The 284,213-nt window shown below is 50.5% G+C and overlaps 3 protein-coding genes and 1 long non-coding RNA gene across 12 annotated transcripts in view; 3 read left to right on the top strand and 1 right to left on the bottom strand.

The window, feature by feature from the left end:
- The window catches only part of SYT13 (synaptotagmin 13), a 184,593-nt gene extending 100,392 nt beyond the window's left edge, over positions 1 to 84,201 (top strand). The window contains exon 7 of the transcript XR_010302500.1: positions 84,191 to 84,201. The gene's annotated coding sequence lies outside the window, so the exon portion shown is untranslated. The remainder of the gene's footprint in view (positions 1 to 84,190) is intronic.
- Positions 84,202 to 92,970: 8,769 nt separating this feature from the next.
- Positions 92,971 to 125,004, top strand: TP53I11 (tumor protein p53 inducible protein 11). 4 transcript variants are annotated; one of them, XR_010302492.1, is made up of 8 exons: positions 92,971 to 93,087; positions 112,185 to 112,559; positions 114,028 to 114,086; positions 114,556 to 114,604; positions 115,313 to 115,409; positions 116,506 to 116,607; positions 118,190 to 119,667; positions 122,352 to 125,004. XR_010302492.1 is itself a non-coding variant. In XM_064144294.1 (7 exons), the coding sequence occupies exons 2-7, from the start codon at positions 112,431 to 112,433 to the stop codon at positions 118,321 to 118,323; spliced, it is 570 nt and encodes a 189-aa protein (XP_064000364.1). In that variant the 5' UTR covers positions 92,971 to 93,087; positions 112,185 to 112,430; the 3' UTR covers positions 118,324 to 121,642. The 4 variants fall into 4 exon arrangements, 2 of the variants coding, with proteins under 2 accessions (XP_064000364.1, XP_064000373.1); XR_010302491.1 differs by lacking the exon at positions 122,352 to 125,004 and adding an exon at positions 119,905 to 121,642; XM_064144294.1 differs by lacking the exon at positions 122,352 to 125,004 and having other exon boundaries at positions 118,190 to 121,642.
- On the top strand, positions 96,993 to 100,272 carry LOC135180655 (uncharacterized). The gene is made up of 2 exons (XR_010304529.1): positions 96,993 to 97,442; positions 100,039 to 100,272. It is a non-coding gene; the product is annotated as an uncharacterized LOC135180655 (long non-coding RNA).
- On the bottom strand, positions 121,903 to 281,450 carry TSPAN18 (tetraspanin 18). Of its 6 annotated transcripts, XM_064144254.1 has the most exons (13): positions 281,279 to 281,450; positions 252,149 to 252,213; positions 192,032 to 192,165; positions 188,142 to 188,231; positions 187,604 to 187,670; positions 156,081 to 156,170; positions 153,202 to 153,294; positions 151,199 to 151,393; positions 144,282 to 144,356; positions 133,191 to 133,289; positions 129,660 to 129,839; positions 125,994 to 126,077; positions 121,903 to 125,145 (listed from the first exon to the last, which is right to left on the bottom strand). In XM_064144254.1, the coding sequence occupies exons 7-13, from the start codon at positions 153,262 to 153,264 to the stop codon at positions 125,098 to 125,100; spliced, it is 744 nt and encodes a 247-aa protein (XP_064000324.1). In that variant the 5' UTR covers positions 153,265 to 153,294; positions 156,081 to 156,170; positions 187,604 to 187,670; positions 188,142 to 188,231; positions 192,032 to 192,165; positions 252,149 to 252,213; positions 281,279 to 281,450; the 3' UTR covers positions 121,903 to 125,097. The 6 variants fall into 6 exon arrangements, with proteins under 6 accessions (XP_064000324.1, XP_064000332.1, XP_064000308.1 ...); XM_064144262.1 differs by lacking the exon at positions 188,142 to 188,231; XM_064144238.1 differs by lacking the exons at positions 187,604 to 187,670; positions 188,142 to 188,231.
- Positions 281,451 to 284,213: the final 2,763 nt, after the last annotated feature.

Genomic DNA, 284,213 nt, shown 5'->3' with positions numbered 1-284,213 from the left:
GCACACTCATGGGAAGGTATTTCTTCCTAAAGTCTCACCTAAATCTGGTGTCTTCCAGTCTGAAACCATCACCCCTCGTCCTCCAGACATGAAACTTCCTGAGCTAGCAGTTTCAGAGGGCTGGTGTGGCTCCATTATGGGAATGAAAGACAGGTATCCTGAGACCAACATCTCAATCAGCAAAGGCCAGCATGAGGAGAGGTATATGCAATATCTTTGTCTCCAGCAGAGTGACTCATTCAACCGTGGCTGCCAGATGGGACTCATTAATTGCTGTAGATATCGAGGGGGCAGAGCAATCTGAGATCTGCTGAGGAAATATTAATTGCATAAGAAGTTAATGATGGAGGAGCAATTCAGCTTGGGAAATGACACAGGGCTGAGAAGGTGGCAGTTCTAGTGCTGGGGCAAGTGGATAATGCAGGCAGCGTTGCGTGTTGCGGTACACTGAGCAATTGAACACACGCTCCTGCCTGAGCTGTGCGCACAAACTGAGCAGCCTCTGAATCACTGGCCCCGGGCACGCTTCACGCTGCGTCTCCCTGACATCTTCACTGCCACATCACCCCTGCAGCAGGGATGATTTGGCTTTCAAGCAGAATTAGGGCTCTCCAGACATGCTCTGGGGAGCTGCCAGGGTGAGGTGGACATGTCTCTGGGCCAGGAGATTGCCCCCCCCCACCTCAGGCTGCAGGAGCACAGAGTGGTGTCCGACAGACATATGACCCTGCTCCTGTGCACACAGGCTCTTGCCATGGCCATTAGTGGGCAAGTCCCACCCAGTACCCCTGAAATGGTTGCAAATGCCTGGCTGGGATGTGCTGGCTGACTGGAGGACTGTGAAGGTCTCTCAGTGGAAGCCTCTGCAGACGTGCTCCCATCTTAGCAGGAGAATTTGAGACCCATGGCTGATGTGAGGCTCTTAGGGTGAAGGGGAGAGAGTCATAGAATCAACGAGGTTGGAAGAGACCTCCAAGGTCATCCAGTCCAACCTATCCCCCAGCCCTATCCAGTCAACTAGACCATGGCACTAAGTGCCTCATCCAGTCAATAACATTTAGTGCAGTGCAGCCAAGGCTTGTTGCCATTTGAGCTTTTTCCACAGTCTGTGTAGAAAAAAAAACAAAGCAGAGAATTAAAGCAGTCCCTGCTGTGAAACCAGACATCCATGTCCCCTTCACCCAGTACTGAGAATCACAGAATCACAGAGTACTAGAGGTTGGAGGAGACCTCCGGAGATCATTGAGTCCAGCCCCCCCGCCAAAGCAGGATCAAAGTGCTCTGTGCATCCAGGATCTTGTCTTACCAGCAGTGGCTGAGAGCAATCCATCAGGGTGCATACAAAGACCTCTGCTAACTGCCTGTGTGCAGCTGTGCCAGTTTTCAGAACTGCTCTTCCCTGTATAGAGCCAGAATGGTTTCCTGAAGCAATCTGGCAGCAGAGGATGCAGTCAGGAGGCTGTAGGCAGGGGAGCTGCTAATGCAAGATACAAATAAGAATGCTTCCTGAATTATCTCCCAAGTTAGTCCTGGTTAGTCCCTTTCTCATAGTCTTCTGTCCCTCCACTTGTTATCCTCCATGTCTCTTGCCCATCAGCAGATGTCCCTGCCAGCACAACAGCGTCTCTCCAAGCAGCCAAAAATGGTAAGGGGTCCACACAAGATGTTCTCTCCTGCAGAGTGAGAAGCAAAGCAACTCACCACTTAGATCTTCCAGGGTGACATTTACCATCTTGGTTGTGAACATCCACCGTAGGACAACACAGCTTTGGGGAGAGCACCAAAGATTGCTCTGGAATTGTTATGTTTTGTATTGCAGGAGCACTCCCATGTGCTTCAAGGCTGGCCATGGTAGCCACAAGACCAGCCCTGAGGGCTTTGCACCAGGAGTGACAAAGGGGCAGAACTGCAATGAAGTGAAGTGACTTTGGGGCGGCCTAGTAGGTGAAGCCATTGTTGGCTGGTGGCAGAATCCAGATTTCCTAAAGCCCACTCTAGCACCACAGCCTTTGTCACCCCCTTGGGTTTTGTTACGTGAAAAACCTTCTCCTTGCCTATGGAAGATAGAGAGTGTGAAGCTGAATAGGAGCTGATTCAGATGAGAATGTCCCAGCAGAACAATTGGTGCTATTTATAAAGAATGCACTCGTTGCAGTGTGTAATTAGAGGCTTTGCCTTCCACACACCAATTGGAGATAATGACTCTGAAAGAAAGTGAAGGGAATCCAAACAGAACAATTTCTACCCTCAAACTCACTTGCTAAGAACTCCTCCAGCTCTTCACCAAGGTCTCACATGGGGAGCATCTGTTCTCCATGTCCCAGCCACGACCACAGGTGGAGAAGCATCATAGGATGTCACTGAAGCATTTTTAGTCAAGAAGGAAGCTCCAGCAGTTAGAAATAAAACCTGTGGGAATTGGAGTGCCTCATTTATGTTTGTCACAAGGATTGGAAGGGATCTCTGGGGATCATCTAGTCCAACCCCCCTACTAAGGCAGGGGCACCCACAGCAGGCTGCTCAGGATCACTATATCTAGATTGGTTTGGAATCACTCCGGGCAAGAAGACTCCACAACCTCTCAAGCAGCCTGCTCCAGGGCTCCAGCAGCCTCACACTAAAGAAGTTTCTCTTCATGTTCAGATGGAACCTCCTGGGCTCAAATTTGTGCCCACTGGCCCTTGTTTTGTTGCTGGTTACCACTGACATGAGCCTGGCCCCATCCTCTTGTCCCTCTACCCTCTTACTCCTGCGGAGCATTGCTCAGATCCCCTCTCAGGCTGCTCTTCTCCAGGCTCAACAGCCCCAGGGCTCTTAGCCTTTCCTCCTCACTGAGATATTCCAGGCCCCCTCAGCACCTTTATAGTCTCTGCTGGACTCTCTCCAGTAGTTCCCTGTCTCTCTTGAGCTGTAGAGCTCAGAACTGGCCCCAGCTATGGCTTCACTAGGGCAGAGCTGAAGGGAAGGAGAACATCCCTTAACCTGCTGGCCACACTCTCCTTCATGCACCCTCTCATGATCACAGATCATGATGACAGATCAGATTCTGACCCCAGATTTTAATGCACCCTCTGATGCTCACAGATCATTTCTGAAAGCCTCACCTGTTGACGACCAAGGGCTGAATGCAGAGCTGCCTGGAACAGTGAAAGCTCTTCTAGCTGGTGATCTGAACTTCTAAGCTGTAGCAAAAGATGCCTTCCAAATTTATTGCGCACTGTTAAATCTCATCAATAGCTTAAGCTGCTTGGAAAGGCAGCAAAGTAGTTCACAAACCTAAAACCAAAATGAAAGCAGAAAGTTGCTTATGAAACCCTTTTGTTCAACATCTTTCTTCAGCTGACATGAAGAATTCCCACAAGATGCCTCAGTTTTCATGAGGCAGCATTGTCTGATGCTGTTCTGGTGCTTGTCCATCCACAGCTCAGCAGGAAGCCTGGCTGGTACTGCCATCCTTGCTGTGGGTGAAGAACCTCCTCAGCAGTTCCTCAGACCACTGGGCCAGGGTAAAAAATGAAGGCCAAAATGCCCTCTGCAGCAAGCCCTGACACCAGCACTGCAGCCTGGGCTGGTGCTGGCAGGCTGGCGACAGCCACCCTGATGTGCAGAAGCAGCTTTTAATTAAACCCTGGCAGGTGGCAAAACTCTTGGAGTCCAAACATCAGCTGCTTCTGCACCGAGGCAGAGAGCAGCCCTTCAGAGGGTGTGAGAATTCAGGTGCGCATGTGGGAGGTCCTGGCTGTATTTACTTGCCCTGTGGGCTCTCTCTTTAATGAAGTATACTTCAATAATAACCACACCATTTCCGTACAGATGTCATTGTTCAAAACTGATCAAGAATGGCTTTAAAAGCAGCAGAGGCAACACTGGTAGTACCCACACAAAACAGCTCTTTTTCAGTCCTGTTTTGCAGAGAGGTCAAATGAGCTGTTGATGAGCAGAAGTATCTGGCTTGGAGATCAGACAAATAGCTGGGTGCGGCGGCTAGAAATAGACACCAAGGAACTAATTTTTCACTCTGTGTGCCACAATGTCATTCATTCTGCTTCTGTGTGAGACAGAAGTGACAAAATTGCCATGGGAGCATTGTGAGTTTTTAGTGGTGTGATGCTTTGGAAGACTGGAAGGAGCAAAGTCTTCTTTCCCCATGCTCAGCTCTGTGCTGGCTGCCATCTCTGCTGACCACACTGAGGAGTAACCACCCCCAGTCTCTTGTCCTGAAGAAGTGTGTTGTTGGGGAAGGCTGAGGTTCTCGATGGCAACGACCCCAAGCAGTGCTACAGGCTGAGAGCAGAGCGGCTGGAGAGCAGCCAGGCAGAAAGGAGCTGGGGATGCTGGCAGATAGAATCATTGAATCAACCATGTTGGAAGAGACCTTCAGGACCATCCAGCCCAACCTATCACCCAGCCCTAGCCAATCAACTAGACCATGGCACTAAGTGCCTCATCCAGGCATTGCTTGAACCTCTGAGCTGCTCTCTTCCCCAGCCAGGCTCCGGCGCCGCCGCTCCTCGTTTAAACCGCCCGCGCCAGGCACCGCCGCTGCGGCGGCACGCCCGAGCCTGCCCCAGGGCCTGCCCCAGGGCCTGCCCCAGAGCCTGCCGCTGCCTGCCCCTTCTGGGTTGCTCCGATCGGGAGAGCCCCAGAGTAAAGGAAAAAACACTTCGAAAGGGCTTCGAAAAGGCGTCGACAGCAGCGCGTTCCAGCGGAGCTAGCCGCGGTACTGCTCTCTTCCCCGAGCCCCAGTAGCAGCTGCAGAGGAGCCAGCAGTGTGCCCAGGTGGGCAGCAGAGCCAATGGCATCCTGGGCTGGCTCAGGAGCAGTGTGGGCAGCAGGACAAGGGAGGTTCTTCTGCCCTTGTGCTCAGCGCTGCTCAGGCCACCCCTTGAGTGCTGTGTCCAGTTCTGGGCTCCTCAATCCAAGAGAGATGTTGAGGTGCTGGAAGGTGTCCAGAGAAGGGCAGCAAGGCTGGGGAGGGGCCTGGAGCAGAGCCCTGTGAGGAGAGGCTGAGGGAGCTGGGGGTGTGCAGCCTGCAGAAGAGGAGGCTCAGGGCAGAGCTCATTGCTGTCTACAACTCCCTGAAGGGAGGCTGTAGCCAGGTGGGGTTGGGCTCTGCTGCCAGACACCCAACAATGACAAGGCCACAACATTTACAGACAAGGAACAAGCAGCTGACATCATCTACCTGGACCTGAGCAAGGCCTTTGACACTGTCCCACACCATATCCTGGTCTCCAAACTGGTAAATTGTGGATCTGATGGATGGACAGCTCAGGGCTGAGGGGCTTGTTAGGGTGTCAAGTAGTGATAGGACTGGGGGGAATAGAGCAAAACTAAAAGTGGGTAGATTCAGGTTGGATGTCAGGAAGAAGTTCTTCACCGTGAGGGTGCTGAGACATTGGCACAGGTTGCCCAGGTTGGTGGTGGAAGCCTCATCCCTGGAGGTCTTTAAGACCAGGCTGGATGTGGCCCTGAGCAACCTGATCTGGCGTGAGGTGTCCCTGCCCATGGCAGGGTGGTTGGACCTAGATAATTGTGGAGATCACTTCCAGCCCTGACGATTCTATGATTTTATGATTTCTAACTCTTGCTGGGTGCCACAAGCCCCTGGCAAGCACAGGGCTGCCTGTAATGGGCCTTTCAAGGATCCCTTGGGTGGGTGGAGAATCCGTTCTGTGTGCACCGCAGCAGGCTGGGCTCTTCTGCTGTGCTGATGTTCCCATTCCTTTCTGGCTTTGGTTGCCCACCAGCTGGAGACACTGTGCTGAGCAAAGCAGTGGCACTTCCTCTCCCTGTAGCTTCCTCTGAAATGATAATATACTCCACTGCTTGGAAATGTGTTTACTCCTGATCCTTCAGTCACAAATGGATTTTCTGTGCTCTGTGCCTCATTGCTAGTCATTGGTTTCTCAAACTTCATTTCTTCCTCCTCTGCTTGCTCCAAGAACCTGGTTAGGATTGAGTGATAAATGCTTACAAAGTGCTTCCAACAGTGTGGGCTGAAATTTGGCAGGCTAAATCCTGTCCAGAAGAGATAAGGGCTAAAATGGCAGGACTGGGAATAGGAACCTAAGCAGGAGGCACCAACTCTGCAGCCTACTGATGCCTAATACACAGTAAGGAAGTTGCTAGGTGGACCTCAACAACATCTCAACCTCTGATTCTGTAGGTCCCACTTCGAGCCTGGGAACTTCTTTGCTGCATGCTCATTTGACTCGAAGGAAGAAGCTGTGGGAAGGACTGAGTTGTAACTCATAACCTTTGGCACAACTTCACTGGTTCAGCCTAGGTGGGATTATTCACAGAATCAGAAAGGCTCAAGCTGGAGAAGACCTTTAAGATCACAGAGTCATAGAATCATGTTCTCTGGGCTGGAAGGGATCTCCAAAACTCATCTAGTCCAACCCACTCCCCAATCAGTAGGGACATCCTCAACTAGATCAGGCTGTCCAGAGCCTTGTCACACCTCACCTTGAATATTTCCAGGGATGGGGCCTCAACCATGTCCCTGGGCAATCTGTTGCAGTGTTCCACCACCCTCATAGTAAAGAACCTGTTTGTAACATCCAATTTAATTTGAAACCATTGCCCTCATCCTGTCACTGCAGGCTTTTGTAAACAGTCTGTCTCCATCCTCCTTGCAGTCCCCTTCAGCTACTGGAAGGCTGCTATTAGGTCTCACTGCAGCCTTCTCTTCTTCAGCTCTCTCAGCCTTTCCTTGTAGCAGAGTTGCTCCAATCCTCTGATCATTTTCCTGTCCCTCCTCTGGACCCACTCCATCTGGTTCATATCCTTCCTGTGTTGAAGGCTCATCAAGTCCATCCATTAATTCCAGCTGGTGGTGGATGGGACCTGCTTGCAGTTGGGCCCCCAAAAGCAGTTCCCTTCTCAAAGCAACACAGTCATGAAGCAGAACAGGCAGTGAAAGATCCCGAAGCAGAGCTTCTTTTTCTCTCCCTGGTAATTGCAAGGCTCATGTTCCACAGAAACACCCAGCAGCTGCTTGTTTGTGTGTGTGTGGTTTTGAAAGCCTGGCTGAAACACAAGAGAGGGTACAGCTGGGAGTCAAAAAAGCTTTCAGAGGAGATAAGGCACTTTGCTACCAGCACTCCATGGGAGGGGCCTTCTGACAGCAGCACCATTTCCAAGTGTACAGAGTCTAAAGTCCTTCTAGAATTAAAATATTTATTAAATGGAGATACCAGAGGCAGCCTCACACAATCCCAGCATGGTGGGGGTTGGAGGGGCCCTCTGGAGATCATCTAAAGCAGGTTGCACGGCATCAGGTTTAGGAGAGCCCCTGAGCTGAGCTGTAAGTACCCGTGGTATTTGATACTCTCCAGTTGCAGAGTGGGAGAAAACAGCTAAGCACAGGACCAAAAGGCACAAAGCTCTGCAGTAAGCTGGGCAGTAATTGCCTGTTGCCAGAAGGACAGAGCAGAGGGTCCCTTCTTCCCTTCTCTTTAGTATTCATCATTAGCTTTTCCCTGGGATCCACAGCCATCAGGGCTCTGGACACAGAGCCACCCTCTGCGAAGCTACCAGAGGGTGACATTTTAAAGGGGAAAGGGATCCAGGATAGCCTCTGAGATGCAGGATCTCTGCTTCTCAGCCAGTTTCTCTGATATCCTCATGCAAATGTATGGATAAATATCCCATTATCTGCCTTTGACAGACAGCCGTGTCTGGATGAATAGAAACATGCAGCTGCCTGCTCGTCCCCGGCACCCGGAGCTTGCAGGCTGTCTCCTGCCTCAAGAAAGTTGACATTCAAGGGGAGAGACCATCTTAACCCCTAGATGTGAGCTGGAAAGGCACAGAGGTTCAGAGCAACCATCTCATGGAAACAGGTATGGAGAATATTTAGATTCAGATTGGATGTTAGGACACAGTTCTTCACCATGAGGGTGGTGAGACACTGGAACAGGCTACCCAGGGAGGTGGTGGAAGACTCATCCCTGGAGGTCTTTAAGGCCAAGTTGGATGTGGCTCTTAGCAACCCGATGTAGCATGAGGTGTCCCTGCCCACTGCAGGGGAACTGGACCTAGATGATCCACTTCCAGCCCCTGGATCTATGATTCTATGAGATGACCTGAGAGTTGACTTCAGGGAGACCTTAGAGCAGCCTTCCAGTTCCTGAAGGAGGCCTGCAAGAAAGCTGGGAAGGGACTTCTGACAAGGGGAAGGATGAGAGGAGGGCAGATTTAGACTGGAAATTAGGAGGAAATTCTTTCCAGTGAGGGTGGGGAGACACTGGAACAGGTAGCCCAGGGAGGCTGTAGATGCCTCTTCCCTGGAGGTGTTCAAGGTTAGGTTGGATAAGGCCTTGAGCAACTCGGTCTATGTAAGGTGTCCCTACCCATGGCACGAGGGTTGAAACTAAAGGATCTTAAAGGTTCCTTGGAATTTAAATCATTCTGTCCTGTGAAACCATGAATACACCAAGGAGCAGTGGGCTGTGGGTGGGAGCTGGTGAGTTCATGTGCTGCTTCATTGGGGATTGATGTGAGAGAGGCTACCTGGCTGCCTGGTGAAACCAAGACAGCAAAGTGAAAGTATTCACCAGTAGAGATTAAGTCAGGGACCTTTCCTTGCTGAGGGAGAAAGTCTTACCTCAATTAAGCTCAGGGACTAGGCTTTAGGAAGGGATCAGATGAGACCCTCTGCAGGTAGGTGTGTCAGAGGAAGCCAGCCTCAGCGTGGGACCCCTTTGTACACACAATACTGGACTCCAGGTGAGTTGTGTTCCTGCCTCTTGCCTTAGTCTAAGTAAGGTGAAGAGTGTGTCTGGTGGTGCTTGGGTCTCTTGACATTTTCTGACTGAAAGTCCTGACTCATCTCTGTCTCTCACCCTCAGCATTAGTCTGTCACCTAAATTCCACTTAGCTTAGCTAACGCAAGGATGAGGTAAAGTGCCTGTCGTAATTACTCACTCATGGCAAGCCACTACTCATACTCACAGAGTCTTCCATTCCTGGGGATGGTAAACATTTTCCTCTGCAATACAGGGCTATGATTGACTGGCTTTAGACCTTCTAAATGAGGTAAAATTAAACAAATGGCCAACACATGAGACATGGAACATGCTGAACCACCAGCACTGGTGCCAGGGCAAAGGAACATTCACAATGAAATGAAGCAGGGTGGAGGGAGCTTCCCACCAGCCATGTCCAAGCAAGGTCTGCTGGTTTGAGGCTAACTGGGATATTTTAATGAGAGGAATTAGATTGTTGGTTGTGAAAGAATAATAATGACAGAGTCTATAACATTCATTGGTTTGCTGAAAGGGATAAAAAGTCAAAATCTAAACAATTTGTCTTTTTTTTTTGCCTTCTTCGCTCCTACACATTGCATCTATTCACTTCCCCTTCACTCTGCTTTTAGTATCTTCCACTAACAGAAAACAAGTAAGCTTTGCTGATTGTTTTGTCTGTCTGGGAGAGAGTGAGGCTTCTGGGCAGTTTCATTTTTCTAGGAGAGAGTTTGGATTTCTGTATTATTTCTGTTTCCTATATACTTGTAAACACTTTTAAATATTGTGTATATATGCTTGTAAATGTTGCTTTGCTGTAAATAGAACTTCCTCTTACTTCCAAGCCATCTGAGCTGGTCTGGGAAATTTCACATAGTGTATGTGTGGGAAAGTTCCTAACCCACCACACAGGGTTTTGCTCTCTGGTCATGAGCCCCTGGCAGAGCTTCCTTCCACTGTTCCTCAGTGCTTCCTTCCATGCGCCCTAGAGAGCCGTGTTGAAGGCTTCCCTTGACAGCAAGGTGCTGCTGCCCTATTCCAGTGTGGAGGGCCAGAGGTGGAGATGTGAGGAGGCAGTGTGTTTTCAAGTGATCTTAGTTTGAGGGCAAGCACAGTGCCTCTGGACTTTGCATTCAGGATCACAGAATCATAGAATGCTGTGGGTTTGAAGGGACCTCCAAAGATGGTTGAGTCTGATTCCCTGCCAAAGGGGGACCACTTAGGGCAGGCCACACAGGAATGCACCCAGACAGGTTTTGAAGATCTGTAGAGAAGAAGACTCCACAGCCTCTCTGGACAGCCTGCTCCAGAGCTCCAGGACCCTCACAGAAGTTTTTTTTTCATGTTGAGATGCAGTTTCCTGTAAGTTTCTGTCCATTGCCTCTCATCCTATCACTGGGTATCACTGAAAATCAACGGGCTCCATACTCCTGGCAACCACTCTTCAGATTTTTGTAGATGTTGATGAGGTCTCCACTCATCCTTCTCTTCTCCAGGCTGAACACCCCCAGCTCCCTCAGCCTGTCCTTGCAGCAGAGGTGCTTCAGCCCTTTGATCACTTTTGTGGCCCTCCTCTGGACCTTCTCATCAGATCCACGTACTTGCGGTGTCAAGGGCTCCAGACCATGGGCTGTCTCCAGCTGTGCTGATTACTGACCATTAGATATCACCCCGTGGGAGTGCTGCTGTTTTCCTTCCCAGGCAGGCTTGATGTCCATATCACTCATTGTCACCCCCACCCCACCCCCAAGGCTCTTGGGGTAGCACAGATAGACACAGGACAGTTTTCTCTGGCCCAGCTTTTCTTTATATGCTTTCTTCACGTATTTGTGGGCAAAAAACATGTCAGGAATGCCAGGGTGGGGAATTAACTCTTTCCAGAGGAGAACTCTTTTCAGAGGCAGGATAAGAAAGCTGGTTTCGCCAGTGTTCCTCTATCACCAGGGAAGAAAAGCTCATTGAAGAGAGATGTTAGCTGCTTTATCCTTCATGACTAGTCTCTTTGCTGGACATTCATTGGCAGGAGCTCCTTACTGTTGCCCTACACCAAAGGAGCAGGCAGGCTTTATTCTTTCTAACTGCAGTGAGGGCAGTGCCTGAAAGATTTCATTCACATCAAGCATGGCAGTTGCTGAACATGGGGGCTATGCAGAGGTTACTCTTCTGAGCTCTCCAGCTGAGGCAGGACCAACATTGTTCTCCTCCAGCCTACAGGCTTATGCCCAGCCAGTAGCACTTTTTGTCAAGCTCCTTGGCACAGGGACAGCTGGTGGCAGTCCCTGCTGGGTTGCCAGGATCCCACCAAGACAGGAGTCTGTTCTGCTGTGGTGCTGTGCTCCACAGGGTTCTAGGTCAGTGGTGGAGGGTGCAGGGCTCCTGTGACTTAACAGGAGCCAAAAGGTCTAATGAGAAGATGATGCTGGCATCAGAAAGAAACCTATAGAGAAGACTGTCTCTCATATCAGCCTCCTAGACAAGTTTAGGAAGTGTGGGTTAGATGAATGGGCAGTAAGGTGAGTTGAGGACTGGCTGATGGACAGAGCACAGAGGCTTGTGATGAGTGGTGCACGGTCTGGTTGGAGGCCTGTGGCCAGTGATCAGTCTTGTTCAACATCTTTGTCAAGCAGCTGTATGAAGGGACAGCCAAATTGTTGCCTAGGTACCAAACTAGGAGTAGAGGCTGGCACCCCATCAGCCTGTGCTGCCATTAAGCCAGATCTGGGCAGGCTGGAGAGTTGGGAACCTCATGAAGTACAGTGGGGGCAGGTGTAGGGTCCTGCACCTGGAAAGTAATCACCCCCTGCACCAGTACAGGTAAGGAATTGATCTACTGGGAAGCAGCTCTGTGGAGAATGACTTGGGGGTGCTGGTGAGCAACAAGTTCCCCAAGAGCCACCAATGTGCCTTTGTGGCCAAGAAGGGCAGTGGGATCCTGGGGTGCACTAAGAAGAGTGTGGTCAGCAGGTTAAAGAAGGTTCTTCTGCACCTCTACTCTGCCCTAGAGAGGACTTGTCTGGAATATTGTATCCAGTTCTGGGGTCCCCAGGTTTCAAGAGAGACAGAGAACTCCTGGAGAGAGTCCAGCAGAGGCTACAAAGATGGTTAGAGGACTGGACCATCTCTCCTCCTGAGAGCCCTGGGGCTGTTCAGTCTGGAAAAGAGCAGACTGAGAGGAGAACTTATGAAAGCATGTAAATATCTAAAGGGTGGGTGTCATGAGCATGGGGCTGAGCTCTTCTTGGTGGTGGCTGGTGATAGGACAGTGGGTACAAACTAGAACGCAGGAGGTTTCACCTGAACTTAAGGGGAAACTTCTTTGCTCTGAGGGTGGTTATGGAGGCTTCTTCTCTGCAGACTTTCAAAACATACCTGGATATGTTTCTGTGCAGCCTGCTGGAGGTGGCTCTGCTTTAGCAGAGGGGTTGGACTAACTGATGTCCAGAGGTCCCTTCCAACCCCCTCCATGCTGGGATTCTGTGTTACAGCACAAAAATACCTCAGGCAATCTCATGGAAACAAAGATCACCAAAATACCCCCAAGCCCATGTGGGGAAGGGAATGAACCAGAAGCAGTCTCTCTTGGTGTGTTTTGAAAGGAAGAGGGAGGATGAGTCTCCAGGGTAGGCTGGAGCTGCCTTTCTCCAGGGAGAAGCTTTGCTGTCTTCTGAAGCTGCCAGATCTGAGTCTGCTGCCCACCCACCCGTGGCTCTGTGTGGGTGAAGAAATTCCTCCTCCTGTTCTTAACTCCTGGGGCTGAGCAGGAGACAGCCTGTGTCGGGGAACTTGGTCATTAGATGGGAGATTTCATTCAAGAAGCCCTCCCAGCATAGGTACAAGCAGCCCAGCATGCAGAGGAGAAGCTTGGCTGCCACGGGCTGTGTGTGGGAAGGGACTGCAGCCCTGCTGAGCTGAGATCCGCTGGCTGTAGCCAAGCAAAAGAGAACAGAAATACATCTCCAATTCCTTCAGGTTTTCCTTCTCCAAACAAACTGCATGTAGGAGGCTTCTCTGCCCTTGCAGTGTGAGGGGTGAGTGCTGACCAAGGCAGTGTGAGGGATGAGTGCTGACCAAGGCAGTGTGAGGGATGAGTGCTGACCTTCCAAGGCAGCATGGCCACCTATCCTGATCTGTGTGGTGAAGTCCTTTGGGAGGAAATAGACTGAACAGTGCACAGATGAGCCAGAGGAGGCCAAAGTAAATGACCTGCACTGCTGAGAATGCAAGGGGGAAATGGAAGAGGCAAAAAGAGCAATTCTGAGCTCAGCTGCTGGATTCCTCCTGGGAATTCCTCACCTCCCCAGGAGAGCTGGGCCATAAAAATGCTTTGCTTTTGTCTCTCCCAGAAGGTCCTGGTTTGCCAGCAGGAAGGCAGCCTCCCGGCTCATCCCGCAGGCTAGGTTGGCACAGGGAGTGGAAGCCCAGCTGGGCGGTTTCCCTTTTCAGCAGATTTCTTTGGCACATGGCTATTTTTTCACCACTCTCATCACTGCTGAGCAAGTGACAGATCTGCTGGAGAGCACTGCAGACAGTTTGGATTCGCTCAGGGCCCATCTCTGTTTCCCAGGGACAGAACACTCCATTTTCTCCATCTGCCAGGCACAGAAGGACTCCTTTTGCACCCAACTGCATAGTTTTCCAACATCTAATTGCTTTGTTTTATAAGCCTGGTGCGACGAGGCTGTCCCTGCACCCCTGTGGTCTGCTGGTAACATCTCAGACACATCTGGCTTTGCCTAGCCCTAATGTTTCTGACTTTGGGGAAGTTCCTCAGCCACGTGTTTGTGCCTCTTCACCTGGTGCTGCTGCCATCAAGTGCCCTGCTAACACTTTGATGTTATATGTCTAATTTTTCTGTGCTCACTCAGATTTCAAAGTGTTTCTGGACTCAGATATGAGACCCACATGTGGGTTGCTGAAATAAGTGCATATCTTACCTCCTCCATAAACATTTTCTTCTCCATGTCCCACCTTCAGTTCCAAGAAGAGGAAGGTGCCAGCCCTATCTTGTAGGTGGTGAAGCAGCTACATAAAGATGCCAAAAATCTTCTGCTGAAACCACACTGCCAGCTCCCAAAGCAGTCTGAGCCCTTGACAGCCTGTGGCCATGCTCTGTCCATCTGACCCCTCTCCAAGCTTTGGGGATGTTCTCATGGCTTGTGCTAGGCTTCTGTGCTCCTCTGTCTCCTCTCTCCCTGACCAAGGATGCTGATCTCTGGTACTCCCCTGGCCCATGTCATGCACAGGTCTGTCCCAGCACCAAGCCTGCTGTTTGTACAGGCCATTCATTAGGGATAAGTAGAGCAGAGAGCAATGAATGTTGCTAATTGCATATAATTATCCCAGTTCTCATGCTGTATGTGTGTGTCTGTTTACAGGGCAATTATACAGCAAAGAGGATGCAATTAGACTGATCTGTGCTGAAGGGCTGCACTCGTCACTGAGTGCTGAAATGGATGAACTCCAAATGGGGATGCCCTCTCCTTTCAGTGGAGTTCCCCCACAATCGAGCTCTTGTCAGCTTCTTCACTTGAGGCCTAACCATCAAAGGGCATTTTTATAGAAGAACTATAAAATGGTTTGGGCTGGAAGGGACCTTAGAAATCATCTACTTCCAAATCCCCTGCCATGGGCAGAGGCACCTCCCACTAGCCCAGATTGCTCAAGTCATCATCCAGCCTGGCCTTGAACACCTCCAGGGAAGGGCTACCACAACCTCCCTGGGCAACCTGTTGCAATGTCTCGCCACACTCACTGTCAAGAATATTTTCCTCATCTCCAGTCTAAATCTCCCTTCTTCCAGCTTTAATCCATTGCCTCTCATCCTATTACTCCAAGCTCTTGTGAAAAACTCTCCACAGTCTACCTCCAGCTGAGGTCTCATGAGAGCAGAGTGGAAGGGCAGGATCATCTCCTCCATCCTGCTGGGCATACTTCTTTTGATGCAGCCCAGGACACAGTTGACCTTATGGGCTGCAAGTAGCTCATGTGGAGTTTTTCTGTTTTGTCTTGTTCTGCTGCTCCTGAGGCAAGCAGGTGTGTCCCAGTGATGTGCTGCCTCTACTAACCATCCCCTTGTCTTAGCTTTCCTTCTCCTGCCATTCCTTCTCTCTTGTCTGAAGCACATGTTCTGCTCAGAAACATGTGTCACATCTTTAGGTTGGGGTCCTGCTGACACAGGATTTTGATGACAGCCTAAGTAGGTGGTGAGTGATTATCTGATGCCAGATGTTCACACTGTTCTTTGCATGAAATGAGTCTGCAGGACAGAAAAAGCCCACTGGATGTGTCTGCAGCTATGCTGGGAGTCTCAGGGGAGTGAAAGGTGCTCTCTGCTCCTGCTCCCTGGAATGGAAGAGCTTGTTTATTTTTACAGTGCTTCAGCAGAGGGAATAGAAACTGTTTGGAGCTCTTTGCTAGCAACACAGCCTGGGGGGTGAGGAGATAGAAAACAGTCCTGCAGAAAAGGGCTTGGGGGTGCTGGTGGATGAGAAGCTGGGCATGAGCAGGCAGTGTGAGCTTGCAGACCAGAAGGCCAATGGCAGCTGGGCTGCATCTGAAGATGTGTTGCCACCAGATCCAGAGAGGTGATTCTGCCACTCTCTCTGATCTGGTGAGACTCCACCTGGAGTGCTGTGTCCAGTTCTGGAGCCCTCAACACAGAAAGGACATGGACCTGATGGAGCAGGTCCAGATGGAAAGCCATGAAAATTATCAGTGGTTTGGAACACCTCTGCTACCGAGACAGACTGAGGGAGCTGGGGCTGTTCAGCCTGGAGAAGAGAAGGTTCTTCAGGCCACTAGCTGAAAGGGGCTACAAGAAGGCTGCAGAGGGACTGTTTGCAAAAGCCTGCAGTGATAGGATGAGGGGCAATGGCTGCAAACTAGAGTAGAGCAGATTTAGATTGGACATTAGGAACCAGTTCTGCACCGTGAGGGTGGTGGAACACTGCAACAGGCTGCCCTGGGAGGTGGTGGAGGCCCCATCCCTGGAGAGAGGTGAAGCTTGACAGGGCTCTGAGCAACCTGACCTAGTGAAGGATGTCCCTGGTGACTGCAAGGGATTTGGAATAAATGAGCTTTGGAGGTCCCTTCCAACCCAGACCATTTTATGATTCTATGAACAGGGCTTCAGTAGGACTGTTAGATAAGAAGAATGAGGGTGGCAGGAGGTGCTGGGGAGGAGGCACTCCCTACTGCTGTCTTTCCTCTCAGTGCAGCGAATAAACAAGCCTCCCCAAGCCCCCACAGTTGTCAGCCCAGCACTTCTAACCAGAGCTGACATCTCAAGAGCAGAGATGATGTTGGATCAATAAAGTCTCTGCCAAGAATAGCTGTACAAACATCACCGTGAGCTTTCTCTAACATTTACCTGCCAGCTCCTCACACCCAAGCTACAGAGGTGGCTCAAACAGGCACATCCTTCAGTACAAGCAATATTTTTTCTGCCCATAGATGCAAAACATGGATTCAGGTGAGACTTTGGATGCATCAGAAAAACTCTGGCCATGAAACCTTTCTGTCTTCTCCTGAGGTTGGAGAAAAACACACTGCAGTCCAATGGGTCTTTGTTCTCCACTCTGAGCTATTACTGTAGAAATAGTGATCACATTTTAGTTGCTAGCACAGAGATGCTACTGCTAGCAAAGTGAATGACACAGAGATTGGGAAAGCCACCTACAACAGAAAATAAACCATGAGAGCTTCATGGTTGTCACCCACAGGCTCATGGTTTCACAGAGCATTTTTGGGTTGTTCAGTGCAGTCAGTCTAGGACTGCTTGGCACAAATTGGTCTTCCATCATCCATGTGAAGCAGGTCAGGAGGAGTCCCCAGTTCATAACATCCCTTGAGTCAAAACTAAAAGTCATGCAAAGGAAAGGGCAGAGATTTAGGCAGGCCTATCTCTTACCTCCTTGTGAGGGCTTTTGTGGAAGGTGGAAGTCACAACAGCATGAGGCAGAGCATGGGAGAGGTGTAGGTGTTGCTGCTTCTTGAGTGCATCTATGCACAGCAGGCAAAATGAATGACAGTTTCCAGGCTTTTCAGCTTCATACCTTTAAATATTGGGCAATTTTTAGGCTTTTCAGCTTCTTACCTTTAAATGTAAGGTTTGACCTGAGCCAAATCAGACACACCAGCTTGTCATCTGACATTTTTAAGCCCTCCATCAAAAGCCAGCAGCTGCAGCAAGCAAGACTCTTCTTTAAGTCACAAGTATACATTGAAGTGGCTCATGATGAACAGTTTTTTGAAGCTCACATATATGAGGACTGGGTTTAACCAAGCACATCTGAGGGTTGCAGATGGGATGAGTGTTTTGCCGAACTTCAGGAGACCTTAAGAACTTGGCTGAAAGAACAGAAGGAGTAACCATTTCAGGGGCTTTTGCAAAACAGCACCACCACCAAGAAGCAATTTCCCTTGTTCTCTCCAGAGCTGCATGTGTCTCAAAGCAAGTGAAGCACAAGGCTGCCCTGTAGATCCTAACGACATACAGCAGGAAGGTTGATTAAACAGAACAGGGAGGAGGTGCCCCTGGGGGGACAGCCTCTATAGTCAGCCGTGAGGAGGCCACAGCTTGACTACTGTGTTCAGTTCTGTGTGCCACAGTAAAAGAAAGACATTGAGATCCTGGAGCATGTCCAGAGAAGAGCAATGAGGCTGGTGAGGGTTTTGAAGGACATATCATACAAGAAGCAGCTGAGGGAACTGGGGCTGTTTAGTCTGGAGAAGGGGAGACCTCATTGCTCTCTACAGCTCCCTAGAAGGAAGCTGTGTTAGTCTCTTCTCCTAAGTAACTGGTGATAGGATGAATGGAAATGGGCTTAAGCTGTGCCAGAGAAGGATTAGGTTGATATTAGTACAGATTTCTTTACTGAAAGAGTGGTGAGGTGTTGGAATAGGCTGCCCAGCAAGGTGGTGGAGTCCCCATCCCTGGAAACATTGAAGAATTGTGTAGATGTGGCACTTTAGGATATAGTTTAGTGGTCATGGTAGTTGAATTACTGTTGGACTCAAGGATCTTAAAGGTCTTTTCCAAACTGGATGATTCTATGATTTTTAAACTTGAGCAAACCAGGTGTGATGAAGCAGCTCCTTATATGTCCAGGAAGAAGCAGCAGCCAAGCAAGGGATAAACGAGGCCCCAGGTGACAGTGATGAATCTGCTGCCAAGGGTGGGAAGGGACACATCTTGGGAAACTGGGAGAGAATTGCAGGGAGGCAGCCTCAAAATTCAGCACCATTTGTTCAGCTTTGGCCATTCCTCCATGTTTGGGTTGCTCTGAGCATGGACAGGGAAAGTGCCTTAGATCAAGATCAAAGAACTTTTACTGTTGAAACTGCTTCTTGATTTAAAAATGAGAATAAATGCCAGAGTAGTACATAGCAGCAGTGTCTGCAAGCAGCTTGTTTCTCACACTCCTTGGAGGGGAGCAGTAACAAAGACCAGTGAGCTGGGGACACTGAAGAACAGGTGAAAGAAGTTAACAGAATATTACATCGATCTGGAGGACAGCAGAGGGAGAAGTGTATCACGGCAGAGGCACAGGGCGTGAAGAGCTGGGAGGGAGAGCAAGCTGACCGAAGCGGCACAACGTGAAGGCGATGGGAGAACCATGGCAACAGAAGCAGATTCAGGTGACAAAGCAAGAAATCCCTCCCAGGGTGAGGTCTCTCAGTGCAGGGAGATGATTGAGCAAGGATGAACCAAGCCTAGGCAAAGAAAACCTGTCTGGAGTCGTCTGGCACATGCTGCAGAGAGCAGAACAGTGGAGGTCAAGCAGTCTCTTACCTCAGACAGACCCTGACTGTGGTTTGTGTTTCAGAGCTGGAGCTCTTTTTAGGCTCAGCACAAGTTCTGGCAGCAACAATAACTGCCACACTTGGCTCCAGCCCCACCTGAACACATCATTTTCTGCAAGACGTTGGTCCTGCTTGCCTGTGGCATGCTGTTGTCCAGTGTCTCATCCAACTAATCTGATTAGACTGTGGCAGATAAGATATGCAAAGAATTGTTTTGCTGCCAGGATAATCAATTTTATCCTATGATTTTGGAATAATTCATGCACTGTTTTCTCCTCTATAAACATAGACTCCAAGCTTTTAAACTCAGAAGGCCCAGGGCAATTCAGCCTGTTAAAGCAGGCTGGGCAGACTGTCTGACCAACAATTTGAGTTTCAGACCAGCCACGTGTTTGATACTTGTTCCTAGTTGCTCTCTTTCTTCTCAGAGTCCATTGCAAGGACTGTTCCAACACTCAGGAGCAGGTTAGGGCATATTCGAGCTGTCAGCATAGGGTGAGGTTTAACAGTACTGCAGAGTCTCTCTGCTGGTGACTCTGCTGGTTCCTACCAGGTCTGCTTTCCACTGTCATAGAAGCATAGAATCAATTCAGTTGAAAGACATCTTTAAGATCATTAAGTCCAACCATTGTGTAGCTCTGCTATGTCTGGTGTCATCCCAGCCAAGGACTTGGCATAGGTGTAGTCAGAATTGCAGTAGCACACTGCCCATCCAGCACTGTTACTGTGAGGTGGGTTTCTATTAGGAATGCTTCAACATATTGTCCTCATGATTGTGGTCAGACAACACTTTTGGCTGGAGGATGAAGGTGGTAGTGGTAATGGCAGAGGTGTCTTCCACTTTCTGCCATGAAGGTTGACACAAACTCTCCATTCCCACCTCCATGTCCAAAAAGAGAGAGTTTGCAGTTTGCAGATGACACAAAGTTAGGAGCAGGTGTGGATCTGTCTGAGGGTAAGAGAGCCCTGCAGAGGGACTGTGACAGGCTGAATGGGTGGGCAGAGGCCAATGGGATGAGATTTAACAAGGCCACGTGCAGAGTTCTACACTTTGGCCACAACAACCCCAAGCAGTGCTACAAGCTGGGGAAAGAGTGGCTGGAGAACAGTCAGGCAGAAAGGGAACTGAGGGTGCTGCTTGATAGTAGCTGAAGATGAGGCAGCAGTGTGCCCAGGTGGCCAAGAGAGCCAATGGCATCCTGGCCTGGGTCAAGAACAGTGTGGCCAGCAGGACAAGGGAGGTTATTCTTCCCCTGTACTCAGCATTGGTCAGGGTACAGCTTGAGTGCTGTGTCCAGTTCTGGGCCCCTCAATTCAAGAGAGATGTTGAGGTGCTGGAACATGTCCAGAGAAGTGTGACAAAGCTGGTGAGAGGCCTGGAGCAGAGCCCTGCGAGGAGAGGCTGAGGAAGCTGGGGGTGTGAAGCCTGCAGAAGAGGAGGCTCAGGGGTGAGCTCATTGCTCTCTACAACTACCTGAAGGGAGGTTGTAATCAGGTGGGGGGTGGCCTCTTCTCCCAGGCAACCAGCAATAGAGCAAGTGACACGAGTCTGAAGTTGTGCCAGGGGAGGTCTGTGCTGGATGTTAGAGGAAGTTCTTTCCAGAGAGAGTGATTGGCATTGGAATGGGCTGCCCAGGGATGTGGTGGAGTTGCCATCCCTGGGGGTGTTCAAGAAAAGCCTGGATGAGGCACTTAGTGACATGGTCTAGTTGATTGGACAGGGCTGGGTGCTAGGTTGGACTGGATGCTCTTGGAGGTCTCTTCCAACCTGGTTGATTCTATGATTCTATGAAAACAATGAAGTATTTGGGTCTGGCAAGAGGGCTGCAAGAACTAAATCACTGAAGTTTCTGAAAGGTTGATCCATGGTAGCAACAAACACATCCATCCACCCATTCACCCACCCCTCCATCCATCCATCCACCCACTCACCCACCCATCCATCCATCCATCCATCCATCCATCCATCCATCTTCCCATGCATCCATCAGGAATCTGAAAAGATGGGTTGTAATTTTGGTCAGTCCCTCTGAATACAGGGGCAAAACTACTCCATGACTTCAGTGGATCCAAGTTTCCCTCTTTGGCGTAAGTGAGCTACACAACCTGTAGCTTCAGCCAGTGGTATGTGTGGCTCCTGGGGCTGCTGGCTGTACCCCCTGTCTGTGTTAGGAAGCAGAGCCTGGGCTACCAGTGGATAGTAATGAGCAGGATGCTCACAAGCTGCAGCTATGTTTGCCCCCTGCCACCAGCAGCCTTCACCCCTTGATGGGAAATGAGATGTTGCTAATTCTGTTGCTCTGCAATCCTTCTCCAGCCGTGGGCTGGCACTGGAGTGGCAAACACTGCTTGTAACTTTTCCTGACAGCTCACAGCCACCACCAAGCTCTGGCTTTTCTTTAGTTCCTTTCTTTAATGAGAAATTAGCCCACACAATGGTGGACCTAGGGTGAGGATAATTTTGGGGTGGTTGTCTGTGCTGCAGCATTCACTGACTACAAAAGCTGCAATAATCTTGTTCAATGATTGGGAAATACTTCCTGGAGGCAGCTCCTCTGGAAAGGGGAGTTTCTCCTGGCTCACAAGAAGCGTGCAGGTCCTCCCTGAAGAAATATCACTGGCTGGCTCTGCTGAACCTCTTAGATAGATCTCAAGCTGGAAATGTGGCCAGCATGAAAAAATGCCTCAGCACTTGATTCCAGGGCTTGTACCTCTGGGAAATGGTCCTAGGCAGTAGCCCCCTGAATGTTGGTTGCCTTCATATTCATGTAAAAGTGAGTCAGGTCTGAGTCCTGATCTTGCTTTGACCATGTGGAAGACAGAGATGATACCAAAGTGGAAGGAGTGGCTGGCATCCCATCAGGCTGTGCTGCCATTTAGCCAGACCTGGGCAGGCTGGAGAGTTGGGCAGAGAGGACCCTCATGAAGTTCAACAAGGGCAAGTGTAGCGTCCTGCACCTAGGGTGGAATCAGTCCTTGCACCAGCACAGGTGAGAAGTTGACCTGCTGGGAAGCAGCTCTGTGGGGAAGAACCTGGGAGTGCCCACCAAGTTCCCCATGAGCCAGCAATGTGCCTCCTGGCCAAGAAGGCCAAAGGAATCCTGAGGTGCATTCAGAAGAGTGTGACCAGCAGGTCAAGGGACATTCTCCTGCCCCTCTACAGAGGCCTCATCTGGAGTACTGTGTTCAGTTCTGGAGCCTCCAGTTCAGGAGAGACAGAGAACTACTGGAGAGAGTCCAGCAGAGGTTACAAAGATGCTGAGAGGCCTGGAGCAGCTCTCTGAGGAGGAAAGACTGAGACCCTCCAGGCTATTGAGCTTGGAGAATAGCAGCCTGACAGGGGATCTGATCAGGGCTCAGCAAGAGCTAAAGGGTGGGGGGAAAAAGGATGGCGTTAGGCTCTGTCGGTGGTGCCCAGTGACAGGACAAGGAGCAATGGGCACAAACTGGAACCCCAGAGGCTTCACCTAAATATGAAGGAGAACTTCTTTGTTGTGAGGGTGCTGGAGCCCTAGAGCAGGCTGCCTAGAGAGGTTATGGTCTCCTTGTCTGGAGAGATTCCAAACTCACCTGGACAGCACCATCCTATTTCTGTGAGCTTTGAGAGACATGCATCTGATCTCTTATACACTTAAAATACTACCAGAAAGCCTAAGAGACATTAATGTGAAGACTGATGGCAGATCTGCAGTGTGATATCAACAGTGCCTTGTCATCCACCATCTGGGCAAACTATCATGTAATAGAAATGTAAGTTTAAGCCAAAAATCTGTTTAAATGATTGCAGATTTGCCTCTCCAGTTCTTACAGACAAGCTTTAAGGCATCAACATGTATGGACCAGTTTCATGTTCCTCTCCATCACCAGAGTGCACTGGGGTGCTCCAGAGACAATTCATCAAGTGTCCTACATTTAAAAACCTGTGGAAACTCAGCTCAGGGAAGCTGATAACCCTCCAGTGTCCTGTTCTGTTCCCAGATGCATTGTGAGGGTGAGTTTAGCTGCTGGTTTTGATACAAAGGCATTGTGCCCAATTCCAGCTTTGAAGGTCCTTCAGCAGCTTCAGTTAGCAGGGAAGGAAGAGGTTGTCCCATGCTACAGACACAAAGCATCATCTCCTCCTCTCCCAGAAGTGGTGGCTGCCCCAGTGCTTGTAGGTGCAGTTCAGTAGCTCACCCTGAGATCTCAGCTTTACTTGTAACAGCACTGGCATGAGGGCTGCAGGCTGCTGAGCTTGAAGTGAGTGCTGGTCCCTGGGGAGTTTCCTCCCTCAGACCTTGTGCTTAGCTAAAAATAGAGAACAATGCAAACCATGCTTAATTTACTGGGCATTTCCGTGGTTGCTCAGCTGGATGCCTTCTGCGTGGACAGCTGAGGACCACCCAGGATTAGTTCAGAATTTTAAGCAATGTTTGTTTTTATTTCTTCCTTGTGCTGGATGCCTGGGCTGTGCTAGACATGCTGCAGTGGTGGGCACCAAATCCATATGGAGACAGGCTGAGAGAATTGGGGCTGTTCAGTCTGGAGAAGGCTCTGAGGAGATCTTATTGTGGCCTTCCAGTGTCTGAAGGGGGCTAGAAGAAAGCTGGGGAGGGACTTTTTAGGGTGTCAGGCAGTGATAGAACTGGGGGGAACAGAGCAAAACTGGAAGTGGGTAGATCCAGATTTGATGTTAAGAAGAAGTTCTTCATCGTGAGAGTGCTGAAACACTGGAACAGGTTGGAAGCCTCATCCCTGGAGGTTTTTAAGGCCAGACTGGATGTGGCTCTGTGAGATGTCTCTGCCCATGGCAGGGGGGTTGGACCTAGATGATCCTCGAGGTCCCTTCCAGCCCTGACGGTTCTGTGACTCTATGATTCTGTGATCCTGCAGCTAAATTCTTTCCTGCTTTTGTGTGAGATGGGCTGGGCTGGGCTGGCTGTAGATGCCATCAAAGCAAGCTTAGTCTGAGCCCTCAGAAGCATCCAACTTTAATCCTACTGTTCATCTCCAGTAATGCCATTAGCTGCTTTCCAGTCTCTGGTTGAGGAGAAAGGTGATCTGCATGAGGTTGTTTAGACCAGGAGAGGTCTAGGTCCTGAAACAGGTTGCCCAGGGCAGTGGCAGAGTCCCCATCCCTCAGAGGGATTGAAAAGCTGTGTAGGTGTGGTGCCAAGGGCAATGATTTCATGATGGACTTAGCAGTGATGGGTTAATGATCTTTAAAGTCTCTTCCAACCAAAATCATTCTGTAATGCTATGATTTTATGATGATGTGTCTTTTGAAACAGCTGTGAATGTTCCCAGTGCATGCTGAGCACAATGTTTGAACACAGGCACCCAAATTTACACTGCTAACCTTCAGATACATTAAAGGTGACCCTCCAACAGATCAACACCTGCTCTTAGCTTGGTGTCATCTACAAACTTACTGATGATGGACTCAATCCCCTGATTTAGATCATCAATAAAGTTACTGAACAGGATCAGGCCCAGCATTGATCCCTGGGGACACCACTAGTGACAGCTGCCGACTGGATGTGGCACCATTCAACACCATTCTCTGGGCCCAGCCCTCCAGCCAGTTCTTGACCCATAGCACAGTGAATCTGTCCAAGCCACGAGCTGCCAGCTTTGCCAGGAGATAGTTGTGGTGGACAGTGTCCATTCTTTGATCCATTCTTCTGGATTTTTCCTTGAAACTCAGTAGTGAAGAAATCCCATTTACCTGCTAGAGCTGACCAGAAGAAAAGGCTTTCCACAAAGGATCAAGTGCAGAGTCCTTCATAGATTCAAAAGAGCTGAACCCCACAACACCACACCCTCCCCCAGACCCAGGACTTCCAAACCCCACAGTAGTATCCAAACTGCCCTATGCTCCCTGTGCTCATCTCAGGCAAGGGCAAGGCAGGGTTAAGACCTTCACTCCTTCTGGTTCATTGTACGGGCAAGGGTTTCAGTTATATTTGTTTTGGCATGGGTTGGACTGAGTGCAACTGGAGATCTGATGTCTGCTGTGAGATCAGGGTCTGAAGGACAGCTGGAGGAAAAAGCCAGCTTTGTGCAGCCCTCGTCTGTAAGCTTGTAAGAGGCATAGCTGCAATGGAATGACAGCTCTGAGCCCCTAACCTAAGAGCTGAAGAAAGCTCCGTCACACTGGCAAAGCTTCAGGCTCCCTGAGACCAGCAAGTGCACTGCCCAGCAGAACCTTATCAGCTGTGTTGGGTGCCCTCTCCAAACAAGTTTCCAGTGGAAAGGAAACATTTAAATCAATTTTTATTTGTGTATTTTCAAGGGAAGGTCCTACATTTTAGGGCTACATCAATGATGGGAGGGTTGGAACCTCTCTGCTGCAGCACCAGGCTGAGAGAGTTGGGGTTGTTCAGCCTGGAGAAGAGAAGGCTCCAGGGAGACCTGGTGGCCTTGCAGTGCTTCAAGGGCTGAATCAGAAATCTAGGGACAGACTTTTTAGCAGGGTCTGTTGTGATAGGACAAGGGGTGATGTTTGAACTCAAAGAGGGAGGTTCAGACTAGAGAGAAGGAAGAAATCTTTTACGCCTCTGCCACGTTCCCAGAGAGGTGGTAGAAGCTCCATCCCTGGAAGTATTCCAGGTCAGGTTGTTTGGAGCTGTGAGCAACCTGCTCTAATTGCAGACATCCCTGCTGACTGAAAGGGGACTTGGACTAGATGAGCTTTAAAGGTCAATTCCTACCCAAATCTCTCTGTGGTTTTTCCTCTGGGTCAGACTTTTGATGCTCTTTCTGTCTCTGCTGCAGGCTGCAAGGCTGCAGAGTCTGTTTTCTGCTGGGGAAGTGAAGCAGGGGCTGTCACCAGCAGGTTACACACACACAGCAAGTCCTCCCTTAATTCACTGGTGGATTAAAGCGTAGTCTATGTGTCCCACCTTGCCAGGACTCACTTTTGGAGCAGCTGCAAATGGAGCAGGACAAACATGGTCCTTCCTTTGTAGGCTGAAGAGCTCTTTGTGAAACAAAATTCTGCAAGAGCATCGTTTGAGAGCCTGCAAGAGTGTTGCTCCTCTCACAGAGCTGAATTCTTCACAAATAGCAGAGTCATCAACAAACCCATCACCAACCCTTCACTGTTTAGTGAAGCCAGAAGAGAAAATTGGCAGGGGAAAAAAAAGACATGTTCTTTTCATACCTCTAAAGGAGCGTGGCAGGCAATAGGGAGCAAGCAGCAATATTCCAGGCTAATAACAGTGCATCTTGAGGGCTCCTTTGCAGTAATAAATATGTTCTTAATAAGCATATTTCCTCATTTGGGGAGCTCTGGGTTTGTCTGCAGATATAATTTCATATGCAAAGTGTGGCTGTGAGGATGTGTCAGAGATGCCTGGGGATTGTGCAGGAGGGGAGGGCTGGGGGTACAGAGGAATGGTCTCCCATTAGAGATTCATAGGATGGTTTGGGTTGGAAGGGATCTTAAAGATCACCTAGTTCCAATCCACCCCCCTCCTTACACTAGACCAGATTGTTCAGGGGCCCATCCAACATCTTTGAACACCTCCAGGGAAGGGGCATCCATGACCTCCCTGGGCAACCTGTGCCAGTGTCTCACTGCTCTTGCTGTAAATTCAAAGAGATGGAGTCTGAATTCTCTCTCAAAGAGGCGAAAAGCTGGCCATGTCTCAGCTGCCTCCACATTCCCTGCCTCCCTCCTCATGCTTCTGTGAGTGGCACCCAGGAGTGTGTGAGAGCCAGTCCCTCAGCACCAGCATCCAGGCTGTGCCTGCTGGGTCATGGACTGTGGAGCCTCTGCCTCTGCATTGCTCCTTTCTCATGGATCTCTAATAAGATTAATAGCAAGCTGCTGCATAGTGGGGCGAGGGAGAGGGTAGGGAGGGGGAAGCAGACCTGAGGTGTGATTATCTTGTCTGCCCCTGCTTTTTTTGCTTTTTAGTAAACAAACCTAGTAAGATGCTGAGCAGCAAGTCAATCTGTCACACTTCGCATGTTGGCATAATTCAGCCAGAAATAGCAAAGCGTTCAGCCCCCCTTGGAGGCAGCACCCCAAGAGCAGGCTGCTTTCTCTGGCCATGGCCCTCTCATTTACTTCACATCAATTATGCACTGCCAACAGAAGCAGCTCCGTGCCAAGCTGTGATCTGCAGTTCCCCAGGAGACATCCCTACCCTTTTACTTCTTTGCAGGCTGATTGTCGGCAGGTCCCTGTCGACAGAAGCATCTGAAACATGCGAAGGAGGTATGGCACTGTGCTCTTGGCATAAGGTCCTGGGTCTGCTCTTCCCAGAGGCCTTTCCTCTCTGTGTGAGGAATGCTGCTTTTGCCTGTCTTTGTTCTGATCATCTCTGAGCATGGACAGTGTGTTGGGAGCTGCCACCCTGTGCCCACCGGACCTTGACCCTCACACCTTGGCAGTCAGAGGTGACAGAGAGAGAGGCAGGAGTGCTGACAACGTGCTCCGAATCACCATGGTGGAAGCCAACATTTGTGTTCGCTGCACATCCACATGCATCAGTTCATAAATTCATAGAACTCTTTGGGCTGGAAGGGACCTTAAAGATCAGTTGGTTCCAACCTCCTGCCATAGGTGGGAGCACCTCCCACTAGACCAGGTTGCTCAAGCCTGGCCTTCAACATCTTCAGGGAGGGAGCATCCACAGCTTCCCTGGGCAACCTGTTCCCATGTTTCCCCACCCTCACTGTAAAGGATTTCTTCCTAACATGTGCTTTTGATGCTGGATGGTAAGCTGTTCTGAAGAAAGATGCCCTCTCTGATTTGTCAGGCTGCTCCCACACCTCTGCTTCTGTTGCTGCACTGTCACAGTGCTGTGTCTGCTCCCAACCAGCAGCAATTCTTCTTTTGTGATTGCTGAATGAATTCTTCAGGCCAAGTTCCATATTGCTTTGCTCCTCATACTGCTGCAAGCAAAAAAGGTGAAACGTTTCATTCCTAAATGACATCTTGCTGGAAAGGCACAGGGAAAAGAATTCAATAAGAGTGTGACCAGCAGCTGGGGAAGGTTCTCCTGCCTTTCTGCTCTGCCCTAGGGGTGCCACAGCTGGAGGACTGGGTCCGGTTCTGAGGTCTGCAGCTCAAGACAGGCAGAGAACTACTGGAGAGAGTCTAGTGGAGGCTGCAAAGATGCAGAGGGGCCTGGAGCGTGGCTGTGAGGAGGAAAGGCTGAGAGCCCTGGGGTGTTGAGCCTGGAGAAGAGCAACCTGTGAGGGGATCTGAGCAGCACTCAGCAAGAGCTAAAGGGTGGGGTCAAGAGGATGGGGCCAGGCTTGGTCAGTGGTGCCCAGTGTCAGGACAAGGGGCAACAGGCACACACTGGAGCCCAGGAGGTTCCACCTGAACATGAGGAGAAACTTTTTTTTTGTGAGAGTGCTGGAGCCCTGGATCAGGCTTCCCAGAGAGGTTGTGGAGTCTCCTTACCTGGAGAGATTCCAACCCCACCTGACCACTGTGGTCCTGGGCAAGGTGTTGTGAGTGACCCTGCTGTAGCAGGAAGTTTGGGCTGACTGTTCTCCAGAGGTCCCTTCCAACCTCACCATGCTGGGATTCTGTGAAAAGCTTGGCAGTTGATCTCATCGCCCAGATTTGCCAGCAGTGCTGATCTGATGTTCCTGCAAAACAGAGGTGAAGCACTCCAAATGAACCAGCCCTGTCCCCAGCTCACTGTCCAGCATGATGTGATCTGTCCTTCCCCAGCTCCCATCTCATGGCATACCTTTTGTAGCCAAGTTTTCATGGGCCGGACTTGGAATGCACAACCTGTGCCACAAACTGTTCAGTTCATGCTATTCCAAGTGCAGCTGAACAGGACATGATTTTGAACTTTTTTGTGTCTGGGAGTTTTACATCCAAGCCCAGCTTGTAAAGCCCATGATGAGCCATGATAAGCCATGATAACAGCCAGAGGTGAGCTACAACATCCCTGCATACCTCTGTGTGTATGTGTGTGTGTGTGTATCATAGAATCAGAGTTGTTTGGGTTGGAACATCATGCAGTCCACCATCAACCTAACACAACCATGGGTGTTAGGCCATGTCCCAAGGTACCATGACCATGGGCTTCTTGAACACCTCTAGGGATGATGACTCTACCACTCCAATGCCTGACACATCTATATCTATATCTATATCTATATCTATATCTATATCTATATCTGTTGTTGTTCTGTGTATTACCTGAAACTTTGTTTCCAAGCATTTATTTTCAGACCAAACCTTCCAAATTTTCTGGGTTTGTAGGAGATAAGCTAGCTCAGACCAGCTCTGTTAGTGCTAGAGCTAGCTATGTTAATGCTGTTGTTACACTCAGGCTGAAACACTGTGAGGTCTGCTTTGGAGCCCTGTCCTAATACCCTGCAGGAACTGCTGAAGTTCCCTGTGAAGTAGGTTTTCTTGTGTTTTGATGCCTATTTTGCATAGAGAAGCTCTTTGCCACCTCCAAATGCACTCACAGAGTCATATTCCTCCTTCCCTATCTTCTTTGTTCCACGTGCTGGAGAAATTGAGGAGACTTGGCTGTCCTGTAACTAAAGAGCAAATTCATGTTGTACAGCCCTTCCCTGAAGGTTTTCATGATGGGGGATGGAGTAAAACAATGTCCCCAGAGGGATTCTAGGCTCCAGCAGACTGGGAATTACAAGCATGACCTGGGGATCTGGGTCTCCTTCCTGCCTCCAGAATGGGCTCACAGCATGTCTGGAAGTCTCGCACAGGCTTCCTGTGTCCCTGTCCCCATGCAAAGGCAGTGCTGGAACAAAGCCCCATCAGAGAAGTAGACAGAGACAAGTAGTGAGAACTTATGCTGATGAGGAACACCGAGCTCAGGTGCTCCCGGGGATAATAAAGCTGTGGGCAAGGACACACATCACTGGCCAGGACACGGCAGCCCAGGCTTGGCTTACCCCACAAGAGCTACAGGCACAGAGCCTAGAAACTGGGCAACATTACCCTTAACTCACTTCAAACCAGAGGAAGGCACAGGTCCCTCATGTATGTGTCTAGGGAAAGAGGTAAAGGCTCCTGCTGACCCGAAATACCCTGTCCCTGACTGTGTGACTGTAAACACAACCTGATCATCACAGAGTGCTTCCTGAAGTGGGAAGGCAGCGATTTCTTCCTGATGCAGATGGAGATCAGCCTCTCCTGGAAGCACAATGCTGGCCTTATCTCATCGTTATTTCCTAATGAGTATCATTTCAGATGCAAATCCTCTCCCCATACAAGACTCTAATCCTTTTAACAAATGGTGATGAGTGGCAGGGTCTGTAATTTCCTGCGGCGATGGCAATGTGCAGTGTCATCAGGCAGCGCGGTGGTTTCAGCACCCGCTGCTCTCATTTGCCTCCTCACTGCAGGAAGCACCTCCAGCATGATGAGAGCATCCTATGTGTCTTCCTAGTCCAGACTGGGCCTTCCCAGAGGAAAAAAATGTTTATAGCCCTCACTGATGGCAGTCCCCATCCTTATCTAGCATCTTCTCAGAGAATTATTTGGGATGCTTTGGGTAGACCTGGTATCCCTCAATTATTTTTGTGTCACTGAGAAGGGAGGGAAAAAGAAACCCAAAGATGTGAAGTTGAGTAGGAACAATGATTGCTGCAGGATTCCAGATGGAAGTTCCCAGCTGGTAGTACCCTGTGGGGTGGTTCCCCTGGGTGGTCTGCTGAGGAGAAGCAGGGAAAGGCACTCTTCAGGGAAAGGCACTCTTCAAGGAGTTGTCTGCAGTTTTCTGTCCACTGTCAAGGGGATTGATTGGAGAAACTGGAATTAATCTTTAAATAGGTTTGGTATTTAGACAGAAACCCACCAAACTCCTCTTCCTGAAATATTCTCATGTGATGAATCACAGAACTCTTTTGATTGGAAGAGAATCCTAAGACCATCAAGTCCAACCATCAACCCATCACTGCCAGGTCACCGCCATGTTCCTCAGCACCACATCTACACCAATGAGCACCAACTGCCTCCTGATCCCCCTGATGCTTTGTACAGCTCACAACTGCACCCTGAGCTCATGGTGAAAAAAAAGGGAGAGGACTTCTGGCTTCTCCTAGACTGGGAGCCTGCCCAGTGTCTGCAGCTCTCAGCTGAGATGTAGCAGCATCAAATTCTTCAGTACTACTGTGCTTTCTCATGGTTATATTACAAATGGTACAAGTTTGGGTATTGCAAGACAGAAATCTCATCTCTGCCTTTCTAAATGAAGGAGCCCATCCTGCAAAGGCTTCATAGTGACAAACCATAGGATGACAACAGAGAGTATCTGGGATTGCAGGAAAGGAATGCAAAAATCAAAGCACAGAGGACAGGGCAGGAAGCAGAAAAGCCAGGAGGCAACTTGATTTGAGAGACTCAAGGTGCCCCAGGATGGTTGCCTTCTTGCAGGGCGTTGTGACTGCAGGAGTAAATGCCAGGGTAGAGAGCAGGCTCTTGAGCCAGCTGCTGCTGAAGAAACCTTCGCCCACCAGGGGATCTGAGAGAAGGGAATATCTCAGCTCACTTGGAGCCAGACCCCAAATCTGTAGGCCATCTGTAACCTGGGGGAAAGCTTAAAACTCTTCCAGCTGGCAGGAGGTGGCAAAGCAGGCTTCCCTACAGGGAAATTCTGGGGTTGCTGCCAGCTGACCCTTGCAGACCTGTTGCCTTCTAGAGTTAAGGCATGATTGAGCTATGCTTGCTGTGGCACATCACCTGGATTGCTGTTGAAGAGCTATATTGAAAGGCCAAAGCATAAAGCTGATTCCTTCCAAAGCAGTCCAGAAGTAGTAACAGCAATAAATGTGGTGTCAGAGACCTGTGTGCTAAGTCTGCATAGGAACGAGTTTGTGGCCAGCAGTTCAACCCTTAATGGGTCTGCTGGCAGTGCAGGGACGTATATTGCCTTGGCAGACCTGATCAGGCATTTCTGGGGGGTCCAGTGAGAGAAGGCAGAAGGGTTTTCTTCAAGGCAGATCCATCTTCCCCATATGTTATGCTGCCAATAGACTTCTTTTTGAGGGCTGCTGCCAGGCTGCCTTTTCTCTCACTGCCCTTCTCTCTCCCTTGTCCTTGTTTCTGAATGACATTCCCACCCCATGGGCCTCAGCATGTGGGCACCATTCCTTGGTGTGGAAAGCAGAGTAAAAGAGGTAAATGTGATTATTCTCCCACTCCCTGGCCACGTGGGTATGATTTCTGTATTCTCCTCAAATCCCTCCCCAGAGAACCAACACTTCTCAGAGGGTGCACATTAAGGAGGAGCACAACTGCATGGCAGGTGCTGCTGAAAGCTATTTTTGTGTTGGGGTTAAAAACATGAAAGGAGCTTAAATTTGCTATTTTTTTGCTTGTTGCAATCCTTCAGGAAGAATGATAATTTTACCCAGACAAAGGAGAGGAAGAAAGCCTGGGAAATGCAGCTGTGATCTTTGCATATATGAATGAAGGGTGAACCCAGAGATCTCTGCATCTAGGAATAAGGGTGAATCCAGACCCTGGGGATATTCCACAAGGGCACCCTGACATCCTAGGAAGGAGATAATCAATATGGAAACATTTAATCACACCCTGTACTGGATACTGATCACTTTACAACCTAGAGATGCTTTGTGATGACCTTGCCATAGAGTTAATGTCTCCAGAAGTGGTCTGGCTGCTTTGTGGAAGAGCAGCTGAAGGCTCCTGGGAAGCTCTGGTCTTGCACTGAGAGTTGAGCATTATCCCAGCAGGAAGGAAGATGATGGTTTGTCAGTCCTCCAAACCACTCTTAGCAATAGGCAAGCATCAAGCGACATAAATCTCAGTGACTTGACTGCAGTGCAAGGACTAATGAACTAAGTGACTGTATTTGGAGCCAGACTCCTATGGCTGTCGACTTCTGCTCCTCAGCTATGCAGCTCATTGCTCCAACTCAAAAAGCTTCAGAGCAAAGCCTCTTCTTCCAATAGATTCCCAAAGCTGAGTCCTGTTCCTAGACCAAGCTTTTTCTACTTGCTCACCCTCTCCTGAAGTGCTGGTTGTGCTTTGTGAATTTAGCCCCTGAAGGTTCTCCAGCAGGCTTTCTGCTGAGTGTATTCCTACTCTTGGGGCTTGCTGCCAGCCCTGGACCTGGTAACAGAACTACTTAGGCCTTCTGCTCAGCTAAAGGTGTTCTGGCTGACACCATTCTGCATTTTCTGGTCAAAACAAGGCTTGACCCAGGTGGAGAGAGCTCAGGAAATCTTGCGTCCTCATGGGTTCATGAAACCTGCTTGCTCCCAGCAAACACATGGGTGGCAGCAAATTCAGCATCTCTAAATGGAGCAGAGCTTCTCTTCTCCTCAGGTGTTAGTCTGCTTGGGAACAACCACATACGTGAAGAGGGTGGACATCGAGTGTCTGACACAGATATGGTGGCATCTTGACACCTTCACACAAAGAAAAGTGGGGCCAGCAGTTCAAGGGAGAGTCTCCTTCCTTTCTACTCTGCCCAAGTGAGGCTACGGCAGGAATGCTGGGGCCAGTTCTGGGCTCCCCACTTTGAGACACAGGGAACTCCTAGAGAGAGTGCAGTGGAGGCTACAAAGATGAGAGGGGATCCCTTCAATGCTCAGCAAGAGATAGAGGGTGGGTGCAAGAGGATGGGGCCAGACTCTGAATTGTCAGGCTGCTCCCACACCTCTGCTTCTGTTGCTGCACTGTCACAGTGCTGTGTCTGCTCCCAACCAGCAGCAATTCTTCTTTTGTGATTGCTGAATGAATTCTTCAGGCCAAGTTCCATATTGCTTTGCTCCTCATACTGCTGCAAGCAAAAAAGGTGAAACGTTTCATTCCTAAATGACATCTTGCTGGAAAGGCACAGGGAAAAGAATTCAATAAGAGTGTGACCAGCAGCTGGGGAAGGTTCTCCTGCCTTTCTGCTCTGCCCTAGGGGTGCCACACTGGAGGACTGGGTCCGGTTCTGAGGTCTGCAGCTCAAGACAGGCAGAGAACTACTGGAGAGAGTCTAGTGGAGGCTGCAAAGATGCAGAGGGGCCTGGAGCGTGGCTGTGAGGAGGAAAGGCTGAGAGCCCTGGGGTGTTGAGCCTGGAGAAGAGCAACCTGTGAGGGGATCTGAGCAGCACTCAGCAAGAGCTAAAGGGTGGGGTCAAGAGGATGGGGCCAGGCTTTGTCAGTGGTGCCCAGTGTCAGGACAAGGGGCAACAGGCACACACTGGAGCCCAGGAGGTTCCACCTGAACATGAGGAGAAACTTTTTTTTTTGTGAGAGTGCTGGAGCCCTGGATCAGGCTTCCCAGAGAGGTTGTGGAGTCTCCTTACCTGGAGAGATTCCAACCCCACCTGACCACTGTGGTCCTGGGCAAGGTGTTGTGAGTGACCCTGGTTTAGCCAGGGAGTTGGACTAGGAGATCTCCACCTGCTGTAGCAGGCAGTTTGGGCTGACTGTTCTCCAGAGGTCCCTTCCAACCTCACCATGCTGGGATTCTGTGACACATATCTGAGGCTGTTAAGAATAGAAAGTTCCTAAAAAGAACATTCCAGAACTCCAGCTAAAATACACATTCAAGGGATGGAGATGGATACATCTACTCTGCCTTGAAATACTGATTTAACTGAAATTGTATAACTGAGCCCAACTAACAACACTGCTGTGTCCACTCCACTTTGCCAGCAGGCAGCAAAATCCAACCAGTTTCTGCAGAGGTTAATTTGAGGCTAGATTTGGGGGTCATTCTGACACTCTTTGGGTGCAAGTAAGCATCAAAACCTCAGACAACTCTGGGAAGGGCATGCTGCAGAGATGTGGAGGTACAGGTGCCTGAACCCACCTCTTTGTCATTTAGCCCTGATTGTTTTAGCTGCTGCTGTGATGTGATTTGATTGTTTTCAGTTTCAATAATTACAGCACTCGCTGTATTTCCATTGTTCCCAGTGCTGCCTTGAGGAGAGATGATGCTTGTGAGCGGCACAATTTGTTCTCCCATGACAAATCTCCATCAAAGAAAGAAAAAAGAAAGAAAAAGCTAAATATAGCTTGCCTGATGGATCTTAAACAAGCTGGTGCTGTCCCTTGCTGTGGTGGAAGAAGTTGTATGCTGTTCCCACAGAATTCTTGGGGCCACTCTGATGCTCATGAATCGGGTGAGCACAGCTCTGCTGCATAAGGCACTGCTGGATGAAAGGGCCCAAAGGGTGCTGGTCAATGGAATCTAATCCAGCTGGCAGCTGGTCACAAGTGGTGTCCCACCAGTGCTGGAACCACTTCTGCTTAACATCTTTATTGATGACCCCGATGAAGACAGAGTGTGTCAGCAGTAAGTTCACAGATGACACCAAGTTGGGTGGCAGTGTTGATCTGCAGGAGGGTAGGGGGGCTTGCAGAGGGATTTGGATAGATTGGATGGATGGGCCAATGTTAATGGGATGAGCTTCAGTAAGGCCAAATGTCAGCTCCTGCACTTGGGCCACAACAACCCCAAGCAACACTACAGGCCTGAGACAGTGTGGCTGGAAAGCTGCCTGGCTGAAAGGGACCTGAAGGTTGTAGTGGACAAGCAGCTGAGTAAAAGCCAGCAGTGTGCCCAGGTGGCAAAGAAAGCCAATGTCATCCTGGCTGGGATTAGAAATGCTGTGTCCAGCAGGGGCAGAGAGCTGATTGTCCCCTTGTCCTCTGCTCTGGTGAGGCCACACCTCGAGTGTTGTGTTCAGTTTGGGGCACCTCATTACAAGAGCACTGTGGAGGTGCTGGAGAGAATGCAGAGGGTAACAAAGCTGAGGAAGAGACTGGAGAATAAATCTTAGGAAGAGTGACTGAAGGAGCTGGGGGTTGTTAGTTCAGAGAAGAGGAGGCTGAGGGGAGACCTCGCGGTTGTCTACAGCTACCCAAAAGGAGGTTGTGGAGAGGTTGGTGCTGGTCTCTTCTCACAAGTAAATTGTGATAGAACAAGAGGGATTGGCCTCAAGCTGCAGCTGGGTAGGTTTAGACTGGACATTAGGAAACATTTTTCCCCAGCAAGAGTGGTCAGGCATTGGAATGAGCTGCCCAGGGAGGTGGTGGAGTCACCAACCCTGGATGTGTTTAAAAGTCATTTGTATGTGGTGCTTGGGGTATGGTTTAAGGGTGGACTTTGTAGAGCAGGAGTAATGGTTGGACTTGGTGATCATGGGGGTCTTTTCCAACCTGAATGTTTCTGTGATTCTGCATGTGGGACACTCAGATGCACTGTTTCAGTCCATTCACCACTGCAATATAGCATGGATTGGAGCAGGTGAAGTAATTTAATTGGTGAGTGTCTGACAAACTGTGTGAAACAGATGGGAAAGAGCAAAAGCACAGAATGGTAAGGGTTGGAAGAGACCTCCTGGAGATATCCAGTCCAGCCACTCTGCTAAAGCAGGGTCACCCACAGCACCTTGCCTAGGATTACAGCAGCCAGGTGGGGTTGGAATCTCTCCAGACAAGAAGACTCCACAACCTCTCTGGGCAGCCTGCTCTAGGGCTTCAGCACCCTCACAACAAAGAAATTTCTCCTCATGTTCAGATGGAACCTCCTGAGTTCCAATTTGTGCCCATTGTCCCTTGTACTGTAGTTGGCCACCACTGAAAATAGCCTGGCTCCATCCTCTTGCCCCTCGCCCTTTAGCTGTTGCTGAGCATTGCTCAGATCCCCTCTCAGGTTGCTCTTCTCCAGGCTCAGCAGCTCCAGGCCTCTCAGCTTTTTCTCCTCATAGCCATGCTCCAGCCCCCTCAGCACCTTTGTAGCCTCTGCTGGACTCTCTCCAGTAGTTCCCTGCCTGTCTTGAGCTGGAGATCCCAGAACTGGCCCTAGTCCTCTAGCTTTGGCCACTCTAGGGCAGAGTAGAAGGGTCGGAGAACCTCTCCACCTGCTGGTCATTCTCACATACACACATCTTGCCCTAGGCTGCACAGAGGTACCACCTCTGGTTGCAAAACATTGGCGTGAGACAGTGGTAAAATATTTCTCTAACCTGTCCTAGAAGGGCACATCTGCCCACAAGAGCATCGCAGGCACAGGACATCTCCTCCCTGTCGCTGTGCTGAGTGAGGACATCAGTTCAGCAGAACCTCTCTAGCTTGCTTCTAATGCACCCATTTGATTTTTCTTACTCCATTAAGTTGTCAGCTGTGTTTCCCTTATCTGAGATCCTTGAAGGAAATTAGTTTCACCCTCCATAAAATGCCAGGTTAATTACCAGTAGGATGAAATATGATATGCACTTACTGCCTCCCTTCCTATCCCTCACCAGACAGCAGGGTTGCACTCTGCACAGCTCAGAGGTTTGCTTTAGAGAAGCATCTCAGACCCTGCAGAGCCATGATCACTAGAGAAGCTTGTTGGAACATGGTTAAACTCTGATCCTTGGCAGTACAGACTGTAGGTCTTGTGGTCTCGGTCTCACTTGCCACCTAAAGATGACTCTTGGAGATGCCACATGGGAATGTTATTCCTGACTTTTCAGTAGTCTGCTTCAAACTAAACTGGGAGTACCAGAAGTGCAGGCCCCAGAGTACCATTCAGTACTCTTCTGTCCTTGCTAGCAAGGTCACCTTCATCTTTTGCCATGAATGACTTCAGGGACTGACACATTCATATTCATAGCCTCAGCAGGGAAAGGGAGACTGTGGGAACTCTGCAGCCACAGGTCATGCCCTGTCAACCTGGTGACAACAGCCTGCTCTGACATACAACCTGTCAACAAAGCCTGCTCCCACATAGATCCCATCACCCCTTCACTCCCAGATCACATCCTAAGGTCAGAGCCTGGGTATGTCCAACTCACCAGGTCAGGAACAAAGGGCATTTGTCAGCATCTCCTTTCCTGAGGGAGCTTTTCATGTGGGAGAATCTCTCAGTTTTGACTTCATGCATTCATACACTTGATGGGAAGCAATCTCCTGCTGTGCCACACATCTCCATCTCCCCAGGTGACCCATTGGCAGGCTGTGACTCCCTCCCAGCCATCCCACCACAGCAGGAGGAGAAGATGACTCTCAAAAAATCACATCTGTGTTGCAGTAGGTGCCATGGAGACAACAAACACCAGTGCCTGTTTGGAAGCCAGTGGGATTCAGAGATCCACAGAGTGGTTTGGAAGGACGCTCAAAGATCATCTAGTTCCAACCCCACTGCCATGTTCAGGGGGCACCTTCCACTAGACCAGGCTGCCACATCCAACCTGACTTTGAACATCTCCAGGGAGAGGTCATCCACAGGCGTCTCCCCACCCTCACTGGAAAGAATTTCTTCCTAATCTCCAGTCTGTGTGACCTACTGGGCAGGGCTGCTGTGCTACCAGTCTAGATCCTGACTGTTAGGCAGACAGCTGCGAACAGAGCTGATGGAGCCCTGCAGCTTCCCCCTCTGCAGTACCAGGGTTTGGTGCTGTTGTTGCAAAGCACAGTGTGCTGGTTTGAGTGGTTTGCTCATCCACTGCTCGGTGCAAACCTGGATCTTGTCCTCTTTGCATGGCAATTTTTGTTTGACTCAAAGAGTCTTGCTGTAAGATAAATTTCTTGCTGGCAGGTCTGTCTGTATGGCTGGAACTCATGAGCTTTCTCACCACCTCTCAGGGCAGAAGAGGAGACACAGGGCTAACTTAATTAGTCATCAATTAAGGACGAATAAACACAGCTCATAATGAGCAACAGCTCCTCCAGGCACCTCTGCCTCCCTTGCCTGCAAACTGCAGGGGAAAGAGGTTAAATTTGCCATCCCTCAGCTTCTTGATCTGGGAAATATCAGATGTATCTTCATCTGATGCTGTCACAACATTGCCAAATGTGAGGAGCAATAGCAGTGGAGGAACCTTTTGTGTGTGCTGCAAATGTTTGGAAATGGGGTTGGTCTCCTTGCCAGATAGGAGTTACAAGGGATCAAACATCTCTTGTCAGGCCAGCTCATGGAGACCATAGAGGTGGGATGTGGGTATGGGGTCAGCAGAGAGCTGCTGTTGCTCAGCATGGGAAAGGGGACCTGATACATGTTCTCAAAGACAGAGAGATGGAAATACAGCTTATAGAATTCCAGAATCCCAGCATGGTGGGGGTTGGAAGAGACCTCTGGAGGTCAGCTAGTCTAACTTCCCTGATAAAGAAAGGTCCCTCACTGGAGCCTGCTCCAAGGCATCAGCACCCTCACAAAAAAAAAAGTTTCTCCTCATGTTCAGATGGAACCTTCAGGGTTCCAGATTGTGCCTGTTGCCCCTTGTCCTGTGGCTGGTCACCACTGGAAAGAGCCTGGCCCCATACTCTTGCCCCCCACCCTCTAGCTCTTGCTGAGCAGTGCTCAGATCTGCTCTCAGGCTGCTCTTCTCCAGGCTAAACAGCCCCAGGACTCTCAGCCTTTCATCCTCACAAAGATGCTGCAGTCCCTTCAGCATCTTTGTAGCCTCTGCTGGACTCTCTTAGAATCAGTGTCCTTCTTAGAATCATCAAAGAATCATAGAATCAACCAGGTTGGAAGAGACCTCCAAGATCATCCAGTCCAACTTATCCCCCAGCCCTATCCAGTCAACCAGACCATGGCACTAAGTGCCTCATCCAGGCTTTTCTGGAACACCTCCAGGGACAGTGACTCCACCGCCTCCCTGGGCAGCCCATCCCAATGCAAATTACTCTCTTTGTGAAAAACTTCCTCCAGGCACAACTTGAGACTGCGTCCCCTTGTTCTGTTGCTGGTTGCTCTTCAAGAGTTCCCTCTCTCTCTCGAACTGGGGAGCTCAAAGCTGTCCCCATTTCTCCAGATGTAGCTTCACTAGGGCAGACTAGAGGCACAGGAGAACCTCCCATGACCTGCTGGCTGTGTTTTCCTCCATGCATTCCAGAGACCATTGATGGTTTTGGCCACTAGGGCACATTGCTGGCTCATGGTGAACTTGTCCACCAGCACTCCCAGCTCCTTCTCTGCAGAGCTGCTTTCTAGCAGGTCACCTCTCACCTCTACTGTTGCAGGGAGTGATTCCTCCCCAGGTGCAGGACTCTACACTCATTCTTGTTGAATTTCATGGGCTTCCACTCCACCCAACTCCCCAACCAGCCCAGGTCTCTCTGGAAGGCAGCACAGCCTGGTGGTGTGTCAGGAGGCAGTCTGTGTGAACAGCAGGCAAGGATTGCTGTGACAAAAGGTTGGCAAGATCCAGGAACAGTATCAAGTGATTCAGTGCTGTGGAGTTTTGGAGTGCTTCAGGACCTCTCACAATGACCTTCTCCAATGCCAGCTACAAATGCTGTCCTACAGAGGAGCTGTCTTGTCCTGCCTGCAGTCACCCTATGTGGCCACAGTTTGTGTATAAATAGAGCAAACAAAGCAGGGAAATGCAAGCCTAGCCAGCAGGAAATCCTCTGATGGATCACAGGAAGTGGCCAGACCATCCCTGCATTCTAACCCAGCATCCAAGGCAAAATATCACCCAAAGGTCACACACAGCAGGGAAAGGACAATGACATCCTTCTGACAGCACAACTGATGAGGACATAGAGACGGGACAGCACAAGCACAACCAGTGCTTGGCTTTCCCCTCAGAACCTCAATGGCTTCCATGCACCACTGACACATTTTACTGCCTTCTCCTTATTTGGGGAAGGACACACCTTACCTATCAAGCATGATGAGTGGTCTGGATAAGCCTTCAGAGAATTTGCCTCTCCTTGCTCATGGCTACACCCACAGCACTCAATGGAGGCATTTTTCTGGACTGTAATCCAAGCACTGAGGAGCAGCTCTTCAGGCAAAGATGTCCAGGAGCACAAAGATCAAAGGGAAACATTGCAAGTTTCTTCTCACTCATTTGCTCTGCAGAATTTACCCACACCCAGGTGTTCTCTGCAGAAAACCAGCTTTACTGTAAGGGTGATGAAACCCTGGAGCAGGCTGCCCAGAGAGGTTGTGGACTCATCTGGATGCAGCCTGCCCTAGGTGATCCTGCTTTGGCAGAGGAATTGGACTTGATAATTCCAGAGGTCCCTTCCAAACACTGCCATTCTATGATTCTGTGATACTGTGATACCTTCTAGCGCTGTCAAAAATAGCATAGCCTAGGATCATCCCTGAAAGAGGGCAAACTTTGACTCACAGAATCACAGAGTACCTGGTTGAAGGGAACTTTCAGGATCATCCATTCCATCCTTTCTTGGGAAACTTGTCCTGACCCTACAATTCCCTGGGGAGGCTTTCAGGTAGATGGCAGAAGGTGGACACAGGTCTTTGGACACATCTCAGGTGCTCCAGACAACAGTTCTTACACAGTGGCACAGATCTTGGCTCTGGCCAGCCTGATGTAGGGTGGGGTGTCCCTGTCCATGGCAGGTGGGTGGAACTAGATGATCCTTGTGGTCTCTTCCAACCCTAACTGATTCTTTGATTCTATGATCTCCATGTGCCACAGGGACTCTCTTGCCATTGCCAATCGGACAAACAGAGCCAGAGGGGCAGGTTCTCACCCTGCATCCTTCTCCTGCCACCTTTTGTCAGATGAGCTTTCAAATCAGGGGGTGTGTGAAGAGCTCTGCCCACATAACAGGAGACATTGTCTGGCTGTCCGGATCCACTGCAGGTTCTGCTCTGGGCTTCCTAGTTCAAGAGAGACAGAGGTTGGCTATGAAGCTGATGAAGGGGCTGGAGCACTGCCCTGTGAGAGGAGGCTGAGGGGCCTGGGGCTGTTTGGTCTGGTGAAGAGCAGACTTATAGGAAATCTAGTCAATGTTTGTAAATATCTGAGGGCTAGGGGCCAAGACAGAGGGGGCAAACTCTTCTCAGTTGTGCCCTGGAATGGGACAAGGGGTAATGGAAGTAAGCTACAGCACAGCAAGTTCCACCTCAACACGAGGAATAACTTCTTTACTGTAAGGGTCATAAAGCACAGACACAGGCTGCCCAGAGAGGTTGTGGAGTCTCCTTCTCTAGAGACTTTCAAGCCCTGTCTGGGTGTGTTCCTGTGTGACCTTCACTATATTCTCTGGTCCTGCTCTGGCAGGGGAAGTGGACTGGAAGATCTCCAAAGGTCCCTTCCAACCCCTAACATCCTGTGATCCTGTGAAGGGCACTGTCAGGGTGCTGTAATGTGTGAGGAAAGGTTCACGTGTGTGTATGGCTGTGTGTGAGGAAAAGCATTCTGCCCTGTAAGAGTGGTCATGCACTGTGAGAGGTGCCCAAGGGGCCTGCAGTACCTCCACACTTGGAGATACTCAAAGCTCATCTGGACACAGCCCTGAGCAGCCTGATCTAACTTGGAAGACAGATGGACCTTGACAAGGATATCAGCTCAGACAGCCTTCTAAGGTCTCTGCCAACAAAAAACATCCTGTGAGATCCACTGGAGCAAAGAAAGACAACAGAATCACAGAAACATTCTGATTGAAAAGCCCCTCATGATCACCAAGTCAAACTGAGAACCCTGCTCTACAATGCTCACCCCAAACCATATCCCCAAGCACCACATCCAGATGACTTTTAAATGCATCCAGGGTTGGTGACTCCACCACCTCCCTGGGCAGCTCATTCCAATGCCTGACCACTCTTGCTTGGCAAAAATGTTTCCTAATGTCCAGTCGAAACCTGCCCTAATGCAGCTTGAGGCCATTCCCTCTTGTTCCATCACAGTTTACCTGAGAGAAGAGACCAGCACCAACCTCTCCACAACCTCCTTTCAGGTAGCTGTAGACAGCCATGAGGTCTCCCCTCAGCTTCATCTGTTTCGCACTAACCAGGCTCAGCTCTCTCAGTCCCTTCTCATCAGATTTATTCTCCAGCCCCTTTCCCAGCTTCCTTGTCCTCCTCTGCACTCTCTCCAGCACCTCTACATCCCTCTGGATATCTAGACTGGAGTGAAACCTTGAGGGCACAAACTCCATCTTCTAATTAATCTAGGCTAATTAGCAAACTAAGTTCACCAGCAAAATAATCTCAAATCCAAACTAGTTAAAAGACAAACCCTCAGGAGACACTAACAGAAGACATGACAACATCCTTTCACCATCTTCATAATCCTCTCTCAGATCCTTGTTGCCTTTATGATAAATCATTTGCAGAGCTTCACCTCAGATCAACTCTGAAGGGACAGTCAGGAGAAGAGGGAAGGATCTTGTCCTGCTTTGTGCAGGAAGCCTAAAACTCTGTGTTGCTTATGGAACATATTTGACAAAATATTTCTCAGCCAAATGCCTCTCATTTCTTCAGCACAATGAAAGGAAACGGAAGAGGCAGGCTTGACTTGATCAAAACAGGCAGCAGATGCTGGAGGAGAAGAATGGGAAGGTTTGTCATCTGGAGCGGAGGGGAGAGAATAGCTTCTCATGGGTGGGCACAGCTGGAGAAGTCCACAGGTGACTGAGTTACACAATCACAGAATCATTTTGGCTTGAAGAGACCTTTAAGATCATTGAGTCCAACCCTTAAACCAGCACTGCCAGGTGACCACTACACCATATGCCTCAGCACCACATGTACACAGCTTTGACACCCTCCAAGGATGGGGTCTGCACCACTGCCCTGGGCAGCCTGGGCCAGGACTCGACGACCCTTAAGGGGAATTAGTTGTTTCTGTGAATGTGGACAGCTCACAGGTAGCTCTTGCAGAAGGGAAAAACAATTTCTAAGCCCCAGGAACGAAAGGGATAAACCCTGAAGTGAACCAACTGCTCCCTAGAAGAGACCTCAGTGTATCCAGGACCTCTTCTTGCAATTTCACCACCCAGCCGCAATGTGGCCATGGAGGAGTTCTCCTCTGGGTTGGTTTCTTACTGATTATCATTTTTTCTGCAGGCATTTAAGATATTCTGTGCAAGGGCAGGGGATGCCAGGTCTTGACCTAAATGTCTTGTGGTCTAACTGCATGAAATAAAGGATAGGGGGTGAAATTTTGGGGCCCTCAGTACAAGAAGGATGTTGAGGTCCTGGATTGCATGCAGAGAAGGGCAATGAAGCTGGTTAAGGGCCTGGAGAGTCTGGTGACGAGTGGCTTAGGAAGCTGAGGTTATTAACTAGGAGAAAAGAAGGCTGAAGGAGGAACTTCTGGCTGTCTGCAGATCTCTGAAAGGAGGTTGGAGTGAGTCTCCCTAGTAAGAAATTATAGGACAGGAGGAAATGGCCTCAAGCTGCACCAGGGGAGGTTTAGATTGGACACTAGAAGAATCTTCTTGCCTGGGAGGGTTCTCAAACTTTGGGACAGGTTAAGTCCCCATCCCTGGAGGTGTTTAAAAGAGCCAGAGATGTGGTGCTGAGGGACATGGCCTAGCAGCAAGCTCATCAGAGCTAGAGAATGATTAGACTCAGTGATCTGAAAGGGCTTTTCCAACCAAAATGATTCTGTGGTTCTGTGAAATAGTTTGATGAACAAACATCACATAACCAGGTAGGTAGGCACAGAAGAGCCACAGTGCAAATCCATTCACCCCAAAATAGGTCACCCTACACCAGGCTTCCTCTGGCAAAGACAGCTGTGAGAGGGAAAGTGCTTTTGTCCCCAGCAACACCCCAGCTTAGACAAGGTTGTCAAAAACCCACCCCAAGCTGATGTTGATGACTTTTCTAATTCCTCAAGGTTTGTCATGGCCATGGCTGAAAGCAGGGAGGGAGAGAGGCAATCAAGCATTCTTCCTCCTGCTGCTCATTCAAAGAAGATAAGTCAATGAATAATTCCTCTGCCAGTAGCATGAGCGAGAGAGGAATAAGCTCTTAGGGAATGTCCTTTGTTAAAACTCGAGCAGCAATCTCACATCACAGGAAATAAATAACATCAAACTGCAGGGAGGAGAAATTTTTCTTCTAACAAAGACCAAAAAAAAGAAAGAAAGGAAAAAAAAGATGCCTCAGATGTCTTCTTTTCTGGCTTACCAGACTGACTTCATTTTCATGGAGATTAGTCCAAAGCACAGATATTCCCAGCATCCCCTCACTCTCACTCTGACAGGTTGTAAACGCTGTGTTTTCACACCAGCAGCTGCTGGAGGCAGCTCTGATTTCCCATTCTGCACTTCCAGCAAAGCCACAGAGAGATGCTTTGTGCATCGCTTTCCTTATGAGCAGGGCACAAAGCCCTGAGGAGCCCACAAAGACAGGCTGGCAGCATGGTGCTGGTGCCAGCATATTCTCTTCTGCACTCCATGAGGGTGATGGGGCTGCAGGCCTCTGACCCAGCCTGCTCCCAACACCTTTGCCAACACCCAGTGTCAGGTCTGTGCTGGTGCGAACAACTTCAGGGCACAGATGAGCATCATCACGTTGCAGCTCCCTGCCAAGCTGTGGGGCCGAGGTGTGCACCAGCAAGGACATCCCCCACATAATCAAAAGCACAGCTGATCTCTGCAGTTTTTAACTCACAGCCCAGCCCCATTCATGTCCTGGTCTGATCTCCAGCAGCATGGGCAGCAGAAGGGCAGAAAGGGGATTCTGCCCCTCTGCTCTGCTGAGGCCCCACCGGCAGTGCTGGGACCAGCTCTGGAGTCCTCAGCACAGCACAGGCATGGACCTGTTGGAGCAGGGCCACAGGAGACCACAGCAATGCTGGGAGGGCTGAAAGCCCTCTGCTGGGAGGGCAGGCTGAGAGAGTTCAGATCATTCAGCCTGGACAAGAGAAGGCTTCAGGGAGACCTGGTGGCTTTGCAGTGCTTCAAGGAGCTGATCAGAAAGCCACGCACAGACCTTTTATTTGGCCTGTTTTGACAGGACAAGGGCTCATGGGTTTAAACTCAGAGACAGATTTAGACCAGAAGGAAGGGAGAAATTTCTTCACAGTGAGGGTGGTGAGACCCTGTCCCAGGTTGCTCCCTGGAACCATTGCAGGTCAGGTTGCTTGGGGCTCTGAGCAACCTGCTCTAGTTGCAGATGCTCCTGCTTATTGCAGGGAAGTCAGACTAGATGACCTTTAAAGGTGTCTTTCAACCCAAACCACTCTGTAATTCTAAGGTTCAAAGTTCCTGCAGCCCAATGATCCCCAAAATCCTCTCACAAGCTGCTTTATTGAGTTGCACTTGGCACAACCCTTTCTAAAAACCTGGAGTCTGTGTAGAGGTCTTGATATTTTTGGAGGAGAAGAGCTAACTTTTTATCTAGGAAAGCAGAGACAGCCCCTTCAGCAAGGGACAAGATCTTTTGGGGTCTCTAATGACCATCCATTTGGACCTCCAGCAGCATCCTGTGTCTCTGTGGTAGGTTGTGTAATTGAATGTGTTTCTCAGCCCCTGAAAAAATCAGCTGCAAACCAGCTTTCAGCCTTCCTGAGGATGAAGCCTTTTCCTGCTGTGATGGAGAGCAATGGAAGAGAGGGATATAAAAAAGGTGGTTACAGGCATGGGAAACCTTCCATGGGAAGACAGATTGTGAAGAGACCAACAAGACAGATGCTGCCTGGTTTGCAAAGGGAATAAGTATGAAGGATATGCTGCAACTGCATGAGATATAAACAGGCTTGAAACAGTACATCCTGACTGCTTTCTCCTCCTAGAAAAATAAGAAGGCTTTCAGAGGAGCTGATGCTCAGTAAATGCTAGCAGGGGGGAAATGTGGTTTTCAGGCAGTACACAGTTAGCTTAAATGCCAGGAGAGTTATCTGGCATATAAGTCAGGAGCTCAGGAGGACTCAAGGAGGTAGAACATATTTTATAGAGGAAAGCAAAGCCTAAAAACACAGCTGGGCATCTACAAGAATGTGAAAGAGACACAAGATCATAGAATGGCTTAGAGTGAAAGAGACCTTAAAGATCATCTACTCCAACCTCCCTGCCATGGGCAGGGGCAGCTCTCAACTGGACTTGGTTGCTCAAGGCTTCATCCAACCTGGACAACCTATTCCAGAGTCTCATCACCCTCTTTCTGAAGAACTTCTTCCTAAAATCCAGTCTAACTCTGCTCTCCTTCAGCTTCTAACCATTCCCCCTTCATCCTGGACACTCTTATGAAAAGTCCCTCTGCAGCCTTCCTGTAGGATCCCTTCAGGTATTGGAAGGCAGCTGCACAGTCCCCCCAGACTCTCCTTCTCTCCAGGCTGATGTCGTGTACCAGGACATAAGACAGACACTAGTCAAAATATTCATCTGGGGGCAGACATTTTACAGCAGTTTGCTGTGAGTTGTCCTATGAAACGTTGCTGAGAGCAGGAACCAGCTTGAGCTACACCTCAGCCAACTGTAGTTATGGTCTCCCAAGGCAGTAGGTTGTGATTGCCTATGGTATCCATACACACGGTCCTGGGTGTGGGAACATGCACATAGTCACCATCCCTGCTGCCAGTCTTGGGGGCTGAACTTTTGATAGAAGAAAAGACAGTTCTCTCTCCTGCTCCAGGGCCTCTGCCACAGGCACCAAACTCTGCTCCAACATTGCCCAAAAGCAAAGAGGCCAGACAGGTGTCAGCAGCTCCCAAGAGAGACCCATCCTGTTGGGCAGGTGGGAGACAAGTGGAATGTGCAGCTGCAAAATGACAGACCTGACCTCTGATGGGACAAGAGGAAATGGCCTCAAGTTGTGCCAGAGAAGGTTCAGGCTGGACCTGAGGAATTTTTTTTCCCCAAAAGGGCTGTCAAGCCCTGGCCCAGGCTGCCCAGGGCAGTGGTGGAGTCCTCATCCCCAGAGAGGTTTAAAAGCTGCGTAGATGTGGTACTGAGGGACAGGGTTTCACAGTGTTCTGGCGAAGCTAGGTTAAGGGTTCAACTGGATGATCCTAAGGTCTTCCAACCAAAGTAATTTCATGATTCTCAGATCCAGTGGGATTAAAATGAAGGTAATGTTAGGATCTCTACCTTTTTACCCTTGCTGAGCTTGACCTTTCAAACCACAGGAGGTGATAGGCTTGCATTCATTTATGACAGCAGCGAGTGCAGCAGCTCCTGCTCAAGACACTTATTTGGAACCCACCAGCTTTCCTCTGATTCCCTTTTCTCCTTTTGGCTGCCTGCTTGTGGTTAATTGCCTGTGCTGCCTCTATGCCAGGGAGGTACTCCTGTGAGCCAGAAGGCTCCTTGTGAACAAAGCTCTCACTAATGTATCATGATGCCAGCAATAAATCTGATCCAACAGCTCCTTCACACCTCAGCCAGAAACTGTGTACGCTTGCAGCACAGCCTCAGTCACAAGATGATGCTGTTTCTTGCTCTTAATATAGGGTTTTAATCTATTAGGAGCACCATGGCTAATATTAACTAATGATAAGGCAATTAATCCAAATTTAGACATCGAGGTAATTTCATTTTTGTGTCTGAAAGCTTTCAAGCTTCATCCAGGCTCTGTGGGATATGTGCTGAGCTCTAGTTAAATATTGCAGCCTGCTGCTCCTCGTCCCCAACAGAAACACCCCCATTATTAACCACTGATGGTATTTGGTGCAGGGAGAAGCTTTGGTGGTTGTCTGTTCCTGCCAGTCATGGCAAGCAGCTTAATTCCTTCTCCATCTTCATTTAACAGTGACTTCTGACATGAAGTCCAGCCATGGTGATCGGTTTTCACTTGCATGGAACCAGGCTGGCCTTGCAAACGTTTCTTCCTGGCTTATGGGGGGTAGACAGGACTAAGCTTTAATGCAATCAGATCACAGATCTTCATACTTTGTCTTTCATTATTTTGCAAGAGGTCTCCATGGGACAGTGGAAATTTGGCATTTTGGGAGTTCATAGGATAGGTTAAGTTGGAAGGGACCTTAAAGGTCCTTTAGTCCTAACACCCCTGCCATGGGCAGAGACACCTTCCACTAGCCCAGGCTGCTCAAGACCTCATCCAGCCTTTATTGAACACCTCCAGGGAGGGGACATTAACAACCTCCCTGGGGAACCTGTTCAGGTCTGGGGCTTGAACTTTCTCAGGCAGGTCTTCACAAGAATGAATCATCATTGCTTAACACTCACAATCTAACATCAGACTTGGACAGGTCTAATGGCCATGGTGGTGTGAGGTCAGCAGTTGGACTCAATGATCTGAAAGGTCTTTTCCAACGGAAGCCATTCTATAATTCTATGATTCTACTCCAGATGGTCCCCTCTGCCCAGCCACTGCTCTCCCCAGCACCATGCTTGTTTGCAGATCTCTGTGCCTGACACCTCAGGCTCTCAGCCAATTTTGGTAATGTCTCTGAAGCACGTAGGAGGAAAAAGCATAATTTCTGAACGTGGTCACTGTAGGTGATCCTGTAATCACAAATGTAAGGTGGAGCTGACCCAGCTGTGGCCTCCTAATTTCCTTTGAGTTTCTCTGCAAGTCCAGCGAGCCTTTTCTCCCCCAGCTTTACCTAAAGATTTTTTTCTTCTCTGGAGAAAGTGAGGCTGAGGAGACACCTTCTTGCTCTCTCCCTGAAAGGAGGCTGGAGCCAGGTGGGGGTCAGTCTCTTTTACCTAGTGCCAAGTGATAGGACAGATTGGATGTTAGGAAGAAGTTCTTCACTATGAGCATGGTGAAAAATTTGAACAGGTTGCCCAGGGAGGTGGTGGGAGCCCCATCCCTGGAGGCCTTTAAGACCAGGCTGGATGTGGCTCTAAGCACACTGATCTACTGTGAGGTGTCCTTGCCCATGGCAGGGACACCTAGCCCATGGAGCTAGATGATCCTGAAGATCCCTTCCAGCCATGACAATTTTGTGATTCTATGACAAGAGGAAATTGCCTCAGGCTGCACCAGGCAAGGTTTAGATTGGACACTAGAAGAAACTTCTTCACTGGAAGGGTTGTCAAACCCTGCAACAGGCTGCCCAGGGAGGTGGTTGAATCCCCATCCCTGGAGCTGTTTCAAAGAGGCAGAGATGTGGTGCTGAGGGACATGGTCTAGCACCAGCCTGGATAGAGTTAGAGAACAGTTGGACTCAATGACCTTAAAGGTGTTTTCCAACCAAAACAATTTTGTGAATCTGATTTTAAAGCCTCTCAGGACCTTTGGTGGCTTTTTAGAGCCTCTGTTCACCCCAGCCTTGGTAGGAACAGCAGAGCTGGCAACCCACTGAGGCTGACCCCTCTGTGAGAAGGGCACATACCAGGCACCCACTGAGTGATCCTCAGGGGTGCTTATGTTATGCCCTTGATGTAAAGTTTGATTCAGTCCATTTCTGTGAGGCTCTGTCAGCTCCAGGTAAGACAGAACAGACTTTTTTAGGGCAGCTCTTCTGAATTTTTTCTCATGCTGAAGTTCTCAGTCTCTGGGAGGGCTGTCAGGAGAAAACAGCTCTGGGCCCTGAGCCATCTCAGCAATGCTCTGCAGCTACAGCTTTCTGAGCATCCACACCTGCCTCTGTGCTACCATCTTCTGCACTGCCATCCAAAGTGGAAATAGCAGGGGGAGGAAGAGTTGGTGGGAGCAGGCAGAAGATGGCCATGGGCTGGGACAGGTTGCCTTGCCTGTTCTTAGCCATGGCAATGATCTCAGATTCCCATCTGGCTCAGCTGAAGCAGGGAAATTAATATTTCTGCTGATTTTGCCTGCCCTGCCAAAGGATATTTCATGCATGAAAACGTGAGATAAGTTTCTCTCCAGTGCTTAGGGACAATTGCCTGAGACCTGTGCTTACATTAGAGAGCTCTCACGAAGGATAAAGCCATGCAAGGAATGAAGGCAGTGCAGCCGGGTAAGAGGTGCACTTTGATGATGCCGTTGCAGCAGAGCACATTTCATTTCTTCTGCTGATCAGCTCAGCCAGAGGAGAAGGCAGACAGGTCTCTCTGTACTTCCCCCATGTCCCTGCACACCAGGAAATAATCCAAAAGCATGTGAAAATATGCCACGTTGCCCAGCACTGATGAATAGCATGGAGCAGCTCCAACACCCAGGTCATGTAATATCCATCAAGCTGACAGAAAGCAGGTTTCATGCCCTAGACTAATTATTTTTGCACAGTTGGACATGTCATCCCTGGGACGATCTATTCCTGGTATCTAGTTGGTCTTTTATGTATACAAAAGCTCAGCAAAGTCCTTACAAAAGAATCTGGAATTCATTGTTCATAACAAACCCAGTTATGATCTATGGGACAGGCTGCATTCCTGCATCCCTGTCCAAAACCCAGGAAGTGTCCTGTCCAAATAGGTCTCTGCCTCACAAAAAAGGCAGCAGTTACCCTCAGCCTCTGAGTCTTTCTCGTGTGCATCCCTCTTCTACATCACTCTTGAGCCCCTCACTCCAAGAAGGACATTGAGTGCTGGAGCAGGTCCAGGGAAGGGCACCCAAGCTGGTGAAGAGTTTGGAGAACAGGGCTGGTGAGGAGCAGCTGAGGGAACTGAGAGTGTTTAGTCTGGAGAAGAGGAAGCTGAGGGGAGACCTCATTGCTCTCTACACATCCCTGAAAGGAGGTTGGAGTGAGGTGGAGTTGGTCTCTTGTCCCCAGTATGAGGTGACAGAACAAGAGGAAATGGCCTGAAATTGTGCCAGGAGAGGTTTAGGTTGGAAATGAGGAGCAAGAGCAGTCAAGCATTGGAACAGGCTGCCCAGGGAGGTGATGGAGTCACCATCCTTGGAGGTGTTCAAGAAACCCGGGGACATGGTTTAATGGCCATGGTGGTGTTGGGTTCATAGAATCATAGAATCAACCAGGTTGGAAGAGACCTCCAAGATCATCGAGTCCAACCTATCACCCAGCCCTAGCCAGTCAACTAGACCATGGCACTGAGTGCCTCATCCAGGCTTTGCTTGAAGACCCCCAGGGACGGTGCCTCCACCACCTCCCTGGGCAGCCCATTCCAATGGGAAATCACTCTCTCTGTGAAGAACTTCTTCCTAACATCCAGCCTATACCTACCCTGGCACAACTTGAGACTGTGTCCCCTTGTTCTATTGCTGGTTACCTGGGAGAAGAGGCCAACCCCCACCTGGCTACAATGCCCCTTCAGGTAGTTGTAGACAGTAATAAGATCACCCCTGAGCCTCCTCTTCTCCAGGCTAAACAGGCCCAGCTCCCTCAACCTCTCCTCATAGGATTTGTGTTCCAGGCCCCTCACCAGCTTCGTTGCCCTTCTCTGGACATGTTCCAGCATCTCAACATCTCTCTTGAATTGAGGGGCCCAGAACTGGACACAGTACTCAAGGTGTGGCCTGACCAGTGCTGAGTACAGGGGAAGAATAACCTCCCTCGTCCTACTGGCCACACTGTTCCTGATGCAGGCCAGGATGCCATTGGCTCTCTTGGCCACCTGGGCACACTGCTGCCTCATCTTCAGCTTACTATCTATCAGTACCCCCAGGTCCCTTTCCTCCTGGCTGCTCTCCAGCCACTCAGTCCCCAGCCTATAGCTCTGCTTGGGGTTATTGTGGCCGAAGTGCAGAACCCTGCACTTGGCCTTGTTAAATCTCATCCCATTGGCCTCTGCCCACCCATCCAGCCTGTCCAGGTCCCTCTGCAGGGCTCTCCTACCTTCCAACAGATCAACACCTGCTCCTAGCTTGGTGTCATCTGCAAACTTACTGATGCTGGACTCAATGCCCTCGTCCAGATCATCAATAAAGATATTGAACAGGACTGGGCCCAGCACTGATCCTTGGGGAACACCACTTGTGACTGGCTGCCAACTGGATGTGGCACCATTCACCACCACTCTCTGAGCTCTGCCATCCAGCCAGTTCTTGATCCAGCACAGAGTGAATCTGTTCAAACCATGAGCTGCCAGCTTGGCTAGGAGCTTCTTGTGGCAGACAGTGTCAAAGGCTTTGCTGAAGTCCAAGTAGACTACATCCACAGCCTTCCCCACATTCACCAGGCAGGTAACCTGATCACAAAAGGAGATCAGGTTGGTGAGGCAGGACCTGCCCTTCCTAAACCCATGCTGGCTGGGCCTGATCCCTTGGCTATCCTGTAGGTGCTTTGTGATGGCACCCAAGATGACCTGTTCCATGACCTTGCCTGGCACTGAGGTCAGGCTCACAGGTCTGTAGTTTTCTGGCTCCTCCTTACGACCCTTCTTGTGTATGGGAATCACATTGGCCAGCTTCCAGTCTTCAGGGACCTCTCCAGTGAGCCAGGACTGCTGATAAATGATGGAGAGTGGCTTGGCCAGCTCAGCTGCCAGCTCTCTCAGCACCCTAGGGTGGATCCCATCCGGTCCCATGGACTTGTGAGGATCCAAGTGACTTAGCAGATCCCTTACTGCTTCCTCATGGATTAGAGGGGGACTGTACTGGTCCCTGACTCCATCCACCACTTCAGGAGTCCAGCTGTCCTGGAGACAACCTGTCCCACTAGTGAAGATTGAGGCAAAGAAGGTGTTAAGCACCTCTGCCTTTTCCTCATCCTTTGTCACTATGTTCCCATCTCTATCTAGTAAGGACTGGAGGTTGTCCTTGGCCCTTCTCTTGCCATTCATATATTTAAAGAAACACTTTTTATTTTCCTTGGCAGCCGTGGCCAGCCTGAGCTCCAAGTGGGCTTTTGCCTCTCTAATTTTTCCTCTACAAGACCTAGCAACCTCCTTGAACTTCTCCTTGGACACCTCCCCTCTTTTCCAAAGGTGATACACTCTCTTTTTAATCTTTAATTCCTTCAGCAGCTCCCTGCCCATCCAGCCTGGCTGCCTCCCTCGTCGGCTCATCTTCCGGCTCAGTGGCACTGCCTGCTCCTGTGCCTTCAGGAGTTCTTTCTTGAAATAGGTCCAACCTTCCTGGACCCCTTTGTTTCTAAGGGCTATTTCCCAAGGAACTTTCTGAATTAGTTCCTTAAATAGGCTGAAGTCTGCCCTTCGGAAGTCCAGTGTGGAGGTTCTGTTGATGCCCCTCCTGGTTTCTCCATGGATTGAAAACTCTCTAATTTCATGGTCACTGGACCCCAGGCAGCCTCCAACCACCACATCCCCTACCAGCCCCTCTCTATTTGTGAGCAGCAGGTCAAGCAGGGCTGCCCCCCTGGTAGGCTCACGTAACAGCTGGGATAGGAAGTTGTCTTCCACACATTGCAGAAACCTTCTAGACTGCTTCTTCTCTGCAGTGTTTAAGTCCCAGCAGATGTCTGGTAGGTTAAAGTCGCCCACCAGAACAAGGGCAGGTGATCTTGAGGCAGCCTCCAGTTGCTTAAAGAGTAATAAATCAACCTCTTCTTCCTGGTTGGGTGGTCTGTAACAGATTCCAACCAGGATATCAGCCTTGTTTGCCTTTGCCTTAAGTCTCACCCATAATGACTCAACTTGATCATCCTTGATTTCTACCTCCACGACATCCAGAGCATCCCTAATATACAGAGCCACTCCCCCGCCCTTTCTCCCTTGCCTGTCTCTCCTGAAGAGTCTGTAGCCATTGATCACAGCACGCCAATCATGTGAGCCATCCCACCACGTTTCAGTGATGGCGACAATATCATAGTTTTCCTCCAGCACCAGAGCTTCCAGCTCCTCTTGTTTGTTACCCATACTGCGTGCATTAGTGTACATGCACTTCAGCTGGGCTGCTGCTTTTACTCCTAGCTCTAGCCTACCATCCTCAATTCCCTTTGATTTGTCTCTGGTGCTGTCATGTTTAACCCCCTCCCCCTTCCATTCTAGTTTAAAGCCCTCTCAACAAGCCCAGCCAGCTTATGTGCCAGGGTCCTTCTCCCCTTCTGTGATAGTTGTGTCCCATCTGCTGATTGCAGACCTGTGGCAAGATGAAGTTCCCCAATATCAAAGAATCCAAAGTTATGTTGGATGCACCAACCTCTGAGCCACTTGTTCATCAAATATGCTTTCCTATTCTTCTCTGTATTCCAGCCTGTGACTAAGGGTATAGATGAAAAGATTACCTGTGCCCCTGCTCCCTCAACTGCTTTCCCCAGTGTCTTAAAGTCCCTTTTGATAGCTTTTAGCCCTCTGTTATTAATCTCATCATTCCCTGCCTGTATAACTAATAAGGGTTGATGGTTGGACCCAGTGATCTTAGAGGTCTTTTCCAACTGAGACAATTCTGTTACTCTATGACCTGATGATGATGGAGGTCTGCTGGTGGCACCACGTGGAACTCCCTGCCTGGGGACTTGGCAGTGTCTCTGCTCATTCATTCTGTCCTGGATGTGCACAGTGTAACCTGATGATAATGAGTTCACTGCGTAGGTGCTTTAGCAGCATGACAAACACCTTTGATTGTGGTGTGACAGAGGCCTGGATCTGCTTTCCCAAACACTTGATTTCAGAAATTATCTATTTACCTTCTTGTCAAGATGGGGGAGGGGAGGGGAAGAAAAAAGAAAAGACTTTATTTTCCTGCAGGGTTTCTGAAGCATTATTCTGATCCCTCTGTGCCCTCCCAAAATCAGTGAGGTTCCAGGAGTCCTTTGCTTGTGTTATTACACATTTCCTGTCCCCTTTTAACCTCAATCTCTGTGTGGTCATGTGTGGGGTCAGATCAGCTCTTCAGCTGTCATAGACAACTTTCTTCCATGAAATAAGTTTAAAATCCATGAATCCAATCTGTTGTTTGTGGTTCACCAGGCAAAGGAGGGCAGCAGTTTCTCTTCTTGTTCAGTTTGGTCACTAAGGTATTTCCAGGAGATGGAACCATAGAATCATACAATTGTTTTGGTCAGAAAAGACCTCTAAGACCTTAAAGCAGCCTATCAGTACCTGAAGGGGAGGTACCAGAAAACCAGAAAAGGACTTTTGACAAGGGCTTGTAGTTATCGGATGAGAGGGAATGGATTGTATCTTGAGGAGGGCAGATTTTGATTGGAGATTATTAAGAAATTCTTTCCAGTGAGGGTAGGGAGACACTGGAATAGGTTGCCCCAGGGAGGTTGTGGATGCCCCCTCTCTGGAGGTGTTCAAGGCCAGGTTGGATGAAGTCTTAGGCAGCCTGGTCTAGTGGAAGATGTCCCTGACAATGCCAGTGAGGTTGGAACTAGATGACCTTTAATGTCCCTTCCAACCCAACCCATTTTATGAACCTGTAAATCAACTCCAACATTTCCACGCCATAAAACATGGCCTGCATGGTCCCTTATTGCCAAGTCTGCATAGTAGCACTCATCACTAACTTCTGAGGTTGGAGCTGAGTCTGTGAACATAATTCCACAGTCTTTTTTTGACAGGGGCAGCTGAGGCAGTGATCTTAAAGCCCAGGGAGGTGGTTGGGGCCCCATCCCTGGAGATAATTAAGGTGAGGCTCAGCAGGGCTCTGGGCAACCTGATCTGGTAGAGGATGCCCCTGCTGACTGCAGAGGGGGTGGGACTAGATGAGCTTGGAGGTCCCTTCCAACCCAGACCATTCTATGATTCTATTATTCTATGACTCTTTCTGTAGCATCTGCAGCAAGAAAAGCTCTTCTTGACACCAGCAGTGCCTTGCTGTTCACTGGGCACAGTGTGTGGATGCTGTGCTTTGCCCAAAATACCTCGTGCCATGCTGGATCTGGCACCATATCTACATCTTGGTTGTCATCTCTGCCAAAGGGACTTGGACCTGAGCCCTGCTGCAGAGAGGGCAGGGCTGGGGCTGTGTGGGCAGATAATAAGCAGTTTATTGTCCTCACATTCCTCTAATGCATGTGCTTACTTGGAAAGCCCTGCAAAAAGCTCTCTGTGTTTGCAGATCTGCTGATTCCAGATGCTTGCACACAAAAGAACTTGATACCTGTGTGGGACAAGCCACAGCCACTTCCCTGAGGTGGGGAAACACTTTTGGGAGGGATACAAGCCCTGTGAGGAGAGGCTGAGGGAGCTGGGGGAGTGAAGCCTGCAGAAGAGGAGGCTCAGGGCAGACCTAATTGCTGTTTGCAACTACCTGAAGGAAGGCTGTAGCCAGGTGGGGTTGGTCTCTTCTGCCAGGCACCCAGCAACAGAACAAAGGGACACAGTCTCAAGTTGTGCCAGGGCAGGTCTAGGCTGGATGTTAGGAGGAAGTTGTTGTCAGAGAGAGTGATTGGCATTGGAATGGGCTGCCCAGGGAGGTGGTGGAGTCACTGTCCCTGGAGGTGTTCAAGAAAAGCCTGGCTGGGGCACTTAGTGCCATGGTGTACTTGATTGGACAGGGCTGGTTGATAGGTTGGATTGGATGATCTTGGAGGTCTCTTCCAGCCTGTTTGATTCTATTTCTGTGACACAGCTCCAGAAATCAGACTGCCCAATGTGTGTGAACACGATGTCTGCAGGAGGTCAGACCCAGCATGCTTCACTCCAAAGCCGCTCCAAAGTGGCTCCAACATCTAGATGCAAACAATAGTGCCTGGCTAAGAGCAGCACTCACTCACCAGGAGCCCACATCAGAGCTAGGTATCCATCAGATCCATGGTGAAATCCTAACCTTGGCTCCACTGCACTCATAGGCTTTGCTCTTGGAGCTTGCTAGCCTGCCAGAGAGGTGCTGGGTCCAGACAGTGATAATGGAGGTGTCCAAGGAGCCCTTCACAGTCAAGGAAAACCAAGGGAATGGTCTGCATCAGTTTTTCTTGCAGAGGAGCTCAGGAAGGCTTCTGCAGTCAAGTTACTTTGTGCAGGGGCTGGGTCAAATCCTCTCAGATTGAAATGTAGGGGAATTTAGGAACAAATTAATCCAACAGACAGTAACAAGTCACCAGAAGCAGCCTTCACCCACATCTTAAGGGAAGTCTAAATAAGAACTACAGGTGAATGACCCATTTTGGGATCTTAGCTGCTGCTCAAACTACTGTTGATGCCAGAAGACCTGAGTTTGTTTGGAACCATTTCAGAACTCAAGGAGTGGTCTGCCAAACCACAAACCAGCATTTCTGCTCCTCTACTCTCTCAGGCATAAATGGTACAGAAGGGAGGCACCAACATGCCTTCTGTAGAGGAAAGCCAAACTGAACTTACCTGTGGGAACTCCTGGAAGTGGTTCCCACTCTGAGGGCTGTGCAAAGCTTATGTGGACCCAAGCAGTCCCACATACACTGGTCCAAGCTGTTCCTGCTCTCACTGGCAGACTGGGCTGGACAATCTGCACATCTGAACTATTGGATTCTGTGCTCACCATGATGAGGAAAAAGCAGAGTTCAATGCACAGGAGACAATTATGGTCAAGTAGAAATGATTTTAAAGACACAAACCATATTAACTGTGGGAGTCTACTTTTGGTGGGCATGAAAAGCTGGGCATGAACTGGCACCATGCACTTCTAACTCAGATTCAGCCATGTCCTGGGCTGATCCCCAACAGTGTGGGCAGCAGGGGCAGGGAGGGGACTCTCCCTTCTGCTCTGTTCTGCCGAGAGTCCACCTGCAGTGCTGGGGCCAGCTCTGGAGTCCTCAGCACAGCACAGACAGGGACCTGTTGGAGTGGGGCCAGAAGAGGCCACAGCAATGACGGGAGGGCTGGAAGCCAGGTTGAGAGAGTTAGTTTTCAGCCTGAAGAAGAGAAGGCTCTGGTGGCCTTTCTGTGCTTCAAGGGGCTGATCAGAAAGCTGAGGACAGATTTTTTAGCAGAGCCTGTTGTGACAGACCAAGTGGTGATTGTTTGAACTTAAAAAAAAAAGGAGACTCAGACTGGAGAGAAGGAAACCACTGCAGGTCAGATGTGGGGCTCTGAGCAGCCTGCTCTAGTTGGAGATATACCTGCACACTGCAGGGGATTTGGACTAAATGACCTTTAAAGGTCTTTTCCTACCTGTGCCATGTAATAATTCCATGGTTCCAGGATTAAAAGGACTTTAATTCCATCAAGGGTAGCTGCCCTTATGCCCCAGACTGGTGGAATAAAGTGTCTGATGCATGCAGGGCTGCAGGGAGAGAAGCAAAGCAGCAACAAGCCCAGTGTGAGGCACTGCATTTGGCAGCTAATTGTCTTCAATTAGCCTTTCACCTTTGATTAAAGCCAGACTGGTGCTGCCAAAAATTGCCTCCTGAATATTCATTTAAATTAACTTGCCTTGGTCCTGGCATTAAGGCAGGACAGCTCCTTTGGGAGGGAGGACTGTGAAAGGGGATGCCAGAGCTCTGTGCCCAGCTGGCTGCCAACAAGAGCCTTTGGGTTTGTTGCCACCATGTGTGTGTCTGAAGCACCATGCTGGTGCAGTGAGACCTGTTTGGAACTGCCTCAGTAAGAAGACTTGACTTGCAAGGAGCTGTTAGTAGCCCAAAAGGAGTGTGAAAAATGAAAGCTGTGAATGCTGTTTGATGGCTAAAAGCAAACAAAGTGAAAGGGTACATGAAAATGTATGATCAAGGGAGAAAACACTAAAGCAGTTCCTCATTCATTACAAATCTGTGTCATTCTCAGCACCTATCACACTCTTTGGAAAGCAGGAGGCTGTGTAGTGGCCAAAATGTGGTGTCTCACACTTCTCAAGCTCCTGCATCCACTTCTTTGCTGTCTCCTCTTGTCCACCTGATTAGATGAGAGGGAATGTCTGTAAACTGGACAAGGGCAGATTTTGACTGAAGATTAGGAAGAAATTCTTTTTTGCAGTGAGGGTGATGAAACAGTGGAACAGGTTGCTCAGGGAGGTCATTGGTGCACCCTTCCCAGAGGTGTTCAAGGTCTGTCTGGACAGAGGCTTGAGTAACCTAGGCTAGAGTAAGGTGTCCCTGTCCTTCACAGGGAGTTGGATTGGATGATCTTTAAGGTCCCTTCCAACCCAAACCATTCTGTGATTCTATGGCTCTTGAAGAGCCCTACAGACAGTCTGAGTTGGCTTGTGTGGGTCAGCAGTGCTGGTTAACATAGAGAGAGTGGTCCCCAGAGCTGAGAGACACTGATTTACTGAATAGCATTGGAATCCCTCTGCTTCAAATGCTCAGATTCAACATTTTTCCTTCCCTGTGGTGTCAGGCTGCTCCACTCCAAATCAGCTGGAGTCATAAAGCCCTGTGTAGCTTTCCTTGAAAGGCAAAGCTCAAAGAGGCTGATGTAGTGAGTTGACCCTGGATGGACAGAAGGTACCAAGCCCTCCAAGCCCCTGCCCAAGTGGTACCAGTTAAACTTGACTGCCCCTTCATGTGCAGCATTCAATAACTCGCCTTGACAGCTCCCAAGTGATTGGAAACCCACATATCTATTTCAGGCACATTCTGTTCCTCCACAAATCATCCACACATTTCCTTTCCTCCATAAACGCTGTGATAACAGCTGAAAAGTGAGAGAAAAATAAAGCTGTGTGAGATATACGGAATGCAGAATGGGCCCTCTGTCCTGGCACCGTTTGTGCACCCATTGTGCCCCACCAGCCACAAAAAGGAGAGTCATCAGCAGAACAAGACAAGGGCTGTAAAGGAGGGTGGAGCCTTCTCTTAGATGAACTGCTACTGTAGGTCAGAACTGTGCCAGCAGATTCATTTAGCTGTGATTCTGTTGAAATCCCAACCTTGGAAGATGCATCTCAGATATTCAGAGGGTGCCCTCTGCTCAGAATAGCCATCAAAAAGTGCTGCACAAGGCTACAACTGCTCCTTTGAGGTGAAACATCTCCTGGACAGAAGGGTGACCAATGAATTTCAAGGAGCTGTTATTAAGGACTTTTCCAGTGAGGTCAGCCAGGTGAAAGGACAACACTTCTCACAAACAGGAGCGCTAGGTGTCCATTTAGAAACATAGAATCAGTCAGGGTTGGAAGGGACCACAAGGATCAGCCAGTTCCAATCCCCCTGCCATGGGCAGGGCCACCCTACCCTAGGTCAGGCTGCCCAGAGCCTCTTCCAGCCTGGCCTTAAACACCTCCAGGAATGGGGCCTCAACCACCTCCCTGGGCAACCCAGTCCAGCCTCTCACCACCCTCATGCTGAACAACTTCCTCCTCACCTCCAGCTTTGCTCCATTCCCCCTAGTCCTGTCACTCCCTGATAGCCTAAAACCTCTGAATTTCTGATTCTGTTTACCCTGGAGAAGGCTGAGATCAAGGGATCTTATCCATGCTTAAAGAGATCTAAAGTGCAGGTGGCCAGACTCTTTTTGGTGGTGGCCTGCCACAGGACAAGGGGCAATGGGCACTAACTGAAACCCCTGTGAACATGAGGGGGAAACTTCATTGAAAGTGGGATGATGGAATTGAGAGGAGCCCTGCAGAAAAGAACTTGGGGGTGCTGGTGGATGAGAAGCAGGATGTGAGCCAGCAATGGGCACTTGCAGCTCAGGAGGCTAATGGCAGCCTGGGCTGCATCGAAAGAAGTGTGGCCAGCAGATCAAGAGAGGTGATTCTGCCACTCTGCTCTGCTCTGCTCTGGTGAGCCTTCACCTGGAGTGCTGGGCTCTCTACACAAGAGGGGCATGGACCTGCTGGAGTGGGTCCAGAGGAAGGCCAACGAGATGATCAGAGGGCTGGAGCACCTCTCTGACGAGGACAGGCTCAAAGAATTGGAGCTGTTCAGCCCAGAGAGGAGAAGGCATTGGGAAGACCTCATAACATGCAACAGCATGGGATAAGGAGCTGTAGGCTTACATTCCTTATTTGCCATAAGCAGATATGAAAGTCTCCTTGTTGCATTCCCAGTCTGTAGAGTGGATAATCTTCCTCCATCCATCTGAAGATCCATCTACTTAATTGGAATGGCATCTCTCCCAGGAATACTCCTCATCTGGTCAGTATTGTCCATTCCAAACTCCCTTGTGGATAAAAGTTCATTTGTACTGGGATAGGAAAGAAATCTGTGCTGTGCACAGAGTAAGTAACATCAGATCTGGCTGTCAGGTCTCTAACACAGGACTTCAAGTAATGATGATGATAATTAATGATAGAACACATTGCACATTGTCTTTGGTCCAACTGAAATAGTCCCCAGCCTCCCCTGCCGTGCTCTGTGGCCTCAGCCAGAGCTGAGATGCTTTGCTTGGGGCAAAGATGATCACAGTGCCTTCAGTGGACCACAGCAGGACTGATCTCATTAGCATGCTGAGAAAACCCCCATCCTAAGCTGGAAAGCACCACAGAAGGCTCATTTGGCTGCTCCAGAGCTGAACAAGACTGCAAACAAAAAAATCTATCATTATCTGGGCACATCTTGTAATTGTCATTCGAGCGTTTTGCATAATTTGCTGCTACTTTCAGCTCCTCTGTTCCCCATGTGGGAATGTCTGACAAAGGGGAAACAGCAAGATCTCAACTCCAGAAGCATTTCCCCACTGCTTCATTGTCAGATGGCTTGGGGCAGACTCTGATTCAAAGGAGATATGAAAAAAGCCCCACATGGAATCAGGTGTATGAATAGGAGTGTCCAGTGGAAATCAATACACTGCCTAGTAAAGGGTCAGTAAATGGTTTGTTGCTTCTCACACATAGAGATTTAGGAGTGGGGAAGGAGTCTTTGCATGAAAGAGGATGCAAAGCTCAGCCTCATTAGATACAGCTTGAGCACACATTTGCCTCATCAACTGTGAGCAAAGAGCAAGGAAACACATGAAAAATGCCTTCTCCTTCCCAGGCTTGGTAGGTAATAGGATGTATCTGATGCAGCAACATCTCAAACTGCCGCTTAACACCGCTTAGGACTTATCCCAGGATACATATCTCTGCTCTGAAGTCTCAGAGAGTTTTGTTGCTCCCAAGAGCAGCACTGGACGTGCTGGAAACGCAAGGCCCCTGTTCCTGCTTGCAGACCTGCCTGTCTTCTCCTGTGAGTGTTTGTGGGGCTGAGCCACTCTTTGGCAGTCCAGTGTAAAGGCTCCCACATTTGCCAGGGGTAAATGTATCCCATTTGGTGGGTATGGCAGACAGAATTTGGTCCTCCTTTCAGATGATGGAGAGAGTGGATCCATTTTCATAAGCAATCAGTGACATTGGTGCCGGTTGGAAAAGAGAAAGTGACCTTTTATCTCCCCTCCAAACAAAAAGCAAACCTCAGGCACAAATATTTACACTGGAACACTAAAACATTTGTTCCTGGGAGTCGGTAATGGACTCATTCCAACCAAAACCACATCACAGCAGCCTCATCCTTGTTCCTCAGCTGGATCAGATTGCGTCTTCTGCATGTGTGCTATAAATGCTCACAGGAGCATGCTGGGGGGCACTGAGACTGCCTGGCCTCCTGGCCTGGCAGACGCTTGTTTGCAGATGTTGCTGAGGCACTTTGCTGGTGTTTTGTGTTAGTGGGCAGTGTGGCACCTGCCAGCAGCTCTGCAGGTAGAGCTGCTCAGGCTGCTGATGGATTTGTTTGTGGCTGGTAGGGTCATAGAGACACAGAATGGCTTGGGTTGGAAAAGACTTCTAAGAACATCAGGTCCAGCCACTATCTAAATCTACCAAGACTGCACCACATCTCTACTGCTGTTAAACACCTCCAGGGATGAGAATTCAGCCACCTCCCTGGGCAGCCTGCTCCAGAGGTTGAGAACCCTTTCAGTCGAGAAGTTTTGTCTAATATTCAACCTAAACCTCATCTGGTGCAACTTGAGGCCATTTCCTCTTGTTCTATCACTTGTTCCTTGGGAGTAGACACTCACCTCACCCCAACCCCCTTCCAGGGAGTTGCAGAGAAGTCTTCTGTCAGCCTCCTTTTCTCCAGACTAAACAACCCCAACTCCCTCAGCTGCTCCTCACCAGCCCTGCTCTCCAGACCCTTCCCCATCGTTGTTGCCCTTTTCTTGACACGCTCTGGCACTTCAATGTACATTTTGGAGTGAGTGCCTCAAAACTGAACCCAGTAGTTAAGATGTTCACAGGATCACAGGATATTAGAGGATGGAAGGGACCCAAGGAGATCATCAGCTCAGAGCAGGACCACACAATCTAGCACAGATCACAGACGAACACACCCAGACAGGCCTTGAAAGTCTCCAGAGAAGGAGGCTTCATGACCTCCCTGGGAAGCCTGTGCCAGTGCTCTGTGACCCTTACATAAAGAAGTTCCCTCTTGTGTTGAGCTGGAACCTCCTGTGCTGTTACTTACACACATTGCTCCTTGTCCTATCCCAGGGAGCAGTGAGCAGAGCCTGTCCCCCTCTCCTGACCCTCAGCCCTCAGGTGTTTATAAGCATTTATTAAATGCCTTCTCAGTCTTCTCTTCACCAGACTGAAAAGCCCCAGGTCCCTCAGCCTCTCCTCATCAGCCGTGCCCTCCAGTCCCTAAGCATCCTCATAGTCCTCCCCTGGACCTTCTCCAGCAAATCCCTGTCCCTCTTACACTGGGGACCCCAAAGCTCTGATGTTGTCTCACCAGTTCTGAGTACAGGGGGACAATCACTTTTCTGGTCTTGCTTATCACTCTATGGCTGATAATGGTTGTCTTGGCCTCCAAATACACCTGGCCAGGCTGAGACAAAACCCTCATGTAGTGCTGAAGAGGTGACGGCTGGAGTGATCTTCTCTGGGCAGAGAGCCTGGGGAGCAGCATAGCACTGCTTTAGATGCTATAGCAGTAAATAACAAGTGTCTAAGTCCACCTGCTGAGTGTGTCCAAGTGGTCCCTTAGCTCTGTATTGCCTCAATTGAAGGCAGATAATCTCCTTTATCTCTCTTTACCCTTGTCTGAGCACAGGTTTATTGGGATGGAAGCAGCTCTGCCTGCCACGCAGAATGCAATTACAGGAAGATTGTCCCCATGCCTCCCGAGGCTCCCCATCACAAACTGAGCTGCACACTCCCAGAGCTGCTAGAGCACAGACAGCTGCTGCACCACCGAGCTGCTGAGCCCTGCACACCTCTGGCAGGCTGGGGAGGAGGGCTCAGGTCATGCTGCCCTGCTCCCGGGCAGCCCTTATCTGGTGGCAGAGAGCTGCAAACTCAAACCTTTCTCAGCATCAGCTCTTGGTTTTTGCTTTGCTGTCTTCTGTGGGTGTCACTAATTCCCTCCCTCACCACTGCTACTGTGAAATGTTTTGGGGTCTCCTTCAAAATTTGTTCCTGCGTGATCTGCCCTAGGTGATCCTACGTTGGCAAGGGGGCTGGGCTGGATGATCTCCAGAGGTCACTTCCAACCCAACCATTCCACAATTCTGTGGTTGCCTATCAAGTGTTTCCTCACTCTGTACAATCCCCCCACAATACAAAACCCAGATTTTGCTTGTCTAGATTTCTCCTCTCATTCTTCTACTTCTCTTTCTTCCTTGCTAATTCATTTTCTCTTTGCCCTTCTTAGCATTTCTCATCGATTTTTTTTGCACTCTTTTGTGAAGTAACACAAATGGAAAAGCAGTATCAGAGGGCATCCTTGCTGCAACAGTTCCACCTTGCTGTCCATCATCTTCATCTTTGAGCAGCTCTGATACAGTCTCTATACTCCTGCTGTCCACCATCTTCATCCTTGAGTAGCTCTGATACGGTCTCTATACTCCTGCTGTCCATCATCTTCAACCTTAAGCAGCTCTGATATGGTCTCTATTCTCCTGCTGTCTATCATCTTCAACCTTGAGCAGCTCTGATATGGTCTCTATTCTCCTGCTGTCCATCATCTTCATCCTTGAGTAGCTCTGATATGGTCTCTATTCTCCTGCTGTCCATCATCTTCATCCTTGAGTAGCTGTGATACAGTCTCTGTACTCCTGCTGTCCATCATCTTCGTCCTTGAGCAGCTGTGATATGGTCTCTATACTCCTACTGTCCATCATCTTCATCCTTGAGCTGCTGTGATATGGCCTCTATATTTCTGTCCATCATCTTCATCCTTGAGCAGCTGTGATATGTTCTCTATACTCCTACTGTCCATCATCTTCATCCTTGAGCAGCTGTGATATGGTCTCTATACTCCTGCTGACCATCATCTTCATCCTTGAGCAGCTGTGATATGGCCTCTATACTCCTGCTGTCCATCATCTTCATCCTTGAGCAGCTCTGATATGGCCTCTATATTTCTGTCCATCACGCTAATCCTTGAGCAGTTCTGATATGGTCTTCCTACTCCCACTGTGGGCTCTGTGGTGTGCATAGATGACCTCCAAGCACCTCTAACTAGAACTTCTTGCTGTGAACTCAAGAACATTCATTTTTATCGCTCTGCACTTGGGTCTAAGCTAGACAAAGCACATGTGACTTCTGTCAGGGACATCTGTGTCAGTTATTCTAATTGCTCAGCTTTCACACACCAGATCTACCAGAGGAGTTGTGTTAGCTCTGGGCTTTGGTGATATTTATCTGCTAATTTATTCTGTGGAATGAGACCAACACACAACAAAATTGCTTCCAAAGAAGGATTTCAAATTCCATTACAGATTTCAAGTCTGTAATGGAATAGATAGTGACAACTGTGAAGAAGGACTGAAGATGGGCAGACCTGACCCAAACTGGAGGTGATACTCCACCTGTAAGCCATGACAGGTGGATAAGCAGTGAATTAACACAAATAACTGAAGGAAGTGAGGATGGTAAGCATAATTATCACTGCTGGTATCAGCTTTATGCCAAAGAAAAACTGGAAAGACAGGGACAGCCAAGAACTAATAAAGGAACAGTATGGAAGGACTGCACATGGAGCCACGGAAGCAGCTGATGGGGTCAGTTTCTGCTGAGGCTGGGTGTCTGCTTAGACTTGTCTGCAGCAAAGTTCAACAGTATCTCAAGGGTGACAGTGGTGGGCAAGAGATTCTGATGTCCTCACAGAACCCCAGCGTGGTGAGGGTTGTAAGGGACTTCTGGAGATCAGCTTGCTAAACCAGGGTCATCCACATCAACTTGCTCAGAATCACAGTGCCCAGCTGGGTTCGGAATCTCTCCAGACAAGGAGACTCCACAACCTATTTGGGCAGCCTGCTCCAGGGCTCCAGCACCCTCACAATAAAGAAGTTTCTCCTCGTGTTCAGATGGAACCTCCTGAGTTCCAATTTGTGCCTGTTGCCCCTCCTCCTGTCACTTGACACTACTGAAAAGAGTCTGGCCCCATCCTCTTGCCCCCCACCCTTTAGCTCTTGCTGAACATTGATCAGATTCCCTCTCAGGCTGCTCTTCTCCGAGCCCAGGGCTCTCAGCCTTTCCTCCTCACAGAGATGCTCCAGGTCCCTCAGCATCTTTGTAGTCTCTGCTGGACTCTCTCCAGTAGTTCCCTGTCTCTCTTGAACTGAGGAGCCCAGAACTGGACTCAGTAGTCCAGCTGTGGCCTCACTAGGGCTGAGTAGAGGGAGAAGAGAATCTCCCTTGACCTGCTGGCCATGTTCTTCTTCGCACATCCCAGGAGACCTTTGCCTTTTTGGCCGCAAGGGCACGTTGAAACAGGCTTGATGGGATTCAGGCCAGCGAGCACAAGCACAGTGAACCAATAGACAAGGTTTGTGTCAGGAGCGTCTTTGCTTTCTCCTTTCCTGGCTCTGAATGAGATTTGCTGAAGCCAGGACACCAGATGCAGCTCTTGGCTTAGGGATGGGCTAGAGTCTCATTCAGTCATCTTTTTACCTTTTACCACATTCCTCAAGCCAGAGAGGGAACAAAATGCAGGGTCATGTCTGACAGCCAGGTGGGATCTTGCATGTCCTACTTACTCATCTACAACCCTTTTAATGTGCTGTTTTGTGTGCAATCAACAGGCCTGTTCTCCTGACCCACTCAGCTTGCCCCTGTCTGATGGTACACTTTGGCTTTGCATCATAGGAATAGCAAACAAGTGGGAAATGATCCCATTTACTGAAGAGGTGCCTGAAATAATGCTCCTGAACAAACGAGAGGGCTGACACCAGCTTCTGAGCAAGGCAGCAAAGCCTGAAATCAGCTTTGCCTAAACTAATTTGAATTCCTGTGTGGCTGTTGAAGGAAAAACCTCCTCACCTCTAGCTGTGTTCTTTCAAGAGGGTGAAGGCACAGCAAACATTTTGTGTGCAGGCCACCAGAAATAGCAACAATTATCCTGCCCTGGCCAGTTCTCTAGATAAAAACCCTGATGCTCAGCCGCTCTTGCAAGAGTATTAGGGTACCAAGGGATGATTGTTCTCTGCAATAAAACCCCAAAGGTTAATACAAAAAATAAAAGGACAAGGAAATGTCAGGAAGAGCCAGCCAAGTGGTAACAACATTCAGAAGTTTTGACTGCAATTTTCAAGAGGAAGCCAAGAAAATGAGATTAATTTGCCAAAGATGCTCTCAGCACTGTGAACTCAGGGTCTGCTGGTTCCCAGACTCTGGGGCTTCCTTCCTGCAGGCATGACTAAGGGGGGTGGTTGGTCATTAGCTGGACTGACGACAAGAGCAGGATCCAGCTTCAGTTCTTACTGGGTTATTATCTCCTCTTAATTAAAATACCCTACAGCATTACTTCTCCTTTGGAAGAAAGAGCATCTAAAAGCTGTTCAGCCTCCAGGCCAAGCAGAACTTCCATCTCCCCAGAACCTGAGGCAGAGGAAGGATGGTTAGTCCAAATTAGAGAAGCAAACCCAGGAGTCTGTTTGCTGACTGATTCCAGAAAGGAAATCTTTATCCTCGAGACGAAGCCAATTAGTGAGACTCATGACAGCCTGCTCCACAAAGGGCATTTTGTGGGAGGAGATGGAAAAAAAGGCCAGATTTTGAATAGGAGACAAATTTCTTTCTTCATTTCATACTGTAGGCAGGGCAAAGCCTTCTTCCAGTGGTCACACTAGCCCCAGACTGCTGCTCTTTTAGGCAGCATGCAAAACCCAGGTCTTCCTCTCCACCAGGCATAACCCAAGCACAGTTACTGTAACTTACTGGTCTCCACAGCCCTGGCTTGGATGGTTGCCAGTGACTTGACTGCTTGCTCTGACTCATATTCCATCTCTTGTTTATAAACTCATCATCTTTGCTTCCCACTTCTGCACCAGGCATGGCTCATGTCATGAAAGCAAAATAAGAGACAGACTTGTCAGAGACCAAATATACTCTGCGGTTTGACTCAGCGGTGTTTATGTGGAGCTACCCAGACATGATGTGGTTCAGCACACAGAGTGACACCAGAAGGGGCTGGTTAGAATAACTTCCCAGTTTTTACCTCCCTCTGACCCTCCCCAACCCCCCCCACAAAAAAAAAAACCCAATCCACAGAAATTAATCGGCATGCCCAGACATCTTCATGAATCATAGACACAGAAACACGGGGACATGGCTGGAGCTCTGGGTTCACAAACTCCCAGCAAGGCTCATTGGTTTCTCCCAGTTGTAGGAGTGATGCTCGTGACAGGTACTACCTCTCCCCTCCCCCCGACCAAACACTCTTGCTCATTGCTTCACGTTGTAAAATCATCCCACTGTCACACTTCAGATGCCTGCAAAAGGCTGAATCATCTCTATCTCTGGCTCTGGATGGCTTGTTGTAAGCTCTCAGGCAGGTGTGGATGGATGGAAGGGCCAGGAGTGGAGTTTCCCCACACCTGTGGTGGTCGCCATGCCCAAGCAGGGGCTGAGTGACTGCATTAATTGCCACACATGTCCATGTTTCCAGGGAGTGGCAGGTGGATAGCAGCTGTACCAAGCTGTTTCCCAAAGCTCCCTGAAGCTCTGCAGGGACCTGGCAGAGGAGATTTGCATAGCCAACAGGAACAGGCACTGAAGGCCAACTCAGTGTCGGGCCAAGCCAGTGCCAGACCAACTCAGTGCCAGGTGAACTCAATGCCTAGCCAGTTCAGTGCCATTAAGTGTAATAGGGGTGGTGAGACACTGTCCCAGGTTGCCCAGAGAGGTTGTAGAAGCCCCCTCCCTGGAACCATTCCAGGTCAGGTTGTTTGGAGCTCTGAGCAGTCTGTTCTAGCTAAAGATGTCCCTGCTCATTGTGAAAAGATTGGACTAGATGACCTTTAAAAGTCTCTTCTAACCCAAATCATTCTACAATTCCATGCCCATGGAAGCTGAAGGATGTGGCTGGGAAATATCTGAGCAATTCTTTGTAATTCAGCTCCACTGCTGTGGTTTTCCCCATTTCCAATACGAGCATCAGCCCTTCTCATCATACTCAGCTGTGTAATTTCATTCCCCACATCCAAGAGAACACAATAATCACAGAATCACAGAATATCAGGGTTTGAAAGGGACCTCAAAAGCTCATCCTGTCCAACCCCACTGCCAGAGCAGGATCTATACCAGATCACACAGAAATGCATCCAGGCAGGTCTTGAATATCTCCAGAGAAGAGTCTCCACAACTCCCCTGGGCAGCCTGTTCCAGGGTTCTGTCACCCTCACAGGGGAAAAAAATTCCTCCTCATGTTTCCATGAAACTTCCTATGCCTCAGCTCCCACCCATTGTCCCTTGTGCTGTCATTGGGCATCATCAAGCAGAGCCTGACTCCATTCTCCAGTTGCTTGTCCTTTACATATTTATAACCATGAATGAGGTCACCCCTCAAGCTCCTCTTCTCCAAGCTCAAGAGCCTCAGCTCCCTCGGTCTCTCTTCATAAGGAACTCTCATGGAGGCCAAGTTTGCTGTCTCAGACCAGGAATTCTTATGTGGGGGTTGGTCTCTTCTCCCAGGCAAGCAGCAACAGAACAAGGGGACACAGTCTCAAGTTGTGCCAGGGCAGGTACAGGCTGGATGTTAGGAGAAAGTTCTTCACAGAGAGAGTGATTGCCACTGGAATGGGCTGCCCAGGAAGGTATAGAATCATAGAATCATAGAATCAACCAGGTTGGAAGAGACCTCCAAGATCATCCAGACCAACCTATCACCCAGTAGTGGAGTCACTGTCCCTGGAAGTGTTCAGGAAAAGACTTGGATAGGGCACTTAGTGCCATGGTCTAGTTGATTGGACAGGGCTGGGTGCTAGGTTGGCCTGGATGATCTTGGAGGTCTCTTTCAACCCAATTGATTCTATGATTTGCTGCTCCAGTTGCAGCTCAGAGCCTGCACAGACAAATGGGAAATGCTCTGAGCAACTCATAGTCCAGAAGAACCTGTTGGGCAGCGACCAGCCAAGATACAGGCTGAGGGGCAGGCAGGGGAGACACAGCATCTCAGCTGCTGGACAACTCTGCATTTCAGCCTTGTCACCTTACACTGACTTGTGTAACTTCTCCCTAAAGGGAATAAAATGGAAAACAGTTAGGGTCTGACCAAAACATTGGGTGCATAATTCAAGTAAGAGTTAAGTGCAGGTCTGATCCTTCATCACATTTGGTCTCTTCCCTTTCCTCTCTCTTGCATGTCTCCCAGCCACTCACTGGGAAGCTAAAACTGCTTCATGGAGGAGGAGGGAGGGTTGCTATTCCCTAAAACGATCTTTTTTTTTTTCTTCACAGCTGCTTGGGTCTGGATCCCTTCCTGCTCTTACAATTAGCAAATGTTAAGGACTGCAGCTCTCAATATTTACCTATTTTTAACCCTGACTCACTCTGTTTGTTTCCATAATGCATGCCTTGCTCCACTTTACTTCCCCGCACCTCTATTCATGTCTTCAAACCACAGAAGATCCTAATTTATTTTCATTTATAAGCACTTCTGCCATTTCTAGTTTTAGTTCAGTTTATAATTCATTTTCTTCTTGCCCAGTTCTTGAGGTGGTTTTTTTTCTGTTCTGGGAAGTGGGAGGGTCTTCTCCAACCCAGGATCTCACATCTCACATCTACAGGAGCTGGAACCCGACAGACACATTCACCTCGCTCACACTTTCCCCTGCAGAAATACCAGGGTCCACTGATTTCATGTGATGAGCATTGCATCTCATCCCCCATTGTATGGCAGAGATGTGGCTGACAGCATCAGGAGATAAATCACCTCCACTGCTCAGCTTAGCTCTCAGCAAAAGCTAATCAAAACCACGACGTTAAAGGCAGATCCGCCGGCAACAGAGAGAAGCCTCTTCCTACCCCACTGCTGGTAATGAGACTGATTTCCCATTCAGCTGGTCCCAGTCCTCCTGTCTTGGAAAGATAATTTAGGGAGGCAGTGGGAGCTGGCCATGCAGCATCACGTCCCCATCCCCCAGTGAGGCAGATGCTGGAGTGACCATCACCTCCCCATCTCCCAGTGAGGCAGATGCTGGGATGAGCATCACCTCCCCATCCCCCAGTGAGGCAGATGCTGGGATGAGCATCACCTCCCCATCCCCCAGTGAGGCAGATGCTGGGGTAAGCATCACCACCTCCCCATCCCCCAATGAGACAGATGCTGGTGTGATTTGGGGGCTATTGGCTCCTCTGACCCATGTAGGAAGCTGCATGGTGCTGAGGTCACTGCGACCTCATCTGAGGAGCCCCTCTGGGAGCAGCTGCAAGCCTGCAGACAAAGCAGTGGGCAGAAGGGTTAATGCTGCTCGATAAGCCATGCAGCATCCAACAAGGGAGGCTCGGACCTTTCTTCCCCTGTGGTATCATCTGTCGGCTGCTGGGAGACTCCCTGCTTTGAACTGGGGCCCTTCTTACAGGCGCACCAGGGCTGGTGCTGCTTGCACAGCTGCAGCCTTCATTTCCAGTTTGGGGGTTATTTTCTCCTCCTTTGTGTCATCCCAGAATGAAAAAAAAAAGGGGGGGGGGGTGGAAGTAAAAATCCCTTCTGTGCCGAATATGACACTGAGAGACCATTGTGTGGGGCTCAGCCCCCTCCTCCATCCCCTCCTCCACTCTCACCACCCTCTGGAGACAAGGCTCTCATTAACTGGACTTTTCATACAGAGGCTGTTGCCTAACTTCATTTGGAAGCATTTATTGGGTCTGATTCATATCAACTTAACAGAGCATTAGCTGAGTGCAGAAAATCCATTCCTCACCCAGCAGTTACTGCAAGCTTGGTGAGGAGTGACCTCCTCCAGCACACACCCCCATAGGGCTCAGCAGTGCTGGCCCCCTAGGGTGAGCAGCACTGGAAGGATTAACTCAAAGGTATCGCAAAGGTTTGGCTCCAAAGGACATAATTTCTGTCCCCCTATCTTTCCTGCCTCCCTACATCTGCTGGTCTCTCACCTCCAGCTCCTGCTTCTCAGCACAGGATTGACTCCCAGCTTTGCCCAGTCTTGCACCTTGCCAAACTTATCCTTGTGCCCATTCTGCCTCTCCAAACCCAGCCTTTCTTTCCAGCTTCACTGCTGGCATATCCATTTACCATCCTGTGCCCAGACTTCCCAAACAGGACCACTTTTATGTATCCCAGTGTGATACAAGACCTTGCTACCTAGTGAAGAGCAGGTCTCAAGCCATATAGTACCCCTGCTCTGCACCCCAATTGTGGCCCTTGCTCCCTGCCAGGACTGTGAAGGAAGAGGAAGACCTGTGCTGCAGAGTGCTTTTGAATAAGGCAATCCCTTCTTTTATCCACTCACAAATGACTTATGCCAAACCAAAGATACCCATCGAAAAGAGCTGGAGAAGTGCCCATTCCTATGTTTTCAGCCACCTGGTCCCACCTGTGTGCTCCACAGCTCTGGCAGTGTTTCCTTTTCCATGGCTGTTGGGTGGGAAAGCCCTGAGCCATGCTCCTCTGGTCATACGGATGGGCACAGCAGCAGAGATGCTGAGCAGAAAGTCTATGCTGGCACCTTCATCCTGCCATGCCACCTGTGCCAGGGAACAGGAGACTTTGCTCTGCTCCTGGAGGATTATCCCTTGTGGCCTGGCAGTCGAGTCCACAGCAGCAAATCTTTTTCACTCCTCACTTTATCAGGCTGGGGAGGGGTTAAAAGAAGAGGCTGAGCTCTCCATCTGCCAGAAGCTTTTCAGCGTCTCAGGCCAGAGCTGCTCAGCTGCCTGTGGCCTGACTGTGCTGACTGATAAAGGCTGTCTGGACCATTGTTCATAGGCACTATTGACTCTGCCTGCTAAAGCTCCTCATGGAAACTGGTTTTCTTCAAGGCACATCTAGCATGAAGACAGTTTCAGACTGAGCGTGCTCACAGCAGGCTGACCTCTCCACTCTGCACGTCTGCCACCCTTCCCTGCTGTTCCTCTCCTCCCATAATACAGTAATTTTAGAGGTTTGACCATACAATCATAGAATCATGCAGTGATTGGGGTTGGAAGGGGCCTTTAAAGATTATTTGGTACACCCCCTGCTGTAGTCAGGAGAGACATCTTCAACTTCAGCATGTCGCTGATAGGGAGATGTGCTGTGATGTAGCTACTTCCTGCTCCACTGCCATGCCAACTTGCTTATGTCAGGCTGTGTTTGAAGGATATCAACTATCAACAGCCACTACTGAAGGTTAAACCCCTGTTGAAGGGTTACTTGCATCACACTGAAGTTTGCTCCAGGTCATGGTCACTGTGGGCACCTGTCTCGGGGCTGTCAAGTTTGGTACTCTACTTCTGTGTGTCTGCATGATGGATTTGTGAGGCTGCTTCTGGGCACCCAAACTGAGCACAGGCATCATCACTGTGATGCCCGTGTGAGGCTTCTTCTGAGCACCCAAACTGAGCACAGGCACCATCACTGTGATGCCCGTGTGAGGCTTCTTCTGGGCACCCAAACTGAGCACAGGCATCATCACTGTGATGCTTGTGTGAGGCTGCTTCTGGGCACCCAAACTGAGCACAGGCACCATCACTGTGATGCCCGTGTGAGGCTTCTTCTGGGCACCCAAACTGAGCACAGGCATCATCACTGTGATGCTTGTGTGAGGCTGCTTCTGGGCACCCAAACTGAGCACAGGCACTATCACTGTGATGCCCGTGTGAGGCTGCTTCTGGGCACTCAAACTGAGCATAGGCATCATCATGATGCTCTTGTGAGGCTGCTTCTGGACATCCAGGCCAAGCATGGAAATCACCATGATGGTAAAATTATATCTGACTCCACCAAAATGAGGAGGTGCAAGCCACATGTAAACCTTTTGACCTGAAGAGGCAGAGTGGGGGTGTGAAGAGACTCTACCTTTTTCACAGTTTCCAACACTAACATGTACTCTGCTTCCACTGCCAATTAAAATGCATCCGGGAGTGGGAGGATGGGTGGGAGCAGAGAGATTTCCTTTCACAAGTGCCTGAAGCCCTCTGACCCTTTATATGAAAAATTAGCATCACAACACTCAGCGGTGTCATGGTGCCGTTAATTCCTCTCCCATTGTCCTCCTGAAAGATGCAACCAAATGGCATCCCCCAGTACTAATTCTCAGCATCGGAGCTCTCCTCGGCAGAAGCTAACTGGTAAGAGCTGTGCTGGAATCAGCCCAATGGCCTTCTGCTGAACCTGAGTGCAGCTGGTAAATGGCTCACGCTCATGGCATGGTGGTGGGTCAACGAGTGGGCTCTGTGCGTTTGCAGCAGTGCATCTCTAACCTCTGTCAGAGCAGTAGGCACTACCTGGTGCTCAGAGCAGAGGGAAGAAGTTCTCCTGGTCTAGTAGTGTTAAAGACATGGAGTGCAGAAGCAGCATCTGCCCTGGGTTCCGTAGTCCTTTGTGCGGATGGGGAAGAGATTTCTCAAGGACCCAAGGAAAACACTAACTGATTTTTCAAAGGCCCCAAGGAAATGCTGACCTAAAGCTACTCTGAAGATTATGTGGAAAGCATTTGCAAATCCTGCCCTCCAGGCAGAGAAAAAGCCTCTCATGTAAATAAAGGGAGTGGGATGGAAAATTATGGAGCCATGAGCTGAACTCCTTCCTCTGCAAAACAGCCCTGGGTCAAATAATCGAACCATCTATTTGCAAGCACCGCCATGGTAAGGCTGAGAGAAGTTGGAGCTAATAGGAATATGTCAAGATTAAATTGTGTCAACACAATCCAATTCCTTTCCTGACAGGATAATAGGGTTTGAGGATGAGGCAGGAACAGTCAATGCTGTGTGTCTTCACTTCAAGGTGGTTTATGACACCGGTTGGAGGTGACATAAACAAGTGAAGGAAGCGTGGCCTGAAGGCAGCTTCCATAGACTTGAGCACAAGAGCAGCTTAAAACTGCTCCAATTTGATTGTCAGGTTGGAGTGATTCATCAGCAGAGATTCTGCAGTGATCATTCCTGTGGCAGACATTATCCAATGTTTTCCTTAATGTCTCAGACGATGGAATGAGACCCTTCTTATTAAACGTGCAGGTGGCATCAATCTGCAAGGGACTGTGGGCACGCCGGGGAGGATCAGACTTCCAGATGGGCTCCAGGAGTTAAAGAGACAGCCTGAGAAGGAGAAGAGGCATTTCAGTAAAGTCAAGGAATTACTCCTGAGGTAGGAATAAACAAACTCTTCAAGAGAAGATCACAGAATCATAGAAGGGTTTGGTTTGGAAGGCACCTTCGAGACCATCTAATTCTAACCCCTCTGCCATGGATACCTTCCACTAGGCCATGTTGCTCAAAGGCCTGTCCAACATGGCCTCAAACACCTCCAGAGAGGGGGCATGCACAACACTCCTGGGCAACCTAGGATATCAGAGAGTGACAGGACTAGGGGGAATGGAGCAAAGCTGGAGGTGGGGAGGTTCAGACTGGAGGTGAGGAGGAAGTTGTTCAGCATGAGAGTGGTGAGAGGCTGGAATGGGTTACCCAGGGAGGTGGTTGAGGCCTCATTCCTGGAGGTGTTTAAGGCCAGGCTGGAAGAGGCTGTGGCCAGACTGATCTAGGGTAGGGTGGCCCTGCCCATGGCAAGGGGTTTGAACTAGATGATCCTTGTGGTCCCTTCCAACTCTGACTGATTTTATGGTTCTAACCTCATCCAGTGTCTCCCCACCCTCACTGTGAAAGAATTTCTTCCTTCACAGTGGAGATGTCAGGACAGGCAGCAGGCCTGCTGGAGGAAAAGGGCTCATAAAGCAGCACGTATGGGGACTTTAGACCACAGTTACAAATTGATGGGTAAAATCAAACCCACATTTGGTGTCTGAATGCAGTGTGTAAGACACATGAGGAGAGTCTGCACTGCTGGAGCAAGATCCTGCTGCGCAGAGGTGGCTCATAGCCCACCTAGGTACCCGAGATGGTCTGCAAACAGCTTTAGAAGAGATGGATGAGGACAGTAGGAGGACTTTAACCAACTGCTACATGTTGGAAAATATCCCAAGGGTAAAGGTCCCCAGCAGCCTACTCTGAGCAAATCCAGGGTTGCCTTCCTGCCCACCCCACATCTACAGCCAGCAGTCAGCCCCTCATGCACAGACGATGGGGCAACCACAGCAGACAAGGTGCCAGCCCTGCAAGTACACGTTTCCTGCTCAGGCTGCCAGCAGCAGCTGAACTGACTTGCAATCAATACACCTTCTTTATACCTTTAATGGGGTAACATTTTGAGCAGCCCATCTCTCTGTCCCCACTTTACCCAGTCCCACTGACCACTAACTCTAGCAGCACTGGCTTAGCTGTTGGCATCACGAGGCACAGAAAGCTGAATTTCACAATCCTCCTACTCCCGAGCAGGGATCTTTGCCAGCTGCTCATTGCTGCCTAAGTCCAATTAGAAGCTTGCCTGCTTTTCCTTGGGGACCCTCTGACCAGTGATACAGTGGCAGTGTCTCCCTGAAACAGGCTTGTTTGTTTTCCTTCTCTGCTCGCTTCCATTTGCTAATAAACAGCCTACATGCATATTTAGCCCCAGCTAATCTTATGCTTCACTACAAGTGGAATTAAATTGTTTTTTCTCATATTACAGGGGAAAAAAAACAAACTAGATACAACCTACATTATTTCTAAAAGTCAAGGACCTGCTGCAACTCCAGATGGGTTTTATTGTTTTTCCAGTCTCCCACTCTTTTGATTTTCTGAGGGGAGAAGCAGGTTCTCTTCTTCCCTCCTCCCAGAACAAACATTCTGGAGCATGGAGTGGATTGGAGCTGGGTTTTGCCACAAGCAACACTTTCTTCAGGAGAGAGTTCCAGGCACAATGGAGCAAATCTAACTTTTCACCACCCTGAGAAGGGAGTCTCTGTTTGCTCCTCTTCCATGTCCCTTCTCCCCTTCTTCCTGCCCTGACCCCAGAGACATGGTCTTGCTCAGTTTGACCCCCAGCTGTTGGATGCGCTGGAGTCATCCAGCCCATCCAATGGCTCTTTATCCTTGGATTAGTTTGAGTAAGGCTGGAGCCATCCCACCCATCCAATGGCTCTGTATCCTTTAGTTTGTGTAGGGCTGGAGCCATCCTGCTCATCCAATGGCTCTTTATCCTTGGATTAGTTTGAGTAGGGCTGGAGCCATCCTGCTCATCCAATGGCTCTTTATCCTTGGATTTGTTTGAGTAGGGCTGGGGCCATCCCACCCATCCAATGGCTCTGTATCCTTCAGTTTGTGCAGGGCTGGAGCCATCCTGCTCATCCAATGGCTCTTTATCCTTGGATTAGTTTGAGTAGGGCTGGGGCCATCCTGCTCATCCAATGGCTCTGTATCCTTTAGTTTGTGTAGGGCTGGAGCCATCCCACCCATCCAATGGCTCTGTATCCTTTAGTTTGTGTAGGGCTGGAGCCATCCTGCTCATCCAATGGCTCTTTATCCTTGGATTAGTTTGAGTAGGGCTGGGGCCATCCTGCTCATCCAATGGCTCTTTATCCTTGGATTTGTTTGAGTAGGGCTGGGGGCATCCCACCCATCCAATGGCTCTGTATCCTTCAGTTTGTGCAGGGCTGGAGCCATCCTGCTCATCCAATGGCTCTTTATCCTTGGATTAGAGTAGGGCTGGGGCCATCCAGACTATCCAATGGCTCTGTATCCTTTAGTTTGTGTAGGGCTGGGGCCATCCAGACTATCCAATGGCTCTGTATCCTTTAGTTTGTGTAGGGCTGGAGCCATCCTGCTCATCCAATGGCTCTTTATCCTTGGATTTGTTTGTGTAGGGCTGGGGCCATCCGACTATCCAATGGCTCTGTATCCTTTAGTTTGTGTAGGGCTGGAGCCATCCAGACTATCCAATGGCTCTGTATCCTTTAGTTTGAGCATGGCTGGAGCCATCCAGCCCATCCAATGGCTCTTTATCCCTGGCTAAGTTTGAGTAAGAAGGCTCTTTTTGGTGGTCTGGTCTAGGGGACAACCCCACAGCCTGTCTTACCAGTGTGGTGGCAGTGGGCAGCTGTGGTGCTGGGGTACCACATCACCAAGAGCAACACACTGTGGTGAGTTTAGATTTCACTAAACTCCCCCAAATCTCATTTGATAGGATGAAAGCAGGTAGGCTTTAAGGAATTATGTGTCCTTCTCCTGGCTGTTCCTTCACAAGCCTAGCAGCTGCTTGGCCCAGCAAGTTTAGGTCAGCCCCAATGAGCTCACAGGTCTGCACAACATGACTTGGCTGTTTGTGCTGGGCAGAGGCATGTGACTGAGCAAGGCTCCCAAGGCCAGTTCAAAGCATTCTTCTGTCACCCGAAGGTATACACTGCCTAAGACAGCTCAGAGTGCCATGGTGACTGCAGCTGCTTGCAGTCTGGACAAAGGCTCTCCCGAGTGCCCAGAGGCTGTTTAAGCCAATTAAAATTGGACCTTTGACAACCAGAGAGGTCATTTGGCTGGTACAAGGCCACCTCACAGCTCATTTGCAGGTAGCAAAAACGCCACTAAAAGAGGAGAGGAAAAAAAAACCTGGATGTGATGTGCTGGGAGTGGAACATGGCCTTCTATGCCCTCTGCCTGCACTTGGACTCTTCTCTCAAACCATCCTTCATGTCTTACAGGAGTAAGGGTTAGTGTTAGGGTTAGGATCAGGAGCCTCAGTGTCAGTGCTGTTGCTGGGCTCCTGCTTCCCAGAGCAGGTGCTCTCTGGTTTCAACACCCTGAGGTGAGGAGCAGTTTGCACAACTATCTGCAGCCTTGCCCTGCTCAGGATGGGCTGGAGATAGCTGTGACCTCTGGATAGGGGCTTTTATTGTCTGGGTTTGGTGGGTTTGTTTTCTGTTTGCTTTGGGTTTGGGCTTTTCCTTTGTTTTGGGTTTTCTCAGGTTTTGTTGGTTTGGTTTGGGTTTTGCTTGATGTTTTTCCCATTTGTTTGTTTGGCTAGGAGTGGTTTATAGCTGTTTGACTGGCTCTTGCCACAGAGGGGAACCACAGCTTTGGGCCAGAGCTACAAAGAACCATTTCACTCACTGTTTCCATGTGCTGCTTCAGAGGTTTCTCAGGTCCTTACAGCTAGGGACAGAAGGACAAGACAAAGCCTGTGTCACTCCAAAATGAAGAACCTTCTAGGTGCTTCCTGTCAGCATTAACTCCTGAGCTCCTTCCTCTCCAGCTGCTTCTCCCCATATCTCCCCCTGGCTTTGAACCTTATTTTTGAGGGGTCTGTTTCCTTTCACCCACACTTCTGAGAAGTGTTGCTATTTTCTCCTTGCTCCCCAAGAGGAGGTTGGACCCAGGGAATGTCTGCACCAGGAACTGGCCCAAATTTTTGGCATGAGGGTGGCTGTCTGATTGCCCAGAGACATGAAGAGGCCAGATGCAGGAAGCTTTTTATTTACTCTAATGGGACTGAAAACATGTTGAGTAGATTGGCAAAGGATGCTGAGAACAGAACTCAGCATGCTGGAAAAACGTTTGGCAAAGGCACTCATGGCATTAAGAGTCTACCCGAAAAGGTGCCAAGCTCTATATTTGTACAGCTGGCAGGCACTGGAACATTTCCATCCTGCTACATGCTCACCAAGGCCCTGCTCTCCAAGGGAATGTTCTCCTCAGGATCCAGCCATCAGCTTCTGAGTGTCTGCAGCTTAATGCATCCATGTCCAAGAGATCAGGCAGGATGCCCCATGGATGGCAGGCCAGCAGCTACCTCCTGATGACAGGAAAAAGTAATGTCCCTCCTGGCTGGCTGGCAGTGAAAGAGGCAGAAGGGGCTGAAGAATTGTTGGTTTCCCCAACACAAGAAGGACATCACACTGTTGCAGCAGGTCCAGAGGAGGGCCACAAAGATGGAGCTGGAACACCTCCTCTGTGGGGACAGGCTGGGAGAGTTGGAGCTGTTCAGTCTGGAGAAGACTCCAGAGAGACCTTAGAGAAGCCTTCCAGTACCTGAAAAGGGCTACAGGGGACCTGAGGAGGGACTTTTGACAAAGACTTATAGTAACAGGATGAGGGGCAATGGCTTTGAGCTGGAAGAGAGGAGACTTAAACTGGAGATTAGAAAGAAATTCTTTCCAGTGAAGGTGGTGAGACACTGGCACAGGTTGCCCAGGGAGGTTGTGGCTGCCCCCTCCCTGGAGGTGTTCAAGGCCTTGAGCAGCCTGTGCTGGTGGGAGGTGTCCCTGCCCATGCCAGGAAGATTTGAACTAGGTGATCTTCAGGGTCCTTTCCAACCCAAACCATTCCATGATGCTATAAGGAGCAAGAGACTGCCTGAGCAACACAATCTAGTTGAAGCTGTCCCTGCTCACTGCAGGACTGTTGGCCTGGATGACCTTTCCATTTCCCTTCCAACTCAAACCACTCTGTGATTCTGTGGCTGAGTGCTGCTTTGGTGTGTAGATCAGCCCCAACCTCTCACCAAGGGCAGCGTCATCAACCAAGGGTTGAAAGTTTGACTTTAGCCCTTCCCTGTCACCAGGCCAAATCTGCAGAAACCTTTTGTCTCTGTTTTGCAGTATCCCTCACTGACACTGCCTGAGCTCATACCATTTGCCCACCCTTACTTTGGTGAACTCCATGTGCTCAGCAGTGCTGCAACTGCTGTTGTGTTGGAGACTCCCAGGCAGCAGGGAAAGAAGGAGCTGGCAAGGCTCAGCTCTGCCTGACCTCAGCCTGGGGCAAAACAAAGGTGTGGGACCCTGCAAATTCCAACAGCTGGTTGTGGGCAGCAGGTCACCTCACAAAGGGCTCATTATGCATTGTCACACTTTGTCCCCATCCTTTATCCTGCATCGGCAGGCTCTCAGGTTGGTGCTGCACAAGACTGGCCCTGGAACCTGCTGACCCTAGGCAGCCACCTGCTAGCTCCTGGCTTCCTTATCAAGTGCTTCTCCTCTCTTTTGGTTCTTCCAACATCAGAAGCTACTCCTAGTCAGGGTCCTGTGGGCACCTGCAGCTCCTCACAGCTCCACTCACACAGACCCAGCAGGGCATGGTGGGGTGCAGGGCAGAGTCAGAAGAGTGGAATCAGGAGGCTTCTGTGCTTTCCTGCTGATACCACAGGCAGCTGCAGCGTCACCTATTCCTCACAAGTACCATGTGGCTTACGGTGAGGGTCTCCAGTACACTGCAGCCACCAAGGGACACCAAACACACAGTTGTTGATGTAAATCTTGGCTCCCAGTGAGCAAAGCTGATTCTTCCCCACAGTGAATCACAGAATGTCAGGGGCTGGAAGGGACCTCAAAAGCTTGTCCTGTCCAGCCCTATGCCAGATCACACAGGAATGTGTCCAGGCAGGTTTTGAATATCTCCAGTGAGGGAGACTCCACAACCCGCCCTGGGCAGCCTGTTCCAGGGTTCTGTCACCCTCACAGGGGAAAATTTCCTCCTCCTGTTTACATGGAACTTCTTATGCCTCAGCTTCCACCCATTGCCCCTTGTCCTGTCGTTGGGCATCACCACCAGGGCCTGGCTCCATGCTCCTGGTGCTCACCCTGCACATCTTTATAAACATTGATGAGGTCACCCCTCAGGCTCCTCTTCTCCAAGCTAAAGAGCACCCCCTCAGGCTCTCCATGTGAGAGGGTTGTTCCACTCCCTTCATCATCTTTGTGGCTCTGTGCTGGACCCTCTCAAGCAGTTCTATGTCCCTCTTGAACTGGGGGGCCCAGAAATGGACACAGTACTCCAGGTGTGGCCTCACAAGGGCAGAGTAGAGGGGCACGACAATCTCTCTTGACCTACTCACCACAGCCCTTCTAATACACCCCAGAATGACATTGCCCCTCCTGGCCACAAGAGCACACTGCTGGCTAATGGTCACCCTCCCATCCATCAGGACCCCCAGGTCCTTTTTCCTTTCGCTGCCTTCCAGCAGGTCAGTTCCCAACTGATCCCTGGGGCTGTTCTTTCCCAAATGCAAGACTCTACACTTGCTGAAGGGTTTGGTTCATCATTTATGACTTTTTGGGGGGTGTCTCTGTCCAACAAATCATTCCCATCAGGAGGAAATCTGTTGCTGATGGCTGTGTGCATCCTGGTTTCATCAGGCAGGCAGGCTGATTGCTCTTGGGGATGGTGGTGAGATGGGAACTGGGAGGGGTCACCTGGGCATCTCAGAGCAAACAGCTTTGGGCCAGCAGCTCATAGGCTGTGTTTCTCTCAGGGGGTACCAAACAGCAGTGCCAGCTGAGGAAGGGACACCCACTTCTGACAAGGGCTGCTCCTCTGAGATCTGCTGAAGCAGCAAAGATGAGGCAGAGACCATGGTGGATGCTGCAAGGAAGACTGGAGGGGTACTCCACTGAAACCTTCAGTGTCACCAGTGGAAAGCCCTGACTCTGAGCTTTCAAGCTGAGGAGGCCAGGTGGGTAGGCTCTGGGGGAGGGACTGAAAGCCCCACGGTGGCTGCAGTGACACAGAGGCTGGGAGCAATGAGAGGCAAACAGCAACTCTCCACTTCTCACGACCAACCAAAAAACTCCAATCAACTCCAACTGCTCTGCTTGGCAGCAGCTCTGCATGTTGTAGATCACAGCCCATGAAACAAGCTCCTCTGAGAAGGGTCCAGCTGTTCATGGGTGAAGTTACAACTTGCAGCAAATCACCAGACCCAACTCTAGTGAGGGTCCTGTTTTGTATAATTCACCTTCATGGTCTTGCTTTGAAGGTTGTCTGGTTGGCCCACACAGCTGTGGCACTAAAAGCATCACACTGGCAAAGAATCATAGTCATTAAAGTTGGATGAGACCTTTAAGATCAAGTCCCACCATCGACTCAACACCATCATGGCCACTAAAGAGCCACATCTACATATTTCCTTAAACATTGTCCAGAGATGGTGATTCCACCGGTTTCAGGGGCAGGAAGTTTGTGGCAGACGCTTCTCTCCTCATCCTTCTGGAGCCTTCTAGCTCTTGGCAGCTGCTTCACACAGGGGCTGAAGCAGTTAACTACAGAGGTAGCTGAAATGTTGAAGTAGGTGGCCTATATCTGCCAAGAAATGTCTCTTTGATGTTCAGTGTAATCTGCAGTCCGTGGTGTAAGCGCACTCAGCTGTGTGCCCCGCATGACTTTACTAGGAAGCCCTCCTCATGCACGCAGGGCAGAGCAGGCAGCACTGCAGTCCTTTAAGGTCACAGCAGGAAATCCTGCCACCAGGCTCTTCCACCATGGTTTGCCTCCCTGCTCTTCAGGAGCCTGCCGTGGAGATCAGGGCTTGTCCAACCAGAGAGCAGCGCTTTGAGCAGGTTCCCCTCCTGTGCACGCACATTTCTCCCTCCATCCTTATCACCCCTTCAGCAAGAGGTACTGAGCCCCTTCCTCAGTCACCACCACAGAATCACAGAATGACTGGGACTGGATATCATCCAGTCCAACTGCCCCACCAGAGCAGGTGTACCTAGAGCATCCAGGCAGGTTTTGAAAGTCTCCAGAGATGGAGACTCCCCCACCTCTCTGGGCTCTGTCACCCTCAAAGTAAAGAAGTTTCTCCTCATGTTTAGGTGGAACTTCCTGTCTTCAGGTTTGTGCCCACTACCCTTTGTTCTGTCACTGGGCACCGCTGAAGAAAGACTGGTCTCATCCTCCTGACACCCACCCTTTAAGTATTTATAGCACTTTTGAGATCCCCTCTCAGCCTTCTCCAGGCTAAAAAAATCCAATTCCCTCACCCTTTCTTCCTAAGAGAGATGTTCCAGTCCCCTAATCACCTTGGTAGCCCTTTGCTGTATCCTCTCAAGCAGCTCCCTGTCCCTCTCCAACTGGGGAGCCCAGAACTGGACACAGTACTTTAGATGAAGCCTCACCAGGACAGAGTAGAGGGAAAGGAGAATCTCCCTCGACTTGCTTGCCACACTCTTCTTGAGGCACCCCAGGCTGCCATTGGCTTTGTTGGCCATAAGGGCATAGAGCTGGGAAGATTTAGAGCTGAGACAAATTCTTGTTCTGGATGTGGGAGATGCCCTTGTTCTTTGGCAAGAGGATGAAAGGAAAGCTGGGAAAAAAACAACCCCAAGGATCAGTATAGGTTGAGGACTGACCTGCTGGAGAGCAGTGAAAGGGAAAAGGAGTCCTGCAGGGTCCTAGTGGATCGAGAGGTTGACCATGAGCCAGCAATGTGCTCTTGTGGCCATGAAGGCCAAGGGCATCCTGGAGTGCATTAGAAGGGCTCTGGGGAGTAGGTCGAGAGAGGTTCTCCTGCCCCTCTACTGTGACTTCATGAGGCCACATCTGGAATACTGTGTCCAGTTCAGGGCCCTTCAGTTCAAGAAGGACCTCAGGGAACTGCTTGAGAGGGTCCAGTGCAGAGCCACAAGGATCACAGTATCACAGTATCATCAGGGTTGGAAGAGACCTCACAGATCATCAAGTCCAACCCTTTACCACAGAGCTCAAGGCTAGACCATGGCACCAAGTGAGGATGATTAAGGGAGTGGAACATCTTTCTTACGAGGCAAGGCTGAGAGCCCTGGGGCTGTTTGGGGAAGACTGAGAGGAGATCTGATTAATGTTTACAAATACCTGAAGGGTGGGTGTCAAGAAGATGGGACCAGTCTCTTTTCAGCAGTGCCCAGTGGCAGGATGAGGGGCAAAGGACAGAAACAGGAACCCAGGAATTTCCACCTCAACATGAGGAAAAGCTTCTGCACTGCAAGGGTTCTGGAGCCCAGGAGCAGGCTGCCCAGAGAGGTTGTGGAGTCCCCTTCTCTGGAGACTTTCAAGACCGATCTGGATGTGTTCCTGTGTGACCTGCCCTAGGTGACCCTGATTTGGCAGGGGGGTTGGACTGGGTGATGTCCCTTCCAACCCCTGCCATTCTGAGGCTGCACGATGCCATGACACTCCTGGCAGCACAGGGGGAGGACTGGGCAGCCGTGACTGGAGCGCCCAGCACAGCTGCCCTTGGAAGTGAGGGCTCCGAGGGAGGCTTATTCATTAATTTTCCAGCTGAAAGGAAGGAGGACGGGACTGGGAGGAGCTCTATCCCTCTTTCTATACCTTATTCATCTGCTTCCACAGCTCCTATTGTTGCAGCCCCAGCAGCTTCATTCAGAGCCTGCCAGATGGGCAGGAGCATTACCAGAGCCCAGCGTGGTGCCTGGCTTTGAGGGAAACCCCACCTCACCCCATCATCTCTGCAGCATTGCTCTCCACAGCTCGTTCCCTCCTTTCCCAATGCTCTGTCCCTCCTAGTTTTGACTGGGAGGGCATAAACTAGGGTTGCCCTCAGCTACCTGAGGATGAGCAGCCTGCCTGCATCTCCTGCCTCTGCTTGCACCTGCAAATCAAAGCCCAGGTAGATCTTCTCTCAGCAGCTCTCCATCAGCTTTGCTTTCCACAAGGAAGCACCACGGAAGGTGTGAAGCTCTTGGAGGGGCTGTGGTGTCCTTGCCTTGGTGCTGCTCTGTCCCTCCCTGCTGCCATTTTTTCTTCTAGGAAGAGAGGACGACCACTGCCTTCTCTCCTCTTTCATGGCTGCTGCCATCTGAAGGAAACCATTGTGGTTTCCAACTGTGGGTGAGGAGCTGGTGGCTTGAGGATGCTGGAACTACAAGAATCAGGGGTCAGGAGCCATGGAACTTCACCAGCACAACCCACTGCCCACCTGCCCATCATCATAGGGCAGGTGAAATGCAGCATGAGGTAAAACCATAGAGCATTTGGGACAATCTGTGCTGCCTCTTCACACTGCCCTGCTTTGGCAGTTAAATCTCCACAAATACCTTTCCATTCAGATTTGTGCTCTTCTCACATCCTGTACATGTTTCCTTCCTTCTCCTTATGGACAACCAGGTTTGCTGAGCACCAAGGAGGGCTTGGGGGATTGCTGACCTTAGGTGGAAAGGTGGAGAGAAAGGCAAAGTGTCAACCCAGGAGGTGACCCTGCAGAGTCCCGTTTCCTAACAGGAGGTGCTCCCTGTATGCTCCCAGAGCAGCCCTTCTGAAGACTGAATGGAAGACCTTTACATGGAGAAGCCTCAAAGCTGCTACACCTAGAGCTTAGGAGGAGCCTTGCCCAGTTCCAAAACCAGATCTTCAGCAGGGAAAAAAAAATCTTGTGGAGAAACTTTGAGTTGCCATCACTTCAAATTCTGCCTCATCCAGCACAACTGCTCCTCAAGTCTCTCCACCACTGCAAGCCCAGCACCACTGAGGAGAGCACGTGGCATGTCCCTTATGGGCATGGTGGTCACAAGAAATGGATGGCAAGCCAACTCCTGTGAGAAACTAGATGTGTTTTGATCAAAATCCTACCACGAGACTGATTAAACATCACCACATGTTGCCAGAATGGGAGAGGAACTCCACTGTACATCCCACCTGGCTATCCTACCCAGAGGGTGGCTGTTGCTCACCTCACCTGGGTATCTTACCCAGAGGGTGGCTGATGCCCATCCCACCTGGCTATCCTACCCAGAGGGTGGCTGCTGCCCATTCCACCTGGCTATTTTATCCAGAGGGTGGCTGATGCCCATCCCACCTGGCTATCCTACCCAGAGGGTGACTGATGCCCATTCCACCTGGCTATCTTACCCAGAAGGTGGCTGATGCTCACCCTGTGGACTTGCTGTTAGCTTCAAGCTGCTACTTAAAGGATGTGCACAACAGGATGGCTTCTGCCCCTGCCACCCAGACATGGCCTGTGGAAGGCTATGTGGGGCAAGGCAAGGTGACCTGTGGGTTGAGAGACAGGGTCAAACCCTTCTGGTTTGTGCCTTGGTGTCAGCTGGGGGCCTTCAGCATGCAGGGAGGTAAGTTCTGCGAAGCAGCTGTATGGTTAGAGCTAGCCCTGGCTGCCTGCCTAGCACGTATGTGAAGGAGAAGCAAAGGTTGTCAAACCCAGTGCAGCTCTGCCTAGATGAAGTTCAAGAGGCTGTGATGGGTAGAGGAGTCTGGGCTGCACAACCTGATCATCTCTTCTGACCTTACCCCTTGGGGATGTACCACTCAACACATCCTCTGCAGTGAATTTCAGAGGCAATGCCAAGAAATATTTCTCCTAGTGTGAGAAAATGACAATGCTAAGGGTGAAAATTGAAGTCAGCAAGTATCTCAAGATGCTGCAGGGACAAGAAGACAATTTCAGGTACAGAGAGGAAAGGATGACAAAGAGGACACGCATGGATGCCTGGGGAGGCTCAGAGCTGATGGGATGAGCAGGCAGTGAGAGAAGCAGCACAAAAAAAGGCATGACAGGATTTTGAAAGCAAGGATGGTGATCCAAAGAGGCATGGGACGCTGCTGAGGGACAAGAAAAAGAGGTAACAACTTATTGCTCTGTCTGAATGTGACCTTCTTTTACAGTGGCTGGAGGCCATACCCATCCTGCTGAGACAACAAAGTTCCTGCAGGAGCCTGTTGCAGGTCCTGGAGCCTCTTTCAGTGACTCCTGCCTTCATACAGACTCCTTCCAACTCCTTCCTCTTGGAAGAGCTTCTTAACTTGCATTTCTTTCTATGTGTTTAGGTGGGTTTGTTGGTCTTAAAAATGTCATTTCAGCAGAAACATTGAGCATGTCTTATGCTGCTCCCAAGGAACATTTGGATTGCTTGCAAAGCTCTCCTTCTAAAGGCACTTAATTTTTCTGCTTCATTTCGTGTACACCAAGCTCTTTAGAAAGCACAGATCCACACACAGCACTTTGCATGCCTGGAATCAAAAGGCCTTGACCTGAAACAACATTTTTTGGGGGGTTTCCATGGAAGAAGAACACAAAGTTCACTCCAATCTGGAACCTACTTCCCCCTCTTTCTAGGCTGCTTTCACAGAAGGCACCGTTTTCTCAATAGCTTTCCCCCACCCCTGCAGCATCAGTTCATCTGAAAGCAGCACCCTCAGAAGAAGGACACAGACCCTGCAGCACATCTGTGTTCTCCTCCCCAGACAGACAGAAAGGCCACTCTGCTGTTAAAGCAGGTTGGGACTTGTTCCTGGTGAAGATACTGCCCCCATCATCATTGTCACCTCAGGGGGCAGGATCAGGTCCCACCATGAGAAGCAATTCTAGCCCAGACATCATCTCACAGGACCTGTGGGGCTGGGCTCATGCTCTGGGCACACAAGGGGTCAGATGGCCAGAGCTGTTAGAGGGGCTAATAAAAAAAGCCAGGCTCATCTGCAGAGTATTGCTTAGCTCTGTCACTTTACTGCTGTGAGCAGCTTCCCCAGGCTGAGAAGGACATCCTGCCCTCCCCAACCAAGCCCCTGCTTCAGAACCATTTTATCCTTCCATCCAACATCTCACCAATGAGACTGGATAGAGCAGTCCTGCACCCATGGGTGCTGTGCAGGCAGGGGGCTGGCTTGGGCACTTTACAGTCTCTTGGGCAGAAACTCCTCCACCCCACAGAGAGGACATCTCAGGAAGCAGCACATCTCACCACCAGCTCCAGCCCCTTGCAGAGTCACAGATGTTTTGGGTTGGAAGGGACCTTAAAGATAATCTTGTCCCAACCTCCCCTACCTTGAGCATCTTCAACTAGCCCAGGTTGCTTAGAGCCCCATCCAAGCTGGCTTTGGTGATGTCACACTCAACACCTCAGAAACAATTTACTGTGTGGAGATCTGTTCCTAAGAATATGTCGGCTCTACAACTCTCACAGTGCCTCTTCATACCTTGCCCCTGGTTTTCCAGAGGCTGGTTGCACTCCTCACATCCCTCACACCCCTCAGATGTGGTTCTGTGTAGGAAGGTGACACAAGGGCCCAACACTCCAGGGCAGAGCAGGAGGCTGTGGCATCCCTGGGCTTTACCTACCCCTTCTATCTTCACAGCTGGCCCTGGAGAAAAGTGAGGACTCAGCAATCCCTAAGGAAAAAAGCTGAACCCTCCCTGTCAGCATCTTGAAGGCTTGTACACACAGCCTGACAGATAGGTGGATCTCTTGCCTCTTCTCCTCAGCACATATTTTAATGCCCTTGGTGCTGCCTTGGCACATCTCAGAGGCATGGTGCTGAGCAGGTTGTCCCATTTGGAGATGCAGGAGGCAGCCTGGTGTTCCTGCATGCAGCCCCATGGCTGCACAGAGCTCAGCTCTGCCTGTGTGATCCGGGGCTGCATCAAAGCCTTTCTCCCCACAATGGAGGAACTGCAAGACCTTTCTCCTTTGCAGGTGCTCCTCTAACAAGATGCTCAGGGGGCAGCTCTGGAGACACCCTGGCCTACCTTTTCCCTTTCTCGCTGCTCCCACATGACTTCAGAGCCCCCATCCTTCTATGTCCTGCTGTCTGGGTCACTGGATTTCTCCACAGACTCTCCTCCAAGTGCAGGACATTCCTTAGGGACAGATCCATCGATTTTTCCTTTTCCTTCTCATCCAAGCACCAGGCTCCAGCTGAGTCATGTGGATGCAGTTGCAAGCATAGCCCTCTCCTGCTCCCCTCCTCCCTGCCTTTGCTTGCAATACCTCCATCCCGATCTTCCTCCAGACCCACACTTGAACTTTGCCTTCCATCCTTCCTTTCACCACCTAAATGCCTCAGCAGAAGCTCCTAGGGGGGTCACGAGCTAGTGACATTGAGCTCTCAGCCCTGACATACAACACAGTGTGAACATTAGCTCCAAGCCTCTGGTGCCTGCTTGAGATGCTGCAGTGAAGGTTTGATTGTGCAGGTACCAAAGCTGAGATGAAGGGAACTGCAGATTGTTTGGGTTGCAGAGCGGTGCAGGCAACAACCTCCCTTTGTCCCAAGGGCTGCTGCTTGCTCCTGCCAGCTGTGTCACAGCCCATGCCTGTGTCCTGGGAAGCTGGAAAGGCAGGGGAAAGCCCAAAGGTGCTCATCAAAGTCTGGTCACTCAGAGCAGTGCTGATGGTGTGGTCATCTGCCCTGATGATCACAGAATCATAGAACTGTTTCAGCTGGAGAAGACCTTTGTGATCATCAAGTCCAACCATGGCTGTCAAGACCACCATGGCCATTAAACCATGTCCCAAAGTGCCATGGCCACAGGTTTCTTGCACACCTCCAGGGATGGGCACTCCACCACCTCCCTGGGCAGCCTGTTCCAATCCCTGACCACTCTTGCAGCAAAGATTTTATCTCCTAATCTCCAACCTAACCCTCCCCTGGAACAATTTCAGACCCTTTCCTCTTGTTCTGTCATCTGATAGAGGGGAGAAGACATCAACCCCACCTCACGGCAACCCACTTTTGGGGAGGTTGAGTAATGAGGTCTCCCTGCAGCTGCCTCTTCTCCAGACTAAGCAATCCCGATTTCTTCACCCTCTCCTCATAAGACCTGTACTCCAGATCCTTCACCAGCTTTGTGATGCTGGTGAAGGGTCTGGTCTGCTTGGATGCAGCACCAGAGAGGAGCAGAGCAGAGAGTATGCTTTGTGGTGGTTGTTCTGCCATTGAAACACTCAGCATGAGTGACAGACAAAGGCTCTTCCCAGGCCTCTGTGTGAGGAAGAGGTGAGTGGGTGGGAGCTCTGGGAGGTCTCCCATAGAGCCCTTGCTACAGAGGAGCTCTTTTATGGATGCAAATCCTGTCCGAGGGCGTTCTAAGGCACATTTTTAGGTCCCAGAAACAACCCCAGAGCTCCTTGTGACCCTGGATGACACAAACCTTTGAATCCCTGTGAAAAATGACGTTTGCAGCTTCTGAACCCCTCCCCCATAGTGAGCTACCCAGGGAAGACTGCCTGCTCCTGGCTGCTGCCAGACAGTTCCGGGAGACCTCCCCAAATGCAAATGTCTTCTGCAAAAAGCCAGTGTGACATATTTTGACTTCCCTTGTTTGACAATACCGTAGCTACTTCATGTCACTCCTGTCCAACGTGACTGTTTCAGCCCTGCTTTGCTGTGCCATTATCATATTTCCACACCAGCAAGCCCAGATGGAGCATGTGGAATATTTCATCTCCCCGACATCTTCTGGCACAATCACTCTGGAAATTCTGCACTTCAGCACAAGGAAAACGTTTCCTTAGCTCCAAGTCAGGACTGGATGTGGCTTGGGACTTTGTATTTGTTTGTGAGGTATCAAATCTCTAGTTCTTTTTGTTGTTGTTGTTCCCCTTTCATGCAGCAAGCTCAGCTTATGGAAATGTCAGCTATTCCCTCTGCAGAAATGTTCTGCTTCCCCAAGATTCATTATTGCCTGCTGGGAAGTGGGAGATTTGAGCCCAGTTCCCAGGGGATGACCCTTCAGTTTCTCAAAGGACACCCTTGTGTTTGCAGTGACCTCATCGCACCCGACAACTCCCCACCAGGGTTTGTTCACGGGGTCAAAGCGAGTTCAGAGGTTCCCACCCCATCCCGCCTTTCAGTGCTTCCCTCTCCCTGTTCCTCCCCTGGGTGCTCTGCATTTCTCCTCTTTCCCTGCTCCCCTCTAAACTGGATCAGTGAAATAAGCTGGGTCGAGCAAACAGACCAGAAGCTGCTCTCAGAAACCCAAGGAGTAGCCTCAGGATGGAGTCAGAGCTGCCCCTGCTTCACAGCCACCCCTCCGTGTCCTGATTGCTCTGATGTTTGCTGCTCACTAGGTTGTTCTCCTTCACTACAGACACATCTGGTCTAACCTACCCTGTCCCTTTTTTTGCCCTTGGAGCATCCCTTTGGAGTGACCTCATGAAGGGACCACATGTCCAGGTCAGGCTCTGGCTGAGGCTGCTTTTCCAGCAGCCTGTGCAGCAGCAGAGCCAGAATTTTCCCCAGCATGAACTGGGGAAACAAGCAGGTGTGTTCCTCCGGGCTCACATTCATTCTCTTCTGCCTTTTACAGGGAATTGTGTAGCAGCCCACAAAGGCATGTCCCTACCACCAGAATGCCCATTTGTACTGCAGAAGATCGTGGCAATCCTGCTGGCTCTGACCCTCTGAACATGCCCTCTGGCAGCTTCCCAAAGGGATGGAATCGTGGAATCACAAAACCATGGAATCACTCAGGTTAGAAGAGATCTGTAAGATCATCTGAGCTCTCCAGTTGAAGAGAGACAGGGACTACTGGGGAGAGTTCAGCAGAGGCTACAAAGATGCAGAGAGGCCTGGAGCATGTCTGTGAGGAGGAAAGGCTGAGAGCCCTGGGGCTGCTGAGCTTGGAGAAGAGCAGCCTGAAAGGGGATCTGAGCAATGCTCAGCAACAGCTAAAGGGTGGGGGGCAAGAGGATGGGGCCAGACTCTTTCCAGTAGCACCCAGCGACAGAACAAGGGGCAGTGGGCACAAAATGGAACCCAGGAGGTTGCATCTGAACATGAGGAGACTTCTTCGGTGTGAAGTTGCTGGAACCCTGGAGTGGGCTGCTCAGAGAGGTTGTGAAGGTTCCTTGTCCGGCCGTTGTGATCCGGAGCAAGCTGCTGCGGGTGCCCCTGCTTTAGCAGGGGGCTTGGACTAGATATCTCCAAAGGTCCCTTGAGCCTCCACCCTGCTGAGGTTCCGGGCTTCTCAGATCTTCCAGCCTAATCATTAACCCAACACCTAACACCTGTAACCCCTGCAGGGCCCTTCTCTGATCTTCGAGCCTCATTAACCCAACACATAACACCTGTAACCCCTGCAGGGACGGCGCCTGGGTGGGGCTAGGAAGCCTTTTGCTGCTCCCAGTTACCAGATTACTTCCATACCCCCACGCCCCCTGCTCTCCGCGGCCAGGAGCCGGCCCCCGGACACTGCTTTTTGTTCTTTCCCCCACGCGTAACCTGCGTGTAACCCACGCACGGCGCTGGCCGGGACAGGCAGCCGGAGTGGGCTGGGTGCCGCGGGTCTGCCGGGGCGCTGCCGGAGGCGGGGGGAGGCAGAGCCGCCCCGTCGGGCGGGCGGTGGCGGCAGCCGAGCGGTGGCAGCTGCGCGTCCCGCCCGCGGGGGGCCGGCCCGGGCGGGGCGGGCGGGCCCGGTAAAGGCGGCGCCGGGCGGGGGCCGCGCTCAGTCTGGGCGCTGCGGGCTGCCGCCGCCGGTCGGTGCTTTCTCCAGCGCTTTTCACAGCCCTTCTGCTTCGGTTCCTCCATGGGGCAGCCGCGCCGAAGCCTCGGGACTCCTCCGCGCCGCCACCGGGACCTGTGTTAGGGCGGTGAGTAGCGGGGATGTCCCAGCCGCCATCTCCCGGTACCGGCTGGGGCAATCGTTTGTCTGGAGGTCCGGGGGCGGTGGGGCGATACAGAGCCCGCCGTGGCCGGGACCGCTCCGCGGGAGTCTGCTGTGGGTAGCCGCCGGCCTGTCCCCGCTCCTGGGAGTCTTTTCAGTGGCTTCCCGGAGCGAGGTGGGTGTGCGAGCGGGTGGACGGACTGGGGAGGGAGCAGCCCTTGCTGCTGTGGTGGGACCGGCTCCGTGCGTGGTCTGGGTAGAAGGGATGGAGAAGGTGGTACTGGAACACTTGCAGCCTGGTGAGATAGTGGCAGGTTGCCTATAGACATGAAGGGGACGGGAGCTATGCCCTGGTGGCGCTTAGGTGGGTCCGTAAGTGGTGAGGGCTTTGTCCTGGCTGTCGCTCAAAGGCTAGAGGAGTCCTGCGGGGCTTCCACCCTGGAAGTGCCCACACTGTTCTGCGTGCTTGGGAAAAGTCACAGGAGCACCACGGTCCTCAAATGATCTCCTCAGCTGCCTGAAAGAGGAGCATGTGTCCTCACCTGGGCTGTGGTCAGCCTCAGTGCCTCGGATTGGAGAGAGGGAGGCTGTCTCAGCTCTGCTCCCGTGGGATTCCGCTCTGGATATGCGCTGGGCAGCTCGGGCTGCAGGGGGGGCTTGGTAGTGGGTGACTGGATGATGCTTGGACTGGGGTTGGAAGGAGAGGGGTGGGGTGAGAGAGTTTAGCAGAGGAAAGGAGATGGGACAGAGCTGCTGCCATCATGGAAGGGAATCAGGGAGATGAGCCAACCCTCGGTGGGCTCTGCATGTCTGCCTAGGCGCTTGTGTGTCCCTGCCTGCTGAGACATCTGCTGAGCTTAGCAGTGCGCTGCTCTAGGTCAGCAGCTCTTGGATCCTTTCAGGTGAGCAAAGCAGGCTGAGCAGTAATTAACACTTTATCCGGCACCTGCTCCTTGTTTTGCTCCAGCACTGCTTGGGCTTGCAGTTCGCCCAAGCCTTTCCCTCACCTGAGCAATGTCCCCGTCCCTCTTGCGGCTCCCTGAGAGATGGGGCCAGCAAAGCCCGGGCTGCGAGGGATTAGCTGGGTACCATTTAATCCATCTCCTCTGCCTGCCAGAGGCTGTGAGCTATGAATGCCAGCAGCAACCAATGCCTTGTTGACTTTAGGGCTCCCACCAGCCCAGCTGAGCCCTGAGAAATTACAGGCTCCAGCAGAGACCTGGCTATTCCGGACTTGGCATAAACACTGTGCTCAGTCACTGTGTCTGCAGAGGCCACTGAATAATGACGTTCAGGGCCCGCGGGTGAGGAAAGAGGTTTCCAGGCAAATAAATCGTAGCTGCACAGCAGGCAGGGGAGTCCTTGCTCGCCGGGAGGAAGTTTGCTTAGAAAGGTTTTGTCACAAACCAAAAATAAACTGGGTCCTAAGACTGGGAATGGAGTTGTCTCAACTAGCTGTATCTCAGCTGGGTTCCATAAATGCGACTCAGGGTTTTGCAAGGGGTGGTTTGGACCTGGGTGTTTGGATGCCCTCAAGCAGAGAGAGGATAGATACTAATAGCGGCCAGGAAAAGTGAGACTTGGTTGCTTTTGGAGGTGTCCATGTGGTTTCATTCTTGGTCTGCTGTGTGGAGCAAGGCAAAGAGTTCTTCTCTGGGTAGATGGTTTGTCACAACCTGGGGGATGGAGAGGTGATGTCTGTTGTGTAGTCTCAAGGGAAGCTTATCCCTTCTGCTTGCAAAAGGATTTAATGTAGCAATATGGGCAGAAGAGCATCTCCAGGGACTTGCACTGCAGAGGGGCTGGGGCAGCCATTGATCTGTGGGAGCATCAACAGCAGAAATGCTCAGCATGGAGAGTTTCTGCCCATTTGGAGCTGCTCAGGGACTGGGGCCTGATCCAAAGAGAGCTGTTCTGCTATTGTCCTCGATGCGCAGCGAGTGCTGAAGCGTGCAGAATGCTCAGGGTACCTCTGCAGCTGGCGTTCGCTTGTCACACAGCTCGCTGGAGGTCAAAGTGTTTAACAGGCATGGGTGGGACTGGGAGGGATGGCTCCACGTGCCAGCTACAAGCATCACTTAGAGCTGCTTGCGTCCTGAGCTGTTCCTTGCTGCCTGTGTGTTTGGTAATGCCCAAGGAATACTCACATTTTGAAGAGGAAGTGTGACATTCTCATCCAACAGAAGGACCTGCTGGTGCCTGCCATGCCACCAGCTACCCAGGGGGCTGCATGAAGACCTGGGGGCTCACCTGAGCTGCCAAAAGTGAGAGGAGACCACCAAGTCTATGAAGTTGAGGTGCCTGTCTGCCTGGTGCCGTGTGATTTGGTTTCAAGGCTTCCCTTGGCACAGGAGGAAAAAACCAAAACCAAGCAGCACACGTGCAGCAGAAAGATGTTGAGATTGTTTATGTTCTGCTTCTGGACAGGGGCCAGGGGAGCAGCTTGACGACCTTGGCACTGCTGGGACAGTATTTATAGAAAGCAGGTCTGCTGGGGTTTGTGTTTTCTGACGTAGGAATGTGCAAACAAGTCATGGCAGGAAGAGACCCAAATGCTGGTCCCCAAACGCCTTGGGACTTTCTCCAGAGCAGGAAAAGCAACACTTAAGAGGTGGTGACCAGGTGTTTGTGCTGTTTCCTGCCTTCCTTTGGAAAACATGGCTTTGGGTCTGGAGATCACAGGCCAGCATGTGTTCACTCTGTGTCTGAAGAACTCTTGCTTGGCATGCTAAAAGATGTTCACAAAGACCAGCCCAGCTATCACCAGAGACAGTTTGATGGCTCAGACACGAAGGGAGATGATAAATGACGCTCTGGTCGTCTTGGGTTTCTTGTGATTGTGAAGCTCTTTGCCATCTGGAAGGGTTAATGGGTTTCAGGGTGTTTCAGTGCCCATCTGTGGTGACAGATGGAGAGAATGAGGCTGGGAGATACACTGGGTCTTTGCTGGGCAACCCACCATACAGCAGCCTGTGCTCTTCCCACAGCCCTAGCTCTCGGGGCTCTGATAAAAGCCCCGTGGCAAACTTTCCCCTGGAGTCTTGCCTCGTGGCTGCATTTCTCATCCTCCCCCTGAGAGGGAGGTTAGGTAAATCCAGGATTGACTTTTGGTCCCTCTGTGCAAAACAGACTTTCACTGAGTGTGTTTGTGCACTGGTTTTGATGGGGAAGTCCTCACCCAGGCTCTCCCTGACTCATCTACACCAGATCTTGTGTAGTCTGCTTTACCCAGCTCATCTAGTGGGGTAAAGCTGAGGACCCTAAGGGATGCCCAAAGTCACCAATGGAGTTGGTAAGGAAGCTCTAAACCAGGTTCATGCCAACCACCACTATGGTTGTGGGGAAGGATGTAGGAGACATCTGCCATCAGAAAGTGGGAAATGGTCAAAAAGATTGTGGCTGGGTTTAGTGTTGGTGCTGAGAGGCTTCTGCTGGTGGTCATCTTCTGAACCTGTGAGGCCAAAATCAGGGCACAGGGACAGGGAGGAGGCTACAGTCCTGCAGGGCTTCCTAGAAGTTTTGGGTTGGGATTTGGATGGAGATAATATAAATCAAAGGCACCGAGAAGAGCGTGAGGAGAAAGCTGGTTAGAAATGAAGCAAATGGTGGTTTGGTAGTCCTGGCCTCCTGGAGAGGGCTATGAGCAGGATGAGCTAATGTTGAGCGAGGTGCATACTGGAGTGTCAGCCTGATCTGAGCACTGGCAACCCAAAGCTTTGTTTGATGGGATTCTGTGTTTTACAGGGAGATTAATTCCCTGTTGCAGCTGCCTGCTGCTGCCCACAGCACAGAAATCCTGTCTTTTCTCATTAAAATCAGGCAGCACATCAACTGCCTGGCCTGAGGGGCAGGAGTGGGCAGCTGCAGGCAGAGCAGCACCCAGAACCTTACAGCCCTTTCATTTTTACCAGTGTCTTGCCTGGGCTGAGAAAGTAAACGGTCTGAGGCTGTGTCAGCAGCTGAGCAGGAGACCCATAGAGAAAAGCCACAAGTCTTCAGGAAGCTGTGAATGACTCAGCCAGTGGTGCTGGCTACCTACACCTTCGTTCAGTACCCCATGACGGCAGCAGAGGTGCTCCTCTGCAGCCAGTCCATCTTAGGAGTGAAGTGCAAACCTCTGGCTGCTGGTTCTCGGTGGTCATGGGAAGACTGGAGAAGCTTTTCCAGATGTCAGCGTTTATTTGAGCCCTAAAGCCACTCCATCTCTTGTTGGGTGCTGCAGTCTCTTTCTGGGCTCACCACTGGAGGAGCAGATGGCTGTGACAAAGAGCAGGTGGCTTCCCAAGGGGGTCAGCCTGTGCACATCGTGCTTTCTGCACCATCTCCCTTATGGCCAAGAAGGTGCTTGTAATTCACTGTCCTGGCTGTCTCACTGTGGCTTGCTATGCAGGGCATCCTCCCATCAAGGGTGGTCCCCTGCATGGTGTGGCTGCAAAACTGGGGGAGGTCACAGGATGTCAGGGGTTGGAAGGGACCCAAGGCATCATCGAGTCCAGCCCCATGCCAGAGCAGGACAACACAATCTAGCTCAGGTCACAGATGAATGCACCCAGACAGGCCTCCAGGGGAGAAAATTCCATGGCCTTTCTGGGCAGCCTGTTCCAATGCTCTGGGACCCTTACAGTAAAGAAGTTCCCCCTTGTGTTGAGGCAGAACCTCCTGTGCTGCAGCTCCCATCCATTGCTCCTTGTCCTATCACAGGGAGCAGTGAGCAGAGCCTGTCCCCCTCTCCTGACCCTCAGCCTTCAGATATTTGTAAACATTTATTAAATCCCCTTTCAGTCTTCTCCAGACTAAAAAGCCCCAAGTTCATCAGCCTCTCCTCATAAAGCATGCCTGCTGGTCCCATAATCATCCTTGTAGCCCTCCCCAGTTTGAGAGAGGCAGGGATCTACTGGAGAGAGTCTGATGGAGAGGTACAAGGACAATTGGAGGGTCTTGGAATGTCTCTGCTGTTTAGTCTGGAGAAAGGGCTGAGAGGGGATCTGATCAACTGCTATATGTATCTGAGGGGTGGCTGTCAAGATGAAGGTGCCAGGCTTTTTTCAGTGGTGCCCAGTGATAGGACAAAGAATAGTGGGTACAGGCTGGACCACAGGAATTTCTACCTCAACATGAGGAGAAACTTCTTTATGGTGAGGATGCTCAAGCCCTGGAACAGGCTGCCCAGAGAGGTTGTGGAGTGTCCTTCTCTGGAGACTTTCAAAACCCATCTAGATATGTTCCTGTGTGCCCTGCCTTAGGTGTTCCTGCTTTGGCAGAGCACTTGGACTTGATCTCTGGAGGTATCTTCCAACCCTTAACATTCTATGACTCTGAATCTTTAGGTGCCTGGCACATCATTCTGGGTATATGGTTGGTGTGTTCTAATATGTGAGCTACCTCCTCACAGAGAGGGAAGAGAAGCTCCAAAGCCACAGCACTGAGTCCAGACAAGCTGTCTGGTGGAGTTTGGTTTGTGTTCTAGGAAAAGAAAAAATAACTTACACTAGAAGCTGCTTCATAGCAATGAAGAGCATCCAAACTTTGCTCTGCAGTGAGCGGTAGTGGAGCCTCCACAACTGCTCTGGGCAACCTGTTCCAGCATCTTACCACCTATGTGGGGAAGATTTTTCTTCCTAATGTCTAATCTAAATTCATCTTCTTCCAGTTTGAAGCCATCATTCCTTATCTTGTCACTCCATGCCTTTGTAAGCAGTTCCTCTCCAACTCTCCTGTAGCCCCCTTCAAATACTGGAGGATTGTTAAATGGCCTCCCCAGAGCTTCCACTTCTCCAGGCTGAATGACTCCAGGCTACTCAGAAGGGGTGCTCCAGCCCTCAATCATCTTCGTGGCCCTCCTAAATAAAGCACCTGAGTGCATCTCCCCCTCCAGCCAGTTAATTCCCTGCTCTACCTTGCTGTGCAAACCAAGCATGCTTCATGAATGCCTGCAGAGAGTGTCAGGGAGAAGAGCCCAGCCTGCAATCCCCAGAGCCATGGGTGACATTACAGGTCAGGGAATGGGGGCAGGGTTGACTAAAACCTGGCACTTTGGTGTCCTGAGCAGGGTGCTGTGCTCTAGACTAGCTGGTAGAGCTGTGTGTGCACCCCTACAGCTGGTGTTGCTGGAGCTTGTTGCATTCAGCTGTCTGAGACTTGTGATTGCAGAAGGTTGTGAAGCAGCCCCTGATGGCAAGGGTGAGACATAGAATTGTAGAATGTCAGGGGCTGGAAGGGACCTTGAAAGATCATCTGGTCCAGAGCAGGATCACCTAGAGCAGATCATGCTGGAACGCCTCCAGACGGCTCTTGACTATCTCCAGAGAGGGAGACTCCACAGCCTCCCTGGGCAGCCTATTCCAGTGGCATCTGGCAACCTGAAACCTTGATGTGCCAATGCTGGTGCCACTAGCACTTGGCTTGCTGGGCATCCCCGTTGCTGCCTCCTCCCTGGATGCAGGAACCTGGCAAAGGTCCCAGAGTGTGATTTGGTGAGGAGGACTACTCAGTAGCACCTTTATCCTTTCTTTCCTACAGCTTGCACCAAGTGAGGTGGGGAGAAAGAGGTCCTTGGCTCTGTGGCCTCCCAGTGTTTCTGCTATTCCCCATCTGATCAAAGGCCATTGATGCCACATGCTGATGTCCACGCCTTGGTCTTCTCTCTGCTCTAAAGAGAGAACTCTTGCTTAACCTCTCAGGCTGATGTGTGTCCTCTGGGGGCCATGACTAAGAGGAGCAGGCCTGTAGGATGCAGCTTCTCTGTGCCCAGCAGAAGAAAAGGGGACCCCTTTGCTTGCAAGTTGGTGTCTTGCTAGTTTATAATCCCCAGGGCAGACTCCGTGCTGTGTGGTGGACAAAAGGGATCCATCACTTGGGTTGGGGAGCTAAGTGCTAGGATTTGGTCTTGCCCATCCATACAAAAACAACTTAAACCATGGCCTTGTTCACATTCTAGGCTGCTCCTGTGGGAAGAACTAAACTGTCACAGGAGATTGACTCATAGAATCAGTAAGGTTGGAAAAGACCTTTAAGATTGACTCCAACTGTACCCCAGCTACCACCACCACTAAACTGTGTCCTGAAGCACCGTATCTACATGTGTACATGACTCCAGCACCTGCCTGGGCAGCCTCTTCCAATGTTTGACCACTCCTGCAGGAAATAAACTTTTCCTAATGTCCAAACTAAACCTCCCCTGGCTCAGCTTAATCCTGTTTCCTCTCCTATTGCTGCTTACTTGGGTAAGGAGACCAGCACCAGCCTCACTGCAACCTGCTTTCAGGGAGTTGTAGAGGGCAGTGAGGTCTCCCTTTAGCCTTCTCTTGTGCAGACTAAACAACCCCAGTTTCTTCAGCCACTCCTTGTATGACATGTCCTCCAAACCCCTCACCAGCCTTGTTGTCATTCTCTGGGCACCCTCCAGAATCTCCATAATGTATCCTGTCCTGAAACTGGCATCTCTGGGGTATGACTGCCAAAAAGAGGGAGCTGTGGAGAATGGTGGTTTGGGTTACACTTGGTACTGCTCTCTTCAGCTGTGAAATGCTCATGCTGCACTGGGGACAGACTATCTCTGCATCTGGTCCTCCCTGTGCCCGTGATGGCAACCAGCAGACCTCTCACCCATCAGAGGCACTGTCTTTGTCAGTCTCCTTGATAACATTTCCTTCCTTTGTGAGTAAAGCTTTCTGAAGGGTGCTTGTGTGCCAGCTGCTGATAGAGCACGTTAGAAAGCCCTGGAGGAAGGTCAAGATGAAATGTCACACTCTCTCTGCAGCCAGGGAAGGGAGCAAGCCTTGGTGATCTGGGCAGGGTTCAGGCTTGACAGCTCATGCATAAACCACTCTGCATGCTGCTGCATGCACCGACTCTTCTTCCCCGGGCTTAGCAGTGAAGAGAAGCAAAGTTGGGCTGGTGTTGGCTCCTGGGGAGCATGTGATGGAAACCTGTATGTTCTTTTAGGGCTATTTGACCCAAAAAACACATCAGTGAGTCACAGAATTGTTTTGGTTGGAAAAGACCTTTAAGATCATCAAGTCCGACCATCAACCTAACATCACCATGGCCATTAAATCATGTCATAGAATCAACCAGGCTGGAAGAGACCTCCAAACTCATCCAGTCCAACCTACCACCCAGCCCTGTCCAATCAACTAGACAAGTGCCTCATCCAGGCTTTTCTTGAACACCTCCAGGGATGGCGACTCCACCACCTCCCTGGGCAGCCCATTCCAATGCCAATCACTCTCTCTGCCAACAACTTCCTCCTAACATCCAGCCTAGACCTCCCCCAGCACAACTTGAGACTGTGTCCCTTTGTTCTGTGGTTGGTTGCCTGGCAGAAGAGATCAACCCCACCTGGCTACAGTCTCCCTTCAAGTAATTGTAGACTGCAATGAGATCTGCCCTGAGCTGCCTCTTCTGCAGGCTAGACAACCCCAGCTCCAAAGGTGCTGTGTCCACACACATGTCCACCTGTTTCTTGAACACCTCTAGATGACTCCATGACCTCCCTGGGTAACTTATGCCAATACTTGACCACTCTTTCCGTAAAGAAATTCCCCTCTGCCTCCCTCTCTGTGTGACAGCAGGCTGGGCTGAGCTGCATTGGTGTAAGCTGACCAGGGAGCATCTTACAGGCTCACAGGATGTTGGGGATTGGAAGGGACCCAAGGACAATACTATCTAACACAGATCATGGAGGAACACATCCAGACATGCCTTGAAAGTCTACAGGGAAGGAGACATCACAACCTCTTTGGGGAGACTGTTCCAGTGCTCTGTGACCATTCCAGTAAAGAAGTTCCCCCTTGTGCCGAGGTGGAACCTCCTGTGCTGCAACTTCCACCCATTGTTCCTTGTCTTCTCCCAGGGAACAAGTGAGCAGAGCCTGAGCTTTCTCCTGCTAGGAGGCTGTGACCATGGATGGGAAAAAATAACATCATCACAGAATCCCAGCACAGTGGGGGTTGGAAAGACCTCTGTGGATTATCCAGTCTAATCCCTCTGCTCAAGCAGGGGCACTAACAGCAGCTTGTCCAGGATCATGATGGCCAAGGGAGTCATTGTAGAGATGGAGGCTCCACAACCTCTCTGGGCAGCCTGCTTCAAGGCTCCAGCACCCTCACAACAAAGTTTTTTCCTCCTGTTCAGCTGGAAGCTCCTGGGTTCTAGTTTGTGCCTGTTGTTACTGGGCACCGCTGAGGAGATCCTGGCCTCACCCTCTTGCTTTCTACTCTTTAGGTCTTGCTGAGCATTGCTCAGATCCCCTCTCAGGCTGCTCTTCTGCAGGCTCAACAGCCCCAGGGCTCTCAGCCTTCTCATGCTTCAGGCCCTTCAGCATCATTGTGGTCTCTGCTGAACTCTTTCCAGTAGTTCCACATCGCTCTTAAACTGGGGAGCCCAGGACTGGCCCCAGTGCTCCAGCTGTGGTGTTGCATGGGCAGAGTAGAGAGAGACTGTCCCTCGACCCTACTGCTCACACTTGTCTTTGTGCACCCCAAGAGACCCTGCCACGATGAGCTGGTTGTTGCTCAGGCCAAGAAGAGCATTTCTACCTCCTACACACCATATGTAACGATCTGAATGCTGCTCAGGGTCCATAGCTTCCCTCAGCAGCATGGGAGCATCACAGGCAGGAGTTGGGCTGGCTTTGGCAGGCTCTGGAGCTTGGGCAGTCGGTTTGCTAATTGTGTAGAGCTGAGAGCATGGAGGTGTGAGAGGTTAAATAGCTTGGTCCTGCCCGTACAGAGCAGCAGCAGCGCCACCAAACCTGTCATCTCCTGTTTTGGCTTCCAGGCATGATGCTCTGCTGCTGGAGTCTAGTTCTGAGCCTGGGGGCAGCAGGGTTCACCTCCCGGTGCTTCACTGCGTGAGAGAAGGATGCTTGTGGCTCCTCCTCCTTCTGAGGCTGCTACAGTTCACTTCTTGGGGGGGATACTGCAGTTTTGGGAGTGTTGCAGTTCAGTTCTGAGGAGGATGCTGCAGTTCAGTTCGTGGCAGATGCTGTAGTTCCAGGCCTGCTGCAGTTTATTTTTTTGGGGGGAAGCTCTTGTCCTGGGGCTGCTGCAGTTATGGGGGGTGTGTGGTGTCTGTGCTGTGTTTCTGAGGGTGCTGCAGTTCATTTCTGAGGGAGATGCTGTGGCTCCAGGCCCTGTTGTAGTTCGTTTTTTATGGGGAGTAGTTGTCCTGAAGTTGCTGCAGCTCCATTTTGAGGGGAATGTTGCAGTTCTGGAGGTGCTGCAGGTAAGTTTTGGGGGAAATGGTGCAGTCCTAAGGGTGCTACAGGTCAGTTATGAGGGAGATGCTGCAGTTTTTGGGGGGGTGAGGTGGTTCTTAGAGTGCTGAGGTTCAGTTCTAGGGAGATGCTGTAGTTCCAGGGGATGCTGCAGCTCAGCTTTTGGATGATGCTGTCATTTTGTGGGTGCTGCAGTTCAGTTCTTAGGGGGAAGCTGCAGTTTTGGTGGGGGATGCTGTGTTCTGGGGCTGCTCCAGTTCAGTTTCTGGGGGGAGGTGCTGTCATTGTGGGTGTGCTGCAGGTCAGCTTGGTGGTGTTGCTGTTGTTCTGGAGGCTGCTCCAGTTCAGTTTTTTGGAGGAGGTGCTGTCATTGTGGGGGTGCTGCAGGTCAGCTTGGGGAGGGCATTGTTGTTCTGGGGGCTGCTACAGTTCAGCTGGGGGTGGGGGAGATGCTGTCATTGTGGGGGTGCTGCAGGCTGATGCTCCACAGTCAGCCTCCCCTGAGCTGCCCCACGAGTCAATTGCTGGGAATTTTTTTTCCCAGGTGATGTGGCCCTGATGTGTGAATCAGCAAAGCTCCACCAGCAGCTCTTTAGAAGTTTCACTCTTCTAAATCTGTCTCCTGGCTCCTGTTGGTCCAACAGGGGGAATGTTGCATCTCACATTTTTAGCTTTAACCTGTTGCTATGGAAACCACAAAAGGTGCCAGAGGGGGGAGGGTTTGGGTTTTGGGTTTGTTTTTTTTTTTGCCACTTGAGGATAGACTCTACCAAGTAGTGGAAGTATATGTTTTGTTGGGAAGCCTTCTGCTAAGCAGCTGCTCCAAGCCCCTCTGCATGGCTGGGCTGATTTCCAGTTGAAGGAGCCACCAGGGAGTGGTGAAGCTGGAGCTGTAATTGTGTGTGCGAAGGAGCAGGGCTCAAAACTGACGAAGTGGAGGAAGGATGCATTACCAAGCTGCTGACCTGGGGCTGAGTGATGTGCAGGGAGGTTGTCCAGGTCCTGCAGGGAGAGTCAAGGTGGCAGCAGTGTATTCCACGAGAAATGGTTAACCTTCAAGCAGGGAGTCTGGGACAGAATGCTCCCCTCTTCCCTGAGACTGATAGGAATGCCAAAAGGCTGCTCTAGTCTGGCAGCCTGAGCTGTCTGGATTCACTAGAGATTGTCAGGACCCAAAGCAAGCCCATGGAAATCAAACCCCAGCTGTGATTTGTCTATTTATAGAAAAATAATATACATGGGAATTATTAATCAAGGAAGGGAGGTTCTCCTCCTTCTACTCTGCCCTAGGGAAGATACAGCTGCAGCACTGGGGCCAGTTCTGGGCTCCCCAGTTCAAGAGAGACAGGAAACTACTGGAGAGAGTCCAGCAGAGGCTGCAAAGATGCTGAGGGGCCTGGAGCATCTCTGTGAGGAGAAAAGGCTGAGAGCCCTGGAGCTGTTGAACCTAGAGAAGAGCAGCCTGAGAGGGGATCTCAGCAAAAGCTAAAGGACCTATGGGGGACAAGAATATGGGGCCAAGAGCTTTTCAGTGTGCCCAGCCCCAGGAGAAGGGGTGCAAATTGGACCCTCACCATGCTGGAGTTCTGTGGCAATCTAATTTATTTCAGTTCTAAATCATGTATGCAAGCAACATTCTGTCCCAGGATGTGGCTGTGACCACGTGCTGTGGGCACTACTCTGGGACATGGTCTTGCTGTCAACCCAGCTGTTGACTGATGGTGACTGCAGCCATTTCATACCAGTCCTGATTTACATCTCTGTCGTAGAAGCAAGTTCTGTTGCTTGCAAGAGGAGTGAGTCCTGCGATCTTGGGACTTGGGAAACATCCTGCCTAGAGCAAGAGGCAATCTCCCTGCTTAATGCAAATGCATTCGTCTGCCCTTTCTGCCCTCCCTGTGCGTGCCCAGACTGCACATCTGGTCACACCATGACAGGCTACAGGAGAAGAGGAACCCTTTGTTTTCTACAAAAATGGAAGGAAAACAAATGTGGTGGTGCTTGAGGCTTCCTGCAGCAGCTGTCTCAGGCTGGGGCTGCAAATCCACCCATGAAATGGGTCAGGAGCCTGACTTTGGGGTGCTGGGATGGCCTCATTTGTTTCCTCTTCCATTTGGTAGCAGTGAAGATGGTGGTGGTTTATAAAGTTGCAGTGGTTGTCTGATTGCTGATCAGGAAATGTGCTGGCTGGAAATGCATTTTGTCCTCTTTTGGAGGAAGATCCATCATTTGAAGTCCCCCCCCCTTGGCAGTGGAATGCAGAGGGACGTCCCCTGTGTGGCTGAGGGGGCCAAATCTCCCAAACTGTACTTCCTTGTAGTTTTGTTTTGGAGTTCTGGAAAGGGATGGAGCTGGAGAATTGTTGATGTGAAGAAAATCTGGCATAGGTTTGAGGTTCTTGAGGGGGGGGGAAGAAATAATAAGAATCCACATTTTTGTCATGATGATCCAGGATTCAGCCTGGAGAAGTAAAGGCTCCAGGGAAACCTAATAGCAGACTGCCAGTAGCTGAAGTGGGCTGCAAGAAGGCTGCAGAGGGACTGGTTGCAGTGACAGGATGAGGGCAATGGTTTGAAATGAGAGAGAAGCAGATTTAGATTGGCTGTTAGGAACAAGTTTTGCAGCATGAGGGTGGTGGAACACTGCAACAGGTTGCCCAGGGAGGTATTTGAGGCCCCATCCCTGGAGATATCCAAGGTGAGGCTCAACAGGGCTCTGGGCAATCTGATTGAGGGTGCCTCTGCTGACTGCAGGAGAAGTTGGACTAGGTGACTTTTGGGGGTCCTTTCCAACCATTTTGGGGTGACTTCCCAAGTTGCTTCTTGGAGCCTGTGTCATTCCTCAGGTGTGAGGCAGATGAGATGCTGAGCTGCGGCAGCTTTTCTGCAGCTCAGCCGTTGTTACCCTGTGTGGCTGCAGAGCTCTCCTGGCTTTTCCAGGCTGCTCTTTTCCAGTAGCAAGCTTGGGCTTTGATGATTTTCTACGGGGTCTGTGTGCACATATGAGTTTTATATTTCCTCCTAATGTTTCCCTGTAGACATCATCTGCAGGACAGATGGCCTGCTCAGCTTCTGGGACTGTCTCCCACAGACACCTCTCTGAGGCAGCTGAGAAATCAAACAGGAGTTCTTCTCTTTTATTACCCTTAAAGGAACACAGCACCTCACCCTGACACAACTCATTTTCATCTCCCTCTGCCCTCCCAGCTCCCTGGGAGACCTGGATGTTTGGTGCTGGCAATCTGAGGTGGGTGCTGGCTAAGACTGGGACATGACTGCTTGAGTCACTGGGGAGAACGAGGACAGCTTTGGGGTGATGGATTGCTGCAGCTGGCCAGGCTGACAGCCTTTGTGGTGGGAGGAGGATGGAGGCATGGACTTGGACCCCAGTAGTAGAATCACAGAATAGTTTTGGGTGGAAGAGGTTGTTAAGATTCTAAAGTCCAATCTAGCACTGCCAGGCCACCGCTAAGCCATGTACCTCAGCACCACATCTCTGTGGCTTTGAAAGCCTTCCAGGTGTGGGGACTCTACAATACAGTCCTGGGCAGCCCATTCCAGATCTTGACAACCCTTTGAGGGGAGCAAGTGTTCCAAATACTCGACCTAAAGCTCAAATGGTACAACTTGAGGCTGTTTCCTCTCTCCCTGTCAGTTGTTCCTTGGGAGAAGAGTCCAACCTTCTTTCAGGGAGCTGTAGAGAGCAATGAGGTCCCCCCTGAGCCATGCTATTGCTGATACAGGCCAGGATGCTGCAGTCCTTGGCCAGCTGGACACAGGCTGGTTCATGTTCATCCATGGGTAAATGATATATAATACAGATGGGAGCTGCTGAAGCAGCAGATTGTAACTTGTGGCCTTTGTATCTGCAGCCGTGACACTGCTCAGCACAAGGGATGGGCTACTTGAGAAACCTACAGAACATGTCCTGTGCCATAGAGAAAAACTTCCCTGTGAAAGGACATCTGAAACCACTGAGCAATCAAATCCTTCAGCTGTGCTGTACCTTCCACCTGCTGTGGCTTGGCCCCAGGTCATGGTGCAGGATGGTTATCATAGAATCAACCAGGTTGGAAGAGCCAACCTAGTACCCAGCCCTATCCAGTCAACCACACCATGGCACTTAGTGCCCCATCTAGGCTTTTCTTGAACGCCTCCAGGGACAGCGACTCCACCACCTCCCTGGGCAGCCCATTCCAATGCCAATCACTCTTTCTGTCAACAACTTCCTCCTAACATCCAGCCTAAACCTCCCCTGGCACAGCTTGAGACTGTGTCCCCTTGTTCTGTTGCTGGGTGCCTGGGAGAAGAGACCAACCCCACCTGGCTACAGCCTCCCTTCAGGTAGTTGCAGACAGCAATGAGGTCCCCCCTGAGCCTCCTCTTCTCTGTTATGTGTGCACAGAGAGCTTGAGAGAGTGGGGCTGCAGGAGAAGACCCCATCAAGGAGGGTGCAGCCCTAAGGCAGGCAGAGAGGAGAGTTCAGGTTGTGTGAGCAAGGCTTCAGTTGTCCTTTCCTGCAGTGGAAACAGGGTGAGCTATGGAAATTGGCTCTGACCAGGTTTTCCTCTGCTTAGTGATGCTGCTGGTCACATCCATCTAATTTGTAGTTGCTGGAGCCACGTTAGGGGCAGGGTTTCACTGCACGTGGTGGCCAGCTCTGCTCACAAACAGTGCTGGAGGGCATCTGACCCAAACCAGGGTGTTCTGCCATAGAAATGGCCAAAGCTCACCCTGTGGGTTGCACGTGCCCTAGGCAAGGCAATACTGGTTTGGGTTTCAAGGTTCCATTGTCTGTTGGAGATGACCTGGAGGCAGACAGTGAAGATGCCTTTTGACATTTTGCTTTGCATGTTCAGCACCTGTAGAGGCAGGGAGTCTACTGCCAGAGTGCTTGGGTTTGCTCTAGGGAGGACACAGTGTCCCTGTGCCTGTTGGTGTTGCTGAAGTAAGCAGCAAGGCTGTGCCAGAGATGGGAACGAACCTCTGCGAGGTGATGTTTCCTGATGGTGGTTCAAAGAGCCTTCCATGCTGGTGTTTGGGTGAAAGGGTTGTCCTGCTCGTTGCAGGTGAGGAACCTGAAGCATCCTTCTTGCTGAAGTGTGCAGATGGTGCCAGGCAGAGCAGGAGCAGCAGCCGCAGTGGTTCGGTGCTAATTGTTTTTACTGCCTGAGCATCAGATTATTTTTGTCTTGATCAGGTTTCATTCCCTGCAAGTCTGGGGCTTCCTGACCTGCAGAAATTGCTCTGGGAGAGTTTCTCTTCTCTAGGGTGGAGAACTTAGAGCCTTCATCCAGCACACGGGTTGCAGAGCCTTCATCCAGTGCATGGGTTGCAGTATATTCCTTCTGGCAAAAAAAACCCTGAAAGTGAGTTATTCTGTGGTTGTTTGGAGAGTAGTTGCTCAAGCAGACCTGCAAAGCTGCCTGCTGCAGCTGACAAGGAAGAAATCCACCAGGATATGGGAATAGTGATGGATTGCTGCAACTGTCCTGAGGGCCTGGTCATCCAGATCTCTGTTCTGGATAGAAATCAAAGCAGGGAGGTAGTTCAGTCACCACAGTTTTGGGATGTGCAGTTGCAGAAACAGAGAATCACAGATTGGTTTAGTTTGGAAGGGACCTTTCAAGTCCATCTAGTCCAACTTCCCTGCAGTCAGCAGGGACATCTCCAACTAGAGCAAGTTGCTCAAAGCCCTGAACAAGCTGACCTGGAGTGGCTCCAGGGATGGGGTTTCTACCACCTCTATAGGCAACCTGGGCCAGGGTCTCGCCACTCTCTCTGCAAAACATTTCTCTGTTCAGTTTGAATCTCCACCTTTGAGTTCAAACCATCACCTCTTATTCTGTCCTAAAAGACTCTGCTCAAAAGCCTGTCCCCAGCTTTTGGATCAGCCTCCTGATGCACTGCAAGCCCACCAGAAGGTCCCCCTGAAGCTTTCTCTTCAATCTCAACAATCCCAGCTCTCTCAGCCATGCTTACCTCATCCTTAAGTCTTTGGCCTAACAGTGGGCTCAAGATGTTGTCTCGGGGACATTGGCCAGAGCCTGACAGGATAGCAGGAGTCCTCTCCTTGGCCTGGGCACAATGGAAGCTGAACAAACTTGTGGCCAGCTTAAGTGTATAACATTTTCCCTCCTTGTCCTGGCTCCTCGACTCTGTTTCATTTCCTCATCCTCTGCCTGCAACTTGGAAGTGCCCTCAAACTCTTGGAGGCTTTATTTCAGGTAAAAAGCTGCACCATGAGGAGAGGCTGAGGGAGCTGGGGGTGTGCCGCATGGAGAAGAGGAGGCTCAGGGTTGAGCTCATTGCTCTCTACAACTACCTGAAGGGAGGCTGTACCCAGGTGGGGTTGGGCTCTTCTCCCAGGCAGCCAGCATCAGAACAAGGGGACACAGTCTCAAGTTGTGCCAGGGGAGGTGTACGCTGGATGTTAGGAGGAAGTTGTTGTCAGAGAGAGTGATTGGCACTGGAATGGGCTGCCCAGGGAGGTGCTGGAGTTGCCGTTCCTGGAGGTGTTCAGGAAAAGCCTGGATGAGGCACTTAGTGCCATGGTCTGGTTGATTGGACAGGGCTGGGTGCTAGGTTGGCCTGGATGGTCTTTTCCAACCTGGTTGATTCTATGACCATGGATTGCAGTGCCACCAGAACAAGAGCCAGGTAAACAAGCAATATTCCTGTCCCCAAGGCGCCACATCCGCAGCAGTGGGCAGGGTAGCACCCATGGGCAGCAGCTTGCTGCAGCTGCAGGCAGTCAACTTCAGGTGCTTTCAGAGAACAGGATCTGGGTGCCCTCCTGCACCTCTCTTGATGGGTGTGGCGCGCTGGGCGCTGCAGCAGCATCACATACGTGGTGGAGTCTTCCCTCTCCTGTGCTGCAGAGCTGCGCTTCCCTCTAGGCACTGGGAGGAGAGTGGAGGTGCAGGGGGAAAGAGCTGTGGAGGTGGGGAGAGATGGAGCTGTCATTAGCGTGCCACCAAGGAGGTTTCTTTGCACCATCGAGCAGTAGCTCTCCAAACAGAGTGCTGTGTGCTGAACTCCTGAGAGAGGGGAGCAGGCACTGCAATGAAAAAGGATCTGGAGGAAAGGAAGAAATCCCCACTCCAGCTGCAGAGAGCCAAGGGTAGGAGCTGCCTGCTTATGGTGATTGATCTGCATGGCCCCTGGGATGCTCAGAGAACGGATTAAGGAGAAAAGAACCGCGGGAGGAGGAGGAGGAGGTGGAGGTTCCTCTTTGAAAATGCTCGGGCTGATGGAAAACATCCTCTAGATTGTCAGTGTGTCAGGATCCATCAGTGTAAGTACAACATCTCCGGGTCCTTGGCATCCGCTGTCTGAGCGTCCCTGCATTAGCACTAATGCGTTTGTTAGCTGTTGCTCGTTAGCATCCAGCCTTTCCTAGGCTCTTGCTCTGGGAGATGGGGATGGTGAGATGTGGGACTGGCTGGTATGGACCAGAATGGGCTTCTGTGGTTGTTCCGTGGGGACTCGCATCTGGCCCACGTTGTCCCAGCTCCTGGCCCGCGGTTCACCGCGGAGCCGTGGAAATGCGTAGCGGGAAAGCAGTGCCGCTGGTGGTGTGGATCGACTGCCACCACCTCCTGTCCTGAGAGCAGCTGGCGAGACAAGCGAGGAAGCGAAATGTTCATCTTGCAGCCTGTGGTCAGTTGCAGAACTGCCTGGTAATGAGAGAGCTCTTCAGGGCTGTATTCACTGATGAGTCACAGAGGCCTTCCTTTAACCCCCAGCACCTTCCTTTGCTTCTTGCCCTCAGAGCAGACTCTCCTGCTATGAAGATGCTTATGAAGATACTGGCTTTGGGTTTGTGACTCCTTTTGTATCCCACTGCCCCTTCAGTTTTTTCCCCTCTCTTTTTTTTTATCCCTAGTCCTATCTTCCCATCCTCTAACATTCCATGTAAACTCAGCATGGTGAGGGTTGGAAGGGACCCCTGGAGATCATCCACTCCAACCCCCTGCTAAAGCAGGGGCACCCACAACAGCTTGCCCAGGATTGCAATGCCCAGGGGGGTTTGGAATCTCTCCAGGGAAGGAGACTCCACAGCCTCTCTGGGCAGCCTGCCCCAGGGCTCCAGCATCCTCACAACAAAGAAGTTTCTCTTCGTGTTCAGATGGAACTCCTGAGTTCCACTTTGTGCCCATTGCCCCTTCTGCTGTCAATGGACACCACTGGCAAGAGTCTGGTCATGGCAGAAGGGTTGGAACTAGATGATCCTTGTGGTCCCTTCCAACCCTGGTTGATTCTATGATTCTGTGGTCCCATCCTCTTGCCCCTCGTAGGTCCTTTAGCTCTTGCTGAGCACTGCAGCCCTCTCAGGCTGTTCTTCTCCAGGCTCACCATCCCCAGGGCTCTCAGCCCTTCCTCCTCACAGAAGTGCTCCAGCTCCCTCAGCATCTTTGTAGCCTCTGCTGGACTTTCTCTGGTAGTTTCCTGCCTCTTGAACTGGGGAGCCCAGAACTGGCCCCAGCCCTCCATTTGTGTCTTCCCTAAGGCAAAGTCTTATCTCAGCCTTCTTGGTTTTGAGAGGCACGAGATGTGGGCTGCACCATCTGGGGAGGGGACAGACAGATAAGTGCCTGGGAGTTATGTGGCTTTTGGTGTGGAGGGGCAGCCTGAAGGGTGTAATGCCTGGAGAGGGAGAGGAGGAAAGGCAAAGCCTCACTTAATGACTTTCATTCCCCAGCCTGGAGAGTGTTTAATTCCTCCCGAGCTGGGAGGCAGCCAGGAGGGGCTGTGCCTCAGGCTGGGCTAAGCCAAGCTCTGGTTTGTAGGTCAGAAGCTTTTAAAGCTAAATGCCCACACTGAAGCCATGCTGCTCTGATTTCCTTCTCCCTTCCTCAGCAGATCCTGGCGACGGCAGGACCACCCTGAGATGAGCCACCCCTAGGCAAGGTGGCCCCACTGCCAGGGCTCCCTGTCCCTCGACGATGAGGACCCACCCGCTGGCCTAAGGAGAAGATCCTGGTGGTGCTGGTGCTTGCTTTCTTCTTTCCCCCGGGGGGGGGAAATTCCATGTGAGGGCTCAGCTACTTCTTACCCCCTCCTTGTGCCCCCCGGCAGCCAAGGGCCGGGGGCTGGAGAGCCCCCAGCATGGCGGCGAAGCAGCCCCCCCCGCTGATGAAGAAGCACAGCCAGACCGACCTGGTGAGCAGGCTGAAGACGCGCAAGATCCTGGGCGTCGGAGGGGAGGACGACGACGGAGAGGTCCATCGCTCCAAGGTGAGGGAGCCCCGCACGGGGGCAGTGGCAGCTGAGGTGGTGCTGGCTGCCAGCAGCGAACTTTTGCAGCCTCCTCGGGAGAAGCAGCCCCGTGGGGCTGTGCAGGCAGGAGAGCAGAAGGCTGGGAGGGCGTCAGTGTGTTTCAGTGGCTGGGGGTCAGGAAGGGAGGGACAGGGACAGCCTCTGCTCACTTATGCCCTGGGGTAGGACAAGGGGCAAGGGATAGAAGCTACAGCACAGCAAGTTCCACCTCAGTGTGAGGAAGAACTTCCTTACTGTAAGGGTCACGGAGCACTGGCACAGGCTGCCCAGGTGGGTTGTGGAGTCTCCTTCTCTGGAGACATTCCAGCCCTGTCTGGATGTGTTCCTGGTGACCTGTGCTAGATTCTGTGGTCCTGCTCTGGCAGGGGGGTTGGATGGGAAGACCTCCAGCAGTCGCTTCCAGCACCTAACATCCTGTGATGTGAGTGTAGAGCAGAAGTCTTCTGAGGAGCAGCTGAGGGAACTGGGGTTGTTTAGTCTGGAGGAGGCTGAGGGGAGACCTTGTTGCTCTCTACAACCCCCTGAAAGGAGGCCGAAGGGAAGCGGAGGTTGGTCTCTTCTCCCAAGGAATAAGTGATAGGACAAGAGGAAACTCAAGCTGCAACAGGGGAAGTTTAGGTTGGACATGGAGAATAATTTCTTCCCTGAAAGAGTTGCTCCCAAAAAGGAGGAGATGCTGCCCAGGGCAGTGGTGGAGTCCCTACCCCTGGAGGGATTGAAAAGCTGTGCAGTTGTGATGCTGAAGGACATGGTTTAGTGGTGACCTGGCAGCACTGGGTTAATGGTTGGACTTGATGGTCTTAAAGGTCTTTTCCAACCTAAATGATTCTGTGATGCTTTGGAGGCTGTGGTGGCACAAGCAGTGCTGTCTTTGAGCAGCCATGGACCATGCAGCCTGCTTGGTGCAGAGGAGCTGCCCAGAATGGCTTTTTGTGGTAATGGGGTGAGCTCTGCCCTCAGCCTGCTTTAATCCACTCTTGAAATCGTGGAAACACCTGTGAGCCAGCACCCATAAGAGCATGGTGCCACCACTGCCCACCAGCTGCTGCCTGGATGCTGCTGCAGCAGCAGTGTTGCCCCTCAGAAGAGGTATTGCAAAGAACCTGTTTAATGAGGGCTTCAGTGGCTTGTGGCATGCAAGTGATGTGTGGGACAAGAGGATGAGATGCTGGTAAGAGGAGAAAAAAGTTGATATTGACCCTTTCCCAGCCCCACACTGCAGGTGGCTGGACCTTGGAGCTGCAGAGGCTGCAGCTTCTGATGGAAATCGAGGTAGGGATGGGAGCCAAGTGGTCACAGACTGAATCCCTTGCCTTGATTTTCCTGCCAGCTCTCTTGGAGGGGTGGGGGATGTGTGCATAGGATGAGGTGTGCAGGCTGGGGAAGGGTCTGCTCGGTCACCTGGTGTCTTCCATTTGCATTTCAGATCAGCCAAGTGCTGGGAAATGAGATCAAGTTTGCTGTGCGGGAGCCACTGGGGCTGAGGTAAGAAGATGCCAAGGCCCCCCTGGAGCTGGCTTGTCTCAGGGCCCTCTGCTGCAGCGTGGCTAATGCCAGTGCTGCTGCTGCACCGCTGCTACCTGCAGGGGCTTCTCAGGGCCTGTGGAACCAAACCAGATCTGCTTTCTTTCCCCTTGAGGTTCAGGGCTGGTGACAGGGTGGTGGGACTCTCCTCTGCACCATCCTCTTGGCAGGGTCAGTTCTCCCCTTGCTTGGTCGAGAGGGATTCTGGCTCTGTCTTGGCCATCGAGGCTGCTCTGGGTGGTGAGGCTGGAGAGGGCAAGGTGTGTGGGCAGCTGAGTCCCCACGTAGCAGGCTCCTGGCTGCCTCGGCTGTGCGAGGAGGGAGGGTGGAAGCTGATGACCAAGCACTGGCCAGGACTGCTTTGTGAAGTGTGGGTGATGAGGTCACCACTGTGCTCATGCCAGCTCCTCTCTTCCCTCTTCTCATGCAGGGTCTGGCAGCTGGTGTCTGCTGTCATGTTTTCCGGGGTGGCCATCATGGTAAGTGAGGGAAGTGCTCCTGGACACCACCAGCTCCATGCTGCCAAAGGAGTGCCCAGTGTGGCTCCTCAGCCCCCGGCATTTATCCCCCTCCCTGCCTCCTCTATCTGCTTTCTCTGTTGAAGCCTTTGCCCTCACTGAAGCTCAGTGATGCACTGTGCCAGCAGTGTCCTTTGGTGGCTTGTTCCCACCACCAAAGCCTGCTTTCACGATCAGAGTCAGAGGCACACAGCCACAGAAGGCAGCCCTGAAGGCAGTAGCTGACACACTGATGTTTCTGGAGAGGAGGGGGCTGTGGGGACACCTAAAGGGGGCAACAAGAGGGATGGAGAGACTGTTTGCAAAGGCCTGCAGTGGCTTCAAACTAGAGAAGAGCAGACTCAGATTAGATGTTAGGAACAAGTTCTGCACTATGAGGGTGGTGGAACACTGCAACAGGTTGCCCAGGAAGGTGGTTGAGGGCCTGTCCCTGGAGATATTCAAGGTGAGGCTGGAGAGGGCTCTGGCCACCTGCTCTAGTGGAGGGTGCCCCTGCTGGCTGCAGGACTGGATGAGCTGTGGAGGTCCCTTCCAGCCCAAACCATGCTGTGATTCTTGTACCTCCTTCGTTCCTGCCCCGTGGCTCTAGTCTCATAGAGGCCTGATGTGGGCATGTTTTGCTGTCCCTGGCTGGTGCAGGCTGCTGAGTCTCTGCCTTGCCTTTGCCAGGCCCTGGCTTTCCCTGACCAGCTCTACGATGCCGTCTTTGACGAGGAACCGGTGAGCAGCAAGACCCCAATCCGGCTCTACGGAGGAGCCCTCCTCAGTGAGTGCCTGCCCCATGGAATCAGGGGATGAGAGGACAAAAGGGCAGGAGTGAGGGCAAAGCCTGTGCCCAGCTAGGCAGCTGCAGCTATACTGCAGAACATCAAGCTCTAAGTACCTGGCAGGGGACCCCAAGTGTCCCAGCAAAGGGAGGCTGGAGATGGGCTGGAAGATGGAGCAGCTGATGGAACTGGGGTGGTTTAGTCTGGAGAAGAGGAGGCTTGGGGGGACTTTCTGGCTCAGCACAACTCCCTGAATGGGGGTTGGAGTGAGGTGGAGGTCAGTCTCTTCTCCCAAGGAACAAGAGAAAATGGCCTCTAGTTACACCAGGGGAGGTTTAGGTTGGATATGAGGAACAATTTCTCCTTGTCAAGCCCTGAAACAGGCTGCCCAGAGCAGCGGAGTTGTCCCCATCCCTGTGAGGCTTTCAAAGCCACAGCGATGATGTGTTGAGGTATGTGGCTTAGTAATGACCTGGCACTGCTGGTGACTGGTTGGGCTCAGTGATCTTAAAGGTCTTTTCCAACCAGAAGGATTCTATGGCATGCTGGACTACCAGACCCTCCTCCATGGGAGTTGGGAGGAGAGGAGGGGCAGGCGGTGGCATCCCAGGAGGGGCCCAGGCAGTTACAGCAAAGGAAGAGAAGGTGAGAGGAGCCTGAAGAAATGGTCTGGGAAAGCAAATGAAGGACAGAATGAGACTCCCAGGGTCTGTGTAGGTCTGGACACTGTGCTGCAGCCACAGGCACTGCACCTCCCGGGTGCCCAGACGGGTTCCTCTCTGGGGCTGGGTGCTGCAGAGGGTGCTGGCCAGCAGCGGAGGGCAGGCAGATGCTGGCAAGAGATGGAGGACTTTTGGAGAGGGGCTTGTAGGGGCTGAGAGCAGGCGGCTGGTGGTCTGCCCTGGCCAAGGCTCCTTCCTGTGGCCTGCAGCAGCACCTCGCGGGGATGCTGGGTGGTGCAGCCTTCCCTCGGATGCAGAGCTCCATCCCGTGGAATGCCCAAGTGGGCCACCCGGGAGCAGGCAGGTGGGCTGCCCCATCGGGCCGGTCCTTGGGCGGCTGTGCTCTGCTGTCCTTTCCTGCCTGTCTCTGCAGGTATCTCCCTCATCATGTGGAATGCCCTCTATACAGCTGAGAAAGTCATCATCCGCTGGAGCCTGCTGACTGAAGCCTGCTACTTTGCTGTGCAGTTCCTGGGTGAGTGTCTGCAGCCTCTTGGAGGGAGGAGGAGAGTGAAGAGATGGAAGCGGGCAGGACAAATGGGCTGAGCTGTGAGATCCAGCGCAGAGCAGGAGCAGCACCTCAGGGTCTGATGGTGCAGCCTGCGGGCTGGAGGAGTTGTGAGAGTCGTAATGGACTCAAGGTGCTGTCTCTGCCACCTGCCCGTCACAGCCACAGGGACACTTGGCCCCTGGGTGTCCCTGTGCTGTGCCTGGCTTGTGCTGGAGATGGCTTCTTTGCTCTGCAGGACTGGCAAAGATTACCTGGTCCCAGGAGCATATTTCCTGCTCCCCCTCTCCATTCCCCCTGAAGCTGCCTCTGCCCTGGGCTGCTTGCTGTAGGTTGCCCAGGCACAGGGGAAACCTGCTCCTCTGGCTAGTGGGTTTTTTTCTCCCTAAAAGCACCCTGGCATCATAGCCTGCACAGGTCATCTCCTGGAGTGGGCTGCTGGGGTACTAGGGCTAAAAAGAGAAGACAGCATCAAGACACACCACAAAGTGGGGTGCCCACTTGTACCCAAACACAGCAGTGGCCTAGCTAAGTCAGGGCAGCTCTTGAGATCAGTGCATGCTGGGGATGATGAGATTGAGAGCAGCTCTGCAGAAAGGGACTTGGGGATGCTGGTGGATAAGAAGCTGGACATGAGCCAACAACGGGCACTTGCAGCCCAAAAGGGCAATGGCAGCCTGGGCTGCAGCAAAAGAAGTGTGGCCAGCAGGTCGAGAGAAGTGATTCTGCCACTCTGCTCTGCTCTGGTGAGACCTTACCTGGAGTGCTGTGTCCAGCTCTGGAGCCCTCAACACAGGAGGGATGTGGATCTGCTGGAGCAGGTCGAGAGCAGGCCACTGAGATGATCAGAGGGCTGGAGCACCTCTGCTGTGAAGGCAGGCTGAAAGAATTGGGGCTGTTCAGCCTGGAGAAGAGAAGGCTCCAGGGAGACCTCATAACAACATTATACTATCTGAAGGAGACCTACAGGAAGGTTGGGGAGGGACTGTTTAGAAGGGCTTGTGGGGATAGGATGAAGGCAATGGTTTGAAACTGGAGCAGGGCAGATTGAGGCTGGGCATCAGGAGGAAGCTCTGCACAATGAGAGTGGGGAAACACTGGAGCAGGCTGCTCAGGGCAGTGATGCAGTCACCATCTCTGGAGAGGTTTTAAAGCCATGGAGACGTGGTGCTGAGGGGCATGGTTTGGTGGTGACCTGGCAGTGCTGGCTGACTGGTTGGACTGGATAAGCTTAAAGGTCTTTTCCAACCAGAATGCTGCTGTGGTGCTCTCTGCTCCAGTGACCGTATAGAGCTGGGGCTGCCCAAGCATGGGGGGTGCCTTTACAGCAGGGGTTCCGGGAGTTGAGAGCTCAGCAGCCTGTGTGGCTGTCGTCCAGGCCAGGGGCTGCTCCCTGTGTGTCTGAGCCTGTGTTGAAGGCTTCTACCTTCACCAGGCTCTGCAGTCTTGCTCAGGCACTGCGTTAGAGGGCAGCAGCAAACAGCTTTTTGGTGCTCTTTTGGCTGCATCGGTGCTTTCCTCACCCAACTTCTCCCTCCTTCTCCTCCAGTTACCACTGTCTCCCTGGTGGAGAGCAGCCGGATAGCCACGGGTGCCGCCCTCCTCCTCGTCAGCCGAGCCCTCTTCATCCTCATCAGTGTTTATTACTACTACCAAGTTGGCCGCCGTGCCAAGAAAGTCTAGTTCTGGGCTTTGTGTCATGGGCAGGGTGGGGGGAGGGGTTTGTGTCGGTAATTTTGAGTTCTCTTCAGTTGGGTTTTGTTTGCCTTGGGTTGTTTTGGGTTTGTTTGGGGTTTTTTTTGAGGGGGGTTAATCCCTTTTGGTTCTCAAGTGGTTTCCTTCTTTTCCACTTACCGGCATGAATTGGTGTGGGACCAGATGCTGGTGGCTCTGCCAGGTGAAATGGGGAGGGGAACCTCCCCCACCCCACCCCGCTTCCTCTGCGGGAGGTGGTGAGGAGCAGTGGGAGGAAGGCTCAGGGAGGTCTGTGGGCCTGACAGGCTCAGGGAAAAGAGCTGGTTTCCCCCCAGCCACCCAGGGATGGGGGGAACCAGCCTGGTGGGATCACAGGCTCTGAACCCGCTGGAACAAAGCACAAAACAAGACCAGCACATCGAAACCAAATCCCTGAGGAAGACAGGGAAGCGATGAAGCACTCGGCTAGTCCCTTTGGTCAGCCCTTCCCTGCCTGCTGGGGTGGCTCCTCGTGTACAGCCCCTTCCCTTCTGAGCCAGCACGGACTGTGTGGGGAGCTGGGAGCTGGACAGGCTTGGGTTCTGCTCTGCTTCCCTGGCTGCTGGAAGTGCCCCCTGTGCAAAGCTTGGCAGGAGCCAGAGCCGAAGAAGAGGAAACAGCTCACTGAGCATAAAGATGTTCCCTTGCTTCTAGGCTGGGGTTTTGTCCCCTTCACCCCAGCACACTTCCTACAGTTCACTGATGGTCACAACAGTGGTGGGTGTGAGGTGGCATCTGTGAGGGAAGCAGGAGCTGGGGTGCTGCAGTGGTTAGTAGGAGCAGAGTGAGCTTTGGTACAGCTGCTGGGGTCAGGGAGCAGCCTCCAGAGATGAGGCCCAGGTGTGGAAGGTGGTGTTCCAGCTTTGCCCATGTGCAGGCACCACGGCCCCTCCGACTTGGAGAAGAGAGCACCAAAGTTTGTAGCATTAAGAGACTTAACCGGGATGAAGAACAGCGAGGAGCAGGGTGTCTGAAGGCAGCGTTGCCTTCTGTAGCTCAGCCAAGGATGGACTAAATGTGCTTCAGCACTCACTGGCTGACCCCTCCCGAGCTTAACAGCACTGCCTCCCCTGCCTCCTCCTGCTTTTCTTGTGGATTATCCCTGTCCATGGCTGGAGGCAGCACTTTTTCTTCTCTGTGGAACTGAAGCCAGAAGGTCTGCATGCAGGATATGGACTTCTCCTCCATGTGCTCCCATTGACCAGCACAAAGCCTGCTCTGGAATGGAGCTGATGTCACAAAAAATCCCAGTAGGAAGAGCCTACACAGACTGACCCAACAGCCCTCAAGCTGGTGAGACTGGGACCTCTGGCTATTGCTGTCTAATACCTTTGTAGAGTTAGAAGGTGGTAGTGGGTAGTTGATGTTGTGTTAGTGCTTTTGGCATTTAGAAACAGCTGCATAAACGTGGGGCACCCTGTGCATTGTCCCTGCTGGCTGTGCAGAATGGGAATGGTGGGAACAGTTGAATAGTGGGAATAGTTGAGCCAGGAAACATCACAGCTGTGATTTCTTTATTTCTCTCCTAAGAAGTTAAGTCAAATGGAGAGGCAACATCCACCAGCAGGCCAAGTTCTGGAGCCTCCCACCTGCCACGCTGCTTTCAACCTGTCCAGAACCTGGCAGTGAGTAACTAAAACTTCAATTTAGGAGGAGCCTTGCTCTTCTGGTGGAAGAGCTGGGCCTCTAGGAAGGAGGAAATGACCAAGTGCAGCCTGGGGAGCATGACAGATGGGACTTGAGTGGTGCTGGGTGTGGGAGCAGGAGCAAGGAGCTGTTGCTCTCACCCTGTGCACCACCTGCAGGGCAGCTGTGATGGCTTCACTTCGGCTGTAGTTGTTGGTGTAGGTAGGTGGAGCTTGGATGCGTTGTGTTTTTGGGGGGGGGGGTCACATGAATGTATACACAGATTGCTTGTTGGGGTTTTTTTTCTGGGAGGGGAGGTGGTGGGAAATAATGTTTTTTAGAAGGACAAGACCACAGCAGAAGCAACCTTGCAGGAGAAGGAAACAGGGAGGGTCTTCTTAAGGCTCTCCTTGCATCTATCTGGCCCACAGGTCTTAGGAACTTCAAGAGAAATGGGAGAGCAGTTTTCTGAAGACTTCTGGATGGTTACATGAGGTGGGAGGGTGAGGAAAGCAGTTGCAGCTTTCCAAAGGAGCTTTCAGTCAGGTGAGGTTGGTCCTCCTCTGCTTAGCAGGTGGCCTCTGCAAAACTTAAGACAGGGAGCCACTTCTAGTTTGGCCAGCCAATGTCTTCTGCTCCAGCTTAAAGCAGAGAGGGCACAGAAGATATTTTGTGCTACTTGGAATATGGAGAGAAGTGGTGGGTTTATTTTCATGCTTCTTGCTCCATCTAGCTGTTAATGGACAATGGACAATGTGGAGAGTTATGGAAGTGGACTGGGGCTCTACAGGTAGGTCTTCAACAACTGAGAAAGGGGGGAAGGGTGGTCCTGGCTAGGAATGGCTACAGAAAGGCATAGCCCCTTCTTATCAGCAAGCTGCTGCAGGAGAAAGGTGGCCAAGCCTGCTAGAGGAGGTGAATTTATAGCAGGTAAGACTTAGGAGGGAGTTTCTCAGGGTGGCTTGAGGATGAAGCCCAAGCAGAGCACCAGAAACCAACTGTCTTTTAAATGGGGGTGTGTCCAGACCTGTGTCCCTAAGGACAGAAGCTCAGGCAGGTGGCAGCTGAGGGAACAAAAGCCTGAGGCATCACTTCAGGCTCTGTCACTGATCTGCTGAGAACCTCCCCAAGACTCAGTCTCCTTCTTGGTTAAAGAGTGAGAGGCCTGGGACTGACACCATCTCCTGAGGGAGGCTGCAGTGAAGTACCTGCACTCGTGTGATGTCCTGCAGGGCTGGGAGCAGTGTCCCCCCAGGCACAACTCAGGACTTAAGGCTGGGTTCTCAGCTAGAGATGGACCCAAACCCTTGCATTCACAAAGCCCTTGCTTTTGAGGGTGGAGGAAGCTCATCATCATCATCATCCACACAACTCTTTACATCACTTTCTCTCCACCTAACCACTATCTGGCAAACTGGAGCTGATGATGGAGGAGAGGCTGGGTCTGTCCTAAGCCGGTTTCTCCTTCCTGGTCAGGGGTTTTTACTTGGGATGGGGTGTGGGAAGAATGGGACACTTCCTTCCTTCAGTTTATACCTCATTTTAGCTGCTGTTACCTGAATTTATTCTTTCTCCTCTGGTAAGAAAGTGGCTGTACTTCACACCAAGCAAATAGTGAGAAATTAAAGCCTTCACCCTCACAGTCTCTTTTATTTTTCTCTTTTCTTCTTTTTTTGTTTTCCTCTTTTTTTTTTTTTTTTTTTTTTTAACTTTCCTGTATATAAGAAATGCACACAAAATCCCTGCAAAGAGTGCTCCAGGCTTCTGGTGTGGTTTTAGAATACCAAAAAAAACCCCAAAACAACAACCCCCCCCCCACGAAAAAAAATTCCTTTCAATCTATAAAAGCCCAAAAGCCTTAGAGGAGGGGATACAGGATAAATTAGCTCCACTACCTAAGCATAAAAACAACATTTACAGGTTTATTCTTAAAATAGACTTCCAACATTATTTCACACACACAGCCCTTGGCCCTGGCAGTCACTTGGGCATTAAACACCAGCAGGGCAGTTGGGGTGCATGGAGAGGAGGGGGGTGAGGTGGGCTCAGGCCGCTCTGCTGCGTCCATCCAAGGTGCTTGGGCAGCTCTCTCTGCTCCCCAGCCTGCTCATTGTGGAGCCCCTGACCCCCAAATACCAGAGCTGTTAAATCCTGCCCTCTGTCCTACAAACCTTCTTTACAGCAGGGGCAGCCAAGGAACCAAGGGCCAAGCCCAACAACTGGACATGGCTTTGGCCATACAGCCAGAGTCTGCTCTCTGCCCTTGCTTGGTTCATTAAATTCCAGCTGCAGGGCAAATTCCTGCTGGAATTTCCTTTCCGAAGGATCTACAGGTCCTCTTGGATTTGCAGGTATCTTGGCAGCTCTAACAAGAGGAGAAAGGTGCTGCTGGCCTTTGGTGGTGCTTCAGGCCGGGTTCCCAGGGGCACGCTGCCCAGCTGCAGGGAGGATTTGAGTCTTCATCGAGAAAAAAGGGGAGCAGACAAGGTAAGAGATGAAACTGCTGTGCAGAGTCTGGTGTGACACAAATGACAGAATCGTTTTGTTAGAAAGAGACCTTTAAGCTCATCAGGTCCACCTGCTACCCCAGCACTGCAGGGTCACCACTAAACCATGTCCCTCGGCACCTTTTGGATCTACACTCAGAGAGGGAAAGGGAGAAGGCTAAGAGCAGACAAAGCAATGACTCCAGGACTGGGAAAGCCAAAGAGAAACAAGCCAGCAGAGAACCTGTTTCAGGCTCTGATAGTTCTCCCCCATGTCACTGGTGGCAAAAAAAAAGTAATCTTTGGCCTTCAGCCACCCACCATGATCACCTCCAGCAACATTATCACCTCTGCTGCTGGGCTCTGTTCCTTGGGAACTACCTTCCCAGAAGAGCAGCTGCCACCAGCTCCTGAGGCAGAAGCAGCACAGATAAGCTTACCTTCTGCTTGGCCTGTTTCCTGCAAGCAGCTGCAGCAGCTTCCCTGCAGCATAGCACCTGCTGTTGGGTACAGAACCTGTTGGGCTTGGGCCAGCAAACCTGAATTCCTTCATTAAACTACAGACCAGAATTTCATGCTAAAAGATCTCACTAAAGGAAGTTCCAGGGGGAAAAATGCTTCAGCAAAGCTTTGTACATGGTTTAATGCATCATCTGAGGCTGCTCAGCAGCTCTGGATGCTCGTTTTGAGGCTGGAATATGCTGAGTATGGCATGGGGTGGGGAGAGAGTACAGCATTGCCCTCCCAGGTCCTCTCCTGACAAGCAAGATGTTCTCAAAGGAAGCCTGGAAAAGCTCTAGTGCCTCCTTCCTGCTTCCATAACTTGTGTGTGTAGCCAAGATTTTTGGCTGTTCTGGACCAGGCTTTCTCCCACTTTCCTTCTTTCCCTGCAGCAGTGCCACTGGGAGAGCCCAAGGACCACAATGGAAGGGAACAGCCACCCAGTGTATCTGCTGTTGCAAAGCCAGGGCGGGAGGCTTCCACTCAGCTTCTGGCTGCTGCCTGCTGCTCCCTCTCCTTCCCTGCCAGAGGGGCTGATTTAAGCCTCTGTAAGAAACTGCTCCATCATCTGAGCCTAAGAAATCTGTAAAAAGACCTAAGCTACACTAGAAACCACAGCCCCTTTTGTCCTCCCCAAGTCAAATGGGGGAGGGGTGAGTGTCAGGGAGTGACCAGATGAGTAATTAAGGCAACAGAGGTTGATGCTTCCAGAGAAGAGAAAGCAGTGACCTGCCCGGGCTGATCACCACAGCCACTAGAGTAGCAGTTTGGCTGCTCGCTCCTCTCAGAGCCTGCAGGGAGGCTCAGCACTTGAATCGTATCACTGACCAAGGTCCCGGTCCCAGGGTCCCAGGCACCTTTCTCCAGGTCACTTCCAAATGCTAAGTAGGTGCCACAGTAATTAACTGTCAGGGCTGCCTCAAGGGAGGAAAAGCTCTCAAGTGCCAGGCAGCCTAACCCCCTTCTGACTCGCTGCAGCTCAGGGGACAGCCTCTCCGCAGAACTGATGCCACAAGAATCTTCCAGGCATGGGAGTGGCTGACAAACCTCAGCCTCCTCCAGTCATGCCCCTTAGGGCTGGGAAGCAGGTAGGAACCACTGCAAACAATTCTGCTACCAGAGCACCTCAAACTGTCTTTTGGCAAGGGTGAAGTGAAAGGCAAAGGTGGGCAAGACTTCAACACTATTTCCTCCCCTCCTTGGGAAGGCAGCCGGCTCAGCGAGTCTCGACCAGAGCCCCTCTTTCTCCGGGGAGGTGGGAACACATCAGGGATCCGTTTGGTCTCTTTTGCACAACAACAAACAGTAAATCTTAGTAAAAACAGAAAGGTAGGCACCAAACTCCTAACCATCAGCCAGCCTTAGCTGAGTCCCATCGCTGCGCTGCCCCTGCCTGGGGCCCCAGAGAAAAGTCAGCCTCACTGGAGTGCTCCATTGCTCTGACAAGCTTCAGCCAAGAGGAACAAAGCTCCCGTTGAAGATTCTGTCTTGTTGCCATTCTGTGGCTGGGAAGGGAAGCCAGAACCACGCCAACGATGACATCTTAGGTGAGCCACCACCGCCTCTTTCAAACCCACCTGGACAGTCACGGACTGGAGCCACCCTCTCGTCTCACCCAGCCCCTGCACGTCTGTTCTACAGTCCTTTGCTGTCTGCAGGGTGACAAAGCTGTGACCAGCAGGCAGGGCCTCGCAGCAGAGGTGGTTGTGCTCCTTCTCCTGCTCCCCACCACCAAGCTGTGTCAGTCTGTAGTGCAATTGGCTGTGCTGGGCTCCTGCTGCAGGTGGCTCTGGGCAAAGGTCTGGTGTACAGTGTAGTGCACATCACCTCAAAGTTCCAGCCCCTGAAGTACAATCCTTTTGGTCATTCATATATTACAACCTTCTTTTTTCTTTTGTTTTGTTCCTTTTTTTTGTTGTTTTTTGTTTGTTTGTTTGTTCCTTTTTTCTTTCTTTTTTATTTCCCCTCTCCCCTACCCCATTTTGTTAACAAGAATACAGTGTGGTTGTGGTTGGTTTGGGTGTTTCCAGCTTTAGTTTCTTCTGATTTTCTTTTTTGTCCCTTCTCTCTTCTGAGCACGTGGGGAACGTGGTGGTCCATGGGTCACCTCTTACTGGATCCCTCGAAAGAGGCACATGGCAAAGATCATGGCAAATAGCTGGGGGAGGTGGGAGCAAGAGGGCAGAAATGAAACAGAGAAGCACAGGAGTCAGCTGCAGCCTCCAAAAGATTGGGACAGCCCTCCCTGGCTGCAGGACCTCTCCTGTCACTCCCTCAAGGCCAGACCTCATCTTTCTCTTGAAGGCAATCCCTCCCCTCCTTCCCCTGCCCCACAAACATTGTGGTTACAGGAGCTTTGCTCCCAGGCTATTGGTGGTGTCGCAGAGGAGCGAGAGGGTTCTGTGGTCCCGGCTCTGCACAGCATTGCCACTGCCTGGCATGGGCACAGTGCTGGGGCTCTCTGCCTGGATCTCTCTCCCATGCCCAGAGCAAGGGACTGGGGAGAGTGCCCAGCTTTGCCCCAGTGATGCTGCAGAGGTATCACTTCTGGGTTAATATCACATCTGGTGGAAGCCTGCACCTCAGAAATGCCACCAGAGAGCCAGGTACCAATGCAGGGCCATGGAGATGCTCTGCAGCAAACCCCATTTCAGGCTCTAGCCAGATGCTTTTAGAGCAGAGGCAGAGCTTGGCCATGTGAACCCAGTGATGGGGCCATCAGCTTGCTGGGTGTGCTGCTGCAGTGAGGGCAGTGCCCTGTGGGGCAGGCCCCTGAAGCCCCTGTGGCCACCATGGCAAGGTGTGAGATCCACAGCTGGCCCAGCCCCTGGCAGCACCAGTCCTTTTCCTGCCTTCGTTGGCAAATGACCAAGCCCTAGGCTCTTTCCAGGCCATTAAACCCACAAGATGATAACCCCTCATGACCTGCAGGAGCAGCTTCCCCTGGCAAGTCTGCTGGCCAGCAACCAACGTGGCCTTCCTTCTGGTGCCCCAGGGGGTGAGTACCTCAATAGCCAAGACCCCGATGGCAAGGGCTCCTGCCAGGTACACATAGGTCTCAAAGGAGTTCAGGATCACAGTGTAGCAGCCCTAAGAAGGAGAAAAGGTGGTGAGACACACGAGCAGCACACGCTGCATGCTCCTCACAGCACAGCCCTCCTGTGGAGTGGGGCCAGAGGAGGCCACACGAATAATCCAGAGGCTGGAAGCCCTCTGCTGTGAGACCAGGCTGAGAGAGCTGGGGGCGTTCAGCCTGGAGAGGAGAAGCCTGCAGGGAGACCTTCTGGTGGCTTTGCAGTGCTTGAAGGGAATGATCCAAAAACTGGGGACAGCCTTTAGAGCAGAACCTGTTGTGACAAAGGGTGAAAGTTTGAACTCAAAGAGGGAGATTCAGACTGGACAGATGGGAGTGGATTTTGCAGTGAAAGTGGCAAGACCTGGCTCAGGCTGCCCAGAGAAGTGGTAGAAAGCAAATACTTGGAGCCATTCCAGGTGGGGTTGTTCAGGGCTCTGAACAAGTGCTCTAGCTGGAGATAACCCTGCTGACTGCAGGGTAGTTGGACTAGATGGGGTTGAAAGGCCCTTTCCCACCCAAACCATTCTGTGAGCACCTGCTGCTCTTCTGGCTCTAGCAGAACTCAGGGCCATACCCTGCAGCAACCTCTCCACTTCTGCAGCACTGCCACCATCATCCTTGTCACCACCTCCTATTGCCAGAGCAATTAGCAGCAGGCAGATTCTTCTGCAGAGCTTTCAGGATGCTTCTGGAGATCACCAGCTTGCCCTGGCCTCAGTTCTCCCAGCCTGAAATTTCACCTACCAGCACATTTCTGCCAGTAGGTCACAGATGCAGAGAAGAGAAGCCTGGGGTCTGTTGGCTGGGGAAAGCAGGCCTCCTCCCCACTGAGCATGGACACACACACATCTTGAATCCCAACCATACTGCTGGGATGTTTCCATCATCTGGTTTTTGCCTTCCACCCATAAAGAAAGTGTCTGGACTGCAATAACAGTACATTTAGAGCCTGGAAAATCGATCCTATGGAGAGTGACTGAAGGAGCTGGGGCTGTTCAGTTTGAAGACCTCATGGCTGTCTACAGCTACCTGAAAGGATGTTGTGGAGAGGCTGCTGCTGGTCTCTTCTCCCAGGAAACAGTGACAGAACAAAAGGGAATGGCCTCAAGCTGCCAGTGAGGAGGTTTAGACTGAGCATTAGGAAACTTTTTTTCCCCAGCAAGAGTGGTCAGAGATTGGAATGGGCTGCCCAGGGAGGTGGTGGAGTCACCAACCCTGGATGTGTTTAAAAGTCATTTGGATGTGGTGCTTAGGGGTATGGTTTAAAGGTGAACTTTTTAGAATAGGGGTAAGGGACTTGATGATTCTGGGGATCTTTTCCAACCAGAATGTTTCTGTGATTATGTATGAAGAGAGCACAGAGAGGATCCACCCATAAGAAAGACCCAAGAGAGGGCAGGGTAGATCACTTGGGCAGTAACTGAGATGTCAACACCATGCTCTGGTCAAGATGAAGCTCCTCAGTCATGTTGTGGCCACGTTTCAGCCCAATTTCCAGGGAAAAGCATCCAGCCCAGCAATAAAATCCTTGGGTGCTTGCCAGAACTCCAACCTTATCTCTACTCTTGGCATGCCATACCCTGCTCAGCTGGCTACAAAGAGGGGTGAGCACAAGTGTGGCCAGCGTTGTCCTACCAGCACGGTGTCCCAAGAGCCTGAGTTTGCTCCAGGAATGCCTGAATTCATCCAGCAGTCCCTTGGGAGTGTCTCCCCCATGGCACAGATGTCCCTGGCTGTACATCTGTTGACACTTGCTGAGCACGTGGCTTCTGCCACCAACAGGCTGTTGACAGGAGCTCCAGAAGAGAAGTGTCAGGCCTCAGCAGCCCCACTCAAGGGAAGCTAAAGCTGTTAGCTGCTTCAGTGCTTTCTCAAAACACGTTTCTCTTTCCCTCCCTGCTCTTTGTCATCTCTCTCTCCTCCTCCATCAGACCTGGCAGAAGAAGCATGATGTCATCTGCTGTGTTCTCTCACCCAGAGTGCCTTTGCCAACCATTTCCAGCTGCCAGGGGAGGAACAGTTCCGAAGCTGCTTCCAAGCTCCTTTACTCCTCTCACAGCCTTCTATCAAGCGCTGAGAAGGAGACCACTGCTTAGTGTGGAGAGAAAAGGGGGCTCATGCACACAGCCTGCTTCAGGCCCCAGCCAACCTGGCCTCGAGCACCTCCAGGGAGGGGGCATCCACAGTCTCCCTGGGCAACCTGTTCCAGAGTCTGCCCACCCTCACTGTCAAGAATTTCTTGCTAACCTCCAGCCTACACCTCCCCTCTTCCAGCTCAGAGCCATTCAAATGCAGCTTTCCAGCACCTCCTAGGAAAAGAGACAAAGCTCTTTAACCCTTGGGCTCCTGGTTGCATGGGGTGTTGATGAGGACTCTTTGTGCCCTAGTCTGGAGCCACTACCGCAGTTAGGAAGAGTTAACTCAGAACCAGAGGATGTATCTGGTTGGAAGAGACCTCAGACATCATCCAGTCCAACCCTGACCCAGCACTGGAGGGTCAACACCAAACCATGTCCGTAAGCCCCAAGTCCACAGGCTGCTTGAACAGCCCCCAGGGATAAAGACTCCACCACTGCCCCAAGCAGAACGTTCCAAGTGTTTGAGAACCCTTTCAGTGAAGAAATATTTCCTAGCATCCAGCCAGGTGCAGTTTGAAACCATTTCCTCTGGTCCTGTTGCTTGCCACCAAGGAGAAGAGGCTGCCCCCACCTCACTACAATCTCCCCTTCAGGTAGAGCAGTGAGGTCTCCTCTCAGCCTCCTCTTCTCTACACAGAATACTCCTAGCTCCCCTCAGATGCTCCTCACAGGTTATGTTCTCCAGGCTCTTCATGAGCCTCGTTGTCCTTCTCTGGACATGCTCCAGCCCCTCAATGTCCTTCCTGTAGTGAGGGGCCCAGAACCAAACACAGTACTCAAGGTGTGGCCTCACCAGTGCTGAGCACAGGGGGTGATCACCTCCCTGTCCCTGTTGGCCACCCTGTTTCTAATCCAAGCCAGAATGCCATTGGCTTTCTTGGCCACCTGTCACACTGCTCACTCATGCTCAGTTGACCATCAGCCAATACCCCCAGGATCCTCTCCAAGTTGCAGCCTTCCAACCACACGTCCCCAGGTCTGCAGCTCACCATGGGGTGGTTGTGACCCAGGTGGAGGACCTGGCACTTGGTCTTGTTGAACTTCCTGCAACTGGACTTGGCCCATCAGTCTAACTTGTCCAGGTCCTGCTGCAAAGCTTCCCTACCCTCTAGCAGACAGACACAGCCACCCAGCTTGGTGTCAGCTGCAAACCTGCTCCCTGACCTGTGCCGGCCTGCTAACTTCTCCTAGATGGTAGTAACCCTCAGAAACATGCCTGGAACTTGCTGTACATTTCCACCCCACCTCTCAGTCCCTTGGGAAAACTGCATTTCTGCTGGTTCAACACAACCTGGGCCTTGTGCACACAACAGAGAGGGGATTTCCAAGCTCAGCCATGTGCCATGGCTTCAAGAGCTGTCAGCAGAAGGGGAATGAAGATGTGAGCTACAGACCTGCCAGCTTCACTGGCCACCATGCCCACCTCTGTCACCTCCTGCTGGTGTCGTGTCCCCTTACCTGGCGGTTCTGAAACCTCTCCACCCCCGAGAGGCAGGCTTCTCTGTCGACAAACAGCCCCTCCCGGCTCTGCAGCTCTCGCAGGCAGCAAGCCTCCGGCGTGCTCCTTCCCGGAGAGGAGTACGGAAGCAGAGGGACAGCTTCAAAGTCTTCTGGGCCGTTCACTCCACAGCAGGCAAACTAGGGAGAGGTAGTGAGAAGGAAGGAAGACATAGTTGACATTTTACCCTGAAAGCAGATAGGAGAAATGAACCTGTCCAGAGAAGGGCCACAAGGATGATCAAAGGGCTGGAGTGCCTCTCCTATGGAAATAGATGAAGAGTTGGGACTGTTCAGTCTGGAGAAGAGAATCATAGAATCATAGAATCATAGAATCAACCAGGTTGGAAGAGACCTCCAAGATCATCCAGTCCAACCTATCCCCCAGCCCTAGCCAGTCAACCAGACCATGGCACTAAGTGCCTCATCCAATCTTTTCTTGAAGACCTCCAGGCACGGTGCCTCCACCACCTCCCTGGGCAGCCCATTCCAATGCCAATCACTCTCTCTGCCAACAACTTCCTCCTAACATCCAGCCTAGACTTTCCCCGGCACAGCTTGAGACTCTGTCCCCTTGTTCTGTTGCTGGCTGCCTGGAGAAGAGGCCAACCCCCACCTGGCTACAAGGAGACCTTATTGTGGCCTTCCAGTATCTGAAGGGGGCTACAAGAAAGCTGAGGAGGGACTTTTTAGGGTGTCAGGTAGAATCACAGAATCAGTCAGGGTTGGAAGGGACCACAAGAAGCAGCCAGTTCTCTGGGCAACTCATTCCAGGCTCTCACCACTCTCATGGTTCCAGATAGTGATAGGACTGGGGGGGAATGGATCCAAGATAGAGGAGGGGAGATTGAAATTAGATGTTAGGAAGAAGTTCTTCACTGTGAGGGTGGTGAGACACTGGAAAAAGTTGGAAGCTTCATCCCTGGATGTTTTTAAGGCCAGGCTGGATGTGGCTTTGGGCAACCTGATCTAGTGTGAGCTGTCCCTGCCCACGACAGAGGGGTTGGAGCTGGATGATCCTTGAGGTCTTTTCCAGCCCTGACAATTCTGTGAAATCCACCAAAGACCTGTTCTTGTAGAAACAAAGAATGGTTTGGGGTGGAGAGGACCTTAGAACTCATCCTCTTCCAACCCACCCCGCCTCTTACTGCTCAGGGTCCCATCCAACTTGATTTTGAACACTTCCAGGCTTGGAGCCTCCAGAGCTTCTCTGAGTAACCTATTCCAGTGCCTCACCATCCTTGTAGGGGTCAAAGCTTTAGTCAAAGCAGAGACAAACCAACTGTTCACAGAATGACAGAATTAACCAGGTTGAAGAGACCTTTGACATCATCCAGTCCAACCTATCACCTAAGCCTTCTAATTAGCTAAACCATAGCACTAAGTGCTTCATGAAGTTCCTCTTAAACACCTCCAGGGATGGGGACTCCACCACCTCCCTGGGCAGCCCACTCCAATGCAAATCACTCCTGGGAAGAATTTCTTCCTAACATCCAGCCTAAACCTACCCTAGCACAGCTTGAGGCTGTGTCCTCTTGTTCTGTCCCTGGGTACCTGGCAGAAGAGCCCAACCCCACCTGGCTACAGCCTCCCTTCAGGTAGCTGTAGAGAGCAATGAGGTCTGCCCTGAGCTTCCTCTTCTGCAGGCTGCACCCCCTCAGCCTCTCCTCTCATAGCTGTGCTCCAGCTGCCCCACCAGCCTTGGTGCCCTTCTCTGGACATGTTCCAGCACTTCAACATCTTTCTTAAACTGAGGGCCCCAGAAATGGACACAGGACTCAAGCTGTGGCCTAACCAGTGCTGAGTACAGGGGCAGAAGGACTTCCCTGGTCCTGCTGGTCACACTGCTCCTGATACAGGCCAGAAAGCCAATGGCCTTCTTGGCCACCTGGGCACACTGCTGGCTCGTGTTCAGCTGTCAACCAGCACCTCCAGGTCCTTCTCTGCCTGAGTGTTCTCCAGCCAGTCTGTGCCCAGTCTGTAGTGCTGCCTGGGGCTGTTGCTCTCAAGGAAGTAGGCTGTGCTTGCAGCTTGGAGCTTCTGCTTCATCAAAGCCTTTTAGTCAAGTCCCACTGTACCAACGTCACACTGTAGGCTCTGAGGTACCACTGGGAATAATGCCCCAAACCACAGAGGGCTCTGGAGCACATCCAGGGCAATTTCCTTGAGGTCCCTCAGCAAGTCTGTAAGGCAGCCAGCAGAACAATCCATCTCCTCCCTGCTCTCCCCACAGTCCAGGGTTGCTGCTGGGTGAGTGATTCAAGCAAGGTCCCTTTTCAGGATTCAAGTCAGGTCCTTCTTATGCATTCAAGTCATAGCCTGGCTCTGTCTCCTTTCAGTCAGCAAGAGGAAATGTCTTTATTAAAGCCCTGGATCAGTGTGAAGGGCAGCAATCATCTTTTTCTTTTAAGATTAAAATTGACTTTTCATCTGCAGAGCCTGACACCCTGCTCTGCCCTCCTGAGGAGCCACGCCATGGGCTGTGCTCAGCGTGGTCTTCTCAGGTGTGCACACACACACACAGAGCTCCCTTTTAGCAGATAACAGCAACTCCAACCCCAAGGACACTCACTGTAACCTGCCTAATTAGAGCTGGAATAACAAAGTCAATTTTGATGCCTAATGTATCTGAAAATATTCCATTAGCCATTGAATCCTGGAATTGTTTGGGCTGGAAAAGACCTCCAAGATCACTGAGTCCAAGCATAGATCCAACACTACCCTGCCCATTAAACCATGTCCCAGAGTGCCATGGCCACAGGTTTCTTGGACACTTCCAGGGATAGTGACTCCACCACCATCCTGGGCAGCCTGTTCCAATCCCTGAACACTCTTGGAGCAAAAAAAAAAAATGTTTCCTCACCTCCAACCTAACCCTCCCCTGGCACAATTTCAGGCTCTTTCCTCTCCTATCACCTGATGCTAGGGAGAAGAGACCAACTCCCACCTCACTGCAGCCTCCTGTCAGGGAGTTGTAAGAAGTGAGAAGGTCTCCCCTCAGCCTCCAGACCTTCTCCAGACTAAACAACTCCAGTTCCCTCAGCTGGTCCTCAAAAGACTTGTTCTCCAGGCCCTTCCCCAGCTTTGGTGCTCCTCTCTGGAGAAGGGCACACTTCAGTGTCCTTTTTGGACCCAGTACTCAAAGTGTGGGCTTACCAGTTCTGAGTACAGAGAATCATTCCCTGTCCTACTCCAGCTGGCCACACTATTGCTAATGCAGGCCAGGATGCTGCTGGCCCTCTTGGCCACCTAGACACACTGCTGGCTCATCTTCAGATGGCTGTAAGTCAGCACCCCCAGGTCCATGCTCCTGCCTAATCTGCCATCCACCAATTCACTCTGCAGGAGCCCTTATGTAGCACCAGTTTATGGCTACTGTTGGCATGGAAGAATCCTGAAGTAGCCTGGAAGGTGAAAGCTCCAGGGTCAAGGCAACACCATGGCCTTTTGCACCCAGACTGAAAGCCAGAGGTACCCAGCTGAGTCACTTACTGTGATCATAACAGAGTTCCAGGTGGAAGAGAAGACATCTGTGTCGTTGTTCCTCAGATAATGCTTCTTTAGTTCCTTGGTGAAAAACTCTCTGGTCAGCTGAAACAAACAGAAAGGTGGAGATGTGAAGGCTGTTGCCACATCCTTCCTAGGTCCTTCCCACAGCTCCCTTCTGGGAATGCTGGGGGTTGTCTGGTCCTTGGGGATTTGGTTTATTTTTCCTTTGCAGACTTTAGAGGAGAAACACAGGAACAGTGACTGGCTGAGCCACGCCTGTACCCAGGGTGGGTGGATTGTTGGATAAAACTGGTGCTCAGCAAACTTCAGGGACTGAATTCTATCTGTTCTTGTAAGGTAAGGTCTGCACTTGAAGCTTGGTTGGGTTGTGAAACTTTCAGCATCAGCTCTGCCCTACTGACCCTTCCCTGCACATCTTCAGCAGCAGCAACAAGGGCAGCCCTCGGGCTCCTCTGCTCCAAGCCCCAGCTCCCTCAGCCTGACCTCACAGGAAGATGTTCCACTGCCTGCAGCCTCTTTGTGGCTCTGTGCTGGACTCTTTCCAGCAGTTCCCTGAGCCCCTTCTTGAGCTGAGGGGCCCAGAACTGGACACAATATTGCAGATGTGGCCTCACCAGGGCAGAGTAGAGGGGCAGGAGAAACTCTCAACCTACTCACCACAATCCACCCCAGGATGCTATTTGCCCTCTTGGCCACAAGAGCACATTTCTGGCTCACAGACATCCTCCTGTCCACCAGGAACCACAGGTTTCTTTTGCCTGTGCTGCTCTCCAACAGCTCAGCCTCAACCTATCCTGGTCCATGGAGTTGTTTTCTCAGCTGCAAGACTCTACCCTTGTCTTTATCATATCTGATTCAATTTCTCCCTGCCCAAGTCTCCAGCCTGGCCAGGTCTGGCTGAATGGCAGCACTGCCTTCAGGTGTGGCAGCCACTCCTCCCAGCTTGGTGCCATGATGACTATACTGAAGAGCACTGGTCCCAGTATTGACCCTTGATGGACCCCACTTGCTACAAGCCTCCAACTAGACTCTATCCCATTGACCACAACCTCTCTGACTTTCTCTTTCAACCAGTTCTCAGTCCACCTCCCTACCCAATCACCCAGACCACACTGCCTCAGTTTAGCTGTGAGGATGCTGTGGGAGAGTGTGCTCCTGAAATCAAGCTAAACCACTTCTGCCCTCACCTCCCCTCCCCAGCAGTCGATGGTCTGACTCTGCTTCATCAGGGCTGCAGCCAAAGCATCATTTCCTCCTCGCTTCTCTTTTTAAACTGCTTGGCTCCCTACTAACAGCAGAGGGACCACTCCGAGTTTACATCCATGTGTGAGAGAGCAGAATGAAGCCCTAATATGGAACTTTCTGTGCATGAAAAGCAAGTTTAAAACGATTTATAATGGCTAGTAGATGTTCAAGTTAACTTATGAACCCCAAAAATAGAGATACCATTTCCCTGACAATGCTTTAGATTAACCTACAGATACAGACATGAAGGGGTGTGGGGGAGAATCCTCTTTCTATTTCCAGTGTTTAGATAATTGAAACATTTTTCCTGCAGTCAATGATACAAACAAATGGAATTTCATTTGCTCCTTGCAGAAAAACAAACAAGTGAAGGTTTTGGCTCAGAGCCCTCCCAAAAAGTTAACCCCCCCTTGAAATTGCACTTTGGAGGATTAATAAAGACCCAAACTTCATCGTTTTGTCAGACCAGATGCACTGATTCCATCTTTCTATCACCTCTGGAGGAGAACTTTGAGGAATGCTCTTTGCAGGTTGCCAGCAGCTGGTCACTTGTGTGGTCTCTGCTCCCAAACACCTTTGGGACCCACACAGGCAAACCTCCTCTGCCGTGTGAAGGGGGTTGGACTCAGCTGGATCCAGCAGTGTGTGCCTGCAGGATCAGGAGGGAAGCTGCCTCTGGTGGTTTTACCTGCTGTTCAGACAGCACTGCAGAGGTGCTGACACAGGCTGCTAGGCGCTGGGTTGGGGTTCTTGACATGCAATGTGAAACATGACACACAGGGATCCACATGGATGGTGGGCACCAGCACTGCATTCTTTGTTTCCTTTGTAACCCTAACTGTGATGGTTTGGGTGTTCCCTGCCCCCCACCCCGCTTCGGAAATCACCCAGACTAGACTCAGCTGGCTCTGGAAATTGAATGAAGCTTATAGTTAGAGCTTAGCTCAATATACAAGCAGAGACTTACAGCATATACAGTTATGTACAAGAATAGACAAGGTAAAAGGTAGTACAGAAACACCACAGCCCTCCCAGAAACCTGAGTCCCCAGGAGGGGCTCTCAACCACCCCTTCACCTTCCCCCTACCCCTCTCAACCTTACCCCAGTCCCAAGGAGGAATGGAGGTTCGGCCAAGGGGGTTAGGAAGCAAAGTGGATTAACAGAGAAACGGCAGAGAGGTTAGAGAGAGAGATGGAGCTCGGAGCTCGCCACAGGAGAAGTGCCTTATCTATGGTCTGATTCTTATTCTTAGACATCTCAGCAAGGCAATGAGTGAGGTAGACATCAGCCTTGTTTTCCTTCCACAGCCTATAATCTAGTTCTTCTCACCAAAACATTCTAGCTAGGCTCAAACTAGCACACACAAATCCACAGGAGAAAGAGGAGGCTGTGCTGCCCCTTTAGAAGACCCAAAATACCACTTCACACCAGCTGCCCTTTTGCAGATATTTCTGAGAGGAACATCTAGAATTGTAGAATGGTTTGGGTTGGAAGGCACCTCCCAGGCTTGCCTAGTCCAACCCCCTCTGCAAGCAGCAGGAACATATTCCATTAGATCAAGTTGTGCAGAGCCTCCTTGGGCCTGACTTGAATATCTTCAGGGATGGGGCTTCAGCTACCTCCCTGGACAACCTATGGCAGAGTTCCACCCCCCTCATGGTGCAGAACTTGTTCCTAACAGCCAATCTAAATCTGCTCCTCTCTCATTTCAAGCCATTGCCCTCTCCCTGTCCCTGCAGGCCATTGGGAACAGTCCCCCTACAGCCTTCTTGTAGTCCACTACTGGCAGGCTGCTATTAGATCTGCCTGGAACCTTCTCTTCTCCAGGCTCAACACCTCCAGCTCCTTCAGCCTGTCCTCAGAGCAGAGGTGTTCCAACTCCCTGATCAGGCCCTAACCTGGACCTGTTCATCAGGTCCATGTCCTTTTTGTGTTGAGGGCTCCAGAGCTGGACACAGCACCTCTGCTATGAGGACAGGCTGGGAGAGCTGGGGGTGGTCAGTGGAGAGGAGAGGTCCAAGGAGGACCCTTGGAGATGCCTTCCAAGTACCTGAGGGGACCCTACAGAAAGGCTGCAGAGGGACTTTTCATGAGAGTGTCTAGGGACAGGACAAGGGGGAATGGTTTGAAGCTGCTGAGGGACACAGGGTTAGAGTGGATCTTAGGGAGAAGGGTACAAGGGTAATGGAACTCTGGCTGGGTTGCCCAGGGAGGTCATGGGCGCCTCCTCCCTGAGAGTGATCAAGGCCAAGCTGGATGAGGTCTTGAGCAGTCAAGTGTGGCTGAGAGGCATCCTTGCCCATAGCAGGGAGGTTGGAGTAGATGAGCTCTAAGGCCCCCTCCAACCTAAGCCATTCTATGAAATACAAACTCTGGCTGAATTTAAGGACTACAAGACTGGGTAGAACTTTATCACAAAGACTTGAAGGAAGCATGTAGCTCAGCCTCACCACCTTTTATCTGGGTGTGCTGCTAAAGGTCTGCAGCACTCTCACAGGACAGACATCAGCCTGGCTTTTTGCTTCTGAATGTTAAAATGGCAGAAGATGTGGGTGGTGTTTCCCTTTGGGAATTTGGTAGGCTGAGGGCAAGGCAGGTTAGAAGATGCTGAAGCATGTCCTTGGTGTTCTCTTGTCATAGAATCATAGCATTGCTCTGGTTGGAAAAGACCTTTAAGATCATCCAGTCCAACCCTTGTCTAACTCTACCCAGGCTGGTGCTAAACAATGTCCCTCAGCACCACATCTCTGCCCCTTTGAAACATCTCCAGGGATAGGTATTCAACCACCTCTCTAGGCAGCCTGTGCCAGTGTTGAGAGCCCTTTCAGTGAAGAAATTTCTTCTAATGTCCAGCTTGAGGCTATCACTTGTTACTAGGGAGAAGAGACCAAGCTCCACCTGGCTCCAATCTCTTTTCAAGGAGCTGTAGAGAGTCAGAAGGTCTCCCCAGAGCCTCCTTTTCTCCAGACTAAACAACTCCAGCTGCCTCAGCTGCTCCTCACCAGACCTGTTCTCCAGACCCTTCCCAGCTTCACTGGCCTTCTCTGGACCCTCCCCAGCACCTCAAGGTCCTTCTTGGAGTGATGATGAGTACTAAGAAAGCACAATTCCCTTTCTCAGAGTACTTTCTCCAGAGCTTCCACCCTGCAGAGACAGCAGCAGACTGTTTTGGTGCTTCTCTGTTTCTACAGCGAGGACTTTGAAACTGATATTGCTGTTGGTACTAATCCCAGCCTTTGGAGGGGCCTGAAACAAAGGAGTCATTTAAATACAAAGTGAAACCTTTACTCAAACAGCAGCAACCCCAGAGGAAATTGCTCCAAGTTTGTCTGCAAGTTTTATGAGACTTGGCCTAAACCAAACCCTGCTCTGCCAGGAAAATAACTGCTTCCATCTCATGGCTCTTCAGCTGTTTGTCCTGAGCAGCTGAAGTCCTCCCCAGCCTCACTGAAGGCAGCGATGGCACTGATGGGGGCCGTGCGCCTTGTAGGACTTCAGCAAGAGCCACTCAGAAAGGATCAAGAGGAACTACTACTCAAGCCAGATCCTCAACATGCACTTACATCATGGATAACAAAGAGCCATCTAGCTGTGGGGTTTTCCAGCTGTTCTGGTGCCTGCCTGGAAAACAGGACATGCTCCTGTCCATCTGCATCTGCCTGGAGCATCCTAACCTTTCTGACACCGAACAGTGCTGCTCTTCCCACTTCCACCCTGCGCAGCAGCTGAGGAACTTCCTCTCCTCAACTGATTTTGCACAAGGAGGCCGAGCAAGGAGCCAAGGATGTAGCTGCAGGTGGCAGCCTCTGCTTTGTGGCTGGGTGTGACAGATCTTGAGCTGCTGGTATGTGGAGGTTTTGTTTTCTCATTAGAGCTGGGGCCAGTCCTGCACACAGAGCCCTACCTGGAGCAAGCAGGCTGTGTCCCAGCCTTCCTTCTAGCTCTCTTCTTCAAGGAAGACATAGTTTAATAGAAGCATAGGATCAACCAGGTTGGAAGAGACCTCCAAGATCATCCAGTCCAACCTAGCACCCAGCCCTAGACAATCAACCAGACCATGGCACTAAGTGCCTCATCCAGGCTTTGCTTTAACACTCCCAGGGACGGTGACTCCACCACCTCCCTGGGCAGCCCATTCCAATGCCAATCACTCTTGCTGTGAAGAACTTCTTCCTAACATCCAGCCTAGACCTCCCCTGGCACAACTTGAGACTGTCCTCTCATTCTGATTCTGGTTGCCTGGCAGAAGAGCCCAACCCCACCTTGCTACAACCTCCTTTCAGGTAGTTGTAGACAGCAATGAGGTCTGCCCTGAGCCTCCTCTTCTGCAGGCTGCACACCCCCAGCTCCCTCAGCCTCTCCTCACAGGGCTGTGCTCCAGGCCCCTCTCCAACTTCGTTGCTCTTCTCTGGACACCTTCCAGTATGTCAACATCTCTCTTGAATTGAGGAGTCCAGAACTGGACACAGCACTCAAAGTGTGACCTGGCCAGTGCTGAGTACAGGGCAGAATAACCTCCCTTGCCTTGCTGGCCACAGTTCCTGATCCAGCCCAGGATGCCATTGGCTCTGCTGGCCACCTGGGCACACTGCTGGTTCATGTTCAGCTATTACCTACCAGCACCCTCAGGTCCCTCTCTGCCTGGCTGCCCTCCAGCCACTCTTTCCCCAGCCTGTAGCACTTCTTGGGGTTGGTCCTCTAGGTGAAAAAGAGTTCTCCACCCTCCCACGCCTCCTGTAGAAAGGAAGAGAAACTCTGGTACCCCCACAGCTGATTGACATCAGCCCTCCCCTTCAGAGCCTGCTTTGAAGCAGCCGTCTGGGAGTGCAGTTGGTCTCGCAGATCACAGAGGCTCACCACTGAGAGCAGCACTTTCACCCCCACCACCCACCCTTCTGCTTCACTGACTCTTGCTCTCACATCTCAGCAGAAAACATCTCTGTTTCCTCTTTTGTCTCTGGATTTCTTACACTCCCTCAGCTATTAATAGTTTAACTCTGATGAGGGTTTGGGACTGTTTTGGATGTGAAACACCACACAAGAGAAAGCTGCACTCAACATCACTTGGAAAGCCAACAGAGTATCTTTTTTCTTCTGCCTCATTTTCTGCACCCAATGGAGCCACAGCCACATGGAGTGGTGCAGTGACCATCACAGGAACCCACTTGGTAAGCTTCCAAGAGATTTAGGTTGCCTAAATGAGCATTTCCTACCACACAGCTTGAACATAATTTGTTTCACAGGGAAAACCACATCTAAGCTTGACTTTAAACTGCTATTGTGCAGACTTCCTCCCAATATAAAGTCACTGGAGGACCACCTCTGTCCCCACATACATTCTGCCCAGCTATCAGCCTCACTCTCACCAAAAGATGACAGCAAAATTAGCCACTAGGAGTGGCTAAGAGGAGCTCAAGGAGCTAAACCAGAGGAGCTACCTCTGCCACACCCAGCAACAGCCAAAGAAGAGTGGTTTTGGTAGGGCTTCTTTTTTGTTTTCAGGAGAAACCTGAGGAGAGAACAAACCAGAAGAATCTGCAGACTGAGCTGAACTTCTGCACAGAGCCTCCGTCGGCTGTGTCAGGATCTGACATCCTTCATCCCTTCCCATTAACACAAAATGCTTTCCTGTCAGTCATCCTGACAAAGTGGGAAGCTGGTGACACAAACAAGCAGCCAAGCTCAAGACAGAGAAGTTTGTTCTCCTTTGAGTTTTCTCTCACCAAGCCCCTCCAGATGCACAGAAGTCTAGAATAAGCTCCGTGACCTTCTCTTGGAAGACAAGCATGCCCCCACATGTCCCACGGCTTCCATCACACAGTCACAGCCTGCTTTGGGTTGGAAGGGACCTTTAAAGGTCATCTAGCCCTGTAGGGACAGCTTCAACTATAACAGGTTGCTCAGGGCCCTGATCAACCTGACCTGGTATGGTTCCAGAGATGCAGCTTCTACCACCTCTCTGAGCAGACTGGGCCAGGGTCTCACCACACTCAGGGTAAGACATTTCTTCTTTCTCTGCAGTCTAAATGAGCTCTCTCTTTTAGCTCAAACCTATCACCCCTTGTCCTGTCCCAAGAGGCCCTGCTCTAAAGTCTGTCCCCAGCTTTCCAATCGGCCTCTTCAAGCACTGCAAGGCTGACAAAGTACTGGAAGGTACCAAGGTGCTCCCCAGAGGCAGACATAAGCAGGTTCCTGGTGACATGGAAGAGGACAGAACCAGCCCCACAGTCACCCTGCACACAGGCCTTGCAGTGAGCCTGGCTGACTTCTGCTACTTTCCACCAGTTTCCCACAGGGAAGATGGGAGGTGGGAGCAGGCAGCTGCTGGCTGCTTACCCACCCCTGCTCACCATGGACCATGTTCTCTCTCTATCCTGAAGCCTGTACCTGGCTCTGCAGGGCAGTATCTACAAGGGAGGTCTGCTGCTGAACCAAAGGACTTCTCCAAACCCTAACAGCAGAGCTCTAATGGGCAGAACCCAGCAGAATCTCCCCCACTCTGCAACCTGTTGATGGAGCAGTAGCTGTTGCCATGAGGGTAGGGTGCCCAAGCCTAGGCTGGAATGAAGCACCCACTCCACCAGAGTGTTGTCCCATCCCCATTGCCTTCAGATCTGTGGAAAAGGCAAAAGACTACCACCTTATAAAGGAAAAATGCCCACTTCTCACTATCTCCTAAAGCCATCCTACTGCACACGCACCACACTGCCTTGCTGTGAGCCTCCTAAGTCCTGATTATTTGCTTAGCCAAATGTTTTGATACAAATACAACTAAAAATAGATCCTGGCTCAAGAAAATCCACCATTTGCCATGGCCCTGCTATGCTCATGCCACATTCTTGGCACATTCAGTGCAAGGCTGTGCTCTATGTTCTCTTATAACTTGAAGAGACCAAACACACACATAAATAAAGTCTCCAGTGGTCAGTTCTACTCGCCAATGTTTGGGGTTCTTTTTCCCCAGCCATCATCAGAGTCATAGCTCAAAGATGGGCTGAGTGCAGCCAGGCACTCCAGCTGGCAACATGAAAGAACCACACAAACCCTTACTGGGTTTGATGCTGAGGTGCATCAAAAGCAGCATGGCCAGCAGGCTAAGAGAAATGATTTTGCCACTGGTGACACTTCACCTGGAGTACTGAGTCCATCTGAAGGCCCCAAGACAAGAGTGAGATGGTCCTGATGAAGCAGAAGAGGCTATAAAGATGATCAGAGGGCTGGAGCACCTCTGCTGTGAAGGCAGACTGAAAGAATTGGGGCCGTTCAGGCTGGAGAAAAGAAGGCTTCAGGGAGACCTCATAACTACATTTTAATATCTGAAGGGGATGAATAGGAAGGCTGGGGAGGGACTGTGTAGAAGGGCTTGTGGGGATAGGATGAGGGCAACAGTTTGAAACTGGAGCAGGGCAGATTTAGGTTGGACATCAGGAGGAAGCTCTGCACAATGTGTGGTGAAATACTGGAGCAGGTTGCTCAGGGATGTGGTTGAAGCCTCGTCCCTGGAAACATTCAAGATCAGAGTTGATGTGGCCCTGGGCTGCCTGATCTAGTTGGAGATGTCCCTGCTGACTGCAGAGGGGGTTGGAGAAGATGACCTTTGAGGGTCCCTTACCAACCCAATGCAGTCTGTGAACTTGTGGTAAGAGAAACAAATGAGTCTGGGCTTACTACTAGTGTACTAAAAGCTTACTGCTACTACAGGGGAGAGATGATGGCCCTATAATATGCACAGCAATAAAAAGCTGCATCACATGGAACCATGGAGAGAAGGACCAGCAGTCTGCTAGCAGGGCAATCACAGAATCATTAAGGTTGAAAGGTTGGAAAAGTCCTCTAAGATCATCAAGTCCAATCATCAACTCATCACCACCACAACCACTAAATCATCACCACAACCTCTTATACTGCAGCTAAAATACAGCAACAAGAACATAAACGTGGCTGAAGTGTGACTTTAAACTGCCAAGACTTAGAGCCATGCAAAATAAATTCAATTAAGAAGTCCTGTTAGAAGCAATTTGGTCTCATCCTCCCCTCTTGTGTTCAGCCAGGTTTGATTTGCACAGGAGCTTAGATTCATAGAATCACAGAATGGTTTGGGTTGGAAGAGACCTTCAGGATCATTTAGTTCCAAAAGATCATCTAATGTCAACCCCCTTGCCATAGGCAGGGACACCTCCTATTAGACCAGGTGGCTCAAGGCTCTATCCAGCCTGGCTTTGAACATGGGTTGGAGCCTCCACAGTTTCTCTGGGCAATCCTTTTGGGTTGCAAAGGATCTATTACAGACTCAAAAATGGGATATGGGGGAACTTGCTCGGAGCAGGTCAGGAGGGATGTCTTAGAAGCAACATTGAGAGGGATCTAGCCAGCAGCAGAGCATGAAATGTCAAGAAGGAACATGAGAAGAAGATGCAGAAGGGAGTTTTTGGCTCTGCTGGGGAAAACAGGAGGTTGCACCATTAATATTCATGTTGAATGCAGGCTGCCTTGAAGACAGAAAAGAGCTGCTTTTAACCTCAGTTAGCATCAGTTACAAAACTCTCTCATGGAACCAGCAGTTGGTTGGGCTCCAAAAGAACCAGGAAGGCTCTAACAAGTCCTGCAAAAGAACCAGGAAGGCTCTAACAAGTCCTGCAAAAGAACCAGGAAGGCTCTGACAACTCCTGCAAAAGAACCAGGAAGGCTCTGACAACTCCTGCAAAAGAACCAGGAAGGCTCTGACAACTCCTGCAAAAGAACCAAGAAGGCTCTGACAACTCCTGCAAAAGAACCAGGAAGGCTCTGACAACTCCTGCAAAAGAACCAGGAAGGCTCTGACAACTCCTGCAAAAGAACCAAGAAGGCTCTGACAACTCCTGCAAAAGAACCAGGAAGGCTCTGACAACTCCTGCAAAAGAACCAGGAAGGCTCTGACAACTCCTGCAAAAGAACCAGGAAGGCTCTGACAACTCCTGCAAAAGAACCAGGAAGGCTCTGACAACTCCTGCAAAAGAACCAGGAAGGCTCTGACAACTCCTGCAAAAGAACCAGGAAGGCTCTAACAACTCCAGATTTCAGCAGCCCCCTCAGTGTGCATCTCCTGTGTCCACAAACCATCCACTCTGCACACATCAGTTAGCAGTCCCTGGCGTGCTGGTACTTCTCCAATCTGGGAATAGTAATTTGTGCTAGTTTGAAGCAGGCTAGAATGTTTTGGTGAGAAGAACTAGATTACAGGCTGTGAAAGGGAAACAAGGGTGATGTCTACTTCTCTCATAGGCTTGCTGAGAGGTATAGGAGCAAGCATCCAAACACAGATAAAGCAGTCACTCTCCGTCTGGGCTTTGAGCTGCATTTCTCTCTCTAACCTAACTGAATAATCCACCTGCTTCCTAACCCCCCTGGCCGACCCTCCATTCTTCCTTGGGCACAAGACAACGTCTGGGGTAAGGTAGAGGGGTGGGAGAAGGTGGAAGGGCAGTTGAGAGCCCCTCCTGGGGACTCAGGTTTCTGGGAGGGCTGCTGTGTTTCTGTATTACCTTTTACCTTGTCTATTCCTGTACATAACTGTATATGTACTGCAAATATCTGCTTGTATATTCTACTGAGCTGTAACTATTAAAGCTCCATTCAACTTCCAGAGCTGACTGAGTCTAGTCTGGGAGATTTCCAAAGTGTGTGTGTGTAGGGGGGGTGGGTAACACCCAAAGCATCACATAAATAGTTTTAATGGTATTTGAAACAAACAAACAAGCAAACAAAATGGGTCGACAAACACCTCAGCCACCATCTAACTGGGTACAGTGCCACCAGGGTTCAGCATTTGCTCACCATTAGATACTCACATTTTCTCTGAAGATAAAAGCCAGGATTGCAGCTGAGAGCTCTGCCAGGAAGATTAACAGGATGAACATGAAGAACTGGAAGAGAGAAGACACAAAAAATCCCATGCCATTAGGTATCTGCCACAGGTAGGATTGGACACTGGGCTTTGCTGGTCACCACATAGGTGTTAGAAATAACTAAGGAAACTTTCCCCCCTCTTCCTTATCATTAAAAAAGCTGCAGCAGACACAGCCTCTCTCTGACCATGTCCCAGGACATGGGAGTTTGGTTGCAATGGGTAAAAGGGAGGACCTGTAGCACCCCTTGGTTAAACCAGTAAAGCCTGCTTTGATGGAGAATCATAGAATCAACCAGGTTGGAAGAGACCTCCAACGTCATCCAGTCCAACCTAGCACCCAGCCCTAGCCAGTCAACTAGACCATGGCACTAAGTGCCTCATCCAGGCTTTTCTTGAACACCTCCAGGGACAGTGACTCCACCACCTCCCTGGGCAGCCCAGAGAAGGTTCTCTGATGTGCAGGTGCTCATCCAGGGTTAAACTGCCCTAATTCATGTGTTTGCATCACATAGAGTCAACCTGGACCTGCACACACCACCGCTCAGCATGGCACAAGCAGCATGGTCATGGCTCATTTGGTATGGAAGGAGGTGGTGGAACTTGTTTACATCTCTGATCATTCTGCTTTTCAGGGCAAAATCAGCCTTGGTTAATATTCCCCTCCACACAACAGAGCTGTACTGGGTTAAGTACTAACCCTTCAGAACCTCTGCAGAGAGCTGGTAACACCTCATGATGCTTTTCACCCCTCTCTTTGCAAGGAGCCCTCACATCTCATATGGTATCCAAAGGGTGAATGTTCTTATCCTTCCATCAAGAGCATGCTGCAGACCTGACAGAAAGCAGTGGCCAGCAGGCTGGCTAGTAGAAAGAGAAACAAGCATCCAGTTTGAAGGAAAGCCATCACACTTGTGTCATCATCATTGCAAGGAAGAGGAATGGAAGCAGAGAGGCTTGGTTGTTTTGAGCTGGAAGTGTATTTTCACCCTGTTGCCTTTGCAAGCTTCTGTTGCTTTGATCTAACCCCCTGGTCTGCAGCCTGACTGAAGACATCTTGTTTCTGTGGTGTTACCATGCCTGAGTGATCCACTATGCCTTCGTCACAGTGTAAACCAGAGACACCAACATCTTGTTAAGAGAGAGCTGTCCTCAGAACCTTCTCAACACAGAGTAATTCCCACTCCACAGCCTCCAAACTCAGAGCTTCCTGCCTGCAGGTGACACTGAAAACTGGGACACAGATAGAGGTAAAAAATCAAGCAGAGAGGAGGAGAGTGTTGAAGGAAGTCTGCCGGGGTAGGAAAGTGCTCACTGACATCAAGCAGCTGAGGACTCAGCCTGCCTTTGGCATCAGCTCTCAGTTGCTCTGATACTTCATGTGAGGTTGATGCTGCTTCAGTCCAGAATGGTCAGTGAAATGAGCAAGCAGGGCTGTGTCCTCTAACAACTATGGCAACAGAGCAGAAGGTTCCTAGGCCCATAGCCTCACCCAGAAGAAGATTTATTTGCATTCCTGGAGACAGAACAGTGGGCTTGAGCAACCACAGGTCTGACCTAGATGGACGTTTTTCATCTTCTTATGAAGAAAAATCACCATCTGAGAGCTTTTCTACAATTCCAGGATCCCAAGAACCATCCCACAGGCAGATCTGGGCACCATACGGGAGAATTAGGAGTGGAGAATCAGCGAGACAGCATCCACGAGTAGAAACAAGCACAGGAGAAGTCTGAGATAGGTTTTTCTGTGTGAGAAGGTTGTTGAAGATTGTCTTCCTAAAACAGAACGCTGGCAGATGAGGCCAGAGGTGCTGTGGTGATCCCCAGGCCATGATTTATTAGCAGCACCTGAAACACTGCACACAGTGCACTTCAGTAATGGGGAAGGAATTCAAACTGCCTGCTTTGACTGGGCAAAATGCTGGTTTGCTGTAGAGGTGCAGAGCTCTGAGTGATTTTTCCCCACTGGAAAAGTGCACACAAGACTCTCTCCCATTTATCTTCCTGCTTCAGCAGTCGAGACAAAAGAATGAAACCCTGAGCTCAAAGGAAGGAGATTTTGCTTGCTACCAGGATGCTCTTGCTTGGTTTTGCACCTCTCTAATTTATTCTTCCTGCTGGAGTTTTCTGTGTGGCTTCTCTCTTTCCTGCTTTGTTTTTAATTTCACCACAGGAGGGCAAAGAAGAAGTGATGAGAATGAAGGCTGCTTTGTGAATTCACATCATCATCCATCAAGGGATCTATCTCTACATAGCCACAAGGAGGTCTAAGGTGGTGATCAAGTGATTAATCCCATCACCCTGCTAATTGCACTTCATTTACTGATTACTAGGAGATGCAACCTTCACCCGAGCTCCATCACAAGGTCTGTGCACAAGTGGAAGAAGCCATTCCCAGGTTGTCTCTCTTCTGATAAGCTTCATTATAATTCCCAAACGAATTCACACATAGATTGAGCAGTTTGCATTACAGCTTTGTAACCAGCTGTTAGGGCTGGGGTGGGGGGGGGGGGAAGAGCAGCAGTGTGTCAGGACTTGCTCTCATTCTGCATTTTAAGGAAACTCAGAATCTGCTTATTATGTTTTGCCTCCCCAAATTAAAGTGATTACTAATACATGAGAGGACTCAGCAGCCAACTGATTGCTGCTTAGGACACTGCAGCCTCACACGTAAATTGAAGGGCTGTGGATGTCAAAACCTTGACTTCAGCAAGGCTTTTGATGCTGTTTCCCACAACATCCTCATAATAATCTCAGGAGATGTGGCACAGGCAGCTGGTCTGTGAGGTGGATTGGAAACTGTATCCACAGCAGAGCCCAGAGGGCTGTCATCAATGGCACAGAATCAAGCTGGAGGCCTGTGGCCAGAGGTGTTGTTCCCCAGGGATCAGTACTGGGTGCAGTTTTGTTCGATGTCTTTATCAACGACCTGGATGAGAGCATTGAGTGTCCCCTCAGCAAGGCTGCTGGTGACACAAAATTAGGGAGGTGGCTGACAGCCCTCAGGCTGAGCTGCCATCCAATGAGACCTGGAGAGGCTGGAGTGCTGGACGAAGGCTGACCACATGGAGTTCAACAGGGACAAGTGCAGAGTCCTCCATCTGGGGAGGCATAACAACGGGCACCAGTACAGGCTGGGGGCTGTCCTGCTGGAAAGCAGCTTCTGTGCAGAAAGACCTTACAGCGCTGGTGGGCAGCAAGCTCTGCATGGGCCAGCAACTGCCCTTGTGGCCAAGACAGCCTGAGGGGCACCAGGAAAAGTGTGGCCAGCAGAGCTAGGGAGGTTCTTCCTCTCTACTCTGCCCTACTGAGACCACACCTGCAATACTGGGTCCAGTTTTGGGCTCTCCAGTTCAAGAGAGACAAGAACCTGCTGGAAAGAGTCTAGTGGAGAGCCACGAGGATGACTGGGGAACTTGAACATCTCCCCCACAAGGAGAAACTGAAAGCCCTGAGGCTGTTTAGCCTGGAGAAGAGAAGGCTGAGAGATCTTTGCAATGTGTGCAAATATCTGAGGGGTGGGTGTCAAGTGGATGGGGCCAAGCTGCTTTTTGATGGTCTGCAGCAATAAGACAAGGAGCAGCACCTACAAAATAGAACAAAGAAGGTTTCACCTCAACACAAAGAGAAACTTCTTTACAGTGAGGGTGACAGAGGCCTGGAGCAGGCTGCCCAGAGAGGTTGTGGAGTCTCCTTCTCTGGAGACTTTCAAAACCCACCTGGATGCATTCCTGTGTGAACTACCCCAGGGGATGATGCTCTGGTAGGGGGTTTGGACTGGATGATCTCTGGAGGTCCCTTCCAACCTCTAAAGTTCTTTGAATGTGTGCTTCTGTGATGCTTGAAACCCAGCACTTGACCAGGGGCACCTTCTATATCCAAAGTAAATATCCTGAGGAGTGGGGGCTTGCATATTAGTCAAAAACCCCAGTTCAGCTCCTGTTGATGGTTTAGCAAAAGTGCCCTCAAGCCAACACTTCATGTGCTTTTGCCACAACTCACACCTACCATTTCAGTTTCAGTGATGGTGCTCAAAAAAAGAGAATCACCTGCCCTTCACACTCAATCACAGAGAATGGTGGGTTTGGAAGGGAACTTTGGGGATCATTCAGCCCAATCCCTCTGCTGAAACAGGATTTTAGGAACAAGTTCTTTACAGTAAGGGTGGTGAGACACTGGGACAGGTTGCCCAGGGAGGTTGTGGATGCTCCTTCCCTGGATGGGAGGTGTCCCTGCCTATGGCAGGGGGTTGGAACTGGCTGAGCTTTGAGGACCCTCCCAACCTAAACCATTCTATGAACTTATAGGACCTACAGTTGTGCATCTCTGTCCCTTCTAACTCCTGATTACATTTGGACTAAAAGCTTCAGCCATACATTATGCATGGCTATGAAGTCTCATTCAGGCAGCTCTCTGCCTCATCAATTCTTCAATGCCCTTGGGAGGGGACTTGATTTTATCTAGCACCTTCTCCCCAGGTGCCATTACCCTGAAGCCTAACAGTGCCTTTACAAGTTGTTCTCAAGCTCTCTGGTACATGCTCATGAAGGGTTTGCCTCCTCAGGGCCCTCAACTTAGTCCCACCAGGCTTGTGGTTGCACAGGAGCATTTTAACACCAGCTGGTGTGGCAGGAATCAGCAAGCTGGCTCTCTCCTCACTTGGTATCAGCAAAGATCTTCACCCACGTGCCTCACTGCTAGCAGGTGGCTTATCAGAACTGACTTTGATACCAGAGCTGGATTTGATACCAGGAGGCCTGGAAGACCTAATCAAAGTGGAACACTAATTCCTCATCCAGTAAGGACTTGCAGATCTTCTCCTAGTCTAGAGCATTACTTCCAGCTCATATATTTCTCACATTCCAAGAATAAAATAAAATAATAATAAAAGGAAAGGAAATAAAGCAGCAGGGCTCACAACTACTTCTAAGAGTCAGAAAAGTAATAACCACAAAATTGAGTGCACTGGGCTATAACTAAAACACCAGGAGGAACACAACCTGCTGTAGCTCTGTGATGTTAAATCAGGAGAGAGCCTGGCCCAGAGCTCCAGCCAAGAGCCCGAGCTGCATGCAGCAGACATGGTCTGAAATGGGAATATTAACTCTCCTCATTCAATTGCAGTCAATATTTCTCACCAAACATAACTTCTAGGTGCTCAGTCTGAGAGGGACAGGCTTTGAAGTCACCTCGGGCTTATTGGGTTTGATCCTGTGTGTTTTATGAGCTTGCTCTGGGCAGAGCTCCATGACCTCACAGGGGATAGGTTTGGGTTTCTGATTTACTTCTGGGGCCGAGCACTAGAAACCAAACCCATAATGGCTTCCAGAGAAAGGCTCTTGCTTGTAGGTTATGCACTCAAGGAGCGAGCCAAGGGCCAGAGAGGATTTCTCTCAGTGAAGCCACACTCATCTCTAGGAACAAAAAGGGTTTGCATTCAAGCAAGAAGACTTTGCTCTTCTGTTTACAGTTAGAGATGAGCCTCTTTAGCACCACAAAGCAGCTGTGAGGTACAATCACACCCAAACACTGCAAGATCAAGATTTATAAAACAAACAAATGAAAACCTCCACCCCCACAAAAGAAAGAAGCCACCAAATCCCCCTCCAAAGCCCCAACAGACCCAGAAGGAGAAGCAAAAGGCCACATATGACAAAAATGAAAAAGAAAACTCATGTTTTTTGTCTTTCAGTACCTAATTGGTGATGCCTTCCAGGCAGAAAACCTGCAGCACCAGAATCAGAGAATCATTAAGGCTGGAAAAGATCTCTAAGATTATCAGGTGCAATCACCAACCCAGCACCACCCATGCCTACTAAATTGTGTCCTACAGTGCCATGTCCACACATAGAATCATAGAATTAACCAGGTTGGAAGAGACCTCCAAGATCATCCACTACAACCTAGCACCCAGCCCTATCCAGTCATCTAGACCATGGCACTAAATGCCTCATCCAGGCTTTTCTTGAACACCTCCAGGGACAGTGACTCCACCACCTCCCTGGGCAGCCCATTCCAGTGCCAATCACTCTCTCTGCCAACAACTTCCTCCTAACATCCAGCCTATACTTCCACCAGCACAACTTGATGCTGTGTCCCCTTGTTCTGTTGCTGGTTGTCTGGGAGAAAAAAACAACCCCCACCTGGCTACAGCCTCCCTTCAGGTAGTTGTAGACAGCAATGAGATCTGCCCTAAGCCTCCTCTTCTGCAGGCTGCACACCCCCAGCTCCCTCAGCCTCTCCTCATAGGGTTTGTGTTCCAGGCCTTTCACCAGCTTTATCGCCCTTCTCTGTATGACTCATGAACACCTCCAGGGATGGTGACTCCAACACTTCCATGGGAACTTATGATGAAGGTCCAAAGTGACTAAATGTGAGTGGCTAACTCATAAATAGCACTGGATGACCACACAGGCTGAAGTTTAACCAAAAGATGACAAAGTCAGCTTTGGTTTTGGAGCAGAGCAGAAGCAGGAGGGAATGAGCAGCTACCAAGAGCTGCAACAAATGCTGAGCTGGACACTTCTGATGACATCTTTGCTCTACATCTTCTCTCTGCTTTCTTAAGAAGCACCAAGGAATGAACCCACAAGTGCAGCAGTGAGGTTTGGGTGGTCAAGGAAGAATCACTTCTGATCACTTTATGGAAGTAAAAAAAACCAACCAAAACCCAAAACCCAAACAGGACCATTTTGAAACGAAGCTTAAGAAGGTCAGAGGACACTCCCAGATTCCCCTGGGGTCAAACCTGCAGGAAGGAAGAAGCAAACTCTTTGTACCCCTATCAGATCATCGCGCCTGCAGCCATGCCCATGCTTGGAAAGCAGGCAGAGGCAAGGGCAGGGTGGTGAGGACACTTACAAAGAGCAGGAGGCATTTGTTCTCGCGGATGGCGCCGCAGCAGCCGAGGAAGCCCAGCAGGAAGAGCATCGCCCCCATGGCCAGCATGATGTAGGCTCCCGTGAAGAGCAGGGGGTTGGCAGCCACTATCTCCCGAAATCCCGTGGGATCCACGATGACCCAGATCCCAACTCCCAGCAGGCACGCTCCTCCCAGCTGTCACAGCACAAGGAGAGAGAGAGAGAGAGACAGGTCAGCATAAAGCAACTGCTGCATTAAAACTGGATTCCCAGGCATCCTTTGACCCAGGATTGAAGGCCTTGTGTCTCTCTGTGCCACATGTCCCCCAGGCAGCCAGTGACAGGCTGCCTGTAAGAGCTCCTGCTCGCTAAATGAACCATTTGCAGCAGAAGCATCTTTCTTCCTTGACAGCTCACTCTACCAACTGTTTAGTCTCCCCTTCATGCTGACAGACTGTGTATCAAGCTGCTGCTACCTCTGTGGGGGACATCCCAGCGACAGGGCACAGATGAACCATGCCCTGGCCACAGAGGGGAGGGTGGCTGGGTGCTCACACCCTTCCTGCTGAAGATAAGAGCTACAGAGCTACTCAGAACATCTGGCAGGAAAATCACAGAATGGACAATTTGGAAGGGAGCCTCCAAGGCCATTTTGTCTAACCCCCTTCAGGCAGCAGGAATACCTCCAGCTACAGCAGCTTGCTCAGGCCTCCATCAAGTCTCACCTCAAATGTCTCCAGTGATGAGGCTTCCAGCACCTTTCTAGGCAAGCTGACCCAGTGTCTAAGCACCCTCACTGCGCAGAACTTCCTCCTCATGTGCAGCCTAAACCTACCCTGCTCTAGTTTCAAACCATTGCCTCTCATCCCATCACCACAAGCCCTTGGAAACAGCCTCTCACCAGCTTCCTTGTTCTGGTGAGATGAAGCCATGTACCAAATATTTTTAACCTTGGAGTACATGAAATGATTGAGCATCCTCATGAGAACCTTAATGAGGCACCCAGGGCTGGAAAACATCTTCTGTGAAGAAAGACCTTGGAGTGATGGTGGGTAGCAAGTTCTGCATGGGCCAGCAATTGCCCTTGTGGCCAGGACAGCCAATGGCATCCCGAGGGGCATCAGGAAAAATGTGGCCAGCAGAGCTAGGGAGGTTCTTCTCCCTCTCTACTCTGCCCTACTGAGACCACACCTGCAATACTGGGTCCAGTTTTGGGCTCTCCAGTTCAAGAGAGATGAGAACCTGCTGGAAAGAGTCCAGTGGAGAGCCACGAGGATGACTGGGGAACTTGAACATCTCCCCCACAAGGAGAAACTGAAAGCCCTGGGGCTGTTTAGCCTGGAGAAGACTGAGAGATCTTTGCAATGTGTGCAAATATCTGAGGGGTGGGTGTCAAGTGGATGGGGCCAAGCTGCTTTTTGATGGTCTGCAGCAATCAGACAAGGAGCAGCACCTACAAAATAGAACAAAGAAGGTTTCACCTCAACACAAAGAGAAACTTCTTTACAGTGAGGGTGACAGAGGCCTGGAGCAGGCTGCCCAGAGAGGTTGTGGAGTCTCCTTCTCTGGAGACTTTCAAAACCCACCTGGATGTATTCCTGTGTGAACTACTCTAGGGGATGATGCTTTGGCAGGGGGTTTGGACTGGATGATCTCTGGAGGTCCCTTCCAACCTCTAAATTTCTGTGGTTCAGCCATTTGAAGACAGACCACGTAGAGAATAATAGAATCACTGAAATGTCAGGGCTGGAAGGGACCTCAAGGATCACCTAGCTCCAACCTAGTTACAGCTTTGCCTTGCCTTGGACAGGAGTGACAGAGACAACAGGATCCTCTGCACTGGCTTGCTGCATGTTTGAGCATCTCTGGGTGCTGCAGACCCCTGAGTGGTTGCCAGAGCAGACCTGAGGAGATATTCTATACCAATGGCAAGTTCACCAAATTACAGCCTCCCCTGCTGGGAGCAGAAAGATGCAGGAGAGAAAGAGGATTCTAAATACTTACAAAGATAAAGAAATTGAAAAGAAACATCAGGTACTTCATGCAGCTCAGACAGTCTCCCTCCATGGTCTTCAAGGCTCTTTGATCCAATTGTTCCTGCAAAACAGCAGCACATCCTCAGCACACTCATTTTTAATTGGAGTGGCACCATCCTATCTCCATTTGTGTTCCCCCCAAGTTCCTGCGGGGCTCATTACACAGAAGAGCTCATTCCTCACTTGGAAAAGGGAACACAGCACAGGAGCTGCCATGAGTTAATGATGGCTGCTAGGTCTTTTTTTTTTGCATTCTTCCAGGTCTAGAGGTGTGATCTGAACCCTTATGTAGCACTTAAAACCGTGTCATGGCAGAGCTCAAGCACAGGAGATAAGTAACCACCAGGTTCCTACGAGCAGAAGTGCTCTGGACCTTGAAGAGTATCTTTCCAAACAATACACAGAGCATCACTTACTTACAAATAACATCATTATGAAACCATTTCTGCCTTGCTAATAGGCTGAAGGCATCTCAAATCCCTGCTGACAAGCTGCAGAGGAGGGCAACAAAGCTGGGGAAGAGGCTGGAGAATAAATCTTATGAAGAGCAACTGAAGGAGCTGGGGGCTGGTTAGAGAAAGAGGAGGCTGAGGGGAGACCTCATTACTCTCTACAGCTACCTGAGAGGTTGTGGAGAGGTTGGTGCTGGTCTCTTCTCACAGCTAAACTGTGATAGAACAAGAGGGAATGGCCTCAAGCTGCATGAGGGTAGGTCTAGGCTGGACATTAGGATTTTTTTTTCCCCAGCAAGAGTGGTCAGGCATTGGAATGAGCTGCCCAGGGAGGTGGTGGAGTCACCAACCCTGGATGTGTTTAAAGGTTGTTTGGATGTGGTGCTTGGGGGATATAGTTTAGGGTGTACCTTGTAGAGTAAGCTTCTCTGTTGGACTTGGTGATCCTAAGGGGCTTTTCCCACCTGAATGTTTCTGTGATTCTGTGAGGATACCTGCCCTGAAAGGGCAATTCTGATCCACAGTGCTGCTTTTTCCTTCCACTTTCCTTTCAAAGCCACACACAAAAAAAAAGGGGGGGGGAAATTTCTGCTACTCTTCCTAGACCCTGACTGAAAACTGAGCGCACAGACCTTGATCTAATTTCACAAAAGCTCTTCTCTGCCCTCCTGCAGGCCCCAGATTTGTGGCAGACTAAATTCTCCTCTGCACAAGACATTCAATGCTAAGTGAACATTAACAGTCAGGACGGCAGAAGTCCCATCTCAGACCTGTGAGACAAACAAGGGATGTTTGGTCCTGTCTCACAAGCAGCTAGAAATGTTCAGCTGCTGCTTAGACTATTCCACACTCCTTCCCCCAGACCCTTCCTCATTAATAAGAATTTCATCTTGCAAAAGGCTCAAAGACCCCCAGCAGCATGGCTAGTAATCATACCCCAGCTGCTGTCACCAGCTCACAGCTGTCTGCTTTCTCAAGGGGTTGGATTTTTCGTGTCCTCCAGCCATCACTGCTCCCCTCCCTTTGGAGGGCTGCTCTGCGAGCCTTGCGGCTACCTGCAACTTCTCATACCTAAGGGTGCTTGCTCAATCACACTCCCAAAAAGTGCTTCCCAAGTTCTCTTCTTGCTACCACTGACAGTTCCCTCTACCCCATATTGGATGTTAGGAACAAGTTCTGCACCATGAGGATGAGGGAACACAGCAACAGGTTGCCCAGGGAGGTGGTTGAGGCCCCACCCCTGCAGATATTCAAGGTGAGGCTCAACAGGGCTCTGGGCAACCTGCTCTAGTTGAGGGTGTCCCTGCTGACTGCAGAGGGGGTTGGATTAGATGACCTTTGGAGGTCCCTCCCAACCCAGACTATTCTGTGATTCTGTCCCTTTCACACTGAATTTGATTGCCCCATTCCTTTTGCCTTGGAGATGGAGACACCAAAACGGTGAGGTCAGACAGGACCTCTGGATGCTGGTGAGTTTAAACACTCACTGCTTTCAACTTGGACCAAGTCCAGAGCCAGTTCGATAGAACTACAAAGCTAGAGCAGGTTGCTCAGGGTCATACGTGGTTGATAAGACTGATGGACAGGATGGGATGGCATCCAGAGGGACAGGCTGGAAAGGTGGACTGAGAAGCATCAATAAAGCAAAGTGCAAGGTCCTGTACTTAGGTAGGGGCAACCCTTAATATTAATACAGGTTGAGGAATGATGAGATTGAGAGCAGCCCTATAGAAAAGGACTTGGGGGTGCTGGTGGATGAGAAGCTGGGCATGAGCCAGAAATGGGCACCTGCAGCCCAGAAGGCCAATGGCAGCCTGGGCTGCATCCAAAGCAACATGGCCAGCAGGTAGAGAGAGGTGATTCTGCCACTCTGCTCTGCTCTGGTGAGACCTCACTTGGAATGCAGTGTCCACCTCTGGGACCCCTGACACAAAAGAGACATGGGCCTCATGCAGTAGGTCCAGAGGAGGCCACTGAGATGATCAGAGGGCTGGAGCACTTCTGCTGTGAAGACAGGCTGAAAGAATTGGGGCTGTTCAGCCTGGAGAAGAGGTGGCTCCATAACTGCATTTCAGTATGAGAAGAACTCATAACTATAACCTTCAGTATCTGAAAGGGACCTACAAGAAGGTTGAGGAGGGACTGTTCAGAAGGGCCAGTAGTGATAGGATGAGGAACAATGTTTTGAAACTGGAGCAGGGGAGATGTAGGTTGGACATCAGGAGGAAGTTCTGCACAACAAGAGGGGTGAAGTACTGGAACAGGATTCCCAGGGATGTGGTTGAGGCCTCTGCCCTGGACACACTGCATTGACATCTTGCATTTCTCCTGCACACCAGAGCTACACCTAACCACCCTTGACAGAGCTACAGGAGGAGTGGTAAACCAGACTCACCTTCACAAACCCTGGGGCATGAAGCACGGTGCCTGGTCTAGTCCTTAATTGTCTGTGTGTCCCATGAATCTCCTTCTAGCCAAGCTTGTCCTGCAGGAGGAACAGAGGCAATTACTGCACAAGTCAATAAAAGGCAATCATGTTAGACACACAATTTATTAAAAGACACTATCCTGATGAATATGCTCAGGCTAATTGCCACCATAATTTAGTGTACATTAGCACTAATAAAGAGCTTTTACCACCCAGCCAGGCAACCAATCCCTCAGAAGCTCTCTAACAACTTTTGGGGGTGTTTGGAAGGCCCACAGGCCACATGGAAATGTAAAGTCCTTTTGCACATCCACCTCATACCACAACAGGGCTAGATGAATAGCAGTTGCAGCTTCAGCCTTTGACAGGAGCCTTGGAGAAGCTTTAATCTGCTGTGAGTTCACAGCTCATTTAGCAGGAAAATGGAAAAGACAGAGGACAGGAGGTGGAATGCACCTTCGGGAAGCTGAGCCCAGCCATCAGACAGAGGCAACAGGCTGAGATGCTGGGTGCTGTCCTGCCTCTTTCCAGTCAGCTCCCATGCCATGTTCAGCAAACTATTTCCTCTCTCTCTGCTTCATTGTCACTGCCTGGGAAGTGGTGACAGAGAGCAGCGGTGAAGCCAGCACCGCTGATAGATAAATCGGTGCAGGCAGAGGGACCTAGGTGCAGACCACCACCACCACCAAGCCCAAGGTTGTGATTTCAGACATTCACAGAATGAATCAGGCTGGAAGGGACCCTCAAAGATCATCCTGTCCAATCTCCTTGCAGTAAGCAGAGACATGTCCCAATTAGATCAGGTTGTTGAGGGCCACATCAAGCCTGACCTTGAATGTCTCCAGGAATGAGGCCTCAGCCACATTTCTAGGCAACCTGTTCCAGTGTTCCACCACCCTCATTGTGGCAGAACATCCTCCTGATGTCCAACCTGAATCTCCCCTGCTCCAACTTCAAACCATTGCCCCTCATCCTATTCCACAAACCCTTCTAAGCAGTTCCTCCCCAGCCTCCCTCTAGGCCCCCTGCAAATATGGAAATGCAGCTGTGTTTCATCAGTAGACTTCCATTCCTGCCCACACCACAGGAGCCTCTGGCCAGGCAAAGGTGAGGTGGTGCTGCAGATTGTTGTCCAAGTGTGCTGGTTTGATTCTTGACATCTCAGGTCACCCTCTCCTATGTGGTTTTGCCACCAGCATCCCACACTGCCCTTTAACTCCTGTGGGGCTGCCTTTAACTCCTCACAGCCCTGTGCCATCAGGGTCCCACATTCACAGAGGGCTGCTCAGCGCTGTAACTCACTCACTCATCCTTCACAAATCATCCTGAAGCACTCACAGCTTCCTGGTGAGCAACCAGAGAAGTGACCTGGATCCATCCCTGCTTGCTCACTGCCAGCATCTCCTGGTGATTCCAGGAGGAGGTGAGTTCAACATCTGCTTGAACAAACATCTGTGAATGTGCCTTTGCAAAACTGCCTCTCATTAAGAGTTCTGTGGCTTGTTGATGGTGGGAAGAGAACAAAGACTTACAAGGTGGCTGAGGCCATTGCGGTATAAACCATACCATGAATATTCATAGCCCCTTTGCTTTGCATTAATCCCTCACCCATTTAATGTCCTTCCTCTGTGGCTGTGGACCAGGTCCTTCTCTGAATGATGAGAAGCAATGGCCTCCCTTCCACAGCCAGGGAACCCATCTTGGCTATAATGCTCTGAAGGCATCTGCTGAACTGTAACTGAACTGGTCCAGCTGGTGATGCTGTGGATAAAGGACAGCTTCACCACCAGAGTGTAAGTTCAGAGCATGCTGCTGGGAGATGGTTACAAAAGGCTGAAAGACCTTAGAAACAAGGTCAGAATAATCCTCACTATCCATACAGCCTGGGAGATTAGGGGACAGGAAGCAGCCCTGTGGAAAAGGACTTGGGGTGCTGGAGGATGAGAAACTGGACATGAGCAGGCAGTGTGAGCTTGCAGCCCAGAAGGCCAATGGCAGCCTGGGCTGCATCAGAAGCAGCATGGCCAGCAGATGGATAGAGGTGATTCTGCCTCTCTGCTCTGCTCTGGTGAGACATCACCTGGAGTGCTGTGTCCAGCACACACAAAAGGACATGGACCTGATGGAGTGGGTCCAGAGTGAGCCCAAAAAGATGCTCTGGGGGTTGGAGCAACTCTGCTATGAGAATAGGCTGAGTGAGATGGGGGTGCTCATCCTGGAGAAGAGAAGGCTCCAGACAGACCTAACAGCAGCCTGCCAGGACCTGCAGGGGGCTACAAGAAGGCTGCAGAGGGACTGTCTGCAAAGGCCCGCAGGGATAGGACAAGGGCAGTGGCTTCAAACTAGAAAAGAGCAGATTTAGATTGGCTGTTATGAACAAGTTCTGCACCATGGGGGTGGTGAAACACTGCAACAGGTTGCCCAGGGAGGTGGTTGAAGCCCCATCCCTGGAGATATTCCAGGTGAGGCTGGAGAGGGCTCTGGGCAACCTGATCTGGTAGAGGATGCCCCTGCTGACTGCAGGGGGAGGTTGGACTAGATGAGCTTTGGAAGTCCCTTCCAACACAAACCATTCTGTGATTCTGTGACTTCCAGAGAAGAGCTTGAAGAGCCCTAAGGCAGGACAAGCAGCAATGTCCCTTCCTCATGGTGGAGAGCCCCTTTTTGACAATCAGAGCCTGGTGTCCACACTCCCTTTTTGACATTTCTCTGTTGCTCTTCACCCTGTGTTTTGGACGTGCTGCTGAGAGACAGTTTCTCTGGTGGCCCTATCCTGTGATGCCACTGTCCTGAGACAGCTGCTGCCAGGAGAAGACTCCAGCTGGGATGCAGAGCTGGCAGTGTGCTATACAAACCTCTCATTAAGAAATAACCAGAAAGACAGGATTCCTGCTCCCACTGCCTCAGCCTCTAATTACATCCCTACAAGCTCTCAAAGGGCTGTGTGGGAGAGGAAGTTAACTTTTCATCATTATTATTCTTAAGTCACAATATTTGAAAGAAATTACAGTTCCATGGAGGAGGAAAAGCTTCAATTCTCTTCAAGGCAGCTCCAGGGAGACCTCCAGTAGCCTCCCAGTACTGAAAGGGGCTGCAGGAGAGCTGCAGAGGGTTTTTTTCACAAGAGCTTAGAGTGATAGGATGAGAAGGGATGGATTGAAGCTGGAAGAGGGCAGATTAAGCCTGGAAACTAGGAAAAAATTCTTGACAGCAAGGGTGGTGAGACACTGGAACAGGTTGCCCAGGGAGGTTGTGGATACCTAGCCTGGAGGTGTCCAAGGCTAAGTTAGATGGGACCTTGAGCAACCTGGGCTAGCGGAAGATGTCTCTGTCCCTAGCTAGGCATTGGACCTAGATGATCTTCAAGGTGGTCCCATCCAGCCCAACCTATTCTGTGATTCTGTGAATGCTCCAGTAGGTACCAGCAGGTGCTGTGTCACAAGGGATGCAAGAGCAACTTTGGTGCCAAGCGAGAGCAAAGCTCCACCCTGCTCTGTGGCCCTGCCAGACAGCCTCTGGTTAACAGCAACGACTTTTTCATTAGGGAGGGCTGCAGAAAGTGCCAAAGCACTGGGGCTAATTGTGACCAAGTGAGCTGATGCTCCTCATTACAGTTCCTGGGCAAACACAGTGCAAGCTGGGCACTGGCCAAGGCTCCAGCCACGGGGCTGGGCCGGCGCAAGCCAGGCTGGCTCAAGCAGCTGTGCTTGGCACACATTGCTCCTGCAGCCCTGCTCACCTCGCAGCAAGGCTGGGCAGCATCAGCTTCTCCTGCTCACTGCCTTTAGGGCAGCTCTGTGAAGAGCAGGCTCTGAGCAAGGACGAGCAGCCGAACTCGTGGCTCCTGCTGGTCTCAGGTGGCAAGGTGGACAGCAGAGGAGCCAAGGTAGAGAGGGAGGGGACAAAAGGGGCTGAGTCAACAGGTAGGAAGTGAAAGAACTGCTGGAGAAGCAAGACCTGTCTCTGGGAGGAACCCAGTCTCCAGCATAGAATCAGAGAAACATTTGGGTTGGAAAAGACCTTTGAGATCATTGAGTCCAAGCATTACCTAACTCCCAAGTCTGGTGCTAAACGACGGCGCTGCAGGTTAGTTCACCAGCACAACCAGACCACCAGGTGCACAGCTTGCAGCTGAGCTGCTCCTCCTCTAGCTGCTGCCAGCTGCCTTAGCCCACCACAATTTGCAGGACCTAGAAAAACCCAGCACATGGCAGCCCATCTGCTCAGCCAGAGAAGCTGAAGACAGAATCATAGAATGGTCTGAGTTGGAAGGGACCTCCAAAGGGCATTTAGTCCCCCTGCAGTCAGCAGGGACATCCTCCACTAGATCAGGTTGCCCAGAGCCCTCTCCAGCCTCACCTGGAATATCTCCAGGGATGGGGCTTCAATCACCTCCCTGGGCAACCTGTTGCAGTGTTTTACCACCCCCATGGTGCAGAACTTGTTCATAACAGCCAATCTAAATCTGCTCTTTTCTAGTTTGAAGCCACTGCCCTTGTCCTATCCCTGCAGGCCTTTGCAAACAGTCCCTCTGCAGCCTTCTTGTAGCCCCCTGCAGGTCCTGGCAGGCTGCTGTTAGGTCTGTCTGGAGCCTTCTCTTCTCCAGGATGAGCATCCCCATCTCACTCAGCCTATTCTCATAGCAGAGCTCCTCCAACCCCCAGATCATTTTCCTGTCCCTCCTCTGGACTCACTCCATCAGATCCACGTCCTTTCTTTGTTGAGGATTCCACGGCTGAGACATCCAGGTGATGTCTCACCAGAGCAGAGCAGAGAGGCAGAATCACCTCTGTCCATCTGCTGGCCATGCTGCTTCTGATGCAGCCCAGGCTGCCATTGGCCTCCTGGGCTCATGCTGCCTGCTCATGTCCACCTTCTCATCCACCAGCACCCCCAAGTCCTTTTCCACAGGGCTGCTTCCTGTCCCCTAATCCCCCAGGCTGTATGGATAGTGAGGACTGCTCCCACCCAGATGCACAACTCTGCACTTGCTCTTGTTGAACCTCATGAGGCACATGTGGGCACACCTCTCCAGCTTGTCCAGGTCCACCTAGCAGATATCCAGTCCCTCTGGCATATCAATAGCACCACTCAGCTTGGTGTCACCTGCAAATGTGCTGATGGTGCACTCAATCCCCCTGTCCATACCATTGATAAAAATATTGAACAGCACAGGTCCCAGTATTGACCCCTGAGGGACACCACTTGTCACTGCTCTCCACCTGGAGTTCAAGCCATTGAGCACAGTAGCCATATCCTGCTGGACCTCAGTGATTTGGTGTGTGTGTGGGGATGGGGGGTTGAGGAGAAACAACTCTTCCCAAGCACTGGAACAGGTTGGAGGTGTTCAAGCAAAGCCTGGATGAGGCACTTAGTGCCATGGTCTAGTTGACTGGACAGGGCTGGATGATAGGTTGGACGGGATGATCTTGGAGGTCTCTTCCAACCTGGGTGATTCCATGATTCTATGTGGAGTGACCATCCCTGGGGATATTTAAAAGCCATGTGGACATGGTGCAGAGGGAGGTGGGTTAATGGTAGGGGGTTAGCAATCATGAGATTGTGAGCTTCAGGGCAGCAGCTGGACTTAATGATCTCAAAGTCTCTTCCAAGCCGGGCACATCTATGACTGAATGGTCAGGTCGAGGGAGCCTGGCACAAGCTGTCCGCCCCATGCATCATCCTGCAGCCATCGCTCCCCACAGCTGACTAACGGCCCTGGAGTTCCCTAGCGCCTGAGGAGCAGAGCCATGGCTGTGACACAGCCACACTCCCCGCCTGTAAATCCCATTAGACTCCAAAGTGCACCTCCAGTAGCAGTAATTGTCCCCTGCGGAGAGCAGTGGCCAGGGGGGACCTGCACAAGGCCATGCAACTAGATACTAAATTACAGTCAATCTCCCTCCTCTTTAGCTGCATTAAAATGCTAATGCCACTGTAATGTGGGACCATTTACCAGCGATGGATGCCTCCTCTAGCAAGGCTGAAGCAAATGAGGTGGTTGCACTGCCTAAGAGCATTTAATTCCTCAGTACAGTTGAGTGAGCAAAGCCCTCAGGGGCACCTTATACCTTCAAACAATCATCTGATGGGGTTTCAGAGCACTAAAATCATATGAGGCTTGGGATGGTGTTTAAATGAATCTGTGCCGCTGTGAAAACCACTCTCTCTTTCCTGCCCAAGCACAGCCTTGGGGGCAAATGGGCCACAACCCTTCATGACTTTTGCCTGTCTTTCTGGGGTGGCTTAGCCTGGAGAAAAGGAGGCTGAGGGGAGACTTCACTCTACAACTCCCTAAAAGGAGGCTGGAGATAGATGGGGGTTGGTCTTGAGGGAATGGCCTCAAGTTGTAACAGATTTGGTTTAGGTTGGACATTAGGAACAATTTCTTCCCCAAATGGTTTGCTAAGTCCTTGAATCAACTGCCCAGGGCAGTGGTGAAGGGATCTTCATCTCTGCAGTGGTGTAAAAGCTATAGTGCTGAGGTACACCCTTTAGTGGTGACCTGGCAGCGCTAGACATTACAATGGTTGGACTTGGCAATCTTAAAGGTCATTTCCAACCTAAACCCACCCCTCAGATATTTACAGACATTGAGCAGAGCCCCTCCCAGCCTCCTCAAGATTAAACAGCCCCAGGGCTCTCAGTCTTCTCCCAGGAAGCAGCCTCTTCAGCAGACCACAGGAGAAGTGGCTACCTTCAGCCTCCTATATGCAAAAAGCTTTCCCTTTAGGATGGAATCCACATCACCCTCCTTAGTGCACCACGGTCTTGCAACACAAGCCCAAGTGCTAGTTCTCACTCTCCAGTGCTCACTCCCCCATCTGCCCACAAGGCACTCCAGATGCTTGGGGCATCTCCCATGAGCTGTAAAGGCCTGCCCCAATTCTCTTGAGCCCCACACATCTCACCTGGACAGCAGCTGGCCCCGTGCTGCTCTTCTCTGTCCCTTTTCAGGCACTGGAATGGGCTGCCCAGGGAGGTGGTGGAGTCACCAGCCTGGGGTGCGTTTAGAAGTCGTTTGGATGCGGTACTTGGGGATATGGTTTAGGGTGAGCCTTGGAGAGGAGGGTTATTGTTTGGACTCGGTGATCCTGAGGGGCTTTTCCAACCTGAGTGTTTCTGTGATTCACTACAGCCTTGCTCTGTGAGCCTCCTCACTGTGTGGCATTCAGGATTGTTTCGAAAGACGCAGGAACACAGCTCAGCAAAACTGGGCAGCTGTTACTGTGGCAACCTTGTCCTCCTCAGACCAGGTTTCCCAGTGCTTTAAGAAGTTTCTGGATACTTTGCAGGCTTCAGGAAAACAAGGCAGAGGAGGCAAATGATTGATTTTGAAGTGAGGAAGCAATTGAAACAGATTACTGTGAGGCTCAGGGCCTTGTCCTATCAAAAAGATGATGATGATGATGATAATGATGATGGTCTCCTTAGCAAGGAAAGGTAGAGGCACATGCAATGTGAACCCCCTGCTTTTATCCTCTGATTTAATGTAGAATGGAGCTCCAGATCAGAAGGTTAACTGCTTTTGGTTGTTGTTCTCGGGGCTTTTTCATCAGGTGTGGAAAAAGATGCCCACCCTTTAACACCATTTAACTGGGGGAGGGGGAATCAATAAGCTTTTGTTGCTTTTAAGAAAGCAAGCCCAAAGAGAACTTTTGACTGCAGTCACTACTTCACCAAAGACTGAAGGACAAACTCTCTTCAGGCTAAGGGCCCACACAGACAGCAAAATCAAATCAGTCAGCTTACTCAGGTGTGGGCAGTTGGGAAAAAGAAAGGCTAGGGGGGGGAAAAACCTTCAGATCTTAAATGAGGGAACTCACTAATATTAAATAAATCAGAGAAGAATACTGCTGGAACCCTGAGAAGTGGCCTTATGGATCAGATCCTGGGCACCACAAAACAGAATCACATGATGGTAGGGGTTAGAAGGCACTTCCAGAGATCATGTAAGTCCCAGCCCCTTGCCAAAGAATATTCACCTCAATCAGGGTGTGCAGGAATGTGTCCAGGTGCGTTTGGAATCCCTCTAGAGAAGGAGACTCCACAGCCTCTCTGGGCAGCCTGTTCAAGGGCTCTAGCACCCTCACTCTAAAGAAGTTTCTCCTCACGCTGATATGGAACCTCCTGGGCTTCAGTTTGTGCCCATTGTCCCTTGTCCTGTCACCAGTGAAAAGAGCCCAGCTCCATCCTCTTGACTTCCACCCTTTAGGTATTTGTACACATTGACAAGGTCCCCTCAGCCTTCTCTTCTCAAGGCGAAACAGCCCCAGGGCTCTCAGCTTCTCATGGTAAAAGAGACATGCCTCAGTCCCTTCATAACCTTTGTGGCCCTCTGTTGGATTCTTCCTGGTAGTTGCCTATCTCTTGAGCTGAGGAACTCAGAACTGGACACAATAATCCAGGTGTGGTCTCAGCAGGGCAGAGTAGATGGGGAGGAGAACTTCCCTTTAACCTTCTGCTCACATTCTTCTTAACATGCCCCTGGAGATCATTGACTTTCTTGGCCATAAGGACACACTGGTGGCTCACAGTGAACTTCTTATCCATTAGGACTCCTTCTCCATGGAGCTATTTTCCAGCAAGTCAACTCCTAAACTGTACTGGTGCAGATGGTGATTCCTCCACAGGTGCAAGGCTCTACTCCTGCCCTTGTTGAACTTCATGAGGTTCACCTCTGCTCAGCTCTCCAGAAGACCCTTCAACAGTTTTGTTGCCTTTCTTGGGACATGCTCCAGCACCTTGATGCCCTTCCTGGAGTGAGTGGCTCAAAACTGAACCCAGTATTGGCTTCACCAGTACCCAGTGCTGGGGGACAATTACCTCTGTAGTCCTGCTGGCCACACTGATTGGCTTGAGATGCTTTTCAGGAAAACTGGAAACAAAGGAAAATTGTTGGAACGAGTCCAGAGGAGGCCATGAAGATGCTCAGAGTGCTGGAGCACCTCTCCTACGAGAACAGGCTACAAGAGTTGGGGCTCTTCAGCCTGGAGAAGAGAAGGCTTTGAGGAGACCTTGCAGTGGCCTTCCAGTGTCTGAAGGGAGGCTACAGGAAGGCTGGGAAGGAACTACTGACAAGGTCTTGAAATGACAGGATGAGGAGCAATGGGTTTAAACTGGCAGATGGCAGATTCAAACTAGGTGTTACAAAGAAGTTCTTTACAGTGAGGGTGGTGAGACCCTGGCACAGGTTGCGGATAGTCCTTGCCTGGAGGTGTTCAAGGCCAAGCTGGATAAGGCCTTGAGTGACCTGTTCTAGTGGGAGACATCCCTGCCTACAGCAGGGGGTTGGAACTGGATGAGCTTTGAGGTCCCTTCCAACCTAAACCATTCTAGGATTCTGTGACTGTAAAACGAGGTGGATTTAGTAAATCCCATAACGTCAGCACACATGTTCCTCATCACACTCTCTTCCTCCATGAGATGTCAAACTGAAGCACTGCAGCGCCAGTCAGGATGCAGGCAAAGACCCCCAGCAGAACTTGTAGGTAGATGACAGGAGGAAGTGAGGCAGGACATGCAGGCTGGCTCCCAGCTGCTCTTGCTTTCCCAGCCAGGGCTCCACACCAGGCCATGGCATGCTGCTGAATGTGCTGCTCTCTCAGCACCTCACTGTTCTCTCCATCTGAACTTGTTTCATCAGTGCACAGCTCACTGTCCCCCTTCCCCTTTCTCTGTTGTTCTGACTGGTGGCAAGGGAAATAGGGAGGCAGCATGGCTGCTCAGTGCTGATGGTGCAGACATTAAGAAGGGGCTTGTTCTGGAACATGCCATGGCTTTTTCCCTTGCTATCCACACAGGCTGATAATGATCTCCCTAATAACTTCTGCCTCTGAAGTTGTAATAAGCTTACAAATGAAGCCAATCAAGCAGATATTAAAAAGCAAGGGATGCTGCTCTGATCACAGCCTTGATGGAAATCTCCCAGTGTTCGTTTCGTTGCTGCACAGCTGCAATTAGGACGCGCTGCTGGGAGCCGGCTCAGCTGCCGCAGAGCTGGGATCCAGAGACACCATAGCAACACAGCCACTGCTCCCAGCACAGCAGCGTGGCTGCCATCGAGCCAGCCTGGCAGACTGCAGCACCTCCGGGAAGTGATACCAAAGTGGAAGAGTGGCTGGCACCTCGCTGCCACCCACTGAGACCTGGGCAGGCTGGAGAGCTGGGTGAACAAGAACCTCATGAAATTCAGCAAGGGCAAGTGTAGGGTCCTGCACCTGGGGAGGAATCACCTCCTGCACCAGGACAGATGAGGAGCTGACCTGCTGGGAAGCAGCTCAGTGGAGAAGGACCTGGGAGTGGTGGTGGACAAGTTCACCATGAGCCAGCAATATGCCCTCATGGCCAAGAAGGCCAATGGGATCCTGGGGCACATGAGGAAGAGTGTGGCCTCCAGGTCAAGGGAAGTTCTCCCCCTCTACTGTGCCCTAGGGAGCACACACCTGGAGCTCTGGATTCCTCAGTTCAGGAGAGACAGGGAACTACTTGAGGGAGTCCATCAGAAGCTACAAAGATGCTGAGGGGCCTGGCCAGGGTTAAAGCAGGCCAAACCATGATGCAGACCCAGCTTTTTGTTGATCCTACCCAGGATGCCTATTAGGAATGTCTCAATTGAAGAAAGCATTTATCCACAAGGATATTTAATAGAGTGCTGAAGAGTCTCTCCAGCCAGGCTCTCTTTCAAGACTGCAAGCTCTGGTGGGAGGATGATATCCCCTGTGAAGGGGTTCAGGCTTTTAGCTCTGTTGCAGTCTAAATGTCACATAAAGCAGTGGAAACTTCACCACCAGCACCACTTGCCAGCAGACTGGGTATAGCCTGGGGCCAAGCCTGGAGCACCATCAATCATACACGCAGGGAAGAGCTGGCAGGCACTGACAGGGCATCACAGGGACTCTGAACCGAGACAGCACATTTAACTCTGGAAGTGCTCTGGATGCTGAGGAATTTTATCCCACTCAGTCTTTACTGGTATTTTACCTACTGGGAGTTGGACTCTCTGCTAAAGGCAGCATTTGAGGTTATCTCCTGAGCTTTGCCTGGAGCTCATTTCTAAGGAGCTGCAGCACCTTAGAAAACCACAAGAGCTCAACTGGAGCCAAATGCTGAACCTCCCTGGGCTTGACAACAGCTTCACTCAGTCTGTGCTTTATCTTCCCAACCACACAAGTAGACCACAGCCTCACCAGAGAGAGAGGGGCAGCTTCTGCTCCTAGTCTGGCCACATTTCTCTAGCTGAAACAAAATGAGACATCAGGACTACAACAGCATCAGCTTCTTTCCTTCTCTACCTGAAGGCTTAGTGAGCAATTTAATAGAAGCTTTACAATGCAGGGGCTTTCCCCTTTTTTTAGAGGTGATATATCTGTGCTGTTTGATAACAGATCTAACTGTAGATACACCAGAACAAAACTCCACTTCCTAAACTGGAGTAAATCATATTGCAGTTGGGGGATTTCTTTGCTTTAACTATGCAGCTAAGAGCTAACTTAGCCACCCTGCATAGCACAGAACGAGGTCTCCTTAAGCAGCCATCCCATCCTCTTTAAACAACATCCAGCAAGAACTCTCAAACCAGTGCAGCTTGCTCCAAATCCCAAAGCAAAACCCCACCAAAATGTGGATGTGGTCTATCTGGACTTCAGCAAGGCCTTTGACACTGTCCCCCACAGCAAACTCCTGGCTAAGCTATCAGCCCATGGCTTGGATGGCAACACTTTGTGCTGGGTTAGGAACTGGCTGGAGGGCCAGACCCAGAGAGTGGTGGTGAATGGTGCCACATCCAGCTGGCAGCTGTCACTAGTGGTGTCCCTCAGGGATCAGTGCTGGGCCCCATCCTCTTTAACATCTTCATAGATGATCTGGATGAGGGCATCGAGTCAGTCATCAGCAAGTTTGCAGATGACACTAAGCTGGGGGCAGATGTGACTGAGTTGGAAGGCAGAAGGGCTCTGCAGAGGGACCTTGACCGCCTGGACAGATGGGCAGAGTCCAATGGGATGGGATTCAATAGCTCCAAGTGCAGGGTGCTGCACTTTGGCTACAACAACCCCATGCAGAGATACAGGCTGGGGTCGGAGTGGCTGGAGAGCAGCCAGACAGAGAGGGATCTGGGGGTGCTGATTGATACCCGCCTGAACATGAGCCAGCAGTGTGCCCAGGTGGCCAAGAGAGCCAGTGGCATCCTGGCCTGCATCAGGAATGGTGTGGTCAGCAGGAGCAGGGAGGTCATTCTGCCCCTGTACTCTGCACTGGTTAGACCACACCTCGAGTACTGCGTTCAGTTCTGGGCCCCCCAGTTTAAAAGGGACATTGAGATGCTCGAGTGTGTCCAGAGAAGGGCGACGAGGCTGGTGAGAGGCCTTGAGCACAGCCCTATGAGGAGAGGCTGAGGGAGCTGGGATTGTTTAGCCTGGAGAAGAGGAGGCTCAGGGGTGACCTTATTGTTGTCTACAACTACCTGAGGGGTGGTTGTGGCCAGGGGGAGGTTGCTCTCTTCTCTCAGGTGGCCAGCTCCAGAATGAGAGGACACAGCCTCAGGCTGCGCCAGGGGAGATTTAGGCTGGAGGTGAGGAGAAAGTTCTTCACTGAGAGAGTCATTGGACACTGGAATGGGCTGCCTGGGGAGGTGGTGGAGTCACTGTCCCTGGGGCTGTTCAAGGCAAGGTTGGACGTGGCACTTGGTGCCATGGTCTAGCCTTGAGCTCTGTGGTAAAGGGTTGGACTTGATGATCTGTGAGGTCTCTTCCAACCCTGATGATACTATGATACTACTATGATTACACGACCCACTCAAGAGCACAGGCCAGCAGCTCTGGATCACAAGATGCCTCTCTTCAGAACAAAGCCAAGTCCTTCCTGCTCCTCTTAAGTGATTCTGCTGTGCTTCATTAGAAGGAGAATTAAAGGGACAGCAAATGGCTTGCTAATAAAGCCCAGTGCTGAGGTGCACTGTGCAGAGAGGAGAGGTAGCTTAATTACATCAGCAAAGGGAAACGAGGCCACTGCCACAGTGCTGTTTGCTCTTTAATTTAAGCAAAAAGAGCACAAATGTGGCCATAAATGGGGGAGAAAGGGGAAAAGAAGGGCAGGATGAAGTGTTCTGCTTTTGCATACACCTGCCTGGTGTGATTATAGGACGGTGGAGGTGCCTAAGAGGGAGCTCCTGAAGATTTAACCTTGGAAATGGAAGCTTGGTTGTGTGGTGTCCTGCTCACATCCCCATGCATTTCCCATTAATGCTACTGAGGGCTCTCAGGGTGCTGACAGAGGTATCCCCATAGCTCATGTTACTGGTAGTCCTGGGGCACATGTTGACAGGAGCTGAAATGGTGGCTTTCCTCTCCAGGGTTAGACACTCAGCAGCCCAGCTGTCTCCAATTCCCAATGCCCCCTGTAAAGGCTCTCCCATCAGCTGCACATAGCCCATGTAGCCTGACAGACAGAGGGAGCCCAGCCACAGGAGACACACACTAAGCCCGTAGGAGCTGCATGTGGAACCACTGAACTGTTGGGGTCGGAAGAGACCTTGAAGATCACTGGGTCAAACCATCCTGGTGCTAAAACATGTCCCTCAGCACCACATCCCTGCCTCTTGGAAGCACCTCTAGGGATAGGGATTGAGCCACCTCCCTGGGCAGCCTGCTCCTGGTCTTGAGAAGTGAAGAAATTCCTTCTAATGTCCAACCTAAACCTCCTCCAGTACAACCTGAGGCCATTTCCTCTCATTCTATCACTCGTTCCTTGTGAGACCAAGCCCCACCTCACTCCAGCCTCCTGCCAGGGAGTTGTAGAGAGCAATGAGACCTCCCCTTAACCTCCTTTTCTCCAGCTGAACAACTCAACTGCCCTCAGTATCTCCTCACACAACCTGTTCTCCAGACCCTCCAACAGCTTTGTTGCTCCTCTGTGAATACTCACTTGGAATGAGGACCCCCAAAATGAGCCCAGTATTTGAGGCCACATGCCTCAGCAGTGCCCAGCATTGGGGGATGATCCCTACCCTGGTGCCTCTGGCCACACTGTTGCTGGCCCAAGCCAGAATGCTGGTGGCCTTCTTGGCTACCTGGACACACACTGGTTCATCTTCAACCAGCTGTCAACCAACACCCTCTTTTCCACTGGGCACTTTCCAGCCACTCTGCCACAAGCCTAGAGCATTCATGGGGTTGTTGCCACCCAAGAGCCCTGCACTTGGCCTTGGCCTCATCCCATTGGCCTTGGCTCATTGATTCAGCCTGTCAAGATCCCCCTGCACCATATCAAAATGGAAACATCCAAAGCAGCCTGGCCAGCATTTTGAGAGAGTTGATTCTGCCTCTTTGCTCTGCTCTGGTGTGACCTCACCTGGAATACTGTGTCCAGCTGTGGAGCCCTCAACACAGAAAGGACATGGACCTGATGGAGTGGGTCCAGATGAGGGCCACAAAGATGATCAAAGGGCTGGAACACCTCTGCTATGAGGACAGGTGAGGGAGCTGGGGGTGATCAGCCTGGAGAAGAGAAGGCTGCAAGGAGACCTAATGGCAGCCTGCCAGCACCTGCAGGGGGCTACAGGAAGGCTGCAGAGGGACTGCTTGCAAAGGCCTGCAGGGACAGGGTGAGAAGCAATGGTTTGAAACTAGAGGAGATTAAGAGATGCTAGGAACAACTTCTTTACATGCAACAGGTTGCCCAGTGAGATAGTTGAGGCCACATCCCTTGAGATATTCAAGATGTGAGGCTTAACAGCACTCTGGGCAACTTGATCTAGTTGAGGATGTCCCTGCTGAAGGTGGGGGGCTTGGACTGGATGACCTTTGGAGGTCTCTTCCAATCCAAACCATCCTATGATTCTATACCAATCTTACCAGATGGTACTGTACAATGAGGTCAGTCACCTTTAACTAGCAAACCAAAGAGCCATGAAGATTACAGCACCAACTTCAATTAGCTTCCTTAACAGGATTATGCCACCCTGAGCTGCCAGACAGCAAGAGGATCTGCCATCAGCAGAGCAGGGCTAATAGCACAGTCTCTGTTGTCTTTCTGGATAAAGCCCTGAGCTCTGTACCAGCACTTCATTTACATGAATTAAGAAGCTACTTCCATCCATGGGTCATTTGCCAGCCACACATTTCAACCCCTGTTCTCTTATCCCATAATAAGTGGAGAATTCCCACCCAACTTGTGTCATTCTGGAGCTGAATAGACTTAACTGCAGGAGCTAACTGATTTTAGAATCACAGAATGGTCTGGGTTGAAAGGGAACTCCAAAAGTCATCTAGACCAACTCCCTCTGCAGTAAGCAGGAGCATTCAGCTAAACCAAGTTGCCCAGAGCCTTGTTGAGCCTCACCAGGGATGAGGTCTCAACTGTCTCACTTGGTACATTGGGGTGCTGAAGTCTTGGCCAGGGACACCATGAAGCAACGGAACGCACCAGAAGAGTAGTAATGGGACAGCCCAGGCAGGCAGGGAAGAAGGTGCTGCTCGTGGCAGCCATATGAAGAGCTGCACTTGTGAAAGGGCCTGTGCTCTGCACTGGTGAGGTCACAGCCAGAGTACTGCGACCAGTTCTGGGCTCCTCAGTTCAAGAGAGACAGGGAAATACCAGAGAGAGTCCAGCAGAGACTATAAAGATGCTGAGGGGCCTGCTGCAGCTCTGAGAAGAGGAAAGGCTGAGAGCCCTGGGGCTGTTGAGCCTGGATAAGAACAGTCTGAGAGGGGATCTGAGCAATGCTCAGCAACAGCTACAGGGTGGAGGGCAAGAGGATGGGGCCAGGCTCTTTTCAGTGGTTCCCAGTGACAGGACAAGGGGCAATGGGCACACACTGGAACTCAGGAGGTTCTACCTGAACAAGAGGAGAAACTTCTTTGTTGTGAGGGTGCTGGAGCCCCGGAGGAGGCTGTCCAGAGAAGTTGTGGAGTCTCCTTGTCTGGAGAGATTCCAACCCCACCTGGTCTTTGTGATCCTGGGCAAGCTTCTGTGGATGCCCCTGCCTTAACAGAGGGTTGGACTGGCTGCTTTCCAGAGGTCCCTTCCAATCTCCAGCATGCTGAGATCCTGTAAAAATCTGACTGGCACATCAAAATCCAACCTGTGCCTGGCAGTTGCTGATCCTTGCACACTTTGGGGCAGCTCGAGCCCCAGCAGGAGCCCCACTGAAAGCAACAGGTGCTTTCTCTGAAGCAGGAGAGAATAAACCCAACTTGTGGGTTTGTCAGGCCAGCCATAGCTGTGCCCATGTTACATTAAAGAAGAGCTGTCTCCCAGGAGTCATTTTCAATCAGGATTGGATGTGTTATGGCTTTGCTTTGTGGAAACAAACTTTGCTTCCCCCCCCCCCCCCCCCCCCTTGCTTGGTTTTCTGCCCTGGGGAATTAGTGAGTCAGGCAGGATGATGAAGACTCAGAGGGATTTATTTTTCATCATGTTGAAGGTGGTGTTTGTTTTCTTTGCTTTTACCAGGCATGCAGGCTTAAGAATGCAGCTCCACTCAAAATAAGATTTTCAAAGCATATTCCCCTTCGTTTTTCCTCTGGAGGTTTTGGAGTTCTTTGGGAGGTTACTGTCCAGGAAAGCCAGGGATAGGAAGCACAGAAGGCACAGCCAATGAAACCAACACTTGTAAAACTGCACTTGAAAATGAGAGTGTTGTAAAGTGATGGCTACAAAACGAGGAGGAGCACAGAGCCAGGAGTTGCTTCCACGGTTTTACAGGGACTGGAAGGAAGGGTCACAAGTGCTGGAGAGAATCTGAGCTGACTGAGACTTCTGGCTGCTCGTTCTTTTATCTGGCTGGCTGCTGCTGCCTCAGCCTCTTGCCAGCAGGCTGACCAGGGTATGAAAATGGAGAGCAGAAGGGAATCAGCCAAGAACAATGAACAGTTTCTCAGAGAGCTCTTCATCTTTTCTTCATTATTAGCCAGAGCAGCGAGGATGTTCTGTGGCTGGGTTGGATAGCCAGTTCCTTTTACCTGGGGCTATACAAAACTCAAACATCTACTGGCAAGGTAGGTGGCAGAAAGCTCTCACCTGAAGGAACTGGCTTGTGCCAGCTTTTCCCTTTTTGTCCTCAGTGCAACCAGAAATGACAGGAAAAGGTTTGAACTACACTTTTTTTTTGTACCATGGAAGCTGAAAACAGGTCTGAGATGGCATTTTGCAAAGCCTTGAAACCTCTACATCTTTTTGTGTGCTGCTGCCCAACTCCCCCTTAGAGCTTTACTTTGCTGTTCAGCTGAAAAGAGACTCAGCACCTAGTACGGTTGGTAGAAAGGTCATTGCCTTTCATGTGGCCATGCTCAGGTGCCCATTGCTGCATTACACTCCTTGGTCTCACACTAAAGCTAAATGTAGGAGTTCTTACAGCAGACAGCATTTCTGCAATGCCAATGTACATGGATCTTGCATCAAGAGGGCCCTGGCTCATTATTACCCATCCACACACTAGTCCAATCTGGAGATTAATTACTGGGGCTCAAGAGGTACAGATCCCAAGTGCTGTTTGAGACAGCAAGGTGCTCTGCAGCCACTGACAACCAAAGCCACAGCATCACAACATGATCCAGCTCAAGTTTAAAAGAGCTTAGAAAGCAGTTTTGACTGATCCTAGTTAGTAGAGTCCACATATGTAGAATCATAGCATGGTTTGGGTTGGAAGTGACATCCAAAGGTCAGCTAGTCCAATCACCCTGCAGTAAGTAGGAACATTCTCCAATAGATCAGGTTGTCCAGAGCCCTGATTCCAGTCCTGAATGGTTTCAGTTGGAAGAAACCTTATAGATCATCCAGTTCCAACCCTCCTGCCATGGGCAGGGACACCTTTCAGTAGCCCAGGTTGCTCAAGGCCTCATCCAAATAGTCTTGATTTTTTTCCAGGGAGGGGGCATCCACAACCCCCCTGGGCAACCTATTGCAGTGTCTCTCACCACCCTCACTGGAAAGACATTCCTCCTAATCTCCAGTCTTAATCTCTCCTCTTCCAGTTCAAAGCCACTGCCTCTTGTCCAAGCCCTTGCAAAAAGTCCCTCTCCCACATATTTCCATATGTGCTGTTCAACAAGGGGTCCTGATAAGGAGGCCTCATCTGCTGTACTGAGTCCAGCTCTGGGCTTCTCAATTCAAGGGGGACAGGAAACTGCTTGAGAAGGTACAGCAAAGGGCTAGAAAGAGGATTAGGGAACTGGAACATCTCTCTGATGAAGAAAGGCTGAGGCACCTGGAGCTTTGGAGCCTGTAGAAGAGAAGACTGAGAGGGGATCTCATTGATGCTTCTAAATACTTAAAGGGTGGGTGTCAGAAGGGTGGGACCAGTCTGTTTTCAGTGATGCTTATTGACAGGAAAAGGAGCTGGTTACAAGACAGAGTTCAAAGAGTGGTGGTCAATGGTGCCAAGTCCAGCTGGAGAGCTGTAACTAGCAGAGTCCTCCAGGGATCAGTGCTGAGTCCAGTGCTGTTCAACATCTTCATCAATGACATTGATGAGGGCACAGATAGACAGACAGAGTCTGCTCAGCGAGTTTGCTAATGACACCAAACTGGGGGGCTTGGCTGATACAGTTGAAGGCTGAGGCCATCCAGTGAGACTTGGACACACTGAGAGCTGGGCACAGAGGAACCAAATGAGGTTCAACATGGACAAGTGCAGAGTCCTGCACCTGGGAATGAAAAATAAACTCCACCAGTACAGGCTGGGAGATGATCTGCTGGAGAGCAGCCCTGTGGAGCCCTGGTGGATAACATCCACGTGACAGCAATGTGCCCTTGTGGCCAAGAAGGCCAATGGGAGCTTGGGGTGTATTAAGAAGAGTGTGACCAGCAGACCAAGGGAGGCAGGGAAGAAGGTGCAGGCAGGGATGTGCTGGAGAGGGTCCAGCAGAGGACTTCAAGGATGATTAAGGGACTGGAGCACTGCGTTATAAGGAGAGGCTGAGTGACCTAGGGCTTTGCAGTCTAGAGAAGAGAAGAATGAGAAGGGATTTAATAAGTGTTTATAAATATCTGAGGGCTGGGGGTCAGGAGTAGGGGACAGGCTCTGCTCACTGCTCCCTGGGATAGGACAAGGAGCAATGGGTGGAAGCTGCAGCACAGGAGGTTCCAGCTCAACACAAGGGGGAACTTCTTTCCTGAAAGGGTCCCAGAGCACTGGCACAGGCTGCCCAGTGAGGTTGTGGAGTCTCCTTCTCTGGAGTCTCTGGAAACTTTCAAGGCCTGTCTGGATGCATTCCTCTGTGATCTGTGCTAGATTGTGTGGTTCTGCTCCGACAGGGGGGGGTGGACACGATCTCTTTGGGTCCCTTCCAACCCTTATCACCCTGTGATCATATGAACTTGAACAAGGCAAGTCCCATCTAAACATGAAGAGGAAATTCCTTGGATATTGGTAAAGCACTGGTCCAGGCTGTCAGGAGAGCTGGTGGAGTCTCCACCTCTGGAATCATGCTGAAACCCACCTGGATGAAGCTGCTCTGAGTGAACCTGTTCTGGCAAGAGATTTGGACTGGATGATCTCCAGATGTCCCTTCCAATCTCTGTCACTCTGTGAAAGGAGCAAGTCCCTGCAGAGCAGGTAGCACAGGAATAATGCACGATGGGTCTAGCTGCTGTCACAGAGCAGCAATGTGTACTACATGCAAGATTAAGAGGCAGACACTTGGGTTTAAATATTCAGCAGTCACTGCCTTCTTCAGAGTGCTCTCCAGGCCTCTCAGCCAGCAGGGAGGCAGCTCCTGGGCTCTGATGCTGTGCTGCCAGGAAGGCTACTTGTCAACACTTGTGCTATGAGCAGCAGCAGCAGCAGGCAGCTGAGAAGGTGGCTGTGGAGTAAAATGCCTACCCAGCAGACAGCACTGTGGCTGGTTTTCTGAGCAGCCTGAAGCATGTGGCCCCGTGGGAGCCTCCAGATCTCTGCACCCAACAGCTGGGCTGTGCTTTCCTCCTATCAGCAGTGCTGATAAAAAACAACAACCAGGGAAAGTGAAAAGGGAGCTTGCAAGCTGCATCAGGTGGACTTAAAGCTCCTGCCTCCAAGTACCCAGGGCTTTGTTCCCCCACCTCTCCCCCTGCTTTAGAGGTGGGGGAGGGCTGGGGTGCAGAGTTGCCTTGTATCCAGGCAACCAGCATCACTGAGCCTCTGTCATGTACAAGAGGACCTGGCCTCCACCCAGACTTCACCAAGTGCAGCAGAGAAGGAGCTTTGTCCATTTTAAAGAATAAAGAGAGAGTAAAGCAAGAACTCTAACAGCCTTCTGACAAGGAAAGCACGTCCCCAGCTCTCCCTGCACTCTGGGAAGGTGCCAGGGACAGTCCTCAAAACTCATGCTGATTTTCTGTGTTATTTCTCAGTACTGATGCTCAACATTTAGGTTCAACTGTAGGGACTTCCCAAATTGACTACTCAGCAGTCTCAATTCTTGTGTTTTGGTCAGACAAAACCTACCCATGCCATGGTTAATGCACCCCAGACTTCAATGATGGGAGAAAATGTCAGCTGGGAATGAAAAGGGTCCATAAATCCTCCTTACATTCACAAGGGGGGAAAGCTCTTCACTGGGGAGGGGGTAAGCTTCCTGTGGCAGGGAGGTGAGTAGGAGCATCACCACTGACTCCAGTGGCATCCAGCTCTCATTCATGGTGCTTCATATGGGTTTACTCATGAGGCTCTGTTCCACTCTCCTCCTCTGCACAGCTGATGTTGATGGAGGCAGGGATAGTCTCACTCTGGTGGAGGTCCAGAGGAAAGACCCAAGGAAACCAGGAGCTAAAAAAGTTACAGACCAGAGCTAAAACCAACACAGACTTGGTGCCTGATCATCAATTTAAAGGTGATCTACAGGCCACTGGCATCCAAACCACAAACTGCAGAGGGTGAAGTCATTTGGCAGAGGAGTGGAAGTGTCCTCATAGCATTCAGCTGCCTGCCAAGCAACTGCTGGAGCTGCCATATGGCCAATACACAACTGCAGACAGAGAGGGGAGGATAGAGAAGGAGGAAATCTATGGCTGCTGATAGATTCAAACCCTGCTGCTGATTCAAACCAGACTTCATGCAGAGAAATCTTGTGTCTAGTATGAAAAAGAGGTTACAACAGCCCCTTCCCACCTCATGTGCCAGCATTTGAACGTCTTAGCCATAAACACTGCTCACGACCCCACACTGCAGCAAACACAACAGTCAGTCTCACCTTCCTCATCATCACAGCACTGACATTCTGCCCAGCTGGGTGTTTTGCTGCCAGTCACCAGGACTGGAAGCACTAATCAAACACTACCTAGAAGTGCAAGAAACGCTAAAAGCAGGAGCACGCCTCGAGGCTTGGGAATTCTCCTTGCTCCTGCTGTGAGTTCAGCTCCCTGCCCGTGCCTGCCCTCCTCTCTGAACAATTTACACAGCTTCATTGCCTTCACAAACAGCTTCTCTTCCTCCCAGTAGTGGCAGCTGTTACTGCAGGAGCCAGCACACTTACTCATTAGGAGAGTTGAAGAACCATCTCTCTGGAATATAGGTCACCTCCAGCTGAACTCTGGGGAAAACTAAGTGCAGTCCTTCTTCACCCCTTTGCCAGCAACGCCATGGAGCATCAGAAGGGCCTGGCCACAGCACACATTACAGAGGTGCCCCCAAGGTGACTAATTCAGGGCATGCAATTCTCACTGAGGCTGTGAAGGGAAGTTCTGCTGCCAGGTGCCTTCCACTACAGCCTATGTCCTCCCCAGCCAACCACACAACAGCTTGCTACAGTCAGAACTGTGACCTGAGACCTGGGCACTAAGTTTTCAATCTCAGTTTACCTGCTGATTCCCTAAAGGGAGTATATCTTCTACCTCACACCAGCTTTCTCCCACTGAATTCTTGCCTATAAATCTTCTTCTCACAGCCTTTCCCTCTCCAGCAAGCCCCTTCTACAAAAAAAACCCTTCACAACATTGCTTCAGCAAAAGAAAGAATCATGGAATCAGAGAATGGTTCGGTTGGAAGGGGCCTGGGCTGCTGGGCCCAATTCAAGAGAGATGCTGAGATACTGGAACCTGTTCAGAGAAGGGTGACAAAGCAGGGGAGAGGCCTGGAGCACAGCTCTGTGAGGAGAGGCTGAGGGAGCTGGGGGTGTGCAGCCTGCAGAAGAGGAGGCTCAGGGCAGACCTCATTGATGCCTGCAGCTACCTGAAGGGAGGCTGTAGCCAGGTGGGGTTGGGCTCTTCTGCCAGGCAACCAGCAACAGCACAAGGGGACACAGTCTCAAGCTGTGCCAGGGGAGGTCTAGGCTGGATGTTAGGAGGAAGTTGTTGTCAGAGAGAGTGATTGGCATTGGAATGGGCTGCCCAGGGAGGTGGTGGAGCTGCCGTGCCTGGAGGTGATGAAGCCAAGCCTGGCTGGGGCACTCAGTGCCATGGTCTGGTTGATTGGACAGGGCTGGGTGCTAGGTTGGACTGGATGATCCTGGAGGTCTTTTCCAACCTAGTTGGTTCTATGATTCTAAAGATCATCTGATTTCACTCCCCCTGCCATGGGCAGAGATGACTCCTGATAGACCAGGCTGCTCAGTAGGTAACAAGGAGTTGACTGTGGCAGAGTTTCATCAAATAATCTGGAGGCACAGGAAAGGGTAAAATTAGAAGAAAAATGGGGAAACATAGTACCCCTGTCAAGCTGAAACACAGAGGTCCTTTCTGAGGTAAGGAGTGCTCCAGATCAGAGGTAACAGCAAAGAACCATAGAATCATTCAGGTTGGAAAAGACCCTTGGGATCAAGTCCAACCACTAGACCCTACTCTACAAAATTCACCTCTAAACCATATCCCCAAGCATCAACAGGAGCCAAGGAGACAACTTAACCTTGATCTAGGAAAGCATGGAGATATTCAGAGCAGAGTTCATCAAGGACCTACAACTTCAAACAGCCCAGATGGCTCAGCCTATTGCAAGGCCAAACTCCTGCGTCTGCTGCTACTCTGTGCAAATCAAACCCTCATTCAGAAGCTACAACCAAAAAAGAGCAGCACTGAAAGACACAACAGAGCAACCCCATGAAGAAGAAACCCAGAGGGATGCTGACTGATTACAGAACCACAGAATCAATCAATTTGGAAAAGACCTTTGAGATCATTGAGCCCAACCTATCACCTAACACCATCTAATTAACTAAACCATGGCACCAAGCACCACATCCAAGCTCTTTTTAAACACCTCCAGAGATGGGGACTCCACCACCTCCCTGGGCAGCCCATTCCAATGCCAATCACTCTCTCTGACAACAACTTCCTCCTAACATCCAGCCTAGACCTCCCCTGGCACAACGTGAGACTGTGTCCCCTTCTTCTTTTGCTGCTTGCCTGGCAGAAGAGCCCAACCCCACCTGGCTACAGCCTCCCTTCAGATAGTTGTAGACAGCAATGAGGTCTGCCCTGAGCCTCCTCTTCTCCAAGCTAAACAACCACAGCTCCCTCAGCCTCTCCTCACAGGGCTGTGCTCCAGGCCCCTCACCAGCCTTGGTGCTCTTCTCTGGACACATTCAAGCACCTCAACATCTTTCTTAAACTGAGGGTCCCAGAACTGGACACAGGACTCAAGCTGTAGCCTAACCAGTGATGAGTACAGAGGCAGAAGGACTTCCCTGGTCCTGCTGGTCACACTGCTCTTGATACAGGCCAGGATGCCTTTGGCCTTTTTGGCCACCTGGGCACACTGCTGGCTCATGTTCAGCTGCTGTCGACCAGTACTCCCAGGTCCCTCTCTACCTGGCTACTCTCCAGCCACTCTGTGTCCAGCCTGTAGCACTGTATGGGGTTGTTGTGGCCAAAGTGCCAGTTGTTCAGTTTTGGGCACCCATTCCAAGAAAGATCTTGAGGTGCTGGAGCAGGACCAGAAAAGAGCAACAAAGCTGGGGAAGGGTCTGGAGAACAGAGCTGGCAAGGAGCAGCTGAGGGAAATGGGGTTGTTCAGCACGGAGAACAGGAGGCTGAGGAGAGACCTTGCTATCTATATCTCTCTGAAAGGAGGTTGGAGCCAGCTGGGGCATCCACAACCTCCCTGGGCAACCCATTCCAGAGTTCCACCACCCCTGTACTGAGAAATTTGTTTCTAAGATCCTGTCCCTAGACACCCTTATGTAGCAGAGGTGCTCTGTCCAGCTCTGGAGTGTTCAACACAGGAAGGACATGGACCTGATGGAACAGGCCCAGAGGAGGGCCTGGAAAATGGTCAGGGGGTTGGAGCACCTCTGCTACAAGGACAGCCTGAGGGAGCTGGGGGTGTTCAGCCTGAAGAAGAGAAGGCTTGAGGCAGATCTAACAGCAGACTACCAGTAGCTGAAGGGGGCTACAAGAAGGCTGCAGAGGGACTGTTTGCAAAGGCCTGCAGGGACAGAATGAGGGCAATGGTTTGAAATGAGAGAAGACTGAGACTGGATGCTAGGAACAAGTTCTGCACCATGAAAGTGGCAGAACACTGTAACAGGTTGCCCAGGGAGGTGTTTGAGGCCTCATCCCTGGAGGTCTTCAAGGTCAGACTCGACAGGGCTCTGGACAACCTGCTCTAGTGGAGGATGTCTCCATTGACTGCAGGGGGATTGGACTAGATGACCTTTGGAAGTCCCTTCCAACCCAAACCATTCCATGATTCTGTGTTGCTATAAATCCTAGCCCTGGACATCTGGATTCAGGTTTACACTCAGACTGAGCTAGTCTGAAGTTTTCCAAATGAGTAATTTCCAGTAACATCTTAAAAAAGCCAATCCATTTCGTGACTCCTCTTTACAAGCCACCACCACTTACTCCTTTTCCTGAGATGAAGACCTGGTGAGTACACACAACTTTACTCACAATGTGGTCACCCCAACTCACTAGGAGAAGCAGAGCTCTACTGTCCTGATCTTCAGGTATTTCAGTTGACCACAAATTGTACTCCTGTCAGTCTTTATGCTGCACATCAGCTTTTGGCAGTAGGAGGTGGAACAGTAGACTGGCAGCTCCTGGTTCAAATCAGCTCGGTGAGAGTTTGGCCTTCAGTGCTGCTACCAGATAGCACAAAAGTGGGAGATGGAAAGGGAAGTGGAAAAGTCAAAGGCAGCTCTGGCAAGTGACTCAACTTTCCAGCAACGTGATCCAGCTTGGCTCACAGGCCAAAAACTTGTGTTAAACTTATAGCTCCATTCAGAGAGCTGACACTGAAGCCTGGGGAAGGAAAAAAAAGGACAAACTGATTCCTCCTTGTCAGCTGAATACTTGTGGCAGAACTAAAATTGAGGGCATTATTTTTAGTCTCCTTGCAATGCACTCTTCGAAGTACTTTGCAGCCAGAAAGGGTTATAAAGGGACTGGGTTGAGAAGCCAGAGATAATTCTGCCTCAACGTACAATGGATGCATGAACAAGAGTGTGGCAGGCAGAGTGAGAGAGGTTCATCTCCCCCTCTGCTCTGCCCTAGTAAGGACACAGCTGAAGTACTGGGGGCAGTTCTGGGCTCCCCAGTTCAAGAGACATGAAACTGCTGGAGAGACTCTGGCAAAGGCTACAAAGATGCTGAGGAGCCTGGAGCATCTCTGAGGAGGAAAGGCTCAGAGCCCTGGGGCTGTTGAGCCTGGAGAAGAACAGCCTGAGAGGGGATCTGAGCAATGCTTAGCAAGAGATAAAGGGAGTGGGGCAAGGAGATGGTGCCAGGCTCTTTTTCAGCTCAAAGCACATAAAGTAAAACTCAGGAGGTTCCATCTGAACATGAGAGACACTTCTTTGGTGTGAGGATGCTGAAGCCCTAGAGCAGGCTGCCCAGAGAGGTTGCAGAGTCTCCTTGTCTGGAAGCATTCCAAACCCAGCTGGCCATTGTGCTCCTGGACAAACTGCTGTGGGTGCCCCTGCTTTAGCAGGGGAGTTGGACTGGATGATCTCCAGAGATCCCTTCCAACCCTCACCATGCTGGATTCTGTGACATGTGTGTCACACAGTACTGCACTGGTGTCCCTCTGTCTCTCAGCATCAACAAAGGCTGCTCAGACAGCAGCCAGGGTTGCCCAACTTGGTAAGCAACCTTGCAGCACTACATGGTGGCACCACTAGCTCAGGTACTAAAAACTCCTTTCATCAACAGTCACCAGGGAAGGGTGCCAGGAACAGCTCAAGATGGCAATTATGGAACAGCCACTTCCCAGGAGAAGCTTCCTTCTACCCTGGGCTCAGGGCTGGCTTATGCCATGCTTCAGGGAGAGACTGAGGCTGTGAAAGCTCTGATGGACTCAAAGTCCAAGCCAGTGCTACAGGCCATGGCAGCAGCTGGTGAGAGCAGAGGGATTTGAAAATAAACCTTCAACAAATGATTAAAAAAGGAAGTTTGTGCTGCTTGAAGATACTTCTTGGGAATGTGTTTCGTTTCCCACATGCAGCTGGGGGGGAGGTTGGTCCAGGGTAGGGATCATTTCCCTGTACTTGGCACTGGTGAGACTGCAACTGAAATATCTTGGGGCTCTCATGCCAAGAAAGACCTTGAGGTGCTGAAGCACATCCAGAGAAGGGCAATGAGGCTGGTGCAGGGTCTGGAGGACAGGGCTGGTGAGGAGCAGTGGAAAGAACTGAAGTCATTTAGCCTGGAGAAGAGGAGGCTGAGGCGAGAGCCCATTGCTCTCTCTAGAGTTCCCTGAAAGGAGGTTGCAGTGAGGTAAGGGTTGGTCTCTTCTCCCAAAGAACAAGTGACAGGATGAGAGAAAACTGCCTCAAGTTGCACCAGGAGAGGGTTAGCTTGGAGTCAGCAGCAGTTGACCTAGATGTGGTCTTCTCTCACAAAGGATCTCTTTAGACTTTGCACTCATTAGGCACAGCAATGCAAGTGAGAGAGCTCAGCTTGCAATCAGGCCAGAGCAGACAAGCATCAACAACCTCTATAAAGGCCAGGTCAGATGACACTCTGAGCAACCTGGTCTAGTGGAAGGTGTCCCTGCCCAACCATGGCAGGGGGCATGGAACTGGATGATCTTTAAGGTCCCCTTCCAAGCCAAACCATTCTGTGGTTCTATGAGCACACTCTCCAAGTTTAAACACAAACTAGTATTCAGTTCTTTTTTGGTGTAAGATGCATTTCACACTTCTTGCTGGGCATTTTTTCCCATGAGGTGAGGCAATTTCTGGGTTGTGTCCTCCCTTCCCCTTTCCTGTTTTGTCAGAGAACAAGAGGAGCAACAGGGGGAGGGGAAGAAAAAGAAGGAAATCCTCCAGCATGAAAACTTTTTCATCTTCTGGTTCCTCTGAAAAGGAAAATGAGTTTTTTCTGCACAAAGTCAAAACACTCCCATCACTTTTTCCTACAAGATAAAAATTCCCAGCTGTGCCCCAGCCATGTACAGATGGGGAGGAAAGGCTGACAGGAATCCAGCTATGTCCCACTGGCAGCACACAAAATGAATGCAGAAGTCCCTAAATCCAGCTCAGTCCTTATTACTGATGTTAACAGTTATCACCTTCCACCCATCTCAGCTCTTAGTCACTAACTCAAGCAAGAAAAAGCTTCCAATCCACTCACACACACCCTGCTTAGACATCTGCTCACCAAGAAAGCTCTACAGCAGCTCTGTAACTAAGCCCCCAGCTTCACTCAGTGCTGCTCAAAGTTCACTAACCAAAACCAAATGTGCTCCTGTAGGTCTCCACAGCAGCCATGCAAAGCCAGCCAACTGCTCCACCCAAGACCTGGACTGCCTTGTCACATCACATTGACTTTCCAGTACCAGATGGGGCCCAGAAGAAAGCTGAGGAAGGACTTTTGACAAGGGCTTGGAGTATTAGGATGAGAAGGAATCAGTTTAAGTTGGAGGAGGGCAGATTCAGATGAGATTAGGAAGAAATTCTTTCCAGTGAGGGTGGTGAGACACCAGAACAGGTTGCAGTGGTGGTTTGGGTGCTCCCCACCCCACACACACACTATGGAGACTGAGGCTGTGAAAGCTCTGTAAAAGTCCTAGCCAGTGCTATAGGCCATAGCAGCAGCTGGTGAGAGCAAGGGGGTTTGCATTCCTTAGCTCCTGAAGCCCAGAGGTGGCTGCTGGCCACCTTTGGAGCCAGTCTGAAACTGTGCTGGCCACACAGGCTCTACCTGCCCTCCGGATGCAAGACCTACCTGATGCTCAGCCTTTATTTCACCTGGAAATGTCCAAACGACCAACAGAGCAGGGCTGGGCATGACAGTTCTGAGGATGGTTATAAATGTGGGCAGATTGTGACCAAAAGCTCAGGCTTGGGATTTTACAGAGCTTGAAACAATAGCTGCTGGCTGAGGAGCATCCCATTTATCTGCCTGCTGCTAACTCAGGCGTCCAGTGACAGCCATGTACATGTCACAAGTCGTTAGCTGCTTCACTGGGAACTGGAGAAGTGAGCACGTGGGGCATCACAACGTTCCACTCTGCTTGCTGTGAGTGATATCTCCTCTGGATACCACAGGGGACAGCAGCTGGGAGGCACCAAATCATTTCTGCTGAAGCAAAAGCTACGTGAGGACTTGCCCCTGCCACACTGGTGCAAACCTGAGCATGCCCCATCACTGAAAACATTCCAGGTGAGGTCAGACAGGGCTCTGAGCAACTTGGTCTAGTGGTAGATGTCCCTGCTGACTGCGAGGGGGTTGGACTAGGTGACCTTTAAAGGTCCCTACCTATGATTCTATGATGTTAGTAAAACCCAGGAGCCTTGCACAGTTGTATTTCATCATTTATCACACAGGGAGGCTGTCTTGGAGACTCATTTTGCAGAGAGATGACAGCAGCACAGCTTCTCCAAAGGATTTAACTTGTGGCTTAAAGAAAAAGAGAGCTTCCTCAGCGTGACACCTGCTTCTTTCTGGGCAATGTGGCCTCTGTTTCCAGGCTTATGGAAACCCCTGAACCACTCAAAAGTTCTTACTCCATGTTCACAATACTGCAATTAAACAGTTGTCCAATTGCTCAACAGGAGTCTACACTTCCCAGGTACACAACAGTAATGACAATAATAATTAATAATAGTATTAAACAACTCAATTTTTGCAAAATGAGGGTTTCTAGAAAGCATTTTCTTTCTTTCTCTCCCCCTGCCCCTGCCTCCCACGTCTGTGATTGCACCTTGGCACAGCTTCATTATCATAGCAAGCTTGTGATAAGCCTGCACCCAGCTTTGTTGCTGCTGTTTTTAAGAGGAAGCAGCTTTATGTCTGCTTTTAAGAAGAGGGAGCAGCTTTATGTCTGCTTTTAAGAAGGCTGCACCACTACCAGCTACTAAGCAGCTCTGCATAGGGAGAATCAACAGAGAGTCAGAAGTTGGCAACCACAGGGAGCACCACTAAAGGCTGTCCCAGTTACTGACAGCAGGGGACACACAGAAGCATAGAATTGTCAGGATTGGAAAGGACCTCAACGATCATGCAGTTCCACCCCAAACCTCCAGGGGTGAGGCTTCTATTACCTCCCTGGGCAACCTGTGCCAGACTCTCACCACCCTCGTGGTGAAGAACTTCTTCCTGACATCCAATCTGAATCTACTCTCTTCTAGTTTTGCTCCTTTCCCCCAAGTCCAATACAATCTCACACCCTAAAAAGTCCCTTCCCAGCTTTCTGGTAGCCTACTTCAGATACTGGAAGGCCACAATAAGGTCTCCCTGGAACCTTCTCTTCTCCAGACTGAATAGCCTCATCTCTTTCAGTCTGTCTCCATAGCTCTAGCTCTGATCACCCTCATAGCCCTTCTCTGGACACGTTCCAGCACGTCCAGATCTTTCTTGTTATAAGGGCTCCAGAACTGGACTCAGTGCTTCAGTTGGGGTCTCATCAGAGTGGAGTAGAGGAGCAGAATCCTCTCCCTCACCCTGCTGGCCACACTTTTCTTGATGCAGCCCAGACTCCATTTGGCTCTCTGGGCTGCAAGTTCACACTGGTGGCTCACGTTGAGCTTCCCACCCATCAGCACCCCTAAGTCCACAAGAGTGCCCAGCTCTTAGGTGCACATGAAAAGCATCACAAGCATGCAAAACACTTCACAATCTGGCTGTGTTCCCAGCTCTGTGATTTTCCCACTCTAGACTCTGCCTCTGCTGTCTGCAGTCAGGAGATTCAGTCTCACTTACGTTCATCTTGCTCCAGCTGTCCCTTTGCACAAGTTGCTACATGGATTTGTTTGGAGTTCAGACTTCCAAAACCCAGGCACTTCATCATCATCAACGACAACAAATCTCACACCTCAAGGTCTTTTCCATCCTTTTCCTGAGCCAGCACACATTCTCACCCGCCCCTGTAGCCTGCAGAAATATTTCAGCCTCTACAACGTTGCTGTATGCAGCCTTCCTTCCAGAGGGCTCAAATCTTTCAGCTGCCTCTGGGGATAATGGTATTAGAGACATCCCCAACAGCAGATCTGGTCTCTGAGCAGAGCAGAGTGGCCCAGACTGGTACACATCACTCACTCAGCACAACAGCAGGACTGAAGCACAAGCTAGGAGCAAGAGGTGTAGGTCTCTGTAGCCCCATGTTCTTGTCTGATGCAGTGCGAGGAGGATCAGCATCATTTCATCACCCAAGTTCTCAGGCAATGAGAAGGAACAGAAGCCCCTGTTCAGCAACACTAGTTTTGGCCCAGCTCTTGATCACAAATCATGGAGTTCTGCTGAAAAGAGTCTTCCACTCCTGAAAACGTCAAGCACTGAACTAGGGATGAACCAGTAGAGAACACTAGGAGAAGGCAGGATCCCTTGGTAGGAATCCAGGGGTGCTTTCATCAGGACTGGAAATACAGGCTGAACAACCCATAGAAACATAGGTGGGAAGGGAGCTTAGAGATCATCTGAAAGGGTTCTCAGGCACTGGAACAGGCTGCTCAGAGGGGTGGTGATGCATATTTAAAAGATGCCTGGATGTGGTGCTGAGGGATGTGGTTCACTGGCAGCAGCCTAGCAGTAGTGGTGGGATTGTGAGCTCTGGATGAGTGGTTGAACTTGATGATCTCAAAGAGCTCTTGAACATCAACACCTCTATGGGTCTATGATCTACTTCCAAGCTGACTGCCATGAACAGGGACACCCTCTACTAGAGCAGGTTGTTCAAGGCCCCATCCAACCTGGCTTTGAACACTTCCAAGCTTAAAGCCTCCACAAGTTCTCTGGGCCACCTGCTCCAGTGGCTCACCACCTTCATATCTTCCTAATGTCTAACCATAGGCTGCGAATGAAGCAAGAAGTGACCTACAATCTGAGCCTCCTCTTCAGAAAGAAAAATCCAGGAAGGGAGGAGGAACATCACTGAGTTCAGGATGCAGGAAAACACACAGCAGCCTTCTGTGCTGTCTCAAAGCAGCTGAGCCTCCTTTTGCTATTGGTGCTTTGCCTCATTACCTAACCTGAGACACCAGCACCACAACAAATCCTTTCTCTGAAGAGAGGCTCTAGACAACCTAATGTGAGGTGTCCCTGCCCATGTCAGAGCGGTTGGAACTAGATGATCCTAGTGGTCCCTTCCAACCCTGGCTGATTCTATGATTCTAAGACACACAGCACCATAAACCTACCACCTTTGCTGACATCTCCCCCAACAGCAGAGTAACTTTCAGCAAGGAAAAGAAAATCACCAGGCAACTGTGGGGGAAAAAAAAACCAACCAAAAAATCAATTTTTAGAAAGAATGCAGCATGATGCCATTTGCCTTCTACAGCAACCCATATCCCATGTGGAGTCTCAGACAATAGCCAGCCTGGTGTGGGGAGGGGAAAATGAAAATTATATCTCTCTAAATTGCCTGCTGGCCCTCACCCTCCATTTCTTTGTGGCTGCACTGAAAGGGGTCAATAGCTCCCCAGTTTGAGAGATGCAGCTTTTGAAAGGCTGAGCAACAGCAAGCTTCAAGCTTGCCTTTTACTGCAGAGCTCCTCCCAGCTCATGCACAGCTCACAAGAAGCAAAGTGAACCTTCAGGGGATTGAAAAAGGATGAGCAGAGGAGAAAGAGCACCTGCCTCTCTTGGGGTTGGTGATGCTTCCACTGGGGTAATGCCTGACTGGCAAAGCAGGGCAGGGAGTATAAGCTGCAGAGGAGCTAAAACAATACAGACCTGGATGAGCTGGAGAAGTGAGCCTGTGTGTACCTCATTAGGTTCAAAAAGATCAAGCACAAGGTCCTGCACCCAGGTTGGGGTAACCTCCTGCAACAGTACAGGCTGTGAGATGAGGTGATGGAAAAGCAGCCCCGTGGATAAAGACTTGATGGGGGAAAAGCTGGACATGATGCAGAATCACAGAATTAACCAGGTTGGAAAAGACTCTCAAGATCATCAAGCCCAACCTATCACCTAACATCATCTAATCAACTAAACCACGGCACCAAGTGCCACATACAGGCTCTTTCTAAACACCTCCAGGGACGGTGACTCCATCACCTCCCCAGGCAGCCCATTCCAATGCCAATCACTCCTTCTGTGAAGAATTTCTTCCTAACATCCATCCTAAGCCTGCCCTGGTACAGCCTGAGACTCTGTCCCCTTGTTCTGTCACTGGTTACCTGGGAGAAGAGATCGACCCCCACCTGGCCACAACCACCATTCAGGTAGTTGTAGACAGCAATAAGGTCCCACCTGAGCCTCTTCTTCCCCAGGCTGAACACCCTCAGCTCCCTCAGCTGCTCCTCATAGGACTGTGCTCCAGCCCCCTCACCGTGTCTGGAAGGCAAAGCATCTCCTGGGCTGCATCCGCAGCAGTGTGAGCAGAAGGGGCAGAGAGGGGATTCTGCCTCTCTGCTCTGCTGAGCTCTCACCTGCAGTACTGGGGCCAACCCTGGAGTCCTCAGCATGGGCCTGTTGGAGGACACAGCAATGCTGGGAGGGTGCAAGCCCTCTGCTGCGAGGCCAAGCTGGGAGTGTTGAGGTTGTTGAGTCTGGAGAAGAGAAGGCTCCAGGGAGACCTTCTGGTGGCCCTTCAAAGCTTAAAGGAGCTGATCGGAAAGCTGGGGACAGACTTTAGAGCAGGGTTTGCTGTGACAGGACAAGCAGTGATAATTTGAACTAAAAGACAGAGATTTAAACCGGAGAGAAAGAAGAGAGTATTTGTGCTGAAGGTGGTGAGACCTTGGCCCAAGCTGCCCAGAGAGGCTGCAGAAGCCCCATTCCTGGAACCATTCTGGGTCAGGTTGTTTGGGGCTCTGAGCAACCTGCTCTGTTTGCAGATGCCTCTTCTCACTGCAGTGGGGTTGGACTAGAGGACCTTGAAAAGACCCTTCCAGTCTAAAGCACTCAGTGATTCTATGACTCTGTGCTTCAGTCACCACCTGCCCATCCTTCAAAGTGTGCTACCAAAGCTCATGAAGCAGGCAAGCAAAAACCTGGAAAAGTATTTCAGCTGATTAAAAAACAAGGGGCTCATTAGCTCTGGGCCCACAGTGCACATCAAAGCTTTGCAAGTCAGTCTTTGGTGTTTTAACAAATCCTGACCTGACACACATAGGCAATCCAGTCAAATTTTAAGAGGCTTAATTAACTCATCTTGATCAGGAAACAGTGCCCGAGTTTTTATGTAGGCTTTCTGCTTGAGACAATACTCCAGAAGACCTATGGTATGTTAAAGTCAGAGATTCCAGAACACCAAGTTCTTCTGAGGAGCAGCTGAGGGAACTGGGTTTGCTTAGTCTGGAGAAAAAGAGGCTCAGGGAGGACATTATTGCTCTCCACATCTCTCTGAAAGGAGGCTGGAGTGAGATAGGGGTTAGTCTCTTCTCCTTACTATCAGGTGACAGAAAAAGAAGAAATCATAGAATCAACCAGGTTGGAAGAGACCTCCAAGCTCATCCAGTCCAACCTATCACCCAGACCATGGCACTAAATGCCTCAAGTCAGGCCAAAGTAGGATTAGATTGGATATCAGGAACAGTTTTCTCACTGGAAGAGTGGTTAAGCCTTGGAACAGACTATACAAGAAATGGTGGAGTGACCACCCCATGGATTTAAGGTGATCTGGCAGTGGTGGGTTAATGGTGGGACTCAATGACCTTGGAGGTCTTTTCCAACCGTGATGATTCCACGATTCTGAGATTTTCTGGGAGGGAGAAGGAACAGAACTGCAAGATTCTCCTGTAGTGTCAGTGGACATGGTCCATGTGGAAGGCTGGGATGTGAAGGGCTGGCTTGCAGCCACATTCAGACAACCAGCAGCAGTTTCTTATGAAGATGTGGGTTTTAATTCCCTTTGGAACCAAATTAATCCACGTGTCCACACGCAGAGTCTGTACAGATCAACTTCTGCTACTGTCTCTAAGTGTAAACCCTTTGAAACCCCATCCATGTGTTTCAGAAACTAACCAACAGCTCACACAACTAAAACTTCCCCAAGTTGGAGGAGCAAACCAGGTGAAATATCACAGAAGGAAGCTCCACTGTGTGTTAGGTGGAGACAAGCTAAAGAAGACCAACTGGGATTTTCCAGATCCAGGTGATTTGATTTTGCATTCATCTGCTTGTTTGACTGGGGCCTTCCAGCAAGCTCACAGTACTCATCTAAGACAAGCCTGACTTGTGGATGGAAAGGTGCAGTGGTACCTCCAGCAGCACCATACACAGCAAAAAGCTATTTCACAGAATCACAGAATGATAGGGGTTGGAAGAGACTCTGCAGATTGAGTCCAAACCCCTTGCCAAAGTAAGATCACCCAGAACAGGTCACTCAAGAACACATCCAGTATGACTCCACAACCTCCCTGGGCAGCCTGTTCCAGGACTCCAGCATCCAAAACTGGACACAGCATTCCAGGTGTGGTCTCAGCAAGGCAGAGCAGATGGGGAGAAAAACCTTCCTAGTCGTGCTGGCCACACTTTTCCTGATGCATCCCAGGACACCATTGGCCCTCTTGACCACAAGGGTACATTGCTGCCCCTTACATTTCATACAGCTTCCACTGAAATGCCCAAGAGAGAAGCCAAAAATGAGCCCAGAGAATGCTCCAGAAGAGAGAAGTAATCTGCCCAAGTCTTTAGAGCAGAACACAGGACTCTGCATTTCCCTCTGCTTTCCAGTCATGCTGTCTTTCTTCCAGGCACCCAAATCCATCAGTCTCTGCCTTATCAGATCCTGAATTAGGACTGCAAGTGAAAAAAAACAGCTCCTGTGTGCCTAAGAACTCTGTAGCTCAGAGAGGTTGTTTATGGGGCTGTAATGAGCAGGGACAGATAAGCCACACTCCTACATAAGCACTTCCAACCTATGTCTGGTTTAACACAGTGCAGCCCTAAGCCTCCCTAATACAGCCCAAGTAACAGAATCCCCCCCTCCCCGCTTTGCCTGGGACTAATTGCATCTGCAGTGGTCAGGGGTTGAAAGAGGAGTAAGCAGATTAATTCTATTAGGCTGTGCAAGAGTATCCCAAGGGGACAAGGGAAAATCCCACCATTTAAACCAGGGCTGGTAGATGCTGCTGGGAACATAGGAGTAGGGGATTAAGGGTTTGGACTGAAGGGCCTCATCTTTTCTAGAGCTGGTTTCCATGAGTCACAGCCAGGAGAACTGCAAGGCTTTTCTGCTTGTTTTCTTCACTTTTGGGTGACCTGAAACACCTTGCCCAGTTGGAAACTAAAGGATTAACTTCTCCTCTAACTTAACCTCTGGCCCCCAACATGAGGCTCATTTATTACTCTGCTTAGAAAGCTTTCTGTTTGAAATGAAGATAAAGCTCAAGATGAAATTCTCTTAGGACAAGAGGTCCAAGCATCCTTTTTATTAATCCCTCTTCAGCACACTCCTCACACACTTTTAGCCTGTATTTATCTCAGCCATGGGAGCACTCAGCATTTTGGCCAAAACAGCATTCCCCATGCTGTAAATCCAATGTAAGGTTTCACATTCAGGTGTGGCAGGTGACAACAAAGCACCTCCCACAAGCCAAACGAATGGAGAAAGTCCTCTGCTTACCCCACTGCAGCACACCCAGACCTCAGCAGCAGCCAAGTGCTGCCTGCCTTACCTGAGTCCTGCTTTGAGGGAACAGATCTCCAGAAGAGTGTTTGTTCTTCTCAGGAAGTTGGGTCGTACTAGACATGCATCAGTCAGGAGCTCTGCTTCAGGTTCCTACTGCTGGGGGCCAGGGTGGTAGACCTGCTGGAAAGAGCAGTGAAATATATATATATATATATATATATATATATATATATATATATAAAAGACACATAGCTCCACGCTGGGCCTGAGAAGACTATGACCTGGAAGTGTTGAAGGCCAGGCTGGATGGGGCTTTGAGAAACCTGGTCTAGTTGAAGGTGTCCCTGCTCATTGCAAGGAGGTTGGAACTAGATGATCCTTAAGGTCCCTTCCAATTCAAACCACGCTATGATCCTATGACCTTGCGTGACTCACTTTGTCCTGCTTAGGTGAGGATCAACTCTTTCTTGCCTAGATGAAAGGGAAGAGGGGAAGCATCTGCCAGTGACCCTGAAGAGCAATGCAAGGCCTGGACTGAAGGCCAAATCTTGCTCCTTACTTTCCAGTCCATTTAGACTGGCCAGAAAAGAGCTTTGACCAGAAGGCAGCGGGAGGACAGGACTATTCCCAGCAGAATAAGCAAGGAGCAGCAAATTTGTTGTGCACCTTCCTTGTGCAGCTAGGGAGAGCACCAATAAGACAGGAGAGGACAGAAACACTAAGAAAAGGTGCCGTGAGTCCCTCAAAGTCAAGTCCCAGAGAAGAGGATGGAGTAGTGCATGAAGAACTAAAGGTAAAGACACACAAATGCCCCTTCCTGTGCTGCAGGCAACAAGTATACACACGTGGTCAGTTGCTGGACAGGTGCTGGAGATATATGCTGAGTGGAGGGAGCAAGAAAAGACTGAGGATGAAAAACTGGCAAGGTGATGGAGATGAGAGGCAGGTAAGATACCAACATGAGGCAGTAAGGCACCAACAGAGCGCAGAGGAGGAGGAGGGAGGGTTCAGTGGGAGATGCTCGGGTGGTGAGAACAATAAACAGCTGAAGAAAGGTAAAGTGTAGGCTGGAGAAGAGCAGAAAAAGCCAGTGGGAAAGGAGGAGAAATCATGCCAGATGTTGTCAGTTCTCTTCCTACAGAAGCCAGCCAGAGCCAGAGCAGAGGTGGAGTCAACACTTAACAGCACAATCACTCCATAACAGCTTCTCTCTGGAGAACACCACCGAGCCTGGATCTCATTCTCCCTGACAGCTCCAATCCAGAGATGAAGCTGGCACCACACAAATCCATTTCCCACTGTCAGCTCCCTCCTCCTCTGCCCACCTTGCTGCTCTGCTGTCTTCTGAATCCCTCTGCCCTGACCAATCCCTCCAGCATGCTAATGCCACCTGTCCACATGCAGCACCAGGGAACACCGGAGTCCCCCTCTGCATCACAGCACCTAGGAACTCCTCCAGGATGAGGATAAAATGCTGGGAGAGAAGGGCCTTTCATAGAATCCCAGCATGATGGGAGTCAGAAGAGACCTTTGGAGATCATCTAGCAGGGTCACCCACAGCAGCTTGCCCAGGAGCACAATGGCCAGGCGAGTCTGAAATCTCTTCAGACAAGGAGACCCCACAGCCTCTCTGGGCAGCCTGCTCCAGGCCTCCAGCACCCTCACAACAAAAAAGTTCTTCTTGTGTTCAGATGGAACCTCCTGGGTTTCAGCTTGTGCCTATCATCCTTTGTCCTATGGCTGACAACCAGAGAAGAGTCTGGCTCCATCCTCTTGCCCCCTGCTCTTTAGCTGCTGCTGAGCATTGCAACAGGCTCAAGAGCCTCAGGGCTCTCAGCCTTCCCTCCTCACAGAGATGCTCCAGCATCCTTTCAGAGCAACTCCACCCATCAGCCCTGTAAGACACCAAGAGGAGCTACAGCCAAACATCTCAAGCTCCACTTCTGTCATGCTCTCAGCCCTGTGGAGCTGAATGATTTGTTGACCCAGTGGATGACAGTCACTACAAGGCAGCTGGGGAAGCACCAACATCACAGCAGATGGCAGGAACAGGAATTCCTGCCACGTGTTAGGTATCAGCCTTCTGTCAGCAGCTCCCTCCCACAGAGGTGGCATTTCCAACACCCATGTGTTGACCACATCCTGGTTTCTGTGACGGGGAAGCAGAAGTCTTTGAGAGGTGCCAAGTAGAAAATGCCCACATCCCTATCCTCCTGCACAGGACAAAGTGTTTGCTGCCTAAGGGAAACCAAGTGAACATGGTCCTAGCCTTTTCAGACACACAGGATTGGATGGGAACCCCCAGCCTTTGGAGATCACGAGGGGAAATAAAAGATCAGCGTATTCATGCCTGTAAAGTGCTCTGTAAGCCCAGGATGGAAAGCACCACGGGCAGGTGTGCTGTGAGGCATCACAAGTTTGCTTCAATGGTACTTTTAGTAGCAATTTTCCCTTCCCATGACAGAAGAGCAGTGCTGCCCGTGTGGGCAAAGCCCATCCATTCCCATCCCTACTGCAGCTGAGGCACGGCTGTGATCAGAAGCAGGGAGCTCTAATACGTTTAGGGTCACTAACACTGTCTTTTGTCTTCTGCATGGACTTGCTCAGCTGAGAGATTTCAATCATCTCTGGTCATGGAACACTGAGAAACAGAAAATATCTCAGGGCATGTAAATCCTCCTCACCAGTAAGGATCATGCCTCTCCCTTCCTTTCCTCTCTGTTTCCATCTGATCAAATTGAGAGTGTTTGCAGCAGTGAAAACCACACAATCACAGAATGTTAGGGGTTGGAAGTGATCTCTGGAGATCATCAAGTCCAATCTCACTGCAAAAACAGGATCACCTGGGGCAGGTCACACAAGAGCACATCCAGGTGGCTTTTGAAAGTCTCCAGAGGAGGAGACTCCACAACCTCTCTGGGCTGGAGCCATGCTCCAGGGCTCCAGTACTCTCACCATAAAGAAGTCTCGCCTCATGTTAGGGTGGAGCCTCCTGTGTTCCAACTTGTACTCATTGCTCCTTGTCCTATCACTGGGCATCACTGAAAGGAGCCTAGCACCTTCATCTTGACACTCACCCCTCAGATACTTACAGGTATTAATAAGATTCCCATCTCAACCTTCTGTTCTCTTAGTAGACCACAGCAAAGCCTAACAGAGCCTTCAAAACTTGCTGCCTGCATAAATGTTTTGAGTTTAATGTGATTTCTTTGTTATCTGGCCAGAGCAAAAGTAGCAGCATGAGTGAAAGGAGAATATGGACAACAAAATCTGAGGCTGATGCAGAGGGACAGCAGCATCTTGGCATCCAAAATTCCTTCAGGGCCTTTTTCAGAGGAGAGCCAATGGATTAGGGGTAACCTGGGCTTAATCCTCTTGTAAGAGGAAAACAAAAACAAACAGAAGCTTGATATGGAATTTCTTCTGCCCTTGGTCTCTACTGCCCAGACAGCACCCTGCTCTGATCCAGCCTCTTCCACAGGGCTACATCAAGATACAACCTCAGGGCCCTGGGCTCTGTGGTTACTGGGCTGGGTTTGAAGAGTGAAGGCATTGTAACAGGCTGTCCAGGGAGGTGGCAGAGCCACTGCCCATGGAGGAGCGCAGGAAATGTGTGGACACTTAGGGACGTGATTTCACAGCCATGCTGGTGTTGGGTTGACTGTTGGACTGGATGTTAGAGGCCTTTTTCCAACCAATTATTTTTCTATGAGGAGGCTCTGCTGGAATTAGGCTTCTTCATTTTTTACCTTTTTTTCCCCCCTTTTCCTTATTTTAAACCCAACTCCTCATCACAGCTTCCTCTCCAGTTTGGTGTTAGTTTGCTTTCAAGCCTCAGTGGTGGAATACTTTGCACACAGCTGGGGTTTTCTTCCTCCTTGGATGCTCCTACAGACACACACATGCTTGTACAAAGCCACTTAAGCAAGAGGAACATGGGCTGCCACAGAGAGCAAGAGAAGCACAAAGCCTTCCCACTGCGCATTGTACACACCACAAGTAACACCCAAGCAGTTGTAAACTGAGACAGTTCCGTCTTACCTTTTTCACTCTTACCACAACACAAACCTCTGTGCACTAAACACAACCGAAAGGAACTGCTGCTGGCTTGACAGATGCTGAGATGAGCAGCACCAGGAAGGACCATCCCAGCCTGAAACAGGGCATGGGAAAGAGGCATCTGCTTATTGTTTGATAGCTGTGTTTATTTGCACAGACAGCTTGCTGCAAGGGTTGGTGGGGAGGGGAGGTGCAGGCTGGCATTTTTCACTCTCAGCAGGCAGTCAGAATGCACTTTGCTATCCTTTGATCGTGCCACAGGCTTCCCTTCAACTGCTGAGTGGTGGGACAAGGTGGGAGCAGGGAAGGAAAACACAGGATCATAGACTGGTTTGGGGATGGAAGGGACCTTAAAGATCATTTAGTTCCTCTACCATGGGCAGGAACACCTCCTGCTAGAGCAGGTTGTTCAAGCCCCCATGCAGCCTGCCTTTGAACGCTTCTAGGCTTGGAGCCTCCACAACTTCTCTGGGCAACCTCTTCTGGTGCCTCACCAGCCTCGTGGGGAAGAATTTCTGCCTAATGTCTGACCTAAGTCCAGTTTCCTCCAGTTTGAAGCCATCATCCCTCATCCTGTCACACCATGCCTTTGTAGAAAGTCTTCTCCAGCTCTCAAGTACCCCTTTCAGGCACTGGAAGGCTGCTCTAAGGTCTCCCTGGAGTGTTCTCTTCTTCAGGCTGAACAACCCCAACTCTCTCAGGCTGTTCCCTTAGGAGAGGTGCTCCAGCCCTCAGATCATCTTCATGGCCCTCCTCTGGACCCGCAGCAGTAGTTCCACATTTGGTGTTCCAAAGCTGGCCACAGTACTCGAGGTGGTGCTTTCACAAAGGCAGCGTGGGGGGGCAAAATCACTTCTCTCCACTCTGCAGACCTGGCTCTCCTCCACAGGCAGGCAGCCCCTGGGGCCTCCGTGCCTTTGATACACACATGAGAAGAGTCCCTCACAAGCAAGCCGAGCGCAGCAGCTTCTCGTGTATAAAGAGAGATCTTCTTTAACAAGAAAGAAAATTAATTAAGTGGGTAAAATCCCACAGGTTGGAACAGCAGCTGAGGAATTATCTTTCTATCAGGTTGGTAATGAGGACTGAAAAACCTCACACAGACATTAACAGCTTTATAGGGGCTCATTGGCATTCCAGATCAGATGCGAGGCTTGGCATTCCCAGGAGCAGCAGATGCAGCTCCCGTTACACACCAGACTCTGGGCAAACCACGCTTGGCCTTGAGGAAAACAGCACTGCCAGGGTGCCTGGAGATGCTCTGCCATGGCCCTGGCCAGCAGAGTAACTTTTTCCAACAGAACTGGTGCCCAGGGAGACTGCTGGTCACAGCATCCAGTGCCCCAGGCCGATATAACGCATCTCTGGAGGCTTCCAAGGCCTGTCTGGATGCGTTCCTCTGTGATCTGTGCTAGATTGTGTGGTCCTGCTCTGGCAGAGGGGTTGGACTCGCTGATTTCCTTGGGTCCCTTCCAACCCCTAATGTCCTATGATGCTGTGTTAGGCAATAGGTTGGACACAACCATCTGAAAGGTCTTTTCCTACCTAGTTAATTCTGTGATTCTGTGGGTTCTTACGTAACTGAGCAGAAGGAATCCTCAACTGGCACCCAAAATTTGCCCCAGGGAGCTCAGTTTGCCCTTCCTTTAAAACAGGGGTCCTCAAACTATGGCCCGTGGGCAGGATACGGCCCCCCAGGGTCCTCAATCCGGCCCGCTGCCATTTACAGAACCACCACCCGCTGGGGCTTGGGGTGAGACCAAGCAGCCACTCCCTGACACTTAATCTGCTCCCCAGCCCCCAAGCACCCCCTGGGTCTGGGCTGGAACCAAACTATAGTCCAGCCCCGACACTACTGGGCTGGAACCAAACTATAGTCCAGCCCCGACACTACTGGGCTGGAACCAAACTATAGTCCGGCCCCGACACTACTGGGCTGGAATCAAACTATAGTGCGGCCCTGACACTGCTGGGTTGGAACCAAACTATAGTCCAGCCCCGACACTACTGGGCTGGAACCAAACTATAGTCCAGCCCTGACACTACTGGGCTGGAACCAAACTATAGTCCAGCCCCGACACTACTGGGCTGGAACCAAACTATAGTCCAGCCCCGACACTACTGGGCTGGAACCAAACTATAGTCCAGCCCCGACACTGCTGGGCTGGAACCAAACTATAGTCCAGCCCTGACACTGCTGGGCTGGAACCAAACTATAGTCCAGCCCTGACACTGCTGGGCTGGAACCAAACTATAGTCCAGCCCTGACACTACTGGCCTGGCTTCTAGAATCCTCCCCCCTTTCCACCTTCACTTGGCCTTAGGTAGGCCAAAAGAACTCTCCCCCAGCTGGGCCAACAAGACCTCAGCGGCTCCACTGCCTGCTCCCCAACTGGCCCTGCGAAGCAAGAGCAGAGTGCCTGCTGCTCGGAGAGGTGGGAGCAAGAGCAGAGTGCCTGCTGCTCGGAGAGGTGGGAGCAAGAGCAGAGTGCCTGCTGCCCGGAGGAGTGGAAGCAAGAGCAGAGTGCCTGCTGCCCGGAGGAGTGGAAGCAAGAGCAGAGTGCCTGCTGCCCGGAGAGGTGGAAGCAAGAGCAGAGTGCCTGCTGCCCGGAGAGGTGGGAGCAAGAGCAGAGTGCCTGCTGCTCGGAGAGGTGGGAGCAAGAGAAGAGTGCCTGCTGCTCGGAGAGGTGGGAGCAAGAGCAGAGTGTCTGCTGCTCAGAGAGGTGGAAGCAAGAGAAGAGTGCCTGCTGCCCGGAGGAGTGGAAGCAAGAGCAGAGTGCCTGCTGCCCGGAGAGGTGGAAGCAAGAGAAGAGTTCCTGCTGCCCGGAGAGATGGGAGCAAGAGAAGCAGGGAGGAGAGAGGGGAGAGACCAAGACAAGCTGTGACACCAGAAAAGGAACAGAACAACTATCTTACAGTATCCTCTGTCCCCATGGTTTCATTTCAGGGGAACCCAGTAGCTCTCAAACTACCACATGGATGCCACAGCTACAAACTGGAACAGAAGAGATTTCACCTCAACATGAGAAGAAACTTCTTTACAGTGAGGATGCTGGAGCCCTGGAGCAGGCTGTCCAGAGAGGTTGTGGAGTCTCCTTCTCTGGAGATTTTCAAAACCCACAGTCTCAAGTTGTGCCAGGGGAGGTCTAGGCTGGATGTTAGGAGGAAGTTGTTGTCAGAGAGAGTGATTGGCATTGGAATGGGCTGCCCAGGGAGGTGGTGGAGTCACCGTGCCTGGAGGTGTTCAAGCAAAGCCTGGATGAGGCACTTAGTGCCATGGTCTAGTGAACTGGCTAGGGCTGGGTGATAGATTGGAGTGGATGATTTTGGAGGTCTCTTCCAACCTGGTTGATTCTATGAAACCCACCTGGCTGTGTTCCTGTGAGAACTACCCTAGGGGATCTTGCTTGTCAGGAGGCTTGGGCTGGATGATCTCTGGAGGTCCCTTCCAACCTCTGAAGTTCTGTGATTAATCCAAAATGCCCCCTGTGCCCCAAACCTTTCAGAGTAAGAAGCTAATGGCAATCCTGAGCAAGAGGATGAAATCAACCAGCTCCGAGGCAGCAGGTTGCCTTGCAGAAGCGTCTGCATTTTCAATCGTTAATTACATTGTCTCCTAACAAGCACCACTGTGCCCTGGGGTTTCTCTGGGGTGTGAACTACCTGTAGTGCACCAACACTGGTCAGCCCAACTGCTTTTCAGGGTACTCTTTCTTGTTTGACTCGCAAATCATGCTTTCTGTCAGCTCAAGCTGTTCTTTCAGCTCTGCTGCTGCTGCTTCCCTGCCATAGAGGGCTGGCTGGGACACTGTGGCACCACACTTGGGTTGTCGATGCTGTCAGCTCTGCCAGTCTGGCTGGTTTCCCCTTTTCCAAGGCTCCCATACCTCTTGCATGTCTTCCCTCAGATTCACCCGAGCTGTGACACTGAGACCTTTGAGCAGGATGTTCCCAGTTACTGGAGCATGCCAGGGTGGAAAGAAGATGGACATGCAAGACAGTGCACACTGCACATGCAGCAAGGGTGTGTGTCTACTGCCAGCATCAAACAGTCCTTCCTGCCCTCTACAGCTCCCTGAAAGGAGGCTGAAGCCCAGAGTGCTGTGGGGTCTCCTCTGGAGGCTTTCAAAGCCCACCTGGATGTATTCCTGTGTGGCCTGCCCTAAGTCCTCCTGCTTTGTCAAGGGGGTTGGACTCTGAAGGTTCCTTCCAACCCTTAACACTCTGTGATTCTGTGAAATGAGGTGGAGGTCTCTTCTCCCAAGGAACGAACGGTAGGGCAAGAGGAAATGGCCTCAAGGGGTGCCAGGGAAGGTTTAGGTTGGATATTAGAAGAAACTATTTCATTGAAACAGTTCTGAAACAGTGGAACAGGCTGCCTAGGGCAGTGGTGGAGCCCACATCCCTGCAGAGACTGAAAAGCCCTGCAGATGTGGTACTGAGAGGCAGGGTTTAGTGATGGCCTGGCAGCACTGAGTTAATAGATAGACTCACTGATCTGAAAGGTCTTTTCCAACCGCTGTGATCTAGTGAAGTTCATTTGGAAGGACTCCATTCCCTGCCTAGGGAATTCAGAGTCGTTTGCCTGCTCCACCAGGGTGCCAGGAGTTTCCTCAAACAATGTTAGATCCAAACATGCTCCTGTGCACCGCAGAGTTTAATGTCTAACACATGTCTGTGCCGTTCTGTCCCTTCAATGATTTCTCAGTGGAAGAGCTAACATGGAAAGGAGCACTTCATGGAGCCATGCAGCTCTTCAGTTCTCTTGGAATGTATCCTTAGTGCTGCATAGCTGATAGCTTTGCTTTATCTTCTTCAGATCCCCTTACTTCCAACAAACTCCTCTCCCTGCCCCCACCATTCCCCCCCAAAAAGCCTCTTAAGACCTGATTGTTTTTCTTGAAAGACAGAATAATTTTAAAGGGCTTAACAGTAGCATTTCAAGTGGAAAAAGCACACCAAGAACAATAATCACACGGTAAAGGGCAAGGAGAAAGCTACAGCCCAGCTATGGCAAAGGCCAGGCAGTGCTGCCCCATTATCCTCTTGAAATGAAGACTGAAAGCTTGCAAAATTCCACTCTGGTGCCTTGCAACTCCACCTAAATCCTCTTGACCGCAGTGACAAAGCCATTTCATACCACATATCTTGGCATTTCCCTCATCCTCCAGACATCCAGCACACAGCTCCAAGGTTTCCAGGCTGCACACTGAGGCATCTTGTGAGCAGCTCATGGAATCAGGCTGCTAAATGCTAAGAGAAGAGGAAGAAGATCTCCAAGGCATGAAGGAAATTGCCTAAATCACATTCTCCCCTCATGTCCTCTGTTTTTTTCCCTGCTGAGCAGTCTCCTTGCTCACATGCTCTATCACCCCAACCTCTGTCACATCCTGTCCAACCTTCTCCTGTTCCTCACTGCCTTCTTCATGGAATTGGAGGTGCAAATAGACGACAACAAAGGTCTGATAATTGCAAATTACTGAACTTAAGCTCTGAATGAGAGAGGAGTGGTTGGCACCCCACCAGGCTGTGCTGCCATTCAGCCAGACCTAAACAGACTGGAGAGGTGGGCAGAGAGGAACCTCATGAAGTTCAACAAGGGCAGATGTAGAATCCTGCACCTGGGGAGGAATCAGTCCCTGCAGCAGTACAGATGAGGGGTGACCTGCTGGAAAGCAGCTTGAGAGTGCTACTAGACAGCAAATTGACCAGAAGCCAGCAATGTGTTCTCATGGCCAAGAAACCCAAAGGTCTCCTGGGCTGCACTAAAAAAATGTGTGACCAGTAGCAAGTGGAGGGAGGTTCTCCTAATTTGCCCTAAGGAGGCTACAGCTGGAGTACTAGGTCCAAGCTCTGGGCTTCCCAGTTCAAGAGAGACAGGGAACTTCTGGAGAGAGTCCAGTAGAGACTACAAAGACACTGAGGGGCCTGCAGCATCTCTGTGAAGAGGAAAGGCTGAGAGCCCTGGGGCCGTTGAGTCTGGAGGAGAGCAGCCTGACAGGGCATCTGAGCAATGCTCAGCAACAGCTAAAGGCTGGGGGGCAAGAGGATGGGGTCAGACTCTTCACTGGTACTCAGCCACAGGACAAGGGGCAATGGGCACAAAGCAAAACCCAGGAGGTTCCATCTGAACACAAGAAGAAACTTCTTTGTTGTGAGGGTGCTGGAGCCCTGGAGCAGGCTGCCCAGAGAGGCTGTGGAGTCTCCTTGTCTGGAGAGATTCCAAACCCAGCTGGTCATTGTGATCCTTGGCAAGCTGCTCTGGGTGATCCTACTTTATCATGGGAGTTGAACTAGATGATCTCCAAAGGTCTCTTCCAACCCCCACCACGCTGGGATTCTGTAAGAATGGCTACCACTGAGGGGTGCAGTGCAAACACAACTTCCTAAGTCAGTCCAACTAGAGCAGCTTTGAAGCTGATGAACGAGGAACATGCAAGCCAGCAAAGACACCCAGTAGAGGTGGAAATTTAACTGTCTGAGCTGCAAATCCCATTGTTGTGGTGATGTCCGTGGGAGGAAGCTGCAGTAAACCAAGAGCTGAGCCCTACAGAAACAGCTACTAGACTTTCAAGTACCCACAGCCAGACAGAAGAATGCACAGACTATTAAGATAAATCTCAAAGGCCTCCAAAGGGTCCAGCTCTGCACAGCAGAAAGGCAGCTCTTCATCGCAGCCAGGCAGCAGCTGGGAGGGATGGAGAGTGCACAGATTCAGCCAAAGAAGCAGCAGCAGGAGATAAGGGAGAACTCCAAGTTAGCACCAGGAAACACAAACCAGAATACTGTGATGCTTGGAGGGCTATGCTTTTCTTTCTGCACCTTATACTCCCCGTAGGCTCAGACAAAAAGCCAAAAGTAACTTCTAAACTTTCAGGAAAGAGCAAACCCAGCAGACTTAGCTTGAAGGGCTGAAGCTTTTCTGTGGTCCAAAAGAAACCTGACCACCGGTATCAGCAGTTTCAGCATGTGGATGAACTAGAGAGATGAGGTCATTTCTTTCTTTGCTGAAATTTGCTCAGTAGCTGCACAAGTACCTCAAAGCCACTTTGCACCGCATGGCACTCGACAGAATCACAGCACACCAGAAGGCACTGACTCAGGAGAAGGCAGGTATTTCTTTCCTGCTAGCATTTCCTTGTGATGGTGCTCTGGAGGACTCACTACAGCTCTCATCACTAGGGCATGTCCCTTATTTGCAAATGTTTTCTGTCAGCTGCTTTTCCTCCCAGTCCATTTCAAGGGACCCTTCCCCTTCCTCTTTGAACCTACTCTTAGGAGCAGGACAGGTGGCTTGCCAAGAGCTCTTCTTGCTGTCTATGTCCTCTGAGGGTTGCCACACTGCCCTGCTCTCAGCCACAGCCAGGTGAGCCAGGGATCTCCTCCAAGCACCCTGTTTTGGTTGGAAAAGACCTTTAGGATCATTTGGTACAGCCATAACCCAACGACCACAACCACTAAACTACAACCTGTACAGCTTCTTGAATACCTTTAGGGATAGTGACTCCACCACCTCCCTGGGCAGTCTATTCCAATGCCTGACCACTCTAGCAGCAAAGAAATTGTTCCTAACATCCAGCCTAACCCCCGCTCTTGTCCTGTGATTAGTTACATGAGTGAAGAGACCAACACCAGCCACACTCCAGCCTCCTTTCAGGTAGCTGTAGAGAGCAATGAGGTGTCCCTTCAACCTCTTCTCCAGACTAAACAACCTCAATTCCCTCAGCTGCTCCTCATATGACATGACCTCCAAACCCCTCACCATATCTGTGCTGATCTTTTCCATCTAATTGCTTCATTTCACATGGAAGGGAAAAACAAAAGGACTATTCTGAAGATTAATATTTTAATAGCACAGAAAGGAGGCGTGCAAAGACAGTTAAAGTAATAAAAATGCAGCTGAGTGCAGCAGAGCTGAAGCTTTCCAGCAAATTTGTTCATTTATGGTAATGCCCAACGTGCATTTCCATAAATAAGACCAGCAGCAGAACCTGCAGCAAGCCCAAAGCACAGCTGCAGAATCAGGATCTTGTAATCCGGGACAAATATTCGTGCAGGAAGCTCGGCCCTAGGAATTAACCACATTTAGCTGAGGAGCAGAAATGCTATTGTGTGACCTGAGTGTCAATACACAAAGCAGCTCATTGCAACTGGAAGCTGGGAACACTTGGAGGTGCCAGCCCAAGAGGATTGCTTGTAAACAGGCAGCAAAGCAAGAAACAATCTGTGAGTGGTTTCGAATAACTCCTGCCACCGAGAAGTCAAAAAGCTGCTTGTGGGCGATTTGGTGAGAGGAGAACTGGGATGGGCAATGGAGGTTTTCAAACTGCCATCAATTCTCATCAGACAGCTGGAGCTGAAAAGGGAAGTTCCTCCCTTGTCTTATCTTCTGGGGACTGACCTGTTAGAGAGGAGAAGGACCTGAGGGTCCTGGTGGACAGAAGGATGCCCATGAGCCAGCAATGTGCTTTTGCAGCCAAAATGGCCACAGTGGCATCCTGGGATGGTTTAGATGGGCTGTGGTTAGTAAGTTGAGAGAGGTTCTCCTGTCCCTCTGCTTTGCCACATCTGGAATATCGTGTCCAGTTCACGAGAAAACCCCAGGTTACAGGACACAAGAAAAGCTGGCTCCATGCAACTGTGCTAAGACCTACTCCAAGAGCAACAGGAAACATATTTTTAGAAGGGTCTTATTCTGTAGGAGGGAATTGCCAGAGCCACAGGTCTTGTAAAAGCATCAGGTTTCTTTGACCTCAGTAATAACATGGCAGGAGCCAGGACTGCTACGGAGATTTTGCTATATTTGACAACAATTTCAAGCTCCTACTTCTCTCAATTCATCATCTTCATCAAATGTGAGCTTTACCAATACTTCTACTAGCCTAACAACAGAGGAGCTTAAGTGGCATCCTTTGTCTCTCACAGAAGCCTTTGCTCCTTTCCTCTTGCTTGAAATTAGAGCACTGGAGTAAAAATGTAGAATGATTTGGGCTGGAAGGGACCTTCCTCATCAGAGAGATCCTCCTGCCCTCTCATCATCTTCCTAGCCTCTCCAGCAGTTCCTTATCTGTCTTGAACTGAGGAGCCCAGAACTGGCCCCAGTACTCCTGATGTGGCCTCACTAGGTTAGAGTGGAGAAACTCTTTTCACTCACTTTCCCCTGTACCTCTCCTGGCTCCCATCACATTCCCTGCCAGTAAGTGCTGTAAGGGGGGAGATGACAACCTACATGGGCAGATCAGTGTGGTACAGGGAATCAGTCACCTCAGGCTGATGCCTTTGGAACTGAGAGAGGAGATAATTGAGAAGGAGGTGAGAGCAGTTACAAACATACTACGCACTGAGTTTGGAGTCCAACTACTTGGAAGCAGCTCTGGCACGGCTGTTGACTCGAGATGAATTACATTTCTGCCAGCACTCAGCTGCACTCCTGCAATGTCCCTTCTGTGGACACTCTTCTCCTGTTTGGGTCACTAGCCAAAGGAAATCCTGGGACAAGCAGCACCTCCTCCGGGGCTGTGTTTAACCAAACAGACAGCTCTGCCACCATCAGAGCAACACCCAAACCATATTTCAGCCTTTCACAGTGTGTTTAGGGAGAGATACTGTCAGGCTGCAGAGCTCAGCCAGCTGGCCACAAAGAACCAGCCACATTTCTGGGGGGGGGGACACTGACTTGAACTCTTTTCTTCATGTTTCTTGCTCTGCTTCCACTTAGAATGAAGCTGCAGCACAACTGTCTCAAATCCTCAGTTGCAGGGGATAGCAGGAGGTCTCCAGCAATACCCCACAGCTCTCCCAGCCCAAGAGGGCAGGCAAGGAAGATCCCAGCCTCCAGTCCTCCTGAAGCACTGAGGAACTTTGCAGTCATGAGGATATGAAGCCAACATGTCACTGTTTTTCAGGCCCAGAAAATCACAGAATCACAGAAAGTCAGGATCTGGAAGGGACCTCAAAAGCTCATCCACTCCAGCCCCCCGGTAGAGCAGGATCACCTAGTGCAGATCATACAGGAACATGTACAGGCAGGTCTTGAATATCTCCAGAGAGTGAGAGACTCCACGATCTCCCTGGGCAGCCTGTTCCAGGGTTCTGTCACTCTCATAGTAAAAAAAATCCTCCTCCTGTTTACATGAAACCTCCTATGCCTCAACTTCCACCCATTGCCCCTTGTGCTGTCATTGGGTATCACCCAGCAGAGTCTGGCTCCATGCTCTTGGCACTCGCCCTGTACATATTTATAACCATGAATGAGGTCACCTCTCAGTCTCCTTTTCTCCAAGCTAAAGAGCCCCAGCTCCCTCAGGCTCTCCTCGTAAGAGAGATGTTCCACTCCCCTCATCTTTGTGGCTCTCCGCTGGACTCTCTCAAGCAGTTCTATGTCCCTCTTGTGCTGGGGGGCCCAGAAATGGACACAGTACTCCAGATGCAGCCTCACCAGGGCAGAGTAGAGGGGCAAGAGAATCTCTCTCTACTTAGTAGTCACAGCCCTTCTAATACACTCCAGAATGGCATTGGGCCTCCTGGCCACAAGAGCACACTGCTGGCTCGTGGTCAGCCTCCCATCCACTAGGACCCCCATATCCTTCTCTGTTTCACTGCCTTCCAATAGCTCAGTGTCCCCCACAAATGAACCTTTTTAAGAGAACAGCAAATCCTGCTTCCTTTTAAGAAGGAGCTGTAACCTCACCAGCAAAGCCAAGCAATGACAACCTGTTTCCCAAACAGTTTTACAAGAGTCATTTCCTTATGTCCCAAGGAGACAAAGGACTTTATCACCTCTTCTCTCACCAACACACCTCTAACCTCTCCCAGCTTCGCAACCACATTTTTTCTCCAACAGATGGTCCAAGTGATTATCATAAATTTGCTAAACAGAGGCAAAGTGTTCCCAACGTGTACTTATTTAGTCTGGAAGGCTGAGGCTTCTATTTCAGACATGAGAAGCCACATTTGCATCTTTAAAAGCTTCCCTCCCCCAGCAATATCAACAGCCCTAATAAAAGACACAAACCACTTTCTCTGTCAGTCCTGCCCAAGAAACTGCCACCACTAGATGTATTTCAGCACAGCTCTTCCAACTAAATTAGCTTAGGTTCCTCTTTGCCAGCTTGTGTCTGTATTTCTGCTGATAAAGGATCCCTGAATTCCAGCATGGTGGGGGTTGGAAAAGACCTCTGGAGATTATCCAGTCTGACTCCCCTGCTAAAGCAGGGGCACCCACAGCAGCTCACCCAGGAGCACAATGGCCAGGGGGAGTTGGAATCTCTCCAGACAAGGAGACTCCACAACCTCTGTGGGCAGCCTGCTCCAGGCAGGACTCCAGCACCCTCACAACAAACAAGTTTTTCTTCATCTTGTGATGGAATCCCCTGGGTTGCAGTTTGTGCCTATTGCCACTTGTCCTGTCACTGGGAACCACTGACAGGAATCTGGCCCCATCCTCTTGCCCTCCACCCTTTATCTCTCAATGAGCATTGCTCAGGTCTCCTCTCAGGCTGCTCTTCTCCAGGCTCAAGAGCACCAGGGCTCTCAGCCTTTCCTCCTCACTGAGATGTTCCAGGCCTGTCAGCATGTTCATGGCTTCCACTGGACTCTCACCAGCTGTTCCCTGCCTCTCTTGAAGTGGGGAGTCCTGCATTGGACCCAATACTCCACTGGCTTCACTAAGGCAGAGTAGAGGGTGAGGAGAACCTCCTTCAACCTGCTGGTCACACTCTTCTGAACTCACAGGAGGAGCCCATTGGCCTTCTTGGCCACTCCAGCATGTTGGTGGCTGCTGGTGTGCTTGTCCACCAGCATCCCTAGGCTCTTCTCTGCAGAGCTGCTTTCCAGACAGCCAAGCCCTCACCTGTACTAGTGCAGGGGATGAAACATACAAGCAGCACAGGAAGGCATTTGCTTGCTGCAGCATCTGTGTGCGGTACCAGCACTGGCAGGATGATGTCAACCTAGCGCTCAGCAAAGAGGAGATCAGCAGGAGCAGCTCTTGTGCTCCCACGCAGGAGTCTTTGCTTTCAAGCCCCATGCACAGCGTTTACACCTATTGACAGGAGCAATGGCTGGCAGCTGGTTAACATCCTAAACACTACCGTGGAAGGATTTGGAGCAGGAGTTAATGAGAAGTTCATAATTAATTGAGGCTGCAGGCAAAGTGCAGGCAGCTGCACTAATTGCCTCAGCTACTCTGGCTAGGGTGCATGCTGTCACCACACGTGTTATTGGGTGCTCCTAAGCAGCCACAAGCTCTGGTTTGTGTCTCTGCTAAAGATATATTTCCAAACACCTAACCAGAGCTCCCGCTCCTGCAACAGCCACTATCCTCCTTTCCCTTGCACAGCCCAGCTCAGATCTGCCACTGACAGATTGAGAGTTGAATGGAGAAAAGAAAACTCTAGCAAGACCTTACAGCAGCCTTCCAGTACCAGAAGCTACAGGAAAGATGAGGAGGGACTTTTGACAAGGGCTTGTTGGGATAGGAAGAGAGGAAATGGATTGAAGCTTGAGGAGGGCAGATTTAGACTGGAGATTAGGATGAAATTCTTCACAGTGAGGGTGCTGAAACACTGGAACAGGTAGCCCAAGGAGGTTGTGGAAGTCCCCTCAAGGGCAAGCTGGATGAGGCCTTGAGAAAGCTGGGCCAGCAGAAGGTGTCCCTGCCCATGGCAGGGCAATTGGAACTAGATGACCTTCAAGGCCCCTTCCAACCCAAACCATTCTACGATCTCCTGACATCATTCCCCTGCCAGGTCTTGACCAGCAGGAAAGACAAAGTGTGAATATTGAGGTTAGCATAAAATAATATCACAATTACCACCCTCAGCCCCCTCAAGCTGTACCTTTACTTGGAAAGAACTAGAACCTCCTGAGGTTCAGCAAAGCGAGGACAAGGCAAGTGGAGTGCCCAGCAGAAACTGGTGAAGGGCACTGAACACAAATCTTATGAGGAGCAGCTGAGGTTGTTTAGCCTTCAGAAGAGGAGGCTGAGGGGAGACCTCATCACCCTGCCCAAGGACCTCGGAGAGGGTTGAAGCTAGGTGGGGGGGTCAGTCTCTTTTCATGTGCCACAAGTGACAGGACAAGAGGAAATGGCCTCAGGTTGCACCAGGAAAGGTTCAGGCTGGATTTTAGGAAAAATTTCTTCCCAGAAAGGGTTCTCAGGCATTGGAACAGGCTGCCCAGGGAGGTGGTGGAGTCACCATCACTGGAGGTATTTAAAAGCTGTGTGGATGTGCTACTAAGGGACATGGTTTAGTGGTAGTGGCTTAGCAGTAGTGGTGAGATTGTGAGCTCTGGGTGAGTGGTTGGATCCAATGATCTCAGAGGTCTCTTCCAGCCTCAACACTTCTGTGCTAGTTCGAAGCTAGCTAGAATGTTTTGGTGAGAAGGATTAGATCACAGGCTGTGAAAGGGAAAACAAGGGTGACGTCTACTTCACTCATAGGCTTGCTGAGGGGTATAAGAACAAGAATCCAAACATAGGTAAGGCACTTCTGCTTGGGAGTTCTGAGCTGCATTTCTATCTCTAACCTCTCTGCCATCTCTGAGTAATCCACTTTGCTGCCCAACCTCCATTTTTCCTTGGGACTGGGCTAAGGTTGAGAGGGGTGGGAGAAGGTGGAAGGGCGGTTGGGTATCCCTCCTGGAGACGGGACTCAGGTTTCTGGGAGGGCTGTTGTGTTTCTGTATTACCTCTTACCTTGTATATTTCTGTATATAACTTTATATACTGCAAATATCTGCCTGTATATTGAGCTAAGCTGTAAATACAAGCTTCATTCAAATTTCCAGCTGAGTCTAGCTAGTCTGGGTGACTTCCAAAGTGTGTGTGGGGGGCACAGTGGGGAACACCCAAACCACTATAACTTCTATGAAGGCAAAAAAATCAAAACAGCTTCAAAAATAACTTTCCTACAGCATCACCCAAAATGCTTGCTAAGGGTAAGAGTACTTGGACAAAAAAGAAAAACAGCTTCCAATGCCTGCTTAACCTTGTGGCCTTCTAAATCCAGAAGTGACGAACCTTTTGGGTTAGGAAAAAGTGAAAAGAGGGAGGAAGCCAAATAGTTCATCTGGCAAATATGCAAAAGGACTTAAACCCCAGCGACCTCATTTCCCCAGATTCATCTGAGGTGCAAATGTGAAGATGCTAATGATTTATTTCTCACCCCTGCACCAACTCCCTCTTGGTCTCTTTAAGAGAGAGAAATGAATAATAAGGATGCTAATAAATGTGCCTGCTCCTTTCATTAAGGACTCTGAGCTCTCATCACTGGCTTGGTATTAAAACATCAAACCTGGCTCCTCCATCACTCTGGGTGATGGAAGCATCTGCACCACTTACAAAAGATCTGAAGAGGCACCCAAGGCACCGACTTTGTTACAGTCCCTGGCACAAATTCTCTTCAGAATCTAACAATCCCCTCCACGCCATGCTTAACTCCCCAGCAGGTCCTTCTGCAGGCAGCATCATAACCTCCACATCGCGGAGGTGAAAGAAGACAAAGAATGAAGGTGTCGAATGCAAGTTTAGAGGGCGGCACACCTCCTCCTTTTGTTTAGTCCCAGCCCCTGCTGGCCTCCTATCTGGGACTTGACAAATAAATCCCACTTGGCGCTGCTGGCAAATGCTTCTTGATGGAGTGTTTGGGATCAAAGAGGGTCTGCTCATTTCCTCACGCTGCAACTCCAGGGGGATAAGTCTCACTTCAATCTGTCTTCCTAGTCCAGCAGGAACAGTAGCAAGCAAGCAAGAGAGGAAGTGATTTCCCTTAAGAAACTCAGCTTGCAAAATTTCATTTCCAAGCACTGCATTTTATCCCCATTGCCTTTAGAAGAAAATGGGATCTTCCCAGAACAAAATACCTTCTTTTCAAACTTCACCAGCCACTCAAGCTCGTCTAAACTCATAAAATCCTCAACACAAGCTGCAAGAGCAGGCTGCAGATAGGACTTTGTTTTCCTGAACAAAAAGGTAGGTGTTTTCTTCTGCATTTCCTTCCTGACACCAGCAATTGACAGATCTGCAAGCTCAGCCTGTTCTACCCAAGCCAAAAACCCCTCTGAGCAGCAGCTTCCTCCATGAGCCAAAGCAGCAAAAATTCTCTTTAGGTATTAGCAAGGCAAGAAGCACCCAAGCAAGGCTCAGCAAGTCAGGCTGGTTGCCCAGCACACATCCATTGCCATTTTGCTACAGCTTGTTCTGCTCACAGCTGCTCTACAAGACAGGCCCTTAAGGCTGGTAACCTGTGCCACAACCATCAGCTGTAGATGATAGCAACCATGCTCATCCACACAAAGGCAGCAGGACCTGAAGTTCTCAAGTGCTTTAGCTTAGTGAGAAGAGGATATTACAAACAGCAGCTACAAACCTGCTCAAAAACACATGAAAGGAGAATGTGCTGCCAGAAACCACCTTCCAGTGGACCACAAAATGGCCTAGGCTGGAAGAGACTTTACAGATTATCTAATCCAACCTTCCTGCTACAGGCAGGGATGCCTCTCAACTAGAGGCTGGATGCTAGGAGGCAGTTCTTCATAGAGAGAGTGAGTGATTTGGCATTGGAATGGGCTGCCCAGGGAGGTGGTGGAGTTGTCATCCCTGGAAGTGTTCAAGAAAAGACTGTCTGGGGCACTTAGTGCCATGGTCTTGTCGATTGGATAGGGCTGGGTGCTAGGTTGGACTGGACAAGCTTGGAGGTCTGTTCCAGCCTGGTTGATTCTATGATCAGGTCACTCAAAGCCCTGGCCATCAACAATTCCAGACAGGGAACATCCACAGCCACTCTGGACAATCCATTGCAGAGTCTTGCCATCCTCATAATTGTCTCAGTTCTAATTTAAATTTCCCAGAGACTCAAATACAGTTGATAGAAGCAGTAACAATTTCTAGGTTGCCCTTCCCTCTTCCCCCTTCTTTCCCAAAAGAAAAGGAATTAGTTGGAGAGAGAGGAAAGGTAAGCAGACCCAAATAAATAACCTCACTGTGATTTGGAAGTTAAAAGAAGAAAAGTTTAACAGTAAATAAAAGTTATACGAGGTAGGGAAGTTACAAAGGAAAAGGGAAGGGGAAACAAGACACAAGATATGTGAATATACAACCAGATTCGGTGGCAATGGGGCTTGTCCTCCACGTGGGTGATGGCCATGTGGTGAAACAAAGAGAACCAGGAACAGGATGGTGGTTACTGTTCAGCAGGGATGCAGGGAGAGAGAGCAAAGAGGCAGTCCCCCTGCTTTTGTGGATCTTAGGCAGGAAGGGGGAGTGGGCTAACCACCATCACCTGCTAGTGTCCAGACCCACCCCTGGGGAGGGGTCAAGATCACCTGGGGTCAGGTTCAAGATCATTCCCCCAGGAGGGTTAGCCCTGTACAGTAGTGAAGAATTTCTTCCTAAGAGCCAGTCTAAACCAATTCTCCTTCAATTTAACTCAATTTCCTCTTGTCCTGTAGGTGGAAACTCTTGTAAAAAGTCCCTCTCCACCCTTCCTGTACCTTCAGGTACTGGAAAGCAGTTATAAGGCCTCTCTGGAGTCTTCTCCAGATGCAGAGACAGACATTTCCTCCCCAGGGGAAGCAGGACCTTCCATTCCAGGGGTTCCATTGTGTTTCCAAAATGAAACACAGCTGATAACAAAACTTGGGAGGTTTGACTCAATGATCTCTGGAGGTCCCTTCCAAACTCTAAGGTTCTGTTCTGTGATTCTAAACCCCAAATGTAGGGAGGGGATTTTCCTCCTCTGCTCTGCTCTCATGAGCCCCCACCTAGCCAGCTTTAGAGCCCCCAGCACATGAAGGACATGGAATCACAAAAACATTCCAGTTGGAAAAGACTCTCAGCATCAGTAAGTCCAACCCACAACTCTGCTCTACAAAGGTACATCCTAAACCATAGCCCCAAGCACCACATCCAAATGACTTTTAAACACATCCACCACCTCCCTGGGCAGCTCATTCCAATGCCTGACCACTCTTTCTTAGGAAAAAAAAATGTTTCCTAATGTCCAGTCTACACCTACCCAGTGGCAGCTTGAGGCCATTCCCTCTTGTTCTATCACAAATTACCTGTGAGAAGAGGCCAGCATCAACCTCTCTGCAGCCTCCTTTCAGGTAGCTGTAGACAGCCATGTGGTCTCCCCTCAGACTCCTTTTTCACACTAACCAGCTGCAGCTCCTTCAGTTGCTCCTCATAAGATTTAGTCTCCAGGCCCTTCACAGCCTCGTTGCCCTCCTCTGCACTCTCTTCAGCACCTCCTCATCCCTCTTGTAATGAGGTGCCCCAAACTGAGCACAATAATCCCTCCCTCCTGATCAACACTGCCACCTAACTTGGTGTCATCTGTGAACTTACTGCTGACACACTCTGTCTCCATTAAGGTCATCAATGAAGACGTTAAGCAGAAGTGTTTCCAGCACTGAGCCCTGAGGTACACCTGGATTTAACTGTAACTGAATTTAACTGTAACTGGATTTAACTCCACTGACCACCACCCTTTGGACCCTTACATCCAGCAGTGCTTTATCCAGCAGAGCTGTGTTCACCCAAGCCATGAACAGAACTGTTAGAGTGGGTCAAGAGGCTGGTCATGAAGATGATCAGAGGGCTGAAGCACTTGTCCTGTGAGGACAGGCTGAGAGAGTTGGGATTGGTCACCATAAAGTAGAGATGGCTCCAGGTAGACCTTATAGCAGCCTTCAAGTATTTGGAGGGTACCTGCAAGAAAGCTAGAGAGGGAATTTTCACAAAAGCACATAGTAACAGGATGAAGGGTGATGTCTTCAAACCAGAGGGAGCTGGATTTACATCAGACATTAGGAAGGAATTCTTCTCCACAAGGTTGGTGAGGCACTGGAACAGGTTGCCCAGTGAAGCTGTGGAGGCTCCTGGAAGTGTTCCAAGGCAGGCTGGATGGAGCCTTGAGCAGCCTGCTCTAGCAGGCAGCGTCCCTGCCCATGGCAGAGGTTTTTGGAACTAGATGATCCCTTCCAACTCCAACCACTCTGTGATTCCCCAGAAAATCAAGCTGTTCACTGATGTAAAATCAGACTTCCAGCTCTCTACTTGATAGTGGGCACCAGAGAGAAAGCCTGGATTTGAGCGGGGAACAGAATGCAAAAGCAGGCAGGGAATCATTGCTGTTAGTAGTTTTCAGCTGCATTAAGTAGAATCCCTAATCCTTTTCCTGGATTGCCACAGATACCTTTCCAAGGCAGTCTAAACTGAGATCTGAGAGGTGGAATTAGACTTACTGAGGTGACAGGCTGCAAATTCGCTGCTGTCCCCAAGATGGGCCAGACTCACACTGCTCTCTGACATGGGTGCAACATCAGGACTCAGATGGGCTGGGAGAAACCCAGGCAGACAAGGCTTGGCAAGAACCCTTCATCTTCTGCTTCTCAGATGTTGAACAGAGTCAGTACATTGTCACACTTCATCCTCTTCAAAACATAGCCAGTTAGGAGGAGGAGAGGTTGTTTGCGTGTTAGAGTGATCGCTACTCTCCCCCAACACAACCCTGACTGATCTTCTCTGGCCAAATGTTCTCAGGTCAAAAAATAAATCAAAGAAGCAAAAAAAAACAACCCACCAACACCCACCAAAAAACCCTCCAAGCAAAACCATTAAAGCTCAAATTTTCCAGGTTTTAGATTGAAGAATCTCCACTAGGCAGAGGAAAGAGACGTCAAAATAACTGGGGAGAAAAGACTGCGGCATTTAGGCTGAGCTGGAAAATCAGGAGTGCTCCTCGTGCCAGGCTGGCTGGTGAGGCCAGCAGCTCTCATTATTATTCAGCACTGGGCTCAGCACACAGTCCACACACTCTGTGCTGTAAGAAAAGGCAAAAAGGCAGGCACTCCTCCTGCCTGGGTGGATTTATATTCTAAGGCCATCAATCTCACGCCGCCAGCAGGAACGCGTGGCAGTCCGCAGACGGGTGGCTGTCAAAGCACTGCCTCCTTCTTTACCTCACACAGCTCTATTTGGGGACTCTTCTGCAAGCAAACTGGTCAAAACATTTGGAATTCGAACTTTCTCCACCAAAATGAGAGAGGTAAAAAGCAAGCACTCCATGGTAATCTCTCCCCATGTTTTCAATTCAATTGACTTGACGAGCAGCTTTGAAGAAGATGAGTTGGCAGCAGATCCAGAGAAGTGATTCTGCCACTTCACACTGGTTGAGACCTCAACTGGAGTGCTGTGTCCAGCTCTGGAGGCCCTCATATAGGAAGGATATGGACTTGATGGAGTGGGTCCAGAGGAGGATCACAAAAGCGATGAGAGGTTTGGAACACTTCTGCTATGAGGACAGGCTGAGGGAGCTGGAGGTGCTCAGCCTGGAGAAGAGAAGGCTCCAGGGAGACCTAATAGCAGCCTGCCAGTAGCTGAAGGGGGCTACAAGAAGGATGGAGAGAGATCCTGTACAGAAGTCTGCAGTGACAGGATGAGAGGCAGTGTTTTCAAACTAGAGAAGGGCAGATTTAGACTGGATGTTATGAACAAGTTCTCTACTATGAGGGTGGTGGAACACTGCAACAGGTTGCCCAGGGAGGTAGTTGAGGCCCCATCCCTGCAGGTATTCAAGGTGAGGCTCAAAAGGGCTCTGCACAACCTGATCTAGTTGAGGAGCTCCCTGATGCCTGCAGGGGGTTGGACTAGTTGACCTTTGGAGGTCCCTTCTGACCCACCCCAGACCATTCTATGATTCTATGGCTAGCAGAGCACAGCTTAGGAACACAACCAGCAGAGCTTGAAGTGTTCTGCAGGTCAGTAAGGTGGTGCTGGGTTTAACGTGATTGCTTCCCTCTTGGGAGATTTAGTTGCAGAAGTACCTTAATTTTGTTCTTTTTTTTCTTTGCTAGGATAGGATCAGGTATGTGGAAAGCAGGTTTGCACTGCACAGAGAGGGTGGCAACGTGGCTGGCCTGTGATACGACACCGCAGCCTGACACTTGATTGACACTCCTCTGCTAGATCAGCCCTGCTTGGCAGACAGCACTTGCAGTGCCTTGCTCTGCTTTGCTGGCCACGTCAGTGCCAAGCCATCCTGCAAAAGCAAACTTCATGCTCCTTGGCCATGGATGAGAATAAGCTAAAGCCTTCACCTGATACAGCAGAGAGGAATGAATGGAGCTGCTTTCATTTTTTTCCCAAGCTGTTAGCTCTGCAATAATGTGCCACTGCACACCAGAATGAAAACAGGGGGAGAATCTACCCCCAGGGAAGGGCTCTAAGCACTACTGGAAGGAACCCTGCCTCAATTCCCACTGAAGGGAGCAGAGATCCATCTATATGTGCAGCCACAGCAGCCAGCTGCATCCCTACAGCCTTCCCCAAAGCTTCTCTGGGCTTATCAGTCAGAGATTTGCCCTTTGTGCATGCAGCTTTGGGATGCCCAGGCCACTGCTACAAACATCCATCAGCACTGGTGCTGGCAGAATGCAAACGACCTCCTGCTGCCCCTGAACACAGAGTCTTTCTTCTCCAGCTCTTTTTGCTATCCTCTGGGAATCATTCAGGTGTAGCTAACAACCAGGCTAAGTCAATAAGGCTGTAATTCCCAGGTGTGTTAACTCCTCAGCTTCTAAGGCATGAGACAATGCAAAGGGGTGTTTGTCACTCTTTACTCTTTGTTCACATATCAGGAAGGAGGGTCCAGATCACAGAAAAGGAGACACAGGTCTGAATGAAGCCCACTGGAAAGTCTGGAGGTTTCCCTGGATTTACTCAGTGGGCAGGTCCTCTTTATTTCTCTTTCACCCCATATGCTGCCACTGTGTTTGAGCCTTCCTGCAGCTTTATGCCATTCGCCCCAGCCAGCTTCAGTAGCACAGGGTGGAGTTTGGTGCCTCTCCTCCCAGCACAAGCATTGTGGGTACTATGAGGTACTTTAGGGAAGCTGGAGAGAGGAACTGCTGCAGCAGGTGCAGAAGAGGGCCACGAAGATGATCAGAGGGCTGAAGAACCTCTCCTGTGGGGACAGGCTGGGAGAGTTGTGGCTGTTCATCTTGGAGAAGAGAAGGCTCCACTGAGACTTTAGAGCAGCCTTCCAGTGTTAGAAGGAAGCCTACAGAAAAGCTGGGGAAGGACTTTTTACAAAAGCTTGCAGTGACAGCACAAGACTGAAGCTTGAGGAGCTCAGATTTAGACTGGAGATTAGGAAGAAATTCTTCAGTGAGAGAGCTTGTGGTGACAGGACAAGACTGAAGCTTCAGGAGCACAGATTTAGACTGGAGATTAGGAAGAAATTCTTCACCTTAAGAGTGGTGAGACACTGGAACAGGTTGCCCAGAAAGGTTGTGGATGCCCCCTCCCTGGATGTCTTTAAGGCCAGGCTGGATGTGGCTCTGAGCCACCTGATCTAGTGTGAGGTGTCCCTGCTCAAGGCACAGGGATTGGAACTAGATGACTTTTAAGGTCCCTTCCAACTGAAACCAATCTCTGAATCTGCCAGAAGAATCTGTCCTTTGGAGTCTCTGAGCAGTGGGCAGCAACATCAACAGAGAATCATAGAATCAGGCCAGCTTTGGGTGGGAAAATAACCTTTCAAGGTAATCCAGTCCAACCCCCCTGCAGTCAGCAGGGACATAGAAGCATGGAATCTTCTTTACTGTGTCCAGTTCTGGACTCCTCAATTCAAGAGAGATATTGAGGTGCTGGGAGTTGTCCAGAGAAGGGAAATGAAGCTGGTGAAAGGCCTGGAACACAGCCCTGTGAGGAGAGGCTGAAGGAGCTGGGGGTGTGCAGCCTGCAGAAGAGCAGGCTCAGGGCAGACCTCACTGCTGTCTACAACTACCTGAAGGGAGGTTGTAGCCAGGTGGGGTTGGGCTCTTCTCCCAGGCAAGCAGCAACAGAACAAGGGGACACAGTCTCAAGTTGTGCCAGGGGAGGTCTAGGCTGGATGTTAGGAGGAAGTTGTTGGTAGAGAGAGTGATTGGCATTGGAATGGGCTGCCCAGGGAGGTGGTGGAGTTGCTGTGCCTGGAGGTGTTCAAGAAAAGCCTGGATGAGGCACTTAGTGCCATGGTCTGGTTGACTGGCTAGGGCTGGGTGCTAGGCTGGACTGGCTGATTTTGGAGGTCTCTTCCAACCTGGTTGATTCTACGATTCACCTAGAGCAGGTTGTTCAGAGCCCCAAACAACCTGACCTGGAATTGTTCCAGGGATGAGGCTTCTACCACCTCTCTGGGCAAACTGGGCAAACGCATCCCCACCCTCCTCTTCCTTCTGTCTAGTCGAAATCTCTCTCTTTCAGTTTGAAACCATTGACATAGTGCCAGTCTGACCTCCAGCCATCAGGACATTAAAGAAGCAAAAACGAGACACAGCTCAACACTTGCAGACTCCTCAGGGGCAGACAGCTTCAGGAGAGCAGCTATAGCAGGCACAGCCTGGATTCTCTGTCCCTGCTTTTCTTCAGACAGCGAAATAAGAGCTTCTTGTGGCTTTGTCCCTCACCTTCCTGGGCAGAGAGAACAGCTGTCTGAGCCTCAGCCCAGCTCCCAGGCAGACATCACAGTCATTAGCCCAGAACAGAGCTGAATTTAAGGCCTAAAGACCTTAAAGATAAGGCCTACACATTCAGACTGTGACTGAAGGCTTACTTTGAGGTATGCACATTCTGGACACAGCCCCTAAACTGCCAAGTACTTGCTGGAAGAGGGGAGGGCTGAAGGCTGCTGGCCGAGTTCCCTCCCTGGGGCCTCCTCATGCCCCAGCTCTGACGCAGAATCCCATTGTGAAGAAGGGATCTCGGGGGAAATGCTGACATCCGAGCAAACATCCCTTCTGAGAAGCAAACAAGCACAGAAAGCAGCAGGCCCTTGCCTTTCTGGACAGGCTGAAGCACACTGAAACTACAACTTACTGACCGCGGTGCCGAGCGCAAGGCGAAAGCCTCTGTGCAGCAGTGTGCAGAGAGGATGAGCTTCCTTTCCACTGCAGGGGAACCAGGCAGACAAACAACTCCCTGAGCTCTGCCAAGCCCACTGGAAGCCAAAGAATCATTTAGGCTGGAAAAGACTTCAAGATCATTAACCAGTTAAGATCAATCGTTAATCCAGTGCTGCCAGCTCACCACTAAACCATGGCCCTCAGCACCACATCTACAAGGCTTTTAAACACCTCCAGGGATGGAGAATTCACCACTGTCCTCTGGGCAGCCTATCCCAGGGCTGGACAACCCTGGTGGAGAAGAAATTGTTGCCACAGAACGTTAAGGGCTGGAAGGGACCTCGAAAGCTCATCCAGGACAACCCTCCTGTCAGAGCAGGATCACCTACACCAGATCACACAGAAACTCATCCAGACAGGTTGTGAATCTCTCCAGAGAGGGAGGCTCCACAGCCTGCCTGGGCAGCCTGTTCCAGTGTTCTCTAACCCTCACAGTGAAAAAATTCCTATCCAACCTAAATCTCCCTTGGCACAACCTGAAGCTGCTTCCTTTTGTCCTGCCACTTGCTCCTTGGGAGAAGGGACCAAACTCCACCTCTCTCCAACCTCCTTTCAGGTAATTGTAGAGGGTGAAGTCAGGTTGGCAAAGGACAGCATCATGCACCAGAAAGATGGATTAGACAAAGCTATGCATGCAGACACACAGGGGAGGCAATCCAGCTCTTCCCAGTTGTGGCAGACATGAGCTCCTCAGTGCCTGCCTGCAAACTGCCTCAGGTGCCCAAAGGAAGGGATCTGCAAACCCAGAGAGATTATCTCCCTCCCCGCCCTCCTTCCCATGGAAACTTCTAAGGGCAAAGGCAGCCTGCAAGAAGCATCTGAGACAGAAGCCTGGCTGGATTTTCTCCTGCCTGCCTGCTGCCTCACAAACCCTGTGAGACCATTTGCTTTAGTTGTGTCACTCCTGGTTTGGGGAGGGAAAACTCAGGTCCCCAGTGTGCAGCTCCAGCAAGCTGCACTGCAAGCCTTTGCCTGCAAAGTGGCTCAGCCATGCTCTCAGCAAACAGCTGGAGCCAAGGGCCATCTTAGGAGCTTGGGGGAAAGCCTCCCAAGCAAGACACCACAGCTTGGGTTGCAGGAGGCACAAAACACCATCTATTACACCCTTTGCCCCAGGCTTCTTGCAGCAGTCTGACAACTGCTGACAGCTGTTAACTTCAGCAGACTTCCTGGTTTGAAAACAGCAAAATTCAAGCCTCTGCAACAGATAAAATTGAGCAAAAGAGCAAACCATCCAGTCAAGAAACACTGATTTCCATGCCCATTAAACCTAAAGCCCCTCTAAAGCATACCCAGTGTTGCAAACGTCCTTCTGAAGGCTTTTGGGACAACTCAAGAGCAGCCTTAAGGAGGACTTGGGGCTGTCAGTTGATGAAAAACTCACCATGAGCTGGCAATGAGCACTTGCAGCCCAGAAGGCAAGGGTGTCCCTAGCAGTATCACAGGCTGTGTGACAGCAGGACAAGGGAGGTGGTTCTCACCCTCTACTCTGCTCTCACACGACCCCACCTGGGGCACTAAACTGCTGGAGCAGGCTCAGAAGAGGCCACAAAGATGATAGGAGGGCTGCAGAACCTCGCCTATGGGGACAGGCTGATTAAGCTGGGGCTGTTCAGCCTAGGGAAAAGAAGGCTCTAAGGAGACTTTAGAACAGCCTTCTGGTACCTGAAGGGGGCCTGTAAGAAAGCCAGGAAGCAACTTTTTATAAGGGCTTGGAGTGACAGGAAGAGAGGGAATAGATTGAAGCTTGAGAAGGACAGATTGAGACTGAAGATTAGGAAGAAATTCTTCACAGTGAGGGTGGTGAGGCACTGGAACAGGCTCCCCAGGGGGGTTGTGGATCACCCCCTCCCTGGAGGTGTTCAAGGACAGGTTAGATGGGGCCTTGAGCAACCTGGGCTAGTGTGTCCCTGCCTGTTGGGTGGGAGGTTGGAACTAGATGATCTTTAAGGTCCCTTCCAACCTAAACCATTCCATGAAGCTACGAACTGTTGGCTCACTGCACAGCAAGCAGAAGAAGGCTCTAAGGATGCCTGTGTCTCTCCTTTCAGAAGGAACAACTGAGATCAGATTTGTCCCTTGGGGGTAAGGAGTTGGCAGTGCAGGTTAGACATGCCAAGTAATTCAGCAAACAGTTCTGGAAAGAACGATTAGATCTAGGCTAAGTATGACAAATGCTGACTTTAACCCAATTACTTACCATGATTTGAGAGGTCTGGGAAGAGCTGAGCACCATAGCACTGAAATCCATGCATGTGCATGAAGCTGGGCAGGCCTCCCTTCCTCACCCCACTTCCCAAAGAAACAGACACTCCAAGCTGAACAGAACTAGGGAGAAGAAAGATCTCTGATTTTTGATACAGTTAAAAATGTTGTCCTGCTCTAGCCAAGACTTTGCAGCAAAGAAATCAAGCAAAGAAACCAAGCCAGCCTCACGAAGTTCAACAAGACCAAGTGCAAAGTCCTGCACGAGGGGCAGGGTAATCCTAGGCACTGATATAGGTTGAGCAGTGCCTGGCTTGAGAGCAGCCCTGGGGAGAGGGATTTAGTGGTGCTAGTGGATGAGAAGCTCAACGTGAGCCAGCAGTGTGCACTGGCAGCCCAGAGAGCAAACCAGAGCCTGGACTGCAGCAAGAGGAGTGAGGGCAGCAGGGCAAGGGAGGGGATTCTGCCCCTCTGCTCCACTCTGGTGAGACCTCACCTGGAGCAATGTGTCCAGTTCTGGAGCCTCTGTTACAACAAAGACCTGGAGGTACTGGCATGTGTCCAGAGAAGGGCCATGAGGATGATCAGATGGCTGGAGCTGCTGTGCTATGGAGACAGACTGAGAGAGTTGGGGCTGTTCAGTCTGGAGAAGAGAAGGCTCCGAGGAGACCTTCTTGTGGCCTTCCAGCATTTGAAGGGGGCTACAAGAAAGCTGGGCAGGGACTTCTTAGGGTGTCAGGTAGTGACAGGACTGGGGGAAATGGAGCAAAAGTAGAAGAGGGTAAATTTAAATTGGATGTTAGGTAGAAGTTGTTCAGCATGAGGGTGGTGAGACACTGGCACAGGTTGCCCAGGGAGGTAGCAGAAGCCTCACCCCTGGAGATTTTTTAAGGCCAGGCTGGATGTGGCTTTGGGCAACCTGATCTAGCATGAAGTGTCCTTGCCCATGGCAAGGGGTTGAAGCTAGATGATCCTTGAGGTCTCTTGCAGCCCTGACAATTCTGTGATTCTATGAAGATCAGTGGCCAAAATTAAAGAACAGAATGATCTGGGTTGGAGGTGACCTGCCAAGGTCATCTAGTCCAACCCCTACTACTTCTGTAGTGGCGTTTGTGTTGTTGTTTGGGTTTTTCAGTCTCAGAAAACTAGCTTTCCTCAAAAGACTTTGATGGTCTCATGGAAGTTAGAAGACATATGCTTGGCCTCTACTCTTTCTGAAGAAAGCCTTTTCCCCCTACAAATAAAACCAACTGCAACAGCCCAAAGAAAATATTTGTCTTAGAGAAATGCTCAATTCCTTTTTCTCTAACCTACACACCAAAGACCCTGAGGTCATTTTCTACTCAAGCTGGTGCCCCTGTCCCACCTCTACCTTCTGTGGCTCTGCATAGCTGTCCTGGAAGAGTAAAAGCCACAGCAGACAGAGGCCAGCCTGGGGTCGGTGGCTCATGTAAGTCACAGAGGCTTAATGCAAAGATCAAGGGGTCTGTGAAGCCAAGACCCATTTTAATCAGGTTTATAAACCTCTAGCTGGGAAAAAAATATCCTGCCCTCTCTGCTGCACACCACCACATGACATTTAATAACAGCAAAGACAACAACTGGAGGTTTAGGCCAGAGAGTTCCTCGGGCAGCCTGGCTTTGATGTATGCTGGCTTCAATAACAAACCCATTTGCGGTTTGTGTTTCCATGCTGAGGCCTTCTCCAGAAGCTTCTCTTTCTCCTTCTTTCCACTGCATCTTTCCTTTCTGTCATGAAATGGCTCAACCTCAGGGTCTGTTTGGGTTTGGAGGTTTTGTTGTTGGTTTTGGGTTTTTTTTTTTTTTCTGTTTTCCCTCCATCTAATTTAATTTGTGGTCCTGGCTTGTCCCAGCACTAAAATGTTTCTTCAATATTTGCTTAAAGAGCAGGCAGAGACTCACACATCCTTCCACAAATCATTCTGGAAAGAGGGAAGTGACTGGAGAAGAGGTTTAAAAGATGGTAAGGCTTGTTAGGGTTGTTCAGCTTGGAGATAAGAAGGCTCCAGGGAGACCTTATGGAAGCCTTCTGGCACCTGAAGGGGGCAACAGGAAAGATGGAGAGGGACTTTTTATAAGGGCTTGTAGAGATAGGAGAAGAGGGAATGGATTGAAGCTTGAGGAGAGAGAATTTAGACTTGAGATTAGGAAGAAATCCTTTCCAATGAGGGTGGTGAGGCACTGGCACAGGTTGCCCAGGGAGGCTGTGGATGTCCCGTCCCTGGAGGTGTTCAAGGACAGGTTAGATGGGGCCTTGAGCAACCTGGGCTAGTGTGTCCCTGCCTGTTGGGTGGGAGGTTGGAACTAGATGGTCTTTAAGGTCCCTTCCAACCTAAACCATTCCATGAAGCTATGAACTGTTGACTCACTGCACAGCAAGCAAAAGAAGCCTCTAAGGATTTCCTTTCCTTTCAGAAGGAAAAAGAGAGATTTGACACATGGGGATAAGAAGTTAACGGAGTAGTTCAGGTCAGACATGCAACTTGGGCTAGTGCAAGCTCCTTGCCAACTCCAGGAGGATTGAAACTAGATGATCTTTAAGGTCCCTTCCAACTGAAACTGTTCTATGAATCGAGACAAAAACCACCTCCCAACTACTTTGTTTTGAAGAAAATTCTGTACACTAGAAGAAGCTTTGCAGTTCCTGCAAAGTGGCCAACTCCAGCCCCAAGGATTAATTTTGTAGATGGGGCTACAAAACTATGTTTCACTGCAAGCATTCACAGTAAGGATGTTCTTGACCTCTGCTGGATGGCCATCACAGAGCTGCAGCTGTACAGGGTGCACCAGCATGGCCTGAGCTGGACCAGCACATCCAACACGAAGATCAACCAAAGAGAAGTTTGCTTTGAGGTTGTGTACTCCCTTACAACTCCAAGATCGTGGGATCTGATGTGGTTTGTCCTTGCAGCACTTTTAAGAGCCAGGGAAGGAGAAGCCAGAGCTCTCAGATCCATCTGTCTGCCCACAGATCCACTCGTGCTGGGCTCTGCCCAGTGCAATCAAGCTCCACATGCTTGACCCTGGGGTAGCCAGGGCAGTGTTGCCAGCAGCCCCACTAGCAAATCTCTAAGAGAGAACTCTATTAGCAGCAGCAGGACAGCTCTGTGTTTTCCAGTCTAAAGGACTTCCAGGCTAAGCTAGCATGCAACTGTAGTAGCAAGCAAAATTCCTTCAGCTGACAGACCTAGAGAGAGCACCACGCTCCTCAGAGCGTGAGGAGACAGGCTCAGCATCACCAACACGGGCTGAGGAGAGCTGGAGAACCTGAAGACCTGCATTTTGTTCCTAAAGGCTTTGCTGAAAGAAGTTTGACTGGGAAGCAGGAGAGGGAAGGAGATTTTGGGATGGATGGCACTAGCTGACCTTTGAAGTCTTTGCATTTCACTGGCTTCATGGGCAGAAATTCGCTCGCTGCCTGAGTGCTGGGCACAGCTGATAGACAGGAGAAAGAAGCAAAGGTGGAACAGAAGTGGCTAAAAGAATTAGCTAAGAATAAACAACTCAGATGCACAAGTAATTACTTCCAGGAAGAGCTGTGGGTTAAAAATGGTGTGGGTTAGAAACCATGTGAAGTGCTGAGTCAGAAAGTGATCAGTTAAAGCACCTCGCTTCAGCTGTGGGGCACTGGCCCTCTGGAAATCTTAACTGGAGAAGAGCCTAACACATCCCAGCTGCTTCTTTCCTCCTCAGCTCAGAGGCTCCAGCTTGAAGCAAAAAGAGACACAAAACAGACACAGGACAGTCTTGCTGTGAAAAACGGGCTGCTGTGTGAGGCTTGCTCCTGGGCTCTCCTGCCCTCCCTAAGTCACTCTGTGACAGCGACACCGCTCCACGTGCTGGGAACCAGCAAATATTTCTGTCCTCTGCCAGGATTGGGTGAGGAGATGCTTAGAGCCAAGAAGCAGGTGGGCTAATTTTGCCTGGCAAGGATTAAGAGATGGCAGCACCTCAAAGGACAACAAACAAACAAAGTCAAGCAAAGGACAAGGGTTCACAACATCTGGTCCAAGGGCAATGTGTAAGTGATAGGACGTGGGGTAATGGCTTCAGACTGAAAGAAAGTGGACTTAGAATAGATGTTAGGAAGAAATTCTTCACTGAGAGGGTGGTGAGGCACTTGGAAGGGGTTGTGCAAGGAGGCTGTGGATGTCTCATCCCTGGAAACGTTCCAGGTCAGGTTGGATGGTGCTCTGAGCAATCTGATCCAGTTGAAGGTGTTGCCGTCCGTGGCACAGAGACTGCAACTTGATCTTTAAGGTCCCTTCCAATCCAAACCAAACCGTTCTATGAATGGTGTGAATTGGGAAATCCACATTAGGAAGAAGGAGCAGCAGGTCCTGCCTGAGGGCAAGGGGTGGTGAAAGCTGTGCTGGTCTGCTCTGTCCCAGCCATCTGGACCACAAACCCTGCCTGCCACAGGTCCAGCTGCAGACAAGCACAACCGAGCTAAGCCGTCAAAAGCAGTCTCTATTAACACAGGCAAACCCCATGCTTGGCTACAGAGGCAGCTTAACTCACAACATTAAATAGAGCTGGTCTTCACCAAAGTGTAGAATTCATCCATGCAGCCAGAAGAACAGAAAGAACAGTCTCCAAAGGAATTAAGCTGCCTCCAACCCTGCTTCTTGTCAATTAGAGTGTTTGACGGCCAGCTTAACAAGCAGCTACACCCCACACTGCCCTAGCCTGCACTTCCCACCTCAGGCTAAATGTTTGTTTATCCCTTGGCTTCAAACTTTGCCAACAGCCATCCCTGCCACATGGGGAACATGATTTTCAGGAGGACCTACTCAGAACAGTTGTTCTGAGGTGCTTGGGCTCTCTTCAACCTGTAACTTGTGCTTGCTGAGTTTTGCCAGAGCTCATCTGAGAGAAATTCCAGCCAGAGCAAGCTCAGACAGAAAGAGCAAAGTCTCAGCTCTGCAACAGTCAATTAGCAGCACCTCAGCCCCAGAGGGTTTCCCTTTCCTGTAGTGATCTGCATCAGCAGGTAGTGTTTGTGTGAGCACAGAGGAAGAGGCTAGTGGTTTGTGGGGAAGACTGAGCTGCCCTGTTTCCAGCCCTGCTTCACCACAGATTTCCTGAGCTATGTGGGTAAGTCACCTCTCTGGCCTGCTTCTTCCCATCTGGGCATCCAGTCCCTGCACCCTGCTGCAAGGTTTGCAAAGCTCACTGAGCTAACCCAAAGACCAGGGTGGGGGAAGGAGGGTGGAAGAATCACAGAAACATTCAGGTGGGATAAGCCTCTCAGGATCACTAAATCCAACCCAGAACCCTACTCTACAAGGCTCACCCTAAACCATAGCTCCAAGCACCACATCCAAATGACTTTAAAACACATCCAGGGTTGGTGACTCCACCACCTCCCTGGGCAGCCCATTCCAGTGCCTGACCACTCTTGCTGGGAAACATTTTTTCCTAATGTCCAGTCTAAACCTCCCCAGTGGCAGCTTGAGGCCATTCCCTCTTCTTCCATCACAATTTACCTGTGAGAAGAGACCAGCACCAACCTCTCCACAACCTCCTTTGAGGTAGCTGTAGATAACCATAAGGTCTCCCCTCACACTGCTCTTTTTTTCAAACTAAACAGCCCCAGCTCCTTCAGTTGCTCCTCATAAGAATTATTCTCCAGCCCCTTCCCCAGCTTCATTGTCCTACTCTGCACTCTCTCCAGCACCTCCACAGTCCTCTTGTAATGAGGTGCCCCAAAATGAGCACAGCACTCGAGGTGTGGCCTCACCAGAGCAGAGGACAAGGGGACAATCAGCTCCCTGCTCCTGCTGAACACAGCCTTTCTAATCCCAGCCAGGATGCCAGTAGCTTTCTTTGCCACCTGGGCACACTGCTGGCTCATATTCAGCTGCTTGTCCACTACAACTCCCAGGTCTCTTTCAGCCAGGCAGCTTTCCAGCCACATTGCCCCAAGCCTATAGCATTGCTTGGGGTTGTTGCAACCCAAGAAGACGGAGGCTGCCCAAACAGACCCTGCTGAAGAGTTCCCACATGGTGGATCATGTAGGAACTGGATGCTGGACCATGGGGGAACTGGACCAGCAGCACCCTCCATAAGAATGTTTCAGTTGGAAAAGATCTCTAAGATCATTGAGTCCAACCATCAGCCTAAGACCACCATGGCCATTAAACCATGTCCTCACTTACTCTTTAGTTGGTCAGATTTTCTCCAGGGTACCTGAGTCACTGGTAGTAAAGGTGTGTGAAAGCACAACACCTACAGAGTGAGAGTGCAGGTCCCATACTCCTTATTCATAGAATACCAGGTTGGAAGAGACCTCAAGGATCATTCAGCTCCAGCCCCTCTGCTGTGGGCAGGGACATATCACATTAGATCAGGCTGCCTAGAGCCACATCCAACCTGGCCTTAAAATCTTCCAGGGATGAGGCCTCTACCAGCTCCCTGGGCAACCTCTTCCAGTGCCTCAGCACACGGATGGTGAAGAACTTTTTCTTAGTGTCCAATCTAAGTCTCCCCTCCTCTAGCTTGGATGATTCACAGAATGATGTGTGAACTATCCTGGATGATCCTGCCTTGGCAGGGAGGTTGGACTCAATGATCTCTGGAGGTCCCTTCCAACCTCTAAGGTACTGTGACTCTGTGTCAAATCCTTGTGAGAACCAGTCCCTGAAGAACAAGCTGAGCTGCTGCCGATTAGAGGAAAGCCCTGACAAATGTCTTTGGCATATTCCTTTCCAAGGATTAGAATCACTTCCTTTTCATGCCAGGTGAAGCTTCCTAGCAAAGGAACAGGCAGCTCTCCACACAGGATTGACATGGAAACCACACAGACCAGACTGCTGTTGGGATAACATTTTCTTCAACTCTAATTTCTGGTGACACCTTGAAGTGTTGGAAAATAATGAAGGTTGTCAAAATATTTGCCATAATAGCCTCCTACACACAGCACACTGAGGAGAGCAGCAGAGTCTCCTACCCAGCTGGTGCACTAACTGCTACCAAGGGAGTCTCTTAAGATGCTACCTTCCTCGGGTGGGAGCTTGACTGCAGCATTCCCCCTCCTCCTCAGTGTATTCCTGACACTCTCAGGGCATGCAGCATTCTGCACTCTCACATGAGATTTAAGGTTGTAGAACAATAGAATGGTTTGGGTTAGAAGAGACCTTAAAGATCATCTGGTTCCAACCCCCTGCCATGGGCAAGGACACCTCCCTCCTGGAGAGGGTTGCTGGAGGTGGCATGCAGCCTGCCTTTAGAACACTTCCAGCCTTGCAGCCTCCACAGCTTCTCTGAGCAACCTGTTCCAGTGCCTCACCACCCTCGTGGGGAAGACTTTCTTCCTAATGTCTGATGTAAATCCAGCTTCTTCCAGTTTGAAGCAGCTGTAAAAAGTCCCTCTCCAGATCTCATGTAGGCTCCCTTCAAATACTTCAACTACAATAACACATCACCAGAGCCTTCTCTTCTCCAGGCTGAGCAACCCCAACTCTCTCAGCCTGTCTCCAGCCCTCTCACCATCCTCATGGCTCTCCTCTGGATCTACTCCAACATTTCCATGTCCCTCTTGTGTTGGAGGCTCCAGACCTAACCCAGCAATGCAGATGGAGTCTCAGCAGAGGGGCAAAATCTCCTCCCTCCACCTGCTGCCCATCCTGCTGGGGATACAGCCCAGGATTTGGCTGGCTTCCGAGCAGAAAGCCCACAGTTGTGCCTCATGTTGAGCTTCTCATCAACTAGCAACCCCCCGAGTCCTCCTCGGGACTGCTCCCTATCCATCACCCACGCAGCCTGCACTTGTGCTTGGGATTGCCCCAAGATGTCCTCTCAGTTTGGAAACGGCAGATTCACTCCCCATCAGGCAAGCTTCACTTCCCAGCCTTGCCCTGGGATACAACCTCCTCAACAGAGCTCCTGAGGCTCTTTATTGCAGCCCTCCATTTAATACCCTAGCAAAGCTTCTCCCCCCCCTCCCCTCCTTTCCCTTTTTCTTCTTCTGTGTTTTTTGTTGTGTTTTTCTTTTTTTTTTTTTTAATTGGAGATATAAAGAGAAACAAACACAAAAGCCCTCAAAAGCCCACAAGAGGCTGAGGCGCCCGTGCTCCCTGCCATAATAACAGTGGCTAATTAAAACACAAAGCAGCCAGGGCTGCAGGATTAATGGCCATGCTTTCCCTCTGTTCCAGTCTCGCCCGCTGACAGATCGCCGCTTTCCTTCCTTGCTCTTGAACCTCTCTAAAAGAAAAAGCGGGGGGGGGGTGAAGAAAAAGAAAAAAAGGAGGGGGGAAAATCCAGTTTGCTTATCTTACAGTGTGGGGTTGCCATGGAAACCGCATCCCCCTGCGAGATGCTCTGTCATAACATTTCAGCGCTGTGTGGAAGGCTTAAAGACACAGCATCCTCTGCTCCGAGGGGCTCTGGAGCCAGGCAGAGCTTTCCCTGGATGAGTGGCTGTCAAACCAAGTCTGAAGTGGGGAGAGAGATCTAGAGAGAAGCAGCAACAGAATCATAAGTTGTTAGGGGTGGGAAGGGACTTTCAGAGATGATTGAGTCCAACCTCCCTGCCCAAGCAGAAACACCAGGGCAGGTTGCACAGGAATGCATCCAGGGGAGTTCTGAAAGTTTCCAGAAGAGACTCTACAACCTCTCTGGGCAGCCTGCTCCAGTGATCCAGCACCCTCACCATAAAGAAGTGTCTTCTTGTGTTGAAGTGAAGCTTCCTGTCTTCCAGCTTGTACCCATTGTTCCTTGTCCTGTCACTGGGTACCACCAAACAGAGCTTGGCACCTCCATCTTGACAGCCATCCCTCAGATATTTATAGACATTGAACAGATTCCTCTCAGCCTTCTCTTCTCCAGACAAAACAGCCTCAGGGCTCTCAGTCTCTCTTCACAGGAGAGATGTTCAAGACCCTCAGTCAGTCTCATAGCTCCCCATAGGACTCTCTCCAGCAAGTTCCTGTCTCTCCTGAACTGGAGAGCCCAAAACTGGACACAGTATTCCAGGTGTGGTCTCACTGGGGCAGGGCAGAAGAGGAGGAGAACATCCCCAGACGCACTGGGCAGACTTTTCTTCATGTAGCCAGGATATCAATGGCCCTCTTGCTGTCCCTTACAGACAAGTTCATAGAATCAACCAGGTTGGAAGAGACCTCTGAGATCATCCAGTCCAACCTAGCACCCAGCACTGGCCAATCAACCAGACCATGGCACTAAGTGCCCCAGCCAGTCTTTTCTTGAACACTTCCAGGGGCGGTGACTCCACCACCTCCCTGGGCAGCCCATTCCAATGCCAATCACTCTCCATGTGAAGCACTTCCTCCTAGCATCCAGCCTAGACCTCCCCTGGCACAGCTTCAGACTGTGTCCCCTTCTTCTGTTGCTGGTTGCCTGGGAGAAGAGCTCAAGTCCCACCTGCCTCCTTTCAGGTTGCTCTCTACAACTATGAGGTGGTCCCTGAGCCTCCTCTTCCTGCCTTGGCCATTGCCATTGGCCAACACACCCAGAGTAAGCCTGGGTTTGATGTTTGGAGAGCTTGCCTCCTCCTAGCCTGTTGAAAGGAGAAGTAATGGCACCACAACTTCAGCCCATTGTTTGGCCTCAGGGAAGACAAAGCACCCCTTCACTCAGGGGGTTGTGTCAGATTAGTCTCCAGGCCCTCTTTTCTCAGGCTTTTCCTAAGAAAAGGAGGGGCAAAAGCAGCAAGCACAATAATTGCCCATAATGGGAACAGGCCTCCTCTAGCCCGCTCCTTAATTACAGGGATGGCTTCCAGGCTGTAATCGCTAGGGGTCCAGATGGAAGTTCTCCAAGCTCTTTGAGGGACAGAATGTGTCAGTTATTAATTAAACATATGAGGCAATTAGCCTCAAAACTTCATAGTAAATCACCCCAGCTGTGTTACTTTCCCTTTCTCCTCTGGTGAGAGCAAGTCAAATGCACAGTGCATTTCCCAGGGGGGTCACGGGGACCGCAGCCAAAAAGCATTCCCAAACAAGACCTTTGTTGTTGGGTGGGAAAAAGTATCTGCAGAAAGCTTGTTTCCAGAAGTCAGCTACTTCACAAGTCACATCCCTCACCAGGCAGGGTGGATTCCATCTACCATCGCTGTTCACCGCTCGAGCTGTCTGCTGCACAAAGCAGCTGGGTGCTCTCTGCCACCCCAGGCAGCAGCCTGAAGTTCTTTCTGCTGGTAGAGGAGGAGGAGGAAACCACCCCTGTGCTTAACACAGCCCATATTTCACCTGTGCCTACCAACTGAAATCCACTGCTTTGGAGCTTGTTGGGACTTCCACCTCGCTAAGCCTTCAGCAAGTGTTCTAAGACCTTGGTGCTGGCTGGTCAGACATTGGGAAGTGAGATGCTGTCTTGCATTCTTTGCTTGCCTCCAAGTTCAGAAAGCAGGCCAAAGCCACCATGGCTGTTAAAGCCCAGCTGGTGATTTACTCCAGCATTTGTTTCTCCAGACAAAAACTCTCTGGGCCAGCCTGACGTCAGTGCATTGTTAGCCTGGGTTTCACTCTGTGGTTCAGTGCCACAGGTGGAGATCCTATCAGCTACAAAGCCCTCAGCTTGCTTCCCTCTGCTTTTCTCCCATGTAGCTGATGCAATAACTCATTACTGACAACAGCAAGAACAGGCTGCTGACCTCAGCCCTGCTTCACTTGAAGACATTGACCCTTCTCTTAGACCTTGTAGCACGCTTGGAGAGCACACTTTGAGAAAACACATGGGACAGCCTAGCTCAGGGCAGCTCCTCGATATCAATATAGGCTGGGGGATGATGAGATTGAGAGCAGCCCTGCAGGACTTGGGGATGCTGGTGGATGAGAAACTGGACACGAACCAGCAATGGGCACTTGCAGCCCAGAAGGCCAATGGCAGCCTGGGCTGCAGCAAAAGAGAGGTGATTTTGCCACTCTGCTCTCATGAGACCTCACCTGGAGTGCTGTGTCCAGCTCTTAACACAAGAGAGACATGGACCTGTTGGAGCAGGTCCAGAAGATGCCACAAAGATGATCAGAGGGCTGGACCACTTCTCCTGCAAAAACAGGCTGAAGGAATTTGGGCTGTTCAGCCTCTACAAGAGAAGGTTTTGGGGAAACCTCATAATTACATTTCAGTATCTGCAGGAGTTCTACAGGAAGGCTGGGGAGGGACTGCTTAGAAAGGCTTGGAGTGATAGGATGAGGAGCAATGGTTTGAAACTGGAGCAGAGGAGATGTAGGCTGGACATTAGGAGGAAGTTCTGCACCATGAGGGTGCTTGAACACTGCAACAGGTTGCCCAGGGAGGTAGTTGAGGCCTCATCCCTGAAAATATTCAAGATGAGGCACGACAGAGCTCTGGGGAACCTGATCTAGGAGGATATCCCTGCTGACTGCAGAGGAGGGTAGGACTGGATGAGGAGGACTGGGTGTCAGAAGAGGGGGGACAGGCTGCGTTCACTTGCTCCCTGGGATAGGAGAAGGAGCACTGGATGGAAGCTGCAGCACAGGAGGTTCCAGCTCAACACAAGGGGGAACTTATTCACTGTAAGGGTCCCAGAGCACTGGAACAGGCTCCTCAGAGAGGTTGTGGAGTTTCCTTCCCTGGAGACTTTCAAGAGCTATCTGGATGCATTCCTCTGTGACCTGATCTAGATTGTATGGTCCTGCTCTGGCAGGGATATTGGACTTGATGATCTCTTTTGGTCCCTTCCAAGCCCTGACATCCTGTGATCCTGTGGGCGGCCTTTGGAGCTCCCTTCCAACCCAGAACATTCTATGATTCAGCTTCCTACATTTAAGGTTTATTCCAGAAAAGAACGGCAAAAACACCACCTCTACTAAAGGTAACCACCAGAAGCTTAGTCATTGTCTATCATCCACTAGGATCTTGGGTCAAGAATGAACTTTGAGCAGGCAACAGTTTGAAGATGGATTCCTAAACTGTGTTTAAGAAAGCTAGTCATAGTTCAGCCCTGCCCAAAGCAGTGAGAACATTACAGCAGAGGCAGTTTTCTTCAGCGTGAGTGGTGAGAGCCTGGAATGGGTTGCCCAGGGAGGTGGTTGAGGCCCCATCCCTGGAGATGTTTAAGGCCAGGCTGAATGAGGCTCTGGCCAGCCTGATCTAGAGTAGAGTGTCCCTGCCCATGGCAGGGGGGTTGGAACTAGATGATCCTTGTGGTGCCTACCAACCCTGACTGATTCTATGATTTTCCCTAGCTAAAAGAGATTTCAATACTAAAAAAGAAAGAAATAAAAGGCAATTTAACCACACTCTGGTACACTTAAACCTTGAGGGGCTTTGACATTGATGAAAGCAAGGGAAGTTGTTCAGTATCCAGAAAAAAAAAACCACCACAAACCCCACAACCACACAAGCATCAAAATCAGCCCAAACAACATCAAAAGAATAATCTCTAATTAAATATGCTGGGGATTTTGTCGGCCTATTAGCAGGGTCTTGATGATCTTTTCTGATTTCCCAGGGCTCAGGCAGGAATAACAACATTAAATATTCTGTGTGTACTCGGAAGAAAAGAAACGAGGCAGAGCTGACACACAAACAGCTTCAAATGGCTCCTCAGATCCTACAGCTTGCACTTGCAAAGGGGAAAAAAACAGAAACAAACCAAAAATTTTTGGTCCACTTGGAACTTATTGTCACTGCCAAAAAGGACATTCTGGCCTGGGAGCTTCTGTTTCCTAGAGGTGAGTGGTAAGACTCTCCCCTCCACCCACCCCCCCACCACTCTCTGATGCACAGGGGACTGGTTTTGTCCTTCTGAGCTTCTTTTTTGTATTATTTTCCACACGGTTCTGGACCCCTCTGCCTTAATTGCAGCCACTTCATCTGTGAAGAGAGATTTATAATAGTACATCATTTTGGAGGGATTAAGTTCGAGGCTGGTACAAGGCCCATGCAGAAGCCTCAGCAAAAAGGAAAAGAAATTATATTAGCTGTTGCTCCTGCCAAAGAATAACAGAGGAGCTTATTACACAGGCAATCAAGCTCCTAAATTAGTGCTGATTTTCACCCCATGCCACTTTACTGCTCTTAATGATGGGAAGCGGCAGCAAACGCGAAGCAAAAAGCCATCAGGCAACGAGCTTTCAATTTGTGCTATTGAATGGGGAGAGCAAAGTCCTCCTTCAGGTATAAATCCCAAAGGCAGGAAGAGCTAAGGAAGGAGCAGGGCTGCAGGAACCATCTACTGACCACACTCTTTACTGAAAGCTTCTCAGGTGTTGGGGATAGTAATATTAAATGTAGTGATTCTACAACTGTAGAACTGTAGTGTCTACAACTACCTGAGGGGTGGTTGTGGCCAGGAGGAGGTTGCTCTCTTCTCTCAGGTGGCCAGCACCAGAACTGGAATGGGCTGCCCAAGGAGGTGGTGGAGTCATCGTCCCTGGAGCTGTTCAAGGCAAGATTGGACGTGGCACTTGGTGCCATGGTCTAGCCTTGTGCTCTGTGGTAAAGGGTTGGACTTGATGATCTATGAGGTCTCTTCCAACCTTGGTGATACTGTGATTCTATAGAATTGTCTGAATATTATGGTACACTGGAACACAAGCCATGGACAGGTGAGAGTGCACTACGTGCTGAGTGGAGATCAAGTGGAAGGTTGGAATGACCTTAGAGAATGGTGTAACAAATATGAGCAAAGGTAAGGCTGGAGCCTGTGGTTTTCGCCTATCTCTGCTGACTTGGATTGCGCAGACACAATGTATGTGTTGCTGAGAGAACAGGATGAATGTCTACACTAATTAGCATGTGCTAACACAAGCACATTCAACCAATTGCAGTTTAATACAACTTGCAGCCTTCTGATGGAAGTATAGGCTGGATGTTAGGAGGAAGTTCTTCACAGAGAGAGTGATTTGCCATTGGAATGGGCTGCCCAGGGAGGTGGTGGAGTCACCGTGCCTGGAGGTGTTCAAGAAAAGACTGGATGGGGCATTTGGTGCCATGGTCTAGTTGACTGGATAGAGCTGGGTGCTAGGTTGGACTGGATGATCTTGGAGGTCTCTTCCAACCTGGTTGATTCTATGAAAGGGATTGGATTGGACTGGCACTTGCTTACGTTAAGCATTGCCCGGTCTCTTATCCTTCTGATGCCCATGGCATTGAAGCCCGCGGCACTCAGGGTACTTCTAGTCCAGTTCACAGGACTAGGATCAGTCCTCTCCCTTTCTCCTGGAAGCTGTGTCCCATGCAAGGCTGAAAGCCTCCGGGAGCCACAGCCACATTTATCTGCCACTCCCATCTCTGCCTGGCCACCGCAGGGAGGCACACAGCTACAGCACCAGCAGCACTCCCTAACTCTCGAGATGAGGCTACTGCCCATCTCCTGTGACACCTCCAGTGAAGTGAGAGCACTCACAGCACTCTAGCACCAGCTGTGGGGACTGTCTCTGTCAGAGCACAACTTGAGACATTCAGATCTGTGATTTAACCCATGGAGACCCCAGGCTCTGGCCATCATGCTCCCACTTGCAAAAGGATGTATGTAGGAAGACAAGTCACAGAATGTTAGGGGCTGGAAGGGACCTTGAAAGATCACCCTGTCCAACTCCATGCCGGAGCAGGATCACCTATACCAGATCATGATGGAATGCATCTCTGTCTAGACTTTCTCTACCACAAGTAGAGCAAAGTGGACAGGACTTTGGAAACAACAGAGCTTTCACAGAGCTACAGTGCTTCAACCCTGCCACTGCACTATCAGAGCAGCACTACTGACAGACCCAGACCACATGAAGAGAAATCAACTTGGAAAAAACAAGAGAAACTGGACCCCTTTCTAGCATTCAACAGAAGGAGGAAGAGTTCTTTGAGATCTGCCATCTGGTAAACACCCCAAAGGTGCAAGCCAGCCTTAAACAGACACAATCTGAAGTGCTTAAGAGACAGCAAGGTGTGAAACAAGCCCTCTGCCCTAGAAAGGCCATGACGTGTTGTAACCAGAAAGTTCATGCCGATCACATTTGGCTTCACTTCAAAGCAGTCCTGACTCCCCAGATCACCTGAACAGTATTCTCTTCCCTGTGCTTTCTCCCATGGGCTGCTAATGCCTCTTTGCAGAGAGTTAAAAAAAAAAAAATAACAGCAATTCTTTCCTTTCTCCTGACTTCTGTGTCTTGTAGGTAAGAGGCAATTCCATAGAACAACAAAATCTCAGAATGGGCAGGGCTGGAAGGGACCTCAAGGATCATCCAGTTCCAACCCCACTGCCATGGGCAGGGACAGCTCACACGAGATCAGGTTGCCCAAAGCTGACCTTAAAAACCTCCAGGAATGAAGCTTTTACCACTTCCCTGGGCAACCTGTGCCAGCCTCTCACCACCTTCATGGTGAAGTTCTTCCTGACATTTAATCTGAATTTTCCCACTCCCAGTTTTGCTCCATCCCCCCCAGTTCTATCACTATCTTGACACCTTAAAAAGTCCCTCTCCAGCTTTTTTATAGCCCACTTCAGACACTGGAAGGGCACAATACAGTCTGTGATGGCAGTGCCTTGCAGCACTCAAATGCTCACCTACAGAAAATCACTTCTGTTGAAGATTTCCTTCCACATCAGGCTAATGCCTTTCAAGGCTCTCACTGGAATCACTTGAATTTCTTCCACGAGGTACCAAGCAGAAGGTATCCTAACTGAAATACTGCTACAAGTCTAAAGCCTCTCCACAGTTTGCACAGAACCTGGGTCAATTAATCCAGCCAAATAAAGATCATTGTTACAGATAATTGGAGGCACATAAAAATGAGGCAAATCTCCCTGCAACATGCCTGAGAGGTTACAAATAAAAGAATTCTCCTTATTCTTTTATTTTCTGCTCCTTGTCACCATTATTTAGACTGGGAAAGTCCAACTGTTAATCCAGCACTGCCAGGTCACCACCAATCACGTCCCTCAGCACCACATCTACATGGCTTTGAAATCCCTCCAGGGATGGGGACGCTATCACTGTCCTGGACAGCCTGTTCCACAGCTTGGGGACCCTTTTGGGGAAAAAACGGTTCCTCACATCCAACCTAAACCTTCTTGGCACAACTTGAGACCATTTCCTCTCTTCCTATCACTTGCTGCTTGCAAGAGAGACCAAAACCTCTTCAGGAAGTTGGAGAGTGAGGAGGTCTCCCCTCAGCATCCTTTTCTTCAGGCTAAGCAACTCCAGTTCTCTCAGCTGCTCCTCTAAGACCTATTCTCTAGACCCCTCACCAGCTTTGTTTCTCTTCTCTGGAGCTGCTCCAGCACCTCAATGTCCTTCTTGAAGTGAGGGCACCAAAACTGAACTCGAGATTTGAGCTGCAGTCTCATCAATGCCCAGTACAGGGGGACAACCACTTCTCTAGTCCTGCTGGCCACACTATTGCTGATCATGCCAGGATGCTGTTGGCCTTCTTGGCTACCTGGGCACACTGCTGGCTCATCTTCAACTCCATGGCTTGGTTTTTGGCCTCAATTTTAAACCCCTCTCTATGTTTTCTCTTAAAATTTCTGTTTAGCAAGACTGGTTTACCTCTGTTTGCACTATGCATGGCCATTCGTATGGCTGAGTAGAATCTACATCCTTATGGAGAACACTTCCTTATCCCAGCATCTCCAACCTGCTGCTGAAAGAAGCCAACACAGTCAGAGGGGGCAAAGGAGAGTCCTTAGACCAACTCTGACACAGGAACGCCTTGGTCATGACATGTACTCCTGAGAGGGGCAAGACAAGGCTGACAGGCTGGGCCTGACAGCTCTGTGACATCCCTTCTGTTCACTTGCTAATAGAGTCTAGAAAAGCTTTTTATGGTTGCTGGCAGCAGCAGTAAACTCACTTGAGGTATGTTCATGCCAAAGTTACTCAGATAGTGTTTGGTTTCACAACATACGTTCATGAATTCCCAAGGCAGATCCTCTTTCACCAAGGAACTTTGACCAGGACAGCTCATGTTAAGGGGTGAAAAACCCAACTGTTAGTTTTGTTAAGGGTCTCTCTGATTCACCACTCTGCAAGCTGGTGGTCAGTCCAAGGCACAGCATGAAAGGGGCTGCTAGGAAGACCTTAGAATTGTCTAGATTGGAAGAGACCTTTAAGATCATCAGGTCTGACTGCTAACCCAGCACTGCCCAACCATGTCACTCAGCATCATGTCTACACAGCTTTTAAATGCCTCCAGGGATGGGGACTGCACCACTGCACTCAGCAGCCTGTTCCTGGGCTTGACAAACCTTTAAGGGAAGAAATTTTCCCTAATGTCCAAACTTAAACCTCCTCTCAGCATCTCTGCAGTCTCCATTAGGCTGTCCAGGGCCCAGCCTTCTGGAAGTGGCCTCACTTAGGGCAGAGCAGAGAGAGGAGAACTTCTCTCAACCTGCTAGTCTCACTTTTAATAGACTTCAGGATACAACTGACCTTCCTAACCAGAAGAGCACACTGCTGGCTCCTGGGCAACTCACCCCAGCTAGGTCATAGTAAGGTGTGTGGTGGTGCAGAAGCTTGAGTTCCAGCATCACGGTGGCCACCATGTCCTACCTACTGAAGGCTCTGTTTACTAGACACGCTGATGCAGTTGTATTAATTCCAGTTCCAAAAGCACTTTTCTAAACACAGTCTCTGGCATCTCTTCAGTGCAGTAACAGCCCAGGGTAGAAAGAGATGTAAACGCTATTTTTATTCCTCTTCCCCTCTCCTCCCATGGTTGTTTCTCTCTGTGTAAGAAGAGGAGAGCAGCAGCAGTTAAGTCATCCAGCAAATGTAAAGTGGCCATGGTCCCTGCTAAAAGGGATGCTACAACCACTGCAATTAGCAATCTGAAGTCTAATGGAGCAGGAAGCAGCAGACAATGCCATAAAGGTTCTTGAGAACATCCACACTGCGCACGCCAAGCGCACATTAGGCTAGCAGCAGCTGTGGCCTTCCCAGTCTCAAGGTCCCCAAGATGACTTTTACATGTGCCTGAAAGAACCTGCTTCATTCAACACCTTTTCAGCCTGACTGAATCTGACAGCCTCAGCGGTTCAGGCACATCAGTTCAGCAGCTATGAGCTCTCTCTTCAGCACTATGTCATTGCCCTTTAAGCTTGGTTTATGTATCACACTCGAAAGCCACAGAGCTTCACTGAGTTACCCAGGCATACATCTCTGCTGGAGCCCAACAACACCTCAGTGGTGGCAGCAACACCACTGAGAGCAGGATCACAGAATGCTAGGTTGGAGAGGACCTCAATAAGGACCTCCTGTGGACAAGGAGCTCAAGATGAGTTGCCAGTGTGCACTTGCTGCACTCGGTGCATCCTGGGCTGCATCAAGAGAAGTGAGGTCAGCAGGGCGAGGGAGGGAATTCTGCCCCTCTACTCCACTCTGGTGAAACCCCATCTGGAGCATCATGTGCAGTTCTGGAGTCCCTGTTACAACAAAGACCTGGACATGCTGGAACATGTCCAGAGAAGGGCCATGAGGATGATCAGAGAGCTGGAGCTGCTCTCTTATGAGGACAGAGTGGGGGTTATTCAGTCTTCAGTTAATACTCTGAGAAGACCTTATTGTGCCCTTCCAGTAACTGAAGGGTGCTGTAAGAAAGCTGGGGAGGGACTTGTTAGGGTGTCAGGTAGTGATAGGACTGGGGGGAATGGAGCAAAACTAGAAGAGGGTAGATTCAGATTGGATGTTAGGAAGAAATTCTTCGCCATGAGGGTGATGAGAGACTGGCACAGGTTGCCCAGGGAGGTGGTAGAAACCTCATCCTTGGAGGTTTTTAAGGCCTGGCTGAATGTAGCTGTGAGCAACCTGATCTAGTGTGAGGTGTCCCTGCCCATGGCAGAGGGGTTGGAACTGGCTGATCCTTGAGGTTCCTTCCAGCCCTGACAATTCTGTGATTCAGTGGCAGTAGCAGCAGCACTAAGGGCAGGATCACAGGATCACAGAATGCTAGGTTGGAAAAAGACCCCAAGAATCACAGAACAGTAGATTGATTTGGGTTGGAAAGGACCTCCAAAAATCAGAGCCTTGTCAAGTCAGACCTCGAGTCATCTGGTCCAGCCTTTCCAGGTAATAGTCTAGCTGAAATGATCTGGCCCAGCACCCTGTCAAGCTGAGTGCTAAAACTGCCCAGTGTTCCCTTGAGAGATAGTTCCACCACATTTTGCCTTTTGTGGTGGGCTGACTGTTAGAACTCAGAGATGGTAACCCAGGTCTGCAAGGAGCAGGCCTCCTTATCGACACAACTCCCATGACAGGCTGTGGGACCTCTACACCTCTGCGTTCTCAGCCATGAGAGTTCTCATTCCATTCACCTCATCTCAACTAGGTTGAAGGTTGGACTTGATGATCTCTTCCAACTGAAGCAACTCTCTGAGGAGCACACAACATCTCTGTATCTCACTTAGTGCTGCTTCACCACCAGAAAGAGAGTAAACAGCACACTTCCTCAAGAGGAGAGCTCTAGTCCCAACTTGAAGGATATATGAAACCCAAGCATCCCTGAGCCTCCTTTATACCCACCAGCAAAATCCACCCACCCCTGTAATTTGCTTTGAAATCAGGGCAGGAGCACTAATTGTTAAGCATTATTCACTGGATGGAACACCGAGGTCTACAAGCCTGCATCCTCCGCAGACATCAGCTTGCTGCATCCCAGGGCTTGGGAAAGCACCAGATGCACCAGTGCACAGCCCTGCCTTTTGAAGGCCTCACCGTGGCAAGCACTACATGAATTTGCCTGCCTGAACTTAGGGTTTGGTTGTTTCACTGGATGGTTTTGTTCCTTTTTTTTCCTTCACAGCAGAGCAAACATATTCCTGCAAAACCCACAAGGCATGTGTGAGCAAGTCATTCCCAGCCAATTTTCCTGGGAACACCTAACAAAGCTGAAGTTTACATTAAATATACACTGAGCATTGCCCCCCCACACCTCCACCAACTCCTCCTCTTTCTTCTGAGGGCAATCAACATCCCAAGTTCCTCTGCCCCAGGAGGAGCTGGCACAATTCACTCTGACTAGACTCCTGAGGGGGAGCAAACAGGCAATTACCCTGATAACAATCTTATCTGAGGAGGGCAATGAAATTAGCAGGGTAGCTGCAGTGATTCTTCCTCAGATAGTGTGTTGAAAGGCCTGACTAACCCATCACGGGATGCAAAACGAATTTCCCTGCGAGCATGTTGGTAACTAAAGCAAGGTGCAATTCTACCCCTACCAGTCCCTTTCAAGGAGGTAGAATTATCTGAGCTACAAAGATGCTGAGGGGCCTGGGGCAGCTGTGAGGAGGAGAGGTTGAGAGCCCTGGGGCTGATGAGCATGGAGAAGAGCAGTCTGAGATGGGACCTGAGAGCTGAAGGGTAGAGGGCAAGAGGATGGGACCATATTATTTACAGTGGTGCCCAGTGACAGCACAAAGGGCACTGGGTGCAAAGTAAAACCCAGGAGGTTCCATGTGAACACGAGGAGAAACTTCTTCGTCGTGAAGGTGCTGGAGCCCTGGACCAGGCTGCCCAGAGAGGTTGTGGAATCTCCTTGTCTGGAGACTTTCAAAAGCCACCTGGATGTGTTTCTGAGTAACCTGTTCTAGGTGATCTTACTTTGGCAAGGAGTTTGGACTCTATGATCTGCAGAGTCTCTTCCAACCTCCAGCATTCTGTGATTCTGCGAAAGAGCTTTTTGCATTGTGAATGTGTTTGGTTTTCCACATGCGGCTGGGGGGGGAGGTTGGTCCAGGGTAGGGATAATTCTTACCTCAAATACCCCAGTTTTAGGTCACTCACTCCAAGAAGAGGTAATGAGTGGGGGGCAAGACAATGGGGCCAGACTCTTTTCAGTGGTGCCCAGTCACAGGACAAGGGCCACAAAGTGGAGCCTAAGAGGTTTCACCTGAACAGGAGGAGAAACTTCTTTGTGGTGAGAGTGCTGGAGCCCTGGAGCAGGCTGCCCAGAAAGGTTGTGGAGTCTCCTTGTCTGGAGAGATTCCAAACCCACCTGGCCATTGTGATCCTGGGTGAGCTGCTGTGGGTGCCCCTGCTTTAGCAGATGGGCTGGACTAAACGATCTCCAGAGGTTCCTTGTAACCCCTACCATGCTGGGATTCTGTGATCTGTTAGGACCAAGTGGTCACGGTCAGCTCAGGACCTGGGCTTGAGGACTTTCTGAGAGTAAAACAGCTGAGCAGTTTCTTCCTTGTTGTTTTCTACTGTTATACAGAATCTTACAAGCAAAAAGCAGTGAGTCAGACTGGCTGGGACCTTCCCTGCTAATAGTGTCACAGACGAGAATCACAGACTAGCATCACAGAAATGTTTTGGCAGGAAGAGACTTCTGAGGTCAGCAAGTCCAACCATTAACCCAGCACTGCCAGGGCACCACTAAACCATGTCCCTCAGCACATCTATGAAGCTTTTCCATCCCTCCAGGAATGAGAACTCCACCTCCACAGGGCCCTACACATCCCAGTGCCCTTCCTGCAATTGCCTTTTTGCAGTCTGCTCTCAAACTTCTCACATGTCAGCTTTCCACGAACCTCAGCAGCAATGCATCTGGGAAGCCCTCCTCAAACAGTTGATTTTCCCCCTTCACTCTGCTGTCCCTAGACCCCACCTGGAGTCCTGTGTGCAGTTCCGGAGCCTCCAACACAAGAAAGACATGGAACTGTTGGAGGCAGTCCAGAGGAGGCCACCAAGATGCTGAGAGGGCTGCAGCAGCTCTGCTATGAGGACAGGCTGAGAGAGTTGAGGCTCTGCAGCCTGGAGAAAAGGCTTCAAGGAGACCTTGTAGTGGCCTTCCAGTATCTGAAGGGGGCTTACAGGAAGGCTGGGGAGGGACTATTGACAAGGCCTTGTATTGATAGGATGAGGAGTAATAGGTTTAAACTGGAAGAGGGGACATTTAAACTGGGTATTAAGAAGAAGTTCTTAGCAGTGAGGATGGTGAAACACTGGCACAGGTTGCCCAGGGAGGTTGTGGCTGCTTCCCCCCTGGAGATATTCGAGGCCAGGTTGGATGAGGCCTTGAGCAACCTGTTCTAGAGGGAGGTGTCCCTGCCTATTTTGGGGCGGGGGTGGAACTAGGTGATCTTTGAGTTCCCTTCCAAACTAAACCATTCTATGATTCTCTAACTCGATCTCATTCTTCTTTAACTATTCACAACAGCCAAAGGAACCTTTCTCCCCTGGGTGCTCCCAGCCTTCACTTCTCTGGAGTGGTGTCCACTAACAGCAGAGCAACAACAAGGGATGTTGAGAGAACTGCTCTGAGATAAGAATCCCAGACAACTTTGCACTTCAGTCTGACAAAGGTAGGATAATTAATGCAGTAACAGGACAGAGCCAAACTGCTCTGAAGCTGCTCACACCCTATCTATACCAACGCATTTACCCTGGGGGATTGTGGTGCAGCAAGCATGACAGAGCAGACTGGAGATGCCATCCTTCTTGCTGGAAAAACCTGGAAGCTATAAGCTCTTCTCTGCAGCTGGGGCAATCTGTGTGTGTGTACATCTTCATCAACTGAGCTGCAACTTTTGAATCTCCAGTAGAGAACCTGAGAACCACAGAATGACTCAGGATGGGAAAGATCACCGAGCCCTCAGTCATCCACCCAACAATACCAACTCTGTGGCTAAATCCTGTTCCTCAGCACCACATCTATGTGGCTTTTAAAAACTCAAGGGAAGATGACTCAATCATTGCTCTGCACAGCCTGCTCCAGGGTTTGACAATCCTTCCCTTCCAGTGGACACGTGGAATAATTTCTTCCAACCTTGAGGCTGTTTCCTTTCATCCTATTGCTTGTTACTTGGAAGAAGAGATCAAGAATCTCCTTGTTCCAAACTCCTTTCAGGATGTCATAGGGGGTTGGAAGATCTCCCCTCAACCTCCTTTTCTTCAGTCACTCCTTACAAGAGTTGTGCTCTACACTCTTCTCCAGCTTGGTTGCCCTTCTCTGGTCTGCTCCAGTATCTCAATATCATTCTTGGAGGGAGGAGTCCAAAACCGAGCCCAGCATTCAAAGTGCAGCCTTATCTGTGCCCAGTACAAGAGGGCACTCCATTGGTGATGCAGGCCAGGATGCTGGTGGCCTTCTTGGTCACCTAGGCACATGCTGGCTCATTTTCAGCCAGGTGCTGACCAGCACCCCCAGGTCTTTCTCTACTGGCCAGTTTCCAGCCACTCTGCCCCAAACCTGGACCATTCATGAGGTGGTTGTGACCCAGATGCAGGACTAGGCACTTAACCTTGTTGAACCTCATCCCACTGGCTTCAGAACAGCCTGTGCAGATCCTACTGTAGATTCTCCCTACTCTCCAGCAGATCAACATACCCTGCCATTTTAGTGCCACCTGCAAACTGATTGAGGATGCTCTCAATCCCCTTGCCTAGATCATGGCTACAGATACAAAAGAGAACAGAGTCGAGTTCTGGTGAATGGAGCAGCTTCATGCACTCTTTACACTGCCCAGTTGCAGGAAGGGGACAAAGATGTAGAAATCACAGAAGTATTCCATTTGGAAAAGCCCCTCAGGATCACCAACTCCAAGCAATAGCCCTGCTCTACAAGGCACACCCTAAACCATAGCCCCAAGCACCACATCCAAATGACTTTTAAATACATCCAGGGTTGGTGACTCCACCACCTCCCTGGGCAGCTCATTCCAATGCCTGACCTCTCTTGCTGGGAAACATTTTTTTGCCAATGTCCAGTCTAAACCTACCCAGTGGCAGCTTGAGGCCATTCCCTCTTGTTCTATCACTAACTAGTGAGAAGAGACCAGCACCAACCTCTCCACAACCTCCTTTGAGATAGATGTAGACAACCATGAGGTCTCCCCTCACTGTCCTCTTTTTTTCAAATGAACCAGCCCCAGATCCTTCAGTTGGTCCTCTTAAGGAGCTTCTCCAGCCCCTACCCCAGTTTTGTGGTTCTCCTCTGCACTCTCTCCAGCACCTCCACATCCCTCCTGTAATGAGATGCCCAAAGCTGAACACAACACTCAAGATGTGGCCTCACCAGAGCAGAGGTCAAGGGAACAATCTCCTCCCTGCTCCTGCAGGGCACAACCTTTCTAATCCCAGCCAGGATGCCACTGGCTTTCTTTGCCTCCTGGGCACACTGCTGGCTCATATCGAGTTGTTTGTCTGTTACAAACCTCAGGCCCCTTTCTTGCAGGCAGCTTTCCAGCCATACTGCCCCCAGCCTGTAGCATTGCTTGGGGTTGTTGTGGCCCAAGTGCAAGAGCTGGCATTTGGTCTTGTTGAAGCTCACATCACTAACATTGGCCCATCTCTCCAATCTATCCAAGTGCTTATGCAGAGTCTCTCTACCTTTATGAAGATCAACACTCCCACCTCACTTGTTGTCATCTGCCAACTTGCTGATGACACACAGATCCACCAGCAATGCAATGCTCAGGAAGAACAATTTCAACTGCCTGAGTGAATCAAGCTGTTGTCAAAACCTGACAAAAGAAAGTCTCTAGCAAAAAGGCTGAGAGGTAAACTTTCTCTCTGACAGCATCTTGCTTCAGTGTTTGCAGTTTCCATATCTACTTAGATTAAGATTAATATCCTTATGAAAATACATAAGGATATATCTACTTAGATTAAGATGAATATCCTTATGAAAATATATAAGCAAGCAGCAGCAGCAGAGGGCCAAGTGCTTATAATGCTTCGCTGAGCTGAATTCACAGCATTTATTTAGCTGTAATCCTTCCTATAGGAAGTTTATTTATACAGACAGGGATTTCTGGAATTCTGTAGGATTAGTCAATCTACAGCATTCTCAGCACACAAATTTTAGCATCAGAATTACACTCGCCTGGATATTCGCCGCCTAGAGTAAATATTTGGGCCGGGGAAGGTTGAACAGCTTAGTCAAGATGAAGCCAGGGGCTCTCTGCTTATTTACTCAGAAGCTTAAATATTGCTGCTCTTCGTTTAAGCAGCCCAGTTGAAAAGATAAACCCACAAAAGCAAAAATGAAGCATCCTTACCCAACGCGAAGTGAGACAGCAGCGAGATTTCTATCACCCTCAAGCCTGAGCAGACATGTGATAAAGCCACACACCGAGTCACAGAGCTCACCACACTCCTTGGCCTCCTTCATGAGAGCCCTGCAGAGCAAACAGCAGCTTCAGCAGAAGCTTTGCTGCTCTCCCAGGCTCGGCTGCACCAGGGAAAGGGGATAAACAGCCCTCCTCCTCCCCATCCCCCTTCTGTTCAACAGCAAGAGGGAAATAATTGGTGTGAAAGCCATTTGCAGTTCAGTTACACTTTGGAGATGTGAAGAGGCAGTTATGCAGAAGGCTGCCTGATGGTGTCCATAGGTCCAACTGAGTGGAGAGGATTTCCAGTGATGCCACACTTCAGCTTTCATCAAAACCAGCACAAAACTCCCACTCACCATAGAATACTTTAGATTAGAAAAGACCTATAAGCCCAACTGTTAAGCTAGGACAGCAAAGCCCACCATGAAACCACATCCCTCAGCACCACATCTACACAGGTTTGAAATCTCTCTTGGGATGGGGACTCCACCACTTCCCTGGGCAGCCTGTTTCACAGCTTGACAAATCTTTTGGGGAAGAAATTGTTCCTCATGTCCAACCTAAACTTCCCCTGGAGCAACTTGGGGTCATTTTCTCTCGTCCTGTCACTTGCTCCTTGGAGAAGAGACCAACCCTCACCTCACTCCAACCTCCTTCTAGGGATTTGTAGAGAGCAACGAGGTCTCCCCTCAGCTTCCTTTTCTGGAGTAAACAACCCCAGTTCCTTCAGCTGCTCCTTGCAGGTCTTGTGCTTTAGACCCTTCACCAGCTTCATTGCTCTTTTCTGGGCCTGCTTCAGCACCTCAACACTCATTCTGGGAGTGAGGGCCCGAAAACTGAGCCCAATACTTGAAGTGCAGCCTCACAAGCACTGAGTACAGAGGTATAATCACTTCCCTACTCCTGCTGGCCGCACTGTTGCTGATCCTGGCTTGGATGCTGGTGGCCTTCTCAGCCAGGGCACACACTGGCTCGTGTTCAGCCAGCTGTCAACCAACACCCTCAGCCCTTTCTCTGCCAGGGAGGTGGCAGCCACTCTGCCCCAATTCTGGAGTGTTCATGGCGTTATTGTGACCCAAGGGCAGGAGCCAGTACTTGGCCTCACTGGCATCATCCCATCCTGTCCAGGTCCCTCTGCAGCGCCTTTCTACCCTCCAGCAGATCAAACACTCCCACCCAGCTTAATGTCATCTGCAAACTCCCTGAGAGACTGAGAGATATTAAAGTAGGTCCAACTCATGAGCCCACCAGCTCTGTAGTCCTCACTTGCATGGTCATGGCAAGTGCTGCTGCCCACCATCCGGTGCCACACAGCTTGTTTGTTTACTGTGCTCTGCAGAACGTTTCTGCACCAATTTCTGTCTCTTTGGAAGAGGAAAAGGCCTTTCCCTGGGACCCCTTGCTCTGAACAGTTGTAACATTCCTAAGAAGCTTCTCAGCTGACTGCCTTTGAAGTCTGAAGAAAAAGAGGTGGAGAAAAAAAAAAAAAAAAGCTCGACCTTGAAAGCTGCATTTCTTGCCTTAAAAGTAGAAGTCTCCAGGGACTCTTGAAAGAAATAAGAAGCAAATTCTCCAGATCCTTATCTCATGCTGTTTTTGAGAGGCTTTTGTTTTATGGTTTTGCTCTTGTAGTGCTTTGGATTAAAGGCTTCCACAGCCACCGCACACTGCACGCAGATCACCTACAGGAGCAGAGCTGGGTCCCTGCGCTGTGCCAGACTAGGACTGCCCCTCTCCCAGGTCAGCTTTTCCTTTCCAGGGAAAGTTCAGCACAGCCACAACATGAGAAGTAAGGTTTTATAGCAGGCAGGTTGCAAAGAGAAGTTTGGAGAGCGTGACCCACTAAGCCACGGTGAATTCCCACCCACCAGCACTCCCACCGCACGTCCTGCTTGTGGTGGGCTCAGCCTCGCACCTGAACACCTCCCCCCCGGCGTCACTTCGTGGCCTCTCATGCTGCCATGGCTGGGAATCGCGGAGTCACAGAATCGCTTTGGTCGGAAGCAGACCTTTCAGATCCAGCTCAACCACTAACGCAGCACAGCCAGGCCACCAGGGAGCCACGTCCCTCCGCACCACATCGACATGGCTTTCGAAGCCCTCTAGGAATTGTGACTCCACCACTGCCCTGGGCAGCCTGTTCCAGGGCTTGGCAACGCTTTAGGGGAGAAGATTGCTCCTGATGTCCAACTTAAATCTCCCCTGGCAAAATCTGAGGCCTCAATGTCATTATTTCAGCAGACTTAGATTGCACTTACCCCAAAACTTACCCCGAACTTTAACTCGGCAAGAAGGGGCTGCTTTTCCCTCTTTACTTCCCTCTGCCTGCCTGCTGCACGTCCTCGCCGTTCCCCTCTTCCTCTCCCAAGCTCAGCTCCTCCTCTGTTCCTCTGCCCTATTAACCTTCTCCGTATCCCACCCACCCAAATTTGCACATTATTAAGCATCATCCAGAGCCTTTTGTTCGAGTCCCTCAAACAAAAGCGTTCTGGTAAGAGGTGCCTTGTACCCAGCAAAGCAGGGAAGCAGCTCGGATGGAACCAGAGAGTTATTTTGCTTGGAAAAGACCTTTAAGATCGAGTCCAACCATTAACCCAGCTCTGCCGAGTCACCACTGAATCATGTCCCTCAGCACCGCATCTTCACGGCAGGGATGGGGACTTCATGGGACCCAGGGCTTGACAACCTTTCTGGGGAAGAAACTGCTCGTATAATGTCCAACAACAGCCTCATTTCTCCCGAGCACTAAGCCAGGACATGCCAGAACTCAAGGACACGTCCTCTCCCGAATTCCACAGAGCAAGATAAGCCCCTGAGCCTCGCACTTACTTTATCTCAACTGAGAGGCTCCCCCTGCTCTCCCACTCAGTAAGAAAATCCCTAATCATTTCCCACTGAGGCAGGGAATAGGTTAAAGTTTCTTCTGTCTGGTGTCAGCTCCCTTCGCAGATTAGGGGGAAACAATGAGGTCTCGGCGCTCGGAGCTATCGCTGATGCTTCCCGCGGGGATGGCAGCGCCGGCTGCAAAGAGGATTAGGCTGAGGGGTTTAGGAGAGGAGCCGCAAGCGGCTCGGCCTTATCAGGGAACAGAAACCGAGCTGCCCCCCAGACTTTGCACCTGGGACTGCTGGCTGGCTCCGGCGCTGCCTGGCGGAGCGCACGCCCGCTTATCGGGGGCGATAAGGCGGCTGAGGAGCTGGCAAGGAGGGCTGGCGACGGCAGCTCGCAAGGCGTTCCCCCGGCGGAACACCCAGCGGTGTTCACAGATCGTCCCACAGCATCACTCCAGGTATCTGCTTGGAAGAGACCTCCAAGACCATCCAGCTCAGCCCTCGACCCAGCACTGTAGGGTCGACGCTAAAGCGCCAGGTCCACAGGCTGCTTAAACACCTCCCGGGGATAGTGACTCCACCGCTGCCCTGGGCACACCATTCCCGTGTTTGGGAACCCTTCAAATGGGGAAATACTTCGTGGCATCCGGCCTGAACCTTCCCTGCTGCACCTTGAAACCATTTCCTCTGGGCCTCTTGCTTGCTACCAAAGAGATGAGGCTGCCCCCTCCCCACCCCAAACCTCCCTTCAGGGAGCTGTACACACCAACGAGGTCTCCCTCAGCCTCCCCTTCTCCAGACTCAACATCCCCAGCTCCCTCAGGGCCTCCTCATAGCCCAGGTGCTCCAGGCCCTTCTCCAACCTAGTTGCCCTTCTCTGGACATGCTCCAGCCCCTCAACATCCTTCTTGTAGTGAGTGGCCCAGCATTGAACGCAGTTCTCATGATGTGGCCTCACCAGTGCTGAGCACAGGGGATGATCACCTCCTGTCCCTGCTGGCCACCCTGTTTCTAATCCAAGCCAGAATGCCATTGGCTTTCTTGGACACCTGGCGCACTGCTCACTCACGCTCAGTCAACTGTCAGTCAGCATCCCCAGGTCCCTCTCCAAGTTGCATATTTCCACCCAAACATCTCCATGTCTCTGGCTTGTCATGGGGCTGTTGTGACCCAGGTGGAGGACCTGGCACTCAGCCTTGTTGAGTTTCATGCAGTTAGCCTTGGCCCATCAGTTTAACCTGTTCAGGTCCTGCTGTAAAGCTTCCCTACCCTCTAGCAGATGGACATAGCCACCCAGCTCGGTGTCAGCTGCAAACCTGCTCACTGACCTGTGCTGACTAATTGTAGTCTCACTCTGGTCATCTGCATTTTGCCATCCCTGCAGGTGTTCAAGAAATGTGGAAGTGGCACTTCATAGACACAATTTAATGGCTATGATGGGTTTAGGCTGACGGTTGGACTTATTGATCTTACAAATCTCTTCCAACCAAACCAATTCTACAATTCACAGAATCACAAAATTATAGGGGTTGGAAGGGACCCCTGGAGATCACCAAGTCCAGTTTCCCTTCCAAGGCAGGTTCTCCTAAAGAAGGTCACACAGGAACACATCCAGGGGGGTTTTGAATGTCTCCAAAGATGGAGAGTCCACAATGTCTCCAGGCAGACTGTTCCAGTGTTGTATTATCCTTAAATTAAAGAAGTTCTTCCTTATGTTTAGATGGAACTTCCCATGTTCAAGCACCTAATGAGGTGCTCATTACCTCTTGTCCTGCATTCTATGATGCTATGAAAACATGGACCCATCAGAGCACATGGGCTCTGCATTCCTTGTCATAGCTGGAAAATTCATGTTGGTGGAGCTGTGGTGGCCACTTTGGCCTTCCACAGGGGAGGCTATGAGTGCTTTGGAAAGCACAGCAGCATCAGTGAGATCTAAGGGATCTGAGGTATAGCTTGAAGAGCCTGATGAAGGGCCCCTGACAGTCTCAGAGCTGACCTCCATTGAACAAAGAACATGAAATTGCCATGGAGGGTTCATAGGACACAAATTCCATCACTGCAGGCTCTGTAAGTGCCACAAACAAGAGAGCAGTTTGCTCACACCCAGACAGCTCCACCAGCTCTTACAAAAGAAACACAGCACAATTTGTGTGGCCAGATGAGCCATCAAAAAGTAGTGGACTTCAGGGAGCACTTAACGTAAGAGGCAAACCCTAAGTGCTCAGGAGACTGTGTCACCTCTTTTCCCCCCTAGTAGCTGCACAGTTCAAATTCACAGATTGGATTATATTGGAAAGGACCCTCAAAGGTCATCTTGTCCAATCCCCCTGCAGCCAGCAGGGACACCTCCAGCTACAGCAGGCTACTCAGGGCTACATCGAACCTAATCTTAAATACTCACGGGAAGAAGGACTCAACCACATACCTGGGCAACCTGCTCCAGTATTTTAGCACTCTCATAGTGAAGAACTTCCTCCTTATGTCTAACCTAAGTCTCCCCTGCTCCAGTTTCAAATCAATGCCTCTCGCCCTTCTAAACAGTCCTTCCAAGCCTTCCTGTAGGTCCCTTTCAGGTATTGAAATGTAGCTGTAAGGCATCCAGTCCTCTCCAGGCTGAACCACCTCAATCCTTTCACTCATCATGAGAGCCTGAGTCCTCCTGAAGTCTCACAGTTGGGGTAGACACATCCTGCTGATGTGCGAGAGGGCTTTGTTGGTTCAAAGGGGTTTAATAGCTCCCTACACGCTTGCTAGAGGCTAGAACGGCAAACAATGGCATCAGTGCATTTTTACAGCTCAGAATCGCTGAGCTTCACCCTCCAGGCCTCCCCAGCGTGGGTCAGTCTCCTCACACAGTGCTGTCTGAAGCAGTCCTTGCCACCTCCCACCACGTACAGATCAAACCCTCCAACCAGCAGTGAATACTGAGCAAAGCAACAGTTTTAAGATGCCTGTAAAGCCTGTCCATGAACTACTGCATGCCTTAAACCAAGTTGTCTGGCTCCTGCAGGGGGTTAAGGTCTCTCAGAGTCGGTCTCAGTTGGATGTTTTTCACCAGCCAAAACAAATCTCATGCTCATACAGCTCAAGCATGTCTCTACTAACCTTCGCTGCTGGGTGCTGGGCTCTCCTGGGTTCTCTCTCTATCCACTGTTTCTTGCCATCAATCTCTGTGGAAAAGCAGAAGAAATGGAACTGAAAGCCCAAGGATTTGCCTGGCTCACGGCTTGTAAATGGAACCAGAAGCTTGCGCTGTTAACTTGCCTCCAACAAACTGGTGCTTTAAGGGACCTGTGAGGCCCTGCAGAGATCTGAACTCCCACTGCCCCAATGCTTCTGATGCTGCCTTCCTTTGGAGAACAATTGGGAGAGCACAGGCATTTGCAAGAATCGGCTAAATAAAATCCCTGTCTTTCAAATCTTAATAGAGTCATGATGTAGCCCCCAACCCCCTCCCCGAGCCGTGGGAAGGCAGAAACCCAGTGAGTTCCACAGTTTCTTGGGTGATTTTAGGTATGCAAGGAAACTTCACAGCTCAGAAAGAATGTTCTGCTAAACGGTGAGTGCTTTACAGCTTATCTGGAAAGATTAACAGGATGACTTGATAAGAGGCGACAGAGAGAGTAAAGGCAACCTCAGCAAGGAAGGCAACACAAGAACAGTCGAAAAAACAATCAAAAGAAATCTCTCAAGGTGAGGGCTGAAGAAGTAGGCTTAGGGGGGAAAAAAATCAATCCACACCACAGTTGACAGAGCGGATTCAGGTCTAGAGAGAGGCATTCCATCATCACCCATGCAGATGATTCATTTTCTTTGGGGATATTGAATTGTATCAGCATTGTAAAGACAGTTTTTTCCACTCAAATCCACCCAGTACCTCTGTGCTCCTTCCAGCCTTGGTGGCTCAGACAGAGACTTTGACTGATGGTGGCAGACACCATCAAAACTATAGACAGTTCTGCAAAGAGGTTTGCAACACAGGAGAGTCAGATGAGCGAGGACATCACTTTGCCAAAGCGCAAAGTATGTGCAGCAGGGCAAATAATATAAATGGAGCTAAGTTGCAAGCAGTTGTGCTGCCTCTGCCTCACGGAGCTGCTCCGTTCAGACAACATGCTCTGCCTCGCAGCTTGCCCAGGATTGCAATGGCTGGGGGGGGTTGGAATATCTCCAGACAAGGACACTCCAAAACCTCTCTGGGCAGCCTGCTCCAGGACTCCAGCACACTCACAACAACGAAGTTTTTCCTCATGTTCAGATGGAACCTCCTGGGTTCTAGATTATGTCCACTGCTCCTTATGCTGTGGCTGGACACCTCTGCAAGAGCCTGGCCCCATCCTCTTGCTCCCCACCCTTTAGCTCTTGCTGAGAATATCACAGTATCACAAAGGTTGGAAGAGACCTCACAGATCATCAAGTCCAACCCTTTACCACAGAGCTCAAGGCTAGACCATGGCACCAAGTGCCACGTCCAACCTTGCCTTGAACTGCCCCAGGGACGGCGACTCCACCACCTCCCTGGGCAGCCCATTCCAGTGTCCAATCACTCTCTCAGTGAAGAACTTTCTCAGGTCCCATCTCAGGCTGCTCTTTTCCAGGCTCAACAGCCCCAGGGCTCTCATCCTTTCCGCCTCACACAGATACTCCAGGCCCCTCAGAGCCTTTGTACCCTCTGCTGGACTCTTTCTAGTAGTTCTCTTGAACTGGGGAGCCTAGCCTCCAGCTGTAGCCTCCCTAGGGCAGAATCAAGGGGGAGGAGATATAACTACATCTCACTTGCCTGTAGAGAGGGTCTGGTCCATCCCCTTTCAGAATGTAATTTACACCCTTCCAAAATCAATCAGCATCCCTAAGCTCTTGGAAAAGGAAAGTGTTAATGTTGCTGTCAAAGGCCTCATCAGACCCAGGAGCCTGGGTGACTGTGACACTAAAGACATTAAAAGGCTTCATTTGAGAGAGTTTCTGCTCTTCCTACCCTTGCCTTGAAAGGCTCCGATTAAAGCTCCCTTAGTATCAGAATTCAATTTCTTTCGGGTTTTGCAAACAACAAGGGCTGTGTGAGCTGAACGCTGCCTGCAGCCTTTGAGGAGATTAGGCTCTTACCAGCCAGCTACGAGGATCTCAAATCCAGGACTAATCCTAATTCCCATTTACCCACATCTTCATTGTGCAGTGAAAGCTTGGCTGCTCCTCCGCTTGCGCATGAATTCTTCCGCCTGCTGCGATCGGTGTCACGCGCGGCAGCTGCCAAAGCTCACCTGGGCTTAAGAAGAACATTCTGACCTTGGTTTCCCAAAAATCCCACTAAAGCAGAAGACTGGAGCTGGGGAAAAAGATTTCTTTTCTCTTCCAAGCGGGGCATGACAGGAATGGGATATTTTCTAGCCTAAAAGCTTTTAGCAGCCAAAAAGAGGAGATTTCAGACCTGGCTTGGAAGAAAGGAGGATGCATAGCCAAAAGCACAAGGACAGAAAAGCAGCTGCCGAGGGAGGTGGTGGAGGCACCGTCCCTGGAGGTCTTCAAGAAAAGACTGGATGAGGCACTTAGTGCTATGGTCTAGTTGACTGGATAGGGCTGGGTTATAGGTTGGACTGGATGATCTTGGAGGTCTCTTCCAACCTGGTTGAGTCTATGATTCTATCTCTGACCTGTAGTGCTGCTGCTGGTGCTAAGTCATCAGAACCAAACATTCACATGATAGCCACTGAGGCTGCAGCAAGCACTGCCCATCACCATGGTCAAGTTCACTCCACCAGGATATGGTTTTGGGGATAAAAAAAATCAGTGTTCTATGTGAGAAGCCCTCGTCCTCCTCTTTTCATAGAGGTTCTGCAGCCAGAAGTCCCACCTGCAGCCTCTGAGGCCCTGGGGATTGGGTCAGACCTAGGTGAGACCTTCCTACTGCCACCAGAGAAAAGCCACCTCCTTCAGTTCTTAGTCTTCTCAAGCTGGGCTACACAGACTGCCTTGAAAGGCTTTTGCTAGCACCTCGCTCCTCATATCTTATACACAGGGCAGCCAAAGTGCCTCTCCAAGATCATTTTACATCAAATCACTGCCAAATCTCGTTCTTGTGGCCAAACTAGGCACAGTTTCAGGCTACCAAGACTTGATGAATAAGCAAGATCAGGTCATTCAGGACCTCCTGGCATTCCTAGGCAAAGTATTCATCCTAGGCACTGCAGATGAGGATGGACTGCTGCCTGGCCTAACATCAAATGGAACAATTTGAATTCAGTTAAAAGCAAGTTCTTACAGATATCTGGGGAGAGAAAAAAAAAAAAAAAACCAACAACTGGTGATGTTTCCTGTGTTTAAAGCCCAAGAATTCACCACACATGAAAGAAACCTTCCAGGAAAGACATTCCCAAGTGAACAAAAATGTGTTTGGCACCAGTGATTGTTACCAGCACGGGAACCTCCCTGCTGGCAAGGAAATCAGTGTAGCTGCTGGGAAAGGCAGACTTAGGGGTTTCAGTGTAGGTAAAAGAACTGGTGAAATCCTGGAATCCTCTATTTCCACCCACCCCAAACTCAGCAGCCTGAATTCCCCAAGATCCAAAGGTTTCATGAGGTTTAGGGACAACACTCTCTAACTGGAGACATAACCAGATCTGCCCTCTGCTTTGCAGCTGGCTAGGACCTATTGCTTGCTCAGCAGGACGCCCAAATGGAGATCCCAGCAAAGTTCTAGGAGACTGGAGTAAGGAGTGGGTTGCACACCAGATGAGCTGTGGCAGCTCTCTGTGCTCTACAGGGTGGCCAGGGGATCAGAACCAGCCAGCAGGGGTTTAGGAGGGGCAGGTCCTGCTTGACCAATTTGATCTACTTTTATGACCAGATGACTGCCTGGTGGACATGGGGCAGGCTGTGGATGTAGTCTACCAGGACTTCAGCAAGGCCTTTGACACTGTCTGCCACAGCAAACTCCTGGCCAAGCTGGCAGCCCTTGGCTTGGACAGGGGCACTCTCTCCTGGGTTAAGAACTGGCTGGAGGGCCAGGCCCAGAGAGTGGTGGTGAATGGAGCCACATCCAGTTGGCAGCTGTCACTGGTGGTGTGCCCCAGGGATCAGTGCTGGGCCCAGTCCTGTTTAATATCTTCACTGACAATCTGGATGAGGGGATTGAGTCCTCCATCAGTGAGTTTGTTGACAACACTAAGTTGGGAGCATGTGTTGATCTGTTAGAGGGCAGGAGGGCTCTGCAGAGGGACCCGAACAAGCTGATAGATGGGCACAGTCAATGCCAGGAGTTTTAACAAGTCCAAGTGCCAGGTTCTGCACTTTGGCCACAACAACCCCATGCAGTGCTACAGGCTGGGGACAGAGTGGCTGGAGAGAAGCCAAGCAGAGAGGGACCTGGGGGTACTGGTAGACAGCAGCTGAAGACGAGCCAGCAGTGTGCCCAGGTGGGCAAGAGAGCCAATGGCATCCTGGCCTGTACCAGGAACAGTGTGGCCAGCAGGACCAGGGAAGTTCTTCTGCCCTGTACTCAGCACTGGTCAGGCCACACCTTGAGTACTGTGTCCAATTCTGGGCCTCTCAGTTTAAGAAAGATGTTGAGGTGCCTCAATGTGTCCAGAGAAGGGCAGCAAGGCTGGTGAGGGGTGTGGAGCACAGCCTTGTGAGGAGAGGCTGAGGGAGCTGGGGGTGTGCAGCCTGCAGAAGAGGAGGCTCAGGGCAGACCTCATTGCTGTCTACAACTATCTGAAGGGAGGCTGTAGCCAGGTGGGGTTGGTCACTTCTGCCAGGCAAGCAGCAACAGAACAAGGGGACACAGCTTAAATCTGCACCAGGGCAGGTTTAGGCTGGACATTAGGAAGAAATTCTTCATGGAAATAGTGATTTGCATTGGAGTGGACTGACTGGGGAGGTGGTGGTGTCACCATCCCTGGAGGTGTTTAAAGGAGGCTGGATGAGGCACTTAGTGCCATGGTTTAGTTGTCTGGGTAGGGCTGGGTGATAGGTTGGACTCAGTGATCCTAGAGGTCTTTTCCAACCTGGCTAATTCTGTGATTCTGTGCACATCCCCTGCAGCTGATGGGAGGTAAATTAATTTAGCCATGAGAAACTCTAGATACATTTCATTACCTGTTGTTTGCCATGGGCTAAGACCACACACATGGACAAACACTTCAGCTCATCCAAGAGCTGGTGATTTGACTGAGTGCCTGGCTTCTGGAATGGTGCAGCCTGGTTCACAGCCCCTTTTTTGCCTAACTTCAAGCCAGTGTTTGAAGCAAGCAGATTAGTTTCCCAAAAGGTGGCCAAGCCATCGTGCTGATGTGTACTCTGGGGTAAGGTGTCTTCAGGCTTGGGAGTCTGGGGAGAGGAAACTTCCTCGTGGAAATAGTCACTGCTACAATGGAGATTCAAACAGCTTAGAGTGTATGTTAGTACCTCTGGCAGAGTCCAAAGGAGACAGGGAGCTACTGAAAGTAGTCCACCAGAGGCTACAAAGATGCTCCAGTCTCCTGACCATCACTCTGATGAGGAAGGACTAAGACATGTGGGCCAGGGAAATAGAGGCTTGGCTTATGGAGTCTTCAATCACAGAATGACAGCATGGTAGGGGTTAGAAGTGACCCCTGGAGATCATCTAGTTCAAACCCACTGCTAAAGCAGGGGCACCCACAGCAGCTTGCCCAGGATCACAATGTCCAAGCAGCTTTAGAATCTCTCCAGACAAGGAGACTCCACAAGCCCTTTGCTCCAGGCCTTCAGCACCCTCCCAACAAAGAAGTTTTTCCTTAAGTTCAGGTGAAATCTCCTACATTCTAACTTGTATCTATTGCCCCTTGTCCTGTCACTGGGCACCACTCAAAATAGCCCAGACTCATCCTCATGACCTCCACCCTTTAGCTCTTGCTGAGTATTGCTCAGATCCTCTCTGAGACTGCTCTTCTTCAGGCTCAACAGCCCCAGAGCTCTCAGCCTTTCCTCCTCACAGAGCTGCTCCAGGCCCCCCTCAGCATGTTGACGATCTCCATTGAACTCTCTTTAGTAGTTCCCTGTCTCTCTTGAACTGGGGAGCCTAAAACTGCACCCAGCTATGGCACAGCAGAGGGAGAGGAGAACCTCTCTCAACTTGCTGGCCACATTCATCTTCATGCACCCCAGGAAGCCTTCTTGACCACGAATGCACATTACTGGCTCATGGTGAACTTGCTGTCCACCCAGGTCCTTCTCCTTATAGCTGCCTTCCAGCAGGTCAGTCCCTAAATCTGGTCTTCAGGCCAGCCCAGCAATCTGCTTCCCAAGCTTACCCAAAAGCCCAACTCCTCCCATGCCATAGCACACTGATTCACACATAGCAGAGGATTTGGGGCTTGCATCTGGCTTTAACATTTAAATCTGCAGAGATTAACCATATCCTTAATCATATGGTGGTGGAGGTGGAGCTGTCATGTACATACATCCCTCTGCAAATCCTCCTTTTCCCTCTGCCAGCTCCTTTGTCTTCTGGCACGGAAGGGGGAATGGTGGCAGAAGAATGCAGCTCAGGTTCCCTCCTTTCTACACATGGAAACCGCTGAGTGGTTTGCACAGTTTAAGGATTTCTGCCTGTGAAACTGCTATGGACACAACAAAAGCCACCTAGTGATGAACTCAGTCTTAAGCAACATATACTCTGTGCCACAAAACTAAGTAGTAACTCAGTGCTTGAAAAAAGCAGCAAGAGTTATTTCCTCCTGGTGATCAGAAACATTTCAGGGGGGATAATCTCTTATTAAAAGTTGTTGTTTGCAACACCTAAAGCCACCCATTGAGAGATGTGAGAGGCAGAGAGAAGAGCCCATTGAAACCAGTCCAGCGATTCATGCACTAGGCACCAGCCACATCTTCCTGGCATTCAGTTATGGCATTGTTTAGGTGGGAAAAGACTTCCAAGCTCATCAACTTAGAACAAGCCATATCAAAACAATGTTCCCTAAAGCTGATTTTCCCAGTGTCCTACCCAGCCCAGCTTAGGATGTCCCAAGCAAAGCAATATCTCATCACAGGATCATAGAACGGATTGGGCTGGAAGGGATTTTAAGATCATCTAGTTCCAAGCCCTGCCATGGGCAAGGACAGCTCCCACTAGACCAGGCTGCTCAAAGCCGCATCCAACCTGGCCTTGAACACCTCCAGGGAGGGAACATCCACAACCTTCCTTGGCAACCTGTTCCAGTGTCTCACCACCCTTGCTGGAAAGAATTTCTTTCCATGCTAAATGAGAAAGGAAAAGCTTATTCCAGCCTCTCCTTGCCAGCCAGTTCCTTTATCTTGCTTCTCCTGGCATCCTCCCAGTTCCAAACTCAAAGAGGTTCTTGCAGCAATCTTTTCCATGCTGCTTGCCTCCAGCTCAAAGGTGTTGGTGACCGCCCTCCTGGGATGCAAAGTGGAAAGCACTGATGCTCTGAAGACATGAAACAGGCTGGCAGCTGACATTTAGCACTGAATAATGCCTTAGAAATAAATACAAACAAAACCAGAGCAGTGAAAGCTCACTGAAACCTGAAAGCCACCTCCTTGGCAGCAAAGGTAACGCCACAGCTCAGTGACAAGGGCTCTCCTGAGGGCTGAGGTTGCCTGGCCAGTGCTGATGAAGGACACAAACACAAGCACTGGTACCAGTGCTCCGAGATGTTTCAGAGGCAACACAAGGAACAACCTGGTCTCCTGGGCTAAATACTCACAGTTTCAGCTACTGATCTCAGCAGCATTTACCTGGTTCCAGAGGACAACATTAACAGAATGTCTCCAGAGATCATAGGATCATTGAACTGGTTTGCCTGGAATCATAGAATCAACCAGGTTGGAAGAGACCTCCAAGATCATCCAGGCCAACCTAGCACCCAGCCCTATCCAGTCAACTAGACCATGGCACTAAGTGCCTCATCCAGGCTTTTCTTGAAGACCTCCAGGCACGGCGACTCCACCACCTCCCTGGGCAGCCCATTCCAATGCCAATCACTCTCTCTGACAACAACTTCCTCCTAACATCCATCCTGTACTTCCCCCAGCACAACTTGAGACTGTGTCCCCTTGTTCTACTTCTGGTTGCCTGGGAGAAGAGACCAACCCCCACCTGTCTACAAGAGACCTTTGAGATCGCTGAGCCAAACCTTTAGCCACCATGACCATTCAACCATGTCCCAAAGTGCCATGGCCATAGGTTTCTTGAACACCTCCAGGGACAGGGACTCCACCACCTCCCTGGGCAGCTTGTTCCCATGCCTGACTACTCTTGCAGCATCTGCTTATTTCCACTGCATTGATCCCAAAGTCACCAAGCAAGGTGAGGTGTCTGCTTTCTCCTGCCTGAGACACCCCCGGGTGCTTCCTTCAGAAAGCCTTTTGCTTTGGAGCTGTGATAAAGGCACAAACTGCAAACACCAACCTTCCCAGGCACAAACATACAGCTGCTGGGTGTGAAATCAGCTCCAAAGCACAGCTTTGTTCCTGGAATTGTAATAGGCTTGAAAAAAAAAAAAAGAGCCTTGAACCTGGTGAAAGCTCAAGGCCCTCAGCTTGTGTGGAATCAGGGTTGGGGTTTGCACTCTGCTGGCTCTGCAGAGATGCTGCATGGCAGCCAAAATCTGGGGCTAGGGGGTGACGATGCTCAGCATTTTGGTCCTGTACTGTGAGCTGCCACGCACAGAACTCAGGATCTTGGGGGAGGGTGGAGGTGTGTGTGAAATAGTTGCAGTATCAAAAATGATGTCCCTGTAGTTGTTTCTTAATTAAAGGGCAGATGCTTTACACAGCTCCTCTTGAACTTCAGGTCTCTGCTTTTCTCCATCTTGGCAACTTCTTGGAGCTTTCTATTAAGGTATTAAGGGCAGGGAAACCAGTTGGTTGCCTCAAGCTGAGGAGGAAATGCTAGACTTGGAGGATTATCTCAGTGCAGTGAATTTTAAAGGCTTTTTGCCATACATGTGTGGAAAGCTGTCAAAATGCTAATGCTTCTGCCTTTTTTTTCCTCTTTTTTAACCCTTTCAACTCATGGGAATCTTGGAAGGTTCTGGGCCCCTCAATTCAAGAGAGATGTTGAGGTACTGGAATGTGTCCAGAGAAGGGTGACAAAGCTGGTGAGGGGCCTGGAACACAGCCCTGTGAGGAGAGGCAGCCTGCAGAAGAGGAGGCTCAGGGCTGACCTCATTGCTGCCTACAACTCCCTGAAGGGAGGCTGTAGCCAGGTGGGGTTGGGCTCTGCTGCCAGGCAGCCAGCAATAGAATGAGGGGGGACAGTCTCAAGTTGTGCCAGGTTTAGGCAGGATATTAGGAAGAAGTTCTTCACAGAGAGAGTGATTGGAATGGGCTGCCCAGGGAGGTGGTGGAGGCACCATCCCTGGAGATGTTCAAGAAAAGCCTGGCTGAGGCACTTAGTGCTATGGTCTGGTTGATTGGCTAGGGCTGGGTGCTAGGTTGGACTGGATGATCTCTTCCAACCTGGTTGATTCTATGATGGAAAGTAAGAATGATGTTATTCCTGTGCAAAAGGACAGTCCAGACAGAAATGATGATCAATGTAGCTTTTCATCTGCTAGGCACAACTTGAAGGTTCTTCTCTCCCTCTACTCTGCCCCGGTGAGATCACATCTGGAATATTGTGTCAAATTTTGGGCTTCTCAGTTCAGGAGAAACAAGGACCTGCTGGAAAGAGTCCCGTGGAGAGCCAGGAGGATGACTGGGGGACTTGAGCATCTCCCCTGTGATGAGAGACTGAGAGCCCTGGGGCTGTTTAGTCTGGAGAAGAAAAGGCTGAGAGGAGATCTGAGCAATGTGTACAAATATCTGAGGGGTGGGTGTCAAGTGGAGTGGGCCAATCTCTTTTTACTGGTCTGCAGTAATAAGACAAGCAGCAACAGCTACAAACTGGAATAGAGAAGGTTGCACTTCAACGTGAGAAGAAACTTCTTTACAGTGAGGGTGCCAGAGCCCTGGAGCAGGCTGCCCAGAGAGGTTGTGGAGTCTCCATCTCTGGAAACTTTCAAAACCCACCTGGATGTATTCCTGTGTGAACTACCCTGGGTGATCCTGCTTTGGCAGGGGGGTTGGACTGGATGATCTCTGGAGGTGCCTTCCAACCCCTAAGGTTCTGTGATTGTGTGACTACAAATCACAAAGTGCTTTGGGTTGGAAGTGACCTTTAGTGGCCATCTAGATCAGCTCCTCCCAGTGAAAAGGAAGAATAATGAACCCATCACTTGGCCAGATCAATTCTGTGTGCTCAGGTAAGCCCATCTGCAAGTGTAGTGTAGGTCAGGTGCTCTCTGCAACCAACACCCCACAGAAAAGGCTAGCACAGGGTCAGTGAAGTTGGAGCCAGGTTGCTGCAGCTGGATGACTCCTACAGCCCCTTTGGAGGGAATCATAGCATGGTCTGGGTTGGAAAGGACCTCCAAAGACCATCCAGTCCAACTCCCTCTACAGTCAGCCAGGACATCCACCACTTGATCAGGTTGCCCAGAGTCTTGTGGAGCCTCACTTTCAATATATCCAGAGATGAGGCCTCAACCACCTGCAGTGACAACAAAAGGCACCAAAGCTGGTGAGGGGTCTGCAGCACAAATCTAGACCATGTCCAGTTTGTTCACCCTGATGCTGTTTTCCTCATCCACCAGCTGATCTCTGATTTATGCCTGGGAGTACACACTCCAATCAAAAGGTACCAGCAGTGAGAATCCTCTTTTCAACACATTTACACTTAGTGGAAGGGTGAGAAAATTACCTTCTCATCCGTTTCAACAGCAGCATCTGTTTCACCACCTCCTGGCTAAACAATGGTCTATCTGGACAAATCCTTGCCTCATTAGGCAGAGCTCAGCATAAGGGGAAAAGCTCAGGGACAGCAGAACAGGAAAAGGGAAGGAAGTGACAAATCCTGGCCTTGCAGAGCCACCCACAAAGCTGCAGGACAGTCAGATGCAGGCACTCTTTACATTTAATCCTATTCCCGTTTTCTCCCACTCTATAACTGCTGCACTTCACAACTTATCAAAGAGGACAGCTGAGGATTGCAGCTCCACGTTTAAGGACAGCCTACAGGTGTAACCTTGCAGGGTGCCAAAGGAAACGGATCCATCACATGGCTTCTGCTGGGCTCCTTCAGCCCCAGCTTAGACTGCAACATGGAAGCCCACTGGGACACAGAGGGGATTTTGCAAGATTTCAGGGAACAGCTGGGGGCAGGATGTGGGTTGTGGCAAGCCCTTCACAGCACCATCCTAGCACAGACTGTCCTCATTTTAGCAGGACCAACATGCAGGGCAGCTCAACCATCCAAGTTCTCAGCTTACTGCAACTGCTTTCACAGAATTAATCAGGTTGGGAAAGACCTTTGAGACCATCTAGCCTAAACTATTACCTAACACCATCTAATTAACTAAACCATGTCACTAAGTGTCCCACCCTACAACTACCTGAGGGGAGGTTGCAGCCAGGTGGGATTGGTCTCCTCTCCCAGGCAACCAGCAACAGAACAAGGGGACACAGTCTCAAGTTGTGCTGGGGAGGTCTAGGCTGGATGTTAGGAGGAAGTTGTTGGCAGAGAGAGTGATTGGCATTGGAATGGGCTGCCCAGGGAGGTGGTGGAGTCACCATCCCTGGGGCTGTTCAAGAAGACTTCATGAGGCATGTGGTGCCGTGGTCCAGTTGACTGGATAGGGATGGGGGATAGGTTGGACTGGATGATCTTGGAGGTCTCTTCCAACCTGGTTGATTCCATGATTCTCTGAAACACCTTCGAGTCCAACCTAGCACCCAGCCCTAGCCAGTCAACTAGACCATGGCACTAAGTGCCTCATCCAGTCTTTTCTTGAACACCTCCAGGGACGGTGACCCCACCACCCCCCCAGGCAGCCCATTCCAATGCCAATCACTAGTGCTGTGAAGAATTTCTTCCTAACATCCAGCCTAAACCTGCCCTAGCACAGCTTGAGGCTGTGTCCTCTTGTTCTGTCACTGGTTGCCTGGCAGTAGAGACCAACCCTCACCTGGCTACAACCTCCCTTCAGGTAGTTGTAGACAGCAATGACCCTGGGCCTCCTCTTCTCCAGGCTGAACAACCTCAACTCACTCAGCTGCTCCTCACAGGGCTGTGCTCCAGCTCCCTCACCAGCCTTCTCTGGACATGTTCAAGCATCTCAACATCTTGCTTAAATTGAGAGGCCCAACCTGGTATTTTTCCCCTTCTCCCTCTCCAATTCAGGAGGAGGAAAGAATGTGGCCTTGGATTATGTGTTCTTGTTTGTCTCTATGATTTAAACACACTTAACAAATGTGCAGCATATGGACATGAAATGGATGCAGAAAGAATCTGGTCACTCACCAGAGAGAAGACACAAACCAACCTCTGTGGGCAAACAGCCTAGCCCTGAAGTAGGTCTCCTATAATTCCCAAATCCAGCCACCACTAACAGCACAGCCTAAGCCTCTGGAGCAGAGCAGCAGATTACCCTCATCCTCCCGGGGACCTTAGAAATCAGCCTCGTAAGTGTTTCTTTTGATGACTGCAACCAGAAGAAGCAAGAAGCTGCAATCTGCTGCATTTCAATCGAAGACAGAAGGACTTAGACTTGATTAATTAAAACATTTCTTTTTCTTACATCAATTTCTTGTGCAAAGATGTGAGGAGATTATTGCCATCTGATATTTGACAAAGTATTTCCTTGTTAGCGTCAAAACCCTGCCATAAAAGCAAGTTTTAGGGCGATTTTTCTTTCAGTGACTCCACAGTTAGGGTCTGGACCTCAGCAGACACACTGGAGTTCATCCTGCATTCACAGAATCACAGAATACATCTGGATGGAAGAGACCTCCAAGATCACCCAGTCCAACCCTCAACCCAGCACTGAAGAGTCAGCACTAAGCCATGTCCTCCCTAAGCTCTGGGTCCAGAGGCTGCTTGCACACCCCCAGGGGTGGCAACTCCAACACTGCTCTGGGCAGACCATTCCAATGCCTGAGAACCCTTCCAGTGATGAAATATTTCCTCCTCCCCTGGAGCAGCCTGAAACCATTTCTTCTGCTCCTGTTGCTTGACACCAAGGAGCAGAGGCTGCCCCCTCCTCACACCAACCTCCCTTCAGGGAGCTGTAGAGAGCAATGAGGCCTCCCTCAGCCTCTTCTTCCCCAGGCTGAACACCCCCAGCTCCCTCAGATGCTCCTCATAGGCCAGGCACTCCAGGCCCTTCTCCAGCCTCAGTGTCCTTCTCTGGACACTCTCCAGCCCCTCAATGTCCCTCTTGTGGTGAGGGGCCCAGAGCTGAACACAGCATTCAAGATGTGGCCTCACCAGTGCTGAGCACAGGTGACACTTTGACACTACATAACCCTTTCAGAGCTGACTGGTGTGATTTCTTCTGAGCTGCACCCATCAGAGCTGTATGAAGCCCCTGGTTCTGCTCAGACCTTCTGCTGTCTCATGCTCCTGCCTTCTACTTGAACTTGTAGGAGAAGGAGGGGTGATACCAGAAAGGCAAGCTCAGATTCCCCATCTACCACAAGAAGAACAAAAAGCCTTCTTTAAAGAGGTTAGCAGGGACCATCTGAGGATGCAGTTGGCTTCTTGGAGACTGGAAGCTCCCATTATTTAAACCTCAAACACACAGCAAGGCCCTGGAATGTTTTGTCTTGCAGAGGAGAATTTTGTCTTTGCCTGTGCAAGGGTGAAGCTCCAATCCCCAGGTATTTCCCACCCCCTCTTCTTAAAAGCATGAAGCAGAAACAAAATACAGAGTAAAGGCACAAATGGAGTGTGCACCTTAAGTTTGCAATCCCACCTTCTACAACAAAGTCCCTGGAAGGTTGTCTTGGCAGCCAAGCAGGATTTGGGTTGCTGAGCTGCCCTGGAATAACCAGATCCAGGGGCTTTGATGTAACAAAGAGTACCTGCAGAGCACAAAAGCACACAGCTAGCTTACCTGAGCTCCCCTCCTGCTTTCCTCATTCACAGAACCAGAGGAAAAGACCCTTGAGATCATCAGGTCCAACCATTAATCCTACCTTACCGACTTCAACACTAAACCATATTGCTAAGCACCACATCCCAACAACCTTCAAACACTTCCAGGGATGGTGACTCGAGCACCTCCCTAGGCAGCTTGTTCCAGTGCTTGACCACTCTTCTAGAGGAAAAAGAAATCTTCTTATTTCCTCACTCTTCAAGAAGAATTAAGACAGGATAAATCATAGACTTCTAGGGGTTGGAAGGGACCTCCAGAGATAATTGGTTCCAACTCCCCTACCAAAGCAGGATCATCCTGGGCAGGTCACACAGAAATGCATCCATTTTGGCTTTGGAAGTCTCCAGAGGAGACTCCACAACTTCCCTGGGCAGTCTGTTCCAGTGCTCCAGCATCCTCACTGTAAAGAAATGTCTCCTTGAGGAGGAACCTTCTGAGTTCCAGCTTGTACCCATTGTTCCTTGTCCTATCACTGAGAACCACCAGAAAGAGCCTGGCACCTTCATCTTGACAGCTACCCCTCAGATATTGAAAGACATTGATCAGATCCCCCCTCAACTTTCTCTTCTCCAGGCTAAACAGCCTCATGTCTATCAGTGTTTCTTGATAGAAGAGATGTTCCAGTCCCTTAGTCATCCTTGTAGCTCTTCATTGGAGTCTCTCCAGTAAACCTCTGTCTCTCTTGAACTGGAGAGCCCCAGACTGGAGGCAGGTGTGGTCTCATCAGGGCAGAGTAAAAGGAGAGGAGACCTTCCCTACACCTGCTGGAGACACTTTTTGCTCACGCACCCCAGGATACCACTGGCCCTCTTGACCACAAGAGCACATTGCTGGCCCATCAATAACTTAACTGTCCACCAGGACTCCAAGGTCTCTCTCTTTGGAGCTGCTTTTCAGCAGAATCACTTCCCTCTCCATAAAATGGGGAGAAGAAATGGGAAGGAGGTGGTGTATTACTGACCCCATGTGTTCCCTTGCCTTTGCTGAGCTCACTGCATTTAACCCAGCGGGAGGAAAGTGTTTCATCCTGTTCCAACAAGCTCCTCTCTTGCCCTAAGCATTATTTTTCCTACCCTGCCCAACAACAATGGCCCAGGCACAAACATATCAGCAGCACTCAGCTCTATTTTCCTTGGCTACTGAAGGTGCTTTTCTAATAATACTCCTTGGAGAAAGCAGAGGTTTAGGAGCTGTGTGGCCTCCTAAAGCCTTGCCCCTGCCAAAAGACACCGGCAGTGCTTCAGGGCCAGCCCCTCTCCTCCTGTGACTGACATGCCAATTGTTTTCCCAAGGTCTCCAAAAATTCCTCACTCCACCAAAAGCACATGCAGGAAAACACAAACCTGCAGAACCAGCAGGGACAGGCAGCAAGGCCACGGGGGGAGGCACGAGGACACCTGGATAGGAACTTTTTCTCATCCCAGCACTTCTTTTTTGGGAAGCTTATAATATTGAATTCTTTTACATCGGGATGAAGGCCTGGAATTTGCCTTGGAATTCCTCATGCAGAACTCCCATGTGCTCTAGAACAGCAGTCCTGTGGTTTGGACATTCATCTCTACCACGAATAGGTTGCAGAGGGAGGTAGGTGGTGGAGCCACCATGCCTGAAGGTGTTCAAGAAATGTGTGGCCATGGCACTGGCACTTCAGGGACGTGGTTTAATGGCCACGGTTGTGTCGGGTTGACAGTTGGACTCGATGATCTTAGAAGTCCTTTCCAACCCAAACAATTCAATGATTCATGTAGGAAACCTGCTTTGAGGACTCTGCTTTGGAAGTGTGACAGAAGAGGTGATAAAACCCAAACCACTTGGCTCCTGACCAGCATCTCTGTTTTGACTAAGAAACTCTATCCCAAACACAAGAAATTCACCCAAGGAGGAGTGAGTGGAGCCCAGCCCCTCCCCATGAACCAACACTGGTTTCAATAAATCAGCACCTTCTGCAGGCAGATTGTTTCCTTCCAAAATTGCCAGCCAGTCCCAGCCTCAAGTAGCAACCACTGTGGTTTCTGCTGAAGACATAAGCCTGGAAGCAATACACTCAAGAGAGGTTCTGCTCAGGAACAGCTTGCCTCCCTTAAGTAGGGCCAAGCCAACACTGTGTAGAAGAAACAAGTAAGATCACCTGAAGCTTGCCCTGACATCTCATGGAATGGCTTAGGTTGGAAGGGACCTTAGAGGTCATCTACTCCAACCACTCTGCCATGGGCAGAGATGCTTCTCAACTAGACCTGGTTGCTCAAGGCCTCATTCAGCCTGGCCTTGAACACCTCCAGGGAACCAAAAGCTCTCTGGGCAACCTGTTCCAGAGTCTCACCACCTTCATACTGAAGACTTCTTCCTATGATCCAGTCCAAACCTATTCACTCTCAGCTTCAAAGCATTCCCCCTTGTCCTGTCTCTACACATCCTTACAAAAAGTCCATCTCCAGTAAGCTCCCTTCAGGCAATGGAAGGCAGCTCTAAGGTCATCCCAGAGTCTTCTCATCTCCAGGCTACACAGCCACAGCTCCCTCAGCCTATCCTCACAGCAAAGGTACTCCAGCCCTTGGATGAGAGCCACTGGGATGATCAGAGGGCTGGAGCACCTCTCCTATGAGGACAGACTGAAGGAGTTGAGGCTGTTCAGTCTGGAGAAGAGGAGGCTCCCAGGTGACCTTCTTGTGGCCTTCCAGGATCTGAAGGGGCCTCCAAAAAAGCTGGGGAGGGACTTTTCAGGCTGTCAGGGAGTGCCAGGACTGGGGGGAATGGAGCAAAGCTGGAGATGGGTAGGTTCAGGCTGGACGTGAGGAGGAAGTTGTTGAGCATGAGAGTGGTGAGAGGCTGGAATGGGTTGCCCAGGGAGGTGGTTGAGGCCCCACGGCTGGAGGTGTTTAAGGCCAGGCTGCTCTAGGGTAGGGTGTCCCTGCCCATGGCAGGGGGGTTGGAACAAGATGATCCTTGTGGTCCTGTCCAACTCTGACTGATACTATGATTCTGTGATCATCCTTGTGGCCCTCCTCTGGACTAACTGCAGCAGCTCTGTGCCCTTCTTATGATGGAGACACCAGAACTGGAGGCAGGATTGGAGGTGAGATCTTACCAGAGCAGAGCCAAGGGGCAGAAACCCCTCTCTTGCCCTGCTGCCCACACTCCTCTGGCTACAGGCCAGCACACAGCTGCCTTCTGGGCTGCACGAGAGAACTGCTGGCTCCTGGGGAGTTTCTCATCAACTAACACCCCCAAGTCTCTTTCTTCAAGTCTACTCTCAACCTAGGATGATCAAACTTAGAAACCTCTGGATTCTCCTGAACCAGTAGCTGGTCCTGTTAAACAAAAGAGAGGAGGGGTGGTAAGGAAACCTCATGGACTTTTCTTTAGAATCATAGAATCAGCCAGGTTGGAAGAGACCTCCAAGATCATCCACTACAACCTAGCACCCAGCCCTAGCCAGTCACCTAGACCATGGCACTAAGTGCCCCAGCCAGGCTTGGCTTCAACACCTCCGGGGATGGTGACTCCACCACCTCCCTGGGCAGCCCATTCCAATGCCAATCACTCTCACTGACAATAACTTCCTCCTAACATCCAGCCTAGACCTCCCACGGCACAACTTGAGACTGTGTCTCCTTGTTCTGTTGCTGGTTGCCTGGGAGAAGAGACCAACCCCACCTGGCTACAGCCTCCCTTCAGGGAGTTGTAGACAGCAATGAGGTCACCCCTGAGCCTCCTCTTCTGCAGGCTGCACACCCCCAGCTCCCTCAGCCTCTCCTCATAGGGTTTGTGTTCCAGGCCTCTCACCAGCTTTGTCGCCCTTCTCTGGACACCTTCCATTTCTCAGCCAGAGTGATTTCAATTGCTGATATCCAGATGAGTATGTGCATGTATGACAAAAGCTTTGGAGCCTGTCCTTGACATGATGTGGACAACTTTGGACGTTGGGGCACCATTTTCTTCTGGAGCCCTAAGGAGAGAGAAAGAAACCTATCTGCAGAGGGAGCGAGAAGAAAACACACAGCAACATCACAGATGTACCTCACAGCTTGCCCTGCTGATTTAAAAGACACTTCCAATGAATTGGCTTGCAATAACCTCCAAAAGATCAGCCTTCTTAAACGATGTTCTGCAGGAAGAATGTTTCTCCCCCTTTCAACACAGGATTTTCCATGCACCAGAGGATTATCCTCTCTAGGTCAGCGACACTCGGTGGAAGCCAGTGTAAGACAGGCTAGTTAGCTAAAAAGCTCTGCTCTCACACTGAGGAAAAAAACCCCACACCACATTTGTTCCTTTCTTGCTAAGGATATTTCCACTGAAACAAGATCTTTGTGCCTTTGAGAAGCTCTACCCTTCCTCTGCCACATGCCCACCTGGAGCTATAATGCTACACTTGTCACCAGCCCGGCCGCTGCTGCTGAAGTTGTTACGGCTACTATCTGCAGATTACAGCAACTTCTAATAAGGGATAAACACAGCAGGAACAGGTGAGTCTGAGCAGCAAAGAACCTGATGGTTCAAAGAGCCTTGCTATTAATATTTATTATTTTTAAAGCATTCAGTGCGTGCCACAGGAGATAAAAGAATGAACTGATAGCAAGAGCCAAGGAACCAAGACAAGGCAAGGGGGAGAGTGTAGAGAATGAGCATCTGGGGAGGAGGAGAAGCAAAGGAGGAGCAGGAACAATAAAGGGAGAAACCACACCTTTTATCAACAAGATGTTGCTAATAGTAAGAAGGATGAAGAGAATTAAAGAATTGCTCTGCATCTAATCAGAACTGTTCCCACAGAGGACCTTCTGAGCATAATTCCAAAGCATTGGCACATCTTTAATGCTTTGATCACGAGAAGCAAGTGTGTAGAGGAAGGGGATTTGGAGGGGAGGGAGGGAGTGTGACTAGCAAAACAACGAAAGGAAAAGCAACTGCATCACCCTGTGGGCTGAGGGCAAAATCCAGCCCTAGGCAGATGCTTTGCAAAGCTCTGAGTAAATCCAGTTAGACCTTGTGTAAAACGGTTAGAACAAGTCAGGATTGCCACTCAGGTCCTCCTTCATAGGCATATTCATAGAATTACAGATTCGTTTGGGTTGGAAAAGCCCTCTAAGATCATCGAGTCCAACAATCAACCCAACACCACCACAGCCATCAAACTATGCCTCAAAGTGCCACATCCAGACATTTCTTGAACACCTCCAGGGATGGCAGCTCCACCACCTTCCTGGGCAGCCTGTTTCAATGCCTGGCCATTCTTGCAGCAAAGTCTTCACTTTGGAGCAACTCTGCTACTAAGACAGGTTGAGGGAGCTAGGATTCTTCAGCCTGGAGAAGAGAAGGTTCTGGGGAGACCTAATAGCAGCCTTCCAGTATCTAAAAAGGGCTACAAGAAGGATGGAGAGAGACTGTTTACAAAGCAATAGGAGAAGGAGCAATGTCTTCAAATCAGAGAGGAGCAGATTTAGGTTAGATGTTAGGAACAAAGTCTCTGCTATGAGAGTGGTGGAACACTGCAACATGTTGCCCAGGGAGGTGGTTGAGGCCCCATCGCTGGAGATACTCAAGGTGAGGCTTCAAAGGGCTGTGGGTAATCTGCTCTAATGAAGGATGTCCCTGCTGACTTCAGGGGGGTTGGACTGGATGGCCTTTGGAGGTCCCTTCCAGCCCGGCCCATTCTATGATTCTACTATCCAACCTAACTCCTCTTCTTTGCCCCAGGATTCCCCATGGGTCCTTCTCTTCCCTAAAAGTGATGCTTACACCCTTTTTAAAGTTTCACACTTCCAAACCACAAGCCATGATGCTTCACAGCTCCAACACGCTGGGCTGAGATGAGCTAACAAGAACGTTCATCATCCCCCACATGCTGAGGGAGCTGTCTTCATTTTCACAGCTGCTGAAACAGATGCTTGGGAAAGCAGCGAGACTTTCCCGCAGCCAAAGAGGCTCCACAGCAGTCCCATGTTAGTGATGCTGGCACTTGCACCTCTCAGCTCAATCTGAGCAGCCAAACCAGTGACAGGGCCAGGGGAAGGGAGTCCAAACACCCTCTCTCCCAATGCCCTCTGCTCCCCAAGGCTGGGGCAGAGCTTTGAAGCTGTGCCTGAAGAGCGTCACGTTACAGAATAACGACGAGAAATCTGCTACCAGCTGAAGCCTGAAGCTACCACCAGCAGCATTAAAAAAAGACAATGAATGCTTCAAAACTGCTCTCATCCAAAGCCCTCTCCGCTGCAGTATCCAAACATCAATGCACAAAATGCAAAGCAGAAACCTTCTGCTCCTTTTAGCACAGTGAGGAAGGGGGAAAAAATAAACCAAAACACCAAAAACAAAGCCTCAAACAAAAACAGCAACCAAAAACCCCCAAATCCCACAGGACCAAAATACAAATCCCTCTTAATTCAGTCAGCCTCTAGGAAGTTCTGTTCTTTCTTAACCTCATCAGGCTCTTGCTCCCAGCTGATGGTTCCCTGAACATTTAAATGAGGAGAGTCAGTTTTCAATTGGCAAAGCATCACTGCAAGCTGAAATCCTTTTCAGTTTGGAAGGCTTCTTTTCAAGGCTGTGAACCCAGGGAGTCACTCATCACATCATCAACATATTACATCATCAGTCTCCAGGCTGACAAAGCAAAACCTCATAGGTCAAAGGGATCTATTAGTACTACAGAGGTGTGTCAGTGCTTCCAGCATCGTGCCTCAAGCATATCCAGAGCTACCTCCCAGCTTTTGCTGTATCTTATTTTGATAAGATCCAGCTTGGTGTGACTGTAGAAGGTCCCAGTGCTTCAGCTACATGCCTAGCAGAAGGAAAAGATTTGTGGATCAACACAAAATAAGCCTCTCATTCTAAGCAGCTCTGAGAATCCCCTTTGACATTACAGAATCATTGAATTGTTCCAATTGGAAAGCCCTCTAAGATCATCCAGTCCAACCTTCAACCTAACACCATCATGGCCATCAAAACAGGTCCCAAAGTGCCATGTCCATGTGTTTCTTGAACATCTCTAGGGATGGCTACTCCACCACCTCCCTAGGCACCCTGCTCCCATGCCCAGCCATGGAATCATAGAATCAACCAGGTTGGAAGAGACCTCCAAGATCATCCAGTCCAACCTAGCACCCAGCCCAGCCAGTCAGCCAGACCATGGCACTAAGTGCCTCATCCAGGCTTTGCTTGAACACCTCCAGGGATGGCAACTCCACCATCTCCCTGGGCAGCCCATTCCAATGGCAAATCACTCTATCAAGAACTTCCTCCTAACATCCAGCCTATACTTCCTCCAGCACCTCAACATCTCTCTTGAATTGAGGGGCCCAGAACTGGACACAATACTCAAGGTGTGGCCTGACCAGTGCTGAGTACAGGGGAAGAATAACCTCCCTCGTCCTGCTGGCCACACTGTTCCTGATTCAGGCCAGGATGCCATTGGCTCTCTTGGCTACCTGGGGACACTGCTGGCTCATCTTCAGCTACTATCTACCAGTACCCTCAGGTCCCTTTCCTCCGGGCTGCTCTCCAGCCACTCTGTCCCCAGCCTGTAGCTCTGCTTGGGGTTGTTGTGGCCAAAGTGCAGAACCCTGCACTTGGCCTTGTTAAATCTCATTCCACTGGCCTCTGCCCACCCATCCAGACTGTATAGGTCCCTCTGCTGGGCTCTCCTACCTTCCAACAGATCAACACCTGCTCCTAGCTTGGTGTCATCTACAAACTTACAAACCACTCTAAGAGGAGTGAAGCACAATCAGCAGAGTCAAATTACATCAGATTCAAAGTCCATTCCCCTAAGAACATCCTGAGACATTCATAGAATCACAGAATTAACTAGGTTGGAAAGGATCTTCAAGATCATCGAGTTCAGCCTATCACCTAATGCCTTCTAATTAACTAACCCATGGCACTAAGTGCCTCATCCAGTCTCCTTTCAAACACCTCCAGGGGCAGCAACTCCACCACCTCCCTGGGTTATGCACTCAGTTACATGTCACCTATGTCCAGCACTGTGCACCCACTACATGATTACTTTTTTTTTAAGGCTCACCAATTATGACATGAAGACTGACACGAAAAAGCTTTCTGTTTCCAGATGATGACAGCGACAAGCACACTAACAACAGGGACTCCCATTCCAAAATCCGCTGCACTCCCACACCATTATCTCACTTAACCCTGGCAGCAGGTTTTGAGAAGCCCACCTGAATGGTACCCACAGCTCCCAGAGACTTCCATGAGAAACAGCCTCACAGAGGGTCTAAGGAACCACTGCTCCAGCTCTCTCTGGACAAGAAGATCCGGTTCCCTGCACTCCCCAAGGAAATGAGCTGTGCTCTCAAGTGAGCCAAGAACAAACTTTGCCTCTGCATTCCCAGCAGAGCATGTTCCAGCTCAGTGCCCCGTGAGGTTCGTGTCTCGAGAAGAGGGCAAAGTGCCAGTCAGCTATTTAGACCATCTTCCTTCCCGGAGAAGTGTAGACACCATCATTTAGGGTGATCTTCGCTCCTCTGAAAAACTCTCTGCTCACAGCCTGAGCCTTTCCTAAGGAGTAAATATAGTGACTGTTTCCATAATAACGTTAAAAATACCCCAACAGATGAAACAGGGCCATAAATACGTATGTCTAGCAACATGACCAAAATCACCCTTCTCCAAACTGGGCACTGAGCCATGTAAAAGAAGCTGCTGGCATTACAATTTCAGTGCTGAGCCTTTGGAGGAGCACAGAGCTGCTGAAACAGTTGCTGCTGTAACTGTCGCTGCTGTGATCGTGCACAATGTATCCCAGCCAAGCTGTAGCCAGGGCCTCCAAGCTCCCCAAGCCCCTTGCCAGGCTGTGCCACCAACCCATAGTCAACAAGTCACCATATGGTCTCACACCCCATTCCCCTCCTCTGTCTTGTTTGGCTTTGCAGGCATCTGAGATGGCACAAAGTGCATCTAAAGCTGTTTGCTAGGCAAGTGAGCAGGCTGCAAGAATCTAAGAGCCTAATCATCACCTCTGCTACACCACATCACTCTTCCCAACAGCAGCTTGGTTCAGTTCTACCTCCCCAGGATCAACAGCCACTGTGAACTTTTGGTCTTGACACTAACACCACAGGCATCGAGAGTAAAGAGCTTCTGGAAGATTAACTGAAGCAGATGATCCCAGGAAAATCCCTCTCTGACATGGCTACATTCCCATGAAAGGAGGAAGGCAGGAGGGAATGAGCAGAGAGAAGCTAAACACCATCACCAACAGCTCAGCTGAGCAAACTCAGACCTAAGCCCCAACTCACAAAATCATGCAGCCTCTTTCATCACCACACAACCAAGTCATACCAAGCACATGAGTGAGATTCAGTTTCAGCAGCTTGTTCCATCAGAAGGATCCTCTGTTTCTTCCTGAAGTGAAAAACTGGTGTAAAAACTTCATCATAAACCTCATTCAGGTTCAAGAGCTGACTCTCCAACAGAGTATTTCTCAAGGAGTGGGAAATCTCCGTCTCAGATCAGGTTTTATACAGCAAAAGGAACATCTTGCTGGCCAAAACCAAAAAAAGGTGTAGAGGACTCAGAGGTTTACTTAGGCATTGTTGGAACCCCTGCTGGAGGGCCTACAAAGGCAGAAGAGGTCCTGTGCACGAACAAGGCTCATGCTGGAAAGCTGTGATATTCAAAGCCTCACTTCAGTTCTTTTAACTGAACTTAGAGAGGGTAAACCAACACCACATGAATGCTCTTCATTGGCATATAACATCCACTGCCTGCTAGCCCACCACACACACAGCCTTCATGGGAGACATGTGGTCATCCAAAGCTTCCTGTACCAAAACACCTGCAGAGGCACTTTGGAGCCAGAACAATCACGCCCATACAACTCCTCCAGGGTACTGAGCCTCTGTGCTTCTGACTCCGAGGAAGCACAAGGGGGAAGAGCACAGCTCCACTGCCCTGGATGAGCACAGGCTGCTGCTTATCAGCTCTGGGAAAATGGCAAGCCTTCAAGCCCAAGAACAGAAGGTGGCAGAGGTGCAGAAGCAAATCCCATTTGGGCTCAAACACAGGCACTGTTTGCTCTTCAAAGCTTATCTGTGTGAAAATAAATAAAAACATGCTGGCAAACTGGTTTAGCAGCTGGTGAGGCTCACAAAGAAAGATCAGTGCCTTCCTCCAGCCACCTCTTCCAGGCTCAGACAATTTACACACTGAATTAGCCCAGACAGATCTCTACCAATGCAGATAAGCAGCAAAGCAGCTGCTCAGTGCTCCAAGGCAAGAGGTTGAGTGGGTGGAAGGAAGAACAAAACAAACAAACAGAAAGTCCCACCAACTATTTGCTGGGCACTGAATTCACCCAAAGCCTCTGGAATTGCAGGATGGGATAGTTCAGTCACCACGTGGGAAACTCCAGGCTGCAAGAGCAGTGAACAGCAAACAGGAGCTGTTGGTGCAGAGGAAGGAATGGGCACAAGAGGAATGCTGAGCCACGCAGTCGTGAGCAGTAGCAGGCCCAAGAGCAACGAGGCTGTCATATCAAACACAGGCGAGATAGCAGCGACCAGCAGCAAGCAGAGCTCAAGACATCTGGAACATATCCTCATATGAAATATAATTAAGGTCCAGCAGCTTTGCCAGTGCTGAGGAGTGGTGGGAAGGGAGGGAAGAGACAGCACAAAATATCTCAGGAAGTTTTTAGATGGAATAAGCATCGTGAGAAAGAATGAAGCTGTCTGGACTGGTTCTTCTGTACAAGGTTTTTCTCCCCTCACTTGCTGCCTCTGGTTAAGATTAACAATCACTTGCAAGGAAAAAGAATAAAACAAAAATAAAGAGAACTAAGAAATAGCTGAAGGAGGAATGAGACATTTCAGATCCCAAACAGCTCATTCTTGTGCATCCTGGAGGAGATACACACAGGCTTTGCCTTTTGGTGCAAACACTTTCCTTGGGTTTGAGCCACTACTTTAAAGTGAAAACTAAAGATTGCCACTTCCCAAAGCCAGTTCATAGAATCATAGAATCAACCAGGTTGGAAGAGACCTCCAAGATTATCCAGTCCAACCTAGCACCCAGCCCTAGCCAGTCAACTAAAGCATGGCACTAAGTGCCTCATCCAGTCTTGCAGCAACATCCCCGTGCAAGGGCTCCTTCAGCAGCCTCACAGCAATACGGATGCCAGGAGGAGCACAGATACTCATCTGGTTTAATTACAGCTCCCAAACAGACCTCAGACCTGCTACCACCTCGTGCAATGACTCATGTTCAGGATGTCAGAGGGCTATGCACTACCTCACTGAACTCTCAGAACACATCTTGGACCACCATCTGCATATTTAGATGCCTTAAGCCTCAGTTTTGTAGCATCTGAACTTCTTTTTCAAAGTCCTCCCTTCATTTGAGAGCCACAGCCCCATAAATCCAGCAGCTTCTGTTCCTGGAGCAGTTGTGTCTGTTTTCCTGCAGCCTGGTGAGAACAGACAGGGCTCCAGATAATTAAATAAAAACACAGGAACTGCATTATTTATTTTAAAGGAAAACGTGTTTTCTAGGAAGAAAGTCCTTTATTTGGGCAAATCTGTAAGCTGTTTATCAGCTTAAATTCATTATCTGCCCATATGGTCTTAGCACTGTGGCTTAAAAAGGGAAAGAGACCTAAAAACACAACATGAGCATGCACTAGCTGATGAAATGTCAGCTGCCCTTCTGCCAGAAACCAGGATTTTCACGTTGACGTCAAATTAGGCTCCTTGCCACAAGCAAAAGGCTACCATAAGGCTAGTCACAATATTTTAATCACGGCAGGATCTTGCAGCAGGGAGTGAGAAAGGCAGGAAAAACCATTCACAAAAAAAACCAAAAATCCCAAACACTCCGAGCCACTTAATTCACTTTTTGCCTCCTCTGCCTCACTCGGGGATGTGGGGTGGGAAGAAAGCAGCCTGGAAAAGGAAAAAGGCCAGAGAATGAGATGTGAGAGCCAACAGCCACACATCAAAGCATGAGATGGCTCCGCTTCAACTGCCTACAGTGCTCAACCTGGGATAGATTAAGGCGAGATAAAAGGTGCTAGGAGGGAAAAATCCTACCCCTAGAGCAGTGCAGGCCTTGAATCTCAGTGCTTGGCACTACTGCTGAGAGAACACCAAGATCCCAGCCAGCTCTGCCAGTGCACGGGATGGGGCTGGTTTAAAAAAGCTCCAACAGTTGCCCACCACCAGACCAGCTCCACTCAGAGAGGTGGCTGGGAGCCTGTCCCACTCGCTGTGGAGTGGCTGCAGCCCAGCAGGAGCTGGGTTTATTGATTCAGTGAGTCACAGCTAGCCACAGGTCACTCAACCAAAGGTTTAGCATAGGACATTAAACCTGGCAGTCTGAGCTGTCAACTTGGTTATTCTGCAGGAGAGGGAGACAAATAGAAGCCACACTGACAGATGTATCTCAAGTTTTACAGACTGCAGTCTTGTGGACAGCAGTCTGCATGGTGGGGGGAGGGGCTGGAAGGCACCTCTGGAGATCATCCAGTCCAATCTCCCTACTAAAGCAGGGGCACCCACAGCAGGCTGCCCAGGATCACAATGGCCAGGTGGGGTTGGAATCTCTCCAGACAAGGAGACTCCATAACCTCTCTGAGCAGCCTGCCCTAGGGCTCCAGCACCCTCACAACAATGAAGTTTTTCCTCATGTTCAGATAGAACCTCCTGGCTTCCAGTTTGTGCCCACTACCCCTTGTGCTGTCACTGGGCACTGCTGAAAAGAAGCTGGCTCCATTCTCTTGTCCCTCACCTTTTATCTCTTGCTGAGCATTGCTCAGATCCCCTCTCAGGCTGCTCTTCTCCAGTCTCAGCAGCCCTAGGGTTCTCAGCCTTTCCTCTTCACAGACATGCCCCAGTTCCTTAGCATCTTTGCAGGCTCCACTGGACTCTCTCCAGTAGTTCCCTATCTCTCCTGAATGGGGGAGCCCAGCACTGAACCCAGGACTCTGACTGTGACCTCACTAGGGGAGAGCACAAGAGGAGAAAAACCTCCCTTGACCTGCTGGTCACACTTTTCCTCATGCACCCTAGGAGACTATTTGCCTTCTTGGCCACGAGCACATCTGGTTACAGACTCAGCTTCTGCCTTTTAAACCAGACCTGCAACGCTGCGTGCATGAAAATTATTCGAATTAAACAACACACAGGCAACTTGGCAAAGGACTTGAGGACAGCTCAGCATTTTCATAGGCACACAACCATTCCTGTTTCCCTCTTGCCCAGCCCCACCCTGAGAAGCATAATACATGTTAGAGCAGCCAAAAAATGAGATCACGCCAGGATACAGTCATGTGTGGCCATCAGCTGGGGCAAGGATGTGAACACTCAGACCCCACTCCGGTGAAAAACGCATTCAGCCTCCTCCACCTTTCCACTGCAGGGAAATGAAGTTGCTGGGATCTGAGCTAAGTTTTGAGTGAGCCTGGAAAAGGAAGGTTGCTGTTTTTCCCAGGATGTTCTCACACCTCAAGGGCAATAAAGGGATTCACCTACTACTGGCAAAGGAAATCTGAAGTTTTTGCCCCATTGCATTGTATTCCCCCGAACTCTGCCTCCCCTCACAGCCCTGCTACACTCCTGGGCTGTGGATTAATTAACCCACCCGATCACCTGCACCTCTCATCACTCTAACCACACACAGCTGGGATAATCCAAGAAATATGTGGCAGAGGTCTGCTTTGCAGAAAAGGTGGGAGAAGCAGTGGAAACTTCATCTTGATTTTGCTGGCAGCCTACAGCATCTCAGAGAAGTTAAAGCTCTTCCTTTCCTCTTCTCACCCCACTACGCTTAAATTCAGGTATTTTAGCCTATGCCAACAAAAGCTGTACTTCGGCCACCACAAACAGAGGAACACGAAGTGTCTTCCAGGGAGGATCAGACCTCTGAGCCATTTTAACATACTACCCAAATACTTCAGCGAAAGCAGAGGATAAAGCAGTGCATCTGTACACGAAGTTTCCCATTGAACTGTAAAGACTCAGTGCCACCAAATGATGAAAAAAAACTAAAGTTCTCCTTATTTTCCTCCTTCCCCGTTTCTCCCAGTGACCTCTCCATCGTTTCGTCCCTGAGACGGAGCAACTGCAGCTCTTTCCGAACACGCTAAGCACCGAACCAAGCCTTTTACTGGTAGAGTACTAACACACCGCGCTGAATTAAGGCAACTCTTTAATAACTCCACGCACTTTTCCCCCACTGGTGAGGATCCAGGACGAGCCTGCGCTGACAATTTGTCTACACCCAGCCAGGCACGGAGCCATCTCCAGCACGCTGCTGCCCAAGCAGCTTGGGTAGCCACTGGCTATTCAGTAAAATACGTGCCTGGAGTCTATTAATTGTGCTCAAATTCTCTCTTAATTACAGAAATCCAGCAATCAGGCCGAGCTTTTGAATTACGGAGAAAAGAGCTAGAGCAAAAAAAAAAAAAAAAACCCAACAAAATAAGCAGCGATGTGCATCATCCAACCACACAGAAACCCACCCGAGTACAGCGCATCCGAAAACGCTGCCGGCTCGTTCCCCGCAGCCTGCAAATGACTAAAGTTACGGCAGAAGTTCACGCAGGCAGCTGAACACCTTATAAACCCACACGGCCCCGGGTGGGGTGACAGACACACATCTCCCCAGCGTCCTGTTGAAGCGCTGAATCCTTTAGAGAACGCGAGAAGCTGACCCAGGGCAGCGGAGTCACACTCCGAGAGCAGCAAAGTGGGAAGGAGAACGCTCCTATGCTACCCGCCTGGACCCAAGGCAGGCACTCGGTTAACTCTTCCACCTCTTTCACCCAGACTTTAGGGGAGGGTGGCACATGCCAAACAAGCTTCAAAGGCAAGGCAGAGCGCTCCGGGCACAGCCGCCCCTCTGCTCTCTTGCAGTCAGAGGGCTCCCGGAGTGGCACAAGTGGGACAGGAAAGCACAGATACACCGAGAGAAAGACGAGGGGGTGCAAGAGAACCTGGGTACACTGAGAGCAGGCTCCGAGACGCGCTCCAGGGCACCGACCACGAGAGTCTGCCGGGGCCCCCGTGCTACCGGTGGGGCCAGCCAAGCAGGCTGGGGCTGCCAGGCAGCTTCTTCGCCGGCTCCCAGTGCGGGCGGGCTGACGGCGAAAGTTGCACCCCGAGGAGTCTCCCTGCTCCAGCATCCACCCATCCAGCCCCGGAGAACCCACGGCGGCAGCGCCGGACTGCGAGCCTTCCCCCGTGGGTGCCCTCCAGCCGGTCCCCCATGGGCAAGGCTGGCCGAGACCGAACAGCCGGGCGGCGAGAGGCGAACCGCGACCCGTTACCTGCGGGCGGCTGAGGCGGAGGCTCCGCTGGCGGCTCCCCGAGGCCGGGCGGCGAGACTGGGCGGGCAGGCGGGCGGACGACTCCCGGCAGGGCTGGGCTCCCACTGCCGTGCCCGGCAGCGGCGGAGCGCCGGAGCCGCCCGCGCAAGCGGCTCCTCCTCCCGGCCGTGCCCCCGCCCCCGCGGCGCCCGGCCCCGGCCCTCCGCCCAAAACTTCCACCCGCGGGGGGCTCGGCCCGGCTGGCCCCCGCCGCTCGGTCGAGCGGCAGCCCGGAGAGCCCCGCAGGCAGAGTAGGGGTGATGCTCGGCCCGCCGAGCTCACAGTAGGCACCGGAGGATGGAGAACTCTGTGTGACCGGCCCCGTACCAGTAACACCTTTCTGGTGCATGAGACCAGGAAGGGCAGAGGTCACTTCTCGACCAGTAACTTAGTGAGAGCTGCCCCTCACACACATCATCAGCACCTGTAACACCCTCCAGGTGCGTGCTGCAGTTGGAATGAAAGGCACGAGGGAGAGGTCATTTGTCGACCAGCAACTTAGTGAGAGCTGCCCCTCACACACATCACCACCACCTGTAACACCCTCCAGGTGTGCGCTGGAGTTCGAATGAAAGGCACGAGGAAGGGGAGAGGTCATTTGTCGACCAGAAGCTTAGTGAGAACTGCCCCCAGAATCCCCAGTAAGACCCTTCTGGTGGATCCTAGGGCTCAAATGAGACCAGAAAGGTGAGAGGTCACTTGTTGACCAATATCTTAGTGAGAGCAGCCTAAACCTGTCCAAGAAGCTTCAAGCAATGACACTGTGGCTTGGAAAGCCTTTCTAAAACACATAGCATGTACAGTGAAGAGCCTGGGTGTGTGATATGGGAAGAGCTGCCCCTCCTGAGCCCGAGTTCCTGGAATATCCTCCTCTTCTCAAGCAGTGGTGCTCTGTGTGTGTGTGCCAGTAACTTCTGAGCCAGCAAAACTATCCCAGCTGAGGCTGACAACTGCACAATTCACAGAGAACTGTGTAGAGGATGTCATTTCTTCTCACAGGACCCCAGCATGGTGTGGGCTGGAAGGCACCTCTGGAGATCACCCAGTCCAACCCCTCTGCTAAAGCAGAGGCGCCTACAGCAGCTTACCCAGGGTGACAATGGCCAGGTAGGGTTGGAATCTCTCCAGACAAGGATACTCCGCAGCCTCTCTGGGCAGCCTGCTCCAGGGCTCTAGCTCCTTCACATTAAAGAAATCTCTCCTCATGTTCAGATGGAACCTTCTCGGTCCCAGTTTGTGCCCACTGACCCTTATGCTGCCACCAGGCTCCACTGGAAAGAGTCTGGCTCCATCCTCTTGCCCCCCATCCTTTAGCTGTTGCTGAGCATTGCTCAGATCCCCTTTCAGGCTGCTCTTCTCCAGGCTCAGCAGCCCCAGGGCTCTCAGCCTTTCCTCCTCACAGAGATCCTCCAGGCTCCTCAGCATCTTTGTAGCCTCCATTGGACTCTCCCGTAGTTCCCTGTCTCTCTTGAACTGGTCCCAGTATTCCAGATATGGCCTCACTAGGGCAGGGTAGATGGGGAGAAGAGTCTCCCTCAACCTGCTGGTCACACCTGTCTTCATGCACTCCAGGAGGTCAATTGCATTCTTGTCCACAAGAGCACAGACAGCTTTATGGGCAGCTGGCCCACCAGCACTCCCAGGCCCTTCTTTGCAATGCTGCTTTCCATCAGGTCAACCCTTCACCTGTGCTGGTGCAGGAGGTGATTACTCCTTGATTGCAGGACTCTACTCATGCTCTTGTTGAACTTTCTGAGGTTGTGAACTCCACGAGTCCTTCTACTTATAAGAATTCCTGTTTATCTCCAGATGCTCTACAAGATGTGAGATAAGGATTTGGGTCCTCAAAACTCGTGAGAAGAACAAGAGAGAGCAGGAACGTCTCACAGTGCAGTGCACAAGCAAAAACACCTGCCAGCACCTCTCTGCCAGTGCATCCTAACGAGCAATTACCAGGCTCCCCAGGTGCAGATGTGGGCTGGGGGTTGGCTTCCCTCTTCTCTTAAGGTGAGATAAATTCAGGGAGATGCAGGGAGAATTCAACAGCTGAGGTCCCAAATCCATTTCTGTATTAAGAGCAAGAGCAGATGACACGACCTGATTGTGTCTGCAAGGTAGGCTCTGTCACAGTCTGGTGCTCAAGACAGGCAATCATTTCAAGGTCGGGTATTTTCTCTCAAGCTTTGAGCCCATGTTTTTCCACTGCTGCTTCACTATTCATTTATTTGTGTCACAGCATGATCCTACCTCTCCTCGGTCGCTGTGGCAGAGCAGGGGATTTCCATTTCTTTATTAGACACAGTGTGACACGAGGTAATGGCCTTGTTCTTGATTTGATTCCTCTGCAAAGGACTCGCAGTGCTATTTTCCAAGAGGCTGGCTTCTCAGCGTACCCCTGGAGCAGCAGATTCTGGCTCCTTCAGGCAGAGGTCACATTTGTGCTCTGCAGTCTGGCCAAACTGGCTTCTCTGGGTCCTCCCTTTGCATTTTCCCATCACAGTCATACACTTTTATTCCTGCACCATCGTTGGACCTTTTCAGGACCCCACATGCTACCTAGAGCAGATGACTTGTGAGGACTGGCTGAGGGGCTAGGGTTGTTCAGCCTGGAGGAGAAGCGGCTGAGGGGAGACCTCACCCATTACAACTCCTTCAAAGGAGGCTGGAGGGAGCTGAGGGTCAGTCTCTTCTAGAAAACAAGCAATGAGACAAGAGGAAGTGGCCTCTAGTTGCATTAGGGCAGGTTTAGGTTGGACATGAGGAACAATTTCTTCTCCAAAAGATTTGCCAAGCCTTGGAACTGACTGCCCAGGGCAGTGGTGGAGTCCTCATTCCTGGAAGGATTTCAAAGCCAGGTAGATGTGGTGCTGAGGGCCATGGTTTAGTGCTGACCTGG

Source organism: Pogoniulus pusillus, chromosome 1, assembly GCF_015220805.1.
Source record: "Pogoniulus pusillus isolate bPogPus1 chromosome 1, bPogPus1.pri, whole genome shotgun sequence".
Classification (NCBI taxonomy): Eukaryota; Metazoa; Chordata; class Aves; order Piciformes; family Lybiidae; genus Pogoniulus; species Pogoniulus pusillus.
This window is presented reverse-complemented; position numbering and strand designations above follow the sequence as displayed.

What these genes read in the sequence shown, in the direction of transcription:
- TP53I11 (XM_064144294.1), top strand. Translation starts at nt 112,431, where the DNA reads ATGGCGGCGAAGCAGCCCCCCCCGCTGATGAAGAAGCACAGCCAGACC. An exon ending in GAGAGGTCCATCGCTCCAAG is followed by an intron (nt 112,560 to 114,027) that starts GTGAGGGAGCCC and finishes TTTGCATTTCAG; the next exon opens with ATCAGCCAAGTGCTGGGAAA. An exon ending in TTTCCGGGGTGGCCATCATG is followed by an intron (nt 114,605 to 115,312) that starts GTAAGTGAGGGA and finishes TGCCTTTGCCAG; the next exon opens with GCCCTGGCTTTCCCTGACCA.
- TSPAN18 (XM_064144254.1), bottom strand. Translation starts at nt 153,264, where the DNA reads ATGGAGGGAGACTGTCTGAGCTGCATGAAGTACCTGATGTTTCTTTTC. An exon ending in TTTTCAATTTCTTTATCTTT is followed by an intron (nt 151,394 to 153,201) that starts GTAAGTATTTAG and finishes GTGCTGTGACAG; the next exon opens with CTGGGAGGAGCGTGCCTGCT. An exon ending in CTTTTATCTTCAGAGAAAAT is followed by an intron (nt 133,290 to 144,281) that starts GTGAGTATCTAA and finishes TGTTTGTTTCAG; the next exon opens with CTGACCAGAGAGTTTTTCAC.